General features: G+C 42.5%; 1 protein-coding gene across 2 annotated transcripts; it reads left to right on the forward strand.

The window, feature by feature from the left end:
- The first annotated feature begins 105,096 nt into the window (after nucleotides 1-105,096).
- LOC144600249 (clathrin interactor 1-like) lies at nucleotides 105,097-237,972 on the forward strand. 2 transcript variants are annotated; one of them, XM_078411807.1, is made up of 12 exons: nucleotides 105,097-105,331; nucleotides 174,599-174,703; nucleotides 177,820-177,916; nucleotides 180,719-180,827; nucleotides 182,196-182,360; nucleotides 195,164-195,338; nucleotides 201,253-201,481; nucleotides 210,071-210,167; nucleotides 217,429-217,509; nucleotides 229,855-230,120; nucleotides 233,933-234,137; nucleotides 236,352-237,972. In XM_078411807.1, the coding sequence occupies exons 1-12, from the start codon at nucleotides 105,291-105,293 to the stop codon at nucleotides 236,720-236,722; spliced, it is 1,941 nt and encodes a 646-aa protein (XP_078267933.1). In that variant the 5' UTR covers nucleotides 105,097-105,290; the 3' UTR covers nucleotides 236,723-237,972. The 2 variants fall into 2 exon arrangements, with proteins under 2 accessions (XP_078267933.1, XP_078267934.1); XM_078411808.1 differs by lacking the exon at nucleotides 217,429-217,509.
- The last annotated feature ends 6,963 nt before the right edge of the window (nucleotides 237,973-244,935 follow it).

Consider the following 244,935-nt stretch of genomic DNA (forward strand, 5'->3'; position numbering starts at 1 on the left):
ATCTAAGATGGATTTCTGTTCTTCGGTAGACTATTTGCCGACAAAATGCTGTACTTTTTGCTGTTCTCACCTGACATTCACAAGCGCAATTGTGTATGCTCACAGGATCCAACATGGGCATGAATAATAGTGAATTAGCAGAAACATAATCCTGGATCACCCAATCCCTTTATCTCAAGAGCACTTGGGACACACGTAACACTTCAGGTGTTGCAGTTAATCCAGTACAAATCAGCAGCCATATCTCAGCCTTTCTGGAGTACGGTGCTGAATAATAAATTTCACAGTTACAGTTGTTTCATTTATCTCATCAGAGTGCTCGGAAACACAAACAGACTTAGAGAAATTGCTTTGGGACATCGCTGAGTAAGTCACAGCTTTTCCAGTACAATTTCTAGCCTAGCTCAGCAAATGATGCTGGTTTACCTCCAACTGAAGCTTAATACACCAGGGACAGGGATCCAGCTAATGACATTATAAGGGACAAAGTCAATAGCCTGTGGGCCTCCTGTACAGGGTGCTTATGTGACGGTGCATTAAAAATGATTTAAACAAAATTAATATCTCATGTTACTTGACATGCTGGAGCATGAGTAGTCTAACACTGATAACTAATCTTGGAAAGGGCTTCCGACATGAAAAAAGCATTCTACCAGTCATCAAATTTGTGGAGCTTTAGGTCAGACATTCACACCCTCTGAAGAAGTCATCAACTACAACCAGTCCATTTGTCGTCAGTGAAGCCAATATCCAGAACTATTGACTTCACATCCAACGTATAGACAATGTGAACGCTTGGTATCGAGAGAAAGCAAACTTCAGGATGTCTTTCATTACTTCACCTTAACACCACTCATCTCCACCATGCTTTAGGCCAGGATGAACAGTGCAGGTGCCACTGCTGTGTACACTATGGTCGTTCATTCCCCAGCTAACCAACTTGCCATGTCATGGATAAATATGGCAGTGGGGAGGGGAGCATTTGCTGCTTTAAATGAAAGATTTGAAGCCTTAGAATATTGAGTGATAGCTGAGAGATGGTCCCCCAAGGTTTAATTCTCTGATTCCTGCCTCTTGCCTCTCCCAAGGTTGCTGCCTTGCATTTGGGCCGGTTTAGTGGGAAGCAACAGCCGATTGAGAACTTTCCCCATGGTTATTCTTCAACGTGTGGACCCCGAAAATGAGTGGCAGTGGATTCTTCAAGTACACGAAGGGCTGGGCTGGAAGCAGGTGGACAGGTGGTGAAAATCGTCACAAGTTGGACCAGTCCTCAGCCAACGAGCCCAAAAACACCTCGAGGCATTTTACCGCCAGAGTCACTGAACCATCAACTGGAGCTTCCTTGGGACCAGAGAGCAGGATTTACTCCTGTGCAAGTTCATGGTCGGCTGCGGGCGGCACCCCCGGTGGACAACGGCGGTCGGGCGAGGAGAGGGATGTCAGTTGCTGGCCGACCAGAGAAGGCTGGGCTGGAGGCCCAGCAACAGCCTGGGGCTGTGCTGAATCGGGCACCACTCATAACAACCGGAGCGTGGTCTGGACTTAGGAAATGGTGCCAAAACAATGCACCTCTTCCATGCGGCCTCCCGAGACTATTTCTGTACAATTGCAATTCGGAGATGGTTTGGTGATACTCAACTGGACTGTTTGTAAGAAAGGAATTTCACTGTGTGTTTGCACTTCGCACATGTGTCAATAAAGCACCGTTCATTAATATAAGAAAATAACTGCAGGTGCTGGTACAAATCAAAGGTATTTATTCACAAAATGCTGGAGTAACTCAGCAGGTCAGGCAACATCTCAGGAGAGAAGGAATGGGCGACGTTTCGGGTCGAGACCCTTCTTCTGAAACGTCGCCCATTCCTTTTTCCTGAGATGCTGCCTGACCTGCTGAGTTACTCCAGCATTTTGTGAATAAGCACCGTTGATTGATCGTTGATATTTAACACCCATTTAGAGTCTTTGCAATCTCTGAAGAGGGTCAAAAGGCAGCTTTGCCTGATGTAATGCATCCTTAAAAAAAACTCCTGGACTCTGAAAACTAAACAGTCGACAGATTAAATTTTAAACATTATTTTTAAAATGTACTCCTGCATATGACCACCCAATTGTAAATTCCATTACTGAATATATTCCACTCATGAGAAATGCCTTTCAGAACTCTATCATGGCTCTGTGTCAATTGTGAGTGATCTGGTTCAGTGTCCCACTGTGTACCCTTTCCTGAATCTCTAATAGAGCAAATTCATGTTAATGAAAATGGTTTCCTTTGGCAAATTAGAGTTCATCTTATGAAACCTACTTAGATTTCTGCTGTCTAGAGATCCTTAACATGAATCTTTCATGGCTTCCGAACAAAACAGGGTGATGGGCCCATTAAAGAGGCAGCTGTTTCTTTAAATGAAACTATTCCTGAATGACAAGGTCTGATATTTCCAGGCAGGCAAGGAAAATAAAAATCTGAATGCAGCAAAGTTGAGTTTGCGACTAATATCAAAACAATTATGTTGTAGGAAGGAACTGCAGGTGCTGGTTAAAACCGAAGATAGACACAAAATGCTGGAGTAACTCTGGAGTAACAGGGTAGAAGGAATAGGTGACGTTCTGGGTTGACATCCTTCTTCAGACTGATTCTGGGGAGAAGGAGAAACAGAGATAAGGAAGTGTAAGGTGTGAAAGAGAGACAAAGGGGATGGAGATCAAGGAAAATGTAGAATAGATCATTGTTAGCTGGGAGAAGGTAACAACTAAGCAAACAGAGATAAAATGTAAATGAGAACAGTCAGACTAATCGGAGAACTGGGAATGGGGGAGGGATGGAGAGAGAGGGAAGGCAAAGGTTACTTGAAGTTAGAGAAGTCAATGTTCATATCGCTGGGGTGTAAGCTGCCCAAACAAAATATGAGGTGTTGTTCCTCCAATTTGTGCTGGGACTCACTCTGACAGTGGAGGAGGCCCAGCACAGAAAGGTGAGTTTGGGATTGGGAGGGGGAATTAAAGTGTTTAGCAACCGGGAGATTGCAATTGCACAACAATTACGATTGAATAAATCTCAATCTTTTAGTTTCAGTTTCTGTTTAGTTTATTGTCACATGTGCCGAGGTACAGTGAAAAGCTTTTGTTGCGTGCAATCCAGTCAGCAGAAAGTCAATACGTGATTACAATCGAGCCATTTACAGTGTATGGATATATGATAAGGAAATAACATTTAGTGCACGGTAAAGCCAGCTAAGTCCAATCAAGGATAGCCGAGGGTCACCAATGAGGTAGATAGTAGTTCAGTGCTGTTCTCTGGTTGTGGTAAGATGATTCGGTTGCCTGATCGATAGGCCGCAGGTCTTGGCGGTCGCGCTAGGCCTCGCTGGTCGGGTCCTCGCCCCACCAGGAGTCCATGCGGTTGGTCTTCGGGTGCCGTGAGTCAAAGTAACACCAGATCTGCGAGGAGTTTAAAAATATCATAATTCTCCTACAGCAACAGAAGAAATATTGCTGTAGGAGTAGAGATTAAAGAGGGAGGAGGGGTAGCAATATGTGATTGTTTCCGTGGCTAGCCCGCAAATAGTCGCCTGGGTTGGGTGCCATCTTGGAAACAGATAACAATCTTGTTACCTGAGTTGATCAAAACAAGAACACGATATTTTAAAACGCTAAAATGTTCTATAATTTCCGTCTCATCTCATTTCATTTCCCAAATGCATTATGTAATTATGCGACTCAGATTCATAATTGTACACAAGTATTTCTTGAATGTTCTTGAATGACCCTTGACAATGATTATGCAAGAAACATTGCAGATAAAGTTCAAACTTTATGAGGGCCCGTACCGGGTGCTGGAGCACGAACAGACAACCTTTGCCTTGGACATGGGGGGCCGGCCGGAGGCCGTGTCAATTGACCGCCTGAAGCCGGCCCACTTAGACATTGACCAACCGGTGCTGGTTGCCCAGCCTCGGCCACGAGGTCGCCCACCTTTGCGGGTCCCACCACCTGTCCCTCCAACTGTGCCTCCGCCGGCCCCTCTGTCGACCGATTACCGTACGCGGCCCGGTCGGGTTGTGCGACCACCAGTGCGCTTCGTGCCTCCGGTTCTGGGGGGAGGTCCTGTGGCGGCTCCCAAGGGTCGGGCCATACCACTACCGACCCCTCGGCACGGGAATGGACCAGTCCAGGGGGGCAGTCCGGTACTACATATATAAGGACAAGGTTTTGGGCGCGAAGCCATTCCGGCAGACTCGACCCGTCTGATAACTGTGTAATAAACCATAACGCCCCAAAAAACCTGGCTCCTTGCCTTTATTTCGGGCCTCTCCCGACGCGCCACAATGTCCTCATTATTACCTGAAGTATGCACTTTAAGGCCATTGTCACTGGATAGCACTTGAAAGCAAAAAAATTTGGTTTACATACGTTTCCCTTTGTAACCGAGAGCAGTAAGTCCAATTGTAGATTCATGATTGTGCATCCCTATGACACATTATTTAAAGTCGACTTGAAATAGGGGTAATATCTGGAGACATTGATTCTGTGCTGGGAGCTGAGAACAGAATCTCAATCCCATTAGGAATTCCACATTTTACTGGGAAGAACTACAATGGATAGAAACTCATGGACACATGTAAAAAGGATCAATGCATCCGAGAACACAATGGTAAATTCTGGTAGCCCCACTCCGTCTGTGTGGCACATCATGGATGGCACGGATGACAGTGATATCAATCGATGTGCAAAGTGAGCTGCTGCCTCACTGCGCCAGAGACCTTGGTTCGATCCTGACCTTGGGTGTTATCTGTGTGGAGAGTGCACATGACCTGTGACCATGTGGGTTTCCTGCGGGTGCTCTGGTTTCCTCCCACATCCCAAAAACGTGTGGGCTTGGAGGGGAAGTGGCTTCTGTAAATTGTCCCTTGTGTGTAGGGAGTGGATAATGTAGAATAGTGTGAACGGATAATCGATAGTCAGCATTGGCTCTGTGGGCTGAAGGGCCTCTTTACATGCAGTATTTTTCAATCAATCAATTAATTGCACAGTTGAATAAATGCATCCATTTGGTATGCTGTTGTGACATTCAACTTGCAATTGATTGATGATTGAAAAATACCAGAATACTAGAATGCGGAATATAGAGTTACAGCATTATTGTTACAGTTACAGAGAAAACACAGATACAATAAGTGCAAAGGCCACAATGCGCAAAGCTGGGAGATTGGGACTGTCCCTTTAGCTTATAAGAGGAGTAAAGAGGTCCTTCTGCAGTTGTACAGGGCCCTAGTGAGACAACACCTGGAGTACTGTGTGCAGTTTTGGTCTCCAAATTTGAGGAAGGATATTCTTGCTGTTGAGGGCGTGCAGCGTAGGTTTACTAGGTTAATTTCCGAAATGGCAGGACTGTTGCATGTTGAAAGACTGGAGCGACCAGGCTTGTATACACTGGAATTTAGAAGGATGAGAGGGGATCTTATCGAAACATATAAGATTATTAAGGGGTTGGACACGTTAGAGGCAGGAAATATGTTCCCAATGTTGGGGGAGTCCAGAACCAGGGGCCACAGTTTAAGAATAAGAGGTAGGCCATTTAGAACGGAGATGAGGAAAAACCTTTTTCAGTCAGAGTTGTAAATCTGTGGAATTCTCTGCCTCAGAAGGCAGTGAAGGCCAATTCTCTGAATGCATTCAAGAGAGAGCTAGATAGAGCTCTTAAGGTTAGCGGAGTCCGGGGGGTATGGGGAGAAAGCAGGAACGGGGTACTGATTGAGAATGATCAGCCATGATCACATTGAATGGTGGTGCTGGCTCGAAGGGCCGAATGGCCTCCTCCTGCACCTATTGTCTATTCAGTAATCTGATAACAGCAAGGAAGCAGCAGTTCCTGAATCAAGCAAGAATCTATGCTTGGAGTGGGTGAAGTACTGAGCAAGCACATTGGTATTCACCAAGGAGAAGGGTGTGGAAGATAATGGGATCAGTGTTGGGTATCCTCATATAACAGTTTTTTGAAATGAAGGAAGTGGTTAATAAGTTTACAGACAACATATAAATTGGTGGAGTTCCAGACAGTGCCGAAGCTTTCAAAGGATACAGAAGGATAAAGGACAGGTTCAGGCTAGCAGAAAAATGGCAGATGGAGTTTAAGCTGGGCAAGTGTAAGGTGTTGCAATTTGAAAGGTCAAATGTAGTGGGAAAGTGTACAGTCAACGGCCTTGATGTACTGACGAATCTTGAGGACCAAGTCCATAGCCCTCAGAAAGTAGCAGCATAAGCAGATAGAGTGAGAAAGAAGGTATATGATGTGCTTGCCTCCAATGGTTAGGGCATTGAATGTAAGAGTCAGGAAGTCAGAGTGTAGTTTTATAAAGCTTTGGTTAGCCCACATTTGGAGTATTATGAGCATTGCTGCTCACCCCATTACAGGCAGGATGTGGAATAGGAAGTGGCGGCGCCTAACGGCTGCGGCTCGCTAGCAGTCTGTTCGTCTTTTTTCCTTTTTTTTTGTTGTGTGTCGGTGTTGGGATGTTTTTTGTTTTTTTTTGGTTGTGTATGTGTGGGGGGTGGTGGCGTGGGTACGGGGGTGGTGTTGTGGGTGGGGGGGTGGAGGAAACCTTTCTCTTTTAGGTCTCTTCCTCACGGCGCGGGGTGCGGCTCGGCCGCGGGGCTTTCCATCGCCCGGCGCGGCTTGGCCGCTGGACTTAACATCGCCCGGTGCGGCTCGGCCGCTGGATTTAACAGTGCCCGGTGCGGCTTGGCCGCGGGGCCTTCCATCGCCCGGTGCGGCTCGGCCGCGGGACTTTTCATCGCTGGTGCGGCTCGGCCGCTGGACTTAACATCGCCCGATGCGGCTTGGCCGCGGGGCCTTCCATCGCCCGGTGCGGCTCGGCCGCGGGGCCTAACATCGCCCGGCGCGGCTCGGCCGCAGGACTTAGCTGCGCACGGCTCGGTCGCGGGGCCTTCCATCGCCCGTCTTGGTCGCGGGGCCTTCCATCGCCCGGTGCGGCTTGGCCGCGGGGACTTCCACCCCCTTGCGGGGACTGTGCGGGTCGGTCGGGGACGAGCTGTCTGTCCGTGGGCATGGGGAAGAGAGTGGAAGTTTTGTTGCCTCCATCACAGTGAGGGGGTGTTTGGAGTCACTGTGATGGACGTTTGTGTTGGGGTCATGTGTCTTGTGTTCTTTTTTTGTGTGTGACTGCTATGTAGTTTCGTTCGGTACCTTGGTACCGAATGACTAATAAAGCTCTGTTGAACTGTTGAACTGTTGAAAAGATATTTATCATAACGTTGCCTGGATTAGAAAGTATTAGCTGTGAGGAGAGGTTGAACAAACTTGGCTTGTTTTCTTCGGAGCTTACGAGAATGAGGTAGAGACCTGATGGAAAGTTATAAAATGATGAGAGGAATAAATAGACAGTCAGAACCTTTTCTCACAGGATGGAAATGTCAAAGACTGGAGGACATAGCTTTACGATGAGAGGGGGGGCAGTTGAAGGAGATGTGCCAGGCAAGATTTTTTAACAGAGAGTGGCAGGTATGTGCAGTGCGTTGCCAGCGGTAACGGTGGAAGCAGGTACGATAGTGAGGATTAGGTGGCTATTAGATAGGCACATGAATTTACAAGGAACGGAGGGATATGGAGTACATGCAGACAGAGGGAATAGTTTCATTGGCATCATGTTCGACATGGACATCGTGGGCTGTAGGACCTGTTCCTCAGCTGTTCTACATTCTATTTCATAACATTAACAAAAAGCTGCATAACCGAACACTAAGACAGAAACAACAGCAAAAATATAAAAATCACTAGTGAGTCTGCACAAAGCCTTTTAGAATAAGGTATCGGTTATGGTCTTATTCCTCAAGCACGTTCTTCCTTCAATGTCGGAAAGAGATAGGAAAGTGTGGTGCAAGACATAGGAAAGGCAAATGGAAGACTGCATTGAAATGCTCTGGAATGATCAAATTCCCTGGCAAAAAGACTGGTTTTCCTCAGTTTTCTCCCCTTCATTATTCAACCAGGCTAAAGATGCCATTTGCTCCTAATATCTTCAAAAAAAAAGCTCATAGTTGGATCAGCACTTTTTAATACTTTATCAAAGCTTCAACAGTTTTGTAGAAAAGTGCATGCCAGCTCCTGACATGGCTCATCAGTAAAAAGCTAAATAGTTTCTGAAATATCTGATTGCCAAATGGTGCTCCTATTCAGGCATCTCTTTATCCATGGATGGCTTCATTGAATGTGCAAGTGTAAGTGAGTTGAGTCTCCAGGGGGGAAGACTCGCGGTGAGTTAAGTGCTGTCTCTTGTCAACTCGTATTTTTGTACAGATAGACACGCTTGCCATTGTGAATCTCTCTGTCTATAGGATTACTCCAAAGGGACTCCACATCAACCTTATACATTTCTGTATATGACTTTTATCAAAAATCGATGCTTTGCAGACTCTGCAAAACATCGTTCCCGAAGCAATCAAGAACAGATTATTTCCCTCTGTTGACCTCGCATAGTTTTACATGTCCTTTCATTGAAAGGATTTGATCTAATTGTTTGCAGGCAATGTAAATTCTGATATTCAGCTCTGCACAGAAATATAACAATATTGTCATCTTTGAAAATAAAGCTAAAAATGAATTGCAAACTAGACGATACACACACACACACACACACATACAAACACACACGTGCACACACACACACATACACACACACATACACAGGCAGAGGAGCAGTGTAATGTATTGGACACTCACTTGTCGACTTTTCAAATCTAATTTGGATGTCACATTATGAAATAAAATTACTTGTAAGTTGCACTCTGTCAATAAATGCCAAGTCCTGTGATTGTTTAGTTTTCCACATGAGATATCCATTGATCCAAACGTAACCTGTTCTTTTTTTTCTTCTTAAGCCGCTCCCCTTCCACTTCCAAGATCTATGAACTACAGAGCTGGAAAACATTGTATTGAGTTGCTTCAAATCTTTTCATAAAGTCCCTGAATTATACCCTCTATTCTCAGAAGTTGAAGCAAGATCAGACATCTTCACACTTCTGTTCAGTCAGGTGAACACCGCATACACGGGTGTGCTTACATTAACTGGACGTGTTTGCTTAGCTTTCACTACACACCACGTTTTTCAGAACTCAGCTCCATCACCTGAATTATTTAAAGTTCTTTTGGAGAACTTCGGCTATTTTTTAATCACTTTGTTCGCTGTTTTATGGTTTAATATTTATTCACTGCAGGAGTTGGTGTACCATGATCCTTGATTATCATGAAATATGTTTTCCTTTCACGGAGAAAACTTTTTAGAATTGCTTTCAGGAGAGACAAAAAAAAAAGTAAACTTCAGCCATGGTCTCGGGACATAGGTCGTAACATACAGTTAGTCAGTCAGCAGTCACAGTACCAGCTTTAGACCATCTCTCGAAGGTAGACACAAAATGGTGGAGTAACTCAGTGGGCCAGGCAGCATCTCTGGAGAGAAGGAATGGGTGACGTTTCGGGTGGAGACCATTTCTTCAGACCATCTCTCCCCTAGTTTGCTGTCACTGAATATTTGGCATAGAACATTGAACCGTACAGCACAGCAACAGGCCCTTATGTCAACTTAAACTAATCTCCTCTCCTATCACATCATTCGTCCCTTGCATATCCACGTGCCTATCTAAAAGCCTTCAATCTTAAATTAAGGTTTGATCGCCTAAGATTCCAAAAACTTGCCCAGTCTGTTGAGAACTTTGAAAATTAGAAAAAACTGATGTTGGAAATCAAACAAAAACAGAAAATATTGGAAATACTCTGTGATATGAGAAAGTGAGTTGATCTTTCAGGTTGAGGACTATTTACCACCACTGGCCTGATATTCAGTGGCGTAGTCTTGGTCCAGAGGGAAATACGAGGATGTGCATGAGACTTGACATTTGCCCTCTGCAAGAAAGAAGTTGGTCTGCAAGACCACAATATCCTTGCTGGAAAGTTTGATGATGATATCAGGATTAGTGCCGTAGTCACCAAGCTTTGCAGCATGGAAACAAGCCCCTTCTGCTCGACAGCCAAGGTTCTACCTGAACTAATCTAATTTGTCTCCATTTGGGCCATATCTCTCTCAACCATTCCGATCCAAGCACCCGTCCAAATGTCTTGTAATGGTACCTGCATCAACTACTTCCCCTGACAGTTCGTTCCATACACCCACCGCTCTCCAAGTGAAAAAGCTGCCCTTCAGAATCCCTGTACACCTCTCCCCTTTCAACTTAGTTTTAGAATATCTAGTCTACTTTGCATTTTAATATATCTCCTCAGGATTTATCATACCTCTATAAGTCACCCCCCCCCCCCCCGGCAGCCTCCTAGATCCTATGGAAAACAGTCCTAGCTTATCTGTCATCCAATCCTGGTAACATAATTGTGAATCTTTTCTGGAGCCTCTTCAACTTAATGGCATCTTTCCTATAGCTAGGCACTCAAACCTGCACACAATACTCCAAGTGTAGGCTCACCAATGACTCAACACGGTGCCGATGAAGCTTCAATTCATGAGCCTAAGTCTGACTGGAGTAATCCATGAATTCTTGCCAAACGCCTTCATCACCACCCTGTCTACCTGTGTCACCATTTTCAAGGAACAATGTCCTTAAGTGTTCCTCTTAATCACTCTTCTACAACACTCTCCAGGGCCCTGCCATTTATGGTGTAAGTCCTGCCTTGGTTTAGCTTCCCAAAATAAATCCCTCTGTGCTTGCCCTAGTTGAATTCCATCTGCCATTCCTTTGCCCACTTTCACCAGTTGATCTAGATTCCGGTGTAATGTTGTAAAACCTTCATCACTGTCCACAATGCCAACAATTTGGGTGCCATCTGCAAACTTACCGACCATGTCACTCATGTCCATGTCCAATGTATTCATTTAGATGACAATCGAACAAGGGACCCAGCGCCGATCCCTATGACGCATCACTGGTCACTGGACTATGATCTGAAAAATAACCTTCCATTATCACCAACCTGATTTTGTATCCAATTAGCTAGCAAACCTTGGATCCCAATTGATCCAGTCTTCTGGATGAGCCCGTCATGAGCGTCATATACACGACTTGTTAAAATCCACATGCTCAAAGCCATTCTGCCTATGTCTAATGAGTCCTTGCCTCTCAGAATGCCGGGAGTGCCTTAGCTTGTCTTTATAGATCTTCTTAATTAAAGGCACAACATGAGCCACCCTCCAATCCTCTGGTACCTCATCCATGGCCAATGAAGATACACTTGCCTCTGCCAGGGCCCCGGAAATTTCTTCCCTGCCCCCCCCCCCCCCCTCCCTCAGTATCCTAGGGTGCACTTAGACAGACCCCATAATCTATCTACTTTTATGTCTTTAAGAGCGCCAGTTACTCCTCTTTTCTAAAGCTGGTGTGTTTCAGGACACTACGATTTTCTTTCCTGAATTCCTTACCTTCCATGACCTTCTCAGTTGGTGAATACAGACAAGAACTATTTATTCAAGATCTAACCCATCTCCTGTGGCTCCTCACATAGACAACCGTGCCGATTCTTAAGGGGACATGTTCACCTCTGAATTGGTCCTGAATTGGTCCTGTGTGAGCAGAGTGGTGCAAGTTGAGAATGAAAAGCAAAGACAGTCATTGCTCATCCTTCAGTTAGCATTGAGAATATCCATAACGTGGAAGAGGATCTAGCATTGGGTCTTTCACCTGAAATGTTCACTGTCATCGTTCCTGCCTGACCAGCTGAGTGTCCATTTTATTTCTATTTCTCATCATTCTTCATTGAGGCCTTCAGCGGGTCACGCAGCATCTCAGAAGAGAAGGAATTCTGCAAGGCAATAAAAAGAAAAATGACAGTGCAAAGAAAACCAAGACAATAGTGCAAAAAAAAAACAGGAAAAAAGACCATGGGAGCAAAAGATGGTCTGTAGAGTTCCATTGTTTAGGTAGGATTAGGGTTGTGCAGGTTGATTCAAGAACCTGTAGGAAGTAGCTATTTCTGGTGGTGTGGGACTTCAGGTTTCTGTATCTCAAGGTTTCAAGGTCAGTTTATTGTCACCTGTTCCAATTAAGGTACAGTGAAATTTGAGTTACCATACAGCCATACCAAGTGAAAAGCAACAAGACACACAACCACATAAAAGTTAACATAAACATCCATCACAGTGGATTCCACATTCCTCACTGTGATGGAAGGCAATAAGGTCCAATTAGCTTCCTCTTTGTTCTCCCGGAGTCGGGGCAGTCAAACCATCCGCTGTTGGGGCGATCAAAGCCCCCGCAGCCGATGATCGAAGCCCCCGTCGGGCAGTTGAAACTCTCTCCACGGCATGGAGCTCCCGAGTTGGCCTCTTCTTCCCAGAGACCTCGGGCTTCGTGATGTTAAAGTCCTGCAGACAGACTCCTGCGGTGTGGAGTGCCCGTCGGTCTCCAGGAAAGGCCGCCAACTCCACGATGTTAGGTCACAGTGGGGACGGAGATATGATACGGATAAAATCCATCTCCGTCAAAGTAAGAGATTGAAAAAAAGTTTCCTCAACTCCCCCCCCCCCCCCACATAAAGCAAACCAAGGAACACTAAAACATACGTTTAACGCATACTAAAAATAACACAAAGAATGGACAGACAGACTGTTGGCGAGGCAGCCACTGCTGGTGGTGCCACCCGATCTCTTGCCCAATTGTAGCAATGAGAAGAGGACCGGGGCCAGATATTGGCGATCCTTGGTAATAAATGCTGCCTTCTTCGGCTGCATCTCAAATAGATCCTTTCAGTGGTGAGGAGGGCTATGTTTCCTGTTGGACTGACATCACCAAACCATGACTAAAGAACAATTCTGACCTAAAATGTCCATTCCCTCCACTGATGCTGCCTGACCTGTTGAGTTCCTCCCGCACTTTGTGTTTTATCCACCAAGGTATGTGCTTGACCTCAGATGCTCAGGGAGCGTGCACTAGTTCTGTAGAAGTATTATCCCTCTCTCTCTCCCCTCAGTTGCTGGCTGCTTTGCTGAATTTCCCCAGTACTTTCTGCTCTTGCTTCAGATTTCCAGCAAAGTGCATTATTTAGCTTTGCAGTAAAGAGCAGAACCACAGCACCACCATATGTACAGACTACTGCCACAGTAGCCAGGTCTGCCTTCGAACAGTTACTGCATAACTGGGCAATATATGGATCTTGCAGCAGCTGATTTCATCTGCACCTTTCATCAGGAAATGATTCAGCAAACTGACTCGGTTTCTGAGGGACTTCCTGTTTGAATGCCATGTTGTTGTATAATATGTAACATATATAACACATCTAATATATACTAGACCAAGTGGACCCGTTGGGCCCAAACCTCTCTTGCATTGGTGCAGCACTCCTCTCCCCCTCCCTTCCCTCCTCCCTCCCCGCCCCCTCCCCCCCCCCCCCTCCCTCTCCCTCCCTTCCAATAGACAATAGACAATAGGTGCAGGAGGAGGTCATTCGGCCCTTCGAGCCAGCACCGCCATTCAATGTGATCATGGCTGATCATTCTCAATCAGTACCCCGTTCCTGCCTTCTCCCCATACCCCCTGACTCCGCCATCCTTAAGAGCTCTATCTAGCTCTCTCTTGAATGCATTCAGAGAATTGGCCTCCACTGCCTTCCCTCCTCCCTCCCCCCTCCTCCCTCCCCTCCCACTCCCCCTTCCCTCCCCTCCCCTCCCCTTCCCCTCCCCCCACTCCATCCCCCTCAACCCCCCTTATCCTCCCTCCTCCCTCCCTCCCCCTCTCCCTCCACTTCCTCCCTCCCCCGTCCCTCCCTCGGAGATAGATGAAAACTTTAAAATGTGAATAACTATAAAAATATAACACCGATTTCAATGAAACTTCCTCCAGTAGCACAAAAGGGATGACTGTGAGTAAGATGGGCCTAAAATTGTTGTGCTATCATGTATAGTTTTGACTGTATTTCAGGAACAACAAACAAACAAACAAGAGTTTTAGCGTATAGATAAGGGTGGCACGGTGTTGCTGCGGTAGAGTTGTTGCCTTACACGCTTACAGCGCCAGAGACCCGGGTTCAATCCTGACTATGGGTGCTGATTGTACGGAGTTTGTACGTTCTCCCGGAGACCTGCGTGGGTTTTCTCCAAGAACTTTGGTTTCTTCCACACTCCAAAGACGTACAGGTTTGTTGGTTAATTGGTATGGTGTAGGGACATAGGGATTGGCCAGGTAATAGAACCCTCGGATTGGGTTACGGTCACGGGGTGAGGAAGCGCGGGGTATTTAAATGCTTGGCGCCAAACGTTAGATTAGAGATTAGATTAGTGAGTGAAGTTAGTGTTCGTCCAGAAAGAAGTCTGTTGCGTTTGTTACGGGTTTTATACCAATAAAGTATTTGGATAATACCACTCGTCTGGACTCACTACATTGGCGACCTCGAACGTAGGAAGAAAGCAGCAGCATGTCGCAGGCGGGAGCGAGCGCGGGCGAAATCCATCTACCGCCGTTCTGGGCCCATCAGCCGCACCTGTGGTTTGTGCAGGCAGAATCACAGTTCCATCTTAAAAAGGTGGAGGAAGACCAGGAGAAGTACCACCACGTGGTGAGCTGTCCGCGGTGGATTTTTTGGGTCACCGGGTTACTCCGGCCGGTGCCACTCCTTTACCAGCTAAGGTGGACGCGGTCCGCTCTTTCCCCCGCCCGACTACCATCAAGGGCTTGCAGGAATTTGTGGGCATGGTCAATTTCTATCATCGGTTCGTGCCTGCAGCAGCTCGGGTTATGCGCCCCCTTTTTCAATGTCTCGCAGGTAACCCCGCGGAGTTGGTATGGTCCGTAGCTGCGGAGACGGCTTTTGTTGCGGTCAAACAGGCCCTCGCCAATGCCACCATGCTGGTGCACCCGCGCTCCTCTGCCCCCACAGCTCTGACGGTGGACGCCTCAGACGTGGCGGTGGGTGGGGTTTTGGAGCAGCAGGTTGATGGTGAATGGCAGCCTCTTGCGTTTTTCAGCAGGCAGCTCTCTCGAGCGGAGCTGAAGTACAGTGTGTTCGATAGGGAGCTCCTGGCCCTTTATTTAGCAGTCCGCCACTTCCGTTATTTTTTAGAAGGCCGTTCTTTCGTGGCCTACACGGATCACAAACCTTTGACATTCGCTTTCGCTAAGGTTTCTGATCCGTGGTCGGCTCGCCAGCAGCGGCACCTAACCCTCATTTCGGAGTTTACGACCGATGTCCGTCATATTGCGGGTAGGTTGAATGCCGTTGCTGATGCCCTGTCCCGGCCGGCCATTCCCTCCGTAGCCGTGGTTGGTAAACATGTGGATTTCCAGGAGCTAGCGGAGGCCCAGCGCCTGGAAGGAACTGCCGCGGTGTACGCCTCCACAACCTCGGGACTGCGTTTAGAGCAGGTGGCGTGTGGCCCCACAGGTACCAAGTTGTGGTGCGACGTTACTCTCCCACGCCCTCGCCCGGTGGTGCCTGCCGCTCTGCGGCGTAAGGTTTTTGAGGCCATTCATGGCCTGGCACATCCGTCCATCAGGGCGACTTCAGCCATGGTGGCCGACCGGTTTGTCTGGCATGGCCTGCGAAAGCAGGTGGCAGCCTGGGCACGCGCCTGCATTCCGTGCCAGACCTCCAAAGTCCATCGTCATGTCCAGCCCCCACACCAGAGATTCGAGGTTCCCCCCGCCCGTTTTTTCCACATCCATGTGGATTTGGTGGGTCCATTGCCCTATTCTAGGGGTTACACTCATCTACTGACGGTGGTTGATCGGTTCACTCGTTGGCCGGAGGCGCTCCCGTTGTCGGACACCTCGGCGGCCTCCTGTGCACGGGCCCTGGCGTTGCATTGGGTGGCTCGTTTCGGGGTCCCGGCTATCATCACTACAGATCGGGGAGCCCAGTTCACCTCGTCCCTCTGGGCCGCGCTGGCACAGCTGTATGGTGCTCGATTACAGCAGACCACCGCCTATCATCCCCAAGCCAACGGGATGGTTGAGCGTTTCCATCGGCAGCTGAAGGCGTCCCTCTGTGCTCGCCTGACTGGCTACGATTGGGCTGACCAGCTGCCTTGGGTCCTCCTCGGCATCCGTACGGCCCCGCGGGCTGAGCTGGGCACATCTTCGGCCGAGCTCGTCTACGGTTCGCCCCTGCGGGTGCCGGGCGACATTCTCCCTTCCATTCCCGCTTTGCCGCTATCCGTCACGTCAGTCTTGGGCTCCCTCCGGGAACGGGTGGGTTCTCTGGCTCCAGTCCCCACCTCTAGTCACGGAAGCACAGCAGTTCACGTTCCTTCGGAATTGCGGAGCTGTGATTTCGTGTTTCTTCGGAAAGATTGCCACCGCCCACCTCTCCAGCCGGTTTACCAAGGCCCTTTCCAGGTGCTCAAAAGAGGGACTGTAACCTTCACCTTGCAGGTAGGAAATCGTCAGGAGCTGGTTTCAGTGTCCCGTCTCAAGCCGGCCCATTTAGACCAGGACCTCCCCGTGTCGGTGGCTCATCCGCCGCGCCGGGGCCGGCCTGTGGCTGCTCGACTGGTCCCGTCAGCGGCGCCCAGTTTACCACCTCTTGGACCTCCGCCGCCTATGGTTGGTCCCGGGCTGCCGTTGTTCATCAAGTGCCCCCCGTCACCTGCACCCTCCGCTCCAGTGGACCCCCCATCGCCTCCAGCGGCGGCGTCCACCCCGCCTCCTGTCACGCTGGGGGTATCGGTTTCCCCCATCCGTACACGTTCTGGGCGGGAGGTTCGTCCGCCCATGAGGTATGGTTTCGAGGGTTCTGGGGGGGGGTCATGTAGGGACATAGGGATTGGCCAGATAATAGAACCCTCGGATTGGGTTACGGTCACGGGGTGAGGAAGCGCGGGGTATTTAAATGCTTGGCGCCAAACGTTAGATTAGAGATTAGATTAGTGAGTGAAGTTAGTGTTCGTCCAGAAAGAAGTCTGTTGCGTTTGTTACGGGTTTTATACCAATAAAGTATTTGGATAATACCACTCGTCTGGACTCACTACAATGGTATGAATGTAAAAATTGTCCCTCATGTAGGATTGTGTTGATGTGCAGGGATCACTGGTCGGTGTAGACTCAGTGGGCCAAAGGGCCTGTTTCCACGCTGTATCTCTAAAGCATGCTAAAATAAATATGACAGGGCTGATCATTGGGTTCTTCCAATAGTTACCAAAATTGAATCTGAGGAACTAATAATGAAGCAATTTACCAGCATGAAGATGTCAGTTAAATTAATCCAATGTTTTGTATCAGTTCACTATGGAGGATACAACCTCCTCTGGACCCTCTCCAATGCCAGCACATCTCTCTTCCGATATGGGCCCCAAAACTGCTCACAATACTCCAAATGCGGTATAACCTGGGCCTTATAAAGCCTCAGCATTACATCCCTGTTTTTTATATTCTAGTCCTCTCAAAATGAATGCTAACATTGCATTTGCCTTCCTTCCTACCCATTTTGGGAATCCTGTACCAGCACTCCCAAGTCCCTTTGCACCCCTAATTTCTGAATCCTCTCCTCATTTAGAAAATAGTCTACGCCTTTATTCCTACTACCAAAGTACATGACCTCCACTTTGCGACGCTGTATTCCATCTGCCACTTCTTTGCCCACTCTCCCAAGTCTTTATACTCTCCCAACCTGTCCAGGTCCTTCTACGCACTCCCTGCTTCCTCTACGCTACCTTCTACTCAACCTATCTTCAGATCATCTGCAAACTTGGCCTCAAAGCCATCAATTCCATCATCCAAATCATTGACAGACAACGAGATGTGTAGCAGCCCCAACACTGACCCCTTTGGAACACCTCTAGTCACTGACAGCCAACCAGAAAAAGCCCCCTTTATTCCCACGCTCTGTCTTATCATTCAGCCTGCCTTTTATCCACGCTAGTATCTTCCCATTAATACCACGGGCTCTCACTCTGGTTTAGCAGCCTCACATGTGACACCTGATCAAAGGCCTTTTGAAAATCCAGGTGAACAATAGCCACTGACTCCTCTTTGTCTGTCCTGCTGTTTGCTTCGTCAGAGATTCCAAAAGATTTGTCAGGCAAGATCTCCCCTTCACAAAACCATGCTGACTTTGGCCTATTTTACGATTTGCTTCTAGGTACTCGGAAACCTCATCCTTAATAATGGAAAATTCCAGTGCTAAATCTAAATGTTTCAAGACACTGGCCCAGGATTAATAGTAGGCACACCCAACATGACTAAGGCAGGCACCATTGTGCCTGACCATACTTCAACTTGGTATTTATTCACAAAATGCTGGAGTAACTCAGCAGGTCTATTCTGCGTTTTCCTAGGAGCTCCATCCTTTTGATGTCTCATTTTCACACCTTACACTTCCTTATCTCGTGTCTCCCTCTCCCCCTGACTCTCAGTCTGAGGATGGGTCTCGACCCGAAACGTCTCCCATTCCTTCTATCCAGAGATGCTGCCTGTTGAGTTACTCCAGCATTTTGTGAATTAAATACCTTCGATTTGTACCAGCATCTGCAGTTATTTTCTTACACTTCAACTTGGGATTTCCTTATTGTGTAAAATCTAGAGGCCAGTGACACATATTTGCTAAAAACCCCGTCTGTTTTATTGAATGACTTTCACAACCTGCCAATGCTGTTTAAAGCACTCATCCCTTTCTACCACCAGAGGTCTATAGGTAGCTCTCAAAGTTCGTGATTAATGAGCATTGACATTTAAAATTTTCATTTTGCCTCAGACAAAAGTATAATACTGCGATAACATTAGGTGCAGCTTCTCGTAAGAAATCTCCCATGTCTTCACTCAGTGTTCGTTCTGTATTCTGGGCTACCAGCCCAAAATTAGTCTTCATGAAATATATGTTGTAATCAGGTATTCACTGGAAGGCTTGTTTGCGCAATCTCAAATATTACATTCCATTGCAAGATTATTTTTTTGCAACATCTATGCTTCTCTTTTCTATTCCTTCCTCTTACTTCGAACAAACACAAGACGTACGTGATCCATTCAGTAATAACCATGTCAACAAGTCAGTGGGCTGGATCCCACAGCTCAAGGAAGTGGTAAGGCAAGTTTCTCTCTCAGACCTGCGGAGAAACCTCAGTTCTCACAGCGGCTGCATGAAGTAGTCCTTTGGCCTCTTACTAATCTTTTACGGTGATGAAACTCAGTGGGAGTCTGGTATCAGGAATATGAATGACACGACTTGCCCAGTGCCACTGAGTATGATTAGAGCATGAATACTGGGAATGCTGGCATGGGAACAGATATTAGTTGGCTTATAATTCAAATGGATTGAGAAGGTTTTGCAGAACCAGCATTGGTAATAATTTTAAAGTGTCTTGGCATGGTCGGCTGTAGCGAGTTTGTCTTGGAAGTGTACGGGTGGGCAGGGATCACTGTTAACCATGAGCTTGGTGCTGGATTTGAGGTCTTTATATTCCAACATTCTTATCAAAATCAAGGGTAAGTGGGCTAAGGAATGGCTAATGGAGTTTAATGTTGATAAGTGCTATGTGTTACATTTCGGGATGTCAAACCAGGCTCGGACCTTCACAGTAAATGGTAGAGCACAGGGGAGTGTTGTAGAGCAGAGGGGTCTAGGAATAGAGGTGCAGAGTTCCCCGAAAGTGTTGTCACAGGCAGATAGGGTGGTAAAGAAAGCTGTTGGTGCATGTCAGGCAACTACTATATAAAATCATGAGGGGGATACATATGGTAAATGCAGTCTTTTACCCGGAGTCGGGGAATCAAGAATCAGTGGACATTGGCTTTAGGTGAGAGATATTGGCCAAATGCAGGCAAATGGGACTAGCTTAGATGGGGCATCTTGTTCGGTATAGACAAGGGCTGTGTGACTCTATGACTCTATGCTCCAGATCCCAAGTGCTGAGCTGCACTCTAATGCTGAGTTGGAATTTCACTCTCAAAACCTTGCTTCAGTGGGAGGTTGCTCCTGAAATCTGGGAGGTGGGTCTACATGTTCCGGGATCTCATCTTGGAGCTGCATTGCAAAGGGGTGGTGTTGTACAGCGATGATAGGTTGGTGGAGGGTCTTTATGCTGCAAATGTTCTCAAAGCATACTTGAAAAATTATGGTTTCCTCACTGGCTGCTAGTAATCCTTGGCCCAGCACACTCAAAGTGGAACACAATGGAACTCAGCGGGTCAGGCGACATCTGTGGAGGGATGGGTAGATGACATTCCAGGTCGGGACTCTTCTTCACTCAGGTCTGAAATCTGAAGAAGGGTCCTGACCCAAAATATCATCCGCCCATTCCCTCCACAGATTCCACCTGACCCGCAGAGCTCCTCCAGCACTGCGTTTTGCTCAAGTTTCCAGCAACTGCAGTTTATCATGTCGCCACTCAAAGTGGAGAACGAGGATCTGGGAAGCCATTGAGAATGTTGAGTCTGTTCAGCAAGAAAACACATAATCCCACTGAAAATGGTGGGAGGAGCACGCCACGTACTAACAATATTCAGGCGGCCACCCAGTCGAGCGCTTCCCCCTGGCTGGGGCAGTATCTGCGGGTCCATATCTCGGCTGCCTTCATCATGCACCTCAGAACTCATCAAACTGGAGTGGATGGAAGTCAGCCTTGAGCTTGAGCGACTGCAGAGGAAGAGAAAACGAAGCAGCCCATGTGCAATTCAGATTGACAAATATAGCAAACAAGTGTTCATGTTAAATTTACACTCACAGAGAAATTATTCATCCATATACTTAAAATTAAAAAGCACTGTTGGTTGGACCACATGCTTGGCAGCTGTGACTCTGTGCTGAGGTTGAGGTGAGTGCAATCCTGATGGAGTGCTGCCTTGTCGGAAATATCGGCTTGCGACAGACATGTTAAATCAAGGCTTTGTCTACCCCCAAGTGGTCATACAAGGGATAGACACACAATGCTGGAGTAACTTAGCCGGACAGGCAGCATCTCTGGATAGAAGGAATGGGAGACGTTTCGGGTCGAGACCCATCCTCAGACTGAGAGTCAGGGGGAGAGGGAGACACGAGATAAGGAAGTGTAAGGTGTGAAAATGAGACATCAAAAGGATGGAGCTCCTAGGAAAACGCAGAATAGATCATTGTTAGCTCAGAGAAGTTGACAACGAAGCATACAGAGATAAAATGCAATCAGGGGTACAGTCAGACTGGTCAGAGAACTAGGAAGGGGGATGGGATGGAGAGAAGGGGAAAGCAAGGGTTGAAGTTAAAGAAGTCAATATTCACTACATCACTGTTCAAAAGGTAGCTGACAGTTCTCTCTATCAAGGCTAACATCTATCCTTTGATCAATACCCCAAATGGCTGTTCTCTGACCATTTCATTCAATGTGATCTATGGGAGCTGCCTGGTGCATTTGTAGTGCAAGGATACAGTGGGGGAGCAGTGGTTAAATTGACACAGTAATATTCCAGCAGCCTGAACTAGCAGTGACCCGAGTTCAAAATGTACTCGTATCTGGAGTTGGGAACAACTAGTCATCAACAATAGCCACAAAATCCTGGAGTAACTCAGCAGGTCAGGCCACATCTCTGGAGAAAACAAATAGGTGACGTTTCGTGTTGGAACCTTTCTTCGGACTCTGAAGAAGGGTCTCGACCCCAAACGTCACCCATTCCTTCTCTCCAGAGATGCTGAGTTACTCCAGTATTTTGTGTCTATCTTCGAGTCATCAACAATGATGGCAACAACATCCACTGGATTTTTGTTAAGTAAAACATTTAGATTGTGAACATCTTTCTGGAGAGGAAATCTGCTTCCCTGCCATTCTTCATTATTTTAGTCTGTAAGTGACTGCAGACCTTCCACTTGTGGTTGACTTTTCTAAGTGCCCTTTGAAATAGCCGAGCAAGCCAGTCAGTAGTGTCATGTGATTCAAGGAAAATGAGGCCAATTAATGTTGGTATTGTCAGCAATGGTGAGGGCAAGGTTGTTGTTCTAGCACCACTTGGTCAGTCGGTCAATCTCCCTCCTGCACGCTGACTCATCGTCATCTGTAATTCGTCCAACAACGATGGTGTCGTGGGGGAATTTGAAGATAGAGTTGGAACTGTGTCCAGCTATAGTCATGAGTGTAGAGTGAGTAGAACAGGGGGCTGAGCACACAGCCTAGAGGTGCTTCCTGATTTCACCTTGTCAGAGGTGATGGCGTGCAATTCCAGCCACAGCTGCCGAACGTCCACCTCCTCCTCCAGCTTAGAGAGAAAGTCCCTTTTCGCTTTTGTGACGGTCTTATCAAGGTCGTACCTCAACTTCTTGTATGACTCAGCATTGCCAGACCTGAATGCCCGAGATCTGGTCCCCAGAAGAATACGGATCTCCTGTTTCATCCAAGGCTTGTGGGAAACACTCAGATGGTCTTTGTGGGAACACACTCCTCCACACATTTCCTAATGAAGTCGGTAATAACTATTCATTCAGGTCTGTTGCCAAGTGTTTGAACATCGCTCGGTCTACCGAGCAAGCAATCCCGGAGTCGTTCCTCTGCCTTCCCTGGCCAGCTCTGTGTAGTCCTCACCGCTGGGGATGGGCTCTTCAGTCTTTACCTTGATTTTTAGATTTAAATTTAGAGATACAGCACGGAAACAGGCCCTTCGGCCCACCGAGTCCGCGCCGCCCAGCGATCCCCGCACATTAACACTATCCTACACCCAATAGGGACAATTTTTACATTTACCCTGTCAATTAACCTACATACCTGTACGTCTTTGGAGTGTGGGAGGAAACCGAAGATCTCGGAGAAAACCCACGCAGGTCACGGGGAGAACGTACAAACTCCATACAGACGGCGCCCGTAGTCAGGATCGAACCTGAGTCTCCGGCGCTGCATTCGCTGTAAGGCAGCAACTCTACCGCTGCACCACCGTGCCAGTGGGGATATCAGTTTAGAGGGGATTAGTTTAAGAATGTTTTGACCCAGAGGATGGTTGAAGTTTGGAATGCAGTGCCTGAAAGGGTGAAGGAGGCAGAGATTCTCACATAATTTAAGAAATATATAGATGAGCACAAAAACTGTCCAGGCATAGAAGGCTGCATACCAAGTGCTGGTAAAATGTGGTTGGTATAGATGGGTACTTGATGGTCAACACGGGCAAGGTGAGCTGAAGAGAATGGAAACTTGGCCGTGAAAGGAGACAGGATGTAGGCTATAGGAGTGCTGGGGTGTGAATAGGGAATGGGTGCTCAAAGAGTGGAGAGCAGCCGGCAGAACATTATTATGGGTAAACAGTATAAGTTTGCTTACAGTCTAGATGTTGTAAGTTGCAACAGCAGGGTTGTCTAACTATAATTTGTGCAGTTCAGAGTGAAAGTCAGTGGTTGGTCACAGGTAGCATATCAGAACATTATCCCTATTACTGCGAGATAAATAAACACCAATAAGAACAAACTGCTGGAGGAACTCAGTGGGTTTCTACAGATGGAGACACAAGGAAGTGCAGATGCTGGGTCTTGACAGTTCCTCCAGCAGTTTGTTTTTTTGATCTTGATTACAACATCTGTTGTCTCTTGAGTCTTCGAATAAAGACCATTAACTGTTATTACCATTGTGGTAAGTTAGCAATTAATTCTCTGTGAATATATATAGTGTATGCAAATGTATGGCACATGCATGCATTATATACACGTCATATTGACCCGTCTTTTAATGTCACTTAGTGAATTCAGCCAAACGTTATACGATCTCTTTATTCCTAAACAGTCAGAAAGTGTGAAGACCTAAAATTTGGTATTAGGAAACAGAACGAAACGGAAATAGGTGAGACTGTCAGTGACTGCTTCATTACATTGAAGGAACAAACGCACAGAATGCTGGGGGTACTCAGCAGATTAAACCCCTGCACATGAGAAGAAGAACTGAGTCGACAGTTCAGAGAAAGGACCCTTCATCACAACTGGAAGAGGGAGATGTGCATTTTGAGTTGCAGAGAGCAGTAGTAGAGAGAACAGAAGAAGTGTCTGCAACAGAGTACAGATACAATTAATTTAAAAAACGGGAAATAGGTGACAAAAAGAGAAAAAACTGAAGCAAAAGGTTAGACTTTAGAAGGGCTCAACATCCGAGGACGTACACGCCACTGGAGATAAATGGGCTTACTGCGGATAGAGTGAGCAGCTCTAAATACAATAGACAATAGACAATAAGTGCAGGAGGAGGCCATTCGGCCCTTCGAGCTAGCACCGCCATTCAATGTGATCATGGCTGATCATTCTCAATCAGTACCCCGTTCCTGCCTTCTCCCCATACCCCCTGACTCCGCTATCATTAAGAGCTCTATCTAGCTCTCTCTTGAATGCATTCAGAGTCCACATCACAGAGGATCCTGGGAGTCCACATCACAGAGGATCTGACATGGACAACACACATTGCCGCACAGGTGAATAAGGCAAGGCATCGCCTTTACCACCTCAGACAGTTGTGGAAATTCAGAGTCTTTGTGAGGATCCTTCAGTGCTTCTACTCTGGGGCTGCAGAAAGCATCTTGTCCGGAAACATCACAATCTGGTTTGGGAATTGCTCTGCCCAGGACAGGATGGCCCTGCAGCGAGTAGTGCGTTCAGCTGAACGCACCATGGGAACTACACTCGCCCCCCTGCAGGACCTATACATCAGGAGGTGCAGATCCAGAGCCAGCAACATTAAGGGGGACCTCTACCACCCCAGTAACGGACTGTTCCAGCTGCTACGGTCAGGCAAGCGCCTCCGCTGTCACGCTGTGAAAACGGAGAGGATGAGACGGAGTTTCTTCCCACAGGCCATCAGGACTGTTAACTCTCATATCACCAGGGACTAATTTAATTTACTGTATTAATTTATTTTTTGTGTTAAAAAAAAATAATTCTATTGTGTTTTGTAGTTTTAGCACAATCCGCAGGCGTTGCCACTTTCATTTCACCGCACATCTTGTATATGTATGTGACAAATAAAGGTGACTTGACTTGACTTGAGCTGAAATTGTTGAATTCAATATTAAGCCCCAAGAGGTGTCACAAACTTACTCTGGGTATCGCCAGAGCAATGTAGGTGGCTGAAGACAGGGAGGTCAGAGGGATGGGGAATTAAAGTGACTGGCAACTGGAAGCTCAGGATCACCCTTGTGAACAGAATGGAGATGGTCTGCAATGAAGAGAAAACCACATCAATGTAGGGGAACCAACGCATCAATCTGGAAGTGAACCAATGCATTCACCTGAAAGGACAGATTAGATCCCTGAATGGTGGAGAAGGAAGAGATTAAAGGGCAGTTGCTGCAGCATCTACAGTGGTGTGAAAATCCTGCAAGAAGGAACGTAAATAGTAAATGGGGAAGAGCACACCAGGGGCTGGCAGAGGAACAGTCCCTCTCAAATACTGAAAGGGAAGAAGTTTTTTCGGCAGTAAATCCCTTTGAAAGTGGAAGAAGTGGTGCTTCAATGATACTTTTTTGCCACATGTACTTAGGTACAGTTCAGTAAAAGCTTTACTATACATATGCTCAATCTGAAGAAGGGTCTCGACCTGAAACGTTACCCATTCCTTCTCTCCTGAGATGCTGCCTGACCTGCTGAGTTTCTCCAGCATTTTGTGAATAAATACCTTCGATTTGTACCAGCATCTGCAGTTATTTTCTTACACTAGGCTCAATCATACTCAAGTACAAGAGTATAAGAATTATAGATTACACTGAGGCAGTACAGTAAGAATCAAAAGTTTTCCAGTGCAACTTTGTTCACCGTGCCTCCAAGTTCAATGTTGTTAATAATGTTAACGTCTTAACTTGGCAATAAAGGCCCAAATTAAGTCAAACAAAAAATGCTCGAAACACTCAGGTCAGGCAGGATCTGTGGTGGGGGAAACAATTAATGTTTCAGGTCTGGGACAATTCATTAAAGGTAGGGCAATGGCAAACTCCACAAATACAACATCAGAAGATGGAATCAAACCTGGGTCACTTACAAACACTCGGCAGAATGTGAATGACTCAATAATATTTGATGCTTAATTGGAAGCTAATTTCCCCAGAGGCCTGAATCATTCTTGAGGCTTTTCCTCGATTTACCTGGTGACCTCTTCCCATGACAAAGCACACAATCCTTAGGCTTAAAGCTTAATGTATTAAGATAGAACTCTGCCTTTATTTGTACACAGATGATTTTGTGCAACAATAATGATCGCTAATGATGCTCCACTCCACCATGGACTACATGCTACAACCTCTGCAAGACTGTGTAATCAAGGTGATGCGCCCATCGACACAAGCACCAGAGAAGAAAATCTTTGAACATTAAAAGCCCTCAGGCCATTACATAAAAACACAGAGTGAAGCTCATAAGAAGCAACTGTACGTTCATTCAGTTTGTCTTGGGCTAAATGTGGATGCAAATGGATGTAGAATTCTCAATCAGTGAGAAAATTAATGCGTTTGTGAAGGCAAGGCAACCTGAGATCAATGCAAGCTTACTTCTGTGCTTGGCTGTGCTTACTTCTATGCTGCATTTTCACCAGGTCTTGCAACAGTATTGGAACCTGCTTACATTGTCCAGGTGAAATAGTTTAGCAGAGGGATCAGTGTGAATTGCCAATAAAAACCTCTAAAGAAACAAGTTTATAAAAGTGCTCAAGCTTAAAAAAAAAAGATGGGCTAATTTTCATTTGCTCAACTACAGAGCAAAGCAACTTTGAACTTTCCCCAGCTCATAAGTAGATGGTGGAGGTGAAGCTCTTGGGACAGACATGAATTATGACTCGGGTTGTGGACATAATCCAAACAACATGATAGAGTTCATGTGCTAAGGCCACCCCAGCATTTGTAAATGGATGTTGTAGTGTTGGTTGAAAAACGTGGTACCGAGATGGCTGGTGAAAATAGGAGATAAAATCAGATGTGTGTGCCAAGACAACTTAATTTTTGCAACGGATTTAAAAGAGAATATCAAAGAGTTAAGCAATTATCTGCATTCCAGAAATGACACACGATACCACTGAATGGAGCCAAGAAGTGATATCTTTAGGATATCTTAGCTCTAGGAAGAAATAAAAACAACATTGCGAGAAGATCAAAGGCACATGAAAAACCTCTGAGCTGGTTAAAAATGGCTCTCTTCCTCTTCTTACGCAGTCCCTCAGGATTGAGCATGGTGTGGTTATGATCCATTTCTGTGGGTTCTGGGGTGACTGATCAGGCCAACATAGAAACACAAGCTTTTCTGCAGATGGGAAAAGTGCGCAAGGTAATTATCTTTGAGGAGTGCAACCCCTCAGCCATTTACACAAGGTGGCGTGTATCTCGATTCTTGAATTCAAAGTTCTTGAGTGCCATCCCGAATGGTTCTTCTCCGTTATGGACAGTCATGGGCCAAAGATTCCAAGGAGTGTTTGGGATGTTGTATTTCTTCAGAGGCCTTGAGCATTCTCGAGGCTTTTTCTCTCTCTGCCTGGTGACCTTTACTCACGACAGAGCAAATAATCCACGTAATTCCCTCTTCCCAGCCATTATTTTCTCCTCTCCCTGCCCTGAATTTTCATCCTTTCCTTTTTGTGGGTTGCATCCTGGTGGCATGATACCTCAGACAACTCCAGGAGATTCAACCTTTATAATTTCACCAGAATGATATCTGACCACAGCGGCCAGGCCGACACAGCGGCCAGGCCGACACAGCGGCCAGGCCGACACAGCGGCCAGGCCGACACAGCGGCCAGGCCGACACAGCGGCCAGGCCGACACAGCGGCCAGGCCGACACAGCGGCCAGGCTGACACAGCGTACAGCACAGCGGTAGCGTTGCTGCGTTACAATGCTTGCAGCGCCAGAGACCCGGGTTCGATCCTGACTACGGGTGCTGTCTGCACGGAGTCTGTACGTTTAGATTCTTTAGATTTAGAGATACAGCGCGGAAACAGGCCCAGCGATCCCCGCACATTAACACTATCCTACACACACTAGGGACAATTTTTACATTTTACCCAGTCAATTAACCTACAAACCTGTACGTCTTTGGAGTGTGGGAGGAAACCGAAGATCTCGGAGAAAACCCACGCAGGTCACGGGGAGAACGTACAAACTCCGTACAGATGGTGCCCGTAGTCAGGATCGAACCTGAGCCTCCGGCGCTGCATTCGCTGAAAGGCCGCAACTCTACCGCTATGCCACCGTGCTGCCCACATTCTCCCCGTGACCCCGTGGATTTTCTCCAAGACCTTCGGTTTACTCCCACACTCCAAAGACGCACAGGTTTGTAGGTTAATTGGCATAGTATAAGTGTAAATTGTCTCTAGTGTGTGTAGGATAATGTTAATGTGCAGGGATCGCTGGTCGGGGCAGACTCAGTGGGCTGAAGGGCCTGTTTCTTCGCTTTATCTCTAAAATAAAAAAATATATATATCTAACAAGGCCAGCCAACGCATGATCAGGCATCATGTGGTGAGGGAGGGCCTCCTGTGATCAAACCCACAGGAACATCTCTACTGAACTTCACAGCACAGCTAGGGGCATGTGAGCCGAATTGTAAATTGGCTGCTGTTTGTAAAGCATGAAGACTAGAGGTTGAAGAAATGAACAGTAAGGTGATGAAGACATGGACGATTATCTGCTAGAAAGGCAGAGATACGGGTGGCACGGTGGCGCAGCGGTAGAGTTGCTGCCTCACAGCGCCAGAGACCCGGGTTCGATCCTGACTACGGGTGCTGTCTGTACAGAGTTTGCACGCTCTCCCCGTGACCTGCGTGGATTTTCTCCACGAGCTCTGGTTTCTTCCCACACTCCAAAGACGTGCAGGTCCTGTAAAAAATTGTAAACTTGTGCCTAGTGTGTAGGATAGTGCTGGTGTGCGGGGATCGCTGGTCGGTCGGTGCGGGCTTGGTGGGGTGAGGGGTCTGTTTACGCACTGTATCTCTAAACTAGAAATAAAGTAAAAAACTAAAGATATACAAACATTGTGCAAACATATGAATTAGGGGCAAAAGTCGGTGATGAGGCCCCTCAAACCTGGTCCCTCACATAACAAAATCATAGCTAACTGGATTATAGCCTCAACTTTGCATTCCCACCTACTCCTTTTAACCCTTTACCCCTTGCTTATCAGCAATCTAACTCCAGAGTGAAGAGAGGTCATGGCAGGAAACTGGGTGCAGGAGTAGGAGGTAGCCAGAGGCTTGTTCACCACGAGGTTCACCTTGAACAAGCAGGCAGGTGGGTTTACTGAGCCACGTGTACAGGGGAGCTGGGTGGAGCTTCCACCTTGGCTGCAGGTCTGATCCCCCCCCCCCTGCCACTCTGTGCCCTCTGAACATTACTGGCTGCACAAACCAGCAGGAGCGAACTCAATTAAAATGCTCTCCACTTCTGCTCTCTATTGCAACCCGGCACAACCACTTTAAGCAGTGACAGTTTCGTAATATTACTCTGATTCATTCCCAGAGTGTTCAGGAAAAGTGGCACCTAGCACATTTGTAAACAACAGCTTGGTGTAGATTTGATAATGATTTTTCTTTAACGGAAAACTCTCTGATCCAAGTGCCTTGTTATTAATGGTGGAAAGCCTCTGCAATAACTGCTTCCCAGCTCCACTCCATTTGTCATATGTCCATTTAGCCGGCATAAACACAGTAGGGTGGCAGTGACGACAAGGGACGCCCACAGCTATCGATTGCTGAGAAAATAACTCACAAGATCATGCGTCTCCCTGCTGAAGCAAACTACGAGGGAAACTGCGGTACTGCACTTTTGGACTCTTCTCTCTGACACCGAGGTTGATTTGGGCACGGGTATGCTGAGATGGCTATTTCTAACCTTACTCCCTGTGGATTCCACAAAGCATGGGCTGCTCCAGATGAACAGCCCATCAACCTTGCACAGAGATGGACCGTTTGGATCAGGTGAACAGAAGATATCAGGTGCCTGAGTAACCCGAGCTCAGCAATCAGCAACCTTCAAGAAGCACTCGAACTCTGAGGGGACTGAATCTTCAGCAGCTGAATGCTGGTTGAAGCAGAAAAACGATTGATTAAATTGACATAAAGGTCCACCGGCTAATTTTTTTTTTTTGCAAAATGATTAGGGAGAAACAATTTTAATTCGCCAAGGCCTGAACTCGAGGAAAAAAAAATCACTTCTTTGCATCCGCACATTTCTTTCCACCGGTAAAATGGAAACATCAATAATGAACGAAACAGAGAATGGAGAAATGCCAGCATCATGTTGCAGAGCCTTGCAGAAGAACCACTGAGGAGGCTCAAACTGAACCCTTTCTCGTCGGACAATGACAAATTGTCCTTTCTCCTCCAATATATTTAATACCAGACCTGTCAACACTGCCTAAATTATATAGGATCTTCATTGGTTATTTAAGGGAAGAGTTAACACTGACTTCCCAGTTAATACATTTGAACAATCATTCTGCCTCACTGAAGCTGCTGAATGTGTTACTAACCTTGACATTGAACTATGACTGCCCTCCCCCCCCCCCCCATCATACGTATATATTATGCAGTGCCAGCATAATGTGAGTTAATTTTGAGCAACCCTAATAATATAGGCCGCGTGGGCCTTAATAATATAGGTGGTAAGTGGTATATAATATAAGTAGTATATAATAATATATAATAATATAATGTGTTAAATGCAGCAATTTAAACAAGAAAAGTCAAACGCCAGTCCACAGTGTGTTAGCTGATCACAACGTAAGCCGTGGTTGGAATACTCCAATTAGCCTCAGTGCCAGGGACTGGCAAGAAATCAGGCAAAAATCATTACTTCTGAAGCTACCCCAGCGTAGGTTTACTAGGTTAATTCCCGGAATGGCGGGACTGTCATATGTTGAAAGACTGGAGCGACTAGGCTTGTATACACTGGAATTTAGAAGGATGAGAGGAGATCTTATTGAAACGTATAAGATTATTAAGGGGTTGGACACGTTAGAGGCAGGAAACATGTTCCCAATGTTGGGGGAGTCCAGAACAAGGGGCCACAGTTTAAGAATAAGGGGTAGGCCATTTAGAACTGAGATGAGGAAAAGCTTTTTCAGTCAGAGAGTTGTGAATCTGTGGAATTCTCTGCCTCAGAAGGCAGTGGAGGCCAGTTCTCTGAATGCATTCAAGAGAGAGCTAGATAGAGTTCTTAAGGATAGCGGAGTCAGGGGGTATGGGGAGAAGGCAGGAACGGGGTACTGATTGAGAATGATCAGCCATGATCACATTGAATGGCGGTGCTGGCTCTAAGGGCCGAATGGCCTCCTCCTGCACCTATTGTCTATTGTCTACCTCCAATACCATGTGCTCTAATTTTTCCCACTAATCTCCTATGTGGAACCTTGTCAAAGGCTTTCTGAAAGTCAAGGTACACCAACCACATCGTGACTACGGGTGCTGTCTGTGCCGAGTTTGTACGTTTTCCCTATGAATGTGTGGGTTTTCCTTCTTGCGGTGGGCCAGATGAGTTCCACATTACGAGGATGTGCAGGTTTGTAGGTTAATTGGTTTCTGTAAATTGACCCCAGTGTGCAGGATAGAGCTGGTGTACTGGTGATCGCTGGTCGGCACGGACTCGGTGAGCCGAAGCCCCTCTTTATATGCTGTATCTCGAAACTAAACTAAGTAGCTAAAGTTCCAGTTACTCAGCTCCTTGCCCATGTGAGGATGTGGGGGAGGTGGGTTAAATAGGAGACCTCCAGATCATACTGCTCCTGGGTCTCCCCAAGGTGACGATTCTGAGATACAGGGCAGCACAAGAACCAAAACTGAATACAATACTCCAGGTGCGACCTCATGAATGTCTTGTACAGCTGTAATATAATGTTCCAACTTCTATACTCAATTGTAAGAGGGAACTGCAGATGCTGGTTTAAACCGAAGACAGACACAAAAAGCTGGAGTAACTCAGCATCCCTGGAGAGAAGGAATGGGTGACGTTTGGGTTCGAGACCCTTCTTCAGACTGAACCAGTCACCCATTCCTTCTCTCCAGAAATGCCCGCTGAGTTACTCCAGCTTTTTGTGTCTATCTTCTATACTCAATTCCCTTACCAATGAAAGCTAGTGTGCCAAAAGCCTTCTCCATCACCGTATCATTCTGCAATGCCACTTTCAGGGAACTATGTACTCCTGGATCCCTCTGCTCGACAACACAACCCAGGGCCCTCATGTTCCTGTGAAGGATGCAACACCTCACACTTTTATGAATTAAATTCCATGAGCCATTCCTTGACACTCTTGTCCAGCTGATCTCGATCCCACTGTAATTCTTATCAATCATCTTCACTGTCTGCGATTCCACCTATTTTAATGCCAAGGTACTCAGCAAAAAGACTGAAAAACCTGTGGAAAACCTCATAATGATGTTGCGAAATTGGTGGAAGCTGATTTACCCGTGTCTTTCTGAGAGGAGTCTGATTGTACCTGAAGGGAACAATCTGTAAGGCATAGGAGACGAGTTGGGAAATATGCCTTCGACAGGAAGCCAGCACAGGATCAATGGACCAAGCCATCGTTCTGGGTTGTAATGGTCCTACGATTCTACCTGTCAGCTTGAATGAGATTCCAGAATAAGTATGATCCCCCTTGTTTTAGTTCTCCTTCAAAGACCTTGTTTCTGATTTCCAGTAGGCAAAATAATGACATCTGATGTGCAAAAACCAAACGACGCCTTCTTTTATATAAAGGCCTTGGAGTTTGAATGAAACCAAATGGGTCTTGAATGTGGCACGTGAGGGAATGGTGCCAATTAGAAAATGCCGTCTGTCTTATAGGTCCTTTTCATAAGGAAAGAGATGTGCTGGCACAACACAACATAAGACTCTGGCCCAGCCAGCTTCTGAGAATACCTATCTGCATTGATTTTGAAAGTGTCTGTTAAGGCATCTTAAGTCCCCCGTTTGTTTCAAGCAGTCTGACCTTGCTGGTGAATTCCTGTCTCCAGTCCATCGTCTTAATTGAAACAAATTAACTCCCTTGTTGTGTCTTCACTGTTTGTAATAAAGTTAGTAATATCCAAAACCATCTGTTCCGAAGAAGGGTCTCGACCCGAAACGTCACCTATTCCTTTTCTCCAGAGATGCTGTCTGACCCGCTGAGTTACTCCAGCTTTGTGTGTCTATCTCCCATCTGTGCTCACTCAGGTACTGGTGGCTGTGATATTTCTTTTCAGCAGTTTTATTCCTAATGATGTTTCGGTTAACTTTTCCACATACTGCGCAGTGAATTTTAATTGTCCTCTTGCAGAACCTGTAACATTTCACTCACTTGGACTTGAATTTGTGAAAATAATTGCATGTATCAAGTCCATTATGTCAAAGAAATTTGAAGGCACGTTGGTCTGAGTTGTTTAAAGCTCACCAGCCCACATCTTTCATTTTCTCAACGTCATTGCACAACAATACCTTTTAATAATGAGTGAGGTTGTCATTTTAACTGAATTCATGTAATCCATTCTGCTGTCTACCCTCTGGCAATGGAAATCAAAATGGTATTTAATTTTTAATGTTGCTCCATTATACAGCCATTGTTTGATGGGAAATTTGCATTTTCATGAATGTGCTAGCTAAAAGTCATAGAGACCGATCCTGTTCCCATTCCTCATTCACCTTTTCTTGTCAGAATCTCGAATGCTGAAAGTTTTAGCCTCAACCACTAAGTCTTTAAAAATAAAACCTGTGATCCCTGAACCAAAAATCCTTAACATTTCACATCCTTATGCATATTTCCTGGCAGCTTTCAGGATCTTTTACACTCTCAAGTCTGAACATGTTTCCTGGAAGTGTGAAGCCTTGTAATATGCACAACATATATACAATGGGGCTGCACGGTGGCGCGGCAGTAGAGTTGCTGCTTTACAGCGCAAGAGACCCGGGTTCCATCCTCACTAGCGATCCCTGCGCACACTAATGCTATCCTAAACACACTAGGGACAATCTTCAATTATACCAAGCCAATTAACTTACAAACATGTACGTCTTTGGAGTGTGGAAAGAAACCGCAGATCCTGGAGAAAACCCACGCAGGTCACGGGGAGAACGTATGAACTCCATACAGACAGCACCCGTGGTCAGGATCGAACCCGGGTCTCTGGCGCCATAAGGCTGCAATTCTACCGCTGCGCCACCATGCCACAATACAGTGTTGTTAAGAGACAATGGTGTCCAATCACTGGAGAGAGATTTTTTCGTGACATTTTTATCCCCAGTCTTTTTTTGCAAAACAGCTTGCTTTCTGCTTCTTAACTTCCAAAGTGACCTTTAAGTAGTTCTCTAGTTCCCTCCATTTGCTTCTTCAACAGTGTAGTTTTCATTAATGATCTCAATTAGCCTTTCAACACATTGTCAGGATGTTGGAGTAAAGCAGAGGACCCATTGGTAAATGGGAGGGTTACAGGGTGAACATGCAAACTCCACTCCAGCAGCACCCGAGTTCAGGATCAAACATGGGACCTCATCAAACGTGAGGTAGCAGCACTAAAGGTAGCACCACTGTGCTGTCCTTAAAGTAAAGTGGAAAATGACGGTACCGAATGAAATTTGATGACCGCTGCACATGAAGTGAAAGACAGAGTAATAAGAGGCCACGTATTAGTTGGCCAATTAACCACCACTCTAGAAGTCTGAGGATTTGGCTGCTTACGATCATGGTGAAGACATGAAAAAGACAGGAAAATTAACTATTCCACCAGATACAGGAAAATGCATGGATGCAGCAATGTCCTCCCATTACATGTGTATCTTGCTTCAGTACTGGCAGAGGGGGAGAGGAGGGGGAGGGGAGGGGAGGAGGGAGGGGGAGGGAGGGATGGGGAGGGGGGAGGAGGGAGGAGGATAAGGGGGGTTGAGGGGGGTGGGGAAGGGGGCAGGGGAAGGGGGGGGGGAGTGGGAGGAGAGGGGGAGGGGAGTGGGGGGAGGGGGAGGAGGGAGGGGGAGGGAGGGGGAGGAGAGAGGGGGAGGAGGGAGGGAGGGAGGGAGGGGGGAGGGGAGCGGGAGAGGGGATGGGGGAGTGAGGGAGGAGAGGGTGCTGCACCAATGCAGGAGAGGTTTGGGCCCAACGGGTCCACTTGGCCTAGTACGACAATAACACTTTCTTGACTCTTGACTCCTTCTTGTGTTAAGGATTAAGGTAATGAGAAAACATTCATTTAAATTTGCCATAACTGTTGCAGCCATAAATAATCAGTGATAGGTAAGAGATTGCAATGCATTCATAGGTGCCATAATTGAAATGATTACATAACAGTTTTTGTTGATGATAGAAAGAGTAATTGATAGCTCTTCACCAGAGGCAATACTTGGGGAGAAAATTATATAGGATTATGTTAACAGAGCTCAAGGCATGAATTAGTGGAGAAATTCCATTATTAATCGCAGCTAGAATTGGATTTCTCCCACACATGAATTATGAACCAAAATGAGGAATTTGATTGCTAAAATGCAGACAGTATGTTAAGTATTGGTAACTTTAATTTGTAAATACTGTATAATCAATATAATTCATTACGGTAATTTGATAGATGGGAAATGGTTTAATGGGAACATGTTATAAATGTTTGTAATGTGACATTTCTGACAATGAGAGTTACAAAATGAACAATTTTCTGTGCTATGTTAGAGGATGGAGCCAACTTTTACAAATGGCTGTATTTTTAAAATAAATTGATGGTTTCTGATCAGCACTACTGTGATTTCATCTATCTACTTAATTAAGTGTGTGCTATGGTTTATGTACGTGTGTCAGGATTAATTTTCTGATACACATCACTGATTTTAAACTCACCATGTGTAAGGTGTCAATAGGTCCGAGATACAATGGGAATTTCTCCTCATTCCAACTATATTTAGCCAGGGGTGCCAAGTGTACAATGCAGCTTGGCCTCTGCTTACATCCTCATCATCACAGATGCCAGTGTTCACTGATCCATAAGTTCATAAGACATAGGAGCAGAATTAGGCCATTTGGCCCATCAAGTCTGCTCTGCCATTCGATCGTGATTGATCGATTTTTCCATCTTAATGCTATTCTCCTGCCTTCCCCTATAACCTTTAACACCCTTACTAATCAAGAATCCATCAATCTCCACTCTAAACATACCCAATAATATGGCCTCCATAGGAAAGAACTCCACAGATTCACCACACTACGACAAAATAAATTCCTCCTCATCTCCATTCTAAAGACACGTCCTTTCATTCTGAGGGTGAGCCCTCTGATCCTAGACTCTCCCTCTGCACATGTTATCAGGAAATAGCTGAAACCACAGCTACTGCATATGCTGTGGGACCAGACAACCTTCCAGCTGAGATACTAAAAATCACACCAGAAATGGCTGTGCCTCCAGTCAAGCTATTCTGTTTTAACATGGACATAGCCATTCTGTTATAACAAAGGCATCTGCCCAATAATGCAGAACTTTACCCAGGTGTGTCCTATTTGCAGCACAACTCCATTGACTGCACAGTCTACACATAATCATCAGCAAAATGATAGGAGATGTCCTCAGCATTGCTATCAGACGGTACTTAAGTTTAGTTTTTTAGTTTAGAGATACAGCGCGGAAACCGGCCCTTCAGTCCACTGAGTCTGCACCGACCAGCGATCCCCACATACTAACACTAACCTACACACACTAGGGACAATTTACACTTATACCAAGCCAATTAACCTACAAACCTGTATGTCTTTGGAGTGTGGGAGGAAACCGAAGATCTTGGAGAAACCTAAGCATATCACTGGGAGAACGTACAAACTACGTACAGACAAGCACCCTTAGTCAGGATCGAACCCTTGTCTCTGGCGCTATAAGACAGTAGCTCTATCGCTGCACCACCGTACTAAGACATTGAGCAATTAATCTACTCAATGATGTCCTGCTAAGTTTTCACCAGGACCTCTCAGCTCCACGTCCCATCAGAGCCTTGGTCTCAGTAAAACCAGTGAGTTGAATTCCAGTAGTGAGATGCCCATGACATGCAGGCAACATTTGATCATGCATAATATCAAACAGCTCAGATCACCCTCTAAGTTACACACCACTGGCAAGGAAATATATTGTATTCCTTCAATGCTACTGGAACTACTCCCCAGCAGCATTGAAAAGAACCTTCTTTAGAAGTTCTGCACCAGATCAGGAAGGCAGCTCATCATCTACTTATCAAAGTATAAGAAAATAACTGCAGATGCTGGTACAAATCGAAGGTATTTATTCACAAAATGCTGGAGTATCTCAGCAGGTCAGGCAGCATCTCAGGAGAGAAGGAATGGGCGACGTTTCGGGTCGAGACCCTTCTTCACCCTTCTCCGGCGTCCTAGTTTTCGCTGAAATCACTGGCAAGTCGGTAAGTACTTGAGAGTTTTGAAATATAACATCTTACCCGGGTTACTTGAAAACCAAGCTTCACGGTGTTCTGCAGCTGCGGCTCACCGGCAGTCTCTCTGTTTTTTTTTGTTTTTTTGTCATTGTCGTTGTTAAATGTACGTTTTGTTTTATTTTTAATTCTGTGTATGTAGGGGGGTGGTGGGGGGGTTGGGGGAAACCTTTTTTCAAATCTCCTCCTCAACGGAGATGCGACCTTTACCGTGTCGTATCTCCGTTCGCGCTACGGCCTAACATCGTGGAGTCGGCGGCCTCCAGCTGGGATCGACCTCAAAGACTCCGGTCGCAGGGCCTGGACTTACCATCTCGGAGGCTTCGGCCGTGGGCCCTGCAGACCGCAACATCGGGAGTTCGCAGGTCCCTGGCTGGCAACCGGCTTTTGGGTGTTCCAGCCGTAGCAGCTTCGACCGCCCCGAAGCGCGAGGTACGATCAACCCACCCGCAGGCCCTTCATCGCCCTGCGTGGCTCGGCCGCAGCACTTTCCATCGCCCGGTGGGGGCTCGGGTCTTTCATCGGCCTGCTCGGCTCGGCTCGGCCCTGGGACTTTCCATCGCCCGGTGGGGGCTCAGGACCTTCATCGGCCTGCTCGGCTCGGCCCTGGGACTTTCCATCGCCCGGTGGGGGCTTCAAAAAGTTGGGAGCCTCGATCACCTCGTGGCACCACGGGAGAAGAATGAGGAGGAGATAAGACTTTGCCTTCCATCACAGTGAGGGTATGCCTAGAGCAATCACTGTGATGGCTGTTTTGTGTAAAAAATTATATCTGTGTGTCTTGTGCTTTTTAATGTCTACTGCTGGACCCTGACGTGAGAGGACGCTGGCGTTGTGTATTCGCCGCTTTTCCGTCAGGATAGTTTGTCTGTTTGTTTCTATGTTAATTGTTTTTGTAAAGCGCTTTGAGCATGCGATAAGGCGCTATATAAAATAAATGGATTATTATTATTATTATTATTATAAACTGGATTGACTTCCAGTTTACTAATAGCAGTATGAAGTAATTTAATTTTTAAAGTGGTTAAGTGGATTTTTGTGAAAAGTGTGTGGGCATTCTTTGAAAATGTACTGGAGATGCATATCTGGTTTCTGGGTTGCATATCTGGGTTGGGAGCCTACTTTAAATGTAATCGCTGATGGCCATAAACATCGCGAAAATTCCCACGCTTACCTGACCGTCAAACTGTCGCCTCTAATCTACCTGTCAAATGTCCTGACAGTAAATAAATGGGTTAAACAGCCTAGTCGCCGGCAGTCGCATTAAAATCGCCCAAGTGAGACAGGCCCTTTAATTCATTAGAGGACAGGAGGATGAGGGGTGACCTTATAGAGATGTATAAGATCATGAGAGGAATAAATAGGGTAAATGCACAGAGTAGGGGAGTCAAGAACCAGAGAACATAGGTTTAAGATAAGGTGGGAAAGATTTAATAGGAACCTGAGGGGCAACATTGTTTACACAAAGGGTGGTAGGTACATGGAACGAGCTGCCGAAGGAAGTAGTTGAGGCAGGTACTATCTTAATGAATTAAAAGCATTTGGACAGGTACGTAGGTAGGATAGGTTTAGAGAGATATTGGCCAAACACAGGCATGTGGGACGAGAGTAGATGATATATATTGGTCAGCATGGGCAGGTTTGGCCGAAGGACCTGTTTCTGTGCTGTATGACTCTATGACTCTAAGATATGATGAGGGAATGAAATGACGAGTAATCCACCAGCCTCTCGGCTCCAACTCCCTTGTGACTTACACCAAGGCAAAACATTCAGATTGAGCTGCAAAATAACATCACACAGGACTGCATCGAATTGGGCCATGCACATTCAGTCCGAATATCACATATTCAAACTGTTAAGTTATACCAGCAATCCCCGCACAGTAACACTACCCTACACACACTAGGGACAAATTACAATTTTACCGAGCCAATTAGTCTACAAATCTGTACGTCTTCGGAGTGTGAGAGGAAACTGGAGCTCCGCAAAGAAAATCAAAGCAGGTCACGGGGAGAATGTACAAACTCCGTAAGGCAGCACCTGATGCCAGGATGTTATCTGGCATGTTATCTGATATGTGGCATGTTATCTGATATGTGGCATGTTATCTGGTATGTTATCTGGTATCATTATTTTGTCATTATTGTTAACTATCACTACTCACTGAAGGGCAACCAAGGGAGAAATGGGGGGGGAAATGTAAAGTCATGCTTTATTTAAATCCCAGTTACATCTGTAAATGGCCATTATTTGTTTTGAGTGAACTGGTTCCCTCCCTTACTCTCAGCACAGCCTCTAAACATTGTGCATTAGAAAAGTGGAATTGATATTTTGAAATTTAAACTCTAACTCCGCTTATTCTGGCTAAAGTTCATCTTCAGGGCATTGTTCTCCAGTGTGACCACCGTTGTAATAATTCACCTGCTGAAGGATCGAACTTTCGCTCTGCATCTCACACTGGCAGCACAGCTGAGATTCACCCCCTGACTGTGCACAATGTTTGGAACAGATGTTAGAAATTGAAAGGCATGAATAAAAGTCTCGGAGGGTGTTCGAGCCACAATTTATTACCTCTCAGTGTTCCTTGCGGTATTTTACCTTGCACAGGAAGGGAACCGGGAATTATGACATTTTTTGACACATCAAGAGCAAGAACATGACAAACGAAAAGTAAATTTACGACGATGTATTAGTCACCCCCAAAGAAAGGAAAATTGGCAATGCTGTTAGAAATAACAAGGAGACTAATGGATGAATTCAGTGAACTTACACTCCCTGCAGGGAAGGCACTCAATAGGAGAATCGGAGAAGAAGAAGCCACAATGCAAAGTTACCATTCCAAATCTCCAGCAGCTGATAAGTAATGCTGCAGACTAATCAAATTAACTCCACTTTAAAACCAGTTTAATTCCAGAATTTGAACAATGTTGGATGGTTCTGAGCTTCGTCAGTTCTACTCTTTACTTCTTATATGGCACAATGGCACAGCGGTAGAGTTGCTGCCTTACAGCCCCAGAGACCCGGGTTCGATCCTAGCTTCGGTAGCTGTCTTACGGAGTTTGTACATTCTCCCCATGACCTGCTTTGATCTTCTTTGTGGAGCTTCCGTTTCCTCCCACACCCCGAAGACATAGAGATTTGTAGGCTAATTGGCTCGGTAAAATTGTAAATTGTCCCTAATGTGTGTAGGGTAGTGTTACTGTGCGGGGATTGCTGGTTGGCGTAGACACGGTGGGCCGAAGGGCCTGTTTCCACACTTTATCTCTAAAATAAACTAAACTAAACTTACACACCCTTCAACCACAACACCATGAATCATACTCCAGACACTTCACCAACAATCTCAATACAACACTCATGAATTCTATTCCCCACAGACCCCCTACCACAACACTCCTATTCTACTCTCTACAATCCCTCGACTATAACTTTCTCCCAACGCTCCTTCGTACAGCTACCGAATAAGGATCTATTTCAGAGGTCTTAGAAGACAGCAAGCAGGAGAGTCTTCACCAACCACTGACCCTGGAGGAGCTGACTGGGTCCAACCATTCATTTTATTTGAATAAAACTCCCAGAAGTGATGGCTTACTGGCTGAATTATAATCAGCTCTGTGGGTCTGGGGGGGCCCGGTCTTGCTGGAAGTCTACAACGCGCTGTTTCTGGTAGCATCCTTGACTCCGCGAGGAAAGGCGTCATCACCCTCATCTTCAAGCAGAAGGCAGAGAAGGATAACATCAGGAACTGTAGAGCCATTCCACTGCTAAACGTGGACTATAAGGACCTGTCCAAGGCCTTTGCCAATCGGGTCAAGTCTACTCTGCGACACAGGTGGTCTACCTGTGCTGCACCAGGCAGGAAGGTCTCTGGAAGCCTCGTGCTGCTTAGGGATGCCATCGACTATGTACAGGACATCTGTCTGGTCAGCTTGGACCAGGATCTGGCCTTCGACAAGATATTGCGCATATACATAATGGACGTGGGCTTCAAAATGAGCTTTGGAAAGGAAATCAGACAATAGACAATAGGTGCAGGAGGAGGCCATTCGGCCCTTCGAGCCAGCACCACCATTCAATGTGATCATGGCTGATCATTCTCAATCAGTACCCCGTTCCTGCCTTCTCCCCATACCCCCTGACTCCGCTATCCTTAAGAGCTCTATCCAGCTCTCTCTTGAATGCATTCAGAGAATTGGCCTCCACTGCCTTCTGAGGCAGAGAATTCCACAGATTCACAACTCTCTGACTGAAAAAGTTTTTCCTCATCTCAGTTCTAAATGGCCTACCCCTTATTCTTAAACTGTGGCCCCTTGTTCTGGACTCCCCCAACATTGGGAACATGTTTCCTGCCTCTAACGTGTCCAACCCCTTAATAATCTTATACATTTCGATAAGATCTCCTCTCATCCTTCTAAATCAGGAACTGGATCCCACTGTTCTGCACATATTTCTGTTGTGCAGTCCAAAATAATGGGTGGGAACTGGACAGCCTCCCAATCAGGTCTGGAGCCAGGCAGGGTTGCCCACTCTCCCATGTGTCTTGTTTATGTGCTGTATAGAACTCTTTGCTGATCCATCAGGAAGATAGAGAGCATCAGAGGGGTGACATTCATTGTCAGGCAGTGAGGCACTGAGATCAAAATTTCCCTGTACGTGGATGATGTTGCTGCCTTCTGCTCGAACCCACGGTCGGTCCACAGAAAGGTCAGTAATTGTGACCAAAGATAGACACAAAAAGCTGAAGTAACTCAACGGGTCCGACAGGGTCTCTGGAGAATAGGAATAGATGACGTTTCAGGTCGAGACCCTTCTTCGGAAGTCTCGACCCGAAATGTCATCTATTCCTTTTCTCCAGAGATGCCATCTGACCCGCTGAGTTACTCCAGTTTTTTCCACCGTGTCTATCTTTGGTTTAAACAGGCATCTGCAGTTCCTTCCTATAGTATCTGCGGCCAGTTTGAGTTGGCATCCGGCGCCAGAATCAACCCCAGGAAGAGCGAGACCATGCTCTTTGAGTACTGGCCCGACCCCTTCACCATCAGGTCACTCTACCCGAAGGTGCTGGGATTCTGGTTCAGTGGGGCGGAGGTATCCAACATAAATGGTTGGAGTGGATAGCCAAGGTCAAGCAGAAATTTGGACAGTGCCAGCAGCACTCCCTCTCAGTAAAAAAATTGGGAAAAACTTGATCATCAGGTGTGAGGAGCTCTTAGGGTGTGGCCCAAAGCCCTGCTTCCATTCTTCAGCCATCACGCCGTCTTCCAGTTCATCTGGGGATCAAAGATGGAGCGGATCAGGCTGGTCATGATGCACAGATCGCCAGACAATGGGGGCAAGGGCATGCCCAAGGCCACCCTTGTCCTGATTGTTACCTTTGTGTGTGGCTGCGGCAGGCTGTGCTGAAATATGCGGGCACCTAGTGTCGCATCTGTTGAGGTTCCACATGTCCGAAGGATGGGCCTGGTACCAATCCTGTGCCATGTGCAAGGTCAGCTGGTCATTGCCGCACCACCTGCCCTTTGTGGAAAGGTTCTTCCAGACCAACACCTTTGACCATAAGTCCACCAGGCCGCGGTCAGCATGGAATGTTCTGCTGGCACTGTAGGACAAGGACTCCATGGATCCTGTGGTGCGGTTCCCCGAACAGACTGCCCAGTTTGTTTGACAAAATGCCCCATCGCCAGAACTCACCAACAATCACTAAGATCTTGCTTGCCGGACAGTGAGAGGGGCCTCCATGTCAGATACTTCCCATACCGTCGGAGTCTTACAACCGATGCATGTTCCCCCTTGGGATGGCCACTATGGAGAGGAGATGGTTGCCCACATTTTCGGAGAGTGTGGATTTGAGAAGAGGGTCTAGAGAAGGATGCAAACGTCCTTTTTAGATTTTTTTTTAGATTTAGAGATACAGCGCAGAAACAGGCCCATCGGCCCACCGGGTCCGCGCCGTCCAGCGATCCCCGCACACCAACACTAGTCCTACACCCACTAGGGACAATTTTTACATTTACCCAGCCAATTAACCTACATACCTGTACGTCTTTGGAGTGTGGGAGGAAACCGAAGATCTCGGGGAAAACCCACGCAGGTCACAGGGAGAACGTACAAACTCCGTACAGACGGCGCCCTTAGTCAGGATCGAACCTGAGCCTCCAGCGCTGCATTCGCTGTAAGGCAGCAACTCTACCGCTGCGCCACCGTGCCGCCCAAGGTCCTTGTCACGGTTCATCCTGAACAGCTTCCTGACAGAGGAGTTTCTGATTTACAGGGAGACATCAAGTGCTGCTGGAATACCATCAACTTGGCGAAAAACACTCTTTGATCTGTCTGAAACCAGTTGATCCTCCAGCGCGGCGAGATATTACTCAAGGAATGTTGCTGACTGGCCCGTTCCAGTCCACAGCAGACTGTGTTGAGGGATGCACTGAAGCTTTGTGGGAGAGGACCACAGTCCAGGATCATTCTGCTGCTGAGGGGTGGTGTCCGGTGGGGACACACCTCAAACAAGAGAATGGATAATCCCCCCAGGGGGCCACACGTGTGGCAAGGGTGTTTTGTGCAAAGATACGTAAAAACACTATTGAGTATCACGCTATTGAATGTATACAATGGGAGAACGTATGATGTTTTTGCGCAGGTTTTGTTTTGTATATTATTTTATTCTGAATAAAGTTTATTTTTGAAATACAAAAAAAGAATCACCTCCAATGTGAAGACCTTGGTTGGGAGGAGCACAGTCTCTGGTCCTTCTGGTGCTGGGCATTGAGGGGCAGAGTCCGACGGAGACACCCCCAAAACTAGGAAAGGGATATCATCCCATGGGATCACATGTGTGGAAAGGGTGTTATGTTCAAAGACTGGTGCAAACACTGCTAAGTAAGACATAATTGAATGTATAGGCATGAGGAGTCTTTGCACAGTTTCTGTTTTTGTACGTATTTTTTGTTCTGAATAAATTTTATTTTTGAAATAAAAAAGAATCGCCTCCATCCCACCCAAAATAACGATGAAAAGTTGCAGGATGCAAAGCCGTTTAAGTCAGGTAATTTGCAAGAAGGAACTGCAGATGTTGGTGTAATCCGAAGATAGACACAAAAAGCTGGAGTAACTCAGCGGGACAGGCAGCATCTCTGGAGAAACGGAATGGGTGATGTTTCGGGTTGAGACCCTTCTTCAGAAGAAGTGTGAAAAAGGGTCACAAACCGAAATGGCACCCATTCCTTCTCTCCAGAGACGCTGCCTGTCCCGCTGAGTTACTCCATCTTTATGTGTCTATCTTAAGTCAGGTAATTAAATGATTGGTAACATATTCCTGCTGATACTTACTTTAATTTTGGACTTTCATAGTTTAATTCATCAGATTTCAAAAAATATTTCATTTTACTGCACTGGAACTCCCGTATATAATCTAAATTAACATTTCAGTGAAGTACTGAGAAAGTGTACCAATGTCAGAGGTGCAATGATTAAAGGAAACATGAAATTAATTCAGATGATTCAGGTAGACATTATACCTTTTGACTGTGTGAAGAACAATCAGTTTATCCAACATCCTTGCCATTGTTCCCTGCAATAATAATAATAATAATAATAATAATAATAATAATAATAATAATAATAATAATAATAATAATAATAATAATAATAATAATAATAATAATAATAATAATAATAATAATAATAATAATAATAATAATAATAATAATAATAATAATAATAATAGACCTCCATCTGAAGAAATACTGTTAGTGCAAAAATAGCTATCCTGTTTATTGTGATTTCCAAATGGACATATTATGCAAAATTCTCTGAGATAGTTCAACATAGTAACACATCAGAGGCATTTTTTAAAAATACAATAGTAGGAAAAAGCATAGCAGAATTGACAGTATTTTTTTTATCCACCGATTTGAAAAGGCAGAAAATCACAATGTATTTTCAAGATGCAAAAATGCATAACTTCCGAGTCTAAGCATCCAAATGCAAATAATCAATTATTCAATCTATTCCTGGATTTACAAATATCATCTGAGAATACACATCATAAATCCCTCATGAAGGTTCTGTTTGCATAGCTGCATGTGGACATTGGAATAACAGATAAAGTTCATTGAGTTCATTTACCCTTTCACAGAGTGTAAACAGGCATCTTATCAATGTATTCCCAATTGTTTACAGCTCAGTTCGCCCCGGTTCTTCACACCCAGCACGGAACCATGCTTGAAGATAATATGAGTCACAAACTGCCGGGAGATTGATTTTCACAACACTGTATTCAGTGTTGTGCAACTTGAAATGAGTGGACCATTTCCCAGTTGCTTTGCATCACTCAGAAGATTCCACCAAACCCACCTATCACCCCACATTAGAAATGTTCAGGATTTCATGTAGTATTCCCTGGAGTGCAGGAGGAAATCCTGGATCACATGATCCAGAGGGGATCTGAAACTGGCCACTCCTTTTTTTTTAGAGATACAGCGCGGAAACAGGCCCTTCGGCCCACCGAGTCCGTGCCGCCCAGCGATCCCCGCACATTAACACTATCCTACACACACTAGGGACAATTTTTACATTTACCCAGTCAATTAACCTACATACCTGAACGTCTTTGGAGTGTGGGAGGAAACCGAAGATCTCGGAGAAAACCCACGCAGGTCACGGGGGGAACGTACAAACTCCGTACAGACGGCGCCCGTAGTCAGGATCGAACCTGAGTCTCCAGCGCTGCATTCGCTGTAAGGCAGCAACTCTACCGCTGCGCCTGGGATGATGCCACCTTACCTCTTGCATTTGGCCATGTTTGAGTATTGTGTGCAGTTCTGGTCGCCCCATTACAGGAAGGACATCGAGGCTTTGGAGAGGCTGCACAGGAAAGGTTCACCAGAATGCTACCTGGATTAGAGAGCTTTAGCCACAAGGACAGGTTGGATAAACTTGGACTGTTTGCTCTGGAACGTCAGAGGTTGAGGTGAGACTTGATAGAAGAATATGAAATTATGAGAGGCATAGATGTGGTAGACAGACAGAACCTTTTTCCCAGTGTGGAAATGTCCAACACTAGAGGGCACAGCTATAAGGTGAGAGAGGGGAAGTTGAGTGGGGACTAGACCAAGTGAACCCGTTGGGCCCAAACCACTCCTGCATTGGTGCATCACCCTCTCCTCCCCTCCCCATCCTCCCCCTCCTAAAATTGTTGCGCTATCGTGTACCGTTTTGGCTGTAGTTCATGAACAAACAAACAAACAAACAAACAAGAGTTTGAGTATATAGATGTGCGGGCAAAGTGTTTTTTACACAGATAGTGGCATGTCCAGGAACGTACTGCCAGAGGTGGTGATGGAGGCAGACACAATAGTGGAGTTTAAGAGGCGTTTAGTCAGGCAAGTGGCGGGCAAGGATGAGAGGGATATGGATTATGTACAGGCAGATGAGATCAGTTTAACGGCATCATGTTCAACACTAAGCTATCGTGGTCCCCCGCCCCCCCTCCGCTCCTACCTTCCTACCACAACGTTTCACTCCCTTAGGCCAAAGAGGTTGGTGAACAAACACCTGAATCCATTCTCAGGAGAGGTGGCACAAGAAGCCAGAAAGCATCCAAAGCCAGCCAAAAAGATCATTTTTGCATTAACATGTGGTATTCCAGTAAATCCTTGCAGGCTCCTATTCTACGGTCCAAGTTCCCTTACGACAAAGGTTTTGCTGATTTCATTCCCTGCTGGCAAGTGCTTCAAAGTTGCCTTTGAAGGTGACCGTGCCGGGCACAATGTCTTCATGACTCATTTTATGATTTGCTGCCTTTTATCACTAGGCCTTTATAAATCAATGATTATAAAACATTGGTATCATTTATGAAATTGAAGCGCATACATGCGGCCATCCAGTTAAGCAAATTGCTCGTCCTTTATAGAACAGGTATGTAGGTTCATTTAACTGAGTTCTATTGGAACACACAAGAGGAGGATTCGACAATGGGGACAATAGTGCTACTCTGCTAAGTTACTGCCGAAGCTGATAGCTCATTCATATTATTTTCCATGTAGTTAATGTGCAGCTCTGCTTCTTCTTCTTCTATATCTATAGTTCTACACATTCCCTTATCTTTATATGCCAGTTTAATCTTCCTGCAGTTATAAACTACATACCCTTTGGCTGCTACTAAAACAATCCTTGCCTCCCATAAACTGGTGTATTGAGTGTTAATCATTCATCTGCAGTGATAACATTTTTTCATCAAAAGAACCAGTTGCCCTAACATGTCTCTTCCAGATCCACTCTCTGTTTGGATTCTCCTTTAACTTTAGCTTTTAAATTTTTCAGGAGTTGTCAATGTCTCTTGTCCAGAACATGGACGATATTGCAATCTATGGGTTTCAGTTTCATATCATATCATATCATATATATACAGCCGGAAACAGGCCTTTTCGGCCCTCCAAGTCCGTGCCGCCCAGCGATCCCCGCACATTTCTGGATTTTATTTTTACAGATAGAGCAAGGGTCCCAGCAAACATCGATCATCCGTTCACATTAATTCTATGTTATCCCACTTTCTCATCCACTCCCTACACTATAGGGTGAGCTTTACAGGGGCAAATGAACCTACAAACCCACACATCTTTGGGGGGAAACCAGAACACCCAGGGGAAACTCACACGGTCACAGGGAGAACGTGCAAACTCCACACAGACAGCACCAGAGCTCAGGATCTTAACAGGGTCTCTGGCACCTTGAAACGGCGCGGCACGGTGGTGCAGCGGTAGAGTTGCTGCCTTACAGCGAATGCAGCGCCGGAGACTCAGGTTCGATCCTGACTACGGGCGCCGTCTGTACGGAGTTTGTACGTTCTCCCCGTGACCTGCGTGGGTTTTCTCCGAGATCTTCGGTTTCCTCCCACACTCCAAAGACGTACAGGTATGTAGGTTACTTGACTGGGTAATATGTAAAAATTGTCCCTAGTGAGTGTAGGATAGTGGTAATGTGCGGGGATCGCTGGGCGGCGCAGACTCGGTGGGCCGAAGGGCCTGTTTCCGCACTGTATCTCTAAATCTAAATCTAAATCTAAAACAACTGCTCTAGCAGCTGCGCCACTGACATGTGCTGCCCTTTGTTATTTGCTAGGCATAGGCATTCCTCAGGTTGTTCCCCCAAGTAAAATACTTGACTCTATGCTTCTGTTAGTGTACAGTCTGCACTTCCACTGTGTCATTGTTTACAAAAGCAAATCAACAGAAGTAGACTAATAAATGGAATATCCTTAATGGAAAGCAGTAACTCAACTAAACTGCAGTAATCAAGTTCAACGTTGTTTCACACAATGTGAAATAATGGTGTAAATATCATATTTATAAACCACTCAGCTTAAATTGGTTGCTATGTCTGAGTGCAAAAAAACAGTAGGCATAAATGCCACAATTAATTCGCTCCAGTTGTAAAATAGTTACATCGCAGAATAAGCATCTCATCTGTTTTAAAAAAAAACTTATATTATGTAATTTTTCTTAAAATCAACAGGACATACTTTTCCAGTGAAGTTTGCTGTGGAAACTGGGCCTGCACACAGCACTGTAAAGCTCTGCTTCCCATTCTCTATCCTTGTAACTCATGCATCAAGCCATTCCGCTGATCTCTGCATCTGTGGTACCATCATCTGACCAGTTGGTAGTTCAGCTGCAATATGTGTTTCCATGTCACAAAGTTGATATCACTTCAGTGATGAACACTATTTGCATTACTTGGGCTGTATTCATTATAACATGATTTTGATCGGTAACTGGAGAATCACTTAAAAGTTACTTTGGAAACTGACAAACAGAAAAAAAGCTCTTAGTTTTAAAAAGTATAGGGGGCAGAAAAATCTGTTTCCATACAACCTCCTCACAGCAATCGGATACCATTGTCTCTTCATAGCTGCTGTTACCCACATGTGGTCATAGAAATTGAAAATAAATTGTTCTATTGACATTTGTGCAACTCTCGTAAACAATGCAATTTACTTGAATAACCTCCGTGAATAATTTTAGCTTGCAGTACCAAAAATAAACGTACTGCTATTGATGGCCCTAAGTTTTGAAAATCCAACCGGAAAAATAGTTTTGGTATTGCATGTCTGAAACTCTCTCGCCTCCAGCCCCATTATCCACATTACCACGATTGCGGCACGTTGGCGCAGCGGTAGAGTTGCTGCCTTACAGCAAATGCAACGCCGGAGACTCAGGTTCGATCCCGACGACGGGTGCTGTACTGTACGGAGTTTGTACGTTCTCCCCATGATCGGCGTGGGTTTCCTCCGAGATCTTCGGTTTCCTCCCACACTCCAAAGACATACAGGTTTGTAGGTTAATTGGCTGGGCAAATGTAAAAGTTGTCCCTAGTGGGTGTAGGATAGTGTTAATGTGCGGGGATCGCTGGGCGGCGCGGACCCAGTGGGCCGACGGGCCTGTTTCTGCGCTGTATCTCTAAATCTAAATCTGTATCTCTAAATTGTCTTTATAACGCAACTTTTTATAACATGAATTTTCTTTGCTTCGCAACCATCGTGTTATGGCCCAAGAACCTGCAGTGCATCACCTTTCCGTCATCTTTCCTCACAATCCCAGTGCTGTCCCTATTCTGCCACTTTATATTACAATTGCAGCCCCTGAACCCTGCTTTCCCCTTGCACTTTCCAACACCTGCCTTCTCTGCACCCAACAGCTCACAATGGCCTGTTCCTTTTATATCGTTACGTTTTTGCAAATCTTTCATTCATTTGTTCCATATATCTCCATATCACTGCCCATATCTCTCGTTTCCCGTTCCCCTGACTCTCAGTCTGAAGAAGGGTCTCGGCCCAAAACATCACCCATTCCTTCTCTCCAGACATGCTGCCTGTCCCGCTGAGTTACTCCAGCATTTTGTGTCTATCTTTGGTGTAAACCAGCATCTGCAGCTCCTTCCTACACCTATCGTAGTTACAGGCGCATTTAGCAAGTGAACATGAGCGCTTTAACACAACTGGAACATCATTAAGAAGAAAGAGAGCACTGGTGAGCTTACTAATCACAAGGGGACTGGCAGGCCAAGGAAGACCTCCACAGCTGATAATAATAATAATAATGCATTTTATTTATATAGCGCTTTTCATATACTCAAAGACGCTTTACAGAGATTTATGATAAAAAAAAATCCCCAAACACCTGTCCGACAGATCAGAAACACTCTTCAGGAGTCAGGTGTGGATTGTCAATGACCATTGTCTGCAGAAGACTTCATGAACAGAAATACGAAGGTTACACTACAAGATGCAAATCACTGGTTAGCCGCAAACGCAGGATGGGCCGGTTACTGTGGTTAAAAGAGCAACCACAGTTCTAGAAAAAGGTCTTGTGGACAGATGAGATGAAGATTAACTTATGTCGGACTGATGGCAAGAGCAAAGTATGGAGGAGAGAAGGAACTGCCCAAGAGCCAAAGCATACCACCTCATCTGTGAAACACGGTGGTGGGGGTGTTATGGCCTGGGCATGTATGGCTGCTGAAGGTACTGGCTACTTATCTTCATTGATAATACAAATGCTGATGGTAGTAGCATTATGAATTCTGAAGTGCATAGACACATCCTATCTGCTCAAGTTCAAACAGATACCTCAAAACTCATTGGCCGGCGGTTCATTCTACAGCAAGACAATGATCCCAAACATATTGTTAAAGCAACAAAGGAGTTTTTCAAAGCTAAAAAACGGTCAATTCTTGAGTGGCCAAGTCAATCACCCGATCTGAACCCAATTGAGCATGTCTTTTATATGCTGAAGAGAAAACTGAAGGGGACTAGCCCTCAAAACAAGCATAAGCTAAAGATGGCTGCAATACAGGCATAACAGAGCATCACCAGAGAAGACACCCAGCAACTGGTGATGTCCATGAATCGCAGACTTCAAGCTGACATTGCATGCAAAAGATATGCAACAAAATACTAAACATGACTACTTTCATTTACATGATATTGCTGCATCACAAACAATATTGTGCCCTGAAATTGGGGGACTATGTATAAACACTGCTGTAATTTCTACATGGTGAAACCAAAATGTATAAAAATGGCCTTTATTAAAATCTGACAATGTGCAGTTTAACCACGTGATTTTTTTTTCTATTATCGTACAAATCTCAAATTGTGGAGTACAGAGGAAATTAAATAAATGATGGGTATTTATCCCAAACATTATGGAGGGCACTGTATATTTACAAAGAAGTTAGCAGCAGAGCGTGCAACCTATGTGAGAGTATTCATATACTCCCCTCGACTGTGCTTAATTTGGCCTGCATGTCCTATTTGTCCTGCTTGCCCACCCACAGCCACAATACTTTATGCAGGTGTAACATACTCCAAACCTCGCTACCATGGCCATTCCAAAAAGGCAGAGCAGTCTGTGAGCAACCAATATGCCTCAGATGGCGGACCGTGAGATCCCGCTCATGAGGTCATAAGATCATAAGTGATAGGAGTAGAATTAGGCCATTCGGCCCATCGAGCCTACACCGCCATTCAATCATGGCAGATCTATCTCTCCCTCCTAACCCCATTCTCCTGCCTTCTCCCCATAACCCCTGACACCCGTAGTAATCAAGACTTCTAAGCCTTCAACTTCGACGCTCCAAGATTTCGTCAATGTCTTCTTGTACTGTCAAAGGCAACTTTCCCTTTTCTACATGTGTCTGAGAATCAGAAACATTTAAAAACCAAAGCAGATAGGTAGTAAGAAAATAACTGCAGATGCTGGTATAAATCGAAGGTATTTATTCACAAAATGCTGGAGTAACTCAGCAGGGGTCGAGACCCAAAACGTCACCCATTCCTTCTCTCCTGAGATGCTGCCTGACCTGCTGAGTTACTCCAGCATTTTGTGAATAAAAAGCAAATAGGTATATGATTTAAAGTATTTTAAAAAAAAGAATAATAACTTTAATTTACCACACATATAAGAGTGAGAAATTAATTGTATTACGATTAAGTAAAATAAAGAAAAAATAAGCTGCACTTGTTTAGCTGCACATATCTTTTCAATCCAGGTCACATAATCAATTCCAAATGAATCAAGCTGCACTACATACACCAACTATACTTGACATAAAGCTGAGAGGATGAATGTCACGTGGCGGCACCTAACGGCAGCGGCTGACTAGCAGTCTGTCCGTCTTTTTTTTGTTGAGTGTCGGTGTTGGGATGATTTTTATATATATTTTTTTGGTTGTGTATGTGTGGGAGGGGGTGGTGGTGTGTGGGGGGTGGGTGTGGGTGGGTGGGTGTGGGGAACTTTTCTCTTCCTCACGGCGCGGGGTGCGGCTCGGCTGCGGGGCCTAACATCCCCCGGTGCGGCTCGGCCGCTGGACTTTACATCCCGGTGCGGCTTGGCCGCTGGACTTACATCGCCCGGTGCAGCTCGGCTGCGGGGCTTAACACCGCCCGGTGCAGCTCGGCTGCGGGGCTTAACAGTGCCCGGTGCAGCTCGGCTGCGGGGCTTAACACCGCCCGGTGCAACTCGGCTGCGGGACTTAACACCGCCCGGTGCAACTCGGTTGCGGGGCTTAACACCGCCCGGTGCAACTTGGCTGCGGGACTTAACACCGCCCGGTGCGGCTCGGCTGCGGGACTTTTCACCGCTGGTGCGGCTCGGCTGCGGGACTTAACACCGCCCGGTGCGGCTCGGCTGCGGGACTTTTCACCGCTGGTGCGGCTCGGCTGCGGGACTTAGCTGCGCAAGGCTTGGTCGCGGGCCTTTCATCGCCCGGTTCGGCCGCGAGACGTTTCAGCGCCCGGTGCGGGGACTGTGCGGGTCGGTCGGGGACGAGCTGTCTGTCCGTGGGCGTGGGGAAGAGAGGGGAAGTTTTGTTGCCTCCATCACAGTGAGGGGGTGTTTGGAGTCACTGTGATGGACGTTTGTGTTGGGGTTATGTGTCTTGTGTTCTTTTTTTTTTTCTATGACTGCTATGTAGTTTCGTTCGGTACTTCGGTACCAAACGACAAATAAAGCTCTGTTATACATCTGGCCCCAAGACAGAAAATAGACACAAAGAGCTGGAGTAACTCAGCCGCTCAAACAGCATCTCTGGAGAAAAGGAATAGTTGTCACCTTCCCCTCAGCTATCAATGAACCATTCAACATTTGTGTAAGAAAGAACTGCAGATGCTGGTTTAAGCTGAAGATAGACACAAAAACCTGGAGTAACTCAGCAGGCCAGGCAGCATCTCTGGAGAGAAAGAATGGGTGACGTTTCGGGTTTGAAGAAGGGTCTCGACCCGAAGCGTCACACATCCCTTCTCTCCAGAGATGCTTAGTGTCCCACTGAGTTACTCCAGCTTTTTTGTGTCAACCATTCTACATTTCCTTGATCGTTGTCTGCTTTGATATGTCATTTTCACACCTTACCCTTCCACATATTTCTCGTTTCCCTCTCCCTTGGCTCTCGGCCTGAAGAAGGGCCTTGACCCAAAACATCACCCATTCCTTTTCTCCAGAGACGCTGCCTGACCCGCTGAGTTACTCCAGCTTTTTGGATCTATCTTCAGTTTAAACCAGCTTCTGCAGTTCCTTCCTACACATTTGACCCCAAAGACAGTTCGGATCTCTGCTCCTTAGCTCAGTGATGTGCCCAGCGTCAAAGTTGGACGTATGGTGTGGCAATATCTAACTTCCAGCTTGTTGCCGACAGATGTGGGATTCAAGAACCAGCTGTACACTGCAGTTGGCTACAGAAACATCAGCTACACAGCTATCCGTAATTACCCCATTCTCTTCCAAACCTCGAAGAATTCCCCCCAATAGTTTCCCTCCCACTGACATGAGACTCACCGTCCTATAGTTCCCTGGATTCTCTCTACTTCCTTCCTTAAACAAAGGCATTTCTTAGACATTGGCCACTCTCTCTCCAGTCCTCCAGGCCCCTGCCTATGGCTAGAGCAGAAACAAAGATCCTCGTCAAGATCCCCCCAATCTCCTCTCTTGCCTCCCTCAACCACCCGGGATAGATCCCATCAGGCCCAGGGGACGTATCCATTTTTACGTTCTTCTAGAGCTTCAGCACCACCGCCTTCTCGATCTCAAATTGCTCTAGCACAATTGTACTCTCCACGCTGATCTCGCTGTCCCCCAAGTCCTTCTCCTCGGTAAATATAGAAGCAAAATACTCATTTAGTACTTCACCTACATCCTCTAACTCTAAGCATAGGTTCCTTCCTTTATCTTTGAGTGATCCTTTCCTTCTTCCTGGTCCCCTCTTATTTTTAACATACTTATGAAAAGCTTTGAGATTTTCCTTAATCCGTCTCACATTTCATGGCGAAGGTTGACACAAAATACTGGAGTAACTCAGCGGGACAGGCAGCGTCTCTAGATAGAAGGGATGGGTGGTGTTTCGGGTCGAGGGGACATTTCATGGCCCCTTTTGGCCCTTTTAGTCACCAAAGTGTCCAACCTCCTTGGTCATCCATGGTCCCCTTACCTTGCCGTTGTGATTCCACCTCCTTACTGCACTTTGATCAGCTGGCCTTTGAACAACTACCACATATCATCCACGACTTACCCAAATGCAACTGATCCCAATCTTCCTTTCTGTAGCTCATGCCTAATGGCATTGTAATCTGCCATGCCCCAATTAAGTCTCTTTTCCCAACATCCAGCCCTGTCACAAAACAAACTTAAAACTTATGGAGTTGTGATCACTATCTCCAAATTCTTCCACCACTGCAATACCTGTCACCTGGCTAGGCTCGTTTCCCAATACAAGGTCCGTTATGGTCCCTCCTCGAGTCGCACTATCCACATACTGTTTAGGGAAACCTTCTTGGATATACCTAACTAATTGTGCCCCATCTAATCCACTTGCCTCAAGTCAACGGACTGACCGGAGTCTGCGCTTGGTCTCGCCGACATGCAAGTGTCCACACTGAAAACAATGGATACAGTAGGTGGGATTGGTGGAGGTGCAAGTGAGCCTCTGCCTCACCTGAAAGGACTATTGGGTCCTGAAGAAACCCTTCTGAAGAAAGGTCTCGACCCGAAACGTTACCCATTCCTTCTCTCCAGAGCTGCTGCCTTCCTGCTGAGTTACTCCAGCTTTTTGTGTCTATCTTCTGTTTATACCACAGTTCCTTCTTTACACTGGACTATTGGGATCCCTGGATGGAGTCAAGGGAGGAGGTATAGGGACAGGTCAGTCTGCCTTGGCCTACGCAATCTCCCGGTTGCCAAACATTTTAACACCCCTTCCCATTCCCATACTGACCTTTCCTCCTCCATCAGAGTAAGGCCTCGTGCAAATTGGAGGAATAGCACCTCATATTTCACTTGGGCAGCTTACAATCCAGTGGTATAAATATTGATTTCTCTAATTTCAAGTAACCCTTGCATTCCCTCCTCCCTCCTCCATCCCAGTCGCCCTGCTTGTTCCACTGTTTGCATGCATGTGTCCCTTTGTTATCACCTCTTTCACAGCCAACAATGGACTATTGTGGGCTCCACCTTTCCTTGGTCATTGGAGCCAGCTCAGATTTGTACTGAACCTTTTCATACTTCTAGTTTCCCGCACCCCTGACTCTCAGTCTGAAAAAGGGTCTTGACCCGAAATGTCACCTGTTTGTTTCCTCTGGAGATGCTGCCTGAACTGCTGAGTTACTTCAGCATTTTGTGTCACTTGACATTTCACTTTGGTGACTGACAGATGGGTGGAGTAAGTGACAAAGGCTAGAGATTAAAAGGAGATAAAAGGATGTCAGATAAGGAAAGAAATAAAGTGAAATGTCATGAAATGCTGCCTGACCCACTGAGTTCCCCACCAACTTCATTTTTTTGCTCAAGACTCCTACATCTGCAGTTTCTTGTGCCTCTCTTATTTACTACATGCCTCTCACGCAAAGCAGATGAAACCATTCCATTGACTATTTAACCAGGTGAAAGTACATCCACATAATAATAAAATGCAACTTCTGTAAATTGGCAATAATTCGGCAATTGCTGCCTGGCACCCAAAAAAAAAACACGGTGGCTCAGCGGTAGAGTTGCTGCCATACAGTTCCAGAGACCTGGACTCGATCCTGACTATGGGTGCTACCTGTACGGAGTTTGTACGTTTTCCCAGTGACTTGCGTGGGTCTTCTCTGAGATCGCCGGTTTCTCCCACACCCCAAAGACGTACAGGTTTGTAGGTTAATTGGCTTGGTTTAATTGTAAATTTCCCTCCTAATGTGTGTAGGATAGTATTAGTGCACGGGAATCGCTAGTCGGCCCGGACTCGGTGGACCGATAGGCCTGTTTCCGCATTGTATCTCTATCTGTATCTCTAAATAAACTAAAACAACCTGAAGATAAACACAAAAAGCTGGAGTAACTCAGCGGGGCAGGCAGCATCTCTGGAGAGAAGGAATGGGCGACGTTTCGGGTCGAGACCCTTCTTCAGACTGGTTACGGATAAGGGGAAGGAGAGATATGGACGATGATGTGGAAAGATAAAGAACAATAAATAAAAGATATGCAAAAAAGTAACGATGATAAAGGAAACAGGCTATTGTTAGCTGTTAGGGTGAAAATGAGAAGCTAGTGTGACTTGGGTGGGGGAAGGATAGAGAGAGAGGGCTACCTGAAGTGAGAGAAATCAATATTCATACCACTGGGCTGTAAGCTGCCCAAGCGAAATATGAGATGCAATTTGCGTTTACCCCCCCCCCCACTCTGACAATGGAGAGGAGAATTAAAGTGTTTAGCAACTGGGAGAACAGGTAGGTCCGGGCGGACTGAGCGAAGGTGTTCAGCAAAACGATCGCACAATCTACGTTTGGTCTTGCCGATGTATAAGAGTCCACATCTTGAACAACAGATACAGTAGATGAGGTTGGAGGAGGTGCAAGTGAATCTCTGCTGAACCTGAAAGGACTGTTGGGGTCCCTGGACAGAGTCGAGGGAGGAGGTATAGGGACAGGTGTTGTATCTTCTGCGATTGCAGGGGAAGGTACCTGGGGAGGGGGTAGTTTGGGTGGGAAGGGATGAGTTAACTAGGGAGTTGCGGAGGGAACGGTCTCTGCGAAAGGCGGAAAGGAGTGAAGAAGGGAAAATGTGGCTCGTGGTGGGATCCCGTTGGAGGTGGAGAAAATTTCAGAGGATTATGTGTTGTACGCGACAGCTGATGGGATGGGAAGCAGGGACTAGGGGGACTCTGTCCCTATTGCGACTAGGGGGAGGGGGAGCAAGGGTGGAGCTGTGAGATACCGGGGAGACACAAGTGAGGGCCTCATCTGTGATGCGAGAGGGGAACCCATGTTCCCTAAAGAAACTAAACTGAAGATAGACGCAAAATGCTGGAGTAACTCAGCGGACAGGAAGCATCTCTGGATAGAAGGAATATGTGAGCTTTCGGGTCGAGACCCTTCTTCAAACTAAGAGTCAGGGGAGAGGGAGAAATAAGGGTATGAAAAGGTGAAGTGTAAAAATGAGAGATCAAAGTGAACGAACCCCAGGGTGCCAGGTAATTGTAGTCTGGCACTTGGGCACAAAATTCTCTGTAATTTACAATTAATTTGTTTTTGCTATTTCCCAATTTGTTTAAAAGCGCTTCCACCAGCAATATGAACTACAGATGCTGCCTAATCTGCTGAGTATTATTTGGGTGCATAAAATAATTAATTTGTTCACAGCTGTTAGATTTAATGTAAACTAACAAATATATTAGTTTTTGAAATTACAGTTTGTGGATATCTTTCTCACTTCTGGGTTGTATGTTTGTAATCTCTCATGTCTCACCCAATAACTCATTTTCTAGGTGTGAATTTAAACAGTAATTAGGAGGCTAGCTACTCTGACACAATAAACATATCAAATGAGTGTGAGGTGAAAACAGAAAATGGTGGCAAACTCAGCAGGTCACACAATTGCTGGGTAAAGCAAAAAAGCATTCACGATTTCAAGGCTCAGACCCTTCATTAGAATTGTGGTAGAGAAGCAAGTCAGTCTGCATAGCTGAGAATGTGTAGGAAGGAACTGCAGATGCTGGTTTACACCAAAGATTGACACAAAATGCTGGAGTAACTCAGCGGGACAGGCAGCATCTCTGGAGAGAAGGAATGGGTGACATTTCGGGTCGAGACCCATCTTCAGACTGAGAGTTAGGGGAGAGGAAAACTAGAGATATGGAAGGGAAAGGTGTGAGGGTAGGGGTAAGGTGTGACCCTTCTCGAGACCCTCCTCGACCTGAAATGTCACCCATTCCGTCTCTTCAGAGATGTTGCCTGTCCTGCTTATCTGAGATGGTGGGGAAGAGCGATGAGTGAAACACAGGATTTTTTTCTGATAGGGTAAAATAATGTGGCTGTTAAGGGGCATTCTGTGTAGACACAAAATGCTGGAGTAAGTCTACTTTTGGTGTCTATCTGCAGTGTAAACCAGCATCTGCAGTTCCTTCCTACATATCCCTTGTCCATGTACTGTATTGTTAATATTGAATTGTCCACGCTTTCTTTCCTGCACTGCACCCCGTCCTCCCTCTCCCATTCCCTTCCACTATCCCGCACGGTGGCGCAGCGGTAGAGTTGCTGCCTTACAGCGAATGCAGCGCCGGAGACTCAGGTTCGATCCTGACTACGGGTGCTGTCTGTACGGAGTTTGTACGTTCTCCCCGTGACCTGAGTGGGTTTTCTCCGAGATCTTCGGTTTCCTCCCACACTCCAAAGACGTACAGGTTTGTAGGTTAATTGACTGGGTAAATGTTTAAAAAAATTGTCCCTAGTGTGTGTAGGATAGTGTTAATGTGCGGGGATCGCTGGGCGGCGCGGACTCGGTGGGCCGAAGGGCTTGTTTCCGCGCTGTATCTTTAAATCTAAAAAAAAAAATCCCTTTCTCTGGATCAACATTTCAATCCCCAGCTTCCTTCCTTATCAGATTCCACATCTGCCCCCTCTTCCAGCCTAGGTTACTATCTCCACCCATCCACCAATCAAACCACCCCCCTCCCTTCCCACACCTATCACTTGCCAGCCCTTCGCCCACACCTTCTCCTCACCTCTGTTTATCAGCTTTCTCCCCTCCACTTTATCACTTTGGACAATGGGCCCGACCACACCTTCTCTAATGCCCAAACGAACTTGTTTTTCTGACAAAGGATCGCAGACCTGAAATGTTAGATGGTTGTCTTTCCACAAATGTTGCCTGACCTCCAGACGACTCTCAGTCTGAAGAAGGGTCTCGACCCCGAAAAACGTCACCCATTCCGTCTCTCCAGAGATGCTGCCTGGCCCGCTGAGTTACTCCAGCTTTTTGTGTCTATCTTCGGTGTAAACCAGCATCTGCAGATCCTTCTTGTACAGATATATTTGCTGGTATTTCAGATTTGCAAGGTTTTGTTTTACAAATGAGTCTAATCTGTCCCACTCAATCTTATGTCCCTGCAGGTGAATAGCAGGGGCCTCTGAGGTGTGTTCCACTCTAAACACTTCAAGGGGCAGTACATTAAGGTTGATTTTAGTGCCCCTGGCTAAAAACCCATATTAAAGGATATGATAGCCAAGTCAAATGTTCCCTCCGTAACTCCCTGGTCCACTCGTAAAAAATCCCCCTCCCCCATTCGTGACAAGGACAGAATCCCCCTCGTTCTCACCTTCCACCCCATCAGCCAGCGTATCCAACAAATCATCCTCCAACATTCCCCTCACCTACAACGGGACCCCACCAATGGCCATATCTTCCCATCCCCTCCCCTTTCTGCGTTCCGCAGAGACCGTTCCCTCCGTAACTCCCAGGTCCAGTCGTAAAATCCCCCTCTGTTATTTCTTCATTCCCTGCCCTGCACCACTTAAAGTTGCAGCAGATATAATGGTTATTCACCAATACATCTGATTAAAGATCAGCATGTCATTGCTTTGACCAGCCAGGTGGGACACTCTTCCTTCTTTTCATTGCAGGAGGACCAGGAGGCAAAAAATCTTTCTCAGCTGTTTTGGGAGCAGCCAGCTTTAAGGTTCCCTGGATAAGCCATAGAAACCTTGTCCATCTACAGCTGATAACTGCAGAGACCAAATATTGTCAAGCAAACCTTCCATCATAAGGAGAGCACTATTAAAGATCAACCTCAATCCTGGCCTCTGGTGTTGTCTATTTGGAGTTTGCATTTTCTTCCTGCGACCAGTTTGGTCTCTTCCCACATCCAAAAAGCATGTTTTTTGGTCTCCTCCCACATCACGCTACCACAGCCACATCTGCTTTCTTGGGACTCTCGAACTTTAGATAGTTCCTCTGTCCCTCTCTACCCCTCCTCCTTCCCAGATCTCCCTCTATCTTCCTGTCTCCACCTATATCCTTCCTTTGTCCCGCCCCCCTGACATCAGTCTGAAGAAACATAGAAACATAGAAAATAGGTGCAGGAGTAGGCCATTCGGCCCTTCGAGCCTGCACCGCCATTCAATATGATCATGGCTGATCATCCAGCTCAGTAGCCTGTACCTGCCTTCTCTCCATACCCCCTGATCCCTTTAGCAAAAAGGGCCACATCTAACTCCCTCTTAAATATAGCCAATGAACTGGCCTCAACTACCTTCTGTGGCAGAGAATTCCACAGACTCACCACTCTCTGTGTGAGGAAATGTTTTTTCATCTCGGTCCTAAAAGACTTCCCCCTTATCCTTAAGCTGTGACCCCTGGTTCTGGACTACCCCAACATCGGGAACAATCTTCCCGCATCTAGCCTCTCCAACCCCTTAAGAATTTTATATGTTTCTATAAGATCCCCCCTCAGTCTTCTAAATTCCAGCGAGTACAAGCCCAGTCTATCCAGTCTTTCCTCATATGAAAGTCCCGCCATCCCAGGGATCAATCTGGTGAACCTTCTCTGTACTCCCTCTAAGGCAAGAACGTCTTTCCTCAGGTTAGGAGACCAAAACTGCATACAATACTCCAGGTGCGGCCTCACCAAGGCCCTGTACAACTGCAGCAGAACCTCCCTGCTCCTAAACTCAAATCCTCTTGCTATGAATGCCAACATACCATTCGCTTTCTTCACTGCCTGCTGCACCTGCATGCTTGCTTTCAATGACTGGTGCACCATGACACCCAGGTCACATTGCATCTCCCCTTCTCCCAATCGGTCACCATTCAGGTAATACTCTGCTTTCCTGTTCTTGCCGCCAAAGTGGATAACCTCACATTTATCCACATTATATTGCATCTGCCATGCATTTGCCCACTCGCCTAATCTATCCAAGTCACTCTGCAGCCTCCTAGCATCCTCCTCGCAGCTAACACTGCCACCCAGCTTCGTGTCATCCGCAAACTTAGAGATGTTGCATTCAATTCCCTCGTCCAAATCATTAATATACACTGTAAATAACTGGGGTCCCAGCACTGAGCCTTGCGGTACCCCACTAGTCACTGCCTGCCATTCCGAAAAGGACCCGTTTATTCCTACTCTTTGCTTCCTGTCCGCCAACCAATTTTCTATCCACCTCAACACTGAACCCTCAATACCGTGTGCTTTAAGTTTGTACACCAATCTCCTATGTGGGACCTTGTCGAAGGCCTTCTGAAAGTCCAGATATAACACATCGACTGGTTCTCCCTTATCCACTCTACTAGTTACATCCTCGAAAAATTCTATAAAATTTGTCAGACATGATTTGCCTTTGGTAAATCCATGCTGACTTTGTCCGATGATTTCACCACTTTCCAAATGTGATGCTATCACATCTTTAATAACTGACTCTAGCATTTTCCCCACTACCGATGTTAGGCTAACTGGTCTATAATTCCCCGTTTTCTCTCTCCCTCCCTTTTTAAAAAGTGGGGTTACATTAGCTACCCTCCAGTCCTCAGGAACTACTCCAGAATCTAAAGAGTTTTGAAAAATTATCACTAATGCATCCACTATTTCTGAGGCTACTTCCTTAAGCACTCTGGGATGCAGCCTATCTGGCCCTGGGGATTTATCTGCCTTTAATCCATTTAATTTGCCTAACACCACTTCCCGACTAACCTGGATTTCCCTCAGTTCCTCCATCTCATTAGACCCCCGGTCCCCCGCTATTTCCGGCAGATGGTTTATGTCTTCCTTAGTGAAGACAGAACCAAAGTATTTGTTCAATTGGTCTGTCATCTCCTTGTTCCCTATGATCAATTCACCTGTTTCCGACTGCAAGGGACCTACATTTGTCTTAACTAATCTTTTTCTCTTGACATATCTATAAAAGCTTTTGCAGTCAGTTTTTATGTTCCTTGCCAGTTTCCCCTCATAATCTATTTTCCCTTTCCTAATTAAGCCCTTTGTCCTCCTCTACTGGACTCTGAATTTCTCCCAGTCCTCTGGTATGCTACTTTTTCTGGCTAATCTGTATGCTTCATCTTTTGTTTTAATACTATCCTTGATTTCCCTTGTTAGCCACGGATGCACTACCTTTCCTGGTTTGTTCTTTTGCCAAACTGGGATGAACACTTGTTGTAGTTCATCCATGCGACCTTTAAATGCCTTCCATTGCATGTCCACCGTCAACCCTTTCAGCATCAATCGCCAGTCTATCTTGGACAATTCACGCCTCATACCCTCAAAGTTACCTTTCTTTAAGTTCAGAACACTTGTTTCTGTATCGACTTTGTCACTCTCCATCCTAATGAAGAACTCTACCATATTATGATCACTCTTGTCCAAGGGGCCTCGCACAACAAGACTGCTAACTAACCCTTCCTCATTACTCAATACCCAGTCTAGAATGGCCTGTTCTCTCGTTGGTTCCTCGACATGTTGGTTTAGAAAACCATCTCTCAAACATTCCAAGAAATCCTCTTCCTCAGCACCCCTGCCAGTTTGGTTCACCCAATCTATATGTAGATTGAAGTCACCCATTATAACTGCTGCACCTTTAGTGCACGCATTTCTAATTTCCTGCTTGATGCCATCCCCAACCTCACTACTGCTGTTAGGTGGCCTGTACACAACTCCCACTAGCGTTTTCTGCCCCTTAGTGTTTCGTAGCTCTACCCATATCGATTCCACTTCCTCCAAGCTAATGTCTTTCCTTTCCACTGCTTTAATCTCCTCTCTAACCAGTAACGCTACCCCACCTCCTTTTCCTTTCTGTCTATCCCGCCTGAATATAGAATATCCCTGGATGTTGAGCTCCCAGCCTTGGTCACCCTGGAGCCATGTCTCCGTAATCCCAACTATATCATAATCATTAATAACTATCTCCACATTTAATTCATCCACCTTATTACGTATACTCCTTGTATTGAGACACAAAGCCTTCAGGCTTGTTTTTACAACTCTCTTACCCCTTATACAATTATGTTGAAAAGTGGCCCTTTTTGATTTTTGCCCTGGATTTGTCTGCCTGACACTTTTACTTTTCACCTTGCTACCTGTTGCTTCTACCCTCATTTTACACCCCTCTGTCTCTCTGCTCCTGCTCCCATCCCCCTGCCACATTAGTTTAAATCCTCCCCGACAGCACTAGCAAACACTCCCCCTAGGACATTGGTTCCATTCCAGCTCAGGTGCAGACCGTCCTGTTTGTACTGGTCCCACCTCTCCCAGAACTGGTTCCAATGTCCTAAAAATTTGAATCCCTCTCTCTTGCACCATTTTTCAAGCCACGTATTCATCTGAAATATCCTCCTATTCCTACTCTGACTAGCACGTGGCACTGGTAGTAATCCAGAGATTATTACCTTTGAGGTCCTACTTTTAAGTTTTTCTCCTAGCTCTCTAAATTCACCTTGTAGGACCTCATCCCGTTTTTTACCTAAATCATTGGTGCCAATGTGCACCACGACAACTGGCTGCTCACCCTCCCCCTCCAGAATGTCCTGCAGCCGCTCAGAGATATCCCTGACCCTTGCACCAGGGAGGCAACATACCATCCTGGAGTCTCGTTTGCGGCCGCAGAAACGCCTATCTATTCCCCTTACAATTGAATCCCCTATCACTATAGCCCTTCCACTCTTTTTCCTCCCCTCTTTTGCCGCAGAGCCACCCATGGTGCCATGAACTTGGCTGCTGCTGCCTTCCCCTGATGAGCCATCTCCCCCAACAGTATCCAAAATGGCATATCTGTTTAGGAGGGAGATGACCGCAGGGGACTCCTGCACTACCTGCCTACTGCTACGCTGGCTAGTGGCCACCCGTTTCCTTTCTGTCCGCTTATCTTTTACCTGTGGTGTGGCCAACTCACTGTACGTGCTATCCACGACCTTCTCAGTATCGTGGATGCTCCAGAATGAGTCCAACCGCAGCTCCAACCGTTCAATGCGGTTTGCCAGGAGCTGCAGCTGGACACACTTCCTGCACATGTAGTCATCAGGGACACCGACAATATCCCTGATCTCCCACATGTTGCAGGATGAGCATTCCACGGGGTCGATCTCACCTGACATGTCTTACCCCCAAATTAAATCAAATTCCTCTTAATCCTTTAAACTGTACCTTTACTAAAAAGCACTGTGCCTTTAACTCACTGAACCCTTAACTCACCGAACCCTTAACTCACCGAACCCTTAACTCACTGAACCCTTAACTCACCGAACCCTTAACTCACCGAACCCTTAACTCACTGAACCCTTAACTCACTGAACCCTTAACTCACTGAACCCTTAACTCACTGAACCCTTAACTCACGGAACCCTTAACTCACGGAACCCTTAACTCACGGAACCCTTAACTCACTGAACCCTTAACTCACTGAACCCTTAACTCACTGAACCCTTAACTCACTGAACCCTTAACTCACGGAACCCTTAACTCACGGAACCCTTAACTCACTGAACCCTTAACTCACTGAACCCTTAACTCACTGAACCCTTAACTCACCGAACCCTTAACTCACTGAACCCGTAACTCACCGAACCCTTAACTCACTGAACCCTTAACTAAAAGTACGAACAAAAAGCAGAAATACAACCCCGGGGTTACGCCCAATCAGCTGCTTCCTCTAGTCCGCTTCCACCAATCAGCGGCTTCCTCCAGACCACTTCTTTTAAAGTGTGTGGGAAAGTTTTTATCTCCAACCGCTCCTGGGCCTCTGTGTGAACAAAGCCCCGCGCTGGGTTTTTAAACCTACCGCCCGGACGTTGCTCCAACCGCTTCTGGGCCTCTTTGATTTGTACCAGCATCTGCAGTTATTTTCTTATAATATATCCAAAAAGCATGTGGTCTGGTAGGTTAATTAGGCATTGTAAATTGCCCCTAGTGTATAGGCGAGGACTAGAATCTGGGTGAAGTTAACGGGAATGAGGGGAGCATTAAATTGGGATTACAATAAACTATAAATGAGTGATTCACGATTGGCATGGACACAGTGGGCCGAAGGGCCTGCTCTCATTCTGTCTAACTCTGTGACAGATCAGTTTTAATGGGAGCTTCATGGTAAACATCTTTTATTTAATTATCTGAATTAAAATTACAGGAACTGTTGTCTCTGGATCGATATTTTATTCCTGTGCATTATAGTAAAACAATGTACGTATTCTGCCACTTACCACAGTGATTAGACATTTCAGGAATTAACTTTTGTCTGGACATAATCTTTCTTGTCACTCGCTCCCAGGATGAATTAATGAATTGAATTCACACTGGTTTCTAATCAAGTAGGTTGACCTCACAAGAGAATACCTGATAAATTGCTTTTGTTGGAAAAATCTATTTTCCTGGAGCATTAACTTACAAAGTGACCCTGGCCGTCAAGTACCCGAAGCCTGGAAATTAAAATGTTGGGATGAATATTGTTATTTTTGACCACCTGCAATAATATCTTTTCACAGGTTAGTGCTCCTGGCGAAGAGCTTTATCCAAAAGACTTGTGTTGCTTTCAGGGGTTCAAAAGAAGTATCATTAATTACAATATTTTAATTCCTAAGCTTTGGGTTCCCCAAAGGCCAAGCATACATTGGCTTTATTAACCAGAACGTAGTCTATACGACCAGGGAGGTCGTGGTTATGGTTATGGTTATGGACCAACTTTATAAAACGCTGGTTAGACCACAACTGGATTACTGTGTACAGTTCTGGTCACAGCACAATGGGAAGGGTGTTATCACGCTGGAGAGGATGCAGAGGGAATTCATCAGGATGTGGTCTGGGATAGAGTGTTTCAGTTGTGGGGAGAGACTGGAGAGGGTGTGGTTGTTTTCTTTAGTGTGGAGGAAATCAATGGGGGCCTGAAAAGAGGTACAGTCTGTCCCTGGGTTATGCACGGCCAGTTTACAGACACCCGTACGTTTGAACAAGCTCTCATAATATTGTTAAATTCAAGACTCCAATGTACGCATCCGTGTTCATTCCTAAGACCAGCAGGACTGTTTCCTATCTCTCTTTCTCTCTCTCTTCCCTCATTTTTAGTTTTTTTTCTTATCAGTCTTCTGGGCCTTTGATGCCATTTATCACAATGATGAAGGACCGGAGAGGAGAGCGACGGCTCGGTGGCGAACCGCGTGAGGGGGAGAGGTGGTCGGGCCGAGGGTGGGCCGAGGAGAGGAGCTCGTGCTGTTGCGAATAAAGACGGACCTGGCAGGAGGGGAGGGGGGGGGGGTTACTGAGAACAAAGAGGGTCCCAGCAGGAGGAGAGAGGAGAGGAGGGGGGGTGCTGAGAACAAAGAGGGTCCCAGCAGGAGGAGAGAGGAGAGGAGGGGGGGTGCTGAGAACAAAGAGGGTCCCAGCAGGAGGAGAGAGGAGAGGAGGGGGGGTGCTGAGAACAAAGAGGGTCCCAGCAGGAGGAGAGGAGGGGGGGTGCTGAGAACAAAGAGGGTCCCAGCAGGAGGGGAGGGGAGGGGAGGGAGGGGGTGCTGAGAACAAAGAGGGTCCCAGCAGGAGGGGAGGGGAGGGGCTGAGAACAAAGAGGGTCCCAGCACGAGGGGAGGGGAAGGGAGGGGAGGGGAGGGGGGGGGTGCTGAGAACAAAGAGGGTCCCAGCACGAGGGGAGGGGAAGGGAGGGGAGGGGAGGGGGGTGCTGAGAACAAAGAGGGTCGCAGCATGAGGGGAGGGGGTGAGAACAAAGAGGGTCCCAGCAGGAGGGATGGGAGGGGGGGGGGGGGGTGCTGAGAACAAAGAGGGTCCCAGCAGAGGGGAGGGGAGGGGAGGGGAGGGGAGGGGAGGGGAGGGGAGGGGAGGGGAGGGGAGGGGAGGGGAGGGGAGGGGAGGGGAGGTGCTGACAACAAAGAGTGACCCGGTAGGGGGATGCCGCTTAGAACAACAAGGGACCACTGGGACTCTAATTCGTACTTTTGTGACTTCATCGGCGCCAGATATGTGCCGACTCTTTGCATATGCAAAAACAAAGAACTTCACTGTACCTACGTAGGTACCTGTGATAATAAAATATCATCAAATCATTGAATCGTTGAGCAGTCATACTTTTTATTTACTTTTTACTTTTAAATTTTGAAGTGGGCCTTTTTGACCAAGTTGAGATCTAGCTGCTCAATCCCCTTTGTAAATGACTGAACATCGGGAGCAGCGCGTGTGTTGGGGTGGTAACATATTCCATTCCCTTATCGTCCTTGGGTAAATGGAATATTGGTAGCAAAGTTTATTGAAATTTAGCGAGTTGCTGATGTCGGGACCGGTATTTTATCTTGTTTCATTGCAGTTGTGCTCTGGGGTGACAGAAGATTTGATGGCGTGATTTTGTGAATCTCCTTGTAATTTGCAATAAGTCTTAGCCTGATTCTGCGGAGCTCAAGGGTATCCCATCCGAGAGAAGTCAGCGTATTATTCACGCTTGATTTGTGCTTGTAGTCATTACATACAACGCGGGCTGCTCGGCAATCTACTTTCTCCAGGGTGATCTTGTTGTTATTGTTGAAAGGATCCCATAAGGTCCACAATACTCCAATTTGGACCCGACCAAGAACTTGTAGGCATTCTTTTAAATTCTTTTAAGAAGGCCGAGAGTTCTATTTGCTTTGTTAGACACTTGACTAATAAGCGTCGCCCAACTTAAATCTTTGCTTAATTCGACTCCTAGATATGGGTGATGGTCGACAGCAAGCAATGTATGGCTACCCATGTTGTATTCCAATAAAAGTGGTTTAGTCTTGTGTGAGACATGCATGTAATGACATTTGGTTGTATTGAATGACATCTGCCAGATTTTCCCTAGAGAGCATCCAGATCCTTCTGTAAGGACAAGCTGTCTTCTGGTGTTTTAATCTCTCTATAAATTATGGCATCATCTGCGAAGAGTCGAACTCTGGACAAAACTGCATTTGGAATGTCATTGATATACAGTAGGAAGAGCAATGGACCCCTGACAGTCCCCTCTGGCACACCTGATGTCACAGGAGTTTCCATAGACGTCTCTCCCTCTAAGTGAACTCACTCGTGCTTCCTCGTCAAAAAGATCTCAATCCATTTTAAGAGGTTGCCGTCTATTCCTACATGGTTGAGCTTGTACAGGAGCTGCTTGTGGGGAACCTTATCAAAAGCCTTACTGAAGTCTAATATAATCAGGTCAGTCTGACCCTTGTTATCGAGTGACCTGGCTAGATCATCGATGAGTCCCGCCAGTTGGGTTTCACATGATCGACCCTGGGTAAAGCCATGTTGGTGGTTTGTTAGTACCTTGTGGAAATCAATATGGTCCATAATATGTTGTGGGTGATATGTTCGAGAATCTTGCATGGTATGGAGGTCAGTGAAACTGGGCGATAATTTGCAGGATTTATCCTGTCTCCTTTTTTATAGATGGGGACAATGTTTGCATTCAGCCAATCTTCTGGGAGTTCTCCACTATCCAGACTTCTGAAAAATCTTTCGAGTCAAGACCCTTTTTCAGAAAAAAGGGTCTTGACCCGAAATGTCACCCATTCCTTCTCTCCAGAGATGCTGCCTGTCCCACTGAGTTACTCCAGATTTTTGTGTCTATCTTCGGTTTAAACCAGCATATCCAGTTCTTTCTTACACAGAACAGTTGAGTAATGGAATGAAAGAAGATGTAATGAAAAAGAAAGTAAAGGAAAGAGGCGGCACAGTGGCGCAGCGGTAGAGTTGCTGCCTTACAGTGAATGCAGCGCCGGAGACTCAGGTTCGATCCTGACTATGGGCGCCGTCTGTACGGAGTTTGTACGTTCTCCCCATGACCTGCGTGGGTTTTCTCCGAGATCTTCGGTTTCCTCCCACACTCCAAAGACGTGCAGGTATGTAGGTCAATTGGCTGGGCAAAATGTAAAAAATCGTCCCTAGTGTGTGTAGGATAGTGTTGATGTGCGGGGATCGCTGGGCGGCGCGAACCCGGTGGGCCGAAGGGCCTGTTTCCGCGCTGTATCTCTAAATCTAAATCTAAATCTAAATCTAAAACGGGGGGAAACAACCACAAAATAGCCTGTGCTCAGAGCAGCACCCAAATTATGGAAGTTTTTAAACTCACAAGTAAAAAATAGTCATAAACTTGATAGTATATCCTGGAGATGGATGAAGAGAAATAGGATCATTCATAGTTAAAATATGAGGTGCAGTTGTAAATTAAGCTAATGTAATCAGAATGGAGGCCACAAAGAATGTGAACAATAAGGGACTGCAGATGCTGGAGGCTTGAGCAAAATACGTAGTGCTGGAGGAACTCAGTAGGTCAGTCAACATCTGTGGGGGAATGGACGGACTTTCAAGTCAGAACCCTTCTTCAGATCACACGTTAGAATGTGCACAAACCTGTTAAAAGGTGGAGGTGGAGAATCAGTGTAGATAGACATTACAGATTTAGATCCACAAGCAGTTTGAAGGGCAATGTATAAAGGGATTGTTGGGGTTTCGGAACGTGGAGGTGTGCCAGTTCAAGTAAAAGAAAACTGGCAAAGATTTAGGTTACCATAAGATCTAGGAGTGGAGACACGAGAGACTGCAGGAGTGGCGGAGGGTGGGATTTCAGTTCAGGATTGTGAAACTCAAAACCAGAAGCAGACTCATGGTGAAGCTGAAGAACCAGTCAAACCAGTTTCCCCAGCAACAAGCACAGCAGCAACACCTTTACAGTGATTCAGCTTGATGACGAGCTGATGTATCTAATTTCCTTGTAGTAACTTGTAGTGTCTCTCAGCTAAGGAGGCCACAATAATCCAATAACATTTTTATAAACCAGCATCTGCAGTTCCTTGCATCTACCGCACGGAGGAAATTGGAGCAGTCACTGGAAGTGGCTTGAGAGCAGTCAGGGTTACTATCGAAGAAGTACTGAAGGTACTGTCGTGTTTGAAGGTAGACAAATCTCCAGGCCCTGATCTGATATATCCAAGGACATTGTGGGAAACTAGAGAGGAAATTGCGGGAGCCCTGGTTGAAATTTACGAGTCGTCCTTAAACACGGGAGAGATGCCGAAAGACTGGAGGGTGGCAAAACTATTGTACCTCTTTTCAAGAAGGGCTGCAGGGAAAATGCTGGGAACTATAGGCAGGTGAGCTTAACATCTGTAGTTGGTAAGTTACTGGAGAGTATTCTGAAGGATAGGTTATACGGGCATTTGGATGGGCAAGGGCTGATTAGGGATAGTCAGCATGGTTTTGGACGTGGGATGTCGCGTCTCACAAATCTGATTGATTTTTTTGAAGACGTGACCAAAAAGCAGCTTTAGATGTTGTGTCCATGGACTTCGATAAGGATTTCGACAAGGTTCTGCATGGTAGGCTGCGCTGGAAAGTTAGATCGCATGGGATCCAAGGAGAGATAGCCCAATGGATAGCAAATTTAGAGTCTGAATGGAGACTGCATTTAGAATATTGTGTTCAGTTCTGGGCACCATATTATAGGAAAGATATTGTCAAGCTTGAAAGGGTTCAGGAAAGATTTACGAGGATGTGAGCTATGGGGAGAGGTTGAGTAGGCTTGGTCCCTATTCCATGGAGCACAGGAGGATTTAGATTTTGTTTTTAGATTTAGAGATACAGCGCGGAAACAGGCCCTTCGGCCCACCGGGTCCGCGCCGCCCAGCGATCCCCGCACATTAACACTATCCTACACACACTAGGGACAATTTTTACATTTGCCCAGCCAATTAACCTACATACCTGTACGTCTTTGGAGTGTGGGAGGAAACCGAAGATCTCGGAGAAAACCCACGCAGGTCACGGGGAGAACGTACAAACTCCGTACAGACGGCACCCGTAGTCAGGATCAAACCTGAGTCTCCGGCACTGCATTCGCTGTAAGGCAGCAACTCTACCGCTGCGCCACAGTGCCGATCTTATAGAGGTGTGCAAGATCATGAGAGGAATCGATCGGGTAGATGCACAGTCTTTTGCCCAGAGCAGGGGAATTGAGGACCAGAGGACATAGGTTCAAGGTGAAGGGGAAAAGATTTAATAGGAATCCGAGGGGTAGCTTTTTCACACAAGGGTGGTGGGTTAATGGAACAAGCTGCCAGAGGAGGTTGTTGAGGCTGGGACTATCCCATCGTTTAAGAAACAGTTGGACAAGTACATGGATAGGACAGGTTTGGAGGGATATGGACCAAGCGCAGGCAAGTGGGACTAGTGTCACTGGGACATTGTTGGCCAGTGTGGGTGAGTTGGGCCGAAGGGCCTGTTTCCACACTGTATCACTTTATGACTCTATGATCCCATGACTACTGCATTGTCATGAGTGTTTTATTGTCATATGTCCCAGACAGAACAATTAAATTCTTACTTGCAGCAGCACAACAGAATATGTAAAGATAATACATAATGAACGAGAAAAAAAGTTCAGTGTGTGTGTATACTGTCTATATATATATATATATATATATATATATATATATATATATACAGACACATATACAAACACACACATCTATACATGTAATAAACACACACACACATATATATATATATATATATCAAATATATTCATACATAAGCACACACATACATACACACTGCTTTCTTGCTTATGTCAATCAGTGTAGGGTAGAAAAAAACCCTACAAATTCTGGAGTCTGAAACAGAAATAGAAACTGCTGGATGAACTCAAGCAGCATCTGTGGAAAGAAAAAGCAGTTAATGTTTCAGCTATGGTTGGGATTGATTGAGGGTTATTTGATCAGGAAATAGAATCATTAACAGCAGATAATATCAGATTGACAAGGAGTAAAAGAGGAGGAGGTGCAGCAATAATTGCCGATCATAAATCCATGTCAACTCTACAAATCCTGCGATTATTTTTTAAAGTTTCCTGCTACCACCACCTTGATAACAGATTTTAACACATTATCACTGATGTCAGGCTAACTGGCCGAGAGCTTCCTGCTCTTCTTTCTCTCTCCCTTTCCCTCTCCCTTTCTGGGATATTGTGATTACCTTAGCTACTTTTTAATGCATGAGAATCATACTGAAATCAATGGAATTTTGGAAGACAACCAGAACATTAATTCTCTCCACAACCACTGCCTTTAAAAGCTTGGAGTGCAGGTCATTTGTATTGATGATTCATCAACTTCCAGTCTCAGAAGAACTTAAATCAGAGCACGAGAAGTCCATTCCACCTTTTAGCCTACTCCGCCATTCATTAAGAACTTCTTCAATAGTTTTGTTTTAACTATTGCTAATTTCTTTCAGCTCTGCATTCACTCTAGTTTAGTTTAGTTTAGTTTAATTTAGAGATACAATGTGGAAACAGGCCCTTCAGCCCACCGAGTCCGTACTGACCATTGCATCATCACTATCCTACGCACACAAGGGACAATTTACAATTCTTCCAAGCAATTAGCCGACAAACCTTTTCATCTTTAGAGAGTGGAAGGAAACCGGAGCACCCGGAGAAAACCCACGCAGGTCACCGGGAGAATGTACAAACTCTATACAGACAGCACCAGTAGCCAGGATCGAACCTAGGTCTCTGGCGCTGTAAGGTAGCAACTCTACATCTGCACCACTGTGCTGTGCTAGATCTATAGTTCTGCACTATTTTAAAGCTATTGTTTCACTCCACTCTCCCTCCTACATTTGTGTCACACTAACTTAAACCCTCCCAAATAATGGAAGCAAATTCCCCTGCAAGGACATTGGTTTAGAAAACCATCTCTTTGCACCCCATATGTTCATACTTCACACTTTTACTGCTCATTTGTTTTGCATAGTCTACATGTAGAACATAGATGATAAAACAGGACAGTATAGGTAAAAGGCCCTGTCTGCTCTGACCATAATCGAATCTAACTATTCCAATCTGCCTGCACATTGAATGCAAATTGACAGTTGGGGGAGGAGGGAGGGTGGAACAATAGAAGTAAACCCCAGGTAGAGGGACTGAGGACAAGGTAGAGTTTGGTCAAGTTAGGCTAATATGGAGAATAGGGTCTTCAGGATCTGAAGAAGGGTCTCAGCCCGAAACATCACCTATTTCTTTTCTCCAGAGATGCTATCTGACCCGCTGAGGTACTCCAGCTTTTAGTATCTATCTTCGGAGAACAGACAGGCCAGGCCAAATAACATAATCAGATTGACAACCTGAAGTGTATTTATTTTAATGTAAGGAGTATTAGATTGAACTGTTTTTTCACCTTCCATCACAGTGAGGAATGTGGAGGAGTCACTGTGGTGGATGTTTATGTTAAAATGTATTTACAATACAATACAATACAATATATTTTTATTGTCATTGTACAATGAGATTGGGAATGCGCCTCCCATACGATGCAATAATTTAATTAGCTAGTCAGTATTAATTTAAACAACAACAACCCAACGAAACAAATTGTAACAGTTTTAAGACAGAATAAAGTGCAAGTAGTATACGAGGAGGAGAACTTCTTCAAAGTGGACCCGATTTTGTGAATAAAGTGCAAGTAGATCTGTGCCGGATCACTGTGCGATGTGACCATCCGGCTCAGCAGGACCGGTTCATAGCAGCTATGGCCCTGGGGATGAAGCTGTTCCTGAGTCTGGAGGTGCGGGCGTAGAAGGCCTTGTAGCGTCTGCCCGATGGTAGAAGTTCGAACAGACTGTTGCAGGGGTGTGAAGAGTCTTAGTGGATGCTGGTGGCTTTTCTGAGGCATCGTGTGTTGTAGATGCCCTCCAAGGCTGGTAGCTGTGTTCCAATGGTCCTCTGAGCTCTATGGACTACCCGCTGAAGAGCTTTCCTCTCTGCCTCCGTGCAGCTGAGGTACCACACAGGGATGCTATGTGTTAGGATGCTCTCTATGGTGCAGCGGTAGAATGTCGTCAGCAGCTGTTGGGGTAGACCAGACTTTTTCAGTGTTCTTAGGTAGAACAGTCGTTGCTGTGCCTTCTTGACCAGCGCAGCAGTGTTATTGGACCATGTTAGGTCCTCCGAAATGTGAGTGCCCAGAAACTTGAAGCTGGACACTCTCTCCACACTGTCCCCGTTGATAAAGATCGGGGCGTATTCCCCGTTGTGTGACCTACGGAAGTTGATGATCAGCTCCTTGGTCTTGGAGGTATTTAGGGACAGGTTGTTATCAGAGCACCAGTCCGCCAGGTTCTGCACCTCCGCTCTGTAGTGTGTTTCATCACCGTTGGTGATCAGCCCGATCACAGTTGTGTCGTCTGCAAACTTGACAATGGTGTTGGTGTCGAATGCAGGAACACAGTCGTGTGTGAAGAGGGAGTAGAGCATTGGGCTCAGAACACAGCCCTGTGGTGTGCCGGTGCTCAGGGTGATAGTGGAGGACAGGTGCGGGCCCATTCTCACTGCCTGTGGTCGCTCCAGCAGGAAGTCCAGGATCCAGTCACATAATGACGAGCTGAGGCCTAGCTGGTGGAGTTTGGTGATGAGCTTGGTGGGGATGACCGTGTTGAAAGCAGAGCTATAGCCAATGAATAGCATCCTCACGTACGTGCCCTGTCTCTCCAGGTGAGTCAGGACAGTGTGAAGAGCCAGAGAGATGGCATCCTCTGTGGATCTGTTTGCCCTGTATGCAAATTGATGTGGGTCCAGTGAGTCAGGGATGCTAGATTTGATGTGTGAGAGGCCCAGCCTTTCAAAGCACTTCATGACTATCGGTGTTAGGGCAACCGGACGGTAGTCGTTCAGGTTTGTGATCTTTGCTTTTTTCGGCACCGGCACTATAGTAGCTGACTTCAGGCACTTGGGGACCGTAGCCAGAGATAGTGAAAGGTTAAAGATCCTGGTGAATACCTCAGCCAGCTGTTCAGCACAGTCCTTATGTACCTTTCCTTGAACTCCATCCGGGCCTGCAGCCTTGCGTGGGTTGACCCTTTGCAGAGCGCGTTGTACTTCCTGTGTGCCCAGTTGCAAGACCAGTCCCTCCGCCTTGGCTGGGGTTCTTCCACTCAAGGTGGTGTTGCCAGTTTCGAAGCGGGCAAAGAAGGTGTTTAGCTCGTTGGTTAGTGTGATATCGCTGTGGGGGCAGGCAGGGCTGCTCTTGTAGCCAGTGATGTCCCTGACACCCTGCCACATGCTTCTGGTGTCCGTGGTGTTGAAGTGGTCTTCCACCCGTTGCCTGTGGGTGTCTTTGGCCCTTTTAATACCTCTGTTCAGGTTTAATCTGACAACACTGTATGCTGAAGTGTCACCAGATTTAAGGGCATTGTTGCGTGCCCTCAGCAGGTTCTGTACCTCCTTATTCATCCAGGGATTCCGGTTTGGGAACATCTTTATTTCCTTGTCCTCCGTGACATTCTCCACACAGCAGTTGATGTAGGAGAGCACAGTGGATGTGTATTCCTCCAAGTCTACCTCTGAACCGCAGGTCGCCTGCTGTGCAAACAGGTCCCAGTCGGTGCGATCAAAGCAGTCCTGGAGTTGTAGGGTGGCATCCTCGGGCCATATTTTGACCGCCTTTATTGTAGGTTTGGTCTTGCGGATGAGGGGTTTGTATGCGGGCAGTAGAAGCAGTGAGAGGTGATCGGATTGTCCCAGGGGTGGGCAGGGGAGAGCTCTGTAGGCGTCCTTTATGTTGGTGTACACTTTATCCAGCGTGTTTGAGCCCGTGGTAGGGCACTGCACATGCTGGTGGAATTTGTGGAGCGTGGCTCGTAGGTCGACCTGATTAAAGTCGCCGGCAACAATGAAGGCCGTTGTATGTTTTGTTACTTTTTAATGGTATGACTGTACGGCAAATCAAATTTCTCGAATGTTGCAAAACATACTTGGCTAACAAAGTATGATTTTGATTATGATTATGATTACAGTTGAGGCAGGTGAAATTAGAGCCTGAATTAGTATATGGAACTGCAATGTTGTGGTATGAGAAAGGGTGAGAACAGGCAACTCAACATTCCATGGTTGGATGTTTTAGATGTGATAGCTGTAAAAGAGGTGTGGGAGTTTCATTACTGGCTCTTCCAGTTTGTGCACCACCCATTCATTTTGTACAGATTCCATCTGCCCTGGAAAAAATAAAATGGTCTAAGTATCTTAAGTCAACAGTCAAGTCAACCAAAGTACTAAAGTGCCATTCTTAGTCATGTGTGTGACCAAAATTGTGAAAAATTGTGGAATACATCTCTTCTAATTCATTACAGGTATATTGTTTTGTGCTGTATATATGACTTATATATGTCCAAGTTTATCTAGTGAAATTTTAATATGTTATGCTGAAAATGTTTGCTTAGGGTCAGAGGTCAAATAAGACTGACCTCTGACCCTAAACAAACATTGTCAGCATAACATATAAAAATTTCACTAGATAAACTTGGACATATATAAGTCATATATACAGCACAAAACAATATACCTGTAATGAATTAGAAGAGATGTATTCCACAATTTTTCACAATTTTGGTCACACACATGACTAAGAATGGCACTTTAGTACTTTGGTTGACTTGACTGTTGACTTAAGATACTTAGACCATTTTATTGTCTAATTTCACTTGATAAACTTTGGCCATTTACGACTGAGATGAGGAAAAACGCTTTCACCCAGAGACTTGTGAATCTGTGGAATTCTATGCCACAGAAGGCAGAGGAGGCCAATTCACTGGATGTTTTCAAGAGAGAGTTTGGGCTAAAGGAATCAAGGGATATGGGGAAAAAGCAGGAACGGGGTACTGGTTTTAGATGATCAGCCATGATAATATTGAATGGTGGTGCTGGCTCGAAGGGCCCAAATGGCCTACTCTTGCACCTATTTTTCTATGTTTCTATGTTTGGTGAAGCAGGATTGTTGTTAGATTTGGGCAGTGAGGTTCAGGAACCTGATGGTTGATGGGAAAAAGCAGTTCTTGAACTTGGAACTCATAGTTCTCAAGCTCCTTACCTTCTTCCCGATGGCACCCATGATGGACTTGGCAATGTCCATGACTTTCAGCAGCCTTATTTGCTCTTGGCCATTTTAGTTACTGAACCAGGCCGTGATGCAATCAGTCAGTATGCTCAATACTGTACACCTGTAGCATTTCAATAAAATATTCAGCGACATGCCAAATCTCCTCAAACGTCTGAGGAAGAGGAGGCACTGGTGAGTTTTCTTTAAGATTGCATCAATGTGCTAGGCCCAAGACAGACCTGCAGTGATATGCATGCTCCAGATCTTGAAGTTATGGACTAATGTTTAGCTGTACAATTCCTACCTATGTTTACTGCCACTTCCTGAATGATATCTCCAACCAAACTTATTATACTTTTTGATTTTCTGAACTAAAATCCTACCTCTCTCCTGCCTTTTTTATCCAATTATTTAATACTACGACTACATGATTTTGTGTACAAAATCATGAGAGGAATAGATCGGGTAGATGCACAGAGTCTCTTGCCCTGAATAGGGGAATCGAGGACCAAAGGACACAGATTCAAGGTGAAGGGAAAAAGATTTAATAGGAATCCGAGAGGTAACCTTTTCACACAAAGGGTGGTGGGTGTATGGAACAAGCTGCCAGAGGAGGTAGTTGAGGCTGGGACTACCCCATCATTTAAGAAACAGTTAGACAGGTACATGGGTAGGACAGGTTTGTGGGGATATGGACCAAGCGCAGGCAAGTGGGATTAGTATCCTGAATCCAATGTCCCAGCTATAGGATTCAGGATCCTGAATCCTGAATCCTATAGCTGGGACATTGTTGGCCGGTGTGGGCAAGTTGGGCCGAAAGGCCTGTTTCCACACTGTATCACTCTTTGACTTTATGACTCTATGACTACATGAACTCTCACTGCATTTTGCCTATTTCTTCCAAAAGTAATATCCTGCAGTATTTAATTTCCAAGTTAGGTCGTATTGTTTCTATGCCTGTGTATTGGTTATTAGATGGTACCCATTCATTTCCATCTGTGCTACTAAACAGTTCAAAAGCTGCTTACCTTCAGGTAATGAACTTTTAATTTACTTTTAACTCATTTTCACTGCTTACTCTAAAATGCAGTTATATTCTTCTGTCTGCCTGCTCTGTCGCTTCCTGATAACTCTTGTTTATATTTTCCTTTTCTCTATCCTGCACTGCCATTTTGCCCTTTCTCTTTCTCTGCCTCATATTTCGGCTCACCAGATTCTTTCTCTACTGTGTAATTTAAAACCTTATCCACAGCTGGAGACACAAGGAAGTGCGGATGCTGGAGTCTTCAGTAAACATGAAGTGCTGGAGTAGCACAGCAGGTCAGGCAGCATCTCTGGAGGCCTGGACAGATGATGCTTTGGGTCGGGATCCTTATCCTAATTATTCCATTTCAAATGAAGCCAGTTCCAACTGAGCATCGCCATCTTCCCACAGTACCACAGTCTCATGAACTGAAGCCCGATTTCTCCAAAATCAGTCTTTCAACAACACGTTCTGTTCTCTGCTCATTTTGACCCTCTGCTTATTCAGCACATGGTGATCTCTTTGTGGTTCTGCTTTTATAATTAGGACCTTGACTTCTCAGTCTTTTGGCAAAAACCTTCTCCTTTGTCCTGTCTATGTCATGGGTTACTACATAGACCATGAACGCGACGTGACACGTCACCCATTCCTTCTCTCCCGAGATGCTGCCTGTCCTGCTGAGTTACTCCAGCGTTTTGTGCATAAATGATAACAGGATCACCCCCGGCCTCACCCCCACCCAACCCCCAATTCCACTGCAATTCCTCTCCAGTCTCAAGGAGATGTCCTTTATCCAGGATACTGCATGGGGAACATAGCTTTCAGTACCCACTCTCATGGATGCAGAGAACAGTAACCGTCCCTCCAACCACATGTCCCAAGTCGTCTTATTGAACTCCCCCTTTTTCATGGGTTTGCTCATCATCCCTGCAGTCTCTGCTCTAATCCGCACAGGCTGCACATGCAAGGGCAGAGGTTACTATGACACTACTTCTGGATCCCTTCTAGTCACACTTTCCTGTCCCTCTTGTCCAATCAGTTAAAAAATAGTCCATCTAAGGGATGTGATTGCCCGCTGAAACACAGGGCAGCGGTAGACAACGCCAGGGACCTGGGTTCGATCCTGACTATGGATAATGTCTGTCTCGAGTTTGTACGTTCCCCCTCCCACATTCCAAAGGTGTACTGGTTTATAGGTTAATTTGGTTTCAGTAAAAATTGTAAATTGTCCCCAGTGTGTAGGATAATGGTAGTGTACGGGGGGGTCACTGGTCTCAGCGGACTCAGTTTCCACTCTGTTTACAAACTAAACTAAACTAAACTAAAAAAGTATCAGTGTGTAGGAAGGAACTGCAGATGCTGGTTTAAACCGAAGAGAGATAAGTATCAGGGTCAGTTTGCCCCGCTCCCTGTTGCATTGCAGTATGCAAATCTCCGACGTTTGCTCACAAAATGAAGTTGCTGAAGCTGCAGACTCTGCAAGAGAGGTAGCCGTGGATTGCAATTCCCATCAGCTGCCACACACCACAGCTGCAACACACATCAGACACACGCCTGTCTTGGAATCATTGTTTATTTTTATTTCATTATTTCATCCTGTCACCATCTCCCATCTTTCAGCCCACTACGTTATCAGGCAGGTCCACATTCCGTTGAGACTGCACTCAAGGAACGCCTTAAACACATCCCCTGTGAGTTTAGCTGATCTCACAAATATAGCTTCTCAGTGCCCCTGTCACCTGATACCATTCAACCTGTTCTTGCTGTTTATCCAAACACCTGGGGGAGCAAAGGCTGTTTGTTTACACTTTATACCACACCAGTCTTTCTCCTGGGCTCCCCAGTGCCTTTCCAAGTTTCTGACTGGTGAATGCAGAAAACACTGGTTAGGTAAAGGGCAGGGACAAATGGTCCTAACAGATTTAAGAGGATTTGTTATGGTGACATTGAACATTTCATTCCGGATACAGACTTGAAAACACATTTCACCAGATTCAAGAACAATTTCTTCCCTGTTCTTGTCACCAGATTCAGAGTGTAGCCCTGATCTCCCAACCTACCTCAATACGAACCTTGCACTTTTCTTCTCAGCACTTTCTCAGTAACTGTAATGGGGTCAAGGAAAGAGCGTTCACATCGCGGCCCTGTTTCCACCAATCTTCCCACCACCACGCACAAGAAGCACAAGACACCACTGTGTGCAGATGCCGAGAAGTGTGTTCAGCTCTGGCTGAACAATTTCTAATCTTGTGATGTGGACCCGATAAGAAGAAGAGTAACTGTGATGCTATGATGCTGTAACACTATATTCTGCACTCTGGTATTTTTCTACCGTGGACTACTTGTTGTATGTATGAATGGCTTGACTGCACTCATGTATAGTATGATTTGGCTAGAAAACGCACAAAGTTCTTCACTTATCTCAATACATATGACGATAATAAACAATCATAAAACCACGCCAGTGAGGCTTTGCAAATTAATATATTGTGCTGGCCCATAGGTCCACATATGTCACCTCAACAAAATTTCCTCTGTCATTTTGCCTGGTCAATGTACATTCTTACAGCTTTGATTTAAAAACTTAATTGCTTGTATCTCTGTTTCTTACTTTATCACAAGTCGGGAAGGCCAGCTAAATGCTCAGGGCCATTGTATTCCCAAAATGTTATCGAAAAGGTGTTTACCGATACCGAGCGAAGCCAATAAATTACCTATTGTTCACAGCTGTTTTGGAAACCACCTCATTTTAAGTTGTGTAAGAAGGAACTGCAGATGCTGGTTTAAACCGAAGACAGACACAAAATGCTGGAGTAACTCAACGGGACAGGCAGCATCTCTGGAAAGAAGGAATAGCTGACGTTTCGGGTTGAGACCCTTTTTCAGAACGTTTCGGGTCAAGATCCTTCTTCAGACCATAAAAATGTCGTTCATTTTAAGTTGATTGGATAAAGAATCAATGGAGATATGAGGACACTCTTGTTTTTACAGAACACATTGTTATGTTTTGGAACCTACTGCCTTAAAGTTGGTAGAAGTCATTCAAAGTAACAGTGGATAAATAGTTGAGATGAATGAAAGTTACAGGGTTTTGTATCTTCAGCAGAGCTGTGGGATTCATTGTATATTTCCGACCTCAGCACTAACCCATACCAACATGAAGGTGGTATTTTTTTTCTCTTCAAGTAAGAATCTATGATCAATCAGCATATGACCAGCCTTTTGGCCCAAATTGTCCGTGCTGATAAAGTGCCCACCTAAGTTTGTCACATTTGCCTGCATTTGACCCATATACCTCAACACCTTTCCTCTCCATGATCCTGTCCAAATGACTTTTAAATGTTATCATATCTCCATCAATCTCTTGGAGGTTTCTCTAGCAGCCCATTTTATGTTTATCTACCACCCTCCATTTGAAAAAGTTGTCCCTCGGGTTCCTATTCAATCATTCCCCTCCATCCTAAAACCTAAGCCCCCTAGTTCTTGATTCCTGAACCCTGGGAAAAAAAGACTCTGCATTCATTCTATCTGTGACATTTTGTACACCTCGATGGACATTGAATTCTCCAATTTTAGGTAATACTCCCCCTCTTTTTCCCTCTCTTTCCTGTGCACCAATTTCTCCCAGATCTGCCCCAAATCCCTCTAACTCCAAAGATAGACACAAAAAGCTGGAATAACTCAGCGGGACAGGCAGCATCCCTGGAGAGAAGGGATGGGAGACATTTCGGGTCGAGACCCTGCTTCAGACTGATAATTCCTTCCTCCTCTCCCTGCCTCCTTCTCATTTATAAATCCATCCAAAGGTCTTTTGAAAGTCTTAGTTGCATCCGCTTCTACAGCTTACTTCAGCAGCTCGTACCAGCCACAGGCTAACCTGTGAGGGATAAATTTGCCTCTGAGGTCCCTCTTATATCTCTTCCCTCTCACCCTAATCCGGTACCCTCTAGTTTTATAATCTTCCACTCTGGGAATAAGTCTGAACGTTGACTTTATCCATACCTCTCATAATTGTGTACATTATAAACCTCTACTGTAATGCAGTCTATCCCCAAGAACCCCCTATTAATTTTCCCGAGTTTTTTTGTCTCCGTGTCTATCACGTCTTTTACTCTTGTGCTCAGACCCATAACCATAAAATCCTTATATTTCTCTTTCCAAATTATTTTATGGATTAAAAAGTTCCCAAACATTGTATTCATGTACACAATGTGCAAGCTCTCTAATTCTGCGGCAAATGCAAACAAAAACAAAAAATTCTCTGCACTCTCTCCTCACTTTTTCTTCCCTCTCTCCCATAAAGCAGGAAACCTTGCGTAGGAAGGAACTGCAGATCTGGTTTACACTGAAGATAGACACAAAATGCTGGAGTAACTCAACATCGAAGAGAGGAGGAGAAAATCCCGCCCCCCTGACATCAGTCTGAAGAAGGGTCTCGACCCGAAACGTCACCCATTCCTTCTCTCCTGAGATGCTGCCTGACCTGCTGAGTTACTCCAGCATTTTGTGAATAAATACCTTCGCGGAGTAACTCAACAGGTCAGACAGCATCTCTGGAGAAAAGTAATAGGTGACATTTCGGGTCGAAACCCTTCTTCAGACTGGGATTCAGGGGAAAGGGAAATGAGAGATATAGGCGGTGGCATGGAGAGATATAGAACAAATTAATGGAAGATATTCAAAAAAGTGACGATGATAAAGCTTTGGGCTAGGTGAAAACGAGTCACAAACAATGAGACTCAACTAGACGACTTTGAAATTAGTACAATGACTTGGGTAGGGTAAGGATGGAGAGAGAGGGATGTAGGGGTTAATGAGACCTTGATTGTTGCAGAAAATTAAATGTCCAGACCTGGAGCACCAACAAAGGTTACTCTCTGGCTAGTCAAAATCAGGAAGACACACTTATGAAGCCCAGGAAGGTTATTAAGCTGTCCAAGGTCACAAATGAAAAGAGGTTTCATGGGCCAAACCAAAGAAAAGTGTAGGTTGTATTTGATCTGTGCGGTCAACATCTCCATACTTGGGTAAAGCAGTAACTGTTTGTTCACAAGATAGACACAAAATACTTGAGTAACTCAACAGGACAGGCAGCATCTCTGGCGAGAAGGAACAGGTGAAAGATGTTTTGCGTCGAGACCCTCAGGTAAGACTTTAAGATAAGAGGTCTACCTCCTCTAATGGACATCAGGGAGGCTGAGAAATTGACTGAATCTACATTCCAAGTGCACCAGCTACTGGAGTTCACCAGCTATGGGTTATATACTCTAAATTGTCACTCTTTCTGTAAACACTGTAATTATCAACCATACACAGCTAAGTTCAACAAACAAGTCACTGCCAAATTGGGTTCCAAAAGTATCACAGGGTACAAATATCCAGGTTAGTTATTTATGTTGTGGGATAGATTTGCAGTTCAGTAAATGATTACTGTAATAATTAGAGTATTGTAAACAAATGGTAAGGAATGGTCTTTTACATATTTGCTCACAACTGCATATTTAATCATAGGCATTCAGCACATAAACAAAGCTAAGGTCTAGATTTCAAATGTTGGGGGATGTGTGATGCTGAGAAATTCTGTTTTTTAAAACATTTGCAATTGAAAATGATAACAATTATTCTAGGTCACTTTTGTTATTCCAGACATTTGACTGAGCACTTGTCCTTGTGGCCTGACATGATATATTATCCTGGGAGCAATCATCATCGGGCACTCCCATAGGGCCTTGTCTTTCCAGCGGTACTGAAATAGGACAATGGCCAAAAAAGTCATTTACTTATCTTTCATTCTTCAGGCTCCCCTTGTCCTGACTCAAGTTGTCCATCCCACTCACATAACGATGCTGTGGCCTCACAGCACCAGAGACCCAGGTTCGATCCTGACCTTGGGTGCTGTCTCTGATCATGTGGGTTTCCCTGTGATCATGTGGGTTTCCTCTGGGTGCTCCAGTTTCCTCCCATGTCCCAAAGACATGTGGGTTTGGAGGTTAATTGGCCTCTGTAACTTATCCCTAATGTACAGGGAGTGGATGCAAAAGTGAGATAACATAGAGTTAGTGTGAATCAATGATTGATGGTTAGTGTTGACTCGGTGGACTGAAGGGCCTGTTTCCATGCAGTATCTCTAAACCTCAAATTAAAAACCTGGGGGCAGCACAGTGTTGCAGTTGGCAGAACCACTACCTCACAATTCTAGTGACACAGGTTCAGTTCTAATCTCGGCTGCTGTCTGTCTGGAGTTTACTTTGAGTGTTGCAGTGTCTTCCAACATCCCAAATGTGTGTGGGTTGGTGTGTTAAATGGCTGCTGCAAATTGCCCCTAGTGTGTAGTTGACTAGTAAAATGTTGGGGGGGGAGGGGGGGGTTGATAGGAATGTGGGGAGAATAACACGGATTAGGATCAAATGTGTTTAAATGGGTGTTTGTTGAGGGCTTTGTGGGCTGAAGGGCCTGTTTCCTTGCAGTATGACTCTCTATGACTCAACCCCATAATACCCTGGATCCTTAGCCCCAATTTTCCAAGCTTCTGAAATCTTTGCTAACCATCTATTAGCACGAGCTGCAGTCTCCCAATCTAACAGCTCCCCAACCTCACCAAACATTGAGGCGTTCTATGAGAAAACTTTGGAAATGTCAAAGGAAACAAAGTTTTATATTCATGTAACATTTCTCATGTCCTGATTTGTCCCTGAGCACCGTACTGCCAAGGAAATAGTTTTGAATGGTAACTGCTATGTTTTTGGAATATTCCAGAGAAAAAATTAGCACACAATAAGCTTCCTCAAACAACAACGTAATTTCATTCATCTATGTCTCATCATTGGTATCCAACTATACACCAACTCATTAATCCAGGGGAAAAAACAGAAAATGCTGAAAATATTCCTTTCAAGCTGCATCTGACCTGATGATTAATTACAGCATTTACTGTTTTCATTTTAGATTGCCAACATCTTCAAATATGAGGAACAGCACCTCATATTTCGCCTGGGCAGCTTACAACCCAACGGTAAGAATATTGACTTCGCTAACTTCAAGTGACCCTTGCTTTCACTCTCTCTCCATCCCTCCCCATCCTAGTTCTCTGGCAAGTGTTACCGTTCTCCTGATTAAATTGTACTGAATGTAAGCCTTGTTGTCATCTTCCCCTCAACGAACAATGATCCATGATACATTTTCCTTGATCTTCGTCCCCTTTGATCACTCATTTTCCCATCTTACCCTTCCATATCTCTGTTTCCCTCTCCCCTGATTCTCAGTCTGAAGAAGGTTCTCAACCCGAAACTTCACCCATTCCTTCTCTCCAGAGATGCTGCCTGACCTGCTGAGTTACTCCAGCATTTTGTGAATAAATACCTTCAATTTGTACCTGCAGTTATTTTCTTATACTACAAGTGCCATGTGGCATATTTTCCACTTTTAAAATGTTCAACACCTTCCAGGTGCACTAGAATTTCTAGGTCTGAGAGTTTCGCAAAAGGCCGGATTTAAACTTAAGTCACCTTGATGCAATTGAACTCACTGGAAAAGGTGCATGGTATTTGTTCCCCATCTTAAGAGAAGGCCCTAATATTCAAAAAGACAGAGTGCTGCAGTAACTCACTGGGTCAGGCACTATCTCTGGAGATCATGAATAGGTGACGTTTTGTGTCAAGACCGTTCTTCAGACCGATTGTAGGGGGGGGGGAGAGAAGAAAGCTGGAACACAAGAGAGCCAGGACCATGCATGGCTAGAAATAGGTCGACATGGGTGAGGGAGGGGGGGTTTGATAGACCGATGGTTGGAACAAAAGCCAGAAATAAGAAAGAAAGGCGTGAGACAGGTTTGAAGAGTATAGATTGTAAAGCCAGAGGGAGGAAAGCAGCGGGAGCGGGTAGATAGGAGGAGATGGGTGGAAGCCCAGGTGGGGCACAAGAGAGAGAATGGGGGGGGGGGGGGATATTAGTGAGAGGGGAATGTGAGGTGCTGTTCCTCCAGTTTGTGTGTGCCCTCACTCTGGCAATGGAGGAGACCTAGGACAGAAAGATCGGGCGGCACGGTGGCGCAGGTGCGGCATGGTGGTGCAGGAGTAGAGTTGCTGCCGTACAGCGAATGCAGCGCCGGAGACTCAGGTTCGATCCTAACTAAGGGCGCCGTCTGTACGGAGTTTGTACGTTCTCCCCGTGACCTGCGTGGGTTTTCTCCGAGATCTTCGGTTTCCTCCCACACTCCAAAGACGTACAGGTATGTAGGTTAATTGACTGGGTAAATGTAAAAATTGTCCCTAGTGTGTATAGGATAGTGTGAATGTGCGGGGATCGCTGGGCGGCGCGGACTCGGTGGGCCGAAGGGCCTGTTTCCGCGCTGTATCTCTAAATCTTAAAAATATAAATCTAAATCAGTGTGGGAATGGAAAGAGGAGTTAAAAATGGTTAGCAACCAACAGATCCAACAAGTGTTTGCAAACCGGTGACTGAGTCTATGCTTGGTCTCGTTGCTGCCACATCAGGAACACCGGATGCACTAGATGAGGTTAGAGGAGGTGCACGTGAACCTCTGTCTCATCTGGAAGGATTGTAATGGTCCCTGGATGGAAGTGAGGGAGGAGATATAGGAACAGGTGTTATGTCTCGTGCAGTTGCCAGGGAAAGTACCTGGGCAGGGGGTGGTATGGGTGGGGAGGGATGAATGAACCACAGAGCTGTGCACGGAGCGGTTTCTGCGGAAGGCCGAAAGGTTCGGAGATGGGAAGAAGTGACTAATGGTGGGATCACTTTAGAGGTGACAGAAATGTCGGAGTATGTTTTGTTAGACGTGGAGGTTGGTGGGATGAAAAGTGAGGTACAGGAGAACTCTATCCTTGTTCTGTCTGAGGGCAGGAGGGACTAAGGAGCACACAGAAAATGTGGGTGAAGTATCCGTGTAAGACAGAAGGGGGAAATCGTGTTTACTAAAATAGGAGCACATTTCAATGCCCTAGAATGGAAAGTCTCATCCTGGAAGCAGATGCGGCAAAGATGGAGAAATCAAGTAAAAAACTGCTAATACTAAACACTAATACCAAAGGACGCTGTATATTTTAATTGCTAATGAGATTTGTTATGTAACTTTTGTTGATATGTAAATATGTTGAAAGACTGGAGCGACTAGGCTTGTATACACTGGAATTTAGAAGGATGAGAAGGGATCTTATCGAAACGTATAAGATTATTAAGGGGTTGGACACGTTAGAGGCAGGAAACATGTTCCCAATGTTGGGGGAGTCCAGAACAAGGGGCCACAGTTTACGAATAAGGGGTAGGCCATTTAGAACTGAGATGAGGAAAAAAAAATTCAGTCAGAGAGTTGTGAATCTGTGGAATTCCCTGCCTCAGAAGGCAGTGGAGGCCAATTCTCTGAATGCATTCAAGAGAGAGCTAGATAGAGCTCTTAAGGATAGCTGAGTCAGGGGGTATGGGGAGAAGGCAGGAACGGGGTACTGATTGAGAATGATCAGCCATGATCACATTGAATGGCGGTGCTGGCTCGAAGGGCCGAATGGCCTCCTCCTGCACCTATTGTCTATTGTCTATTCAAATTGATGGTTGGTGTGGCTAAGCGGGCTGAAGAACCCTACACAATCCTTTGTTCAGGGTGGGCCGAACAAAGACCTTAATTTTCCCATGACAATTTCCAGGATAATTTGCAGTTTGTAAAGACTTCCACCCTTTGTATCTGTACTTCAGCCAATTTAAATTCCGGAGTTGCTTTTGTACCTGTCAACTCTCAGCTCGGGAAGCAAAATCTGAGCCAGTGTTCAGTTCCTAATAGAAAACGCATGTCAGATAAGGACTGCTCGGCTCGGTAGCAATGTCCTCTAGGCAAAGAGACTGCAGATGTTTCTTTCCTAATTATGCAGGAAGAATACTAATTTTTCAAAAAGGTTCTAGATGACAGCTCTGTGTCCATATGCCAGCCATGAGGGAAAAAATGGACAGTTAACATTGCAATCCTGCACTTAATGTATTTTGATTTTGTAGGTCCCTCGATAAAGAAAATTATGTGGATAAAGCAACCATTAATTCAAAACAAGAACCAGTCTTCAGAATATCTGTTCTAAAGTACATTAAAAGCAGTAATCCGTTTGAAATTAAAAGGACAGACCAGTCTGTCCACTCACATGTACATACATGACTGGTCCTCATATGAATCAGCCGACTGTAGGACAACGAGGTATGATCTACATCAAATTGATCTACATCAAACCAGAAATCATCAGCTTAAGTGGAGAAAAGGAATAGGCGACATTTCGGGTCTGAAGAAGGGTCTCGACCCGAGACATCACCTATTCCTTTTCTCCAGAGATGCTGTCTGACCTGCTGAGTTACTCCAGTTATTGTGTCTATGTTCGGATTAAACCAGCGTCTGCAGTTCCTTCCTGCACAATCTTCGGCTTAAGTTATTTCACACCATTGTGTCACAAGCATGGCCATAGGCATATTTGTCTATCAATAAAAGGACTGTTTTGTGTAGTCAAGAGAGTCAGCACATACAACACTAACTTTGGGTGCCTTGGTTCCCTGTCCTTAGAAAGTTTACGATCATCCATATGAATTATTTTGAACCAACAAATGTGTGGGAACATTTAGAGGTGCTTTGCCAGCTACAGTGCGCTCACTTTGACAATGTATCAGACTCACATATCGATGTAAACAATATCAATGTAGCTATTGCAATTGTATTGAATCCCCTGCTGCTTTAATTGATCTTAAGTGCATAAGAAATTGATGTACGTTGAGTTTGGTGATTCTACTGAGAGGGTCTGGAAGAGAGTGTCTGTTTCTCTTCACTAAAGACTTTTATATCAATCAGCTTCAGCCTTCAAGTGACTCAGTTCAAAAGGTCACAACACAATGAAAAGGGATATTTGTTAATGAAATAGACAATCGACAATAGACAATAGACAATAGGTGCAGGAGTAGGCCATTCAGCCCTTCGAGCCAGCACCGCCATTCAATGCGATCATGGCTGATCACTCTCAATCAGTACCCATGAAGTAGTACTACAATGAAGTAGAGAAGCCAGGCATACTCTGAAGATAGACACAAAATGCTGGAGTAACTCAGCGGGACATGCAGTTTCTCTGGATAGAAGGAATGGGTGACTTTTCGGGTCGAGACATTTCTTCAGACTGAGTCTGAAGATGATCAGAGTGGAGTGGAGAGTGGAGTTGTCAGAGTGGAGCTAAATGCAAATTGGAGGAACAACATCTCATATTTTGCTTGGATAGTGATTTCTCTAACTTCAATTAACCCCAGCATTCCCTCTCTCGACATCCCTCCACCACCCAAGTCACACCAGCTTCTCGTTTTCACCCAAAACAGCTACAATGGCCTATTTCCTTTATCATTGTTACTTTTTTGCATATCTTTCATTCATTGTTCTATATCTCTCTGCATCATCGCCTATAGCTCTCATTTCCCTTTCCCATGACTTTCAGTCTGAAGAATGACCTCAATCCAAAACATCACCCATTCCATCACTCCAGAGATGCTGCCTGTCCCGCTGAGTTACTCCAGCATTTTGTGTCTATCTTCGGAAGAAAAGAAAAGGTAATTTCAAACAACAAGGTTCATATAACTAGTAAAAAGTGGTTCAACATTTCACTTGTTGACCTTTCTATATAAATGCTTTTATTTCACATCAAATTGACAGATCATATGGAACATAAGAAATATAATGAGGAGTAGGTTATTCACTCCTGTATATCTGTTCCATCATTTAATAAGATTATGATAGATGTTTCGTTGCATCATTCAGCTACTTGAATCCCATGTTCCTTGATTCCCTCAGCTTCTAAAACATTTGTTGATCTCTGACACGAATATACTCAACATCTGAGACTCTACAGATCTATTTGTGGTAATAAGTCCAAAGATTCATTATCCTTGGATAAAAACATTTCATCTCATCGTGGTGCTGAATTTCTAACTCCTCATTTTAAGATTATCTGCCTGGTTCTGGACATCCTTTCCAAAGAAAACATCAACAGTTACATCTATCCTGTGAAACCCTGTAATAACTTTGTACATTTCAATAAGATCACCTTTCATTCATCTAAACTCTAGAGAGTGCGGGTTCATTCTCCAACCTGTAGGGGAATTCTCACAAAGAGAATTATTGCTTTGAATCAAACAGTGATTAAGAAGAACACTTACAGTAACATTTGCACTCCTTATTTTATATATGGCTGATTTTATTGGGAGCTTCAATTATATTTTTGGGCACCTGTCAAGATACTCTGTATTTCTGAAGCTCTACTGAAAGTAATTGCCAAAGATAACACTAACCTACAAAGAGTGAGTGATTGCAATAAAGTTGGAACAATCCTTTCTTTTCTCATCGGCTGCTTTCAATTCGAAGCCCAAGGGGTGACATTTGTTGCAATCTAATAATTATAGTTCAGCATCTCAAGTCTTGGTCTTATCTCTTGTTCTGCTGCGAAAAATCAATGTCTGTTTGTCTGTCTGTCTGTCTGTCTGTCTATTACTAAAACTCTTGGTTTGTTTGTGTGTATATGTGTATGTGTGTACCATGCCCTCTACACAGCCAAAACGGTACACGATAGCGCCACAATTTTAGGCCCACCCTACTCACTATTCCCCTATGGTGTGAATAAACCCACTTTTGTTACTTTTTAAAAACAATTTACCTTATAAACGTTAATAAATCCATCCATCCCCCCCCCCCCTAGGACCAGCGTGAGGACCGGCGCCCGTCCCGCTCTGCCCCGCGCCTGACCTTCCTCCCATACTGCAGCGCGCCGCAGAGGCTGTGGCAGAGGGTTCAACAAGATGAGTCAGGGGGTAGGGAGAGAGGGGGTGGAGGAGGGAGGGGGTGGAGGAGGGAGGGGTGAAGGGGATGGGAGTGGGGGGAGGGAGGGAGGGAGATAGAGGAGGGAGGGGGAGGGGTGAAGGGGATGGGGAGGGGCTGTTGGGGGGAGGAGATGGGGAGGGGATAGGGGGGTGGGGGGAGGGGGAGGGATGGGGTGAAGGGGACGGGGAGGGGTTAGGGGGAGGGGTGAAGGAGAGGAGGGGGTACTGCACCAATGCAGGAGAGGTTTGGACCCAACGGGTCCACTTGGTCTAGTATTCATTATTTAGCAACATTTCAATATCGGGAAGTAAGTTAACATGGGCACTTGTAGATACTAACATTAATAAAACTGTTAAATAAAATCATGTTCATAATGACTAGGAACTGCAGATGCTGGAATCTTGTGTAAAACACAAAGTGCTGGAGTAACTCAGCGAGTCGGACAGCATCTTTGGAGGACATGGATAACTCAAAAACCATAAGGTCATAAGAGAAAGGAGCAGAATTAAGCCATTCAGCCCACCAAGTCTATTCCACCATTCATGGCTGATCTATCTCTCCCTCCTAACCCAATTCTCCTGCCTTCTCCCCATAACCTCTGACACCCATACTAAATAAGAATCTATCTCTGCCTTAAAAATATCCATTGACTTGGCCTCCACAGCCTTCCAAAGAAATTCTTCATCTCCTTCTAAAGGAATGTTCTTTAATTCTGAGGCTATGACCTCTGGTCCTAGACTCTCCCACTAGTGGAAACATCTCCACATCCACTCTATCCAAGCCTTTCACTAATCGGTAAGTTTCATTCGGTAACCATCTGTCCTTCTCCTAAATCTGAAAAGTAATAGCTCAACCCAGAATTCATATCCATAAGCCATTTATATGTGCAAAAAAAAATTGCATCAAAATCGTTATTACACTGGAGAGGAACTCCTCAAAATCCTTTGCATATAATAAAGAACTTCAAAGTCTTCTTCCTCTTAACCAATTCCTCACGATCAATGACAATTTGCTCCCATTCCAGTTCTCTGGTTTCCTAGGCAGCTGACATAACCAATGCAGACTCTGCCCCAGCTGGGCAGCAAGTGGATGACTGTGTTGTTAGCTCTCCTTCCATTTTTTTTGCTTGGCTTTTCATTGCTCCTAAAGAGACTCAACGTAGTTAACTTTCCAGGTTTTCACTCTTCTCGATCTAGGGTTCTCCATGACTCAATGGTAACGTGACATGTTTTACAAGGTTGCTTTCACAACATCCTTGAAGCACTTTCTGTGTCATCCTGGCAACCCCCATTCTGTGGACAGAGCCGAGAGAAGAGTGCATTCACTTGCACCTCCTCCAACCTCATCTACTGTATCTGCTGTTCCAGGTATGGACTCCTATATATCGACAAGACCATGCGCAGGCCCGGTGATCGTTTCGCTGAACACCTCCGTTCAGTCCGCCTAGACCTATATGATCACCCGCCTCCCATTCCCACACTGACCTTTCTGTCCTGGGCCCCCTCCACTGTCATAGTGAGGCCCAGCGCATGCCCAGCGGTATGAATATTGATTTCTTTATCTTCAAGTCCTCTCTCATCCGTTCCACCCCCACCCTAGGTCTCTGGCTAGTTTCACTGTCCTCCTGATTACTTTTACTGATTGTATGGTCTCATTATGACCTTCCCCTCAGCTAACACTTAACCATTCTACATTCCTTGAGCATCGTCTGCTTTGATCTGTCATTTTCACACCTTCCACTTCCATATCTCTAGTCTCCCTCTCCCCTGACTTTCGGTCTGAAGAAGGGTCTCGATCCGAAACGTCACCCATTCCTTCTCTCCAGGGATACTGCCTGTCCCGCTGGGTTACTCCAGCATTTGGTGTCTATCTTTAGTGCATTTTTCGTAGACTGGTGTCAGGGATGTGGGCAAAAATGGCCCATTCGTCGCAAAATGTAACTGGAGCCACAGTGCTGGCGATGTGGGATTCACACACTGGTTTCCATCCTGCTCATGGATTGGGGGGCTTTGGGGACAATGAAGCTATGAATTGTAATCTAGATACTAAAACTCTTGTTTGTTTGTTCCTGAACTACCGCCAAAACGGTACACGATAGCGTGACCATTTTAGGCCCGCCTTTCTCACCGTTGTACCTTTGGTGCTAATGGAAGAAATTTCATTGAAATCGGTGTTATATTTTTTAAGTTATTCACATTTTAAAGTTTAAATCTATCTGTTAGGGAAGAAGGGGGGAGGGAACGGGGTGGAGGGAACGGGGTGGAGGGAGGGAGGGGTGGAGGGAGGAAGGGGGGGAAGGAGGGAGGGAAGGGGAGGATAAGAGGGGTTGTGGAGGATGGAGTGGGGGAGAGGGGAAGGGGGGAGGGGAGGAGGGAAGGGGGGTGGAGGGATTGGGAAGTGGGAGAGGAGAGGGTGCTGGGGAGTGGAGAGGGGAGAGGAGGGGGAGGGAGGGGGGCAGGGGGGGAGAGGGTGCTGGGGAGTGAAGGGGAGGGGAGGGAGGGGAGGGGGGAAGGGGAGGGGGAAAGGGGAGGGGGAGGGGGGAGGAGGGGGTTGGGGAGGGGGAGGGAGGGGGAGAGTAGAGGGTGCTGCACCAATGCAGGAGAGGTTTGGGCCCAATGTTTGGTCTAGTTATGTTATATATGCAAAAAACTCACTTGTGTTTTAACCAACACTTTAATCAGCTTGTCCATTAGATTTTGGAGGAAGTTGTCATTGTTGGCTATTTTAATTGCTCTACTCATGTTGATATAGGTCCTCCAAACACAAATTTACATAATGCTTCCAAAACAATTTTATATTATTTGAACACAGCAATAAACTGTCGTTCCACCCTTGGTAACCATTTTGATTAAATGGCCTAAACTCGGAGACGCTTTGGATTCATTACAATGCTATCCAATTCATATTGCCTGTGCCTTTGGTAAATATATAGGGAACACACCTACTGTACATGTGTGGAATTACATTTTACTAAATCAACATATTATTGCAGATCCTGGAACTTTAAAATAAAATAAAATTGGAAGTACTTGACTTGTCAAGACACATCTGTTGAGAAAGAGTTAATGTTTCAGACCAAAAACCTTTTATCAGAACTGGGAAAAGTTAAAGAAAAAAATGGCCTTCAGTTGCAGGGAGAGTGGAAAGGAAGTATGTAGAGCCAGGAAGACAAAGAAATTAAAATTTCAAAAAGGAAGACTAAACACTTTAATTCCCCCTCCCATTCCCACACTGACCTTTCTGGTCTGGGCATCCTCCATTGTCAGAGTGAGTCCCAGCACAAATTGGAGGAACAACACCTCATATTTCACGGGCAGCTTACAGCCCAGCGATATGAATATTGACTTCTCTAACTTCAAGCAACCTTTGCCTTCCCTCTCTCTCCATCCCTCCCCCTTCCCCTTCCCAGTTGTCCGACTAGTCTGATTGTCCTCATTTACATTTTATCTCTGTTTGCATTGTTGTTACCTTCTCCTAGCTAACAATGATCTATTCCACATTTCCCTTGAACTGCATCCCCTCTGTTTCATTTTCACACCTTACATTTCCTTATCTCTGTATCTCCCTCTCCCCTGATTCAGTCTGAAGAAGGGTCTCAACCTGAAACATCCACCCATTCCTTCTATCCAGAGATGCTGCCTTTCCCGCTGAGTTACTCCAGCACTTTGTGTCAATCTTGGGCCTATTCTTGTACAGTACTGTTCTATGTTCTCTGTAAAAGTTGCTCCAATATCTTGCAAAAATTCTGAATCTTCAAGAACTACCAGTGCTCTCTCTCTCTCTCACCATTTTCTTGCTGACAATGAATGCCTCAGTAGTAAAACCGCTAATAAATGTGTTGACACGTTTAGAATCAGCTGGTATTTCCTGCCATCCTGAACTCACACTGCTTCTCAGTATGTGACCAAATACAGTCTCAAGAAGATAATGTGGTTTTCTTGTATTTACTTGCTGTCGTATCACTCATAATTGGTGTAGGAAATGAGCTTGAACAGGAAATTGAGTGAAGTAGCACAAATTATTACCATATTCCAGTTATTAATTTATTGAATTTTCAATGTTTCAATTATATTTTATTATCACATGTACCTAGGAACAGTGAAATTATTTGATTTTGCGTACAATACACAAAGTACGCAAAGAGTCTGACACCAACAATGTTACAAAAGTACCCATTAGTCTGAAGAAGGGTCTCGGCCCGAAACGTCACCCATTCCTTCTCTCCTGAGATGCTGCCTGACCTGCTGAGTTACTCCAACATTTTGTGAAATAAATACCTTCGATTTGTACTAGCATCTGCAGTTATTTTCTTACACTTAAAGTACCCATTAGAGTCGCAATGGTTCCTCCTTGTTCTTGGAGGCCTCTCTCCACCTGACGGGTTCCTCTTTGTTCTCGATGTCCCCCCCCCCCAATCAGGTATTTTCTTGTTCCCAGTGCCCCCTCCTTCGTTGGGTCCCTCTTTGTTCTCGATGTCCCCCCTCCCCATCAGGTCCTTTCTTGTTCTCAGTGCCCCCTCCTTCGCTGGGTCCCTCTTTGTTCCCGGCGGTCCTGCCTGGCAGGCTCTCCCCCTCTTGCGGCTCGCCAACGAGTTGTCCCTCTCCTCCCCAATCCTTCAGCCTTTGTGCCCGGGCACCCCCCGCAGCTGGTCCCCTGATCCTCCTCTAACGGATCCTTTCTCCAACTCTCTCCTCATTCAGTTTCCGGTCACCGGGGGCGAGTGGGAGATGAGCCTCGGACCCACTCCAGGTGGGTTCTGTAGCCGGCCACATAGAAACATAGAAAATAAGTGCAGGAGGAGGTCATTTGGCCCTTCGAGCCAGCACTGCCATTCATTGTGATCTTGGCTGATCATCTACAATCAGTAACCAGTGCCTGCCTTCTCCCCATATCCCTTGATTCCGCTAGCCCCGAGAGCTCTATCAAGAGATTCAAGATTCAAGATAGCTCTATTTGTCATCCAATATTGGACGAAATTCAGTCACCCACAGTCCAACAATAAAAGCATTAAATAGGCATTAAAATTACACAACCCCAAAAACACACAAAAAAAGAAACATCCATCAAAGAAACATCCATCACAGTGAGTCTCCTCCAGTCCTCTCCTCACTGTGATGGAAGGCCACAATGTCTTTCCCTTCTCCTGCCGTCTTCTCCCGCGGCCAGGTTATTGTGGTTGGAGGCTAACTCTCTAACTCTCTTTTAAATTCATCCAGTGAATTTGCCTCCACTGCCTTCTGTGGCAGAGAATTCCACAAATTCACAACTATGGGTGAAAAAGTTCCTTCTCACCTCAGTTTAAAATGGCCTCCCCTTTATTCTTAGACTGTGGGCCCTGGTTCTAACCCCCCCCCCTCCCCAAACATTGGGAACATTTTTCCTGCATCTAGCTTGTCTAGTCCTTTTATAATTTTAGACGCCTCTATAAGATCCCCTCTCATAATTTCTAAACTCCAGTGAATACAAGCCCAGTCTTTCCAATCTTTCCTCATATGACAGTCCCGCCATCCTGGTGAACCTATGCTGCACTGCCTCAATAGCAAGGATGTCCTTCCTCAAATTAGGAGACCAAAACCGCTCACAATACTCCAGATGTGGTCTCACCAGGGCCCTATACAACTGCAGAAGGACCTCTTTACTCCTATACTCCGTTACTCAAATCCTGGCGGCCTTTGGCAACCGTCCGTGCGGTCCCATGTTTGTCGATGCCGGCGGCTCGGGGCCGAGTTTGGATGTGGCTCCCGTCGACAGGCCACGGTCTGACAGTTGTTTGTAGTCCGGCAGCATGGCTCAATGGGCGTTTGTCCATATTTTTTTAAATGACGATATTGCTTGACGGGATGTATTGCCTTTATGAACCTGTCAACCTGCTGCATGTAAGAATGTCATTGTTCTGGTGTCGGTACATGTGACAATGAATCGCTCTTTACTCTTGAAAAGTGATAGTTAAATATGAAGAAGCAGAAAAAAAGTAGAAACTTTGGATGTGCTCACTTCGGAAGAGTGTTTACCATCTGTGACTGAGGCTTACACTGACCATGTGGTATAACGATGATGCCACATTACAAATATAGAAGGGTCTCTGGTAAAAGAAAGCCTTTCATTATCAATGCCTATGGTAAGAATTGTTGACTTACGGCACTGAATGATTATTCTGGTTTATTGGAAGAGCAACACATGGATGCTGAAGAATACAAAGCTGGGTCATTTCGTTGGAAGGGAGGATTGATGATCTCTAGATAATGGAGACAGAGGAGCTACTCCAGACTCCCATCACTGAGACTCAACGAGGAAGAGCTGGACCAGCCCCACTGACCAGGAACCAGAGTGCCACTGTAGTTACAGATATAATAAAGAGCTTTGATAAAAGGTTTTTGATTGGCCAATACATTTAGAGACTTCTATTTTTGCAAGAACCATTCACAGAACACAGCTTGAAATTCAAGAAAGATCTTGAGGGTGCCCCAGCTCTTTGCTTGGAAGTTTCCCAATTCAAGCAGATTATAGGAAAAAAAAGATATCATCCATCTTTACTTTACCAACACAAGCTCCATTCCACACCAGTTATCGTCTCAGAGACAGAATCAAGCATGGCAGGTACCAGGTGGACATAGGGATAGGCCAGGGATTTTTTTGTTAGGCAGATGGTTGAAACAAGGGCTAGAGATTAAAGCAAAAGGTGTGACAAATGGACTAAAGAGTTGCAAATTGTGAAGCCAGAGGAAAGAATGTACTTTACTTTAGACTTTAGAGATACAGCACAGAAACAGGTTCTTAGGCCCACTGAGTCCACGCTGACCACCAATCACCCCATAAACAAATCTACACACTTGGGGTCATTTTTAGGGACAATTTGACAACTTATCGAGGCCAATTTACCTACAAACCTGCACGTCTTTGGAGTGTGGATGGAAACCAGACCACCCGGAGAGAACAAACGTGGTCATAGGGAGTGTAGGAAAGAACAGCAGATGCTGGTTTAAATCGAAGGTATCTCTAGCCTTTGCCCACCCCTCTGCCAATTAAAACCCCTCACTTATATCTACCTATGACTTGTATGGGAAGGAACTGCAGATGCTGCTTTAAACCAAAGATGGAGAGAAGGATTGGGTGACGTTTCGGGTCGAGACCCTTCTTCAGACTGGTCATAGGGAGAACGTACAAATTCCTTACAGACAGCACCCGTAGACAGGAATTGGGGAATTTTCCTCATGAGTTTAGAACATAAACCTATATTTCCCATAGACTTTTGTGATCTATTTTAACACATTTTATATTTGCACATTGTTTTTCAAGGACATAACCACCATGCAAATGGAAGCCTGACTGTCAAAGAAGGGCAGGGGAGTAACCCTTATCTACTGTATATTCATTCCTTAATTCAAAATAAATGCAGAATTAGGTTGTAATTTAAGATAATTAGGAATAAGGATATATCTGGACCTTGAGGAAATCACTAAATTGGGGTAAGACAAATCACAACATTATTTGACAGGGGTCCAGGAGAGTAAATTGAGACCAGCTATTATTGGGTAACTCCACATCTGATATGTATGAGTTGTTTAAAGACTAACTGATCAGAGTTCAGGACTGGCATGTTCTAGCAAAAAGGAGGGACTGGGATGACAAGTTATGGAACCTTGGATGACCAGAGAGGTTGTAAATTTGATCAAAAATGCTAGGAAGAAATCACACAAGACAGTTGATGAATAGAAAGCAAGCAGGAAAGAACTCAAGCCAGCAATTCAAAGGGCCATCAAGTGCCAGGAAATGTCATTGGCTAGCCAGGTTAAAGAGAGTAAAGGAAAGATGTACATTAAAAACAAGAGGAAGAAGGTAGGAACGCTCAAGGATAAAAATAATTTATTCTTGAAGTCAGCGGATGTACGTGAGGTACTCAATGAGTATTTTTCATCGGTAATTCACCAAGGAGAAGGATGAAGAGGAGAATAAGATCTGTGTGGGGTATACTAAAATTTATTTATTATCATTTTTATCACGTGTACCACGATACAGAGAAAAGCTTTTGTATGTATTGTATCCCATTAAATCAGATCATACTGTACATGGATACCATCATGCCATATGCAAGTACAACAGGTAGTGCAAGGAAAGTGATACCAGAATTCAGAATATGGTTTACAATAGACAATAGGTGCAGGAGTAGGCCATTCGGCCCTTCGAGCCAGAACCGCCATTCAATGTGATCATTAAAGACATGCCAAATTTCCTTCAGTTCCTGAGGAAGTAGAGATGTTGCTGTTCTTCTTTGCCGTAGCTTCAATGTTGGTCCAGGGCATAATATTTCGTGATATTTATGCCTTGAAAATTGAACCTGTCAACCATCTTCACCGGCACCATTGGAGCTGATTGGAGCATATACTACACCGTGCTTCCTGAAGTCAATAACTAGCTCCTACATCTTGTTGGCATTGAGGAAGAGGTTGTTGTTTTGCCACCATGTTACTAAGTTCTTCCCTGCTTGCTTTCTATTTATGAGCTCTCTATCTCCTTCCGATACTCCATTTTGTCATTGTTCGTGATCCAGCCCACTATTGCTGTGCTATCTGCAAACCCATTCCTTCTCTCCCGAGATGCTGCCTGATCTGCTGAGTTACTCCAGCATTTTGTGAATAAATATTTTTGATTTGTACCAGCATCTGCAGTTATTTTCTTATACAACTTCTAAATGGAGTTTGAGTAGGATGTGGCCGCACAATTGTGAGTGTGTAGCGACTCTTGTAAGGGGCTGAGAACCCATTCCTACAGGGCATCAGTGTTGAGAATTGTCCTGGAGGATATTTTGTTGCCTTTTTTCACCCTATGTGTCAGGTAGTCAAGAATCCAGAGGCAGAAGGGGGTGTTGACTTCTAAGTCAAGGAGCTTCGAGATTGGTTTGTGTGGGATTAAGGTGTTGAAGGCAGAGCTATAGTAAATAAATAGGTGCCTGATGTTGGTATCCTTGTTATCTAGATGTTCCAGAGGTAAGTGTAGGGCCAGGGAGATGGCATGTGCCATGGTCAGACATGCAAGGCTGTCTGGAAGGCTGAAGTTATTGTGTGCCACTGCCAGCCTCTCGAACCACTTCATGATGGTTGATGCCAGACACACGAGATATTAGTCAAGACCCTCAATGACAATGATGTGCTACAGATCTTGAGGTCAAATATTAGAGATCATAGCTTCAAAGTCAGAAGGGGAAGGTTTAAAGATGTGCAGGGCAATTTTTTTGTGATTAGCTTGCTCTGCTGTGCACTCGGGTCTTGAGAGTGCATTGGGGGATATTCCGGGGGGTAAGTGAGTGTATGAGCCTTATTTAGTCGTGTAAAAAATTACTGTGAATCAAAACTGTTATCTGAATCCAGCGATTTATCAAACACAACAACCTCCCACTCCGGAAATCAATTTGTTGAAGGTAGACACAAAATGCTGGAGTAACTTAGGCAGCATCTCGGGAGAGAAGGAATGGGTGACGTTTCGGGTCGAGACCCTTGTTCACCAATTTGATGAACCTGCATATCAGCACATCTTTCCTCAGGTCTGGGTTTCAGAGCTGTGAGGAGACAAGTCCAGAGCTACCCATAACATTCCAGATGTCATCCCAGCATGACCCATACCCATGTAAGGCGTCTTGACTTTTCTACTGAACCCCTCTGGCCTTGAAAGGCATAAAGCTATTTACTTTATTTGCGCCACCTCCAACGGAATCACCTGCACCTCCTCCAACTTCATCTACTGTGTCCTTTGTTCAAGATGTGGATTCTAATACATCGGCGAGACCAAACGCAGACTGGGCGATCGTTTCATTGAACACCTTCGCTCAGGTCGCGTGAACCAACCTGATCTCCCGGTTGCTGAACACTTTAATTCTCCTTCCCATTCCTACACAGACCTTTCTGTTCTCGGTCTCCTCCATTGTCAGAGTGAGGCTAAACGCAAATTGGAAGAACAGCATCTCATATTTCGCTTGGGCAGCTTACAGCCCAGTGGTATGAGACTTGATTTCTCTCACTTCAGGTAGCCCCGGCATTCCTCCTCTCTCTGAATCCCTCCCCCACCGAATTCGCACTAACTTCTCATTATCACCCAACATTACACCCTGCATATCCATTCATTGTCCTTTATCTCTCCACATCACCGGCTATATCTCTCGTTAACGACCGTCCCATTTCATGGACGTGCGTCTGTTGTAAACTAATGGAACACATCATTGACAGCCAGATTATGAAATTCCTGCGTTCACAAAACACTCTCACTGATGCTCAACATGGTTTTAGAAAATCCAAATCTTGTGATAAACAATTAATTGCAACTCTTCACGACTTGACTTCAAACCATAATAATCACCAGACGACTGACATCGCCATCATGGACTTCAGTAAGGCGTTTGATGTTGTGCCCCACCAACGCTTACTGCTGAAGCTTAAGTATTACGGTATTAGGAACGAAACATCTCTGTGGATTAAAGCTTTTCTCACTGATCGTCTCCAGAGGGTTATAGTCAACGTTTGTGCATCAACATGGAAACCAGCCCTGAGTGGTGTCCCTCAGGGCACTGTATTGGGCCCGCACCATTTTATCCTATTCATTGTTAAATCTACCACAAGACTGTTTGCAGATGACTGCATCATATATAAAGCCATCGATTCTCAAAAGGATGAAACTTCTCTTCAGTCTGACCTCACAAGCCTTGTTAACTGGTCCAAAGAATGGGGCATGAGTTTTAATGCGTAAAATGTAAAGTAATAGGGTGTCCAGGAAACGTAAACCAGGATCGGCAAATCAAGTCAAGTTAATTTTATTTGTATAGCACGTTTAAACACAAGTCATGTTGACCAAAGTGCTGTACATCAGTGCAGGTACTAAAAAAGAACATACAATAGCACACAAACCTAACAACACATACATAAACAGTTTGCAGCTCCCACTCAGAGGGCCTCAAACGCTAGGGAATAGAAGTAGGTTTTGAGCCTGGACTTAAAGGAGTCGATGGAGGGGGCAGTTCTGATGGGGAGTGGGATGCTTTTCCACAGTCTAGGAGCTGCAACCGCAAAAGCGCGGTCACCCCTGAGCTTAAGCCTAGACCACGGGATAGTCAGTAGCCCCAAGTCGACCGACCTGAGGGACCTGGAGATTGAGTGGTGGGTTAGAAGATTTTTGATATGGGGGGGCAAGCCCGTTTAGGACTTTGTATGCGAATAGGAGGAGCTTGAAATCGATTCTGTACCATACTGGGAGCCAGTGGACAGGCCAGAATCGGGGTGATGTGAATCCTTTTACGGGTACCGTCAGGAGTCTCGCAAAATGTCTTGCGGCATTTTGGACCAATTGCAGGCGGGACAGGGATGATTGGCTGATCCCAGTGTATAGGGAGTTGCAGTAGTCCAGGCGGGAGGAAATAAATGTGTGGATGATTTTTTCTAGATCGTCAAATTGGAGGAATGGTTTGATTTTAGCTATGGTACGAAGCTGGAAGAAACTGGCTTTTACCACAGAGTTGACTTGCTTGTCAAACTTAAAAGCGGAGTCAAATATCACGCCAAGGTTTTTGACATGTGGTTTGACTAGGGAGGATAGGCTTCCAAGGCTGCCTGTTATCATTTTGATGGAGTTTGGGGGGCCGAATAGGATGACCTCAGACTTGCTCTCGTTTAACTGAAGGAAGTTCTGTGCCATCCAACATTTTATGTCCTCAAGGCAGTGCATGAGGCTGATTAAATTTGACCGGTTGTTGGGTTTCAGGGGGAGATTAAGCTGCGTGTCATCAGCATAGCAGTGGAAAGAATTGCCGTGCCTTTGAATGATTTGGCCGAGGGGGAGCATGTACAGAGAGAAGAGAATGGGGCCTAGGATGGAGCCTTGTGGTATCCCGCAGGAGAGGCTAGCTGGGGAAGAGGAGAAAGTATTCAATGCTTGGCAAAACCTTACAGGAAGTCACTGAAGACAAATGTCTCGGTCTTTATGCAAAACAACCTGATAAGCAGTCACATTATGCTGCAAACAAAGCCACGAAGAAGCTCAACTTCGTCCAGAGAAACTTCCACCATTGTTCCAAAACTGTTAAAAAAAATTGTACCAAACAACAGTCCAACCGCACTTGGAGTATACCTCCGCTGCTTGGAACCCCGGTACTAAGAAAAATAATGATGTTCTTCAAAATGTTCAACGAAGAGCAGCCTGGTCAGAGGACAATCCAGTGTAACCAAAATGCTCACCGACTTAAACTGGGACTCCCTTGAAACCAGATGCCAGATTGACTACCCTTCTCACAAGATCATCAATAAGGACATCGACCTCGACGCTGACTTACACGCCAAAGAGAAAACAACAAGATCCAGAAGAAGCCATAACAAGCAACTTGTAGTTCAACAACACATCTACTCCCCACATCCAGTCTTTTTTCCCTGAAGCAATTTCCCTCTGGAATGCCCTCCCACCATCCTCTGTTGACATGTTCACCTACTTCAAGACTTCCATCCAGGTCCACAGACGGCTAAGCCCACGCTGGACCAAACCCACTCTCGTCAATTTCCAGTAGTCCCTGTTGGACTCTTCGGAGGTGATGACTGCGAGATACAAGATTCCTTTATCCCTAACCAGTCTGAAGAAGTCTCGACCCAAAACATCACCCATTCCTTCTCTCCAGAGATGCTGCCTGCCCCACTGAGTTACTCCAGTTTTTTGTGTCTAAGCTATTTACTTTCCTGTGTGTACAATGTCTGCATGTCAACTTTCAGTGATTTAAATACAATCTTCCAGCATTAAAAGACACAAAGTGCTGGAGTACCTGGTAGGTCAGGCAGCATCTCTGGAGAATATGGATAGGCGACGTTTCACGTCGGGATCCTTCTTTAGAGTGGAGTCTTCACGAAACCAGCACATGCTGTTCTTTTGTGTCTACACATCCCATCATTAAAAAAAGTTTTAAAATATTTTAATCTCATATCTAACCCTGCTCTGAGCCAGGAAAGATCTTGAATTGAAACCTTCAGTTTCTCTTTCTACAGATGCTGTTGACCAGCAAAATGTTTTGAGAATTTTCATATTTAACGTCAGATTATCGACATCTGTGGTAATTGGATTTTTGACTAATGGGGAACAAATCTTTGGCCAATGCAACATGTGGAGGCTGGCATGAGTTACTTGGCTGCCACGTTTACTACGATCGTGACGACACTTCACAAGTAATAAAATTGGCTGTGAATGACTTTGGGACGTCCTGAGGTTATGAAACATACTATCAACGTACAACTTCACTGTTGGAATTTAACTGGGAACTTACTCTTGTTGGAGCTTTGAATGAAACCACATTAAAAAGTGGAACATTTCGAACATTAAAAAGTTTCCAGCTACATCAACGCTCCTTGTTTTCCTACTACCGTCCAAGGAGCAGACGCTAAAAGGGAGCGGGGTGGTTGTTGGAACTTGTAGTTTTATCTGTGGGCAGTCTCAGTGTTTAATATGGTCGTCGAGGTGCTAGTTAACTACATCTCCCAGGGTGCAAATCTGGACGGTTGGCCCCTGGGACGGAGTTTTATCTGCGGACAAGCTGAGTGTTTAATATGGACGTCGAGAGGTGGGGGGCCTTAAACTACATCACCCAGGGTGCAGCGTGCGACGGGCGGTTGTTGGAACTTGTAGTTGTGTCCGCGGCAATCTCAGTGTTTAACATGGGCGTCGAGGGGGAGGGGAACTGCATCTCCCAGGGTGCAGCGCGCGCCGGGCGGCCGTTGCGCAGCAATGGCGCTTTGTGGCGGAGTGACGCGGCGGCCAGCCAGCGCCGTGCGTGACGCGCTGACGTGTACGGTTGGCTGGTAACCGGCAGGTCGGGGCCTTGTCTTGTTGTTGAGCAACTCCTGGGCCGCCGCTCGTCCGCTTCACTTTGTACGAGCGCTGGAGTTTGGCGGCGGCGGGGCGGTGAGGTGCTGGCGGGCGTGCCCCGAGTGAATATAACGCCGGACGTTGGGGCAGGGGTTGGTGGAACGACAAGATGTTGAACATGTGGAAGATGCGGGAGCTGGTGGACAAGGCGTGAGTAGACGATCTTTGGTCTTGGTGCGGGCGGCGGAGCCGAGGCAGGCAGGCAGGCCCTGGCTGGCTGGGCCCCGGGCCCCGGGCCCCGGGCAGGCAGTCCTCAGTGGCAACCCCGGCGCCGACCCACACTGTCATCAGCCGAGTGGCAGCCGAACACGCCTCGCCCACTTCCCCCATACAGTCACCGGGCAACTTTGACCCGCGACCCCGGCTCCCCTGCCTTGAGCATCCATCCGCTATGGAGTGATTGCCACTCGCCGTGGTTAAAGTGTCAGAAAGTGTCAGCCTGGGCCAGGCGAGCGTGAATCTGCCTCTGCCCAAAAACCAGCACGTCCCCCCCACCCCCCAACCCCGGCTAAATGTGTAGGAAGGAACTGCAGATGCTGGTTTAAACCGAAGATAGACACACAAAATGCTGGAGTAACTCAGCGGGACAGGCAGCATCTCTGGAGAGAAGGAATGGGTGACATTTGGGTTTGAGACCCTTCTTCAGGCTGGGAGACGGAAGCTAGAGATATGGAAGGGTAAAGGTGTGAAAGGTCTCAGTTCAACATCATAGACTGAAGTAGGGTCTCGACCCAAAACATCACCCATTTCCTCCCTCCAGAGATGCTGCCTGTTCCAGCATTTACTCCAGCATTTTGTGTCTACGTCCCCCAGGCTGACATATGTGCCACGCAGAGGGACTGTCGGAGGTGGCATCCCTCGGACCTAGAGTTGCTCAACTGGAACGCAAACAATCCCCTTCGGGGTACAAATTTGACGCAAAATTCTTCTCGTTTGTCTTTGAGCAGAATCGCAGGAAGTCCTGGTCAATATTTATAACCATGTGTTATGCAAATTGCCCGTTTACCAAACAAGGCCTTAAAAACAATTCAATATTGTGGGACGTCTTGATGACATGCAGTTCTCTAAATATTCTTTTTCTCCCTCCCATAACGCTTAGTTTAGCCGGACAGTCGAACTCTGTTTTCGCGATTTTTTTTAAACAGCTTCCTAAATCCATGGTATTTATAGATTAATAATACTGACCGTCATCCCTAGTTTTATATTCAAATAGGAATTTGTAGTTCTTCGCTCAAAGCAACTTCTTTAAACCCTTTTCTGAAAGTTACAGCCAGTTGGGAGCTATTGTGCTTTTAGCTACCAAATTATTTTCATATTTCATAGGCTCTTGTACCACAGTTTTTGGTATTCAAATATATCATGCACCTGGAATTTGCAGAAATGTCCTCAATTTCGTTTGTGCTGGTGTTGAGGCTTGTTGTAATTGTCTAGTTCTTATTTTATGCAGACTGTATGGAATTATCTAAAATATTCAGACACTAAGCTAACTTTAAAATGTATTAATTATCTTCACCTTTCCATCCATTTTGGGGGCTGGGGGGTGGTGAGCTATTTTTATTCCTGTGTCTGCTTTAGAATATACTTTCTATTTCTTGTTTTTAACATCAGTCACCTTTGTTGACATTGACAGTGGTATGGCCATGCCATGGTGCATGGAGATGACCATGTGTGACATTGAGAAACAAAACACTTTTTGAAGGTCATCTTAAATAAATGATGTGGGATTTACAATTTGCATGTAGGCAAATAGTTAGGAATCAGGTTTGATAGGTTTTGACAAATTAATCTGTGAATTAAATAAATTTTAGCAAGACTGGGATTTGAGCATTGCTGAGATCTTTTGTGATTCCAGTTCCTCAGGCATGCTTTTGCATGTATCAAAGTTTCGTAGATTTTGCTTAAAATGTCAATGCTCATAAACTTTGCAAGAACAAAAACTGAATCCTGTCCACTGGGACTTATCAGCCTGTTTCCAGGTAGAGGTACCATATTCTAGCACCTACCATGCATATGCTCACATTCCAGTAGTTATCTGGATTATGCATGTACATCTCTCAGATTTTCATTTCAAATGAAGATTTGTTTCACTTCATTGCTGAGCAGCAAGTTGTTTAGCTGGAACGGTTTTGTCATTGGGAAAACAAATGTGAGCCGTATGAACATCTTTTCTGATTTAACAAAAATGGTTTCTCCCGCTTATCTGTTCATGAATTGTTTGATTTGGAGGAGATAAACTGATCGTTGAAATTGTGATGAGCGACTAAGGATGGTATTGTCTTTGTTCATAACAACAGCTCCTGGAACTCTATGCATAAAGAAGTAATTGGGCTTCTGCTTCATGTGTAAAGAATGTAGCAGACAGTAATTAATAGTGAGGAAAGAGCACCAGGAAAGGTCATAGTCATACAGTGTAGGAACAGGCACTTCGGCCCAACTTGCTCACACTGAACAACATGTCCCATCTACAATAGTCCCATCTGCCTGCATTTGGGCCACATCCCTCTAAACCTGTCCTATCCATGTACTTGTCTAAATGTTTCTTAAAAGTTATGAAAGTACCTGCCTCAACTATCTCATCTGGCAACCTTAAACCTATGTCCTCTTGTTCTCGATTCTCCTACTCTGGGCAAGAGATTCTGTGCGTCTACCTGATGTATTCCTCTCATGATTTTGTACACCTCTATAAACAAACTTTGGAAGAATAAAAACTGGATCCTGTCCACTTTTGCAATGCATAGGTGCATCCTGGATCCTGACCCCCTTATTGCTTTTTGCTCCAAGGAAAAGAGTCCTCACCTGTTCAACCTCTCCCTAAAGCTTTAGCCCTTGAGTCCTGGAAATATCCTCGTAAATCTTCCCTTTCCAGCTTGACAATGTCTTTCCTATAACATGGTGCCCAGAACTGAACACAATTCATCGGCCTCACCAATATCTTATACAACTACAACATGACCTTCCAACCTCTATACTATTACTCATGAGGGCCAATGTGCCAAATGCCTTTTTGACCACCCTATCTACCTGTGGTGCCACTTTCAACAAAGTTTCTACCCGCACTCCTAGATCCCTCTACTCTGCAACGCACCCCAGAGCCCTACCAATCATAGTAGGTCCTGCCCATGTTAGTCTTCCCAAAATGCAACACCTCACATTTCTCAGTAGTAAATTCCATCAACCATTCCTTCGCCCAACTGATCAAGTTCCTGCCGCAATTTTTGACAACCACCTTCACTATCAGCACTGGTAGAACACCCACTAAGGTGAAGTTGGAAAATTAAAGGAAACAGCGAAAAACACTTTAATGCATGTTAAAGCTGCTTTTGGTTGCAAGGGATAGAATACTTATTAGAATAAATTGCTGTTGATTTGATTTCTGCTTGTTGCTATTTATTACATGTTCTAAACCACACTATGTAAATAATTCTCATTTTTGGAGATGTGGTGTTGCTACAGCAAAGTATTATGACATAGATATGATTTGCGAGCTCTTTTCCCTCTCCTGTGGCAAGGCGTGCCCATATTTCAAAGGTTTGTTTTAACCATATCAGATTTGTTAGGTAAACTGGTCCTTCCTGTTTTGAAGTTGCTGTGAATGTAGTGTTACAAAGTGACAAAGGTCATCACTAAACAAGTTTTGCATTCCATATTCAGGGTGGAGTCAAGAAAAACTCCATATTTTTAATAATCTGGGGGTATTTTTAATTTGTGTATGAATCCCGTAACGTGAGGTAAACATTCGATATTAATTTACTGAACTGGCAAGTAAATGTAAGAAATCGTCTGCTTTGCCAAATCTCTTAGCTTTGAATTATGTAACACAGATAGGTGGCCTGATCTGAGGAGAATGATTTTTTTAGAAATAAAAGTGGGGAACTTTAATTTGTGTGCATATTCAAATTCCCGCGAAGTTTAAAATGCCAGGTTGAAATCTATGGCCTTTATTAAAAAAAAATCTCGGGGTGCAGACAGTGCTGCCATGGCCAGCATGAAATTATAATATGCCATTAAAGTGAGGATACGTGAACTGCTGATGGTACTCCTACAATGTTATTGGGGAGGGAACTCCAATATTTAAACACAGTGATGTTTCCAAGTCATGATGGTGCGTGACTTGGCAGGTGGGTAATGCTCCCATGTCCTTGCTGCTCTTACCTTCGCAATGAAAGAGATAGTGAGTTTAGGAGGTGTGGGAGTAATCTTGGTAAGTATTTGCAGGCATTTTGTGGATGGCCTCCCCTTGTCCAAAGATAATGATGAAGAGTGAATGTTCAGAGTGTTCGATATGGTTCATTAATGTGAGTTATGCTGTCTAGATGGCGTTGAACTGCTTGAATGTTGAATAACCTACTTCAGACAAATGGAGAATATTGGATTTAATTCTTAATTTGTACCATGTGAATAGTGTAAAAGCTTAGGGATGTCAGAGGTGAGTCACTTGCAGCAGGATACCCATCCTCTCTATTTAAGTTCCTGATGCAGTTATGTTTCTGGTCATTGTCGAAGGTGGAGATCTTGGTCATGGGCAAACTGCAACCCCTCTTCCCCAAGTCCTTTCATTTTGGCAATGCCGTTCTGCCTTGTTTGTGATTATCGCTTGGCACCTATCAAGCATGGTATGCATTGACCAGGTCTTGATTTATGTAGGCATGAACTGCCTCGTTTTCTGACGAAATGTAAATGGAATCAAATGCTGCATCAACAAACATCCCCATTTCTGACATTAAGGAAGGAAGTTTATTGATGAAGAAGCAGTAGAACCTTGGGATGCTATCCTGAGGCACTACAGCAGGATTGTTCCGGGATTGGAATGATTGATCTCCAAGAACCATATCAGTGTGAAGGGAAAGGTTGGAACACTGAGTATTTTCTCTTTTGATGTCCATTGACTACAGCTTCAGGGGTCCTTGATGTTACAGTTTGCCAAATTTCAAGGGTATCTCCTTTCCTCTTACTCTTTGGTCCAGGAGACACCAATGACTGCACATGCTAAAATCTTGAGCAAACATTCAGCTACTGGAGGAACTCTGGGTTAAGCAGCAGAAAATGAAGTTGATGTGAAGGTTCAACATCTCCCACTAGGTCCACCATCTCTCCATTATTTTGTTCCACTCTTAACCTTAACATTCCACAATCGGCAGCCCTTTGGTATAACTACCACATATAACTCGGATCTCTATTGCCATTTCCACCATTTCCTCTCCCACTCGAGTCCATATGCCACTCAACCCCTCTTCACCTGGATCCGCCTATTCCTTGCTAACTCTTAATCCTTTCCCATCCTTCGCCTATCTTCCCACTACTCCACAGATGCTGCCTGACATGTTGAGTTTCTCCAGCTGCTTGTATTTTAGTTTTGTTCCAGGTGAGATGTGGTCTGTTAAGCAGTCCTTGCAAAATCCCAACTGATTAGTGCCTATTAATAGTACTTTTCATGTAATGTTCTGTGATTTTGCTGATTAAGAAAACACAGATTGGATACTAAGTAGTTGGGTCAGATTTGTCCTGGTTTTTGTGGCAGGGTAATACTGGAAAAAATTTCCACCCTGTAACTATATTAGGACTGTTATTGGAGGAGGTGCTAGTTCTGCAGTGCAGATTTTCAGTGGCAGAATAATACTGGGTAATTATTGATATTGGACCTGTACAGGAACTGGTTTTGTAGTGTTCAGTGCTCTTTGGCCTTTCCTGATGCAAGATGATGTTTGTCACAGTAGCTGAAGGTTGGGAATCGAAAGGAAACAGTGATGGATGGGTCAATCAATCAATCAGTGCTTTTGCCTGAACATGATCATTACTGCTTTAGCTTTTTCTGCTGAGGTGTCTAGACGTACCTCAACTAAAAATAATTTAACGCTTTTGTTAAAATCTTGAATTCTATTTATTGCAGTTAAATATCAGTTTGGACCTTTCTGTTGCTCTTTCATTTAAGTGGTGTGTATTCAAATAGACCATGTGTAATTTGAGGAACTGCGCTTTAATGCTTGTGATTTTTTAGATTATTTCTGACTGAGTAACAATAATTAAAACTTTTAACAAAAGTAATGCCGGGTAATTAAATTATTACAAAAGAAAGGTTACTTTGAATCATGTGGTCGTTGGTGCTAGCACAAGTTGAGCAGTAGGGGTGCAATGAAAATGTTGTTTGCAGCAGCATCACAAGCTTTCACTTGGGCAAATGCACAAAAACATAGTATAGAAATTACACAACGATTCTACAAACCAGTAAGAAAATAAAACATGGAAAAATAAACGACATTTGTGAAAAACACAATTAGGAAAAAAAGTCCATTGTCGTGCACGAGATCTTGTGTTGTCAAGGAAGGATCAGGGTTGTACAGGTCAATTTACAAGCCTGATAGTTGCAAGAAAGTAGCTGTTCCTGAACTTGGTTGTGTGTGACTTCAGGCTTCTGTGCCTTTTGCTAAATGGTAGTAAAGAAGTGGGCATGGCACAGATGGTGGGGGTCCTTGATGAAAATTGCCGCTGCTTTAAGGGCCTGTCCCACTTAGGCGATTTTAAGGCAACTGCTGGCGACTAGGCTGTCGCCGACAGTTCGCCGAGGTGTCGCGGGCATGATCGTGAGGAGTCTTCAAAGAATTGTAGTGGATCTCAGCGCGTCGCTGAGAAATTGTCCGGATAAAAATTTCTCGGCGACAGCTGGCTTGTCGCCAGGTATCGTTGCTTATTGCGGGGGCTGTCGCACGCTGTCCCCAGGTTTGCTAATTTCTCTTAGATGCATTTAGAAGCACATTATATTAAAATAAGTAAAGTCATTTGAAGGTACCATAAAATACTTGTGTTTAACCAATTTATTTACCATCAGGACATTTGACAGGTAGATTGGAGGCGACAGTTTGACGGTCGGTAAGCGTGGGAGTTTTGCGATGTTTATGGTCATCAGCGATTACTTTAAAAGTAGGCTCCCAACCCAGATATGCAACCCAGAAACCAGATATGCATCTCCCGTACATTTTCAAAGAATGCCCACACTCTGCACAAAAATCCCTTGAACCACGTTTAAAATTAAATTTCTTAATACTGCTATTAGTAAACTGGAAGTCAATCCAGTTTATGCTTTGTTACCGTGAAGCTTGGTTTTCAAGTAACCCGGGCAAGATGTTATATTTCCTCAAGTAATTACAGACTTGTCAGTGATTTCAGCGAAAATTAGGACGCTGGAGAAGCATTGATAAACGTGGGAATTTCGTGATGTTTCTGAAGATGGTGTAATCTCTTAGCCAGGTGCTAGTTTCACAAAAAAAGTAACTTGTATCGACCTGACTCGGCATTGTCGTGGGGTAAAAGAAAATGTTGGCGATCTGCTACGACTTTGACAGTCGCCTAAAAATTCACCTAAGTGGGACAGGCCCTTTAAGCTTGCGCTATATGGATGCTTTCAATGGTGGGGAGTGCTGTGCCAGCAATGGACCAGGTTCTGTCCACTCTCTACAGCCTTTGTGTTTGTTTGTGTTGGAATTGCTATATCAGGCCATGATGCAGCTAGACAGGATAACTTACAATTTTTTTTATTTTTTTTTACAAATAACATAACTCGCTTTACAAATCTAGAAAAAAATTTTTTCTCACTGTTAAGTTGTGCAATGTTGCCTGTGGGATTGTACCCTGATATCATTTTTAAAATAAAGTTACATCGCATATTATTTAACTGTTCACAAAGCTAGAAATTCACACAAAGGTCTGGATGATAACTAGGCATTTGGTGCTCTGTCGCCCAATGGAAATTGGCCTTTTATGAAATTTTGATTGGAATGTGAACACGGTTGATTGGCACTTATTGCCGCCCTTTCATAACTTATACAACATAAGAACTGTTGGATTTAAACCGTGATATTTTCTATCCAAATGTTTGAACAGCACACCAGCCAATCAAATACGTATTGCCCAACTGACTGTAAAGTGTTTTCTTGAGAAGTTGAAGAGATTATTTGTTTAATGCGCTGCTGGTTCTCAATCTGGCACCAACTCAAATGTCAAGTTAATAATATTTCATTGTAACATTTACCGGCAATGGAAGAATTAAATTCTTATTACATTTGCTGAAGATGCTACAGAAAGAGCTGCTTTAAAAGCAAATTGTGTTTTAGCTTCTCAAAAATGACCCACTTTGTTGGATCATGTTTTGAAGTTTGTTCCAGGTGTTGAGAGGATTTGTGTGTGCTCCCTCTGCTGTATAGGGACTGAGTTTGAGACATTTGTTATTCTATAACTTTGTTAAATCCTGTAACACTATCTAATATACATTAAACATGTTGATTGTTATCATCGATTTCCTGCAGAGTGTTTCTACCGTTCATCGAGCCATTATGTTTTTCTTGGCAACTGCATCTTTCAAAATTGACAGGCTCAAATGAATGTAGAAGTCTTCTGAGCCAGTTCCTTGCAATGTTTGTTTATCCACGCCTGCTTTCAGCTCTGGTCATTATTTCTAAAATATTTCTTTCAATTAAAAATGTCGGCACCAAACTCGTCCTTCAGTCAATGCTCACCCCAATCATCTTTTTAAGGCTTGATTTCTAAAATGTCAACTCTTCTCTACAGGTGAAGACATGTTGAGTGCTTTCAATGTTTTCCCTTTCAAATTTCTAGCATCTGTAAGACGTTGCCTCTTTTCTCCCTCATTTTTATTGGTAAAATAGAAATGTTACAGTACTAATAAGCCTACACCGTTCATGACAGGCATTTTAAAAATGCCATTCAGCTTTTTCTCAAAAAATGAAACATAGTATTAATAGTTTCTATGAAATTGATGTTTGAAAAGCAAGTGGTTCACCAATGTTTGAGAATATCAAAGATAGAAACAAAAATCTGGAGTATCTCAGTGGGACAGCCCACATCTCTGGAGAGAAGGAATGGGTGCTGTTTCAGGTAGAGTCCCTTCAGACTTGCCAGCTTCCCTCATCTGGTCTGGCCTATTTATGTCTCTGGTCCTATATTTACCTGATTGATCATCCTTGATCTCTGAAGTGGTTTAGCCTGTCATTTTGTTTTATTTAAAGCTGTTACAGTGATTCAAGAAGGTAGTCCACAATCTTTGAGGAAACTTAAGTTATTGGAAGTCTTGATAGTTATGTTTGCAATCTATGTCAATTCAAAAATATATGGAGTTTGTTCATGTAGGAGAGATCACTGACATAATTTCTTGCCATTGAAAGTAAAATTGTTCTACAGTTTAAAAAAAAACATTAACACCTACAAACTAAAAGCAGATGCTACTTCATATTACATATGTCACTACGTCATCGAACGATTGTAGGATCAAAACATAGGCCAAATAGATTTTGAGGAGAAGAAGAGTCTAGAAAAGAGGTTTATAGAGTAAATCCCAGAACTTGGGATAATGAAGACCATCACTGGTGGAGGCTGAAAAAGGGATACTCAAGGCCAGAATAGGAAGAATGTAGCATTTTTGTTCAATTGTAGGACTCGAGTATTTGAAACATTGTGGGCCTAGGCTAGGGAAGTGGTGGGGGGGGGGGGGGGGGGGTTGCAAACTCCACACAGACAGTGGCCAAGGTCAGGATTGGCTGGTCAAGCACAGTATACTAATGAAACAATCTAAATTATTCAGGTCACCCCATCTTCAAGGACGAGAAGACTTTGGAGAACGTACAGATGTGGTTTAACAGGATGCTATCTGAATTGGGCAGCATTACCCTTAAAGAGAGATTGAATTGTTTTCTCTGGATCTTGAGAAGCTGAGCGGAAACCTGGTAGAAGTTTATAAAATTATGAGAAGCATAGATAGGGTAGGCAGTCAGAACCATGCAGCAACTCTTTCTCATCTGTGAGACAGTCTGTCATTCCAGTACCAACAAATGCCTACTAACTGAAGGTATTTATTCACAAAATGCTGGAATAACTCAGCAGGTCAGGCAGCATCTCGGGAGAGAAGGAATGCGTGACGTTTTGGGTCAAGACCCTTCTTCAGACTGAAGAAGGGTCTCGACCCGAAACGTCACCCATTCCTTCTCTCGCGAGATGCTGCCTGACCTGCTGAGTTACTCCAGCATTTTGTGAATAAATACCTTCGATTTGTACCAGCATCTGCACATATTTTCTTATAATGCCTACTAACTAATTTTAATGCTATTAGAAGAGCTAACATCTCATTGAACAACAAAAAAAAATCAAGGAAAAAAATGTTTACAGATGCTAAGAAAAAAAAATTTCAAGCAGAAAATGCTGGAAATACTCAGCACATCAGGTTGCATGTGAACTCTTTCTACAGAAGCAGCTCAAGCTGCTGACTCTCTCCAGCACTTTGATTTGAATTCAATGGTGTTTTTTTGTCAAATGTACAAAGTGCTAATCTGGTGAAATTCTTTATCTTACATGCAGTCGAGTAGAGTATTACCATGCCCCCGATCCCTGATTGGTTAATTGTACAAATATTGCATACTGAGCCCACATACGCCATATTTTGGCACCATTTTCAAAGTCCACGCTCTAGTTCTTATGAGCGGTGCCTGTTCCAGGCAAGTCCCAGGCTGTTGCTGCAGATTTCCAGGGATTGTGAACATGTTAATCTTTGAAATATACAAAGTTATTTGATCAATGATTTGTCACATTTAAAGATTAGAATTTGAATGTCCTTTCCCGTGGTCTTGTGTAATGAACCACATAAATTAAGCTCAAGGTTCATCTCGCACAGGGAGTACAATCATCCTCAGTATCTTTGGTCTAAAGGAGGGGAGGTTTTTCATGATGGCATCTTCAGCTCATTGTCTTATAATTATCAAATATGAGGACTAGATTCACTGGAGTCCACATAGGAAATCTCGTAGGGAACTCAATGGGACGGAGGCAACTAAGCAGATATTAGAGTTGGCACACAAGGAATCAAATCTCTTTTGACTTGTATGGTCCCAAGGTACACGGCACACTTAATCACTTAATGATAAATTAAAGGAGTCACTTTGATATGGAGGTTTATATATTGGGTAAGAAGGCCTGAAACTGCAAAAAACTGGTAACCACAAACTTGAAAGTTTGTAACATAATGATAGACTGCCTTTGCAAAGTAAACTGTTAACACTGAAGCAAGGATTTAGAAAGGCACAGAAGTCAGACCTGGATGAAAGTGGATGAGGGGGGTATAATCTATAGAAGAATAGATAATAGATAAGTTATGAAAAAGCTGCCGTGTCACCACTGATGACTTACTGTAGCAAATACTTTGAGGAGATGGAAAAAAATGCACGTCAAGCTTCCATCACCTGCAATCAATGCTACATTGTCATCTTTAATCCCAAATATGGAGATTTAAATGGTTTAGCTCCTAGACTAGAAATAACTCTACAAATACCACCGAGCAAATAATTTTCATCTTGGAAACTTTCAAAGGAAGACCAAATGTCATGTTACAGTAAAACTCCAATGCACACTCTATTTGTTTGGAAATTTGGATTCTACCTGAAACACCCTTGAGTCACCAGGACCCATTTCCAAACTGTTTGTACTACTGTGTAATATCTAAACAAAAAGTGAATTAAAAGTGTCATTATAATATTGAGAGAGCATCCAATAAACCAGAAAATCTGCTGGCCCTGCAAAGTCAAATTATTAGTTTTACTGTACTGGCATTACATCAGTAAAGCTGTACATTTGCAATTCTGGGCACCATCATGGAATTGGTATATCAGACTCCCAAGTTCAGTGCAAATTCATCCAAATGTTTCTGAAACTCCAGGAGTTAAAATTGTAAGGAGATTGCATAAAATCAGTTTGTAGAATCCAGAATTTATCAAATTATGAGATGATTTGATTAATCCATTTAGTATTTTGAAACAATTGGTTATGGTAGATGAGGTAGAAAAGACAGGGTTGCTGGGGGGAAACTAGGATAAGCAGATTTAAAATTCACAGCTGATCCATTCAGTTCAGAAATTAAATAATACATCCAGATGGAAACAGCAGCACAAGAATAGCACTGACTCAGATTTTTTTTAAAAACAGCTCAGTTTTAAAATCATGTATGGCTAGATCTTTAAGGGCCTGTCCCAGTTGGGCAATGTTTAAAGCAACTGTCGGCGACTAGGCTGTCGCCGCACGTTCGCCGGTGTGTTGCGGGCATGGAAGTGGGTAATCTCAAATGAGTCGTAGCAGTTCTCGGGTCGTCGCGGAAATTCTATTCTGTTCAAAAAATTTCGGCGACAGCTGGCTTGACGCCAATGATCGTAGCTTGTCGTATCCTGTCATGGGTGCTGTCGTAGGTTGTCGCCAGGTGAATTTGGTTGTTGCCGGTGCTGATCCACCTTTTATAAGAATTTGTAAGAATTTTGTTTGTTTGAATAAAGTAAATTTTGTTCATTTTAACCAATGATTGATATTTGAAGTTATTGTATTTCAGAGTAGTTTCTCATGGCATATCTCTTTCAAATATTTTAGTTTCATTTATTTTGACCAATACAACAAAATAAAACAAAATAAAATAATTTAATTTCAGATGCTGGGTAAACTGAAGACAGACGCAAAAAGCAGTAGTCAGGCAGCGAGTCAGGCAGCATCTCTGGAGAAACGGAATAGGTGACTTTTGAAGAAGGGTCTCGACCTGAAACGTCACCGATTCCTTTTCTCTAGAGATGCTGCCTGGTGTGTTGAACCACTCCAGCTTTTGTGTCTGTCTCAGGCGTATAGGTTAATTGGCTTCAGTAAAATTGTAAATTGTCCCTAACATGTAGGATAGTATTAGTGTATGGGATGATCGCTGGTCGGCGCGGACTCCGTGAGCCAAAGGGTCTGTTTCCACGCTGTATCTCTGAAGTCTACGTGTTCCAAAATGATCACTTTGCGTAAAGCGGGAAATCTCCATTCTTTCATGGGTCAGGAAAGTATCGCCAATGAGCACCTTTTGTGGATCGATGTTGCTGTCGAATAGTTTTTTCTCATGCGTGTTTGTTGTGCAAAGCGGCCGAGCAGAGCACGGCAGTCACTTATGTAGGTGTGTAATGGTCGATTCTAGATGATCTTGGCATATATCCGCCGTCGGGAAATGAAACAAAGACATGCTGCATCCGAGTGATAATTCTATCCACCCACAATTGTCAAATGGATGAAAATTGTGTGAAATGGGAACTGTGTTTTCTTTTTGTGAGATAGATATACTTTTTTTGTGAGATAGATATACTTATCTTGGGTTGTCGGTTGTCGTAGCTTGCCGTCGCCTGGGTGGTAGCTTGTCGTAGGCATTGTCATGGTCATTGTCGTAGACATTGCCGTAGGGTTAAAAAAATCGAAGGTTTTTCAGCGATCTGCTACGACTTTGACAGTCGCCGGCAGTCGCCTTAAAAATCTAGCTAGATATTTCTAGCTATTTTACATGTAAATACTGTAGTAAAATGACAATCTTGCCCCGTCAAGACAGAGCAGGACTGGCAGATTTTATGGAATATTGCTGTTTGTAGTATAAACCTCAAATTTTCAAACATTATACAGGAGTGCAAGACATTTCCAGTCAATTTGGTGTGTTTAAGGGTAACATGAAAACCATCTCCCCCCCACCCATGTATTTAAAGAGGGCATGGGAAATTGAGTCAGTGAGCTCAATGCTAGCCCTTTGGAATTTCCGAACAATTGGTTAATCAGAGTTTGACTGTAATTGGGGATTGAGTCTACATTGTTTCTGAATTCACACTGGTTTGATTCAACAGATCTCCTAATGAAAAAGGGAATTTGTCACTGAAAGGGATTTTGTGAAATGAAAGGAAAAAGGAAGTCTTGAATTTATACTGTGGCTTTCCGTGGCATGTTCTTGGGATGCCAAAGCATTTTGCAGTCAATATAAAGGAAACAGTACACTGGTTATACTTGGTGCGGAAGCGAGGAATCTGTGGAAAAATTTAGTTCTTACTTTGAAGGCGACGTTTTGTAAATTCATTTAATCTGCCTGATGTATGGAACAAATTATTCGGTACGTTTGATGGTAAATCACAGCAACATCTAAAGTAAAAAGTATCTGCTTAAAAAATACTAAATTTAAATAAACTTTTAGAATGGAATTGCACAAGCAAAGCCTGTTGATACAATACTAGCGGGTGTGTTTTTAAAAGCTTCTCTTTTTGCATGTTCACAAAATTAGTGTCTTATTTTATGTACAGTCAGTCATTGGATGCGGAGGGGTGCATAATGTTCTTAATGCATTGCCTTGCCATGTCTTTGCCTTGTAAGTCAATCAATAGAGAACTCGAGTTTCAGTTTATTCATAGTCATCAGTATTTTGAATATCAAAACTATGTAGATTTGGTGAACTTGCTGTGATCAATGAAGTCACTATGATTATTGACACAAACTTCAGAAACATTTGGGGTCAAAAATATTCAACCATCAATTCATTTTCAGAAATAAACCAACATGAAAGAAGGTAAAAAAATGTCAATTGGCCTCTCCATGGTCCTCGTCCTCCTCCTCTTCGGACTTGACACTCTGCTCCTCCTCCTCCTCTTCCACCGCCTCCTCCAAAACCGTCGAGCCCTTCCTCCTTGGGCCCTTCGCCCTCAGGCGGATCGCTGACCTCCAGCGCTTGCTGCTTCTGTCCCTGCAGACCCTCTAGGCCCCTCGGCTCGGGTTCTTCCCGCTGCTCCTCTCCCAGCTCGCTCAACCCCGTCCTTTCCTCCTCCTCCTCTTCTCCTCCCCGTCGGCAGCCCTCTGCTTCTCAGTCTTGCTCTCCTGCCTCCCTTCCCGGCCACGATTCCCATTCTCCCGTCGGCTGGCCAGACGTCTTCCCAGCTGCTTCTTGCCTCCGCGTGCTTGGCAGCGCTTCTGGTTCCTCTTTCTCCGCCGGATCCTCCAGCCTCATTTTTTACAGCACAAAAATTGGCCTTTTGGTGTTTATTTCAAGGTAAGAATGTACCTGTTGCATGTGTTGGTGGTGTATGCCGGAAGCTGCAATGTCCTCCAGACGGCTTGAGCGACTCCGTGCGTCACGCACTTTGACCTTACGACCTTACATGCAACCCCCCTATACAGATAGCGTCTCTAGAGAGAAGGAATGAACGGGTGACGTTTTGGGTCGAGACCCTTCTTCAGACGCCATTGTCTCTTAAGAACACAGACGCTACTTTAACCAAGGATGGACATTGAAATTTAACGAGCAATTGCGACTATTGACACTTGTGCAATGATACTCTATTGAACAATGTAACACAGGTCTTAACACTTTTAGCTTGCAGTAGCAAAAAGCTGTTATAGCTGTTTGACACTTGTTTTTCCAGCATGGTCTTCTATAACTTGAGGTTTCTTGGAATCGCAGCCATTATGTTACAGCAGAACTAACTAACTGCGTTGGTCATTTTTCAAATCGTTGCATTTTTCACTTCATAGACTGTCTTTTGCAAAATAGTGTTTTATTGATATGTGTCAAAATGGAACAATGAAATTTTTACTTGTAGCAGTACAATAGCAATGTAAACATAATATTTTGTACTACAAACACAATAATAAGCAGACCTCCCAACCCTTCCGAATTTGGCGGAAAGGTTCTGCTTTCTTATTTCAGAGATGCTACCTGACCCGCTGCCTGACTACTGCTTTTTGTGTCTGTCTTCGGTTTAACCAGCATCTGAAATTAAATTATTTTATTTTGTTTTATTTTGTTGTATTGGTCAAAATAAATGAAACTAAAATATTTGAAAATGAAATATTTGAATATTTGACCAAGGTTTTACTAGAAGCCAATAGTTGAATTCAGAGAATAATTTATTATCTTGTCTTTTTGAGGTTTTTATGTGAAAGAATGATGAGTGCAGTATATGAATGATTTAGCAGACCAAAAACAAAATCTATTTGCTTGATTTTATACTTGTGCCATTGAAGACACATGTAACAACATAACAGGATATAACTCCAACTTTTGATTTCATTTGTTAACCTATTGTAATTTTATTATTTGGCCAAGAATGAGATGGCACTGTTTAAAATCTAAAAACATTGAGAATTTAGATTCAATTAAAAAACCCCATCTGATTTGGAAGCTGAATAAAATTATTTTTGATGAAAAGTGAGCCATCAGGAGAAATTATTGTACGAGGAGCAATTTTCACCTGGATTGGAAGGTATCTTAAGTATTTCTGCTAGTTCATATGCACCAGTGCACCAGTTATTTCCAAATAAGTTGCACTTCATCACTGCGATGGGTATTCTGCTCGATGGTTAACCAACAAATTTTATAACAGAATGTTCTTAATACATTCTGTTATATAATTATCCATTTCTCTGCCCTGGTTTTGGCGGTGAAAGATATGCTGTCTTACGAAGCAAAGTCTGTAATTGGATAACTTTCAAATATTAAGCTAATGATTTGAACTATCAAAAGACCATCTGCAGGCTGACAAAATTGAGTAAAAGTATTTGAACAAACCAAACAATAAAACCTATTATTCTGAGTCTGTTATCACCCTGTACCTTCTGAAGACAGATGTTGCATAGAACAATAAAACCATTTTAATGCATTATCGTTTCGGTGCTCACTCAAAGGTTGCAGGGATTGGAGCCAAAAGGGACAATGGATTTTGAATCGGTTCATGTGCCATTAATCTAGTAGAATGATTTAAGAAAGCAACTGTACGGACCAACCAGCATTTACTTTTTTCTGATTGTTATTTGTAAAGAAAATTAAGACTCAAACAAATAATTAAGTAATTGGGTTGAAGAGGGGATCAGCAATAGGAAGCAGGTGGTAATATTCGACAGTTGAGTCACTTATGAATTTCTGTAGGATTCCTTTCTATGCTGTTTGCTATTTCCATAAATGAAGTGAAACAAGATAGTGTAAGAAAATAACCGCAGATGCTGATACAAATCGAAGGTATTTATTCACAAAATGCTGGAGTAACTCAGCAGGTCAGGCAGCATCTCAGGAGAGAAGGAATGGGTGACGTTTCGGGTCGAGACCCTTCAGACGGATGTCAGAGGGGTGGGACAAAGGAAGGATATAGGTGGAGACAGGAAGACAGTGGGAGATCTGGGAAGGGGGAGGGGAAGAGAGGGACAGAGGAACTATCTAAAGTTGGAGGTCAATGTTCATACCACTGGGCTGCAAGCTGCCCAGGCGAAATATGAGGTGCTGTTCCTCCAATTTCCGGTGGGTGTTAGTAGATGGGGATTGGCTGGTTCTACGGTCGAGGAAGAAACGGAGGGCTTCGAGACCATCCTTGTGGGGGATGGAAGTGTAGAGTGACTGGTACAAGATAGTGCTTGGTATTGACACCAAATTAATGAATTAATATCCAAGTTACAGGACAATCATGAGTAAGACAAAATCTGTGTCCAGTTTTGATGGACAAAGGGATGGCAGATAAAATAGAGGATCATTATTTAACTGCAGAAGTTCAAGATGAATGTAATATGGTGATATTTAGAAAACTAATCAGTCATCGCTACTTTAGTAATTTCCTCCAGTTAAAAAAGAAAATGATACCACCTGTGGAAAGTGTGCCCAGTTGCAGCCCCTGACTGATCGCATGAAGGAACTGGAGCTGCAGCTGAATGGCCTTGAGATGATCTGGGAGACCAAGGGCTTCCTAGATAGGTGTTTATAGAGGTGGCCATACTCAAGATGCAAACAGAAAGTAGCTTGGTGACCCAATAGAAAGGGCAAAAGGTGTTGACAGAACGTGCATGACTATCCCGGCAATTGCTCTCAGACAAGAATACCGTTTAGTGGAGGGATGACTGTTCAGGAGAAAGTGCCGGCAACCTGTGGCATCAAATCGGCCTCTGAGGCACAGGGTGAAGTTGGATCGTGCTATAGTGATAGGAGACATGATAGTTAGAGGAATAGAGAGATTCTGTGGCTGCTAACAGCACTACAGGATGGTGTGTTGCCTCGCTAGTGCCAGGGTTCAGAATGTCTCTGAGCCACTGAAGAACATTCTCAGGTGGAACTGGAAGGAGCCAGAGGTGGTTGTGCACATTGGTACCAATGAGATGGGTTAGAAATGGGATGAGGTCCTGCGGACTAAATATAGAGAGTTAAGAATGAGGTTAAAGAGCAGAAGTATGGTAACCTGTGGATTCCTCCTAGTACCACATGATAGTGAGGGCAGGAAGGATGTCATTAGGTAGGAAAGGGTGCCAAAGATATTCACCAGATTATTAACTGGACTTGGCAGGCTTGTTATACAGATGCTGGATAATAAGTGAAAGGAGCAGAATTAGGCCATTTGGCCCATCATGTCTACTCCGCCATTCAATCGTGGCTAATCTATCTCTCCCTCCCAACCCGATTCTCCTGCCTTCTCCCTCCCCCTACTAATCAAGATCTATCTCTGCCTTAAAAATATCTATTGACTTGGCCTACACAGCGTTTTGTGGCAAAGAATTCCACCGATTCACCACCCTCTGACTAAATGCAGGCAAATGGGACTAGTCTAGAATGCCAACTTCTTTGGTTAAGCTAATCAGGATTTTCAGATATTCGTAAATATAGGCACCATGCCTTGCAGTGTTGCAGCGCCGGAGACCCGAGTTCGATTTTGACTATGGGTGCAGTTTGTACGGAATTTGTACGTTCTCTCCGTGACCGCAAGGGTTTTCTCTGAGATCTTCGGTTTCCTCCCACACTCCAAAGAAGTATAGGTTTGTAGGTTAGGTTTTGTCTCCTTGGTATTGTGCACTTGGTTTTGTGCACTTGGTTTTGTACACTTGGTATGTGTAAATTGTTCCTAGTGTGTGTGTAGGCTTGTGTTAATGTGCGGGGATCGCTGGTCTGTGCGGACTTAAGGATTTCATAACAATCTGAACAGTAAAATGACAAGGCTATAGAGCATGGATGCACCCTTTGGTCTACCTCATCAACCATGGTTGATGAGGTAGCCAACATGGTTGATGAGGTAGCCAACTTGGTTGGCTTGAATGAGGTAGACCGAAGGTCTGTTTCCATGCTCTGTGGCTTTGTCATCTTACTGTTCAGATTGTTATGAAATCTTTAATATAATTAAGAATATCTGAAAATCCTGATGAGCTTAATTTGTCTATCTTGTTTATCCAATACCCGTATTGTGCTTTTGTTTAACTTGCATATTTGTGATGTGAGTGAAACAGTCTATTTGAAGCTGATTGCTTTTTTGATTAATTGCATAATCAATGGATCTATTAATCAGGATAACTTGTTAGGCTAATTACATTAAATTGGGCATGCAAAGCAAGTTAGAAAATGGAATTCATCAAATTAGTGGAAAAACAAAACTTCTTTTGAGTATTTCACGAAATATGATAACATTAGCAGCAGCTAATGAGCCTTGATTTGCATATGTGAATTTATAACGTGCATTTTATAATGTACCTGCATTAATTAAGATGCAGGCTGTGAAAGCTGAAGGCAGTGCCTATGCTGTAAAATTTTCGAAATAAATTGGCTCATTGAAAGAAAGTAATGAGCCTTGGTTTAAGGAAATGGGCTTGAAAGTAGTTGTCACATTGTTGGGCCTTTACTGCAACTTATTTACAGTTAAGCAATCAACAGGATGAAGTGCATGATATCTGAGCCAAACACGAGTGAACCTAGAGCATAGAATAGTATACACAGAATCGGGCCCTCGCCCATGTCAATCAAGTTGGCATTTGGATTAGTCCCATTTGTCTGTGCCGACTATAATGCCAAGTTAAACTAATCTGCCTGCAAGTGCTCCATATCCCTCCATTCTATGCATCTCTAGATGCTTATCTAAAAGCCTCCTAAGGTAGACACAAAATGCTGGAGTAACTCAGCGGGTCAGGCAGCATCTCAGCAGAGAAGGAATGGGTGACGTTTCGGGTCGAGACCCTTCAGTCTGAAGAAGGTGCTCGACCCGAAACGTCACCCATTCCTTCTCTCCTGAGATGCTGCCTGACCTGCTGAGTTACTCCAGCATTTTGTGAATAAATACCTTCGATTTGTACCAGCATCTGCAGTTATTTTCCTACAATATAAAAGCCTCCTAAGATCCATTATTGCATCTAGTTCCACTACCACCCTGTAGGCAGTGTGTTATGGGTACATACCACTCTCTGAAACATCTCCTTCCAACTTTTCCCTTCTGACCTTAAAGCAAAACACTAATCCAGGCAACATTCTGGTAAACCACCTTTCATCCTCTTGAAAGCTTTTGCATCTTTCAATTAAGCAACTGGAACTGCAGCTTTTGGCTAAGATCGAATGTGGAATCTGTTCTTAGCAGATAGCTGAATTTTAGATGGATCCATCCTGATTGGGGACCAATCTAACAACACTCTCCAGCTTTAAAAAAAAATCACTTTGAACAGGATGGCTGCGACTTCAAGTGCCTCGGGTAGACAAGGGATTCGGAACATGCTGAGGATGACGGTGAAGGACCTCTTCAAGAAGGTCCTACTGGAGAACTGCAGGTTTGAGGCCAAGGACATTTATTGACTCCAGTGCTTCTGGGTGATGGATACTTCATTATCTTTAAACACCTGACTGGATAGCAGAAGCTGCTCCAGGACTTCCTGGCAAAGGGGAATGAAGCTCTGCTGTTACTGCCAACGGTGCAGTCACTCTTCGCCCTTCTCACCCAGAAGGAGCAAACAATTATCATGCACATATTTAGTCTACATGTGCCGATCATGGATGTTCTCCCCATCCTGGCTCGTTCTGTCGAGGGAGTGGGAAGCTGTGTTCACATAAAGGATCTGTTCTGGAGCAGCAAGTGCCAGGTGGAGGTCAAACTGAGGATGGATGACAAAGGAGCCATCATCCACCCTCACTGGGTGTTCGAAATCGGAAGAACCGAGGGTTTGTGATGTATGCAGGACAAACTGCAGCAAACCCAGACGCGTGGCAGCCCAATAATGTTAGTGATATGATCTGAGTGGGGAAGTTGGGAGGCCATGTTGCAGTTATATAAGATGTTGGTGAGACCGCATTTACAGTATTGTGTTCAGTTCTGGGCATTGTGTCATAGGAAAGATGATGTCATTGCTGGAAAGAGTGCAGAGAAGATTTACGAGGATATAGCCAGCATTTGAGGGCCAGAGCTATAGGGAGAGGTTGAGCAAGCTAGGACTCTATTCCTTGAGGCGCAGGAGGATGATGGGTGAACTTAAAGGTGTACAAAATTATCAGAGGAATAGATCGGGTAAATGCGCAGTCTTTTGCCCAAAGTGGGGGAATCGAGAACCAGAAGACAAGTTTAAGGTGAGGGGGGAAAGATTTAATAGAAACCTGAGGGGTAATTTTTTCACGCAAAGGGTGGTGGATGTATGGAACGAGCCGTCAGAGGCGGTAGTTCAGGCAGGTAATATCACAACAGGTACGTGGATAGGATAGGTTTGGAGGGATATGGGCCAAATGCAGGAAGATGGGACGAGTGTAACTGGGAAATATTGGTCAGTGTGGGCAAGTTGGGCCGACGTGCCTGTTTCCATGCTTTATGACTGTGATTGACTGAATTACATAACCTCTGAAAAAGCAGTGGAGTGACTCTCCCGTCCTCAACCACTTGACGAGGCAAGATCCTAGCTGATTTAGCTCGGCTCTATTTTTTTTCCCATATCTCTACATTTCAGAAGCTCCATTGATCTCAGATTTAAATTTTCAACTGAGCATCCACGCGTTTGTGATGAAGTTTTGCAATTCATCATCCAAAGTAAAGAATTGTTCTTAATACCAGTATGAAATGTCTGACCCCCTTCATCTGGAGGCAAAATCCCCCCAGTTACAGGTTCTGAGAAACGGCCTTCCAGAATTCACTTGTCAATCCGACAGTTGTCGACACCAAATTTCTCTTTACTTGACTCCTTCATTCTTGAATCCCACTGCGGACAAAAGTAATCATTGTGTTTACCTTGCTGATTGCTTAAAGTATTTGCATGCTGATGTTGTATTGCTCATTAGTGAAGATACCAAAGTTATTTGAGAAATGGCATTTAACAATTGCTCACTTTTATTGTCTTTGTTTTTCTATCAAAATTATTACATCACATTAACATGCCATTTATATTCATCATCATGTTCATTTCCATGTCTGTATTATTTTCCAATATCCTCTGCATCTTGCATCATTTTGGCTTTGTGCTGTCCAAAAGGGGTAAAATTGATACTTTCAACTAAGTCATTCTAAATTGTAAATAAAAGACCGACCACCGATACACTGATTCTTGCAGCAATGCACAGGTTTCAGCTTGCCAAACTGGGAAAAAAAAAGATGTTTTCTGTCCTTTGAGCAAGCCTGTATTCATGCTAAAATGTTGTTCCCTACCCTAGGACATCTTGTGCAACAAGCTTTCATGTGACATCTTATCAAACATTTAATTTAAATATATCCTCTGGTTCCCCTTTACTTTGTTAGATGCATCCTCCAAATAAGCTCCTAAATTTATCTAAACATGATTTCCTTTTCACAATATCCTGTTGACCCTGCCTTATCATATCCTTTTCTAAGTGTCTGTTATCGTTTTCATAATAATGTACACTAGCATTTTTCTGGCAGCCGATGACAGGCTAACTAGTTTGTTTCATTATATTTATCCTTTTTCCTTTCTTGAATAGCAGTGTTACATTTGCTATTTTCAATTAGCTGAAAGTACTCTAGAATGCCAAATTTTGTTTGAACATATTGCATTTACTGCCTAACCTAATTTAGGAGCCCAAGATTTGTATTCGCAACTTCACAAGTTATAGGAGTAGAATTAGGCCATTCAGCCCATCAAGTTGCAAAGGGACAGGAGTGCTGGTGCAGGATTCCTAAAAAGTTCATCTGCAAGTCGAATCAGTAGTAAAGAAAGCAAACTCAATGCAAGCATTTATTTCAAGAGGGCTTGTATACAAAAACAGGGATGTAATGCTGTGGCTCTAGAAGGCTCTAGTAAGGCTGCATTTGGAATATTGTGAGCAATTTTGGGCACCATATCTGAGGAAGGATGTGCTGGCTCTGGACAGGGTCCAGAGAAGGTTTACAAGAATAATCCCAGGATTGAGTAGGTTAACCTATGATGAGCAATTGTCCGCACTGGACCTGTATTCGCTGGAGTTTAGAAGAATAAGGGGAGACCTAATTGAAACATACAGAATAGTGAAAGGCTTGGATAGAGTGGATGTGGAGAGAGTGTTTCCGCAAGTGGGAGAGTCTAGGACTAAAGGTCATAGCCTCAGAATTAAAGGACGTTCGTTTAGGAAGGAGATAAGGAGAAATTTATTTAGTCAGAGTGGTGAGTCTGTGGAATTCTTTGCCACAGAAGGCTGGGGAGGTCATCAGTGGATATTTTTAAGGCAGATATATAGATTCTTGATTAGTACAGGTATCAGAGGTTAAGGGCAGGAGAATGGGGTTTGGAGGGAGAGATAGATCAGCCATGATTGAATTGCGTAGTAGACCTGATGGGCTCAATTGCCCAATTCTACTCCTATCCCTTATGACCTTATGAGTCTACTCTGCCTTTCATCTATCACTTCTCTGCCCACTCTCCTAACCTGTCCAAGTCCTTCTGCAGTCCTTGCTTCCTCTACACTGCCTGCCCCTCCACCTATTTTAGCATCATCTACACACTTAGCCACAAAGCCCTCAATGCCCTTATCCAAATCATTAATATACAACGTGAAGCGGTCCCAGCACGACCCTTGTGGAACTCCACTAGTCACTGGCAGCCAACCTGCAAAAGAGCCTTTTGTTGTAACTCTTTGCCTTCTGCTATCCAGCCAACCCGCTATCTATACCAGTATCTTCCCTTTAATACTATGGACTCTCATCTTCCCTAGCAGCCTGACTTGCACCTTATCGAAGGCCTTCTGAAGTTCTAAGTAAACAACATCTATGGCCTCCCCTCTGTCTGTCCTGCTATTAACTTCCTCAAAGAACTCTAGCAGATTCGCCAGGCAAGATCTTTCCTTCACAAAATCATGCTGACTTTGGCCTATTTTATTGTGAACTTCTAAGTACTCTGTAACCTCATCCTTTATAATGGATTATAAAATCTTATCAACCACCCCAAAGTCAGGCTAACTGGCCTATAGTTTCCGCTCTTCTGCTTTGTTCTAAGGCTCAAGGGGATTTGTTGGTTTTTCAGAAGCTTTTTCCTTCACATTGTTTCTCATTCTTAATAACACTTTGATTCCCATTATGTTTAAAATATTTTGTTATGAGAACAGATTAAGTAAATTAGGTGTAGGAAGGAACTGCAGATGCTGCTTTAAACCAAAGATAAGCACAAAAAGGTGGAGTAACTCTGCAGGACAGGCAGCTCTGGAGAGAAGGAATGGGCGATGTTGCGGGTCGAGACCCTTCTTTTTCTGTGCTGCCCTAATACTTGCCAGGGTCAGGGATTCCTGTGTTCATTTTAATCTTTTTGGGTCCCTAATATTGTACATTTTTTAAAAAGGTAATGACATTCAATAGTCTAGAAAAATGTACTCTGGTCCCAAGCATGCTGGATGACAGGAGTTTCACTGTTATTTAATATCTCAGTCGTTTTGTTTCTTCCTGCGCAATTTCACTTGGCTGTTTCTCTGGCTGAATTATTTTTTTAAAAGGCGGTGGTTGCATTTAGTGTATTCCTTGCTTAATTAAATTCATCTTTTTTCTCTCAATTTTTGTTATTAAAATTCTTCCAGTCATCTGGCTTGCATGAACCTTGTTTTTTTAATGTAATGCTTCATTTCCTGAATTAAATGTACATGAATATACCCTTTTATAATTCGCTTTTATATACGCTTTTATAATTCAAAGATGTTCAAACATGTCTTTAAATGTTTATCCTTGGTCATTTACTGTCATGTAGTTTTTTAATGCAGTTTTTGGTTCATCCCATTGTTAAAACTCCTTTATAAATGGCCTTATTTAAGTTTAACCCTAGTTTCTGCCATTTATATGTCGCTGAAAATCGCCATGTTATGATTATCTTTCTCCAGTGGTAGGTTCCACTATTTCTGTTCCAGGAAATTGTCGTGAATGCATTCTGTAAAGTTATCTTGTTTGATTTTTATTTTGTTTAATTTGATTTATTGAGGCAACGTGAAAATTTAAAGTTACTCTGGCTTATTGCTTAACTTTTTGTTACAGGCTTTTGCTATGTTGTGATAAGCACTTTTAAGTTTATAAAACTATTTCCAGTGGTTTTATCTGATCTTTGGTATGAAAAAATAAGTTGGAAAATTTCAGGGTTTTGTGTCTTAAAGAATTGTGCGAAGGAGAATTTACTTATGGTAATGAAATAGAATGAAATCATAAATAACACCCATACTGTCAAATATAAATGGGAGATAGGAAATATTTCACCTGATTGGTACCTGATTTAAATTGATTTTCCGAGTAAAGTGATGGTGGGACTGCCGTGGCCTGATAGAGGTAATTGAAGATTTATGTCAAATGACCACTCTTTTGTCATTCGTTGTGAATGTTGATATTCACTGAAGATAATTTTCTGGAATTTTTTTTTAGAATAATTCTGCATAGGAAGTTGAAAATGTGAACCCAAACTAAATTTATTTCACAGCGAAAATCAATGTACATCTGAAATTTGGGAACAGTAAGAATATCCTTTTGGAAAATGTGTTTTCATTGTGAATCAAATTATATGATAACAATGAATGCTCACTTAATTATTAGTCGTAATGTGTTTTGGGATGGTTCATGGATATGAAGAAATTATAAAAAGCCAAATTTGTTTGCAATAATTGGGGAGGGGAAGTATTACATTTTAGAACAACAGTAAATATTGGGTTGTCCATAATAAAAGCAGGAAGAAAAACCTGAATCCTAGTTTCTCTGCATCTTAGTGTTTTAGTGTGTATGATGTCGGGACTATTTTTTTAAAATAAAAAGGTCTATTATTAGATATAATATATCCGCTCAAGGGGAGTGCATAAATTAAGATTTGATCAATAAACAAAGTGACCAAACTGGACTTGTTACAGTGCTAGAACCAGTGTTCTTAAAGCAGAGATCTAAAGAAAACACTTTCGCATCTAAGGGATGCATTCATACCAAAAAGAAACATACTTAAAAACTGCCTCCAATTTGTGTCAATTTTACATTCAAATATTCAAAAATAAAGTTGTTTCTACTGTTTAAAATATACTTATTGCAAATGTGCAATGCTGGTAAGCATTTTATCTCATCTGTGGTTATCCTCAGGGTGCAAAGAGTCAAACACATTTGATCTAAATTAAAATAATGGTTACCTGTGATAACCATTGAAAAAAATTAACTGGAAAGCAATCTTCGCATGTAAATTTATACAGCCACTCATACACTGGAATTTAGAAGGATGAGGGGGGATCTTATTGAAACATATAAGATAATTAGGGGATTGGACACATTAGAGGCAGGAAACATGTTCCCAATGTTGGGGGAGTCCAGAACAAGGGGCCACAGTTTAAGAATAAGGGGTAGGCCATTTAGAACGGAGATGAGGAAGAACTTTTTCAGTCAGAGAGTGGTGAAGGTGTGGAATTCTCTGCCTCAGAAGGCAGTGGAGGCCAGTTCGTTGGATGCTTTCAAGAGAGAGCTGGATAGAGCTCTTAAGGATAGCGGAGTGAGGGGGTATGGGGAGAAGGCAGGAACGGGGTACTGATTGAGAGTGATCAGCCATGATCGCATTGAATGGCGTGCTGGCTCGAAGGGCTGAATGGCCTACTCCTGCACCTATTGTCTATTGTCTATTGCCTCTCTCTGAACTTTGTACTGAAATCTTGTTCGGATAAGCCATTGAATCTTTAATTTGTATTAGATTGGTCTATTATTCCACCAAATAGCTACTAAATGAAAAGTTGCAAGCTGTGTTCTAATGTCTCAACTACCTTCTCCCTGTGGTTGAAGCGCTGCTCTCAAGGCACGGTTGACATTTTCTTAAGTCTGTGACAACTTAAAAATCGCTCCAACTTGTATAAGTTAGTCTTTTTTAACTCCATGCAAATTCATCTCTAATTTGCATTTGGTTCATCATTACATGCAAGCCATGATACAAACCATCAGACCTACAATAGACCCAATTTTTGTGAAGGTCTATGTCACATAGGCCACGTTAATTTGGCATATCTAAATATATCCTGCTGCAGAGCTTCGCCTCGCCTCCAACAAACATTCCTCGTGAATTGAGTTAATCTTCAGAAGGGTGGCCACGGTGGCGCAGTGGTAGAGTTGCTGCCTTGCAGATCCAGAGACCCAGGTTCGATCCCGACTACGGGTGCTGTCTGTACGGAGTTTGTACGTTCTCCATTTAGATCAAATGTGATGGTGTGGGTTTTCTCCGAGATCTTCGGCTTCCTCCCACACTCCAAAGACGTACAGGTATATAGGTTAATGGGCTTGGTGTATATGTACAATTGTCCCTAGTGTGTGTAGGATAGTGTTAATGTGCGAGGATTACTGAACGGTGCGGACTCATTGGGCTGAAGGGCCTGTTTCGGTGCTGTATCTCTAAACTAAACTAAAAGAAAACTAAATTAATGGGAGCTCATTGAACCTACATAACTACACTCCAGGATAAGTCACCTGAACTTCAGAGGTGGAGTTGCAATGTGCAAAAAATGATTGTGTTCGCTTGAAGACAGAGTTGCAGGTTGTCGTTGACTAATTCACAAAAGCATAGGAGAGAGAAGATGGGCCTTGCACTCACATCCACAAAATTTGTCTCTACTGCACAACACTATCCCCTGAAAAGAAAAAAAATCAAGAAAACGCTGGAAGACACGGTGAACAATTACCATTTCGACTAAGGCAAATACTCAAGGATGGCCTTGTATCCTGCTTATTCCTGGGAATCCCTAACCAATGACATTGAAAATAAATTGTGTGGGTGCATTTGGTATGCAATTAGGTAGCTAGAACATGTGCCTAGGAGCATATAAATCGTGGGAGGAGAACATCCCTCAGGCACATCTCATCAGACACCCCCTTTGCCACATGTTTCCCATTTTAGCTTCGTTTGATTTGGAACCCACAAAACGAAATTGGACCTAAATTGTCCACAATCCCAAGGGACTACCATAGTTCCATGAAATTTTGATACTGATAGATAAAATGGTGAAGAAGGCGTTGTTATGTTTGCCATCACTAGTCAGGGTATTGAGTACAGAAGATGGGGTGTCATTGTACACCAGTATAATATGTCGGTAATGCCACATATGGAGCACTGTGTACAGTTCTGGTTGCCCTGTTATAGGAAGGACATTGTCATTGTTAAACTGGAAAGGGTGCAAAACAGATCAGGATGTTACCTCGTTACCTTGAGTCTTAAGGAAAGGCTGGATGGGCTACGACCATTTTCCATGACTGTACGAGGCTGAAGGGTGACCTAGTAGTTTATAAAATCAAGAAGGAACATTCAGGAAGTGAATAGCCACAATCTTTAACCCAGAGGAGCCTTAAAAACCAGAGGGCATAGGTTTAAGGGGAGAGGGGAGGGAGATCAAAATGACCCGAGAAGCAACGTTCTCTCGCAGTGTGACATGAATATGGAAATAGCTGGCAGGGAAAGTAATAGAGGCGGGTAAAATTAGGACATGTAACCACTGCTTGGGCAGGCACATGGGCACGGACGGTTTGAAGGGACACAGACCAAGCATAAGAATGTGGGATTAGCTGGGGTAGGCAACTTAGTTGGCATGGACAAGTTATGCCAAAGGGCCTGTTTCCATACTTTAAAAGCTCTAAATCTATTAAAAATTGTAAAGTCTAATTTCTTACTATATCAAATATAGTAGGAAATTTTAAGTTAAAATTTTGCTTTCTGACTTCCAACACTCTAGATTTGTCTTTCGCTTATTTTGCTATGTGTGCTTTTAAAAAGGCTGAATTGCCAAGAGTAAATGCCATGAGTTCTTGTCACTTTTTTTTCATTGGCCTGAGTTTTTGCAGTTTATCATGAGACTGTCACAAGAAATGATTGCAAGTTTTCATTGCTCTCATTAATAAATCATTTATGTGACAACTGACAGCTTTTATTGTCATTTATGACTTGAATTTGGCCGGAATTGTGACCTATTCCATGTGCTGGTACTACTTGAAAAGTATTGCTTTGATTATGCTGCATATTGGTAATGAAATGTGGATTGAGCTTTCATATGTGGGAATCTCTGAAATTGACTTTTTAAAAAGGCCTCTTAGGAGTATTGGGGCAAGGCAAAATACTTACATTGTCCTTGAACAGTTATTTATAAAACAAAGCCATGTGATATCCAAGATTGTCTTCATTACAGATAGAATGCCGTGTGATTTATCAACTGAGCCTGTTGCCCAATGGGGCCCGACTGTAAAAGGATGTATATTCTGATTAAATATTTGGGTTTGTATGCAATCAGACTGCATTGCTCTGGCCGGCTGCAGCACATAATCTATGTTGGGATGATTCGTTAATTGTTAAAGCCTGTGTACTGTCCTTGGATCGATGCCTGTGTCCTCTGTCCTTGTTCAATATTTGGTGTTTCATCCACAAACACAGTAATAGTATGTTTGCTATGGTTATTTATGGTGATTAGTTGGATTAGATAGGAAAGAATTCCAAATACTGTGGGTTGGATCAGGTTTAGTTTGGCCAGAGTTTAATTTGTTGCGTTTTAATTTTATACCCTTAATTCAAGCTATTGTCTTTAGCTGGTTATCAAGGATTTGTTTTAAAAGCAATTTTCCTTACTGCTCAATCCAAATGATTGGTAATGGATCACATCGGGAGCCAAATTATAAAATTATATTGTGATTCCCTATTTAAAATGTTGTCAACATATAAACTAAATATTTCACTAGCATCAACAATTGTCAGTCTAACAAAATCCAAGATTGCTGAGTAAATGTAGCATGCAAACACAACCATCAAAGTAAGAGATACTTTGTATCTCAAGGAATAAAATTAAAACACAGTGACCCCACATTTTTAGCCTCCATAGAGGGTTCTGGAAAAAGAAAGTCACTAGAGTGCAAAAAATGAGGTTTGAAAATGAGGTGATAACTTGTATCTCCGGCAAGACAGAACTGACTGGGGAAATCTCAAAGGCTGGAATGAACTCAATGAGTTAGGCATCATCTGTGGAGGGAATGGACAGACGACGTTTTGGGTTTGAACCTTTCTATGACCTTTGCCACCGCTTCTAGGAACAGACTGATTCCGTTTTCCAAAACTAAGGATGGAAAGACTGAAGCCTGTAATTTCACAAGTCTCGAATCATGAAGGTGTTGTGCTAGGATGTTTCTACTTGTGCGAGAATTCAAAAATAGATAAACTATAAATAATGTAACCATTTAGGAATTTGGAGGAATCTTTACGGAGAGCGGTGGATCAGTCCTGTTGTGACAGTTGTGCCACTTAGTTTAGTTTCAAGTTTTGTGTGGAAATAGGCCCTTCGGCCCACCAAGTCTGTGCTGACCAACGATCCCGGCACACTAACGCTATTCTACACGCGCTAGGGACTATTTACAATTCTACCAAGCCAATTATCCTACAATTCTGTTCGTCTTCGGACTGTGGGCGGAAACCAGGGATCTCGGAGAAAACCCACGCAGGTCACAGGGAGAACGTACAAAATCTGTACAGACAGCACCCGTAGTCAAGACAGCACCCGTAGTCGGGTCTCTGGCGCTGTAAGGCAACAACTCTACCGCCACACCACCATGCCGCCGCCACTTCTGATGTCCTTTTACATTGCACCAATAATTTTGTATTTCTGAAATACATTTTAAACTAACAATGGCAGGTCAAATATGACCGCTAGGTAGGGGCTGCGTTTAAAATTGCTTTTAAAGTATCCTAGCAAGCTTAATTTTTGGATTGCATTTATTTCACAGGGCTTTCATTATGCTAAGGCATTACTAAATTGCAAGTATTTTAAGTCTAGGAGTACGTTCTCTCTATAGACTTTCATTCTACCTGCTCAGTGACTTCCCCACTAATATTTATTTACATTTTTGAACAAATCTTAAAGTTCAAAATCCTTGCAAAGTTCTATTTCAACTCCGCTGGAAATGAAATGAGCTTCAATTTGTATTTTTTGTGTGATCTCTGTTTCAATCCATTTTCTAGTTCTTATGAGCAGGATTTGGATAGGGTGAATGCTGTTTAAGCAACGCAGTGTGATGGATTGTGCAAAGTTTGAGAATGTGGAATTAGAAGTAAGAGTGCAAAGTCTCAGCTAAGAATGCTCTAAAGCATAGAGTTTCTGTGGCCTGATTCAACCTGAAGTTTTGTAGACATGAAATACTGCTATGCATTTACAAAAAGTGTTGTTAATACTCACCAGATCGTGCAGCTTCTGTAGAATAGAAACTATTAATCCTTTGGTTTTAGCATCCTACACCAGAAAGTGGCATGTTAACTCTTTCCATAGATGTGGCCTGAGTGGTTGCAACATTTAATGCCCAACTTTGCTAATTGGCGGTCAATAAAATGTTCATTTATAAGCTTTTACTTTACTGGTTATATTCCATTAATGTAAATTTAATTGTGGAAACTGGAAGTGCAGATGCAGAAAGTTGCAACTAAAATAAAAATGTATTCGCAAAGCGGATGAAAAGATTGATTGTTGATCAGTGCATTAGAACTCGAAAACTAAGAGACTGGAATAATTAGTGGGGTGAACAGGCATTGGAAGGTTGAAGAAACGGGACTGAGACAAATTATAAAGAAGCAGTATTGGATTTTGGGAGCAAATGGTTTTTCATTGTGCCAATCGCGTTTGCTTGTCTATTGTTTTCTATTGCCAGCGATCTTCTGGTTCTATTTCCAAATGCCCTTTTGGGGGCTTTGACAGTGTTGCCAGGAGATAATGGCCTACTACATCAATCATCCTTTCTACTTTTGTCATTCCACTGGCTACATGTAGGATCTTTCCAGCAGGGCTCACAAAATGGAATAGAAAAACAATACTTTGCTGACTTTTCCAAGCAGTAACCCAAGGACGCAACTGAAATCTTGTTTTCAAGATAGTTAGATTTAGTTCTTGGGGCTAAGGAATCAAGGGATATGGGGAAAAAGCAGGAACGGGGTACTGATTTTAGATGATCAGCCATGATCATATTGAATGGCGATGCTGGCTTGAAGGGCCGAATGGCCTACTCCTGCACCTATTTTCTATGTTTCCATGTAAGGACATGGAGTTTAATTATAGAACAATGGGGCCCTGGCTCAGACTGTTAACTCTGACTTGACTTAAGCCTGGAATTTAACATTTTTCTAAGAATGACAAAATCTTTTTAAGACAAAAAGATGTCTTATCATTGACATTCCCATAACTTTGATCAAAGTTATGGGAAGTAAGACTGTTTTACTTCCCACCTGGCAGTTTAAGTATTCAAAGCAGAAAATATTGAAATATATTAATCTTTAGAAGCATTGTTGATAATGTTCCAAACACTTATTGTTTGCACTTTATCATTATGCAGTCTTCCACAATCACTTTGTAAACAGTAGAATCACAGAAAGTATAAATAACAGATTGATTCAGCTTTAATTAAGCTTTCCACAAAAAATACAATCCACATTATTGTTATTGTTTCCATAAGTAAGCTTAAATGCAAATTCTTTAATCAATGCATGTATATGTTTAAGGAGTTTACTCTTTCTCCGACTTCAGGATAAAAAATTTAGGCAACAACTTCAGTCCAATACTAAGGAAATGTCGCATGAATGTTTACTTGCTCATGTATAAAAGGTGCCATGTTGCTGTTTGAGGTAGAACAGGGGCCTTCACTATTGTGAAATAGCCAATATTTAATCTTTAATCAACATCATGAAAAAATATTTTCTTGCCATTATTTCATTTTGTGTGAGCTTGTACAAATTGCCTATCCTGTTTCCTACATTAAAACGCTGACAACACCTAAAGATCTACTCCATTAACTATAACATACCGTGGGATGCTCAGAGATTATGAAAGGCACTATATGTGCAATTTATTTTATTAAAAATAATAGGGAAATAAAACTGGTGTGAATTTAGTTACATTGCCCATAAAATACTCTCCTCCCCTAGGGAATGATTCTGCTTCAGTTTTTTCTTTAATAAAAGCCATCATTTAAACAGCTTTGTATAAAGATGCTATTTATCAATTGACAAGAACTTTACTAATGACGCTGGGCATATCTTATACGATCCTCTGAGGAGTTTAATGTTCTAAAAGACAAATTCCCTAGAAGTTAAAAGCACCTCGCATGACATAATTGCAAGCCAATCATAAATGTGCATCAATCACAAAATTGTTTGATTTATCTATTCAGAATTTCATCAAACAATTGTCTGGTGAATTTGCCTAAAATTTACCATCGTTTTCCTAATTACATTCTTGTCCTTCAAAAAAGAACAGAAGCAAAGCAAATTCAGGCTGCGAAGAAAGAGCATAAAATGAACGAGCAATATTATTGTTTATTTTTAAAGTTGGTGAAACATTGTGAAGTAAATGAAAGCTTAGCCTACGAGCCTAGAGGTAATTATCCATTTAAGAATTTGAAGTTTTTGTTCAAACATTATAGAAAAGGCCGCTTAGTTTATCATGATTGAATAAGTGAAATTCCATGTTGTATTACACAGGCTTGTTTTAATTGGTGTTTAGGGGATTGTTCTCCATGACTCCAGCTGTTTATGTGTGAATTTGAAAAGCCAGTGGCCTTGCCTTTATAAACAAACAGCAGCCCCTTTGTATAATAATGAGAAATACTGTAATAAAAGGACAAGTGAATTTGTTTCAATTATGTAATGTCAGGACTTTATTTCCCTCCATTATTTTGGGGTCATTTTAGCAATTGCTTCCATTGTTCAATGCTAACCTTTTACATGACGTTCTTAACATTTCTTTAAAATGCAAAATAAAGCCTCATTAATGATGTCAGGAATGTTATAGTTGAAGTTGTATTTGGGTGGTGTTTGAATTAACAAAGTAATGGAGATTTGAGATGCAAAAATCTGGCAGAAGTGGCTAAGAAATTTTGCAATCATGTAAAGGCATAAGTGGATAAGAAAGTAAAAGATCACTCATGACGATTATGGAGTTGTGAAATTTAGAGGAGTTTAAAGCAAAGTGCGAATGATTCCAGATGTTTTGAAATGATTTGACGATTTGGAATGAGATCCAAATGCTTCACTTTCATTGCAGGTTAATGGATCTTCTACCATTTACTATCAAATTAGGGGATCGGCACTGGTTTGACAAGGAACATCTGTTAAAGCCGGAACATGGGACCACAAGCATTTTAAACAATATGCAAAGAATACATCAAAACTATACCACAACTAAAACTCGGTCGTGCTGCACCAATCATACAGTGAATGAACACAGGAGACATTAAGAAAGGGCTGAAAGAGCACTGGATATGACAGAGACCTCGGGACAATGCCTGGAGTGCGATAATTTTAGATGCTTCATCAATGAACTTTCATCCCAAAGTCAAGGTGGGGATGTGTACTGATGGCTGCATAATATACAGTTCTATTTGCTGCATTTCAGCATATGAAGCACTCCATGCCTGCATACAGTGGGCAACCTTCTAGTAGTTGTCTCAACAACCTTCTAGTGGTTGATATGTAGCAAGTGGTGTACGTGCCATACAAATGCACAATAAAGATCGTCTTTAACAAGAGATAGGGGTGAACCAAATAATGTTCACATTTGATGGTATTACATTTTTTCATTGAATCCTTGATTATGACCAAACTATAGTTTACCAATGATCAAAAATTCAATTGGATCAGCCACATAAACTGATTACAGTAGTGGGTGAGAGATTGGGTACCAACTGGGTGCTCCGAATTCCTCCAATTTTCCAAAGTTGTATTGGCCACTGAATGGAATGGAATAGTGTGAATGTGTTCTTGTTGGCCAGCATGGATTTGGATGGATTGAAAGGCCTATTTCTGTGCTATTCAACTCTGCCAATGGGTCCCAGTGGATTGTACATCGTCACAAAGCTTGATTCCCTCTTCTCGGGCAGATTGGTAAGTTGTAGATTTCATATACGAAGGTTTAGAATTTAGCCGTGGAATAGGTGTGATGTTTCTACAAAACTATTTTTCTATAGTACTTTGATTGCTATGTGATATCTCTACTCTAAGCAATTACCTTTTAAAATGGGGATTTACAGGACAAAAGAAGAAACAAGTTCTGAGAGTCTTAAGTATTTAAAAAATCTTAAGGAATGGCTCCTAGCTCAAAAGGTAGCCATCAATTTTGAAGTAGGGGAAGGTATAATTTTTTTTATCGTTCTATCGTAAGGTTCATGTGAGAGAATTAACTTGATCAGTAATGAGGCGATATATCATTACACTCTTCTTGGGGCTTCTCCCTTTTCATTGTAGAATAACGTACCGCTGAGGAAGCCATGGGATGGAGAATGCTGTGAGAACAATGTTGGGTGTTTGTGCCTTGTGTTGTAATAACTATTATTCCTGAGCAGAATTTGCTAAGTGCTGAATGTATTATTTCATTAAGTAGTTCTCAGTAACTTGGTATCTGTTCTCGTGCATTCATGAACTTTGCTCTACTTCCTTGGCTGAAAACCAACTTACTCAGCCATCAGTTCATTTTCTAGAAAGAGTGACCACAAATTCAGGGCACGGTTCCTCTGAGGTTTGTGAAGTGATAAAGCAAGGAAACTGACCAATTTTATTAAATTTTCTGTACATGCATAATTGTAACTTTGATATTGTTGGGCTTTATGACTTTGACCTTTTTTACTTTGAAGGCAATGAAATGTTTTTTGAAACCTCTAAAAATATTCTCATTGTGGTTTCTTTATTCTTCTGGTGGTTTTCAGTAAAGATTAGTTAAAGAGATGCTGTTGCTTGACACATGCTGCTAGACATTAGACCCCATATGTGAAAGGAACTTGGTGTTCGTCAATGTTGGGAATAAGACACAGCATTCCAATGAGTTTGCTGGAGGGCTACCTTAAGATCTGGAGACTAAAACTAAGTATGGCAAAAACCACCACAACGGCCCTTCACCTGAACAACAAGGAAGCTCAACGCCAGCTAACCGTCACCCTCAATGGGTCACCCCTACCCTACAACCCATTTCCTACATACCTCGGGGTGAAACTGGATCGGCAGCTGACCTACAAGCAACTCCTTGAAGCTCTCCATGCTAAAGTCTCGGCACGGAACAACCTCCAGCGTTGCTTGGCCGGATCGTCATGGGGCGCCAGCACATCTACTCTTGGAACCAGTGTTCTTGCACTCGTGTACAGCGCCGCTGAGTACGCCGCCCCAGCATGGTGCCGCAGCGTTCATACCAGCAAGCTAGACGCCACCCTCAACGACACCATGCGGATCATCACTGGCGGATCTCCTGCCGGTGCTCGCAGGTATCGCACTCGCCAAGCTTCGCAGAGAGTTCTTCACTCATAGGCTGGTGTGCATCGGACGCCAAACATCCTTTGCACCACCTCGCCCAGGATTCACAGCAATTGGGATCTCAACGCCTGTCATCTCATCACTTTCTCCCGTCATGCAGCGACCCTCTGTGGCTCCGGTTTCAACATACTAGGAGCATGGAGAACCAGCTGGGTACAGACTTCGTGACCTCCTCAATTCACTGTCACACCGAAATTCACAGCCCCACCCGGCTCGGACATGCCCCGCAAAGAGTGGGTCGCCCTGAACCGGCTCCACACAGGGGTCGGCCGGTTCAACGCCAACATGCATCTTTGGGGGTTGTGTTCGTCAGCAGCCTGCGTGTGTGGAGCAGACCAGCAAACAGCGCAGCACGGCATTTTCAACTGCACTGTCCTCCGCCCCCCTGGTGGAGGGGTAGACCTCAAGGCCCTCGACAACAGCACATTGCACTGGCTACAGCGCCTGGAGGGCGTTACATAATTTCTGCTGCCTCAAACGCAAGAAGAAGAAGAAGCTGGAGGTCAACTGTTAATGTGTTTAGATTATGTTGGGCATCAATTAATAGGTCTGTTGTAAGATATTTAATGGCACTTACCTTGCATTGCTGGATTAATAGATTTCCTCTAATTTATGAGTTGCTTCTAGACATATAATAACAGCACAGATTATCTTTGAGTCCATACCAAAATAGAAGATTTTCTTTGCATTTTATAACTTTTAGGCAGCAATGATCATTAAGACCTTTCACTGTTTATTAAGATTATGACTGATTCAACTTTCCCTGTCCCCATAATCTTAGCTTTTCAACCTGGAAGATGATTGATTTTAGTTTTATATACATTCAATAATTTGGCTGCCAGTTTTTGAGCAAAGAAATTCCAAATACTATCTTGTAAGATAAATATTGTTCCGTATCTCTGTTTCAAATGGGTATACCTTATTAATACTGGAAGGATTGCTCGGGAACCAAAAGCTCTCCTGAAGAATCTGTCTTCTGTGAAGAAGCTCATGGAAGATGGAGAATTGAGTGAGAGAACACTGTTGTTGTGAACTGCTTTAATATTATTAAAGACATGTGGTGGTCTTAAGGTGGATAAATTCCCGAGGTCCCGTCAAGTATACCTATGGACGTTGTGGGAGGTAGGAGAAGTTGTTACTGGGCCTGGTAGAGATTTTTGAATCTTTCCTTTGGCCACATGTCAAAGGTACCAGAAGGCAGAAGATTGGCTCATGTTGTACCTATATTTAAGATGATCTTCCAGGACAAGCCAAGGATGTATACAGGTCAGTGAGCCTGACAGTAGTGATTGGTAAGTTACTGGAGGGGATTCCGAGAGGCAGGATTAAACTCTATTTGAAAAGGCATGGGCTGCTGGTCAGCTTGGCTTTGTGTGTGGGAAATTATGTATCATGAATATGTGTTTTCTTTGATGAGATGTCCAAGATGTTTGAGGGCAAGGTGGTAGACATTATCTACAATGACTTTAGCAATACTTTTGACAAGGTCCCATGTGGCAGATTCGTCTGGAAGCTGAGATTGCATGAAACCCAGGTTGAACAAGCCAGCTGAATACAAAATTAGCTTGGTAGAATGAATCGGAGAGTGGTAGTGGAGGGTTGTTTTTCAGATTGGGGGCCTGCGACCATTGGTGTGCTGCAGGGATTGGTGTTGGCACCCCTGTTGTTTATTACATATATTCATTCGGATGCGAATGTAGGTGGCATGATCAGTAAGTTTGCAAGGGGTAGCAAAATTGATGTAGTGAGCACAAGATGTAGTGAGTACAAGAGTTGTGACATGTTCCAATTATATTGGATGTTGATGAGACTGGAGGAAAGATGTGATTTTGTTAGGTTGGGTGCAAAAAAGATCCACAACGTTGTTGCTTGAACTAGTGAGCAAAGGAGGCTGAGGGGGTGACCTTAGCGAGATTTATACATTATTAAGTGCAAGGATAAAGTGGATTTATCCATGTCTTTTTCCCAGGATAGAAGAGTCTAAAACTCAAGATCATAGGTTTAGGTTGCGAGGGGACCTGGGGGGGGGGAGATGATGAATATATGGAATGGGCTGTCAGAGGAATTGGTAAATTACAATTACAATGCTTAAGAAAGACAATGGGACAGGTTCAGAGGAACGTTTATGGGGGACACACAGAATTAGCTCAGCCTGGTTGAGATGGACCAAGGGGTCTGTGTGCACACACTCTGTGAATCTGTCTTTTGGTGCTAGACTTGCTCATGAGGGGAAACATCCTCCAGAATTGATCCTGTTCAGCCCCCTAAGAATTTTATGTTTCAAATCTACATCTACAAATCTTGCTAATCTACAAGAGTGATGGGGGCACATGCAATCATCTGATTTATAGTGTACCTGGGTGAGCACTTGAAGACAACATCAAGGCTAGCGATTGAAAGTGGGAGATGTGAAAAGACTGAATAGTTTCATTTTTGGTTAGCTTGGACAGAATAAGCTGAATAACTTTCTTCAGCGCCATAATTTTTAATGATTCTGATAGTATAATTATTCTTGCATGGAAACTATGTAGCTCCTTTTGCAACTTTGAGATTTCGCAATCTGATTTACTCCCAGTGGATTTTAATCTAGTCATCGTTGCGGTGAGAATGTTGGTACTAAACAAAAAACGTTCTTTATCTCTTCATCCTTTCTTCCTCTGATATTATGTTGAAATATGCTTTGTTTGCATGGTGCAACGCCACTACATTTTTTTAAAGTACTGTTCTGTACATTAAATGGAAGATGCAGTGATGTGTAGAAAAAAAATAGTAACTATTGAGAAAATTAAGAATGCATTAAGAAATCAAAAGATTGTAAAATCACTTGCTCTGTCAAATGAAATGGGTTCACAAAGGTAATGGTGGATCCAGGTAGATGGGAGAAATTATAATTTAGATTAAGAAAGTGGTTGCTTTTTTGAAAATGTAATAGTAATTATTTTGGAAATAATGAGAGATTAATAACCTGGAGAGAATGAGGATCTCAACTTAACTCTTGAAATGATTGTGAAAATATGAGGCTAAAAAATGGCAGACCACATAGACCTGACAGCTTACATCATAATGTTGAACGATTTCTGTAGAAATGGTGGGATTTTGGGCGTTTATAAGGATTTAAAGTTTGGAATGGTTCCTGCTTTTTGTAGCAGACACTTTGGACAACCGTTGTGAGAGTAGCTGAGTGAGAGTTCCAAGTACAGTGTTTGATTAGTAAGTGTTGTGTCTTTAGCTTGAGGCTTTGGCAAGGAGGGTGAATGGAGGTATAGGAGAAAACAGGTGAGGTATTTTAACCACTCTTCAGGCTTGATGTAGTTGGGATGGCAGTCAGGCCAGTGGCATGCTCACTTCCTCAGCAGGTTGTGGGAGATCAGGGAAAACCTCTAGTGTCCTTGGTGACTACACCTGTAGGAAGTGAGTCCAGCCTCAGTTTATGACTCACCGTGTCAAGGAACTGGAACTGGAGGATTGTCTTGGGATCATCTAGGATGCTGAGAGTGTTGTATGTGGATATTTTAGTGAGGTAGTCATAGCTAAGTTGCAGGTTGGAGGTAGTTGGATGACTTTCAGGATATCTAGAGATTGTAGGCAGACAACACAGAGTTGACCCTGTGGCCATTGGCCAAAGTAACAGGGCCTTTGGATACTGTTGAGGAGGGATGCCGCTTAAACTAGACTGGCAGGTGGGTGGTACCAGCAGCCAGGTCTGTGGCAGTAGCTGGGTCTGTAGCACTATGACTGGCTCTGAGGCTCAGAGAAAGTGAAAGTGATATGAGACTATTTGGGGGGGGACAGCCAGCAGATTATGTGGCTACCAATGAGACACCAAGATGGTGTGTTGCCTTCTGGATGCCTGGGTCAAGAATGTCTCTGAGAAGCTGCAGACCATTCTCAAGGGGTGGATAAGCAGCCAGAGGTTGTTGTGCACTTTGGTACCAACGCCAAGACGCCAAGAGTAGAAAAAAGACTAGGTCCTTCCTGCACAGTGAATATGGGAAGTTAGGAAAGAGGTTAAAAAGCCAGACCTCAAGAGTAGTAATATCTGGATGAGGTTAGGGATGTGTATGCATGCCCTTTTCATTTTTGCGTTTCTGCTTAGAAAGTTTTTTTGCAGCTAGAGGTGGTACAAGTAGTAAAATCAATATACAGTATTCAGGATGTTACTTTTTAGGACATGCAAAAGTGGTCAGCATATCTTCTACTTTAATTACTTTGTCATTTGCGGGTTAATTCAAATGTATAAACGTTTTAAAAAAACAGGATTTTGGGTGTACTGATTATACATGCTGCCACACAAACAATTGCAACTTTAGGCCAAAGACATTGTTCCTATTCTGCTCAAGATTTGCTTGAGTAAAATTGAGTTGTAAAAATTATCATTCAACTACAACTGCCGTACATGATATTCAAATGTGCTCTGGCTACCCAGATTCAAAATGAACATCTGGGTATCAGCATTCCAATTTTGCAAATGAGCATTCATGACAAATTTTGTCAACATCAGGATTAGCAGAACACCTGCATTTTTGTGGTTGAATGCTGTGAAACTGGAAAATTGAATTTTGGAAAAGTTTTGACTTGCTTACATAACTAGTGTTGTTTCACCAGGCAGCAATGAAGTATAATTAAATAGAATTTAGGTTACATCAAACTATAGTTCACATTTGCAAAGTGGGCTACAATGTGATATAATTAGAATTCATATTGATTTCCTCCTTATCCAGTAGTAGGAAAAGCAGCAAAGTCAATAGGGACCCAGCTTCAATTACCAGTCTGAATTCTTTAGCAAGAAGTGAATCGGCTCATTTATTTTGTGTGACGGAAGTTGCTAAAATAGGTTGCAAAACAATGCAATGCTCATTTGTGTATGTTGATGAGAACAATATTGGGGTTATACTTCTATTGATTAGGTTGTTACGTAAACTCTCGCATCATAATTTTGTAGAGATACAGGAAACCACTTATGAAATAATATGACAGTGAATTGCAGAAGCTAAGGAATACGGGATGAAAATGAAATGGTAAAAATGAATCTGTTGTGGTTCCAACTTGATCTCTCACTAAAATTAAGTTTTGAATTTGTTTTTGTTTAAAACCTTGGGAGGGATGTAAGAATGCAGATAAACGATTATTGCTGGTCTGAATTAAACTCCTCCGAACGATTAGTTTGTGGCGGCTCCCAAGGGTCGGGCCATACCACTACCGACCCCTCGGCACGGATATGGACCGGTCCAGGGGGGCGGCCCTTAGCTACGGGTATAAAGGACGGGGTTTTAGGCGCGATCGCTCTCTGGCAGACTCGACTGGTCTAGAGAACCTATTAAACACATCGCTCCCGAAATAACCGGCTCCTCGCCTTTATTTCGAGCTTTTTCGACGCGCCACAAGTTAAATATACTGTTGTTCAGGGGTGATAATCTTTCTATTTCTGATTTTATTGGTTTACAAAGGTATATTATACATGAACTATTGTCCACGTTCTGTAGTACAGGTCCATCATCATTTCTCCCCCTCCCCCAGCAACGGTTGTCCAGCACACCCTTTACAAAATTATGTGAGTGTACTTGAAACCCCCCCCAATGTGGTGCGTAGGCCGGGTGGGGCGGCCAATCTCGACCTCGTTGGGACTCCCACAGCTGATCGGCGGGTCAAATTTGCCTTCTGCAGTCAGAAGGCAACTCCAGCCCGGCCAGAGCCAGCAGATCCGTTACCATGACTGACTTCTGCGACCGACTTTGTGGGCCATTATCTCGGTGCTTCCGTACTGTTGAATTCCTCTCGGAGGCTGTGACCTCTGGTCCAGCAAACTGGATAAACCAGAAAGAGTCTGGAATCAAGGGTGCCAAAAAAAAATCAGACATGTAATTCTCCCCTTTCTGTAGTAATTTAGTATTGGATCACAGGCTGGGTTTTTTTAAACCTCTATTCTGCAGTGTCAATTTATTAAAGTAAATTAAAGTCTGAGATTTGACAATAGCTGGAGCAATTAGTTTTAGGAACATGATGAAAGAAATAAATGAGACAAATAGTCTCCCAGAGTTTATATCTGAGCGGGCACTCCAAGGGGCTAATTTTATTGGTAGACACAAAATGCTGGAGTAACTCAGCGGGTCAGGCAGCATCTCGAGTGAGAAGCAATGGGTGATGTTTCTGGTCGAGACTCTTCTTCAGACTGATGTCGGGTGGGGCGGGACAAAGATAGAATGTGCACAAAATACTGGAGTAACTCAGCGGGTCAGGCAGCATCTCGGGAGAGAAGGAATGGGTGACATTTCGGGTCGAGACCCTTCTTCAGACTGATGTTGGGAGGAGACGGGACAAAGATGGGCGATGCGGTGGTAGAATTGCTATCTTATAGTGCCAGATACACGGATTCGATCCTGACTACGGGTGCTGTCTTTGCAGAGTTTTTACGTTCTCCCTGTGACCGCTTGGGTTTTCTCCGGGTGCATCAGTTTCTTCCCACACTTCAAAGACGTGCGGGTTTATAAGATGGTTGGCTTCTGTAAATTGTCACCAGTGTGTAGGAAAGAACTAGTGTACGGGGATCGCTAGTCTGCATGGTTCGGTGGACCAAAAGGCCTGTTTCCAGCTGCTTCTCTAAACTCTTCAACAAAAAAAAGGAACATATCTTTAATGCCAAAAGGATAGAGTGACTTTTAAAACATTTTAGTCAGCTAACACATATTTGCTTTTTATATATATTTTAGATATATTCTAATATACTCATGAACCATAATCGGCAAGATTTATAGTTAATGTATTTCTTAACTGGAAAAATTAAGATATTAAGCCAATGGCATGTTGGCCTTCATAACGAGAGGAGTTGAGTGTTGGAAGTGCATCTCCAGTTGTGCAGGTGAGACCAGACCTGGAGTATTGTGTGCAGTTTGGGTCTCCTAATTTGAGGAAGGACATTCTTGCTATTGAGGGAGTGCAGCGTAGGTTCACGAGGTTAATTCCCAGGATGGCGGGACTGTCATATGATGAAAGTTGAGCGACTGGGCTTGTATTCACTGGAATTTAGAAGGATGAGAGGGGATTTTATAGAAACATATAAAATTATTAAGGGATTGGACACGCTAGATGCAGGAAACATGTTCCCGATGCTGGGGGAGTCCAGAACCAGGGGCCACAGTTTAAGAATAAGGGGTCGACCATTTGGAACTGAGATGAGGAAAAACTTTTTCACACAGGGAGTAGCAAATTTGTGCAATTCTCTGCATCAGAAGGCAGTGGAGACTGATTAACTGGATGCATTCAAAAGAGAGTTAGATAGACCTCTTAGGGCAAGCGGAATCAAGGGATATGGGGAGAAGGCAGGAATGGGGTACTGATTGTGGATGATCTGCCATGATCACATTGAACGGCAGTGCTGACTCAAAGGGCCGAATGGCCTACTCCTGCACCTATTGTCTATATGTATAAGCTTGCTGCTGGGATTGGCAGTATCCATTAGGTTTTGGTTATAGTCACTATTTTGGGGAGCAGGCAACTATATTTCAAAATTTGGATGAATATAACTTTTAATACTTTAATTTCTCATTCCTAATATTGGCAGCTGTTTATGCTTTTCATCTTCTGATATTCAAAGCTAATTTTAAATTGATATCCTTAGTGTGGACTGTCATAATTTTAGAACCAAAAACAAAATGCTGGAGGAACTCAATGGGCAAGCAGCATCCATGGAAGGAATAAACAGCTGAACACCGTTACTCAGTCCACCTGGACCTACCCGATCTCCCGGTTTCCAAGCTCTTTAATTCCCCTTCCCATTCCGACACTGGCCGTTCTGTCCTGGGCCACATCCATTGTCAGAGTGAGCCAAAGGCAAATTGGAGGAACAGCACCACATATTTTGCTTGGGCACCATCTGTATCTAAAGGGTCTAAAGAAGGGTCTCAACCTGAAATGTCATCCGTTCCTATCCAGAGATGCTGCCTTTATTCCAGCATTCTGCTGAGTTACTCCAGTATTTTGTGTTTATATCTCTCGTTACCTTTTCCCCTGACTCCCAGTCTGAAGAAAGGTCTCGACCCGAAGCGTCACCTATTCCTTTACTCCAGTGATGCTGTCTGGCCTGCTGAGTTACTCCAGCTTTTTTGTGTCTATCTTTGGTTTAAACTGGCATCTGCAGTTCCTTCCTACACTAGAATATTTATGTGTCTGACTGGGTTGTTATTATGAAAGATATGTTGATCTGAAGTAGGGTGCCGACACAAAACGTTGTCTATCCATTCCCTTCACAGAGGCTGTCTGATCCACTGAATTCCTCCAGCACGTTTGTGCTCAAGATTCCAGCATTTGTGGTTTCTTGTATCTCCATTAAGCGATGCCAGATGGTTACAGTCTTTTAAGATTGTATGCTGAATTTCATGCAATTTCTGATTACCACCCAAGTTTGGATATTGCACTTTCTGAACACTTTCATTTTCTTACGGGTAGAAGGCAGCATGGTGTGAAAATGTTTGATATTTCAACTTGCACAATGCTTGACACTCCCTGGTGGCTGATCGTAAAACTACAATGCCTTTGGTTTTGTTTTGGTCAGAAAATGGTATGTGTCAGAGGGATAAATTATTTGGCAGCCTTAGCAATTTTGAACTTTACAACTTTTGATTCACCCATAGTACTTGCATTGCATTCAGACACTAATGGGGGGGGGGGGGGGACAACACAAAATGAGGCATATTTGCTCTTGGTTTGATTTTGCTAATGCTTAGAATTAAAGTGAATAGCTTCTGAAGCTAAGGTATTTGCAGAGTAGATTGCTGAAATCTCCTTGAAGCAGGGTTTTGCCATTGGTTTAGTGCAGTGCATCATTGTGAACTTGCCATTAATGGCGATTAAACAAAACTTTGTTTTCCTTCAGAAAATGATAATTAATTTTAGTCATATTGTGTTCTCATCTGTTCACTTTAGCAGTGCTTTCACAGTAAATTTCGTAATGGTGGTCATGATTTTCCTACTAGCTCCAAGGAAGCCTTCATTTGTATGATTGGAATGATGAAGCAACAATTTTGCTGCCAGTAATTTAATTTTATAAGATGGACATTTAGTTCTTAGCCTGAGGGAGAGGAAGCTGGAAGGTATATGAAAATCAGAAAAAAATGCTGTTGTAGAAAAACTCGGGCTGCATCAATGGAACAAAATGTTTAACATTTCAGATCTGAAACTCTTCAGCAGAACTGAAAAACAATGTAGTCAAGAGAAGGCGCCGAGGAGGATAGATAAAACACGGGGAATTTCTCTGACAGGGTGAAATAATGCAGCAGTAAATGGGCAATTAACAAGCTTTTGTTTATGGTGTGTGCAGCTAATATGTACTTCCGACTATACAAAGAAATAAAAAGGAATAGAGTAGGCACAAATGGGCCAGTTCTGACACAAAAATAAAAAGAAAGAGCAAATTGTGGTTCAAGAATTGTGTTCAACTTTCCCATGTATCTGCCAGAGATGCAACACCTGCCTTTTTGACATCTCCCACCTCAGAGCAGCAAAATAAACCATTTGATTATGAAGTTGCGATTTCCATATGCACTATCATTTTTGTATACCATGTTCACTACTCGTTTATTTTTCAGACCAAATACAGATTGGATATTTGCTTTGTGAGACACTTCCACTCAGTCGTCTTGACTTACCATTCACACAATTTTACCATCTTATTCTTGCTCTTGCCCTATTTTGCTGAGATTCCCTAGGCCTTGGCCTCTGACGCTACTCCAACAAAGCTCACATTAAATTTGAGGAAAAGTACTCCAACTATCTGCAGGCACATTACAGCTGTCCAGGTTCAACCATTTCAGATAGTGATCATTTCTAACTTTTTCAAATTCCAATATTCCTTTGGCGTTTGGTAAATTCAGATAGTTATTCTATGTTTGCGTCTTCTCTACCTAGTCTGAATGATCATTTGCAGATACTGTCAACAGGAAGGTGTAGTTGAAAGCAAACTTTCATAGGCATTCTTCTTCTGGTGCTGATAAGTACCAACTTAGTAAAGGACCCACAAGTTTACTTTTTCAGTATCAATCAAAATAGGTTTGCAGGAAGGCTGCTAGAGATCATTTTGGCCTGATAATAAGTTGTTACCAAAACTTTAATTGACATGGACAGCATTATTTAAATGACGTAAAGTAGAACATGCTGGAAAAGCTAAATGGGTCTGGCAGCCCCTGTGGAAACCAAAACATTAACTGTTCAGATCTGGGATCTTTCATCAGAATTGTCAGAAAAACAAATTTGACTGGGTAGCAGAGAAGGTGTGGGAGGTAAAGGGCTTACATTACACGGACAAAGAAGCTTAATCTGAATTTAACTAAGCCTTGACTGCCTCCTCGTATTTCACCCCCCAGAAAAATTATAATTGTTTCACCCATTTTGTTACATTGTAAATGACACCCAGAGCAAAACAGAATTTATGCTTCTACTCGTACATATGGAGAGAGTTTTGAACCTTCTAACACAAAGCTGAGTGCAGGTTCTTCACCTGTGGTTGTGTTGGAATTAAAAACCAGAATCTGTCGTCTTGTGTCTGTAATTTGAGTTTTATTTTCTTGTCGTATATATATTTCAACATTAGAAATTGGAATAGTTCTCTTTTGAGATCATTGTTGATCCTCTATTTTTGTGCCTGATTCCCAAATCTTTGATCTCATGAAGTACAATAGTTCACCAATCTTAAATTTAGCCAATGACTGGGGTTCTACAGCCTTCTAGTATAGAACATTGAAAATATTTGTAAGTCTTGGAGGGGAATGTAAAATATTTTCAGTTCTGAAGGAAGCAACTATTTGTTTGTTTGAGACTTCAGCTTGTGGAAATGGCTTTTTAGCATCCACTTTGTTGACCCCTCTCAGAGGATTCCTATTTTTAATAAGATTGCATTCTTATAATCCTCATTGAAGGTAGGCTCATGCTATGTGATCATTTAGAACAGCACCTTGTTCCAGGTTTAACAAAAATTAGGTATTTAAATTGCCGTTGACCTACAAATGGTTCCTGACAATGAGTAGTCATAGAGTCATGCAGCCTGGAAACAGGCCATTCGGTCCACCTTGCCCATGCCAAACAAGATGCCCTATCTTCCTAGTCCCACATGCCACATTTGGCCCATATCCCTCTAAACCTTTCCTATCCATGTATCGTCCAAATATCTTTTAAATGTTGTTACTGTACTTGGCTCAACAACCTCTTCTGGCTGTTCGTTCCATATACCCACCACTCTCTGGGTGGAACAACTTGCTCCTCTGGTTCCTGTTAAATCTTTCCTCTCTTCCATAAACATATGTCCCCTGGTTGATGATTTCCCTTCTCTGGGTAAAAGACTGTGCATTCACTTTATTTATTCCTCTCATTATCTGATACTCTATAAGATTGCCCCTCAACTTCCTGCCAGCCCAACCTCTCACCATTGCTTGGACCCTCAAGTCTGTAATGTCCTCTTAAATCTTCTGTGCACTCTTTCCAGCTTGATAATGTTTCTTCCATAGCAGGATAGCCAAAACTGAACAAAGTACTCCAAATATGACCTTGCCTGCATTTTGTACAATTGTAACATAACGTCCCAACTCTTAAATGCAATATATTTTGTTGCTCTTCATGTTTTCTCTTGCCCCCCTCCCAAACCACGCGATCTTTCCAATAAAACAAGTTGGCCCACCTTATATCTGCACGTTGTTTGTTCCTGGTACAGTCCCACCAAACACTTTCTCCCAAATATTTATGAAGCCCCAGTATGCTGAGTTACTCTAGCACTATCTTTTTTTTCTATATTCAATAACTTGACTGCTGAAGGCCAATGTACCAAAAGCTGCCTTTACCTGTGACGCCACTTTGAAGGAACTATGTACTTTAAGTGGTCTTTGATCTGTGTTAGTGTTTTTTCATCACAGATGTTGTCTGACTTGCCAATTTACTTAAGTATTTTCAGCAATTTTTTTTAAACAATCATTGAAATGCTGATGTGTTTTCTCTTGCCCTGACGGAAGAACTTCTATAAAGCTCTAGGCTTTCTGCACCACTTTGCTATCAACAGAAATGCGACTGACAATCTTCAAATCTTGACATTGCCAGCGACACAGGAAAAAATGTAATTACTGATTTTCCCCCCCCTTTAGATTGTTTTTCTTTAGTTGGTAAAGCTGATGCAGTAAAATGGAAGTGAGGCATGATCAGAACAGCTGCGATCGGTTTGAATGGCAGAGCAGGCTTGAGGGGTTTTATGTCCTATTACTCCTGTTTCTTTGGAAGGACAGCACATAATTGTTGATAATATCACAAAGGTATCTACAAATAATATGGCAGAGATTTCTGAGAAGAAATCTCTACTGTGTTAGTCCTGTGCCGAGGCAACTGATACTACTTTTTGAATTTGTTTTATTTATCTAAATAGTATGTGGCAAAGGATTATTAATGCTGCAGAAAGCATTTGATCAGGGTGGAAATTCAACCTTTTGCTTGTGCTGAACACACAGTGCAATCTGAAGAAGGGTCTCGACCCGAAACGTCACCCATTCCTTCTCTCCAGAGGTGCTGCCTGTCTCGCTGAGTTACTCCAGCTTTTTGTGTCTATCTTCGGTTTAAACCAGCATCTGCAGTTCCTTCCTACACATAGTGCTGACTGCATTCCGCTGCTGAAAATCATTTGTATTGAAAGCCACAGAATTGAATTTCAGAAGTGAAACCTCTTCTGCAGGTTTAACATGTATGATTGTTAGATTTTTGTTTCCACTTCCCCAACATGCTCTTCTCTTCCCCTCCCCAGCAAGCCCCGTCAAAATATTGAGTTGGATTGAAAAGTAAAAACTCCTGGCGGCTTCTGTTTTATTCCTCCCTAAAACTCCATGGTACTGTAACGTCAGAAGCAGACTATCTGATGATCTGAACTCGCCCAAGCACAACATTACCTCTGGTGTCCTTTCTTTAGTTAAAATAATAGTAATAGAACAAAAATGGAACAGGTATCTCACAAACGGGTTGCTGTGTGCCACATCTCTTGTGTAACATCCTTCATTAATGAAGTAAACATTCAGCAACTACCTCTGCAGTATCCACTAACTTTAAATCAACCACACTGGCTTCTAATAAATGATTTATAATTACGCTTTTGTTGTAAGTTTTCATTTTGGCTGCAGCCTAAGCTGCATTAGAAATTGGTAGTGCTCCAACATGACTGTAGTAAACCACAACAAGGATTTTTTTTAAAGATTCACCTGCCAGTCCCTTTCAAGTATTGACTAATGAGGATTGACTGTACAGGAGGCAGCACTCTGTTCTATGCCTGAGAGATTGTGTTTCATTTCCCACCCCACCGTGACTCTGTTTTTGTTCTATGTACACCAATTATTCTTCTCGGCTCTCGTTCTGCAGAATGGTTGACTGACTATTAAAATTTCATTCTGGTGAATGGAGTTCTTCCCCTCCTTATACCTAATATATAATGGCATAACTAATTATTTACAAGTGTTTGATTTACAGTAAAGACTTTGTATATGAAAGAACAAGATTACCAGAAGTGTCTCCATGATGAGATGAAATATTGGCAGCTGGCCTTGTACTACCCTGCTGCTTCACCTTCTGATCCTTTTCTCTTCCCCCAGTGTATTCATCCTCGCAAGCTTCCCTTATCCTTGGCTGTCTGCTTTAAAAGTTAATGAACCTGGACAGTGTTGATGCTATTAATAATTTAGTGGTGCACGGTTACTTTGCTTCTGTTTTCAAAAGAGCTATCTACTTTAGATGCTCTGTAATACAGAAGGCTGAAGTAATAGTCTTTGTCTTTTTAGAACAGTTTGCTGCTCCAGAAAAAATAATGTCATTTAACGTGTGGAAATAAAACGCCCAAAATATTTTGACTTCCATTTTTTTTGTGTACTATCCCTCACAAAGCCAATTTTGCATTTCCACATGTTTTCTTAAAGAAGTTCTATTCTTCATCTACCATTTGAGCATGTTTGATATTTGGTAATCAGCCAAAGGAAACTCGTATTAGTGACGTGGTCACCTACCAATTGAGGGTGCATCAATAATCTGGTTAACAAATTAATTGTTTCGTAAAATAAAATTCAGATTGTTATTTGGAGTGTGCAAGGAAGAGGAAATGTGCAGATGCAGGTGTCTACTTGAGCAAAGGAACAATGGTCATAATTTCACTTTGTCTCTGTTTGGGGGAGAAGCTGATACGTTAACCATCCTGAAGGGGAGGATGTGGAAAATCTGGGAAACGTGAGTGATTGCTGGATTTGCTCAACTTTCTCATAGACTTATGAACAAAAAGCTGGAAATCTTGAGTTATAAATCCCGTCATTCTCTCTTCCATAGAGGATGAGCTGAGGCCCAGCTCTCTGAATTTGATTAGTTTGCTGGAGGTGATGGTGTTTTACACAGTTGTAGTCCAATAAAAACAGCCTGATCTATTGTGGGGTAGGTGAATTGTAATGGATCCAGGGCCTTGCTAAGGCATGAGTTGTTAAGTGTCATACGCAACCTATCAAAAAGCACTTCATCACCACAGATCTTCGTGCCACTGGTGGTAATCATAGAGGCATGTCACCTTGCTCTTCTTGGGTACCGATTATTGCTGAAGTTCTTTTAAAGCGCATGGGAACCTTAGACCTTAGGAATGAGAGGCTGAAGATGTCTGCAAAACTTCAGCCAGTTGGTCCATGCAGCCAGGGCCAGATGCTTTTTGGGGGTTCACCCTCAAAGGATTTTCTGACATCAACCTTGGTGACTGATTGCAATGTTGTTAGGGGCTAAGGAGGCCCAAGAAAGTATGTTGATGTTCTCCACTTTGAAGTGGGTGTAGAAAGCATTGAGCATGTCCTGAAATGATGCCTTACTGTTGCTTGAGCTACCACTCGATTTTACCTTAAACGAAGTGATCGTTTGCAAGCTTGCCACAGCTGATGAATGTCCGTCTTATCCTTCATTTTAGAGCAGAAGTGTCTCCTTGCCTTTCTGGCCTGATGGAGGTCGTAGCTGAACTTTCTATATGAACTTGTATTGCCTGACTTAAATGCCTTGGACGATTACTAACCCCTGGTGCATCCAAGACTTCTGGTTAGGGAACACTCTGATGGTCTTGGTGAGAGCGCAATCCTCCACGCGTTTCCATATGAAGTCGGTAATAATTATGGCATATTCGTTCAGGTCTCTTGTCGAATCTAAGCATGTTTAGAGATACAGCATCGAAAGAGGCCACTTGGCCCACTGAGTACACTCCAACCATCAATCATCCATTCACACTAGTTCTAAGCTATTCCACATTCTCATCCACTCCCTATACATTGGACATTTTTTACAATGGCCAATTAATCTGCAAACATGCACATCTTTGGGATGTGGCGGAAAACAGAGCAGCCAGAGGAAACGCAGTAGTCACAGGGAGCATGTGCAAATTCCACACAGACAGCACCCAAGGTCAGGATTGAACCCTGATCTCTGGCACTGTAAGGCAGCAGCTCTACCAACTATGCCTGCCCCCAAATCCTTGATCATCACCCAGTCTATTGACTCCAAGCAATTGAAGAGTTCTTCCTTGACCTCCCCTCGCCATTGGAGCTGAGCTCTTCAGTTGCTACCTATATGCACAAAGGACCATAGCCAGATGATCTGATTTTCCAAAATGAGGGTGAAGGAAAGAGTGATAATCACCTTTGATGGTGAAGTCGCAATGGTTCAGAGTATTTGATTCTCTGCTGCAGGAGACATGCTGGTGGTAGTTAAGAAATGACTTATTTGAACTATAGGGCCTCGAAGTCCTGGGTTATGATGGGGGTAGGCATGGGCTACACTGTCCATTGTTTGTTGACAATGATGTGCAGCTCCTCCAGAGCTAGTCGAATGTTTGCCTGGGTTGGGATGTAGAACTGCATTCATGATGATGGAGGTGAATTCCCTTAGGAGGTAAAAGAGACGCCACTTCATTTCTAGATGTTCCGGGTTCTGGGAATAGGAATTGGACAAGACTTCTACATCTGAGCACCATGAGAGTTTATCATGGCAGATGCTGCTACCTCTCTTCCCCAATAATGCTATGCAGTCCATGGAGAATTTTTTGAGCTGGAGGACTGTGTCTGGAGAGCTGGGGGTGAGCCATATCTCTGAAACCATGCACACTGCCCCCATGTTGCTTTAGTAAAATATATTGCCTTTAAGTCCTCAATTGTATTTCCTTGGGATTGTACATTGGCCATTCGGATGCTCGGGAGGAAGGGTGTCATAGACCCTGCACGTCAATCTTTTTTGCAGGCCGCCCTGACAATCGCAATGGAGGCTTCCTTGGCACTTTCAGGTACTGTACTCACCGAATGTGCAGGGTTGGAGATTCCCCTGCTGTTGGTGAGTCCCTTGCTGTTGGGAACTCAGTTGCAGAAGGTAGATTGTAATAACGCTATCTATTTAAATCGACTAGCAGACCATTGTATAGCAACTTCAAATGATCTTAGTGCTGGATATATTGTTGAAGCTTAACTTATGTTGACCAATATCCATAATAATATTGGATTTGGGATTAAAGCGAACTGAATTCATTAATCCAGGCACTCCACTAAATTTGTGGCAGGGTAGGGGAACATAAGCGAGGATTGTGGCAGGGTAGGAGAACGTAAGGACTTATTTTATAGCTATCGAACAAGTGTACATTAGTGGAGATAGATATAAAATGCTGGAGTAACTCAGCACATCAGGCAGCATCTGTGGATAGAAGGAATTCTTTCCATCCAGCAATGCTACCTGTCCCACTGAGTTACTCCAGCATTTTGTGCCTATCCTCGGTGTAGACCAGCATCTGCAGTTCCTTCCTGTATATTAGTGGAGATTCACATGAAATGTTATATCAGCATCTTTGGCGTTACCTATTTCATCTAATCCAGTATCTTTTAATGCTTCCAAGATCCAAAATATTCATGCTACAGTTAAATTAAGATTTAGCAGCATAATGCTGCTTTTGAAAAGTATAAAAATGTGAATGTGTATTGCACTTTGAGCGTAGAAAATCTTAGGTATTGGATTCAATGTGATATATCTGAAAAGACAAGTGTTGTTGTGGAATTTCTGTTGCCCTCAGGCAAAATGACTACCAAAATCCAGCTCCTAGGTAATTCACAGATTTGCTGGTGTCATATTTTTCTGTAGTAATAAAACCTGCTCTGGTGGTTCAGTGATCATGTTCTAATTACATGTTTGACAGTAACATGGAGCACAATGATGCTGCATTTTTATTTAGTATTGCCATCTTCACTGGTGAGAATAACCGTTTCATGTGTGCATGCTGCTCATTTTACTGGTTCAGTTGTCAACCTACAGTGAAAAATAACTATCTCTCATACCAAGTGGGATAATAGCTGTTGTAACCATTGTGAAAAAAGATTATATCTCATCCATCAAAAAATGTGGACCTACTTGTATGGTAAAAAATGGATATAACCCTCGTTAGTTAAAGCTGATTTCTGTACTCGTGCGCATTTGTCCTATTATAAAAATTCAAAGCAATAAAGTGTAACCTACCCCAAAACTCGTGTGTAGAGACATTTTTTGAATAATATTTCATTAGCTTTTACCAGGATAAAAACGAAATCTCCAGGGATTGGAAAAGGAGAAGAATCATAGCATGCCAACTGTTTTCCTGACGTTCAATAAGAGAACACAATTTGTTATCATTCTTGCTTTTCTGTGCTGGTAAATTGAATCATTCTTGCTTTTCTGTGGTGGTAAATTGAATATGCAGGTGAAGAGAAAATTGCACATGATAAATTTTATCCATTGTCCAATACCCACATTCCTTGCCTGAATTAGCTCGCAGTTCACTTGAGAAGTGGCTTCACAAGAAAGGTTTTGCTATCAAAACTTAGTTTTGACATTTGTTCATACACCCATAATACTAGGATCAATAATTTAATCTTGTTTGTTCAGTTGCTTTGGATAAATTATGGCGGAGGAAATAGAAAACAAAAGATTTATGCATTGAGCATGTCAATAAGTCAAGACGTTGGTTTAGTTTAAGTAGATTATCACAAGTAGGATGTATATTTGTTTGAACAGTCCTATATTAACTTTCAATATTCGTGTTCGTCGCTGACATTTGTTCATCTTATTCATTTATTTCATGGTTTTCCCTATCTCTACACGCACTTGTGATCTGTCGTGTTTGGTACCAGCAATATTAATCAATACCACAAATTCCCTCTCGGGTTTTTCTTTCTTTTACATCGTAATAGCCCAATTCCTTTACTCCTTCCCCCTATGCACTCCTTAAAGTAGTGCATAGCACCATCAGAGCTGAATAGTGAGCATTACTAGCTGTAGGTCCAATAGAGGAAGCGGAGATAAAGTTAATCAGATTGAGTGGGTTTGTCAATTGAAGAAAGATTAAGCAAATCCTTCAGGATTAAGATGAAAATAAATGTCGTCTTCAAGGCGGTGGTGAATCTTTGGAATTCTCAGACCAAAGCACTTTAGGGGCTCAGATACTGAGTTATTTAAGACTGCCATCAATAAATGTGTCTATATTATGAATGTTAGGAGTGCGAATGCTTGGTCAAGAGAGAAAAGTATGAGCTATGATTATAGATAAGTTGACAAACTAGATCATTTCTGATACAAATGAAAAAAGAGTTATCTGAAGCCGTTAAATTTGATATCAAATCCAGATGGCTACAACACGCCTAGATAGAAGTATTGTTTCAAACTTGCGTTGGCCATCCTTATAACAAGCAAGTGCAGCACTTTTGCATCAGAACTTTCCAATTCTTCCATCTGTAATTTTGCCTGGTTTTCTCGAGGCTACCTTGGCCTGATTTGCTAGGCATTCTTAACAGCTTTGAATTTGGCATCTTATTCCTTTGTGTTCTCTCTCTCAATGTAATTAATCTAACCAACTTATCCCCACAGCAACCCTAGTCCCACCCTATAAAAGAGATTTCCTTTGTCGTGTCCAGCGCTATTTGAAACTTGTAACTAACTTGTTTAAGGTCTGAAGAAGGCCCGATTTGAAACGTCACCTATCCATGCTTTCCAGGAATGCTGCCTGACCTGAGTTACTCTAGTCTTTTTTTTCCTTTTCTCTTATCCCCAGTTCGGATGTAGAGTTTATGACCACATATGTTACTTTATTTCTCCTTCCATGCGGATGTTCTGTGTGCATATTTTCAGCATCTGCATGATTTTAACTTTCATTATTTGAATGTGCATTACACCAGAACATCGATTGAATAGGAAATCGAATCGAAAAATGTATTTGGCTTCATGGAGCACTTTTCTGTTTAATTCCAACCATTTGTACAAGATATACTTTAAAACAAAGGGAATATTAATGTTTTGAATCAAAATTTGAAGACTTCAAGCAGTGCATTAGAGTATAATGGGGTACTGGAGCCAGGAAACTAACGTCCAGGTTTAGGAACAGCTTCTTCCCTATGTGTATGTGTTTGTGTATGTATGTGTGTATATATGTGTGTGTGTGCGTGTGCGCGTGGTGCTGGATCATATGACAATAAAACGCTCTTGACTCTGTCTTGACTCAACAGAAATCTGGTCAAATTATATGTGGGGAAAAAAGACTGCAGATGCTGGTTTAAATCGAAGATAGACACAAAATGTTGGAGTAATTCAGCGGGTCAGGCAGCATCTCTGGAGAGAAGGAATGGGTGACGTTTCAGGTCGAGACCCTTCTTCACACTGATGTCAGGGGAGGGGGCAGGACAAAGATAGGATGTAGTGGGAGTCTCCCACTAGTCATGTTGTCTCCTACATCCTATCTTTGCCCCGCCCCCTCCCCTGACATCAGCCTGAAGAAGGGTCTTGACCCAAAACGTCACCCATTCCTTCTCTCCAGGGATGCCTCCTGACCCGCTGAGTTACTCCAGCATTTTGTGTCTACCTTTGGTCAAATTATATGCTCATTTATTAGCCAGTCTACAGAGAGCATAAAACCTCACTTGGCATTTATTAAATCATAACACCAGAGATGCCACAGGAAGAAAGAATACTGATGTGCAAGGGTGGCAGGTATATTGATACAGCAAAGTTGTCAGGGTACTTTGCTCTGTATCATATTACATAGTAATTATCTTGATAATGCTTGACGATTCGCTATCTTTAACATCATGCCGCATTGAATACACAAAGTCACTATTTAAATCTTCTACAAAATAATGTAATAAATTGAATATTCTAGAGATAATTGTATATCTTAAGATGACTTGGAATAAAGTGTTTATTTTGTCACAAGCATGTATTTTTTGCTCAGTGCACTGTGGTACTATTCTGCAGACATCTGGTCTTGATATCCTTGTCAATAAAGATAGCTGCAATCAATCTTTTTTCAATCATATTGACAAGATTAGAACTTTTTAAAGTTGTCACCGGTTTTGTAGCAATGACAAAAAATTATTTTGATTTACTGATTTTTTTCCCCCCACTACTAATCAAATCGTTCATGAGCAATGGTCTTGTTTATTTTGAATTTCATCAATATGGATGTTGATTGTAGGTTATTTTGACCAGAAATACGCCAAAATGGCAATAAAGGTGTTTATTGATAATGTTTCGGCCCACTTCCTCTAAACATTTAGCATTTGTCCTGCTTTGTGAAACTCACACTACCAAATCCCCATCAAGAAGTCTTAAGGGTCAATCAAGCTAATAATCTTTTTTTTTAAAAGACAAAAATATTTAGATATAATTGAAATGCTGGAAATGGGAACTTTTGGGTCGAGTGTTAACAGGTTTTTTCTGAGGTGTAAATATTAGTGTTTAAGAAAAGAATGCATTTAAAGTATAAGATAACTAATGATCACTGTGCTTGACATTTGAAAGAGAGATCCTTGCCATTGAGATCAAAGGTTAAGCCCTCCACCCAGGGGATACAATTCCTAATTTATTGAACTGCTCATACTGGATCATTTGGTACCATGTGGTTCCTCTAGCAATAGTTGCCTTCAATTTTGGCAAGCTTGATTATGAACTAAAGTCAATCTCTTATGTATGCAAACATACATACTAATTGCAAACAGAAATTAATGTTTTAATTTGTTTTTTGAGATAGCGCATGGTTGCCATTTATTACCCATTCCCATTTGCCAATTTTCTAATCTCTTGAGAAGGTGCTGATGAGCCGTTGGCTCGAATCACTGCCAACCTTCTGGTGAAAACATTCTACAGTGCCACAGCAAAGGAAATTACGGAATTTTACGGATCAGGAAATGAGCCTGATCCAACTTGCGTTTTGAAATGCAAACTCTAGTTTAGTTACTTGAGGTTTTCAGTGTATCGACACAATGCACATCAAACACGCCCTATCTTACTGAGTTGAACATTTCCATTACTCTTGGGTTGTGAAGTTTTTTGGAGACTGCCTTACATTGAGAGCCTCCATTTGGGCTCTTTCCCCAAAAATAAAAACCTTGTCTTTGTGTCTGTAAAAATAATTCTGTTCGACCATCTTCACCTTTTTCCAAAATGAAAATTGATCAACTGTTTTTGTCATTTCCTGATGCGTATACCCTCACATTATTTTGTATATCCTTGCTTTATGGGACCAAAATTGTATACAGTGCTCCAAAGGTGGCCCAACTGAGATTTGATGTTGAATGCCGTAACTCTTTGCTATAACTCTTTGCTATAACGGACCACACAGGGGGAGATGGTGTCCATTATGACAAATAAGGGAGCTAATATGCATAGTACTATTGGAAAAAAACAGCCGATAAACGTACACTGCATAATAAACAATAAAGGACACAAAATACACAATGCCCCAGGATGGCACAGTGGTGCAATGGTGTTGATTGCTACCTTACAGCACCAGGAACATGAGGTTGATCCTGACCTCGGCTGCTCCCTGCGCAGTGTAGGTTTCCTCTGGGTGCACTGGTTCTATTCCGGGGGGGGAGTGTTTGTATATTGTGGAAGCAGCAGCCATCTTGCGGTTATGATGAGGATCGTGGTATTTGAGCAGTGGATTTAGGACCCAACTGCTTCTCCAAGTCAATTTGGTATGTGCCAATCTGTCATTTGTCTGTGTTGCTGGACTTCATGTTGATTTCAACAGGACAGTCATGTCCTGCTGGGATTCCTCTGCCTATTTGATCCACACCAATAAATTCTAATGTAGAATCAGAATCGCCATTCATGTGAATGGAGATTCCTGGTGATTAGGAGAGAAAATTGAGTTTTAATTATTTTATACTTCAAAAAAGTAAGAATAAAATTAATTATCAAAAACATTAATTTTTCATTTAATTATTCGCATAACACGTGTCCTAAAGACAAGGTTGAAGCATTTACAACTATGTTCAGCCTGAAAGTTGAATGGATGATCCACTTGGGCATCTTTCTGAAATTCCCACATCGGATAAGCCAGTCTTTAGTGAATTTATTAATTGCACATGGTATGAAAGCACCTGAGAGCACTGAATAGAGAAAAAGCTTTGGGAAGGGGAAATAACCCAGCTGTTGGCCTGAAGACTGATGCTCCAGAACTGGTGGTGTTTCAGGCCAAGATGTTCCTGTGTTTTTACAACCATGGTATTTACTGATAATATAGATGCAATATCACGGTGGCGTAATGGTCGAGCTACTTCCTTGCAGCGCCAGAGACCCGGGTCTGATCCTGACTACAGGTGCGAGTTTGCACGTTCTCCCTGTGACTTTCGTGGGTTTTCTCCGAGATCTTCGGTTTCCTCCCACCTTCCAAAGACGTATAGGTTTGTAGGTTAATTGGCTTGGTATAAATGTAAATTGTCCCTAGTTGGTATAGAATAGTGTCAATGTGTGGGGATCGCAGGTCGGTGAGGACTCGGTGGGCCGAAGGGCCTGTTTCCGTGCTGTATCTCTAATCTAGACTAAACTCAATCACTATGACAAAATGCCCAGGTATGTCATGTTCACAGAAAAGGACAGAAACAATCCAGCTCATTTAAAACCCAATCATTCTCCACTCGTTTGTACCAATTTGACAGAAGATGTTATTAACAGTGGCTGTCAAGCTGTACCACCCGCTGTTCACTGATGCTCATTTTGGTGTTTGCCAGGATGAAGCTACTCCAGACCTGTGGTCCATTTAAGAACTATGAAATGAATAACAATTTAAGGATCAAAAAGGTGATTTCCAGAGATGAGATGGAGTACTGCTCTTGTCATCAAAGCAGCTTTGACTGAGTGTGGCACCAAAGAGCCCTAGTAAAACTGAGGTCAATGGGACTAGAGAGGAAAATGGCCATGTTTGGAAACATTTCCTGTAAAAGGGAAGATGATTGTGATTGTTCCAGATCAATCATCCCACACTCAGACATCACTGCTCAAGTTACTTGTGTTGTCCGAAGCCCAACCGTCCTCAGCTGTTTCAAACAGTGATCCCACCAAAAGGTCAGAAGTTGAGGATTCTGATGATTGTACATTATTCAATGTCATTCGTGACTCCTCAGCAAATCTAGCAGTCATACCTGGATGCATCAGGACCTAGGCAACATTCCGGCGTGGCTGATAGTGTTGGTGTCACAAAAGTGCAATGAATGAACATTTCCAATAAGTGTCTAACATCCACCACGAGCATTGCCATCACGGAGTTTCTCACCATTAACATCCTGGGAATCGCCCATATAAATGGCTCAAAGAGTAATTCAGACGCTGGGCATCCTGAGGCAGATGACATGCCTCCTAACATCTAAACAAACATTAATTCCACCATCAGAACACAGTGGCTACTATATGCATCATTTTCAAAATGCACTAGTTATTTGTCCAGCATACACCATGGAACCTATAATGTCCTTCTTGGTGATAGACAAGGGCAGCAGGGACAGGGAACGCCGTAAGCAGTAGGTTTCCTTCAAGTTTACAGACTATTTTGACTTCAAAATATGTCACTGATTCCTTGCTGCCACTGGGTCTAAATCCTGGATCATCGTATCCATTAGCATGGTTGGAGTACTTTCACCAAAAGAACCGAAGAATTTCAAGAAAGAGGGTCACCACCTCCGCAAGGAAATTGGGTATGCGCAATAAATGAACTCTCCAACAATCCTCAAATCTTGAAAAATGAAATAAGAAATTGAAAACTCTAAATAAATATAGCCTCCCAGTTTTTAGCACGTAATCATGCTTTATAGAGTCATAGAATCTTACAGTGTAGAAAAGGGCCCTTCGGCCCAACTTGCCCACACTAACCAACATGTCCCATCTAAACTAGACCCACCTACCTGCATTTGGCCCATATCCCTCTAAACCTGTCCTATCCATGTACCTGTCTAAATGTTTCTTAAACGTCATGATTGTACCTTTAACCCCTAACCCCAACCAAAAGATAGTACTGTTATAAGATCATCAGGAGAATTTGAATGTTACAGGTATATAGGGTAGACAAGAAGGCGTTTGTTACGTTGGCCTTCATCAGTCAGAAATGGAGTATAGAAGTTGGGATGCAATGTAACAGTTGTACAAGATGTTGGTGAGACGGCATTTGGATTATTGTGTTCAGTTTTGGTCAGCCTGCTGTAGGATAAATGCTGTTGAGCTGGAAACAGTGCTGGGAAGATGTAAGAGGAAGTTGTTGGAACTCAATGGCCTGAGGTTTAGGGAGAGGTTAGATAAGCTAGGACTTCCATGGAGTGCAGGGGGCTGACGAGTGATCTTACAAAAGTGTATAAAATTGTGAGAATAGATAGGGTGATTGCACAATTTTGTGTTCGAGGGTAGGGAAATGAAGAACCAAAGGGCATGGGTATTCGATGACAGGGGCAGATTTAATAGCAAACAGAGCAGCAATTATTTCACACAAGGTGGTGGTATATGGAATTAGTTGCCAGAGGGCATAATTGAAATAAGTGCCATAACAACATTTTAAAGATATTTGGAAGGACACATGAATATGGGCCAAATGCAGGTATCAGGGACCAATTTATTTCACATCCTGGATGAGTTGGGCAGAAGGGCCCGTTTCTGTTTTTATGATTCTGACTATGGCTTAATAACATTTCACTACCTGCGGTTTCCTCATCACCAAAATGATCCAGATTAAGTATTTTGACCTGAAAAGTTGACCCCCCTTCCCCCGTAAGATGCTGCCTGGCTTGCTAGTTCCTCCAGCAGTTTGTTTTTTACTCCAGATTCCTGCATTTTTTTTGTCCCTTGTGTCATAGAATAATGCGTTTGATGCTGCTGCATGCTGGATGAGCTTTAGCTTCCAATGATCCCTCCATCCTCTTGCTCACACTCCACAATTTATTTACTTTTGACCTGTCTGTATCTGTATCGGCAGTGATCAGTGGTGCAGTGGTCAACTCGCTTGTAGTGAGAGGGTCAGAGTTGAGGATGAGTAAACATTTCAACTAGTTGTCCTTTCTTGGCTTATGCATTGAAAAGCCGTAGACACCTACTTCAGTCCAAAAATATGGCGTTTGAGTCTGTTCCTCCCTTTGACACAGGTTCAGAATCACCAGCAAACCTACCCTTGCTTGTATCAGAGCTATGGGGATCAGTTGTGATTGTACAACCATATTAGCATAATTGCCCTTTCTCTAGCTCAAACTCAAGATTGAATTTGACATTTTCCAATCTATTTAGTTTGTTTAAATATTAAATTCATCAGCTGTTTTTTGAGCTTGCATTTTTAAAATGTGTTTATGTTGTAAATATTTAAGGAATTAAATCTGTTGCCCGTATGCAGACTGGCTACTAACTACAGACCACTAGTTTTACATAGAAACATAGAAACATAGAAAATAGGTGCAAGAGTAGGCCATTCGGCCCTTCGAGCCTGCACCGCAATTCAATATGATTATGGCTGATCATTCAGCTCAGTAGCCTGTACCTGCCTTCTCTCCATACCCCCTGATCCCTTTAGCAAAAAGGGCCACATCTAACTCCCTCTTAAATATAGCCAATGAACTGGCCTCAACGACCTTCTGTGGCAGAGAATTCCACAGACTCACCACTCTCTGTGTGAAGAAATGTTTTCTCATCTCGGTCCTAAAAGACTTCCCCCTTATCCTTAAGCTGTGACCCCTGGTTCTGGACTCCCCCAACATCGGGAACAATCTTCCCGCATCTAGCCTCTCCAACCCCTTAAGAATTTTATATGTTTCTATAAGATCCCCCCTCAGTCTTCTAAATTCCAGCGAGTACAAGCCCAGTCTATCTAGTCTTTCCTCATATGTAAGTCCCGCCATCCCAGGGATCAATCTGGTGAACCTTCTCTGTACTCCCTCTAAGGCAAGAACGTCTTTCCTCAGGTTAGGAGACCAAAACTGCACACAGTACTCCAGGTGCGGTCTCACCAAGGCCCTGTACAACTGCAGCAGAACCTCCCTGCTCCTAAACTCAAATCCTCTTGCTATGAATGCCAACATACCATTCGCTTTCTTCACTGCCTGCTGCACCTGCATGCTTGCTTTCAATGACTGGTGCACCATGACACCCAGGTCACGTTGCATCTCCCCTTCTCCCAATCGGTCACCATTCAGGTAATACTCTGCTTTCCTGTTCTTGCCGCCAAAGTGGATAACCTCACATTTATCCACATTATATTGCATTTGCCATGCATTTGCCCACTCGCCTAATCTATCCAAGTCACTCTGCAGCCTCCTAGCATCCTCCTCGCAGCTAACACTGCCACCCAGCTTCGTGTCATCCGCAAACTTAGAGATGTTGCATTCAATTCCCTCGTTCAAATCATTAATATACACTGTAAATAACTGGGGACCCAGCACTGAGCCTTGCGGTACCCCACTAGTCACTGCCTGCCATTCCGAAAAGGACCCGTTTATTCCTACTCTTTACTTCCTGTCCGCCAACCATTTTTCTATCCACCTCAACACTGAACCCTCAATACCGTGTGCTTTAAGTTTGTACACCAATCTCCTATGTGGGACCTTGTCGAAGGCCTTCTGAAAGTCCAGATATAACACATCGACTGGTTCTCCCTTATCCACTCTACTAGTTACATCCTCGAAAAATTCTATAAGATTCGTCAGACATGATTTGCCTTTGGTAAATTTAGCTGCCCTCTGAAGTAGCAATGCAAATCATTCTTCAAGCATAACCAAGGATGGGCATTAATCCCTGGGCTTCCCATCAATGATAATGTCTGTGAGTACATAAATAGTTCTATTAGCATACCTATGCTTCATTTTCTCTTCCTATTCCTCCACACCGAATAAAACCAAACTTAATTTTACTGTAGTTGGTTAAAGCATCAAAAACATGAGAGATTAAATTATTTTCTACCTCCAGATTTAATAAATACTAGGAAGCCTTGAGCAGGGTTAATAAAAAGCAAATGACATTGGCTTTTTGACAAGTAATAGATAGTGTGCACATACTGTCAGACTTTAGTGTTTCACAGCTGCCTGATTTTGTGGGTAAGGATGTGTTAATGCCGCCTAGCTTGGGGGAGACAAGGTTCTCTGAAAGAAACACAGTAAAAACTAATCAAACAGCTCTCCCTGGCCTCCAGAACTGTCTACCACTATCAAATTTGTATCAATCGCAGGAAGTCTTTGCATTCAGTCATAATTTTTAGTGGGAAATTCTTTGCACAAGACAGAGAGAGATTCAGGGCAAGAAATGTGAGCCAAGCAAAATATGGGAAAGGAGAAACACAACCACTGGCCATCTTTTTTTAAAAAAAAGTTATTTTTGATTTTGAATCATTAAGCTCCATCTCCAGAGTTTTGTTTTGGTTTTCTCATTGCATAATGCAGTGCTTGATTTTATAGCAAATGATGTAGTGTGAGCTCTGTTCTCAAAAAGAACTCTTAATAAATTTGCTCATCCCAGAAAATAACAACTTTTGCTCTTTCTTTGGGATTACATTTTCATAATGGTACAGCACTTAAATAGATTTTAATGGGTATTTAATTTTCCTGTTGCGCCCCATTAACTTTCTCCAAGAGCTACCATATTAATATCCGGAGTAAGAGGGATTTCACAGATCACAGGAAGACAAAAGTAGAACTCATTACATTTCTAAAGTCAATTTTTTGTTGTTGTAGCGTAATAACAAAACCCATGCTTGTGAGGAGTGTGGAAAACAAGGCAAATTTTATAAGTGAACATCACCATATACAAAATTTCACAACTGTGATAAATGCATATGTTGGTTTCTTACAAATATTAAAGTTCATATAAAAATGATTTGCAATTAAACTCTTTGCATTGAAATGGGTAGAATACATTTGAAAACCATTAGTACCCCATCTTAGCAAGATGCATGTTTTGGAATTTGCACTCTATAACAGGAAAATTAACAGGATGTCAGAAAATTATTTAAAACCAAGTTTAAAAACACCATAAATACTTCAAAATAAAATGTTTGCAAGTGTCTTGCCAACAAATGCTTGAGGGTGCACAAACTTATTAGATTTATGCTTTTTATTATTGGCTGGTTTATCCTTTCTGAAATTTTGGGTTTGGAGTGTTGGCAAGTGTTCCAATAAGTCTCCTGGGAATTGAGCCTTAATCAGAATGCCAAGATGTGGTATCGGCCTTCGAAGTATCTGCTAATGAACAGGGATGGAGATTTGAACCCTATAGCACACCCTCCCCCTCCCCCTCCCAATACTTTACACTTGTGCACTTACACTAGTATTGGACAATGATGTCTTGGGAGAGCCTTGCATTGGGATCTACAACTTCATGGACTAGCACAACTGTCAGTAATTCCAACTACTGAGGGGGTCTAAGGGGACAAAAATATACCTCTATATTAATGTGATGATAAAAATGTACCAAAGTCCAGTTAGCCTTTGAAAAGAAAGGGCACAATAAAATGTAAATGTTCAGAAATTAGGTATTCTGTTGCAAAGTTTGTTACCACACCCTCTTTTACTTTTTACACCAATATTTTCGAAGTGCAATATATTGGTTAGACCCGATAAAATCTTGCAGAAGACTTTCAATCGTAAGAGATAAAAGGATTCTGTGACTAATGCGTTTTCTCAGCTGTCCATTCACATGTAGACACGTGTAGATTGTGTCTAAGGATAGTTTGTAATATTAGGATAAAGTAGATCTGGTTACTAAAATATCATTAGTCAGGGGATAGTTTGTAGTATGTCACGGTGCCAAATTAAAATGTTTGCAATTATTTTTTTTGTTCCTTATTCTAGTTATTGTTAACTTATTGGTATGGATACTATTTCCAATATCAATAGACAAAACTAATATCCAGAGTAAGATTACTTGTTTGCAAATATTTGGAGATTATTATCAAACATCTCGTCATGTTTTACTTTTCACGTCTTTTTCACACAAAGGGTGGTGGATGTATGGAACAAGCTGCCTGAGGAGGTAGTTGAGGCAGGGACTATCCCAACATTTAAGAAGCAGTTAGACAGGTACATGGTTAGAGCAAGTTTGGAGGGATATGGACCAAATGCTGGCGGGTGGGACTAGTGTAGCTGGGACATGTTGGCCGGTGTGGGCAAGTTGGGCCGAAGGGTTACACTGTATTATGGTTACACTATGACTCTGTGATCTTTAATTATTTGATGTGTCCAAACACAATATCCTATTATGTTCATTCAAAGAAGGTATCATGTGGTATAAATAACTTTAAGTTACTTGTATTGCATGTTACATTTGTGTAATAGTATTTTTAATTGTTTTCTCCAGTTTCTGTAGTAGTCATGATTATATGGTAATGGAAATTGAACTGAAATATTTCTCTCAAAACATTGTTACACTTGGGACAGTTCTCTTAGGCCAAAATAAACATATCAATGACTCTTTAACGTCACACTTGGAGCATTGAAATGTTGACCCTGTCTTGGGATTATCTTGCTCATAATCGTTACATCTTGGAAAATCTAATTAATTTTAGAGAGGCTGAGAGAGGCTTATTAAGCATAAATGTGGCATTTGCAGCATGTCTATTAACCAAGTCGCATCTTGTACTCAAATGTGCCACATTTTGAAACATAAATTGGCCTGATCTTCTACTTGGACCGTCATTGAAAAGAAATTGTCCAGTGAAGTTAGGGTCATAACGCAGCAAGTTTTTTTTCCTATTAATAATAAGGATCTATGTTTTCAAAATGTTATCCATAGGAAGATTTCTATTTTTCAAATAAAACTGAAAATGTTGGCAATAATCAGCAGGTTAGGCAGGATCGGCGGAAACAAATTTTGACTGGAGGATAGCTACTGTTGTTCCTGGCAAAGATGTGCTAGGTGACTCAGGCTGGTGAGTTTTGTATCCGTAATAGGGAAATTATAGGAGAAAAGAGAAGAAACAGGAATCATGTATGCTTGGGATACCATGGAATGATTAGGGATTGTCCCTTTGGCTTTGTGCAGGGCAATCCTGTCTAAGTTATTTTTGAGGATGAAACAAAGGGGATTGATGACGGCGATGTGATAGTCTCTGTAGACTTTAATAAAGCACTTGGCAAGGTCTTGCATGGCAGGCTGGTCCAGAAGATTAAGGCGCACGGGTGCTGGCTAATTGCCTCCTAACACCAAGCCAGTTTTAGATCAGAGTTGTGTTAGAGGAATGTTTTTTTCTGATTGGAAGACTGTGATGAATGGTGTACCGCAGGGATTGTTGCTGGGACCATTGTTTGTGATTATATTGCAATTAAAACAGGATATAGTTCAGTTGGAGAGTTGGGAGGTGCATTGACGGATCAAATTTAATCCTGTTAAGTTTGAGGTGATGCATTTTTTTTGAAGTTTAATGGTGTTAGGATACATGCAGTAAATGGAAGGACGCAAAGGAATACTGATGAACAGAGACTTGGGGTCAACTGCACAGTTCCCACAAGTTGCTGGGGATTTGCAGAAGGAATATGGCATGCTTTCCATCCTGGGTTGGGACATACAATGTTACAACTTGACACAAATACTGCCATGTACGGCAGCAGGCAGGACTGTTTGGTGACTTTGTCGGTGCTAAAACATGGCGACACAGTGTGTACTGCCTCTGTGATGTCTGCTAAATGATTTTACTGGATTGTATGCAAAATAAAACATTTCACAGTACCTAGCTACAGGTGACAAAATATGATTGCATCACTTGCAATATGATGTGTCATTCTGGAAGGATGAGATTCCAATGGAGAGAATGCAGAAAAGATTCACCAAGATGTTGCCTGGAATGAAGGGCTTCAGTTATGGGGTGAGATTGGATGGGCAGTTTGTTTTCCTGGAACAAAGGAACTGAGGAAACACCTGATAAAGGCACAAAACATTGGGACACATAGGGTAGATGGTTAAAACCTTCTGCCCCACAATAGAGGCATCAAAGACGAGAGCGTTGTTGTACAGTGCAAGTGCAGTGTTTTGAAGAGGATCTAACGGGCAAGGCATGGAAAGATAAAGTCCTAATGTCGGCAAATGGGATTAGTGTAAATGGGCAAAAAAAAGATTGGCATGTACGTGTTGGGCTGAAGTGCTTGTATCCTCGCTGTTTGATTCACACTCTAAACAGTTATATACTTGATAAGCCAATTTATTTTTAGTAAATACACCCATAAGGGTGGCAAATACATTTTGCCAATCCAGAAATAAAAAACGGCAGCAATTTTTATTTGTATTCCCCTTTTTATTTATTTTGTTTCTAATCAATATTATTGATGGGGTTTGAACTACTGGATTTTCCTGCTCCACTCTGATTCCTTGCTGCACCTTTTAAAATGGTAAGCTGGAAGGGTGGGGGTTGGGTAGGCCTGACAGGCTGGTAACTTGCATTGTGCACTGCCCCCTGGTGCAAGTTAAATGTCAAGACTGAGAAAGGTACCAATCTTCAATAACATATTTATCTAATGAAGGTTGAGTGATGGTTAAATCATTTCCTAGCTTACTGCAGCATTCAAATTTATCAAAAATGCCATATTTATAATTCGGATATTTAAAAGTGAATGGTATATGGAACAGCTTTTTTCCATGAGCAGTAGCTCTACTCAACAAACAAAAGTCTGTAGCCTCCTTTTGCTCTTATTTTATTTCATTCTTCACATGTTTAAATTATAATGTTTTATTCTTAATTGTTTACTGTATATCATGTTACTTGCGAGCAAAGCACCAAGGCAAATTCCTTGTATGTATACATACTTGGCCAATAAAATTTATTCAATTCAATTTAATTGGAGTTAATGTATTCTGTGTATAAGAAAAACTATTTAGGTTTGTGAGAAGCTGTTTGACAGTACAGCCATTTTTTTAAATAGTTTGGTTCCATCGCAGTGACTGCTAAATAACTGCAAGAAGATTGTTAATAGACAGGGCATTTTAAAAGAGTTATGGTTGGAAGCTGTCAATATAAGATGATACACCATATGTGTGTTTTCTGGGAAAAGGTAGCCAGTAACCACTGTCATACTTGCACATTACAATAAAGATAACCAAGCACAAATGTCCTCCGTGATCTAAAAGGGTGTCACGTTTGTAGGTGAAGAAATTGATTGTTCTAATTTAATACTAAATTTGGATGGTTACATTTTGCATGCCTTAGCTCATACAAAAGTCAAAGTAAAAAAAACAGCAACTGTAGCTCAGCCCTTACTATTGGAGAGTACTGTTTTACCAAAAAGCAGGCTGTGCCACCGGTGAATATGATTTAAAAGTTTAAACAAGCTTGGAAATCCTCATTGTCTTTTTGCACAATGGTCCTGAATTAATAAATGTAGGGTATCAGACTGTATCTAAAGTGGCTTTAATTTATTCAATACCAGGGTATACTTTACTGCTTTTATTGACCTAATGACATGCTTTATCTTTTGCTATGTTAACTATTTTCTGTGATGTTATTCTTTCGGTCGCATGAATTAGCACACTGAGTTTTCCATGTGTTCCTAAATTATTCTACCATTATGTGCAGGAAAGAGTGGTGAACTATAATTACCAGAGGGGCATATTTTTGGAATCCATTTTAGCTGAACAGAATTCTCTTTGTAAACGTTGGGCCACATCCAGACCTGATGAATCCTACTGTATTCTGTAGGATTATTCCAAAAGTGGAACAGTAACATTTGATTTAAAACAAGTTAAATGTGCACTGATATGTCCTAAGGGCAGCCTGACACAAAAAATGTTTTCCCCGCCCTATTGAAGCTGTCAGTGAGTCATTATTAAGTTTTCATGTGGTTGTGTGTTTTGATGCTAATGTAATGTGTATGACTTGTTTCATTTCAGCACAAATGTGGTTATGAATTATTCAGAGACTGAGTCTAAGGTTCGAGAAGCAACCAACGATGATCCATGGGGACCTTCAGGGCAGCTAATGGCAGAGATCGGCAAGTAAGTACTAATCTTACTGAGCTCTTGGGGTACTGCCAAATATGCTGCTTAAAAATAAAATAAAAATTGCGATTTCAATGTTTTGGTCCTGAAGTTGCATTTCAAAATATGAAATGTACCATGTTCGCTTCAAAAGCCAAACACAATGGAATAGGAATGGGCTAGGGGAAAGCATATGGCAAGAAGTATATCTTGTGATATTGTTTCACAGACATCTCAATGCAGCTCTTTCTGAATGCTATTTTGTTTGTTATTGCATGTTATATTTAATTTCTAATGCTCTGGAGTGGCATTGGACGTGACAAGTCTGTCACTTCAATGCCACAAATCTCACGTCACTCCCAGTTGTTAACAATACAAATAATGTTCACTTTTAAAGTAAGTAAAATTTTGCAAATGGTTTTGTTGGATGCTAAAGAATGTTCCATAAAATGTTTCTGTACTAAATTGCAGTGCACATTTTGTTACGGAGTTGCCGGGGCAATCTAGTAAGCATTTTGCATAAAGTGACTTCAACGTTTTAATAGGTAAAGCAGAAAACAAATTACTGCTATCAGCACTATAACCTGTGTCACACAGGTTAACTAACTTGCTCTTCTTAAGGCAGAATACCAGCATAATTGTGCACTACTCATTGTCTCAAATTGTTTGTAGCACAACCTACCACAGTGCTACAAGTATTGTGTACCTGCAGTGCTCTTTCTAAATTCACCACAAGTTTGGATGGGGAACAAATCTTAAATTTGTTTTTAAAAAAGCATATTTTTCACTATTAAAAGGCACATAGTAAGAAAATGTTGGCATGCCGATCATTCTACTTAAACAGCAATGATTACCTCTGGTTCCTTTAGTGTAACTGTGATTGTATAACGCTGTCCTTTATTCAACTGATTACATTCTCCACAAGCAGAGTAACATGGGAGAAAGATTAGTGAACTGCAATCAAGGATTTACCTTCGATGACTCAAAATCTAAATTTCAAGAGTAGCTTTCAGGAACTGCAGATGCTAATTTATACCAAAAATAGGCACAAATGCTGGAGTTAACTCGGCGGGTCAGGCATTGTCTCTGGAGAAAATGGATAGGTGACGGGACCCTTCTTCACACTTGTGGTAGTAGAGAGAGTGGAGGGAGAAAACTGGAAACGAAAAAAGAACAGGACAAATCGGAACCCTTCCTCTACTAAAAGTCGGTTAACTAGTTCCACAGTTAACAACTGTGTAACCCTCTTGGGTTGCATTATCTTTAGCCAACACCCAGCCTCTCAGGGAACTTCTTTGCCTGAGGTCATATATTGCTGGCCCCCGATTTGTCCTGTGTTTTTTTTTTCATCGCTTCCAGTTCTCGGCTGATCATTGATCACCTGTTCACATTAGTTCCATGTTATTCCACTTTATCATCCACTCCTTTCACACTTGGGGCAATTTACAGAGGCCAATTAGTCTACAAACCTGCACATCTTTGTGATGTGGGAGGAAACCGAAACAGGGAGAACATGCAAACTCCACACAGACAGCACCCGAAGTCAGGATCGAACCAGTCTCTGGCGCTGTGAGGCAGCAGATCTACTTGCTGTGTCACTGCTTATAGTAGGATTTTCCAACACTTTTTTCCAAATTATTCTGTTTAAACTTTTACTTTAATCTATTTAACCGTATATATACCGTAATTATAAATAGTGTAACTACATTGTGTCCACAGGAAAAGGTGCTGGAGTAACTCAGCAGGTCAGGCAGCATCCCTGAAAAACATTTTTTGTTTCTTGTGCGTTTAGCCCTGGCTTGTTCTGTGAGGTACAGATGATCCCTGTGTAACTGTGGGGATGGTAGTGGCGGGTGTTGCTTTCTGAGAAAACAGGTCATTTGGCATTTGCCTTATTTCAAAATCAGCGCCTGTGTCAATCACAATTTTTTTCAAAATGTTGAATTTTTCCACACATTCTGTGAGAGCAAATTTTATTCTGCATCTAAAATGTTTGGGGAATTGGCCCGAATACAAGTATTGCCTTTTTTGGTTAAAGGGATTTCAATGCTACCATTGAATTTTGAATTCTGGATAATAAATATATCTGAATATATTGTTAAATGAATAAAACAGAGAATGCAGAAAATAACTACAGCTAAAGCAAGGACATTGTGTTATCGAGCTTGAATTTTGAGATACCATATATTGAGGTGGAATTTTTATTTCTATCAGGACTATAAATGCTGTTATTGGATTAGATGTTAAAGGTTAGCATGAGCAGAGTCAAGTTTAGAATGGGGCAAACTATTTAGATTTAAATTATGTTCTGCACCCATGCCCTGGACTACACTCTCCATTCCAAGCCATTTGAACTCTCAGCCTATTATGAATATTGAGGTCTTCGATATTCAAGAAAATCTAAAATACAAGAGTATATATAAAAGGTTTTCTTTTCATGAGATACATTGAGTTCAATGTTTTCTTTTGTTGCTGAGATTTTGAGTTTTGTGAGAAAATTCTCAATCGAAAAGTGTATACGATTACAACTACTTAGTGGCATGAATGTGGAATCATTTTAAGTCCCATCTCTGCACCTGGAATTAAGATGTGTATAGTTTTTTATCGTTTGGTGTTTTCATGAAATGGGGAATTACTTGTTTTTAATATAGTTTTCTGGATACTGGATATTCTTGTTCGAGATAGCATGTGTGCCTATGTCTAAATGTATGCAAAACCAATGAAGGACCCAGTTTGTATTTTCTATTCACCCCAGACCATCTGTTACATATGTAATAACACTAAATATTTGGAATGCTATCCGTCAGATCAGCATTGAAAACTCTTACAAGCCAGCTGCTGTCTGAAGGGGCATTTCTCTCTTTTGTTAATATGCTGACAATAATTTGTGATACTATTTGATTCATAATGCTATTTGTAAGAGGAAATGTGTGCATGCCAAACCCATTCTGCCACCTACAGCCAACCCTTATTTATTACTACTGTGGAAGCTTCCACCCACACCAATTTCCCTTTCAGAGTAAAAATAGCACAAAGTAAACGCCTAAGGTCCCAATCTCACATTCTACATTATTTTGCATTGTTTTCTTTTTACATGTATTTGGATCCACTAAAGCTGCTTTGTCTTATTACAGGTGTACATTTATGTACGAACAGTTTCCTGAAGTTATGAACATGCTTTGGAATCGTATGCTAAAAGACAATAAAAAGAACTGGAGGCGCGTCTATAAGGTGGGGCGGCAACCAAGCATTCCATTTCCATTTCATGGCATTTCCTGTAGATGTTTACAAAGTTTCTAGGTGCAATGCTTTTCAAAAAAAAACTTTTTGGATATTGCAGAAAACGAAGCGGATTCTAAGCTTCAGTGAAGCTTTCAAAGTCAAAGCAAAAATAGATTTAATATTTGTGCTGTCATAACCACCTGCCACTTATTAGTGCAGTATGTCTAATTCGGAATACAGTTTTTATTTGTTTTAATTTAAAAAGGAACTGCACCGCACTTTTTTATAATCATTAAACTTCTGGGTGCTATTTCAAAAATCAACTGAAAGAACACAAATTTCAAAAAGGGATTAAATTTCATATAGTATACAAATTTCTGAATAGAATACTATTATTAAATTGCATTCTTTTGTTATTTCATGCAATTGCAGCTGCAGTATTTCATAAAATGTCACATCATCTTCAATCAAAATTTGTTGTATGACACTTATGAAATGGGTAGACTCATGGCATAGGAGGCAAAGAGAAAGGAAAACATCTTTATAGCTGCCCTTAAATTCTATGGTTTTGGTGGGGGAAGGTGCACCATCCTTTGTATGTGATCATTTTCTTGTTATTGAGGAGATCTTTACAATTTTTATATTAAACCAGTATGAATGTTAATTTATGAAAACATTCTAATGATTTGTAGTGAGTTCAGCATATCAAACTTTTGTCTTACCACTTGTTTTTAAACTTGCCCTTTAGATTTGGACTTTTCAGTTTCCTTTTTGAATATAATGAACATTATTTTGAAATAAGGCATCTGCATTTAAGCTATATGCCTATTTTTAAAAAAAATGTATTGCCTTTAAGTTTTGGGCGAATCAACTGCTCTGGGATTTGTGTCACAAACTGTTACAATTCTTAACATTACAACAGAGACTTAAATATTAATTATCTTCAACATTCTGGGATTTATTTTATATAGAAAGATATTGTTCTTCATTTGCAATATGCTAAAGTGATTTTCTAAATATGCTAAAGTACATCTTTCTTGTAAAAAAGAATTTTAAACCAGACACATGATTCGGCCAGATACATTAAGACAAATCTTGTACGTCTTTCTTCAATGTAGAACATTGTCAATATTTTGAAACTCAGCTGCCTAATTTTTGGTTTCCGTTAAACAAGCTAGGAAAATAATATTTTTGAAGCTTGTATCTAAATATGTAAGAAGTACATTATTACATCAAATAACCTTTTTGTATTCTTCTTCCCTTGTATGTATGTTTTGGATTTTTTTCAATGATCAAATCTTTAAATCTGTGTCATGAAATAATGACCACCCCCAACCCCCTGGTGCCCTTTGTTTAATAACATATAAAAATTCGGAATTAATATTCCTGTAAGTGTAACGGACAGCTGCAGTAATCCCCAATGTGTTTCACAGCCGAGATTTGATGATAAACAGCCACAGATGGTAATTAATCAGGTTCAAATGCTGCACACCCTTATTTGGTCTGTTGAAGAGAATGTAGCACTTGCAATATTTATCTTCTAATGTGTGAAATCTTTCTCTTTTTTCCTGCTGATTGGTTAACATGCTCTTTAATATGCAAACTGGGTTTTTGAAATTGATCTGCAATACTGTTTGAACCAGGGTTAGCACATTTATTGACAACTTTTTATAATAACCAAAATTTTCTAATACAGATTTTGGACAAAGCTTTGAAATAAGTTTCCAATTTATATTCTTTCAATTGACTACATTTTATAAAATATTCCAATTAAGGTTGTACCTATTGCTGAAAGAACAACTTTCAAAGCTAGCATTTGAAACCTACTCATTGTATATACTTGACTGAAGCAGCTTGCAGTGACCATTTTAACAGACTGGCATCTGAGAGTGTTGTGTGTGCTTTCCTTAACCTCCTGTCATGGTGCTGCATTTGACAAGCTGGATTAGTTACAGGTTGTAGCATAAGTGTAAAATATTGTTGAAATTATCATATCATTGTGTAGATTTTTTTTCCTAATACCCACTTGTCTCTTCCTTTTGATGTCAGCTGTAATGAAAATTTAGATTGGGAGGAAGTTCTCTACCTGAAGAGAAACTCCCTAATGACTAGTTGACTGCTGATCTTGTGCTTCATAATTCAAAAAATAATTTGTTGGTTTATATTATGTGGCAGATTTGACACATTGTTTGATGGAGAATTTTGCTTTCTTTTGTTTAGAGGATGTCAAATTGCATTTATTAAGGGGGAAAGTGTAAGGTGTATATTTTCAGCATTGTATTGATTTCAATTGTTAAAGTTTCTAACCAAATATCTTATTGTGTAGAGTGCAATTTCTAAATGTAATCATTAAATATTATGTACTAATAGTTTACTTTTTATAATTAAAGAATCTCGAATAGTGCAGTTATAATTGTACACAACGAGAATTGTACAAGATCATTGTCACACTAGTATGTTTTGAAGTTAATATAAATAACTGCTAAATTATAGTGTTTTCTATGTACATCCAAATGGAAGCCGGTTGAGGTTTTGTATTGTTAATTAGTCTATTGTGAACATATCAATATCTCTAATTTTTACTTTTGTGGAAAGCAAGTTTGTTTATGTTGTGATAATTTGGTAAACTGATATTGCAGCTGTCAGTTTTGATTTGTGCTGGGAATTCCTCCTCCTGACTGCTGACATTCATGGTATTTTATTAAAGCAGAAAGCAATCATTGCAATGTGACAGTCTGTGACTTTGTTCTCACAAACATAAAATGATTTGCTTTTTTTTCCCTCCCCTACTGCCGTCTCCTCCCTTTACAGTCCTTGCTACTTTTGGCTTACCTCATAAGGAATGGGTCAGAACGAGTAGTTACCAGTGCCCGAGAACACATTTACGATTTGCGTTCGATGGAAAACTACCACTTCGTAGGTAAGTAAACCTCTGGCGCTAGGGAGCAAAATGAAAAGCTTTGAGCAAATTATAACAGCAAGCAGAGTTGTCAGTCACTTGAGCCAGTAGATCAGCTTCCTTCACTAATTAGAATGTGACTGGTGGCACTATCTGAAGTGCACAGAATCTGAGATTTGGGGGCCCTAGAGTATTAATTAGTGAAGACAAGAACTCGCAGAAAGGACATGGTAATAACAACACAACTAGCACAACATGTGTGCTCAGGTCTTTCTTTAAAAAAAAACACAACAGCTATGACTCCCCTGTGATGCTCATAAAGAAATTGCCTTAATTACATAGGAAGGAAAGGTTACACACCAACACAGACTAATCTGTTTGAAGAAGGAAGAAAATCTGCAAATAATATTTACAATGCAATGGCAATAAGGCCATGTTTTTATTGTTTTGACATTAAAGTTAAAACTAGGAGACTGAAATAAAACTGATATACTTTGTCAGATCTAAATGTACAACCAAATAATAATCCAGGTGCCATTTTTATGTGGTTAATTTCTGTTGGATCGTCAAGGCTCTGCAATTGCATGTCTAATAGCTATATTTGGGAAGAATGCCTTATCAAACAGTGTCATTTATTGTTTACTGTAATTTGCAATGCAGCCTCGTATAGCCAATATCAGAAAGGCATAAGCTGCAAATTTTTAATTGGTGTACTGCCGTGACACTTTAAGTCTGAAATTGAAAAATGCCCACACTTTTTTTAAAAAACAAAACTTGCTTTAATGCCCTGCAGATGTAAACTGAATATTTTGAGGCAGACAATCAAAGAATTACAAATTGACCTAAATTAAGGAAGTGAATTTGTCAGTGTTCATTCTTTCTTATCACTGTTTAATAGTTGTGATTTAAATGGTCCTTTGAAGACATTGGGAAAATAGGATTGCATATTTGCCTTGCTTGAATATTGCAAAGTGTGGACTTTCTCAAAAAAAGTATGAGACGTAAGAGAGCTGATGGCTTACGTGGACTTCTTATATGACCAGTAAGCAAAAGCGGATGGGAGAAAACTAAGAATAGAATAACAAAAAATTGACTTGATGGTTTGAAGTGTTAGCAAGATGAAACATTCTCAGCCAGCTTCGTGTCAACTTCACAGTCTTATTTTCCAGTATTGATCTCCTAAGCTTGCCTATCACCATGTTCCTATTACCAGAACACCTTTTTGATAATTAATACATTTATGATAAGTGCACAATAACAGGTTTTCTATTTTGTGCACAGTTCACTGGAAAGCTTTGATCTTGCCCATTTAATTCCTCCCAAGTACAATTCATGTCATATTATTGATTTGTGGCTTCTGTTTATCTACTATTTACCTGCTAATTTCAGATGAAAATGGCAAGGACCAAGGAGTAAATGTGCGACAAAAGGTGAAAGAAATGGTCGATTTTGTACAGGATGATGACCGTCTGCGAGAAGAGCGGAAAAAAGCCAAGAGAAACAAAGACAAATACATTGGGGTTTCTTCTGACAGTTCGGGAGGCTTTAGATACAGTGAGTATTGAGATTTTCTGTGAAATAAAAAATATGAATAATGTTATGCTTCTGACTTTGAAGCTTATATTTTGAAGAATCCATTAAAATTCAGATAAGGGGCAAAAATGAAGCTGAGCTAGTTTACATTTGGAAACTGTTTTCAAACCTAGCCTTGCAATAAATACAATGACGTCCAAAAATCTCTGAACATTTATACCTGAATAATTTAATGGATGACATCAAATAGAGCACACAACAATAAAATTGTGAAAAATGTGTACAAAACCTTATTTTGTTGTGTAATCTGCCCAAGAAAAGTTCCTTGTCCAATATGGTAAATTGGCAATGCTTTTGTGCCCATTCTATGACCTTTTGAAATCCTAAGTGTTTGTTCTTCAAATCGTAGTGTAATTGGTGATGGAAAGGCCAAAACTCGGGACTGTTCCAATAGACAATAGACAATAGACAATAGGTGCAGGAGTAGGCCATTCAGCCCTTCGAGCCAGCACCGCCATTCAATGCGATCATGGCTGATCACTATCAATCAGTACCCCGTTCCTGCTTTCTCCCCATACCCCCTCACTCCGCTATCCTTAAGAGCTCTATCCAGCTCTCTCTTGAAAGCATCCAACGAACTGGCCTCCACTGCCTTCTGAGGCAGAGAATTCCACACTTCTAGCAGGGAGTCACATAACTCTAGGGCGGAATGGTGTTATTTAACGGTCCTTATTGAAAGTACACAGCTGGAAATGGTGTGAAGACAGGTTAACACTCGGTTGTGCTGTGTCTATAATGTTCATTAGATGTACTTTTTTTGCAACTGTTTGAAGCAGAAGCATTGGAGATTTGTTGGTAAGCGGTGGTCATGTAGAGAAAGAAACTGGATTAAAAATGCAGGAAGAGGATGAGCCATTTAACTCTCTGCTCTGATCTCCCATTCAGTGAGATTGTAACTGCTCTGTCGCCTAATTCCATGTATCATTACCCACAATCCCATATCACCGCTAGTTAAAAAAACAGACTACAATTTTAAAATAAATAACTCATTCAGCATTATTTGCCTTTTGCACAATAGTTCTAAATTTCTGCCACTCCCTGCATTAAACGTTTCATAACGTATAATTCCTTAAAAATCCTGGTTCTATTGTTTTTAGATTATGCTATCTAGCCCATGACTGACTCAACAAGAGTCATATTAAGTTCTTTTGAATTGTCTGAAAGCTTTCATCAAACTATCCCAATCTTTCCAAATTCTGGGCAATACAATCCAATATATGTACAGCTTATATTTTAACCTTTACAAGATAACGATCCTGTAAATCTCTGCCCCTCTCCATGCTGTCCCCAGAAATATTCTCAGTGCACCCACTGTGGTCTAAACAAGGCTTGGTTTCACTCTTGTAGCTACCTCTATCCCACTGTATTTTCTTTCTTTACAAAGGAAAATATTCTAGTTGTCAATTTAATTATTTTGTATTGATGACATTTGTAATCTGTACGCATCTAAAACTCTTGAGCAGATCAGAATGTTTAATAAATGGCAAAAACAATTAGCAGTGGATGACATTGCATTTGTTTATGTTGAAATCTATATGCCATATTTTGGCCCATTAATTTATTATATCCATGCAAACGGAGTAAACAAGATTTAAATTGAAAAACATCAACCCAGACACATAAATGTGAATTTCTATCCCATAATCTATGTTATAAATACAGTGCTTGTTGGAGACCATTAGGTCATTCCTAAATGCTTATTTCCTATCCAGAACATTTACTTCCCTACATGTGCTTCAGCTTGAATTACTTGTTTCTTTCGTAGGACTTTAGTAGACGTTCCTTGAAGTCCTTTTAAATGTTCTTGTTTGCTGCTTGAGTCTCTTCAAAGAATTTACTCTGTTTATTTGGAATAACCTATCTTTTACAAATTCATGTGCAAAACCATCATGATCGACTAAAATTGTCAAGTATTTTTTACTCTATTTTATAGTCTCCAAATAATTTTCTGTCAAAAGACGGGCTAACTGATGTGCAAGTTCCCAGGCTAAAATTGAAGTTATTGGATACACAACTTTTGGGATGACATGGCAAAATCTGATCTTTGTTTAACACTGAAGCACAATTACATTATTGATATGAGTTGTATAACTGGATGTACCAGAAGTCATTGGTGTGGATCTCACAAACAAAAGATACATTTCTTGGGACTCAAATGGAGAGCAAATCTGCACCGACCCCTGGAGTGTGAGCAATAATTCTGCCAATGGAAAATAAATATTGTATGTGCACAGGTTTCTAAATTCCAGTTGTTTATGACATTGGATGGGTCATACAGAAGCCATTCAATATCTGTAAAATGAGTGGGTTAGAAATCCACTGCTCCACAAGTCTGTTGCAGATTCTCCGGCAATTTCTGCGTTTTTCCTCATTTACCTTTGAACAGCAAAGGACACAAATGGTGCTGGTTTGAAAGAAAATGCTTATTATTGGAAAGATGGCATTTATTGAATAAGATACATTATTTGGAATGTCAACTTAATTATCAGAGTATCTACAGGATTATTCTTTTCTCATCCCTGTCAATGGATTGTTAGGAACTACCGTCTGTCCCCACCATGATGTTTTGAAGCCAATCAATGATATTTCAGACTATGACACCAAGTGTGCTTCATGGATTCATAACTTTGGAACAAGAATGCCTATCCGTTACCTAATGAATGCTACTTTCCTCGCTTCATAAGCGTGACTTGGATTGCACTCTTCATTGATCTTTGTTGGAGAATATGCTGGAGAGTTTTCCTGAGATAATACTCAGCTGTCTCACAAAGAATTACTGTAGTTTAAAGTATTTGGGTTACAAGAGTTGGGTGTACATTTCGCTATAAACTATCAAGATCCTGTTCTTAATTGGTGATTGTAATCATTAGTTATTGACCTATACGGAACTTGCCAGATGGTTGTTCCCTCATCCTCCTTGTAGTTAACAATCCTTTGTGTGCTGCATTTCTATCCTTATCATATCTTGCTTATGCCATGAATAGTCCTACATTATAACCCGTCTACGTAGCTTGGTTCTAATTAACTCTTTCTTGCATTCTAAGCTCTTCTACTCTAATTACCGAGTTAGTCTTTTCTAACGGGACCATTAAGACACCTTTTGCCAAGCTGGCCTAATTCCCCATCGTCCTTTTCCACTAAGGCAGTTAGGTTAACCATATAACAAATGTTCCCTATTTTTCTTATGATTCCTTCATTTTCCACCTACTAGCACTTTCCTATGCCCATGAGAGCCATTTCAAGTAATGCTGTCTAATGTCCCTTCCAGGAGCTGCCAAACCACCCCACCACCACCACCTTGCTGAAAACTCCTCGCTCAGCCCCGATATTTCTTTTCATCTTTCGCTCTGATTTTTCACCACCTTTCATCTTTATTTTCAAATTCATTCATTCTTTTAATTCCTCATTACCTGCCCTTCCATTATAGGCACTCCCCTACTTACATAATAGGTGAGTTACATAAACCCGGACTTGACTGAGTGTGTAGCTGAATGAGATACATTGAGGAGTGTCCATTAGAATGAAATAGTTGGCTATCACACTCAAGACACAGAATTCACGTATGATTATAGACAATAGACAATAGGTGCAGGAGGAGGCCATTTGGCCCTTCGAGCCATCAACGCCATTCAATGTGATCATGGCTGATCATTCTCAATCAGTACCCCGTTCCTGCCTTCTCCCCATACCCCCTGACTCTGCTATCCTTAAGAGCTCTATCTAGCTCTCTCTTGAATGCATTCAGAGAATTGGCCCCCACTGCCTTCTGAGGCAGAGAATTCCACAGATTCACAACTCTCTGACTGAAAAAGTTTTTCCTCATCTCAGTTCTAAATGGCCTACCCCTTATTCTTAAACTGTGGCCCCTTGTTCTGGACTTCCCCAACATTGGGAACATGTTTCCTGCCTCTAACGTGTCCGACCCCTTAATAATCTTATACGTTTCGATAAGATCTCCTCTCGTCCTTCTAAATTCCATAAAATGAAGAGAATCCGAAACTTAAGTTGCTGCAAGTATCTTTGCTCTTTTGTTATTTAATTGGTGGGAAGGCATTGTCATGTACCGAGTTACAATTATTCATTGAAACCTAATTTGAGTGCGCTCTTTTATCACCTGCTTTTTGAGTGTTACAGGAATATGGTACTTAATAGGTTGGTTAAATTAGATTTTTAGAGTAAGTTATTAATATTTTGGAAGAAAATCTTGGGGTCATAAATGCACAATTAATAAAAACCCAGACGCTGAGGTGCTAAAAATCCAATTAGCTAGTATAATTTTACAATTATGCAAAAGTATTTTGTTGGAAAAATAACTGCAGATGCTGGTTTAAATCGAAGGTAGACACAAAATGCTGGAGTAACTCAGCGGGCCAGGCAGCATCTCTGGAGAGAAGGAATGGGTCTTCAGTCTGAAGAAGGGTCTCGACCTGAAACGTCACCCATTCCTTCCCTCCAGAGATGCTGCCTGACTCGCTGAGTTACTCCAGCATTTTGTGTCTACCAAAGTATTTTTTTGGCTTAGTTAAACTATTATCAACAAGCTTTCTTATCAAACATGCCACTTCGTAGAACTTATTCCTTGAAGAGCCCAAAATGCCATTACTTATAAAATGCGATGTATACAGAGGAGACGTGTAGTACATAGAAAACTGACTTCATTCATTAATTTCTCAAGTATTGAGTAATTTTCTAGAGCAAGTTAAATGGAACATGGAGACTATTCAGCAGTTTGAGGCTGTTTCTGTACACAAAGAATTAATCATATGTCATTTTTGCCAATATTATCATCTTGCCTTCCAGTTGACTATTTGTAAATTTGGACTTTGGACTACAAATGGACATCAATTTGGTATCACATGTAAAAGTATGGATGACAAAAAAAATGTTGCCCACTTTAATGGCTTACGAAGCAGCTTGCACTTTATTACAGAAGAAGACACATTGTGCTGGAGTAGCTCAGTGTCAGGCAGCATCTCAGAAGAACTTGGATAGGCAACCTTTCCGGTCAGGATCCTTCAAGCTAATTGTACATGAGGGGAAAGACGAAGGACAGAGCAAAGCCTTGCAGTGAGGAGGGTTATTTGATACAGACAGATGGTTGGACAGAGGCCAGAGATGAAAAGATAGAAGATGTGAGACAATGATTGAAGAGTTGTGAATTACGAAGCTAGAGGAAGAAGTGATGGGAAGGGGAGCAAAAAGTTGCATTTGGGCAGAGTACAGGGGAGAGGGGGAGGGTTATGCCGTTACCTAAAATTGAAAAATTCAAAATTCATGTTGTTGGGTTGTAAGATGCCTCCAGTTTGCATGTGGCCTCACTTTGGCAATGGAGGAGCTCAAGACAGAGGTCAGTATGGGAATGGGAAGAGGAGCTAAAATGGTTAGCAACCTAGAGGTCTTGCAGGCCAAGACGGACGGAGGACAAGTGCTCGGCAAAACAGTCGCCGAGCCTAAGGTTGATCTCGCGGATGTACAGGAGGCCACATTGGGGACACCAGATGTAGCAGATGAGGTTAGACGAGGTGTGTGTGAGCCCCCCTTGCACCTGGAAGGACTGCTCATGTCCCTAGATGGAGATGAGGGAGGAGGCAGAAGGGCAGCTGTTGCATCTCCTGTGGTTGCAGAGGATAATACCTATGGTTGGGTGATTTGGGTGGGAAGGGATGAATCAACCAAGACGTTGTGGAGGGAGTGGTCTCTGCAGAAGGTGGAAAGTGGTGGGAGTGGGAAGATGTGACTGGTGGTTACTCAACACTTGCACTTTATTACATTCAGAGTAGATGCTTGTATTGTTAGCAGCATTGAGGGTACAAAACCTGCGGTCCCATTTCCCCTTCCTGTGTTATGCTGCATGGGTTGGTCAGGAAATAGTCCTCAAAGCTTATGCAATGCTCTTTATATGTCTTAAAGTCTAGCAGCAAGGAAGCACATCCCTTCGGCTGACCTAGTTTACATGAATCGTAAAGCACCAATACCATAGTAAATCAATTCTTTTTTTGTATTCTATATAAGGTGGAAGAGTTATGTCATGTATTTGAGCATTACATAATATCCAAGAAGTTTTAAATTGGAGGTTTTCTGTCAGGTTATTTGGATGATTCATGGGATCTGATGGGAAAGAACCAAAGAGGAGCAATCTGAATCTTTCTCATTGGGATATATGAACCTTTTAGTAATAAATAGAAGAACTGGAGTTAGCAGCATTATAATTTCAGGTGATTTGTCCACATATTCCCACAGACTTTAAGAAGTTATTTTGTTTTTGTTCCTACACCTCACAATAAGAATCTGACAACCAGCTGCTGACAGTGAGCTAAAGTTGAATGACGTCCAAAGTTATCAATATTTATTTGGAGCTTATTTCTCCTAATGGACTTTTCTCTGGCACAGTAGCCCACAAATGTGGGATGTTTTCTTTGTTAAAGGCACTATAAAAGTTAAAGGTTGTTCAGCTATCAGTTATGTGGGTGCTGCACCGGAACTCGAGGGGTGTGAATAACTGTCAAATGGATGTTCCTACAAATTTATAAAGCAGCAGCTGATTTTGGTGTTCTGATTCAGGATTAACCGGCCAGTGAGTCAGCAATATAAAAATAGAGACTATTTGTTCACATTTAGGTGTTGGTATTTTCCAACCGCAGTTCTGTGTACAAACAAAGGATTAGAATCCTGCTCAAAATAAGAGCCTCAAAAATAACCAAAAATAAACATATTTTCTGCATTGTTTTTAAAAAGGTTTAGTTGTACACGTTCTTTAGGAATTTCAATGGTGCAGATTACCACGTAGGTTTCTTTCTTTTTAATAGAAACATTAGATCTTGAATTACATCTATGTATTCCAGTAATTCATAGAATTGTAGAAACATAGAGCATAGCAACAGACTCTTCCTGCCATCCTCATCCATGCCCATCTACGCTAATCCAATTTGCCTGTATTAGGCCCTCTACTCCTTTTCTATCCCGGTACATGTCCAAATGCCTTTTTTCAATGTTGTAGGTTCCGGAAACATATTGCATATGAAAAATAAAGAAGGGACGCTGATCTTGTTGGGATCATACCGTAGGCCCACAAATAGTCGTCGGGAATTAGAGGAACAAATATGCCGGGAGATTCCAGCTTGATTAGGCTGTCATAGTGGGGGATTTTAACTTCCCCAATAAAGACTGGGACTGTCCTAGTGCCAGAGATTGGATGGGGTTCAATTTGTCATGTGTGTTCAGGAACGTTTCCTTGGGCAATGTATAGAGAGAGGATCCTACAAGGGAGAGGATAAAGCTTGACTTACTCTTAGGGAATTTGGCAAGCCAAGTGACTGAAGTGTCTTTGGGTGAGCTTTTTGGACCAGCGATCACAGTTCTATTAGTTTTAAAACTATGGCTGGTCCACAAGTTAAAGTTCAAAGTGAGTCAAGGCCAACATTGATGGTATTAGAAAGGATCTCGCAAAAGTTGGTTATTTGTGGGCAAATTGACGTCTGGAAAAGTGAGATGCTATTTAAAAGTGTGATGATGAAAGTTCAGGGTCTACACATTCTTGTTAGAGTGAGGGCAAGTCAGGCAGAAGTAAGAACCCTAGATGACAAGAGAAATAGTGGCTCTGGTCAAGATAAAGGAGGCATGAGTCAGGTGTGGGCAGCTGGGATTAAGTGTATCCCTGGTGGAGTAAAGGGGGTTCAGAAGTATACATTAAAGGAGATCAAGAGGGCAAAAAAGGGTCAGGAGATGGTTCTGGCATTTAAGATTAAGGAGAATTCAAAAAACTTTTATAAATATATTAAATGGAAAAAGGGCAAGTAGAGAGAGAAGAGGGTTCCTCAAAAAAACAGACATCATCTCGAAGTGGAACTACAGCAGATGGGCAAAGTCCTCTGAATATTTCTGGTCTGTTTTTTTACCATGGTGAAGAAGCCTTTTGGCATATTGGCCTTCATCCGTAAGAGAATTGAGGACAGCTATTGGGATGCTATGTAACAGTTGTACAAGATGTTGGTGAGGCTGCTGTTGGAATATTGTGTTCCGTTTTGTTTGCTCTGCTATTAGAAAGATGTAATTAAGCTGAAAAGAACGCAGAGAATATTTACAAGGATGTTGTCAGGACTCCTCAGTATTAGAAGCTATTAGAAGTTTGGCAGGCTAGGACTTTATTGCTTGAAGTACAGGAGGCTGAGAATGATCTTACAGAGGTGTTTAAAATAATGAGGGGTATTGATAGGATAAATGCACTGAGTTATTTTCCCATGTTAGGAAAATTTAAAAAAAACTAGAGTCCTTCAGTTTAGGTGAGATGGGAAAGATTTAATGGGAACCTGAGGGGCAACGTGTTCCACACAAAGTGGTGTGCATCAAAGCTGCTGATAAGTGATTTGAAGCAGGTACAATAACTGCATTTAACAGACATTTGGATGGGTACATGAATAGGAAAGGCCAAGGATGTGGACCAAACGTGGGCAAATGGGACTAGTTCAAAAGGGGCATCTTAGTCAGCATGGTTGACGTGGGCCAAACCGCCTGTTTCCACACTACGACACTGACTCTTCAGGTGCCAAATTCAGTACAAGATGAATTACTTGCATTCTTTTCAATCTTGTATGCATATTCAATGTTCACAATATGGTCTCCTTTACATCAGGGAATCTGTACTTTATGAACGCCTCCTGTCTGTCTTGAACGTGGTCTCGGGCCTCTTTTTGCTTTTCATTTTAATGCTTTTCCTGCTCTGACTCTTGTGCATCCTAAGACCTACCTTGCTACTGCCATCCATTGGTGCAACTTGAATGGTTGGCACCTGCATTGTGGAAACCCTCTCCCTTTTCAGCAATGGCTGCCCTTAATTGCTCCTGCCCTTGATAAGATTGTGCCTTTGCTTCTTCGTTTGTTTCTCTTCTCTTCTGTTCTCTATATCTTAAACTAGCTTATTTCAAACCTTCCAATATTGTGATGAAAGGTAATTGAATTGAACTATTAACTATGTCTCCACAGATAACTGCTTGACCCGAGCATTTCTCACTTTTTGATTATTTTTGCCCGAGGTTCAGACCATGATAAAGCAGCCAATACACTCTCTTGAATGAAGAAAAGTGACATTATTGTGATACTAAATTAGAAACAGATGGAACTATGTTCTTGCAGGACATATTCTATTTAGGAAAGGAGAAAGTAATAGAAAAGACAAAATTAAAATGTCAGAGTTTAGGTTTGATATTTTAAAACTACAGCCTTTTTCTGGATAACAGATGTTTAACCAATGTAAAAATTAATTTGCCATTGACAAAGTGGTGTTGGCTAGGTACCTTGCATTGAAAAATTGTGGCTTTGTTTCGTGTCACAATACAGCTGATAGAATTATTGGCATTTATTCTCCTTTTGTACAGTGTATTATCTTAAAACTTACTCTTGTACACTTGCTCTCGTCTACATTACATGCACCAGGCAACAAGAGATAATTGATTAGATTTGTGCTGCAAATTTAGTCTGTCTCTCCGAGTTCCCCACAATGTCACTTACTTAAATATTCATAAGATTCACTTACTTTCTTCCCCTGTTATATAGCTCCATAATCAAGCTGGCAGGAAGGCTGAATTTGGATGAGAGCTGCTTGTACGATGATAGGATCACGCAGTACGCAATCGGTTTAAAAGATCTGACTCAATCTGTTTAACAAATTTATTTAATAAAGGAAAAGCAAAAAACTGCAGCTACTGGAAAATTAAAAAAAGAACAACATATGCTCGACCTGCTCAGCAGGTTAAGGAGCCTCAACGGAGAGAGTAATGGGACCTGTCCAACTGCGACATTTAGCAGGTAGACTTTTTACCATTATGCCTACCCACATTTCCAAAGCCTAACGGAAAGGATGAGATCCCCTCACCACAGCATGGCCACATGCACTACACTCAAGAGCATATTGTTGACTCCAACTTCTTTGCCAATGTTTGGTTTACTAACATCTCAACTACTCGTCCTTTCCACTTTAATTACCTAAATGTCCAAGCATCCTACTGCCATTACTGTCAATATTATCAACCGCTGCCATGTTACTCTTTGTGGCTTTGCCTAAACTCTCATTGGTTTAGCCAGAACAGCTATGACCTTACCAGCAAAATAAAATAAGGTCCTCCCAAAACATTAGAGCGAAGAGGATGATGATAACCTGGTTAGGTTAACCACCTAGCAGAGCTGGTTCTTACCCGTAACAACTTCTCCTTTGACTCCTCCCACTTCCTCCAAACCAGAGGCGTAGCTATGGGCACTCGCATGGGCCCTAGCTATGCCTGCCTCTTTGTCGGGTACGTCGAACAATCCCTGTTCCAGACGTGCACCAGCCCCATCCCCAAACTTTACCTCCGCTACATTGACGACTGCATTGGTGCTACCTCTTGTACCCGTGCAGAACTCACTGACTTCATACATTTCACCACCAATTTCCATCCTGCTCTTAAATATACTTGGACTGTCTCCGACATCTCCCTACCATTTCTGGACTTCACCATCTCAATCACAGGAGACAGACTAGTGACTGACATCTACTACAAACCCACTGACTCCCACAGCTATCTGGACTACACCTCTTCCCACCCTGACTCCTGCAAAAAGTCTATCCCCTACTCCCAATTCCTCCGTCTACGCCGCATCTGCCCCCAGGATGAGGTGTTCCACACTAGGGCATCAGAGATGTCCTCATTCTTCAGGAAACGGGGCTTCCCCTCCACCATTATAGATGAGGCTCTCACTAGGGCATCCTCTATATCCTGCAGCTCCGCTCTTGCTCCCCCTCTCCCCATTCGTAACAAGGACAGAATCCCCCTTGTCCTCACCTTCCATCCCATCAGCCAGCGCATCCAACAAATCATCCTCCGACATTTCCGTCACCTCCAACGGGACCCCACCACTGGCCACATCTTCCCATCTCCTCCCCTTTCTGCATTCCGCATCTACATCTCCCTGGTCCACTCGTCCCTTCCTACCCAAACCACCCCCTCCCTGGGCACTTTCCCCTGCAACCGCAGGAGATGCAACACCTGTCCCTTTACCTCCCCCCTCAATTCCATCCAAGGACCTAAACAGTCTTTCCAGGTGAGACAGAGGTTCACCTGCACCTCCTCCAACCTCATCTATTGTATCAGCTGCTCTAGATGTCAATTTCTCTATATCGGCGAGACCAAACACAGGCTCGGCGATCGTTTTGCTCAACACCTTCGCTCAATCTGCCTTAACCAACCTGATCTCCTGGTGGCTGAGCACTTCAACTCCCCCTCCCACTCCCAGTCTGACCTTTCTGTCATGGGCCTGCTCCAGTGCCATAGTGAGGCCCACCGGAAATTGTAGGAACAGCACCTCATATTTCGCTTGGGCAGCTTGCAGCCCAACGGTATGAACATTGACTTCTCCAACTTTAGATAGTTCCTCTGTCTCTCTTCCCCCCCCTTCCCCTTCCCAGTTCTCCCAATCTTCCTGTCTCCACCTATATCCTTTCTTTGTCCCGCCCCCCTGACATCAGTCTGAAGAAGGGTCTCGATGCGAAACGTCACCCATTCCCTCTCTCCTAGATGCTGCCTGACCTGCTGAGTTACTCCAGCATTTTGTGATATCTTCGATTTGTACCAGCATCTGCAGTTATTTTCCTACACTACTTGGTTAGGTTAAAATATCGATTTCAATGATTACAATTCAAAACAATTTATTCAAAATCAATAAAACAGTATTGAAACAGACTCTGGTATCAATTTGGGTACTTCTATCCTCACAGGTACAAACAATTTTGGCACCAGCTTTTACAACTGATGGAGAATTTAACTGTAGAAGCGAAGAACTGCAGATGCTGGTTTACAAAAAGAAATGATACCGTTCATGCATAGCTTGACTACTGTGAGATATTCTGTGTGGTAGAAATGAACCGTGAACACATTTTATGTTTCTTTGACAATCCTTTTTTCACAATGGATACACTGGAAAGGTACCACCAGTGCTGTTTCTGTCGAATTACTAAAATTCACTGGAAAGATAAGTGAACTAAAATCAGCATCCTGACCCACGACACTGTCCTCGTGCTAAGGTCTTAATTGCACTTGTAGGCTCTCTTGATAAAGCCACACCAGAAGCACATCCAACATCAGATCTTAAAACATACACTCTATTTTGAGCTCTGCCAGGGGAAAAGATTACCACAGAACGGAACAAATGATTCAAGGCTATCTTCATAGCATCCTGGAGGGGGAGGGGGTGGGAAAGTAATGCAGCATCCCTGTAAATATACGGGAATCCCATGTTCATGACTATGCAATATTGGGAAGGAGCATCCAGGATAGCTCAGAAGGAGCCTTGAGTCAGTATGTCAAGATCGCACAAGAGCTCTTTGTGAGTTGCAGTAAGAGCGTACCACTGCCCAAGCTGTGGGAAAGTGAGTGGTTCAGAATACATAGAATGGAGTTGGGATTCACATCTCTTCAATCGCAAAGGACTCAGAAGAACATTTTTTTAAATAAACATGGTAATATTTTAATTTAAAAGGCATAGGGACAAAGATGGTAAGTATGCATTTGCTAATAACACTGGTGACTTTTCAGTTATTACGGTTATAAACGCATTGGTTTCTTGGTTTTGTTTTACAAAAAGACCAACAGAAGGCATTGCTGTGATCTGAGACCAGTTTATAAGTGTTTTGAAAGTTTACGGTTCATCTGATCAAAGCTCAGATTTATGGAATGTCAAGGCAAGCTGAAGATGGTTGCTAAATTTATGTTATTTTATTCCATTGTGTTATGCAGGTGACAGGTATGATTCAGAGCCAAAATCCAAGTGGGATGATGACTGGGAAAAAGGCAACAAAGGTGTTTTTCCATTCAGTGAAAAGCTAGGAGAGATAAGTGATAAAATTGGGACCACAATTGATGATACCATCAACAAGTTCAGAAAAAAAGACAAAGATGACTCGCCAGAAAGGTAAACTGATCCCTTCAAAATTAATGTGCCGATTTTCTCCTGGGCTATGTTTCTACATGGGCCTCAAATCAATGTGGGAGAAATCACTATGGTAGGATCACAGACTGTAGATATCTCAAATATAGCAGAAAATGCTGGAAATTGTCATGGGTCGGGAAACCTCTGTGGAGAAAGTAACTGTTAATATTTCTGCTCAAAAGCATTTTGCCAGAATTCTTTCCCTGTTCTAATGGTCTTCAACCCGAAACACCACCTGTTTGTCTTTTCAAAGACATTGCCTGATCTGCTGTGATTCCAGCAATTTGTATTTTTACAATGAGAAGTTGTCTTCATTTGTGACTTCTAATTTCTTATTACATTAGAAATAATAATTGCTTGGCACTCTGAGTGCCATCCATCAACTCGAGTCTGAATATTATCTGTTTTGTTGGCTGTGGCATTTGAGGAGAACCATGTGAGCACACTCACTTGCAGTCCCATGAAAGAGGAAAAGCATCAATGAAACAGCCAAAGAGAATTGAGTGCAGAACACCACCCTGATAAACTCCTTGTAGTGATTTCTTGAAGCTGAATCGATTAGCCATAACGCACAGATGTTTCTCATTTAATTCTATCATTTCAGTCACTGTGCAAGTTTTCTTTAATTCCACAATTGTTCTCTATTCTGGTCTAGAATTGACCATTTTTTGGCATAAGCTACAATGAGATCTAGAGCCAAGATTTTGTTCTGTGTCACATTGTGGCGATCAGTGAGAAGCATATTGGTGAATCTGGCATTTGATGACATTTTGGTTGCCACCTTCCATCATTTCTCTGATCTTTCAATAAAGTAGGATGTTAATGATTAGAGTTTATGGATTAGATACAACTAGACAACTTTACATATAATTGGTGTAAACATACTGAAATAGTTTGGCTGGGGATCAACTGCTCCATGGCTGGGGTGTTAGGGCCAAGAGTCCCTACTGTATTGTGTGTGGTTAGCTGCGTGGTAATATTGCAAGAACTGGTTCTAAACAATTAACATTAATCATCATGTGAATCTCAGATGGCGGTCCAGGAACATAACCTTGGCATTCAGAACCAAAAATGGTTGCAAATATTTCAAACGTCTGAAAAAGGGTCCCGTGCCAAAACGCCACCTATCCATTTTCTCCAGAAATGTCGCCTGATCCTCTGAGTTACTCCAGCATTTTGTGTCCATCTTTGGCATAAACCAGCATTTGTAGTTGCTTTTTAAAATTATATTTCAGGCAAGTCTTTGGGGCTCGTCTATTCTGATCTGTTATCACTTGGATAGAAGCACCTGCAATTACTCCCAAGTGTTGATCATTAATTGTCCATTAGTTTTCCATGAATGTTTTTGGCAAAGCTACAGAGATTTGGTTATGGGATCACTTAGTTCTGTCTAGGGTGTGGTGTTCACTTTTTTGGCAAGTACATGGTCCAGTATTGTTTGCTATGTAGAGGAAGACCATGTGGCCCATCAAGCCGATGCTTGCTCTCAAAGCAACCCCGTACCCAGCCATTTCCATGTAACCTATTCTCTTCATGTCCTTTATTTCCCAACTTCACCCTGGAACCTCCCACCTACACGAGGGGTAATTTACAGTAGCTAATTGATCTATTAACCAGAATTTGTTTGCAATGTGGAAAGAAGCTGGTGTATCCAGGGAAAACCCACGTAGCCACAGGAAGCATGTGCAAACTCGCACAGACAGCACCAGAAATTAGGATGGAACCCAGATTGCTGATACTATGAGGCAGCACTACTTCCTATCGTGCCATCGAGCAATCCTTGATGATAACACAAACCAGTTTTAATACTTAATTTGCTCCATACTGTTCAGTTTTAAGTTATTAGGTCAGTTACGAATTTAGCATGATGGTACTGCCACACAGAATGGTGCTGGATATCCTTTTTTGTGTGAAAACAGATCATTAACAACGTTTCCTTGAGATATGCATCAATGGTTGCCAACTCAACAAGTATGGGGTCAAATAGTCTCTCGCCACTTGCTGCCACCCTAATCTTGAAGACGTATTTGTTGCTAACCTGGTCAGAAAAATGTGAATTTACTTATTCACAATCATCGTTCACATAATTTTACACAATGTAAGGTTTTTTTTCATGTACTGAACATCCACATTTGGAACATATCGTGCTCTTTAATATGAGAATGCTTTGACTTCAAAACTAAAGCTCTAAATTTTCTGGGGCCAATTGTTTAAATGCTCTGGAGAATATTAGTTTTGTTTGCTCTTCAAAAAATGAACTAGTTTTAACTTGGGCTGCTGGAGTTCAATAAAAGTAACAGAAATAAATTCTTCGTTTTGATTCATAATTTATATCTCGTTTTCTGTAAAGAAATTAACAATATATTTACCTAAAAACAAAGTTGGTGCTTAGCAAGTCAACTCGACTCCAAATGAAATTACTGTTTAAGGGATCTAAAGACCTGATCTAATCTAGAAAATGGACCATTTATTTATTTTTGTACACCAACCAGAGGTTACCTCCTCAACTGCATACAGTGCCCTCCATAATGTTTGGGATAAAGACCCATCATTTATTTATTTGCCTCTACTCCACAATTTGAGATTTGTAATAGAGTAAAATCGCATGTGGCTGAAGTGCACATTGTCAGATTTTAATAAAGGCCATTTTCATACATTTTGGTTTCACCATGTACAAATTACAGCAGTGTTTATACATAGTCCCCCATTTCAAGCCGCCATAATGTTTGGGACACAGCAATGTCAAGTAAATGAGAGTAGTCATGTTGAGTATTTTGTTGCATATCCTTTGCATGCAATGACTGCTTGAAGTCTGCGATTCATGGACATCACCAGTTGCTGGATGTCTTCTCTGGTGATGCTCTGTCAGGCCTGTATTGCAGCCAACTTTAGCTTATGCTTATTTTGGGGGCTAGTGCCCTTCAGTTTTCTCTTCAGCATATAAAAGGCATGCTCATTTGGGTTCAGATTGGGTGATTGATTTGACTTGGCCGCTTAAGAATTGACCGTTTTTTAGCTTTGAAAAACTCCTTTGTTGCTTTCGCAGTATGTTTGGGATCATTGTCTTGCTGTAGAATGAACCGCTGGCCAATGTTTTGAGGCATTTGTTTGAACTTGCGCAGATAGGATGTGTCCATACAGTTCAGAATTCATTATGCTACTACCAGCAGCAGTTGTATCATCAATGATAAGCGAGCCAGTACCTTCAGCAGCCATACATGCCCAGGCCATAACACCCACACCACCATGTTTCACAGATGAGGAGGTATGCTTTGGATCTTGGGCAGTTCCTTCTCTCCTCCATACTTTGCTCTTGCCATCACTCCGATATAAGTTAATCTTCGTCTCATCTGTCCACAAGACCCTTTTCCAGAACTGTGGTTGCTCTTTTAAGTACTTCTTGGCAAATTGTAACCGGGCCATTCTAATTTTGCAGCTAACCAGTGATTTGCATTTTGCAGTGTAGCCTCTGTATTTCTGTTCATGAAATCTTCTGCGGACCGTGGTCATTGACAATCCACACCTGACTCCTGAAGAGTGTTTCTGATCTGTCGGACAGGTGTTTGGGGATTTTTCTTTATTATAGAGAGAATTCTTCTGTCATCAGCTGTGGTGGTCTTCCTTGGCCTGCCAGCCCCTTTGCGATTAGTAAGCTCACCAGTGCTCTCTTTCTTCGTAATGATGTTCCAAACAGTTGATTTTGGTAAGCCTAAGGTTTGGCTGATGTCTCTAACAGTTTTATTCTTGTTTCTCAGTCTCATAATGGCTTCTTTGACGATCATTAGGCCAACTTTGGTCCTCATGTTGATAAACAGCAATAAAAGTTTCCAAAGGTGATGGAAAGACTGGAGGAAAGACTTGGTGCTGAGAGCTCAATTATACCTGCATTAAGGAGGCAATTAAACACACCTGAGCAATTACAAACATCTGTGAAGCCATGTGTCCCAAACATTATGGTGCCCTGAAATGGGGGGGACTATGTCCAAACACTGCTGTAATTTCTACATGGTGTAACCAAAATGTATAAAAATAGCCTTGAATAAAATCTGACAATGTGCACTTTAACCATATGTGATTTTTTTTTCTCTATTACAAATCTCAAATTGTGGAGTACAGAGGCAAATAAATAAATGATGTGTCTTTGTCCCAAACATTATGGAGGGCACTGTAGTTACTGCCTTTTCTGGTTGTAAGCTATTTGACAATTGGAGGCGTCTATCTGCAGCAATGCCACTCCCCTGACTCGACCTGCACGGTTTGTTAGGGGATTGAGCGGCGCTGCTGTGGAGGTCAGGGAGCCAGTGGTCACTTGGGGTTTTGTGTTGTCGGCTAACTCATGCTGTCAGTAATACAGACAGCTTCTGGTCTGCTGAATGGTGAGGGACACATCTGAACCCTTTGAATCCCCACAGGAGTAAATACAGTTTTTGAAAACTATTTATTGATGTGCATCATTTTTTTGGTTTGGGCTTTGGATGCACATTAGTACAGGTTGCTGGATGTTATTTCAGCCATGATGAATTTTACCGTGGATCTGCTGAGAAGTCTTTAATCCAATTCCCAGCGACGTGAACACCTTTTAGGAGATGGCACATGGTAGCACACTGGTAGAAAAGGCAATGCTCAAAATTGTTTGTGACTGGCAAACTTGGGCTGATCGTCAAAAGATTTGGCTGCATTATTTTGAGATAAAAAAACTGGAGTAAAAACCTGATAGCACCAAAGGACACTTAACTTTTCCTTACAAATGCCTACTAGGACCAACTATCCTAAGAAATGTGGTAATTGACTTTCCCCCCTCCTTAAAATTGGAATGGGAGCTTTCAGAGTTGATGGCATTGCACAGTTTCCCAGTAAGCCCTGTGATATACCAATTGATATCCACAAAGAAAAAGACCCTGATATCCAATCTAGACCTGTTGCAACCCAAGTGGCATCAATTGTCCTCCAACACGAATGATCCAAACGCACCATGTCCAGGCACGGTGTTTTGTCCACGGTAAAATTCATCATGGCTGAAATAAGCCAACATCACTGAATTGGTCTGCAGTACGTAATTCTTTAAAAGTGGCAACACAAGTAGACAAGCTAATGAAGGTGGCACAGGGCATGCTTTCCCTCTTTGTCCAAGACATTAAGTGTAGGAGTCGGAACATGTACAAAATGTTAGTTGGGTCATACTTTGAGCTAAATAACATTATAGTAATTCATTATTCTACAGTAATTCATTATTCTACAGTAAGGATGTGATTAAGCAAGAGTGTGTAGAAAAGATTCACAAGATGTCACCAAGATGGCGGGGCGTGAGTTACAAGGGGAAATGAGATAGGATGGATCTGTTTTCCTTGGAGCAAAGGTGGCTGACAGGCGATATAAATGTAAATAATTATGATAGACGGTATAAGGTGAAAAGGAGCAAGTTTAAAGTGGATCTGACGGGTAAATTTTTACAGTGGTTGGTATCTAAAATGAGTTGCCAGAAGAGATGGAAAGCGGCATGAGCATTTAAGAGGTATCTGAACTTGCACTTGAATGAGAAAGGGCGAGACAGATGTTGAATTGATGTTGTCATGGGAGATGAGTGTTATTAGACATGATATTCAACAAACATGATGAGAAACTAAAGATTATGGACAAAATGTAGTTATATCGGTCTAAACATGACTTCTGTTTCAAAGATACAATAATGACATTGTGGACCTTTGTACCTACAGACTACTCTCAACAACCTGTGATCACTTTTCCAGATCTTAGCTATTTATTTCCAACTTATTTCAAATTGAGGACCTCATTTTTCATTTTGTTTCTGATCTGGTGGTTCTCTGTTGTGTCGTAATCCGTTACCTTTTACTCACTGCAATTTGCTTTTGTTGTTGTGTTTTTTTTTAAATATCAGTGATAGCGAGGAGGAGAGAAGGTCCAGGAACAATGGCAAAATTGGGAAATCTGAATACAAGGATAATGAAGAGACGGTGACAACCAAATCCATCCATATCACCCAAGCAACAGAGACCACGACCACCCGGCATAAACGATCCGGAGTCCCTTCCAAAACTGTTGACCTCGGCGCTGCAGCACATTACACAGGAGATAACCCAAGTCCAGAAGTGAACTCTGCTGCAAAGGTGGGAATTGCAAGTGCTAGAACTTTACCTTAGAGTGCCTGGGTATATATGCTTTTTATTTTTGCATGATTAATTGTTTCAAGCATGTAATAATATCCCGCAGGGATCGGTGTTGGGTCCCTTACTGTTTGTAATCTACATAAATTATCTGGATGTCAACGTACAGGGCATGATCAGCAAGTTTGCAGACGACACAAAGGTAGGGGGGGGGGTGGTGAATAGCGAGGAAGGGATCTGCAAGCTGCAGGAAGATATAGATGAGATGGTCAGATGGGCGGAGCAGTGGCAGATGGAATTTAATCCTGAAAAGTGCGAGGTGATGCACTTTGGCAGAAATAAACTTGGAGAGGGCGTACACCATGAATGGAAGGACCCTAGGGAAGACAGGGGTACAGAGGGACCTTGGAGTACAGGTACACAAGTCCTTGAAGGCAGCAGGACAGGTGGACAAGGGTGGTCAAAAAGGCATATGGGTTACTGACCTTCATTATCCGGGGCATCGAATATAAAAGTAGGGGGGTAATGATGGAATTGTACAGAACACTGGTGAGGCCACAGCTGGAGTATTGTGTACAGTTCTGGTCACCACATTATAGAAAGGATGTGATAGCTTTGGAGAGGGTGCAGAGGAGATTCACCAGGATGCTGCCAGGGATGAAGGGCCTCGGCTATGAGGAGAGACTGAGCAGACTGGGGTTGTTTTCCCTGGAGCAGAGAAGGCTGAGAGGGGACATGATTGAGGTGTACAAGATCATGAGGGGCATAGATAAGGTAGATGGCGGGGAACTTCTTCCACTGGTGGAAGGTTCAACAACGAGGGGACATAGATACAGGGTAGGGGGAGGGAGGTTTCGGGGGGATGTGAGAAAGAACTTTTTCACCCAGAGGGTGGTTGGAGTCTGGAACTCACTGCCTGGGGTGGTGGTGGAGGCGGGAACACTCACAACGTTTAAGAGGCATTTGGATGGGCACTTGAAATGCTACAACATTCAGGGCTACGGTCCAAATGCGGGAATATGGGATTAAAATTAGACTGTGTTGGTAACGGGCGGCGCGGACACGATGGGCCGAAGGGCCTTTTTCTGTGCTGTAGGACTCTATGACTCTATCTCTGTACATAGAGAGTTTGTTTCCTCATTGTGCTTCTGCCAGCTCTTTGCAAGGCCTACTCAATTACTCCCCACCACCTAGCCATGCGGCACTGCAAAAGTTTTAAAATTTCTATCCATTTCCTTTTTAAAGTTAACATGGAACATATCAGTTTTCTCTACAGTAATCAGTTCATTTGATTATTCAAAGATACAGCACCCTCCATAATGTTTGGGACAAAGACCCATCATTTATTTATTTGCCTCTGTACTCCACAATTTGAGATTTGTAATAGAAAAAAATCACGTGGTTAAAGTGCACATTGTCAGATTTTAATAAAGGCCATTTTTATACATTTTGGTTTCACCATGTAAAAATTACAGCTGTGTTTATACATAGTCCCCCCATTTCAGGGCACCATAATGTTTGGGACACATGGCTTCACAGATGTTTGTAATTGCTCAGGTGTGTTTAATTGCCTCCTTAATGCAGGTATAAGAGAGCTCTCAGCACCTAGTCTTTCCTCCAGTCTTTCCATCACCTTTGGAAACTTTTATTGCTGTTTATCAACATGAGGACCAAAGTTGTGCCAATGAAAGTCAAAGAAACCATTATGAGACTGAGAAACAAGAACAAAACTGTTAGAGACATCAGCCAAACCTTAGGCTTACCAAAATCAACTGTTTGGAACATCATTAAGAAGAAAGAGAGCACTGGTGAGCTAACTATGGGGAGCTAACTAATCGCAAAGGGACTGACAGGCCAAGGAAGACTTCCACAGCTGATGACAGATTTTCTCTATATTCTCTCTATAAATAAAGAAAAATCCCCAAACACCTGTCCACCAGATCAGAAACACTCTCCAGGAGTCAGGTGTGGATTTGTCAATGACCACTGTCTGCAGAAGACTTCATGAACAGGAATACAGAGGCTACACTGCAAGATGCAAACCACTGGTTAGCCGCAAAAATAGGATGGCCAGGTTGCAGTTTGCCAAGAAGTACTTAAAAGAGCAACCACAGTTCTGGAAAAAGGTCTTGTGGACAGATGAGACGAAGATTAACTTATATCAGAGTGATGGCAAGAGCAAAGTATGGAGGAGAGAAGGAACTGCCCAAGATCCAAAGCATACCACCTCATCTGTGAAACACGGTGGTGGGGGTGTTATGGCCTGGGCATGTATAGCTGCTGAAGAACTGGCTCACTTATCTTCATTGATGATACAACTGCTGATGGTAGTAGCATAATGAATTCTGAACTGTATAGACACATCCTATCTGCTCAAATTCAAACAAATGCCTCAAAACTCATTGGCTGGCGTTACATTCTACATTCTAGAGCAAGGCAATGATCCCAAACATACTGCTAAAGCAACAAAGGAGTTTTTCAAAGCAAAAAAATGTTCAATTCTTGAGTGGCCAAGTCAATCACCCGATCTGAACCCAAATCTCAAATTGTGGAGTACGGAGGAAAATAAATAAAATGGGTCTTTGTCCCAAACATTATGGAGGGCACTGTACTCTTTAGCTAGACTGAAATTATTATTTGCACTTAAATTGTAGCTGTTTTCATGAGAGGTCAATTGGAAATTATCATTCACCTCCAAAGTCCTTCCCTCTCTGAGTCTTAATCATACTGGGCTCAATAGACATGGGTAGCCTTTAGGACCTCTCAAACTTTAATTCCTGAGGAGGCAATGTCTGTGCTGATAACCACCACCTCTGCACAAACTGCAATATTCTTGGTCTCGCCAACCGTGAACAGTGGCTGTCACTGCAGAAATACGTGTTCTGTGGTGCTCATGAGTCTGCACCATGTTTCCAAATGTAAGGGCCTGGTAACAAGGATTTTATTTTTGTGGGTTGTAAATCTTTTTCCCCATCCTCTGTCTATGGACTTACTGTGTCATCCACCACTAAAGAGACAGGTACAGCTATTTTAAGCCGCCGCCCCGCCAAAAAAAACTTTTGTTGTGTTAATGCTCTTTAGGGTCAAAGAAGGGTAGGGATAGCATGTGCCAACACCCTCCTTTTCACTCTTGAAAATCTAAGTCTTTGAACAACATTTCCCTGCCACAATGTCTGAGGTTGTCTTTGCTTTTAGCATAATGCATCTTAAAGTTTAAGTCTTCATCCTGTCACAATTTTTCTTAAGGTAATTTTGTTTTCAGGATGCAAGCAATGATGGCAGTCGTGTATTTATTGTACTGTTGTCCTGAAAATAATTAGAAGCCCATATTTTAAAAAAATCAGTTGTGTTATTACAAAGCAATGGCAGCTTCTGTGATCATTTACGCCTATAAGCTCAGATTTACTGAATTCCCTTTCCCAATTTTACATGGGTTGAACTTTTGGCCTCTGGATTACTAATTGTGCTTTAAGTTAAAATTTCAAGAGAAAGTATTTTTCAACACTAATGAAATGTGTGAATTTTGAGCATGAATAATTGCAATAAGCCCCAGTGATTCCCCCTGAGTGACAGATTTGTGTTGGCTCATTACTTAATGTGTGAGTGAGTTGGGTAAATACTACTGATGGGAGAAGCAGGCTGTTTATCTGCAGTTCTTTCAGCAGGAATAATTTTAAGTCTCCCAATCACTAAATCAAATCAATGTTCCCGAGATTGATAAATTCAATCTCTGCCGTGAAGTGCCTTTGGTAACAAATTGTATTTGGTAGTTTAGTTTTTGGTGCTTCTATTAACGAGTTATTAATGATATTGGTTATGACAGTTGTGTGAACTTTCTATGGAGTCATAGAGTGATACAGTGTGGAAACAGACCCTTCGGCCCAACTCGTCCACACCAGCCAACTGTGTCCCAGCTACACTAGTCGACTACGCTGCTTCAACCTGTGATATTTGTGAAACAAGGCTGATTTTGTCCTGACCTTTAGTGCTAGCTGACAGGATTTTGCTTCATACAGTGGTATTAAAAGTGGTGGTAGTCATTTGAAAATAAACCATGAGCTTCGTGTCCAGAAATGATCATAAAATAATAGTAACAACTCTCCATTCATCTTTTGCTTCTGTAAAAAAACACTTTTTAACTTGGAGAAACTCAACGTTGTCTCTTAGGTTTGCTATAAAGCCTTCCAGAGATGATGATTGTAAATTTCCCCTCCCTTCTCACAGGGATGTTTCTGGCAATCTCGCCTGGAATTTGGTGAACCACAGCAAATTAACTGTTTTTAAAGCTGATTATTTCCCCTATAAAATGAAGCTCATTAAAATGAAAGCTATTAGATCATGCAAATGACGACTAGTAAATTTCACATTTATGAAAGCTGGAAAAGCCCCAATGAATTCAGTAAGAGGGGGATGGGAATCAATACAATATTATCTGATTCTTGTATTACCTTAGCCAAAAATAATTTGTAATTACAAGCTATGGTTACCTGCTTTGTACTTTTTATTATGGTATGTTGGAATGTAGGAAATATGGGAGGCATGATTAGTCCTTTCACCCAAACATGCCAGTCATAGAATTCAAGAAAACAATAGTCTGAATCAGTCTGAAGAAGGGTCTCAACCCAAAACATCACCCTTTCCTTCTCTCCAAAGATACTGCCTGTCCCGCTGAGTTACTCCAGCATTCTGTGTCTGTCTTCAATAAAATAATAGCTGATTTGATTTTTTGATCTCTGGTCTATTTCCCTCATGTGCTCCATAAACCTTGAAACATACCCCAAAAATCTAACAATACAACTTTGAATATATTCAGTGATTCAGGTGCTGCAACTTTCAGGTAGAGAATTCCAAAATATCATGACTCCCAGGGATAGACACAAAGCTGGAGTAACGCAGCGGGACAGGCAGCATCTCCGGAGAGAAGGAATGGCTGACGTTTCGGGTCGAGACCCCTCTTCTCGACCCGAAATGTCACCCATTCTTTCTCTCCGGAGATGCTGCCTGTCCCACTGAGTTACTCCAGCTTTTTGTGTCTATCTTTGATTTAAACCAGCATCTGCAGTTCCTTCTTACACATGACTCCCAGGGAAGTAACTCCTTCTCAGTTTTTAGACGATGTGTTTTTCTGAAACACACTCTCCCAGATTGAGATATCCCTTCAAAGGTTACCCTAGCATGCCCCCTCAGAAACTTTCTAACTTTCAACTGTCGATCTTCTAAAGTCCAATTAATATACGCCTAACCAGTTATATATTTCCTTATAACGACAACTTTGTCAAACAAGAAATCATCCGAGTTAACTTCCTTGTACTGCCTCTATACAAATACAAAATAAATAGGGAAACCAAAACTGCCTGTATTATTCCAAGTAGGGCGTCGCCAATGCCCTGCACAGTTTTAACAAGGCTTCCCTTTTACGTTTAATTCACCTTGCAATAATGGTCAACATTCCACTTGTAATCATCACTACTTGCTGTACCAACATGTTAACCTTGTGTTACAGGTACAAGGGTGCCAGTGTCCTTTGCGTGTAGCATTCTGTAATCTCTCGCCTTGTACATAATATTCTTCTGACAAAGAGGTCTCCTATACACTACAGGATGTATAAGAATATACTGGATCTAACCATGTTTTCCGGGGATGCTGCCTGACCCACTGGGTTACTCGAGTACTTTGTCTTACTTTGTAAACCAGCATCTGCAGTTCCTTGTTTCTGCAGGTCAATGAATAAGTCAATGAATTGAACATGCTTTGGTTTGTTTCACCTGTACGTAGTAAAAACAATGCTTTAACTAGTCAGGTTGGAGTGTATTATTGCAGGGAGAAAATGTGTTTCTTTTCAATGATCTTTCCTGCTTAACCTTAATATTTCTGTTTTTTTCTGGGTTTTTTTTATTTCATATTTCTGGCATCTGCAGTATTTTTCCATTGTCACAGCTGAAATGTGGTCTTTGCTGCTACCTGCTGGATGGTATAACACACATCAACACAAATTACAATTGGTAACATGTTGGTTATGAACACTTTGATAGTGTAATATCCAGCTCGATTTTGCATAATGAATTTTAAGAAAATGGGGATTAGTTTATCTTATCGAAAACAATATTCTCCATTAAATAAGAATAGTTTCCAATATCCTTGCAAACAATGATGGTGCTCTCAACTGTGTTTCAAATGGGTTGGTCCAGGGAAATAATTCCCAGAAATCAGTAGTTCTTTAAAAGCATCATGTTTTCCCCATTTTGCCTAATAACCAGATTTCCAGTCTCGACTGCCATAAAATATGAATGTGAATCTAAATAAAATTTTCCTCTTCGTAACGTTTTGTAATACAATACAATACAATACAATACAATACAATATATCTTTATTGTCACTGTACAGGGGTACAACGAGATTGGGAATGCGCCTCCCATACGATGCAATAATTTAATTAGCTAGTCAGTATTAATTTAAACAACCCAATGAAACAAATTGTAACAGTTTTAAAACAGAATAAAGTGCAAGTAGATCTGTGCCGGATCACTGTGCGATGTGACCATCCGGCTATGGCCCTGGGGATGAAGCTGTTAATTAAGTCCATTAAGTGGGGTAAGTAATCAGAGCTCCAGGGTAGACACAAAATGCTGAAGTAACTCAGCGGGTCAGGCAGCATCTCTGGAGAGAAGGAATAGGTGACGTTTCGGGTCGAGACCCTCAAACTTCAAATAGTGCCTGCTTTCCCTCTCTATTCCCTCCCCTTTCCAGTTCTCCCACCAGTCTTCCTGTCTTCGAGTACATCCGATCTTTGTCCCGCCCCCTCCCCTGACATCAGTCTGAAGAAGGGTCTCGACCCAAAACGTCAACCATTCCTTCTCTCCAGAGATGCTGCCTGACCCGCTGAGTTACTCCAGCATTTAGTGTCTACCTTCGATTTAAACCAGCATCTGCAGTTTTCATTCCTAGACATCAGAGCTCCAGGACTTTGTATCTCATGTAGACAGTAAATCACTGTGTAGAAATTCACAAGGGTTTTTTTGCTATTGATTCTTGTCACATGACCTGTTGTGTTGTGAATGCATTTTACAATAGCATCCAAATTATTCTATTTTCAAATTTAAAAACAAAGGAAGGTGCAAAGTACACATGTTATTGTCAACCCCCTCTCTCCTCCCACCTCCATGGTTTAGCCTTGTCTGCTGATTTGTAATCTTCAGCTTGGACCCATGAGCAACTCACAGTAATTCTATGCAGTCACTTCCAATCTAAAATAGAAATTCATTTGCCAACAGATAATGAACCTTTTAGTGAATTTTGAGTTAATTTAAAGTTAATTTGGTATCTTAAGATAGTAATTCACAAGGAATTGCGCAGAGATAGTAGCCTAACATCGATCTCAAGGGAAAATTTATCAGTTACATTGTGACCTTAAGGCAGTAGCTTTTTGCCCTTTTTGTTCTACATTAACCTGTAGTTTCGAGTCTTGAATCATTCATTTCCATTAATTTACAAATATCATTCGAGTTGCTCATTAATAAATGTTGGAATTCTGAATCGAGAGTATAATTGAGAACACTCCTAATAACTATATCCTAAGTAACAAATTGGAAATATGCAATTGGAGCGATTTTGCCAGGAGTTTACATCTAAAGGGATGCAATACAGTTTTTTAACATTGTGAATTCAATGATGCTTTGGTAGGATAGTCCAGTGTATCCTTGTGGTATTCAAAAAAATGTTAAATGATTAGGAAATAAACCGGGGTCATAACCCAGGATCTAGAGGACTGATGTAAGGCAATAGTTGTTTTTCTTATTGTTAACTCTTGCAGCGTGACTTGGAAATTACACTATTTGCCTATTTCAAATGCTGTACAGAATTGTCTTAAGCTTTTTGACACTTTGAGATCTCACATAAGGATAATACTTGGGAAGAAACATTGCTTTAATCCCTGTGGCTCCATGAACTACTCAAAAGGAAAACAATGTTATTTATTTTTTTATGTAGCAATGGTTAAGAGTACAGAAACCAGATTTGACATCGTATCATGGAAGCTGTGACATTTAACTTTGATAATCTGGAATCTTTACTTTTTAAAATAAACTTAGTTTCATGGTCATCATTTCGGTCAAATTTTCATAAAAACCTATCTGGTTCTCCAATGGCATTCTGAGAAGGAAACCTACCATCCTCGTGGTCTGAAGATGCTGGAATCTGGTGCAAAGTAAACATGCTTGAGGAAATCAGCAGCTCAAGCAGTATATGAAGTGAGAGGGAGTCAATCCTAATGCAGAATCTCGATGCAAAATTGCTTTCCCCCTATAGATGCTGCTCAACCCACTGAGTGTCTCCAAGCAGTTTGTTTCTTGATCCTTGTGTGGTTTGCTCTATATATGACTCCAAGCCTACAGTAATTCATTTTTTGATGGCATAGCAAGCCATTCTGCTTCGATGCTTTGAGGGGTGGGAAATTATTCAGATCCTGTAAAGAATAATCAAATAGAAAATATGTTGGTGTACAGTAACAGAAAACATGCTCCTACATTTCAGTCTAATTGCTTTACAGGTCTAGTTTAGTCCCTTCTCACTAACTCTGCTTTGCCTCCTGCCTAGGTTTCAACACCAAACTCAGTGAACAGCAAGTCAGCAAATAACCTGGTGGATCTACTATTTAACACAGGATTTGAATCCAATCAAATTCCTTCTACAGGTAATGCTTGATACTTTTTTTTGTACCCGAGTCTGTCTGCCTTTGAATAGCAACACTGACCAATTAAGTTTCTGGAACAATTTTCGTGAGTCAGCTGACTATTTATTTCTTATCCAAAGCTATTGGCACATGTGCTAGTTTCCAATCATCATGCTGATTGGGCCACTGCACCTGCTGCACGCTTCCAGCGATTCAACCCTGTTTTTAATTAAAACTTGTTACCTCAGGATCATTTGTCATCTGAGAAACTGGTATCCAGCCAAAACGGAGAAATTAATTAGACACTCAAAATCTGAATTATGATTGGTAACTTTTTACGCCTGTTTTTAAACTTCCTGAAAGTGTTATTTTGGATGCTGTACCAATTTCGTTCACATGGAGCACAATTGTATTTTTTGAAAAGTCTACCCAGTTTGTTGTCTTGATGTATTCGGATCCATTTCATCACCACCTGTTCTATTTAAATAAGCACAGGATGGTGGAAATTTGTAGCCCAACTGCTGCTGTGAGTGAAGGTCGGCTGATGTTGTGAAATGGAGACTAAACGTAATGTCTTCAGCCCGTCTGTGATTTGATAATCCCCATTGGTTTTTCTCTGAGATTACGCCTCGGATTTCTATACATTTTCCATATTGAAACAAAACCTTCTGGCAACAGTTTCAGACCCTATATGATAATGGGTTTGTTTTCCTATTTAGATGTCAAAGCTTTTTTGTACTTTATTAATCCAGCAGAGGTTTGAATATAGGCACAAAATGCTGGAATAACTCAGCGGGACAGGCAGCCGCTCTGGATAGAAGGAATGGGTGACTTTTCAGATCGAGACCCTTCTTCAGTCTGAAGAAGCTCTTCAGTCTGAAGAAGGGTCTCAACCCAAAACTCCACACATTCCTACTATCCATAGATGCCACCTGTCCCACTGAGTTACTACAGAATTTTGTCTATCTTCAGTGTAAACCAGCATCTGCAGTTCCTTCCTACACAGAGGTTTTAATATAACAACTTGTTCATCACAGATAAATTTTAAAGGCAAAGTACTGCAGATATTGGATATCTGAAATTCAAAATAACAGGATAAGTATAACAGCCCTAATGGTATCTATGGAGACAGTAACAATTAACATTTCAGGTTGATGACTGTTTATCAAACTCGTGTCTCTGGACGAGTGGTCCAGAACTGTGTTTGCCGGTCTAGTAACTGAATCCTCGAGCATGTGGTTTTCAGCTGCATGATCAGATGTAAAATTTGGGGGAATGGCGGGAAAAGCAGTGTTGGGGTGGGTTGTGGTGAGCAATTACAAAATGACGAGTGTCAAACAAGAAAATAATCGCAATTTTCAAACATAATGCTTCATCTCACAAGCCATTATTATAGGTAGATTGAGTAAGCCTGGTATTGGGCTTCTGCAAGCAGTTTGGAGATAAGCAAAATATTGAGTCGATAAAATTGTAAATGGAAAAAAGAGAATTTCAGTTAAATTAAATGTTCCAGTATTCCTTTCAGTACAACTGACTCTTGGATAATCAGTCTACAAGGCACCATATAAAGCAGTTGCAGTTGTAGTGAGATGACTAAATTGTGTAAAGAAGCGTGCAAGACTTAAACCTAATACACTCATTATATCATACGCGCACTTTGAAAAGGCATTCCGATGTTACATATCATTGCTCCTGAGCTATTTATACAAAAGAGTTGTACTGCATTAGATTAACTAGTGTGTTACAGTGTGGCAGATGGCCTGGATATCTTGCAGCTATCTGATGGCTTTTTAGAAATAGTGCCAGATGTTGGACATCGTCCCCCTGTGCACATGATGGTGTACAGATGTTCCTTCTCCACCTGAGTGGTTCATAAACACTGCAGGCAAAGATGATGCATCATAGTTCATATAAGCTGGATATTGTAGTTTGAGCAATATCTAGGTTTTAAGTCCTGACTGCAATGTCTAGCTTTCCACGTTTTAAGGTAAACTATCAGATGCATGTGAAAGATACTGGTTCAATAGTTATCTCCGAGGATTTTAAACTGTTTCTAATTAACTCCTTTGAATTGAAAGCAGCTGTATTTCCGTATTGAGATAATGCACTATCAATTTTGACCTTAACTTAAACATGACTATTTGTCTTTTAAAAGATGTAGAACTAAAATAAATTATGTGCAAGTTTTAGCATTATGGGTATGAAATGCAGCATTACTCCAAATTCCAATTGGTAATGCAAGCCTCAAATATGCATTGGGTATCGCGAGTGTCCCCTGATTATGTAATGTCCCGTTCCTGAGAAATATCCATAAACTGAATTTTAGTTGGAAATGAACTATTTCTTCTCAAATAGTACAATTTTTAGCCTCAACAATGCTTGGGGACTGATCTGCAAAGAGTAAACTTGGGAAGTTCAGTGTAGGTTTTAGGGAGTTGTTACCAGCATGTGAATTCTGACAAATATTAGTCAGAATGCATGGCCGATGGGAGGAGATAATCAGTGAGAAAGTTATCGGGAGTGAAAATGTGCACTCAACGAGAGTCAGCTCGGGGTTTGTGATGTTTGTTCTTGGAGCTTGGAAAAGGCATTAGCTTTTTCAATAGGTGATATTGCATTGCTTCCTGGTGAAGAGATTACAGCACAATACCTCCGAGCAGTCAAGGAGAATTTACACAAAGTCAGATGTTTGTAAATCACACCTTCTGTAAACTAGGGGTGTCCCGTAAACATTGTCCAATGACCAGCCTTGCAGGCTAGTCTGTCAGGGTTTCATTTCTGGTTAGTGAGTTTACTGATGTCAGTAAATTAGTGTTGTATTTAGATGTAAATCTTTTGTACTGAAGACGCCACACAGGAAAGGACACAAAGTGTTGGACTCCCTAGGGTCCCTGGATGGTGGAGAGGGACAGATGTTACATCTCCTACAGTTGCAGGGGAAAGTACCCTGAGAGGGGGTTGTTTGGGTGGGAAGGGATGAGTTAAACAAGGAGATATGGAGGGAGCCGTCTTTGCGGAAGGCGGATAGGGGGTTGAGATGGGAAGATGTGACTAGTGGTGGGATTACATTGGACGTGAAGAAAATGGTGGAGTATGATGCGTCGGTCTATGATATATGTTATGACATTTATATGGTGGAGTATGATGGGTCTGAAGAAGGTTTCTAACCCGAAAAGTCACCTGTTCCTTTTCTCCAGAAATGCTGCCTGACCCACTGAGTTACTCCAGCATTTAGTGTATATCTTTGGCATAACTCGCAACTGTAGTTCCTTCCTACACATGATGTGTTGGATGCAGAGGCTGGTAGGCTGAAAGGTGAGGACCAGGGGAACTCTTTCCTTGTTCCGTCTTGGAGGAGGGGGAGCAAGAGCAGAACTATGGGAAGGGGGGAAGCCACCTTTATCAAAGAAAGATTCACTTCCTCTCAGCTCATCTACTGCATCCGATGTACATCGGAGAGACCGTTGCTAACAACTCCCAACCCCTGCTACTTTCCTCTCCCTGGCTTCACAATCCACAACTCCTCAAACCTGTCTCACACTGATTCTTATCTCAGGCCCTGTCAAAAAAACTCCCCTCCGGCCTATTACCTGCTATGCTTTGTTCTGCCTCCTCCCCTTTCCAGCTTTCTTCTCCCCCTCCCTACAATCAGCCTGAAGAGGAATTTTGACCCGAAACGTAACCTATCCATGTTCTCCAGAGATGCTGCCTGACCCCCTGAGTTAATCCAGGATTTAGTCCTTTTGTGCATTAACGAGCATCTGCAGTCGTTTGTTTCTGCGCAACACAAGAAGATAAGAGTAGGTCACTCTCTCCTCAAGCCTTCTGTGTGAGTTGCCCCATAACCCTCAATTTCTTTTTCAATTATTTATCTCCATACACCTTAAATATATCATGTAAGAAAATAACTGTAGATGCTGGTACAAATCAACATTTATTCACAAAATGCTGGAGTAACTCAGCAGGTCAGGCAGCATCTCAGGAGAGAAGGAATGGGTGACGTTTCGGGTCGAGAACCTTCTTCAGACTCATCGAATCATCTGGCCTCCACCACCCACGGGAAGAGAATTCTAGACATTACCTGTCCTCCGAAGAAATTTCTATGTACCTTAATTATAAATGACGGTCCCCATATTCTGTAATTCTGTACATTTGATTGTGACTCTCCCAACTAGTGGAAATGTGGAGGATTTAACTACAGAACCTACTCATTGTCGTATCCAGTGATGACTTGTTTGCATCAACATCTGAGTATAGGATGATGCTCTGTTTGGTGCTCATCATCTAAATTCCTGCATTGAGAATGGTCATTTGATCAATGGAATCCCTGTCTAACAGTGAACAGCAACAGGAGAGGGGAGATAATGTGCAATGTGATCCTAAGGAGAGCAATAAATAATCTGATCGCAATTTTAAATATTCTCTTTTCTGCTTTTTTATGTATGTAGTACATTTTGGTTTACCATTGGATTGCGCTAAATAGTGATTAGATTAGGCTGACTCATTCCATTGAATTTATGGAAGAAAGCTGGCAATTAGATGGTGCCTTTTGCAACCTGTGGATATTCCCAAAGCATTGTAGTAATTTGATGTAATTTCCCCCCGTTTTTTTTAAATGTATGCAGATTTAATAATAAAAATAAACTTCCTTGTCAACATATTAGTGTTTCAAGAGGAATTTCATGGTCCAGGCTCTATTTGGTCTGTAAGGAATTATACTGTTTTGCTGCCCAAAGAGTTTGGGATTAACCTGGTTGCCTAAGTTTTGTACGATGAAAACTTTTTTTTTTAATCAATCAAAACTGTTTAAATATAGAAGTTCCTGTTTCTAAGATGAATATTTAGACTTGGCTGACGTATTAAATGGAGTGTGGAGATTTAATTATTCAGTGATAAATATATCAGATTTATTTAAGATATTTTAAGATTCTGTTTGCTTTGTTCTCATCACTTCATCTCTGTCACATTCTCATTTATTTTATTGTCATTATGATTGGTGATGTTCTAGGATTAATATTTGAGCAATAAAGTCACCAGTGGTATATTCAATTTTACCACTGGAAATATTATTATTTATTTTAAAACCCACATTTTGCAATCTGAAAAGTCATTAAACTTGCCAATTCATATAGATTGATGCTTCCCTGGAGCTTTTAACACTTCTTGGATGAGAGGAATTGCTTAGACATTAAAAACAAGTGTTATATTGAAGATAGGCACAAAAAGCTGGAGTATCGCAGCGGGACAGGCAGCATCTCTGGAGAGAAGGAATGGGTGACGTTTCGGGTCGAGACCCTTCTTGTAGCGCCTGGCCCATTGATTCAGAGACAATCCTAAATACCACCATTGCTCCAGTGGAATTTAAATTCATATCAAACACTCACTATAAAACTACTGGATTGGTTCCATAATGTTCTTAAGGCAGGAAATCAACTGACCTTACTTGGCCTGGCCTATATGCCTCCAGGTCCATAATGTGGCTGTCTCTTACTAACTTTAAAGCACCGTAGCAAACAACTTGGTTCAAGAGGCAATTAAGAAGGGATAATAAATGCTGGCATTGCCACTGATGTCTATATCCCATGAATAAATAAAAATAAGCACATTGGTAGATTTTGTTAATCAAGGTGACTGAAGATTAATTTTGAGGAGAGAGCAACTAAATTTAAATTTGGATATACAGTATAAGATATCTTCCAAAGAACCATGTCATTCCAGCCTCTTTGTTTTTATGATTATTATTATTGGTTTTTGCAATTATTGGTTGTAAACACTCTTGGTTATTACTTGTCCACTGTGTATAAGTCTGTAGTTCACAGGCTGCTTTTGATTGAAAGTTAACATTGGGCTTTGAGAGAGAGCTGCATACAGTTAATGTTACAGTATGGAAACAGACCCTTTGGTTCAAATCATATAAGCTGACCATGCTAGCCAGCCAAGCTAGTCCCATTTTCCTCCGTTCGGCACATATCCCTTAAAACTGTTTCTGTTCACATACCTGCCCAAATGTCCTTTAAATGTTATCATACTTGCCTCAACTGCCTTCATTGGCAGCTCGTTGCATGTATACACAATACAATACAATATATCTTTATTGTCATTGTACAGAGGTACAACGAGATTGGGAATGCGCCTCCCATACGATGCAATAATTTAATTAGCTAGTCAGTATTAATTTAAACAACCCAATGAAACAAATTAGAACAGTTTTAAAACAGAATAAAGTGCAAGTAGATCTGTGCCGGATCACTGTGCGATGTGACCATCCGGCTCAGCAGGACCGGTTCATAGCAGCTATGGCCCTGGGGATGAAGCTGTTCCTGAGTCTGGAGGAGCGGGCGTAGAAGGCCTTGTATCGTCTGCCCGATGGTAGAAGTTCGAACAGACTGTTGCAGGGGTGTGAAGAGTCTTTGTGGATGCTGGTGGCTTTTCTAAGGCATCGTGTGTTGTAGATGCCCTCCAAGGCTGGTAGCTGTGTTCCGATGGTCCTCTGAGCTCTATGGACTACCCGCTGAAGAACTTTCTATGTGGAAAAAGCTGCCCCTCCGATCCCTTCAATTCTTTCCCCTCTCATTTTAACGCTTTACCTTCTAGTTTTGATTCCCCTTCCCAAGGAAAAAGACTGTGTGGATTCACCTTATCTCTGTCACACATGGTTATATACACCTCTGTCATCCCTCATAACGTAAACCCTAAGGAATATATATTGATTATTGATGCTTGCTTGTGTACATTTTACAAACTCTGCCATGCAAGCCTGTTACATTATGCGTGTCCCAGTCAATATTAAGGAAGTTGCAATCTCCACTGATGCTATCCTATTATTCTTATAGTTATCTGCAGTCTCCTTGAACAACCACTCCTCTAATTCGTGTTGACTATTCTAGGGGAGGGGGGAGGGGGGAGGGGTTGGCCTATGAAACACCCAGACTAAAACACACCTCAAAAAGGCATTCTACCTCGGGTAAAAATGATACCAGGCTAGAAACGTACATTTTTTAAAACTAAAAAAAGCCCTTAATGCAGTATGTGGGGAACTGCATATACTTCATGGTGTACCGTTGAACTCAATTAACTGAGACAACTGCCCCAACATGAACATTTTCGATTACCAGAATAATCAGGGACCTGAGCCACAAAGGCACACTATCAAGAAGTGACCGTTCACTTCAATTCATTTTATTGATATGAGGAACAAACTCCTTTTTAAAATAAAATATCTAGTTGGTACATTGATGGATTGGTTGATCGACACACAACAAAACTTTTATTTGCCTTACAGGTGGAACAGGCGAACAATTTGGTGGGTTTGCAGACTTTGCCTCAGCAAATACAACACAGAGTAACCTCCCTTTGACACCAGGTACATTATTGCTATCAAGAGCTCGTTAGCACTTGCAGGCTGTGTTTATATATTCATAACATGTTTGTTTATGTACTATTAGTTTTCTGTATAGCAGAGGTGCAAAATCCCATACATGTCTGAAATTATGTTGTATTAATGTAATCAAGCACCAGCCTCAGTCAGAGGCTTCTGGCCCAAAAAAAACGACATCGCAGATTGTTGAAGACCATCAAGGTTGACAAGAAACTGCTGTTCTGGAAAAGACAATAACAAAATCCTTTCTTTCGTTTTCCAAGGTTCATATTGTTTTAGGCAAAATTGTTCTAAAATGATAATTAGCCAAGATTACTGGTAAATCACTGGTACTGCAGCAGGGCCTTTAGTGCTGAAGAATGTAGCCCAGGATGTAAAAAGGTGGAAGCTTTTAGCAGCTTTTAATAATGAATGCCAAGTTAATTGATTTTCATCTCTTTATTCTTGGGTCTTATTCTTATGTCTTGAGGTCGTTTGACATGTTTCAACATCAAACAGTTGTTAAATTTCAGAGCTTCACAAGACATCACCTTTCTTCCAATTTATCGAGTATTTTAGTGGTACTTTAAGAGCCAACATTTTCAAAACAATGTTTTAATTGAGAAACAAAATTTGTTATGCAGTGAAAGCGTGACATACAAAACAGATTAATTTATTGAATGTAAATCTTTGGGCTTCCAGCCAATATGGCTTAACACTTAATTCAACAGTGCCTTCGTTCTGTATCTCATTGTATTCGTAATGCTCCCCTTGACCTTGGTTTGAATGATAAAAATGTAACCTGTTACATATTTTTCAAGTCTACAGTTTACACATGTATTGTGGATTTTTCTTGACATTAAGAAAGAGCAAATCTCTGCCATTCACTTAATGATGGCATCAAATATATCGGGGCTCTGTGGATTACGGAATGCCTGACATAGATATCTGACTTCAGGCAAAATCTCCCATAATTCTTTCAGTATTTTTTGAGATGATAGCAACAAAAAAAAAAGGCTTTCTGATATTATTAATTGGGTATTGTGCATGTTCCATTGTTTAATAATTGGTGGTGTTAGAGTGAACATTTAAGATGTTCATTGAAATGAAAGAATTATGGGAAATGTATGCAGAACGATACTATATGAGTACCTATAGAAAATGGACATTTCGAACTTATGGAAATAAACTGGCTTACAGTCTACACCCGCATTTTCTAACCTCTACCCTTCCAAGGTACCCTTCACAAACAATGTTGATCTCTGAACTGATTGTGTTTACTTAACATAAGATATTATGCCATTAAAACATTTCTATGTTGGCACCAAAAAATAAATAAATAGTTCTTTATTAAATTTTGGAATATCTTCATGTTCACAAGCTTAATTGTTTGTAAGCTAGGTATTGTTTCCCCTCGGTTGAGCTTTCAACCAGATACCCAGCCCACCTTCAAGTCTACCTTTCCCACTTTCATAACAACAATGTCTTGACTTTCTGCTACCACCTGGAACCCTCGTAAATGTTATTATATAATGGATTTGTCTATTCCAGTGTTTTTCTGGTTGGACTTCCATCTTTTGCTCAATGAAAACTTGTGTTAATCCAAATCGCACCATGTTTGCACCATGTTGTTCATCCATCACTCTATACTGTTTCAATTAGCATTGGTTCTCAGTCCATTGCCTCAGTTTCAAAATGATCCTTGTGTTAAAATTGTCAAAGCTGTGGTGTGTCAAAATTATCCTAGTTTTCAACTTCAGTTTTTTATGTGAACGGACTTAATGGCGTATGTTTTTTGTGATCCTCTACCCTCCAAGTCTAGCATTTTGCACATTCCCACTGTTTTTTAATTGAATCACAGTAGTGTCTGTGCCTGTAATTGACGTGACCCCCCAAAGCTCTGGAACTTATTACCAAAACATCACCAGGTATCAGTCCTACCTTCATATTGGATCAGGACTAATGCAGAGTCTCAACTGAAAGTCAATATTTTATTTTCCCTCAGATGTTATTCAACCTGCTGAGTTCCTTCAGCAGCTTGTTTTTTCTCACATAACTTTAATGGTGCATTAGTAAATAGTTGCACCCCCAGCTGAGATCCTTGCAAGCACACTAGTTTGATCCTTACATTTTGTGTCCCTACTTCATTATTCCTACTCTCCTGATCGTGTTCTGTGCCAGGCAGCAATTTGCTTTCAGTTGCATAAGTTTCCACTATAACTAACAGTTTCTTAAGTAAACCTTTACAAAATGCCACCTTGAGGACATACAAATAATATCAATTGACAATTCCCAGTGCACCATTTTTTGGGGACTTCCAAAAAAATGCAACATCTCAATTGTATAAATACATGCTGACTCTCCTTAATCAGCTGGAATCATTTAAGACCTGTAATTGTAGTCTTGAATAATTTCCCAACATTAGATATTAAACTAATTGATCTGTAATTTCCTGGGTTTTTAAAAAAATCATCTTTATACTTTTCTTAAAAAGCAGTGATATGTACAATTTTCTAATTTAAAGTGTGGTTCTAGAAACGTGAGCTTTGAGGATATTTACAGATTTCTCACCAGTTTTCTTTAAAATGCCTAGACTGGAACCCCCCCAAACTTGTTTGTTACTCAATAGTGCCTTTATACTATGTGTTTTTAGTTTCACCATCTGACCTCTGGATATTTCCTTAAGTTGCTTAATGCAAAAGATGATAATGCTCCTTTTAAATACCTTGGAATATTTTGATACATTGAAAACATTATACAGGTTCAAAATGCTGGAGTAACTCAGTGGGACAGGCAGCATCTCGGGAGAGAAGGACCACCCATTCCTTCTCTCCAGAGATGCTGCCTGGTCCACTGAGTTACTCCAGTATTTGTTGTAAACCAGCATCCGCAGTTCCTTCCTATACAAACAGGTATAGATCAATGATTGAACAATCATGGTTACATGAGTCAGTAGGATATTCAGCTTCATTTAAATGTCTTGGATATAAAATAATTGTGGCTGACATTCCATTGCTGTGTTGAATGGGAGGTCTGTCCGATACAAAACTATTACAAAATTAACACCCAACGCAACCAAGGCCAATCCAGACCCAGAATACTGAACATTTTGTGTATGAATGTGATTCAGTCTTGAGGCATTTGCAGAAAAACAGATAGAAGATTTGGTTGCACATAAATTAGACTTATCCAAATACATAGGATATGTATATTAATACCAGGCAAACCCTCCTGATAATGCACTGGCCAGACCAACCTGGGCCAACCCAGATATGATTAGTTATTCAGAACGTATGTGTGCCTGACACATGCAGTCATGTCTTTTTGAGGTTGGCTAACCAGGCAGTTTGCCGTACTCACGAAGTTTACCTGCCTTTCAGTGGAGACATTAAACCAAAACCTAACTGTTCCCTTGGATGCTTGTATAAGATTCCATGCTTCTATTAATAAAATAAGTTATCCCCAGTGTCCTTGTAAAAATTCTTTGTGTGCAAATTGGCTCCCCCATTCCTGCACTTTCACGTTTTAGTGTTTTTCATTAATTTTTAACAAAAATATATTTACTTCATTTTTAAATGATTGTTGTAAAATCTCTTAAAGCTTTGACAGTTGACAAGGCTTTTGGGGATGTTTTGAGGGTTGAGCCTCCTTTCTGGTTTTTGAGGCATTGCTGCCACTCAAGCCGCATGGGATGCACAATCCCATCCAATCTGGATAACCAATGGTGTGGGGTGATTGTGGGCATAAAACCATGGCAGCGAGATGGGGCCCATTAAAAAAAATGCATTGTGAAGTCATGCTTCATGGTGTTGTAAAATTGACATGTATATTCTGATCTGACTCTGGAAAGTGGCAGTCTGATGCATCTCCTCTCCCAGGAGATACTTTTGCAAAGCTTGGAGTACAAGTCCATTATAATGTCACCCAAATTTCTGAAAGCTGCTCCAGGGACTTTCTCATTTTAGACGTAAGTAAAACTAATGTAGAATTTTTGATAGTTTGAGAACATCAGCTCCAACTGTGCTCTTCAAAGCAATTATGAAACAACTTAGCGACAAAACACTTTTCTGGTCACTGGAATGCAAGGAGTAACATTGTGTGCTATGAGTTAAAAGCTATATTCTCTAAACACTAGCAGAGTACACTGGCAGCATCTCTGGCTATGCTGTTGGTTTGTTTTAGCATGGTGCCCATTTGAATTGTTTGTGAAAATAACAATATTACTTATGATGTACACTTTGTTGGTAATTTGAATATAAGAGTATGAATGGAAATTACTAATTCAAAATAACACAAAGCGTATTCTGTTGTTCAGATTTCAGAGTTTGTAGTATGTTCGAGATTTCTAGAATGTGATAATCTTTCAAAGCTGGTCACAAAATCGAAAAACCATGCGAGAACAAAATGGGAATATGGTATAAGGAATTGTTCGTAGCAATAAATTGAATTTATAATTGGGTATGTGTTAATATTAAGGGAAGAATATTGTATTGGATGTTGGAAGATTTTTTTTTAAATGTCAATGAAAGTAGAAAAGTTGACCGTAGATTATTAACTGATTTAAAGAAAGATATCTTTAGCAGTGAGTCACTCCCACACACACAAACATGGACACCTGCTTCATTTAAGAACGCTCCCACCTGTAAGAGTTATTATTGGATCAGAATGTAACCCTGTGTCTTTCTATTTTCTCATGTGGATTTTGTGGTAGCTTGTTTTCATCCTGTGTTCTCTCTTAATCTTTAGCTCGTACTTTTCAAATGCGTGGTTTTAGGAGTGACTTGTTTTTATTTACATGTATGCAATCATAAACTGTATTTGCACAGCGTCATAGCCAGGCCAGATCATTGTCTGTCCTAACTGCTTAGATCTACATTTTCAGCAATGGAACTCTTGCCCATCACTACCACCACCTCTCTACTCCACTGGTCCCTCCCCCTTGTGGTAAATAAAAGGATTTGGTGCTCCAGTTAGTTTTTGAATCTTGCAGAATTACTAGCCACCTTGGCATCACTGTCGGTCTATCTTGCATATTGAAAGTTCCCATTATCACTGCACGAGGAACATTAGCTTAATTTAGTTTATTATTGTCACGTGTACAAGGTACAGTGAAAAGCTTTTGTTTACATGCTATCCAGTCAAAGAAAAGACTACACATGAACGCAATCGAGGTGTGTCAGTTGTCTCAAGTTTCATTGTTGCTCTAAAGGTTATGCTGAGAATGGCATTTTTAGTAAAATGATCATCAATTGAGTATCGCTTATCATTGAGATTTTGAACTAGACTTTAGATAAAGATAAAGACATCTTTGGAATGAAGATAAAGACATCTTTGCACATTGTCATTCCTCTAAACATATTCACTGCCCACAGCAGCAAAAATGTCTACTTTTCCACCGTTTTAGTTTATACAAAGCATCATTTGAACTTGTAAAATATGGCAGAAACTCCAGAAGCTGGGGGAATCTCGTCCGGGGCATCCAATTCATTCTGCAGCATTAGATTATAGCCTTACAGTATTCTTCCATGTAATAATTCTGTGTATAGGCCTATTGAGCATAACTTGACAGCACAGGGTAAAAGATTCACGAACCTTGCGTCATTTAAAAGTGATGTGTCCTGATTTTGACTAGTGACCCAAACCTTTTAAATTCAGTATTTCTTTTAAAAAATCAAATCTTTGCAGAAGTCATTCGGAGTGGTTTTGCTTGATGTGAAAATTGATGATGAGAAAGGAAGAGTAGTGAGTTGATGGGGTGTGGGGGAGCTGTCAAGGAGAGAGGGATATTCATAAATCCATGACTAATCCTGCATACTGTGCTTGTCGGTGCTTATTAAGAAACAATTCTTAACTATTTTAATATATATAATAATTAGTCCCAGGAAGCTGATTTACGTGTGCTCATTTTGTGCTGTTCTATGTACATACTTTTAAATGCTACTTGATGCAGATACCTGTAATAGGTTTATATAACCTAAATGCTTTTAAGGTCTCATAACCATTCAAAAATGATTAATCTGGGTTGAATGTTATTTCTAGAGGGACCATGAGTGTTACAAAAGGATTAATCAAATTTGAAAAATGATTTCTAAAGGGACTGTAAGTGTTCAGCAATGATTAATCTTCTTTGAGAAATGATTTCCGAAGGGGCTATTACTATTGCTGTGCAGCCTGTAAATTAACACAAGAAACGACAGCTCAAAACTGATTATTTGTCCAGCAAATCTGAGTTGCGAGTTTCATCCTGGTGAAATGGGGGCATTTAACTTGAACAGCTATAGTGTATATACAACAATGAGGAGGACATATCTAAATTCTGTTTAACTTTGCACCTCTCCACTGCTCCTCACCTAATAATCATTCAGTGAGGATACTGCTTGATGGTCCAGAGCCTTGTAGAGCAATTAGACTATGTTTCCCAGTCTGGGCTAGGTAATGTGTAGTGTCCCAGAAGTAAAGATATTGTTATTGTTACAGATGAATAATATGACATTCACGTGAAGAATGGTTAGACAAAGAAATAAGAAGCAACTGGTGCTTGCAAAATTATTGAATGAGAGAGAAGGGTAAAACTTAATGTGAAGGCAAAAGCACATAAGAATATCTATCTTTTATATGACTAAAACCGATTTGCAATTAAATTAATGCAAATTAAAAAAAACAAAAAGCAATTAGCACTATGGTATGAAGGATTACATGACATTTAATGGTAACATTAGAAAAATGACGATGTTATGAGATAGTGTCAAAAGATTTTTGAAAATTAAGGAACTTTTTCAGAAGCAGAGAGGTTTACTGGAGGCATTGTTACTAATAGTGGAATGATGAAAAGGAGCATAACAGGCCATGTCTGGAAAGCCCTGGATATCTCTGAATTTGGAGGAAGTTACAGAAATGGGGAGCGGTAAAGACATGGAAAGATTTGGAAATAAGATTGATAATTTTTAAATGCAGTAGTCCTAGATTGGGAACCATATAGTAAACTATATGTTAATTTATCTTTGAATTTGAAAAGTTATTTCTCCAAGAATAATTATTCAACAAAAAAAAATACAATGGAAGTATAATACTTGCAAGAAGTTGAATAGTTCTGTATGGCTTCATAAAACAATCTCTTCCTCTCGATAGAAGGGTTTAGAGGGATATGGGCCAAATGCATGCATGTGGAACCAGCTTAGATGGGGCATCTTGGTCGGCATGATGAGTTGGGCCAAAGGTCCTCTCCTTACTGTATGACAATAATCCTATGACTATCACTCTGTTTATACAAAATCAAATATCGATTTTTAAACTTTGCAACGCATTCAAAAAGTTACAAATGACAATGTTTCAATATATTGTCACATATCATACAATATATTTCTCTATTTTCATCCAGAGGGAAAGGGCTGAGTAGCAGAAGGGATATAGAAATTATTTGAAAAGATGCTTGTAGCAGATGTGTCTGAATTCAAAAGCTACAATCGTCTGGTATTGTCTGTGACTACTTTGACCTCTGTTTATGATTTTATTATAAAGTAAGAATCAACTCACTCCATATTAATGATTGCTTCACATTATGTGCTCATGAACAAAATCAATAATTCACAACATTGTCATTGTGCTATTGATAATGTCAAATGAAGAGGGCGTAACAAGAACAAATTTCTGTTTATTGTCAAATAGAAGATTGGGTTATGATTTTGAAATCAGAATAACTGCTTGATTATCATTAAGGTATTTTATATGCATCAGGGTCAGGTGTACTTGCTTGGCTATAGAATCTTCATTTTGGATACTTGTATCATTGCCTTTTTAATGAAATATCCACAAGACTCTCAGATGAAGTCTTTCAGTTCTGCAGTCACTTTGTAAGGATCATGCCTGTCCCGTTGACCTTCTGGTTTAGACTTCACAAACAACTGCTTTCTTGAGTGTATTTCAATTTTTTTCACTTTTTGTAGTCATAAAGATATTGATGTTGTTTAACGTGGGTATTTGAAATTACCAAGGATTTTGCAAGGAAAAGTTTCTTTGCCTAAAATTGGTTATCAATGTTGCTTTGTCACTGGGGGGGGGATTTAATCTTCATCGTAGCTAGTGTACAAAGACAGTAAGTTCAAAAATCTGACAATCTGATAAAGGGATGCATATGTTCAAATATTGCAGGAGCCTTGGTTGAGATATATGAGCCATCATTAGACATGGGTGAGGTGCTGGGAGACTGGAGGGTGGCTAATGCTGTGCCTCTATTTAAGAAGAGTTGCAAAGAAAAGCCTGGGAACTATAGACCAGTGAGCCTAACATCTGTGGTAAGCAAGTTATTGGAGAGTATTCTGAAGGATAAGATATATATATATGCATTTGGGTAAATCTGGGCTAATTGGTGATACTCAGCATGGTTTTGTACATGGGCGATTGTCTTACAAATATGATTGAATTACCAAAAAGGTTGATGAGAGCAAGGCCATAGACATTATCTTCAAAAGACTTCAGCAAAGCCTTGGATACAGTTCCACATGGTAGGCTGTTCTGGAAGGCTAGGTTGCATGGGATTCAGAGAGAGCGAGCCGGCTGGATAATTGGCTTCATGGAAGGAAGACTGATGGTGGAGGGTTGTTTTTTGGGCTGGAGGCCTGTGACTAGTGGTGTGCCTCAGGGATCATTGCTGGATCCATTGTTGTTTGGGATTTATATCAACGATTTGGATGAGAACGTAGAAGGTATAATTAGTAAGTTTTCAAAAATTACAGCAGGATCTTGATCTCTTTGGTAAGAGGAATGGTTAAAGGAGTTTAATGCTGATATGTGTGAGTTGTTGCATTTTGGGACGTCAAACCAGGACAATATGAAAGGCAGGGACTTTGGGTGCGTTGTAGAGCAGAGGTACCTAGAAGTGCAGGTACATATTCCCTGAAAGTGGCACCACGAGTAGATAGGGCAGTCAAGAAGGCTTTCAGTACATTGGCCGTCATCAGTCAGCAAATTGAGTACAGAAGTTGGGATATTGTGTTACAGTTGTATATGATGTTGGTGTGGCTGCATTTGGAGTACTGTGTTCAATTTTGGTCACCCTGTTGCAGGAAGGATATTGTTAAGCTAGAAAGAACGCAGAGAGGTTTTATGAGGATGTTGCCAGGACTTGAGGCCCTGAGCTATAGAGAGAGGTTGGGCAGGTCAGGTCTTTATCCCTAGGAGCGCAGGAGGATGAGGGGTGATCTTATAGAGGTGAATAAGATCATGAGAGGAATAGATTAGGTGAACGCACAGTCATTTACCCAGAGTAGGGGAAATAAGAACCAGAGGGCATGTTTAAGTTGAGATGGGAAAGATTTAATTGAACCAGAGGAGCACCTTTTTCAGAGGGTGGTGGCTATATATGGAACGAACTGCCAGAAGAGTATAGGAGTAAAGAGGTCCTTCTGCAGTTGTACAGGGCCCTGGTGAGACCAGATCTGGAGTATTGTGTGCAGTTTTGCTCTCCTAATTTGAGGAAGGACGTCCTTGCTATTGAGGCAGTGCAGCTTAGGCTCACGAGGTTAATCCCCGGGATGGCGGGACTGTCATATGGTGAAAGATTGGAAAGACTGGGCTTGTATTCGCTGGAGTTTAGAAGGATGAGAGGGGATCTTATAGAGACGTATAAAATGATGAAAGGACTGGACAAGCCAGATGCAGGAAAAATATTCCCAATTTTGGGGGATTCCAGAGCCAGGTGCCACAGTCCCTGAAGAACAAAGGAGAAGCCATTTAAAACTGAGGTGAGAAAAAACTTTTTCACCCAGAGAGTTGTGAATTTGTGGAATTCTCTGCCACAGAAGGCAGTGGAGGCCAAATCACTATGATTTTAAAAGAGAGTTAGATAGAGCTCTAGGGGCTAGTGGAAGCAGGGGATATGGGGAGAAGGCAGGCACAGGTTACTGATTGTAGATGATCAGCCATGATCACAATGAATGGCGGTGCTGGTACGAAGGGCCAAATGGCCTTCTCCTGCACCTATTTTCTGTGTTTCTATGTAAGAGGTAGTTGAGGCAGGTACTATAACAACATTTAAAAGACATTTCGACAGTTACATTGGAAAGGTTCGAAGGGATATCAGCCAAACATGGGCAAATGGGACTCTCTTAGATAGGGCAGGGAGGAGTAGTGAAGATGGGCCATTTTGGTCAGCAAGGGCAAATTGGACAAAAGGGCACATTTCAGTGTTGTTTGTCAAGGATATCTGGTAATTAATTGTTAGTTTCTACCCTTTATCTTCAATGGGTTACATCCGACCTGTTTGCAAGGATGCAAATGGAGGGTGGGGGAGTGGGGAGAACTCGGTGAAATGCGAGACTGAAATTGCAAAGTGAAATTGTGGAATGCTTTGCCACAGAGATCATTGGATGTTTTAAGGAAAATATTTAAAGCATAGGACTATCCTGGGATATGCGAGATTGCTTTTGGGAAAGACTGACATGTAGAGGGAGTCAGTTATTCTCTTTTGATGTGAATCAGTCTTTTCAATATTGAGCCTAAATTCCAACCAGTCGCTGAATTTCAGCAGCACCATGACATTTTCCAGACCAGAATGCTGTGCCAATTTCAAAGCTGTCAGGTTTAAAATATGAAGCTACTTGAAGCATCCAAAACTTTTTTTAAGCGAACAGCTGTGGATGCAAACTAATGCATCAATAATTGAGCAGTATTCGATTCCGCTGATCACAGTGCAGCTTTCTTGTTCATTTAAAGTTTGGCGTACCTCCAATGTGCCCTCCATGATGAGAATTGACAAATAATCAAGAGTCCCTGAATTTAATTCTTGGATGAATAGTACACGATTGGGCATGGGACAAGAAAAAAATCAAGACACATAACAAAAGTATACTGAGTTTTGGCATCTTTACAAACCTTCAATCTGCAAAACTGGTGGATATTCAGGACAATGGATTATTGAAGCTCAGGTAGCCGAGGCTCCACTTATTTATTTGTTGCATGCTTTTAAAAGTACTTGGTTCAAATGTTTACTTCCCAAGAGGCTTGCAGAAATGTAATACTTTGGGGTCTGTCAATTTCCTCCTTTCACCTCTTCATCCACTCCCCCTGATAAAAAATATTTTAGATTTGTCCATTTAAATGCATCTCTGCAAGTGATAGTATGACATGCTGAGAATGTTCCACTGCAAGCATCCAACAACTGGCACATCCTCACCCAATCAAGCTCCCATCAATAACATTTTGGATGCTATAATTGACCCTAGTTTTTTTTGGATTAAGGATATTAAAACAAAATATCTGTCAAACCTCTTGTGTTGGATTTTATTGAACCTTGCGTGCAGATGGACATTTGGTGAAGATTAATTTGGTCGTGTCCAAGTGTTTGTGGTTGAATAACCTGCTGATATTTCACATAGCAACAACCCCTTGGGTGCCCCTCAAAAGAGCGGTATCTAACATAAGCAATTATGTCGAGAAGTGAGAATGTTTTAGGATTGTAGTTCCATATAAAATAAAAGATACTATCAGATAATGATGGCTAGCAGATGTTGTTTTCAGTTTTGATTAATTTACTAGTTTTGCCCTTAGATTTTATTAAATGGGTGGATGGTTCAGTCCAGGCTTTTCTGCAGCTGTTAATAAAATTAACATCAATTTAACCTGTAATTATTGGGAACAAAGACTTTTGGATGTGAAGTGAAGTGACTATGACAAACAGTGGAAGAATGATTTTTGCCTTACTCAGTTGTGAGCTGGAAGTTTGCAGTTGGGGAGTTTGCAGTTGGGGGTGCAAATTTTGTAATATTGGTGATGTCTTTTGTTATTGTGATACTAACCCCGAATATATTCAAACTTCTTGCAATCGCCCTATCCCTCCTCAATATGTATTGCAATTACTATTTAGCACCTTGCGTAGTTGTTTTTTTAATATAAATATCTGGAGAGCTTATTGGGTGTTAAAATTAGTACCATGAGACAATGTTTATAAGATGAAGTATTAATTGTTTTAGTTTAATATACCATCTGACAAATAAAATATAGTCATTCATTCCCTGTTGCAGCCTACTTTAATGAGGTGTAATCCATTATTCCGAAATAAAAGTATAGCCATTAATAAGCTATATCAAATGAGAACAAGCAGAAACTTGTACACTAAAAATAAGAAATTGTTTTGCCACACAATGACTTTGTAAGAGAAAACAACTTTCCAAAATATTTGTTAACTTATAAAAGTTTTGTTATACTATTTTGCTGCATTACTAAAACTAAAAATATACGACGCTAGAACATGTAGTCTGGACGAGAGATCACCTGGAGACATGAGCATGTCAATTCTGATTTGTTTCTAGTTCATTGCACTGCTAATCTTGCTCACTGTTATCCTCTACCTTGCAGGCACATCAACTGGTGGCAATGCTGATTTTGGTGATTGGAGTGCCTTCAACCAAACCCAGTCCAATCAGGTCACTGTGGCAAGTGGGGACATTTACAACAATATGCAACATGCCCCTGTCCAACCTTCTGCATCTACCATGGAAACATTTGATCCACATGATGGTATGCAGTCAACCATGACCACATCCCAGAGCATGAACTTTGTTATGTCAGCCACCAACACCTTAGCCATGACTGGTACCAGTATGACCATGTCCAGATCCCAGGTGAGTGCAAGTATATGATCAGGTGTTAGAATCATGTAGATTGGATTCCACTGTCCAGGCCAAACTTTATAACATAACATAACATAACAAAACTTTATTGTCACTCGGCACAAACACCGAACGAAATTTCAGCAGTCACAAGACACAGCAAAAAAAGAAAAGAACACAGGACACACGACCCCAACACAAACATCCATCACAGTGACTCCAAACACCCCCTCACTGTGATGGAGGCAACAAAACTTCCCCTCTCTTCCCCCCGCACCTACAGACAGACAGCTCGACCCCTACCGAGGCAACCGACACGCACAGCCCCCGCAAGGGGATGGAAGGCCCCGCGGCCGAGTCGCACCGGGCACTGAAACGTCCCGCGGCCGCACCAGGCGATGTTAAGTCCAGCGGCCGAGCCGCACCGGGCACCGAAACGTCCCGCGGCCGAGCCGCACCGGGCACTGAAACGTCCCGCGGCCGAGCCGCACCGGGCACTGAAACGTCCCGCGGCCGCGCCGGCGATGTTAAGTCCCGCAGCCGAGCCGCACCGGGCACTGAAACGTCCCGCAGCCGAGCCGCGCCGGGCACTGAAACGTCCCGCAGCCGAGCCGCACCGGGCACTGAAACGTCCCGCAGCCGAGCCGCGCCGGGCACTGAAACGTCCCGCAGCCGAGCCGCGCCGGGCACTGAAACGTCCCGCAGCCGAGCCGCACCGGGCACTGAAACGTCCCGCAGCCGAGCCGCACCGGGCACTGAAACGTCCCGCAGCCGAGCCGCACCGGGCACTGAAACGTCCCGCGGCCGAGCCGCGCCGGCGATGTTAAGTCCAGCGGCCGAGCCGCGCCGGGCGATGGAAGGCCCCGCGGGCGAGCTGCGCCCCGGGGAAGAGACCTAACAAAAGAAAGGTTTCCCCCCCCGCCCCCCCCCACACATACACAGCCAAAAACAGAAACAAAAACCATCCCAACACCGACACAAACAAAAAAAAGAAAAAAAGACAAACAGACTGCCAGAGAGCCGCAGCCGTTAGGCATTTATGTGTAGGAAGGAACTACAGATGCTGGTTTAAACTGAAGATAGACAAAAAAAGCTGGAGTAACTCAGCGGGTCAGACAGCATCTCTGGAGGAAAGGAATAGGTAATGTTTCAGGTGGAGACCCTTCTTCAGACTCGTAGGTGACGTTTCCGGTCGAGACCTTTCTTGAGAAGGGTCTCGATCCAAAATGTCACCTATTTCTTTTCTCCAGAGATGCTGTCTGACCTGCTGAGTTACTCCAGCTTTTTGTGCTGAACTTTATTATACTGAATATGAAATGTTATGGACAGAAGTATTTGTTGCTAGTTCTGAAAAACTAGTATTTGAATTTCCATGAATGGTGGTCATGTTACTATTTAGAGCTGTGAGAACTTGGATGTTAAAGGTAGAGGGATCTGAAAGGCAAAACACATAGCGGATTGGGCAAGAAGCATAGAGAGAGAAAAACTGTTTGTGTCTTAGTTGTCTATTATCCTGTTTTGATGTGCACCTGAATGATTAATCTTTCCTTTCCTTGCTGAGATTAATGGACGTAAAATGAATTTGCAGCAATTTCTGTTCTTAAAATTGTGTCAGATTCTACTCTTCCAAATCTAGGAGCAAGTAATCTGTGTAGTTTAATGCTGTATGGGTTAGCACCAGTAACAGGATGTGAATTGCAGCTGAAATGAACATTTTATGCTGTAATAAACAAGGCTCAAAAGACTAAATTACAACACAGAACCCTCCAAAATTTCCAATGGGATCCCACCACTAGCCACATTTTCCCATCACCACCCCTTCCCGACTTCTGCAGAGACCGTTCCCTCCGCAACTCCCTGGTTAACCCATCCCTTCCCACCCAAGCCGCCCCCTCCCCAGGTACCTTCCCCTGCAACCGCAGAAGATGCAACACCTGTTGCTATACCTCCACCCTCGACTCTGTCCAGGGACCCCAACAGTCGTTTCAGGTTAGGCAGAGATTCAACCTCCTTCAACCTCTTCTGCTGCATCCGTTGATCAAGATGTGGACTCCTATACATCGACGAGACCAAACGCAGACTGGGCGATCATTTTGCGGAACACCTTCACTCAGCCCGCGTGAACTAACCTGATCTCCCGGTTGCTGGACACTTTAATTCTCCTTCCCATTCCTACACAGACCTTTCTGTCCTCGGTCCCCTCCATTGTCAGTGAGTCTAAACTCTCAGAGAGAGGCATTCCCTCTCTCTCTACCCCTCCCCACCTAAGTCGCACTAGCTTCTCATTTTCACCCTACAAACAGTTTACAATGGCCTGTTTCCTTTATCATCGTTACTTTTTTGCCTATCTTTCGTTCATTGTTCTGTATCTTTCCACATCACCGTCTATATCTCTTGCTTCCCTGATCCATAACCAGTCTGAAGAAGGGTCTTGACCCGAAACGTCACCCATTCCTTCTCTCCAGAGATGCTGCCTGTTCCGCTGAGTTACTCCAGCTATTTGTGTCAATCTTTGGTTTAAACCAGCATCTGCAGTTCCTTCTTACACAGAATGAAATGATGAACTGGGATATTATGGAGAGAGTTTCATTGATCCAAGAGATGAGCAATAACAATGCAGTCACCACATAAATAGTTTGACCCTTCATTTGTGATGGTTTCAAAGAATAATTTCAGCCATTAACTTGTATATTTGTCTGTGTCAATGGTTGCTTGTTGAGATTGAGTGCTCATCTCCTCCTCCTTTTCCTTTATAACATAACATAACAAAACTTTATTGTCACTCGGCACAACACCGAACGAAATTTCAGCAGTCACAGCAAAAAAAGAAAAGAACACAGGACACACGACCCCAACACAAACATCCATCACAGTGACTCCAAACACCCCCTCACTGTGATGGAGGCAACAAAACTTCCCCTCTCCTCCCCCCGCACCCACGGACACTTCACTCCTTTTCAGAGGTAATGATTAAGCAACAGTGAGAAATAATTTGGTATTGCTCATGCAACATTTGGACGTCCTCCCAGGCAAGGCCTGGGGCAGATTGGAAAAGTGAGGATCGTCGCAGCTGATTAAAGCAGAACTGCTTGTCAGCTAACTCATTCTATGTCAAGATTTTAACTCTAGGCTCTCCTAGTCAATTGTGCTTTGTATTGCATGTGCCAGGACACATGGCAGGTATAGCGGCAACCTAGTCCTTCCCAATAAAATCCTTAGGCTTACCGTTGACGAAGGAGGGGAGTGATATTTCTTGACGCAAATAACAACAGAGATCTTCACGACGTTGCAGTTTAGTTAGTCGTTTATTGAAGTAAAAATACAAACAGATTAGTATATCTCCCTTCGTTTACTTGTTTGTTCGGAACTTAGTGTCGCACCATCACTCCTTTGTATCCTGTTACTGACATACTAAAACCCTATGTTTAGTAGGCTTGGCTTCTCTTGTATGGCTACTAAAACCCTATGTCTTAGCAGCTCCTGGTGTGTCTTGTATGGCCTGCTGGAACCCTATGTCTAGCAAGCTCCTGGTGTTACTGAAGCATTACGTCAGTGCTGGGTGAATTATACTCATAATTCTGGCCCCTCCCATGACTCCTCCCAGTCCATATACTTAAGCCTAGTATTATCTCCGACGACCCCCTGGTGTCCAAAAATAATACAGCAGAATATAAAATAGTATAATAATATGCTAAGATAGTTAATAAACACAAAATGGCACCTACAGCAGGGATTGAGGATATCAAAGAGAAAGGTTAAGGGGAAAGAGGCAGCCATTTTTCAGAGTCTTGTGTTGTATAACTTGTGTCTTTTTTTTATTTCAGCCTTTGCAGATGTTATCCATGCCTTTGTCAAGGCCAAATGCAATCCCCACACACAATATGCAGGACGACCAGAAAGTAGCCAAGCCATCTTTGCCTTCCACCTGGTCAGATCCAAGTGTTAACATCAGCTTGGATTTTCTCACACCTGGCATGCAATCTCCTAAGCCCCAGCAACCATCACTAAACACCATGATGCAGCAGCAAGGTAAATGCACTTAAAAATATCTCCAATGAAGAAAGACAGACTTGCATTTATAGAATGAGTGGATTGTACTTGCCTTAAGTCAATTATTCTATAACTTAGCTTGTCTCTGATTTCTGCTGCTTTGAAAGTCTAAGACAAGCTGTAAGTTAGATGCTGGCACTCACAATCTTCCATTTCTGCTGACACGAATACAGGGAATTGGAGATGCTGGAATCTTGCCAAAACGCAGTGCTGGTGGAGCTCAGTGGGTCAGGCAGCATCTGTAGAGCTAATGTTTTGAAGAAAGTTTCTCAATCACAACCCTGATGATCCTTGAACAAGGTGGAACTGTTAATGGGAAATGTGGCCTTCAATTTATAGCTTCTCACTGATATTTTGGTGGCTAGATCGGAAACCCCCTCTGTCGCTAGTTTGTCAATATTGCAGTCGCAAGCTGAAAAATATGAATTACAATTATACAGCTTGATCTGACATGGTTGGTGTAAGTGGCTGGTTTAATATAAATGCAAGTTTGCATTAATATACCAAATTAATGTCAAGCTTATTTTTCCACTCCTTGCTTCATTGGTAATTTTTTGGAATGAATTTAACCAACTTGTTTACTGGATCCCAACTGGAGCTCTAATTGCAGTTATAAATCATGTTTTGCAACTTTTTAATAATGCTTTTGTTATTGCCTGTTGGGGACTAGATCTGAGAGACAGAATGTGATGCTGCTATTAAACCAGTATTCCATCAAGGATTCCCAATGTCCATGGCCATTATATTTCACCTTCAAAAGTGTTGCCAAGTGAATGTGGATCTGAATCTAACAATTGCTTCAGTGGCAGTACCTCAAAGATCTCTGGGCCAGACACAAACTCTGCATCCTTAATCACTGCAATACGATACAATAAGTGATTGGACTACATCGTAGGCACTATTAGGGGCAAGTAAATGCCTCAAACGTTGCTCACAGTTTCAAGATAACTTTCAAGGGAGCCAAAAATCTGAAGTTGGAGGAACCATGAAGCCACTGCCTAATATACATATTGTCGTTCTTGATATAATTCTTCCTGACAATCTGTAATCAAAGGCAGCGCATTCAGGAAGCCGAAGAGCAGCCTGAGGCAGCCTTTCTGGGATTAAAAGATTCTCCTTGTCACCACTGCAGTGTGATGATGTGTGTGTGTGTAGAAACAAGGAACTGCTGATAAAAGACAAAGTGCTGGAGAAATCAGCGGTTCAGACAGCATCTCTGGAGAACATGGATAGGCGACATTTCTGGATGGAGCCCTTCTTCAGATTGATCATGGGTGGGGGGGGAGGGTAAACAAAGCAGGAAGAGAGGAGGGACACGCCAAGGTCTAGCAGGTAATAGATGGAAGATAGACACAAAAAGCTGGAATAACTCAGCGGGACAGGCAGCATCTATGGAGAGAAGGAATGGGTGACGTTTCGGGTCGAGACTGAGAAGGGTCTCGACCCGAAACATCACCCATTCCTTCTCTCCAGAGATGCTGCCTGTCCCGCTGAGTTACTCCAGCTTTTTGTGTCTACCTTTGGTTTAAACCAGCATCTGCTGTTTCTTCCTACACAGGTAATAGACGGATACAGGTGAGGTGGGTTTTCGAAAGACAAATCGTTAGACAAAGGCCAGAGATTATCAAACAGAATGTCTGCGACAAAATGATTGAAGAGTTGCAAATTGTGAAGCTTTTTATTTTCACCCTTTTTTAAAATTCAATGTTCTGTTTATTAACTCCCCTCACCTCCTTCCCCCCCCCCCCCCCCACAACCCTATTGTCACTCCCAACCCCATTCATCAGCAGCACTGCCCTTTTCAATGCATTCAAGATTCCAGCTGCATGCTGCATTTATTTGAAAAGTTTCTCCTCATGTCATTTTTTTTGGTTATTGGGTCATAGTGATACAGTGTGGAAACAGGCCCTTTAACCCAACCTGCCCACACCGGCCAACAATGTCCCAGCTACACTAGTCCCACTTGCCTGCGCTTGGTCCATATCCCTCCAAACCTGTCCTATCCATGTACCTGTCTAACTGTTTCTTAAACGATGGGATAGTCCCAGCCTCAACTAACTCAGCTGGCAGATTGTTCCATACACCCAGCACCCTTTGTGTGAAAAAGTTACATTTTGCATTAATTGACTGCATTAGGAGAAAACACAAGCTTTTAAAATCTAAAAATCTAACCTGCTCTTTTTTGATTTTCAGGCACACCGCCACTTGTGAACCTTGTGACCCAGAACTTTCCCGCCATATCCATTAACTCGCCAACCGGCGTGATGCCTCCGCGACCTCCAGGAGCATCTCCTTTGATGGCAAACAACGGGCCTATGGGGATGGGAATGCAAAACGTGATGGGGACAGGTGCTGTTGGGATGAATCCTATGGGTGTTCCTCAGGGCAGTGTGATGAACCAAGGAATGATGGGGATGAACATGGGAATGGCTCCTGCTGGCTTGTCCATGACAGGTTCCATGGGCATGGGTGCTCCTGCCATCGGTCTCGGTGCCAGTATGCAGCCCGCAATGGTGCAATCCAAGCAAGATGCCTTTGCCAATTTTGCCAACTTTAGCAAATGAGAAAGCTGGAAAGACTCCATTATCTAGATGAAGGTGTGAAGGCTGCACAAAATAGTACTTGAAATACATGAAGATAGGCTGTCTTAAATTTTTATAGCTGTAAAGAACAAGTTTTGTGAAGAATATGGCATATTTTGTATTGGGAGAAATCCAGTTGGCAAGATCTGTGCTATGAAATGTGTATGTCTGTTCCTATCAGAGGTTCTTGAAGTAAAGTCCCTTTCATTGGCATCTTGTTTGCGAGATACACCTTGAAAGCCTTTTTTTAAATCTTGTTAAATTTTAACTTTATTGAAATCAAAGGCCAGACATGGATTAGGAAAGCAGTTCGTATCAAAAAATTTTGTACCTAACTGAATGGCCTTTGAGTCGAGTTCCCAACAAAATCATTAAATTCCAGACTAGAATCATTAAGTTTTGTTGTTCTTTACCTCTTTATCTGGACACAATCATTCTCTAGCAGCTTGATAATCAATTTGTGTATATATCCTTTTATGTAACAAATGAATGCAAACCTATTTAAAAAAAGGTCTACCTAAGGTACCAAAAATAATAAACCTGATTACTGGAATGTAAATAGTTTGGTGATATGTTCCAGTCTTAATGAATGAAATTAAATCCTTTCTATCATGCAAATGTCTTTATTAATAATTAATAAACGGTGGTAGTTGCAGCTTTTAATTTAGTTTGTTTTTCCCCTTTCTTTAATGGTGATGAAATGCAGCTTAATGATTTAGGATAGAGGAAGGGCAAGTCAAGTCATTGAGTTAAGCACAGATCATGGTCACGTCATTGTTATAATTTTTTACCAGCACACCTGCACCCAGAAACCTTTTCATCCCCTCAGCCACATAAACAAGGCAGATGCGCAATACCCAAGACATTCCTCTCTGTTAAGCCTGCCCTTGCTTCCAAAGTGACATCAGGGGAAAAGTGTTTTGCATTTCATCCAAAAATGTGTACACTACCATTTTCCTTTGTTTTTTTCCCCCTCTCTCCCTCTCTCTCTCTCTCTCTCTTTCTGGTTTGCGGATAATTCTGTTCTTGATCACTGCTGAATGACGACTGGTATTTGACAATGCAAAACAATGTTATGTGTTTGTGGGATAGGAAGTTCACAGAGAGGGGGCACTCATTGCCAGTGATGTGGTTGCGTACCAACCAGTCAGAGGAGAAAGAAATGTTTCAATTGTACTCATGACCATTCATGTATTATGACAAACTATTCATTAAAACCTGTACTTAAAATCTTTTACGCCCTTTCTCTGACTTTGTATTGAGACATTGAGGAGAAAAATCATAGTGAAAGTAATTTTCAATTAATAATTCATATAGCCTTAATGACTTTTTGCATTTGTCCCTTTTCCAACAAAAGGGATTCGGCACTCAAAATTTAAAGAGGGAAGATGCCTTGACCTAGTCTAAACCTTGCCAATTCTCCCATCTACAACATTTATAATTAGGCATAAATTAATGCACATCAAGTTTACTATAATGAAAAGTGATTTTTCCTAAATAAGAAATGAGAGGGTGTAATTAGCACACTGCACTTTTTAAATCATTCAGCAATTCAATGTATTTGAATTGGGATAAAAGAATAAAAGCTTTCATGTATAGTTAAATCAAAATAATCAATGAATGCTTCAGCAACTTTAAAGCTGTCAGTAGTTTCTTTTTCTTGTAGTTGTTAAATGATTTCCTTGTAACTACCCCTGAAAGGCTGCCTTTCATGTTGATTGAGGTGTGTCATTTTTTAAATGTGGTTACTTTGATACTAATTCAAAGTTATGTTTGTCAGACACAATTCCAGAGAAGTGTTAAGCTATTTTTCTGGCATTATTCTATTGTAGCTTTTGGACAAGAGGGCATTGCTTTAAGGGACCATGTGTAAAGATGAGTAGGGTAAGTATTGTTGCACTGATTGTGGAATGTGCTGCCAGGGGTGATGGTGGATATCTGCATATGACAGCAACATTTAGTCCACAAGTTAAAGTTCCGAATTTGGGCAATACAAATAGTGGGAGGCGTTTAAAAGTGAGTTCAAGATTTGGTCCTATTGGAGTGAAGGGCAGGGGGCAGCAGGAGCAGGGGACTCTGGATCATGAGGTATTGAGGATCTGGTGGGGAAACAAAGGAGGCGTGGGTCAGGTACAAACAGCTGGGAACAAGTGAATCCTTGGAGTAGAGAGGGTGCAGGAGGATACTCAAGGACACTGTCAGTGAGGACAAACGCAATAGTGGTTTCTCTAAATTCAAGTAACCCTTGCAACACTCTCTCACCGTCCTCCCCCCACAAGTCATTGTACCAGCTTCAAAGTCGTCTTGTTGAGTCTCATTGTACGTAACTCGTTTTCACCTAGGCTACAGCTAACAATGGCCTGTCTCCTTTATCATCGTTACTTTTTAGCATATCTTTCATTCATTTGTTCTATATCTCTCTATATCACTGTCCATATCTCTTGTTTCCCTTTCCCCTGACTCTGTCTGAAGAAAGGCCTCGACCCGAAACGGCATCTATTCCTTTTCTCCAGGGATGCTGACCTGCTGAGTTACTCCAGATTTCTGTGTCCGTCTTCGATTTAAACTAGCATCTGCAGCTCCTTCCTACACATAGGTGGATACCTAATTGCCTTGATGATGACGGTGGAAGGTTGTTTTTCAGATTGGAGGCCGGCGAGGAGTGGTGTGCCTCAGGATGCTGCTGGGCCCATTGTTGTTTGCCATCTACATCAATGATTTTGAAGAGAATGTATTATGGCTTGGTTAGTTTGCAGATGACGCTAAAATGGGTGGTATTGTAGACAGTGAAAAAGGTTATCAAAAATTACAGCTGGACTGAGGAATGGCAGATTGAGTTTAATTCAGGTGTGAGGTTTTGTATTTACCTGTGCTGTTTGATTCTGGCACTGCATGGTACAAGATTTGTTTCATGATGGGTCATAACAACAACTGGAACAATATCGTTATTTCTGATATTATTCTGGTCTTTGGTGTAAACCAGCATCTGCAGTTCCTTCCTACACTGATTATATCTGGTGTTGGCTTTGTTGCACTTTCCCCCAATACTTACTGATAGTCACCCACGTTTGTCCTCGCCATTGATTTGCATTCCTCCCTTTAAATTTTGATATTCAAAATAAATGACATAACAGATTTTCTAAAATGAAAGGTAAGATGTTTTAATGGTTTTAGTAGTTTATAGTGGCTTTTAAAATGTAATGGTATTTTTCCATCACTGGTTTTATTTTAATTGCAATTGAACAAAGCATTTGTGCCGAATCCCAAGAGCAAGCCTATTGTAAGTTTGATTATACAAAATGCATTCTCTCTTTAATGCATTCTCATTAACCATGAAGAATTCTCTGCATCTCTAATAGAAGCCAGATGTCATCTTTACAAGCAAAGTGATGGAAAATCAAAAGTACATACAAGAGACATTCTGTTTAAAAGTGGCATTCTACAAAATTCGCTACTCCTGCTTCAAGCTTTATTCAAATCTAGAATAAATTTGGGCAATCCCTCACTTGTTCTTTAGAAAGATAAATGTGGATGGCTGTGTGTCTCTTGCTCCCTACAGTAACGTTAGTCTCTGTTGGACACAAGAGATTGCATATGCTGCAATCTTGAGCAAAAAGCAAATTACCAGAGGAACTCAGCCGGCCAGATTGGTCACGATCCAAAACACTGTTCATCTGTGGAGGGAAATGGATAGACAATCTTTGGCAATACCATTCTAATCACCAATCCCGCACGATAGGTTCCGACATCCACAGCCCCATTCTAATCATCAATGCTTTCAAATTGTTTATGTTGCACCAAATATATGTTGACCTTTTCACTTTGGAAAAAGAACAAGCCGCTGATCTTTTATTAACCCCATTCTTGAATCAGCACCTGTTTTTCATAAAGCAGTGTGAAATTCTGGAACAGTACTTGAATTGAAACGGACTCGGAGATGTACCCAAGACACGTCTTTACTTTGTGTGCAGTTCTCTTTCTAGTGTAGAATAATTGCCATATTTATGTCCCACCAGTTAATTTTAAGGACTGACTTAAGTAATTTTTTAATAGATTTTTTCCCCCCCACATCATATTTCTAAACACTTGTGAAATGCAAATGACAGTCAACACTTTAGTCTCATGAAATACTGCAAAAACATCATCTGATTTTACTATTAGAAGTGCATATGGACCAGTCACTACAAAATGTGGTTTTATAAAGTCCCTGCCCTCCTGCACAAAGCTCTGTGTTTAACCAGCTTTTAAATTGAATGCTATAATGGTACTGGTAGAATGCAAATATGTAGTAAGACGCTGAATGGTTATTTACCATCTGGTACCCTTGCAGCTGGCAATCTAATGAGCATGCACCTGCTCAGAGAAACTAGTTCATTAATAATCTAGTGCCTATAGGAAAAATATCTTTGTTAGCCATTACAGGGATTGGAGTTGCTGTGTAACTTGTCACTTCCAGCTGATCTGAAATGGAGAATTAGCAGTGTGAAGGGAAAGGTGAAATGTTTCTGGCTCGTTTACTGACTCAGTCTGACAAGGCTTTGCAGTCCCCGACCACGAATAGAGTGCCGATCAAAGCTGCAGTAGTTTAGTTTAGTTCAGAGATACAGCAGGGAAACAGGCCCATTGGCCCACCGAGTCCAGGCCGACCAGCGATCCCCACACATTAACACTACCCTACACACACTAGGGACAATTTACATTTATGCCAAGCCAATTAACCTACAAACCTGTACGTCTTTGGAGTGTGGGAGGAAACTGAAGTTCCCGGAGAAACCCCACGCGGGTCAATGGAAGGATACACAAACTCCATACACACAAACACCCATAGTCAGGATCAAACCTGGATCTCTGACGCTGTCAGGCAGCAACTCTACCGCTACGCCACCATGCCACTCTGAAATCGCTAAGCATGGAAAAGGGCCCTTCGGCCCACTGAGTACATGCCGACCATCGATCATTTGTTCACACCAGTTCTATTTTATCCCACATTCCCCATCCACTCCCTACACACAAGGGCAATTCAGAGGGACAATTAATCTACACACCTGCACGTCTTTGGCATGTGGGAGGAAACCCACGTAGTCACAGGGAGAACGTGCAAACTCCACACAGACAACACCCGAGGTCAGGATCGAACCAGGTATCTGGCTGTGAGGCAGCAGCGTAACCCGCTGCACCATTGTGCTGCCCGCTCTCGGACATCACAGCACCCACCCTCCCCAGGCTGTTTATTGGCAAGTTTTTCATGGTCTCCGTGTATATACATGGTTTAAATTTCGCAAATTACTGCTGAAATCTAAGAGACAAGACATCAAGTCTCCAGGCCAGTCAGAGTTGGTGTTACCATCTCCTATTGGAGAAATCTGTCATCCTTGAAACGAGCCGATGCCATTGCTTCATTTCCCAGTGTGTTGCCACATCGTAGCAATGGCCTAGAAAGCAGACCAACACCAATACTGCCTTAGTTTGGCATGTCCCCAACAACCATCACCAACTTCTACGGATGTGTCGTAGAAAGCATTTTATCAGGATACATCACAGCATGGTTTGGGAACCGCTCCACCCAAGATTGCAAGAAATTGCAAGCAGTCGTAGCCATAGCCCAGACCATCACATAAAGCAACCTCCGTTCCATTGACTCCATCTATGCTTCATGCTACCTCGGCAAGGCCACCAGCATAATCAAGGACCAGTCTCACCCTGGTCACTCCCTCTTCTCCCCTCATCAGGAAAGAGGCACAGAAGTTTGAAAATGCTTATCTCCAGATTCAGGGATAGTTTCCTCCCAGCTGTTATCAGACCATTGAACAGTCCTCACGCCAGCTAGCATGCGGTTCTGACCTCCTAACTACGGCACCGAAGACCTTTTAACTATCTTTAATTGGACTTTATCTTGCACTATATGTTGTACGCTTTATCTTGTATCTGTACACTGGATGGCCTGTTTGTGATCATGTAGTCTTTTTATCATCATATCATATCATATCTATACAGCCGGAAACAGGCCTTTTCAGCCCACCAAGTCCGTGCCGCCCAGCGATCCCCGCACATTAACACTATCCTACACCCACTAGGGACAATTTTTACCTTTACCCAGCCAATTAACCTACATACCTGCACGTCTTTGGAGTTTTTGCTGACTAGGTAGCAGGCAACTAAACATTTCTCACGTGACAATATTAAACTAAAAACTGAACTGTAGTTCATCAGTACCATCATCACAAACTTGTCCTCAGTTCCACTGGGGTCCAGCACTTTGCTGCCAAATACTCACATTGTCCTTTTGAGGTGCGACACTCTAATTAGCCGGGGGGACAGCAAATTAATAAAAATCTAATATCAGGCTTATTTTATGTAGATGGCCAAATATATGAAACCATGAGTTTCTTTATACGCCAAATGATGGACTTCACAACGCTCCTGGTAAAATTTACCAACACTACACTTGACTCATTCAAATGGTAGATTTTTGGGACTGTTTTTATTGCCCAGTGTTTCATGGTCAAGGTGCAGTCTAAAGTTTAGTTTAGAGATACAGCGCGGAAACAGGCCCTTTCGGCCCACCGGGTCCGCGCTGACCAGCGTTCCCAAGTCAAGTCAAGTTTATTTGTCACATACACATACACGATGTGCAGTGAAATGAAAGTGGCAATGCCTGCGGATTGTGCACAAAAAAGAATTACAGTTACATATAAATAAAGTTACTATAGTGTAGACAAAATGTAGTCTCTGGAGTTATAAAAGTTGACAGTCCTGATGGCCTGTGGGAAGAAACTCCGTCTCATCCTCTCCGTTTTCACAGCATGACAGCGGAGGCGTTTGCCTGACCGTAACATCTGGAACAGTCCGTTACTGGGGTGGCAGGGGTCCCCACACATTAACATTATCCTATACACACTAGGGACAATTTTTACATTTACCAAGCCAATTAACCTACAAACCTGTACGTCTTTGGAGTGTGGGAGGAAACTGAAGATCTTGGAGAAAACCCACGAGGGTCACAGGGAGAACGGAAAAACTCCGTACAGACAACACCCGTAGTCGGGATCGAACCCGGATCTCTGGCGCTGCATTCGCTGTAAGGCAGCAACTCTACCGCTGCGCCACCGTGCTGCACAACTTCACAAATCACGGCTGAAATCTTAGAGACAACACATTAAGACTCGGGATCAGTCAGGGTTGGATGTTAACCATCCTGTGTTGGAGAAACCTGTCATCATTGAAATGAGGACACGCCACAGCTTCATCTTCAAGTGTGTTGGGCAGTAAATGGGTGAAGAACCTCAGGCTTTCAAATACACATTAGGGCAGGAATGACCCAATTACTTATATACGTAATTGAATATTAAGTGGGGAATGTCAAATTTGATTTAAATTAAGAGCCACTGAAATGCTATTAAAAGCTATTCATAGTATATTAAGGTTTTGATTTGCATAACAAATGCATTTTGGGTTTTGATTTTGTGCTTTTGATGAAGGTAACCACAAAGATGTACAATTTTTCCCTATATTTTAAGGAAAATTTGTCTCGCATAAGAAATTGAAAATCAGGGATGTACCATCCCTTTGTAGCTGGCAGTCAAAGTAGGTGAACAGTCTGAGTTGTCATTTTCTTTAAAAACTTGTGTGTTTTTTATAAATCCCGCAAGGGCCAAACCAATTTGCAGCCACAAATGTACTTTTGGAAGTGTGGTCTCTGTTACATTTTGGAAATAGGGCCCCAGTTTGCACAAAGTAAATAATTACAATGCCCTGACAACATCTTAGTCATGTAGATACAAGAAACTGCAGATGATGGTTTACATAAAAATAGACACAAAATGCTGAAGTAACTCGGTGGGTCAGGCCACATCTCTGGAGAACATGGATCGATGACGTTTCAGGTCAGGACTCTTCTTCAGGCATGTCTTAGTTATGTTGATTTAAAAATAAACGTAAGTCATAGCTCTTCAAAATAATGCCAAAGGATATTCTGTGTCCACTTAGGAAGATGGCAAAAGGCCAGATATTGTGTCACTGGGGAAGAGTTCTGAGTTAGTCTCCCTGAGTCAAACCTGGGACTCATAACCTTCGGAGCGGGTAATGTTTTGGATGGAAGTCTGTAAACGAAACCTTAGTTCCCCTGCTGGTGAAATTAATGATAATTCTTGAAAGATTGCAAAATGGAGTGTAATTTCACATAATGGTTGTGATGC

Source organism: Rhinoraja longicauda, chromosome 14 (assembly GCF_053455715.1).
Source record: "Rhinoraja longicauda isolate Sanriku21f chromosome 14, sRhiLon1.1, whole genome shotgun sequence".
Taxonomy (NCBI): domain Eukaryota; kingdom Metazoa; phylum Chordata; class Chondrichthyes; order Rajiformes; family Arhynchobatidae; genus Rhinoraja; species Rhinoraja longicauda.

Coding starts and splice junctions, on each gene's coding strand:
- LOC144600249 (XM_078411807.1), top strand. CDS start 105,291: ATGTTGAACATGTGGAAGATGCGGGAGCTGGTGGACAAGGC. Junction 182,361..195,163: donor TTCGGGAGGCTTTAGATACA/GTGAGTATTGAG, acceptor TGTGTTATGCAG/GTGACAGGTATGATTCAGAG. Junction 230,121..233,932: donor TGACCATGTCCAGATCCCAG/GTGAGTGCAAGT, acceptor TTTTTATTTCAG/CCTTTGCAGATGTTATCCAT.